A 288,358-nucleotide genomic window follows, 5' to 3' on the forward strand; every position below is an offset into this window, starting at 1 on the left:
CAACATACAGTTTAAAGTTCATCTACAAAGTTCATCTACAAAATAAATCCCCACATATGAGTTATTTAAAGATAGCTTTCATATTTAAATGTCATGTAACCCTGTGAGATGGGATCACATTTTTTCGGGAGCCTCCTTTTCATAGACTTGAATATGCATATAAGTATTGTGGATGATTTTGTGTGGTTCTTCGCTATAAATCCATAACATATTGATCTCAGCCATGTCATCCAAAATGGCAGTGTCCTCATCAACAAGCCAAGAGCTGCTGCCGAAAGAGCACAACCATGTCTGCAGAATGTCAAGGGATTCACAGCATCCAGATGTGATGCCAACTGTGAATTTTAATGGCACATTCGGCTGCAGCCTCCATCATGAACGTTCCCTCATCTAGCAGCTAAAAAAAATAAAAAAGACTCAGGGTCCATTCGATAACGCAAATTCATAACTCAGTTAGAAGATTCGCATTGGCTCTGTGGTGATGGATGTGCGGAGACGACTGCACGAAAAACATTACCGCAGGACATCTTTGCACAATTTGTCCCCCCGTAGTTTGGAGCGTACTCTGTGAAAAATCAGCTCTCTGCACACAACAGTAAGTTTTGAGATGGATAAAAGACTTCTATCATCACAAGCAAAGTAGCTCCAGGCCAGGTTGAAATCATAACCAAGACTGACTAATGTTTATGGATTTGATAGTGTGCGTGTGTGAAAGTGTCTTTTTGCATGTGTGTCTGAGTGTATACTGTATGTGTGCGTATAGTGGGGCGGTTGGGGGGGGCTATCTGTGACTATTTATGAAAAAAAAAAAAAAGAAGAGCAAGACTGCAGGAAGAGAGACTGAGAGAGAAGCAGCGAGTCTCTGTGGAGTTGTTTTGGTCATGGTGCTTGAGCACTCTGATTAATGCTCATAGAGAGACACCAGATGGAAATAGAGAGAAAAAGAGAGAGAAAGAGGGAGTGAAGGGGTAGAGGAGGAAATTTGGGGAGAGGGGTACCGTGGAAGATGATCAGAGGGAGGGAGAAGGAGAGAGAAAAGGGGCGGATAGAGGCAGGAGGTGGAGTGAAGAAGAAAAAAAGATTAAACTTAACACGAAGAGATGATGAGAAAAAGCAAGAGAGAGAAAGTGAATTTGAAACTACACACACAAAATGATTCTTCTGTGACTTTTGGTTATAGCAGAGCTTCTTTACTGTCATCCCTTTTCCCATGGAAGACCACTTTAAGTTGATTTTGAACTTTATGATTCATATATTTAAACTTTTTAAAGAAATAAAAAATATTAAGCATGCTGCTTTAGCCTTTAAACTCGAGAGGACATGCTGTGTGGAAAGAGTTTAATTGACAGCTGAGCCACCAGGTTAGCCAAAGACAGTTGGGTTACAATCACACACTGCCTTTTAAATGCACTGTAATAACCTGTTTCCTGTAAATTCATCATCAGATTACTCCCCCACAGATAGTTAAATGTCAGGAGGATAGTCTGCGTTAGATTCAGTTTTAGTTCTTCTAGTTTTTTAGATGGAATAATTTAGAATATGAACTGTTAATGCCACATGTAGAGAGCATTTTTATTCAGCTGCTCAGTGATCTTTCCCTTTTGACATCTTTGTGCCAAGAAATCTGCCTTTTCCAGGAGAAGAATGTGTGTGGAAATCGAGTTTTATCTAAATTCTTGAGTACAATGTGTAAGACATCTGGATCAGTTGACTGCAGCCTGGCTACATAAACAAACTTAAGTTAGCTTGTATAGTGTTTCTTACCAAACTGCACTGTCTTGTATTGTTTATTTTCCTCCAAATGTGCAGTGTTGATGTCAGTATTAGCTTAGTTAGCTTGTGTTATGTGTATAGGAAAAAAAGAGGACCCATTCAGAACAACATACACCACTCCAGAGCAGCAGTAAATGATCACACACTCCACGGGAGGTTTTATTTTATTTGCCAACTGTACTAAATAATTAGCGTTTAAAGCTAATCATACTATTATTTATGCGTATACTTACAACAGCGGGTAGTAGGCTATAGCCAGGGTATTGCAGGGTGTGCTTTTACGTGACTGTAACATGACATAATCATGGCATAACCACAGTTTCCGTTAAAGGCACAGCGGTTACTTTTATTGTTTTAATTTCCTGAAAAGTTAACTATCACATGTCAGTGGCTAAAAAAAGTCTTCAGTGTCTGGTTGTGCTAAACCATCTCCAGCCGTTCATTTTCGGTCTGCAACGTCGGTACGCTTTGTTTTAAAGCTTTTGAGGTCTTTTTACACTTGTGCTAATTACTATCCTCTCGCTCAAACTTCACTTTACTTCACTTGCAGTCTATAATATACATGGGTTTAAATTTTGTTCTGTGTGGTACAAAAAAAGTCAGAAAATCGTGCTCCAGGACACGATTCAGTGGATGATGATGAGCACGAAAAGTTGAGATCATTAAGTATGTAGCCCTATAATAAAAAATGAAGTTACAACCAATGATATTTTGAAAGACAGAGACAGAGCGTTTTGTTAGTGCATGAAAAATGCATTTTGTCTTTTGTACCAAATAATCTTGCCATTTGCAGGTAAGCTTTTTAGCTGTTTGATGTTCTGCTGTTAACTAGGCAGTATCCACCCTGCTGCTTGGTCAGCATGGTGCTTTTCTTCCAATGCATGTTTATTCGTTCGCTTCTACAACAACGTTCAGAAATGTGTGTTTCGCACAAAAGAAGGGTCTGCAGGATGCGCAATTCACTGAGTAATTTAACTTCATTTGGGCTTGAAAAATGGTGAAGTACGGAAAAGAAAGAGTGCTTCAAAATGTGCTCCAACAGTGCCGCTCTTGTAACATTTCCTCTTCTTTTTTTTAAAGACTCTGACGAGGCTGTAAAGTGCCTATACAAACTGTTTGAGCAGGATCCCACAAAGAGCATCTGCAAAAGTGCTCATTATCTCACCAAGATTGGGTACAAGCCTGAAGAATCTCTTTTTTTGTTGTTTAAGAGTGTAGTTGTAGATGTGAGGTTTGCAGAGGAGAAAATTTTTGAAGGAGAGAGAAAGAGAGGAGAAGGAGGAGGAGGTGGTGGGGGTGGGGTGGAGAATTTTGGGAGATCAGTGGCAGGGAAGAAGATGAGAAAAGAGGGTTTGGGCGCAGTGGGATTACTCCAAGATGTGGTGAGTGGGAGACAGGAATACAGAGAGAGAGGAGACAGAGAGACAGCACTTCTTTTTTTGATTTGTACTAAAAAATTAAGTAGCCCCCTTCCCCAAAAAAACCTTCAGATGTTTTCACACTGTAATTTTAGAGACATTTGTCCAATAAAGGAATCTAAACAATGTGAAACAAATTAATGTTTTTATAGGAGATGAGGTCTTAGCTACTTAAACTACTGAGTTGAAATTAAAACCTGATTCTTGCCACAGTGAAAGTAAGAAATTAACATTGTTGTCATTGATAAAAGAAGGTCTTATTTTATTTTAGAGGAAAAGACGGTGGTGGTGCGAACCCAAAACACTGTTAAGTGGGAAACGTTTGGAAAGTCGCTCATCCACCTACACGTCTCCTTGAGAGGTTTTTCACTACTTTCAAGGCATCAGTATGCTAAGTAGTTGTCGGATCATCAAACAGCTTGTGAACCCCCCCCCCTTCACTCATATGCCCCCTGTTTTTTTGGGATGGGAGGGGGGCCTCACTTCCAACAATTTTGTTACTTTTCAGAAAACAGAGGAGAAATCCACGATAACGCTGCCAGCGTACTCCCAGCAAGCTGCTTGTCAGAAAAGTGGAATGGCTTTGGAAAGATGGAAATTGGGGAGCCGCTGTCTGTCTGCCCATTTCTGAAACCTCCCCTAAACGGACTATTCAACATTCACATCCACGTCACGCCACGTGTGAGGTTGACCAGCTGTGCAGAGGCGAGAGAGAGGAGCCGGGGTGTGAATTCCTCTTCAATCTCTCTCCTTTTTAAATCTTTACACAGCTATTTATGTCACTTTTCTTATGTGGAGACTGTCTGGAAGTGTTCTACTCCTCTTTTTTTTGAAGAACTATTGATATTTCGCCCACATTTTTGCCTTAGATGTGGTCAGACGATACTTGCACTAAACTTGTACAGTGTGGAAGGTATTTTGAAACAACCTCAGCTCATCATAATTCATCAGACTACTACACTAGAGGTTCTTGTGGTTAAAGTAAATATTATGATTTGAAGTTTCTGAACAAAGAACAAATACTTTTCTGTTGTTTCTCTGTGTGAGACCACCATCAGTTTCGGAGCTGCTTGTTGTGTTTTTGGCTTTAACACCTTGGAAGTGACACTGAAATTCGACTGAAACCTGGTGACAGGAAGAAAGATTGACATAAAGCAAGGAGGCTTAGGAGGGGGATGTGGTGGAGACGAGAGTGGAGGGATGGACACAGGCAGCAGAAACAGAGGGAACGAGAAAGAGAGAGGCAAGTTGAAGGCGGTGACCTTCACTCCATCCAGACCCACGTACAACATTTAGCACATATGGCTCCGCTTAATGTGGCGAGACTTCAGTATGCGTGTGTGTGTGTGTGTTTGTCTCCATTTTGGATCCGCTCACAGGTGTGTGTGATCATTAGTATGAGCGTGTATGCTTCCCTATGTGTGTCTTTGATTTTTATTTACATGCTAGTGTTTACTTGTGCGTTGCCACATGGAGAAAGTCTGCGCGCGGCTGCTGCATGTGTGCGTATACGCGTGTGCGTGCGTGCCTGCAAACACAGCGTGTATCTTAATTGGACTCCATTCAAGTGTTTAATTACTCATTAGAGATGCTGCAAAGCAATCTATACACCAGCTTTCCCTGTTCGCTCCCTCTGCCCTCTGTGACTTCCAACCCACAGAGGCTCAAACGCTTTGACCCAAACTACATGGATTAGTTCACCTCGTCAATCTGGATCAACCCGTTCATATTAGATGAAGATCCTTAAGGCTGGAGGGTGATGCTGAAGCGAGACGGACAGCTAATAAGTCAGTCAGCCAGTCAGTTGGTTTGACATTCAGCCAGTTTGTTCATGTGTAAGATTAGTAGTCAGTCAATCAGTCAGATGGCAGGATGCCTTTTCATCCTTATCCAGGTAGTAGTCAATTAATAGGCCAGTCAGTCAGTCAGTAAGTCAGTCAGTCAGTAGGCCAACAAGCCTGGTAGTCTTCTCGCTGGCCGAACAGTCACCTTCATAATTGTGTTGTCACCGTGTCAATCTGTTAACGCGTCTGTCACCCTGTCAATCAGAGAGTGGAAAAACTCTATAAGCTCTTCTTTCTTTTATAAAGCACCACAGCAAGTACAGTACAAGTACAGATAAATCACAAGTCAATAAAATATAACCAGCATTGACATCGGAAACAAAATAAAATGGAAACAGCATAAAAATATTGGCAGAGTAAATAATAAAGGCCGTTTCTTTTTTTTTTTCCTTCATAAAGTTGGAGCTAGAACAGAAAAATATGATCCCTTATGCTGTAATGGAACTTTTATCGGTGTTTGGTTCTTGGCAGAATACGAGATTGAAAGATCATAAATATCTAACAAACCAAACCATGGTGTGTTTGGTTTTGTAACTCTGCCCCTGTGAGGATAAAGTTTTTGGCCAAACGTCAGCTGGATGTTTTTGTATAAATATAAGAATGAAAAGAAGAACATGAAAGCAACTGTTTTTTGTTAATTTTCCTTTTTCCATGTGTGTGTTTGTTGAGCCATGATAAACTATTGGTGGTCATGTTGATTGACAACCCATCCCAATCTATGAAAAAAGAAAAGTCATTAAAACTGCATTGTAAAATCTGAAGAATGCATGAGTATTGATGGCATGAAAAATAAATCATCTGGTTCTTCGCCCTTCTTTAAACATTGACTCTGTGGATACGTGACATTTCTGCAGGGTGCTGACACAAATCCTCTCTTGTCATTGCACCCCACCCACCCACCTACCCACCCACCCTCCGACTGTGTTGAGAGATTCTTATTGGTGTGTGCTTGCTTGGACACCAGCCATGACACCCTTCTCGCTCAGCTTTGGGCCAACCTTGTCGATACCAATTCAGCCCCGATGCTGTTTATGCTGTCGACAGTGCCAAAGCCGGTGCTGCATCACGGTGAATGCCCCCTCAGTAAATGAGGAGACTGATACAGGCATATCATGCACTCCTGTCTGTCAGCTTGTCAGATGCGCCGCGTGTGCCCAAGCTCTCATCTTGTCTGTCTGACTAACTCGTCCTTCTTGTCCATCCATCAGTGGCTTTGTTGCGCTATCTGTCTGGCTTCATGTCTATTCTCTCTCTACTTTATCTCTGTATATTTCAGCTTCAACGTCACAAAGGTGACAATTATCCTTCCAGGGGGTCTAGAGTTTTCTCTTTTTTTCAACAAGGTTTGTTATGTTAATTCAGTCTGTGGGTGTCAAGTTGTGTCTGTGTGTATGACGAGGAGCATGTTTGTGTCTGCCTGTGTGTTTACGTGTGTGTGTATTTGCCAAGGATTGGCACAGGCGGCTCTCAATCCACAGGGGGCCCATGTTGCCCGTCTTGGAGAAATACATAATAACCTTTCAGATGTGCTGAATGTCACCACGGTGATCTATGGGCGACATTATTCGGAGTGACAGATGTGAAACTTGTCAACACAACACAACTTGAGCTCGGGAATGGGAGTGTGTGCTTGTTGTGGAGTTTTTTTTCTCCGTGATTTATTTTTCCATCTCTGCTGTTTACGTACAAGTATGCCATGAATGTGTGTGTTGTGTTGGCTGATTGTTGTTGTTTCTGTCTGTGTTGAGGAAGGATCAAGAGGCAATTTACATAATTAAACATGTGCATCTGTGTTCATGAATCTCAGTATATTCTCTGTGTTGATATCGCTGTACGTTGTGGTGTATGTGTTGATGTACAGCTAGAATGTGTCTCAGTGTGTATGTGCAGCGTATTTATGTACCAGAGGAGGCATGGTCTGCAGAGAGACCACAGGAGTTTGAAGTAATTGAAGTAACTGGTTGAAATAAACCAAAAACCAAAGCTCACTTTCATTTACAAAATATTATTTTACTCTTCACTGGAAAAAAATCCATCACTTATAGATTGGTCATTGATTTTCAAAGCTCATCCTCAGCTCTCTACCAGTTTATGTGGAGTGTGATGAGTGTTGAGTGTGCGACGAATTGGTGATGAAGCAAAAGATTCTCTGAGAAGTAGCACATTGGCTTTTTTAAAAAAGTATTTTATCTAGGTGTTTATAGCAGTCCAAAAGATTTTCCAATTTCTCAAGAACAAGCCACAAGTTGGACCGGTTTCAAAACAGGTGAAGACTTTGCGTATCTTTTGTGTAGGCAGGTGCGTAGGAACAGGATGAGTGAATCCAAAGAGACAGTCAAAACAATCCAGCACACTGTCTTAATGCGAATCCCAGTGAACTACAGCCTACGGTGGCGTGCTGCTGCCCAACATGTCATTGAACTCCTTTCACGCTGGACTGGATTTCTGTATGGGATATATTCAAGCCAAGGTAGTAAAGTGAGGCTTTAGAGCCACAAACGGCCGACAGCCTGTTCCTCTTGGAAAACAGGATGCATCAGCAGCTATGAAGATCATTTCCAAACATGTAAAATATGAAAACCTGAAATAATCCAGTGTTTTACTGTCTCACTTTTGGTTTTTTGGAATTATAAAGTAGAGATAAATGCAAAAATAACACTGGCTGTTTTTCTTCTCGTCCTCCCGAGCATTTTCAGTTACCAGCTGATGCTGTTACATGCATGTAGGCTATGTAAAGTTACGTCTGACTCCGCGTGTGGCTGTGTATAGGGAGGTAATGTATTTACTCTGCTCCACATACCTAAGCATCAGCAGCTATGCCGCGGGAATCACAGGCAGAGATGACAGCATGAGAAAAGGAACACCACATGCTGGGAGAGAAGCATCTAAGCAGACTTAGCAAGAGGAGGATGTGTTTGTGTGTGTGTGTTTCTGTGTATGTCGGGGGTGGGGACTGGGGAGGGAGTCATTTTGAACATTCAGAAAGGATGAGCAGAAAACAGAGGGAGGCTGGATTGGGGGGAGTAAAAATACACTAATGGGGAGGGGGGAGGGAGTTAAGACGGAAAGTACAAGGAGGACAAAACAAAGGCAAGATGAGAGTTATGATGAGTGAAAAGAGGAGACAGTAACAGTGTCAAAAGATGCTGCCGTTCTCCTGGAGGGAAAAAAGGGAAGAAGTGCGAATAAACGAAGCTGAGGTGAGTGGAGATGAAGAGTGAAGGAGAGGAGGGAAGGGAAAGCAGCTAAAGACAGACTGAAGACAGGAGCAGATGAAGATGGAGAGATAGAAACGGAGAGTAATGTGGAGTTAATTGGAGAGACGTTGAGAGTGAGTGAAGCTGCAGTCGAGCAGCCTGAGACGGCAACATTAACGAAGTCTACGCAGACGCACAAGTCGCTAAGCAGCCTGCAGCTCCCCCCTGCCAAAAAGCCAAATGAGGTGAAATTGGGCACATTTCAGATGAAGAATATGAATTTCTACATTTAAAGGAGTCAGGGTTTTTTCATTTGGCCAACAGTGCCTGGAATTGGTTGCAGTTAGGCAAAGATAAAAGGTGCAATCTCTTTGTGAGCGGACGTGGTGGAGCGCAAACCGGCTGTTCATTACCGTCAATAAGAGAATGAAGATAAACTCTGTGCTGGCGGAAAGTATCGCTCACTGTGTCTGCTGGTGGAAGTTTGCAATGAAAGTTGCATTTTCCCCAACTTCCGTGTTTAACTGGAGAAGCGGAGATTAATCGAAGGTTTAAAATGAAAATCAATCCACATCTGAGTCATCATCAGTCTTTTCTTCTTAACTCATTTTCCAAAGAACGACCCTCTAAGAAGAGAACAAGAACTGATTCGATTGGTCAGTTTTAATGCTTGTCTTTCACCTCACACTCTCAGTTCAAGGTGCTGTGCAGAGTTTTTTGGAGACAGAAGTTGAATTCATTATTATTTCACAGTTTGAAGGTCGCTTTTTCCTTCCCCCCCAAAAAAACATTTGCAAAACCATTAAAAAATATATTCGAATTGCGATTTGTTTACACTCCCATTAGCCCGCTATCTCCTTCTTCACTGCCTCCTAAAAGCTCCAAAAAATTCAAATATGCAGTGTTTTTGATAAATGTGATAAAAATGACAGCTTCACCTTCAGTTAAGTATGACAGAAAATAACACCCATCATTACTAAACTAGCAAATTTGCAAATCTGACTGCGACATGAGCTGCATAGCGGATAGTGAGCATGGTTGTTGCACCTTTAATTTTTTTGTGGTGTTTGTGTGGTTGTTTGCTGATGAAGAACTTGTAGGTCAAAAAAGACCCAGCCCTTTTCATTTAAACCAACTTTTTAACTAAAGCGTTTTCTCTTGACTGACATCCCGTAACGAGAGCAGTTTTTTTTTTTTTTTTTCCCAGGCCACACAGCACGAACGCCACATTAACAAGAGTGACAGAGGGAGATCAAGTGGAGCTTGGGGGGAAAAAGAGAAAGTTAGGGATGGAGAGAGGAGGGTGACATGGTGAGAAAGGGAGAACGGAGGAGAGAGCGTGCAAAGCATCCTTTGATGTTTGTTCGCTGATCCGGCCCGCTGTTTAGGACACAGGCAGGTATGGTAAACATCCGAGGCTTCTCCAACCTGACGCTTTGATCACAGCCATGCTGAGAGATGATTGCTGATGATTCAGTGGTGTCAGAATATTAAGGAGTGGCCACAACACACACACACACACACATTACTGTACGCAAATGCCTGCATACAGTACATAAACACACACATCAGCTTTAATTCTCCTTCTTCTTTCTCTCCTAATCTTTCATTTGAACTTTTAAACTCCCCCATTTCTGTTCTCTTTTCATTCCGACGTGCACACACAATACCATAAAACCCTTTTACACAGACTCTTTACCGCTGATTGTGGTTCAAGCCTCGAAACGAGCCGTTTACATCGAGACGAGAGCCAGCAGCCAAAAGCCGAGTCCTCCAGCCGCATCTGGCTAACCTCACCAGACAATTCAATTGCCCTGAAAGAGTGAGGAGAATCTGTGAGACATCAGGGGATTAGGAACGAGGCAAACCATCATATCATATTGCACAGGTTTACACACAGACAGTATTAAAAAGAAATGGCTCCAAGCGGTGGAACAAAACACTGAAAAAGACAACGTACTGAACAACATGCACCTGAACAACACTGTTTTACGGGCATATTTTAAGATTCTGTTAAGTTTTCAAGATCTGTCTTCCTCCCTACTTCAGAACCAACCAACTTTTCCCTCCTCGTGGTAGTTTTGTGTGTGGAAATAATATCGACTGTCAATATCCCGGAGATGCAGAGAAGCTATTTTTGCCTGGAAATGAAAGATAATCAAGTTTTATCAGCCGTAAAATAGTATTTCTTGTCCCGGTGATAAGAGTTTACACAAAATGAAGTGAAATGATAAAATGGATTAGTGGACCTTTATAATTTTACACTATACTTTAATATGAGCTATCTTAAAGCCACTATGTGTAGAATTTTATGTTTTTGTGCCAGCATCTGCCAAAGTGTTGTTATGGGGACATTTAGAGCAACTTTCAATAGCTAGGCCTAACATAAAGCTAACAGGAACTTTAGATTTAAACTTTGTGACAGTTTATATTCTTTGTAAACTCCTCATACTCTTCTGGCTGCATTATTCATGTGCACATCAGCAACAAGCTAAATGCACTTCCATTAAAGGTTGAAAGCAGGATATGGCCTTTGTAGTTGTTCTGGAAACCATTGTGAGCAGAGCTACAGGTGCTGGAAAAATGAAGAGTACTGTCTGTACAATAACAATATTAAAATGATTGAATGAAATGAATCTGGTAAAGATACATAAATTCCAGAAAGTTTCAATACCAGTACCGGTAGCACAGTTTATTAGCTTAAAAGGCTATTAAAGGAATTTGCTAATACATTTGCAAACAGACCACTGGTGATTTGAATTCAGTTTGAGCAGTGAGTGCCTACAAATCCCTCTCTATACCAACAAAACAGAGGTGTTATGGTATGTATATTCTCCTTTCTGCAATCTGCAATAATCCCATAATGCAATTCACCGCTCACCATTGAGTGACCATTGTAAAGGGAGTAGTGAATGATGTCGTTATAACACTGTCAAATATGAAAAAAGCAGCATGTTATGACAGTGTAGGCCTACTAACACTGTAAGCAGTGCTGTTATCTTGAAAGGCTTAAAGTGCTTGTGTGCAAAAAAGAGTATTTTCCTCTTGTGATATCTCGTCATGCAGAGCGGCTTTCTCAGCTTTAAGACATGCTTCTCTGAAACTTCTGGTGCCTCCATAATACAATGAAAGTGAATGACAATTTTGTTGGGGTGATCCCATCATGAGAAAAAAAAAACTTCAACAGTTAAATGGCTTTCAAGAAACAGCTAGTGGATAATCCACAGACCTCCCTGTGGAGAGTTTTCATTAGAGCTACAGGAAATAGTCCCTTTGACAACAGTTGACACTGTTTGGCAATAAGGAAATTGTATTCATCTTTATTCATCTCACCTCAAATATGTTTTTTTTGAAAGGCTGAACTGACACTTAGAGAATAAGAGGATTCCAGACTCGACATCTTAACTCAAGAGCAAGGAGATAAATTATTCATACGCTGTCATATAGAGAATTGACATTATCACGAAAATGACACTTAAAGAGTAAAGCCCTCTGAAAACCAAGCCCTGATTTTATTGGTGTAATGTCTTTAAGAAAGCCTCCAATGAGGTTTTAGTGGATTTTCTTCTAAAAATATAGCGAAATGTTGTCTTAGGGCTGACAGTCTATAGATTATTAGGTATTGATGATTCAATAACACCAAATAATGTATCTTTAAAATGATTTTTATTGACATGAAAAGGTTTGATGCAGCACAAAAAAACTTGATATAGGCACTTTTCCATGACCTTGCAAAAATTGAAATTTCATAACATCATTATTATGATTTTTACCATTATTGAAGTTGAACATCATAGAGAATTTTTGATGTCTGAGGACTCTTATTATTTGGAGGTTGCCATCCTCATTTGGGTCTCCTTATGAGCGAAACTGAAGGAAGCAGCTTTTTTGATCTGTAAAACACAAACGAGCATCATTCCTGACGCTTGTATTTGATGTCTCTCCATCCTGCGACGGCCTCTTTCTTTCAGTTTTCATTGGCAAATGCCCCACATTCAGAAGTGGGAGCAGCACAGGCTCTCTTTATTTTATTTTTTTTGCTATCACTGTTAATCACTGTTATCTGATCTATCTCAAAATCCCCTTGCATCTCTATTAACAAGGCATCCAACACATCCTGAACTGAGCACAGACTTCCTCTCTTTGTCATCTGCCTATGTGCCTATATGCTGAAAGATGCCAAGGAGTCAGTTTAGGACCTCAGGGCCAGATTTGTTCATGTATCAACATCAGACTCAGTTGTTGTTATCCTATTAGCCTGTGGATAAAATGCCTGGTTCCTGCTGAGAGACTCACTGATGCATTTACATTACACAACATATAGTGACTGTAGAGTTAATAGTTGTTTTGCATTTTAATCTAAATACGTCTGTTGTCTCAGATACTTTTCTGATGTTAGAACACATATAGGAGTTGGTGGAGTTTTGTTTAGTTGAGGTAAAAAAAATAACATCAACTGTCACATGTTTAGTTTATCATCTATCAGCTTGCAGCTTTCTATAGCCTACAACTCATAATAAAGTGTCTTGTTTCATTTCCTACTGATACCAACACATCATGTTTCATCTGCCCCACAGTCTAACCTAAAGAGAGGAAACGCTCCAAGTACTCACTACATCGACAGGTCAAAATAACACTAAAATATCCCTTATACAACCTAGTTCACGTTTAATTAATGTCATTGTTATGACAGGTTTATGCCTGCTCCCTTTAATTAAAGTTCTTTAATACTCTGACAAGATTGAAATAGAAATATATGTCAACCCTAGTAGCATTATAAAAATCATTGTTTAAGCCTTAAACAATGATTTTTATAATGCTACTAAGCTGTTAGGAGTTGTTCAGAGAGATTTCTTTCTTAAATGTATTAATGGCAGCGGCGTTGCCACCAGGATGTGGGTGTTGGGTGTATGTCACGCATTCAAAGTGCACGTGTTGCACCAGAAACCATCTGTTAGATTTAGGCAACAAAAACACTTGGTTACATGTAAATAAGGACATTGTATCTGAAGTCCTTGTGAACTTTTTATGTATTCTGGTGCTGAACTTAAACACAACCTCTAAGTCACTACAAGTGGATGTTGTGTTGCAAATGCTGTATTTTTGTGGAAATCAACCTACTTGGAATTTGACACATATGTAAATTGACAATATATCATCATTATGTGAACATTATCCCCTCCTATAAAATGCATTAAAGCCTAAAGTTATATAAAAACATGGCTGCATATGCGCATTAAAAGAAAGGCACACCATTGTGTGCAATTTACCCTCACTCACCTCACACAGATAAGTTGTGCGAGGAAGTGACGCGCTGTAAGTGTGAGTGCATTCTCATGTCTTTTTGGTCAGTGCAGTGTGTGTGTTTAATTTCAAATGACACGCAGCCTTAGAGCAAGCCATGCAGGGACACACACACACAGATCCGCACATTAGTACACACACCAGCATGTACTGTTTAACAGCTCGGAGTGCCGTGGCCACACACCTGCACATGCAGACACACACACACACACACACACAGATGCCTCTCCTGGGCATATTAGGAATGCAGACAGTGTCACAGGAGCAGGGCAGGGCGCTGAGTAGCTTAATACAACCTAATGTATCCTGGCACATTAGCCCTTTCTTGCATTGAGCATCCTCACTCATTGAGAGCCATTTTACCAAGCCACTTTATCATTTAACCAAGCACACACACACGCACACATTTTCATCACCCACACACACACTTGATTGTATACCACAGTACTAATGCTCAGATGGTAGTCATCCATAAATGTTTCAGTGCACAAATCAATAGGCAAAGCGCATTTGTCTCAGATGGAAACCCACAGTCGTACAAATTGAAATGAAAGACAGAAAACTCCTCTTCCATCTGCTCTTCCTCCATCTGGCCTCCTCCTCCTCTTTTGCTCTTACTTTCCTCCTTTTTCGCCTTTTCAGACTTTTTTTTTTTTACCCTCATTTCATGGAGGCTCATTATCCCTCCTCATGCACCCCTCCTTTCTTTTTCGTTTGTCCTCACCCTGCACGTATTTCTATTTCCACGTTCTCTCTCTTTGTCTTACTCCCCCTGTTCTCGCCTTTGGGCCCTTTTTTTTATTCTCATTCTGTGCATTTCTCCCTCTGTTTCTCTCTCTGCCTTTCCCCTCCTTTAGTTGTTAATCAGAGTTGATTGGGAGCAGAGAGAGCCGAGAGGAGCTCCCCAGTGGATCAATGCCTCTAAATGATCTGTTCAAGGATCCCTTTAGAACCTGCAAAACTCGCTCTGATAGGGCACCGAAGCATGAAGGCGCTCATTTCACATCTAACTCACTTCCTGATTTGCCCTCTGGGAGAGAGATAGGGCTGCAGTTATTGGGATAATTTGTCCCAAAGCTAAATATCCCACTAACCAAAAGTGCTTAGACCAAAATGTCTTCATTCCAGGCAATCAATTACTGCCAAGGTGAGGGGGGAAAATGATGAATTTGTTTAAAAAGCTTGGTCTGTGTGTGTGTGTATGTGTGTGTGTGCCCCATCTGAGATGACAAGATTGCCCGACAACTGGCTTTGTTTATGCTCATTTGACTGAAGAAATTTTCCTGCGCCTCAAATTTACTGAGCTTCGAGAAACACGATTTGATAACGTGCGGCAGCTGAATTTTAAATGTATTTGACGTGGTACATTTCAAATTAAATTGATCGTAGCCATGGTGATGGATGATGTTAATGACGAACAAGAAGAAGCGGTCGCTACAGACACAGACATGTGCACATGGCCCACAAAGAGATTTGATATCAGACCAAACGATCACACATGAATTTTAAACAGCTTCTGAAATGTTAGATGGTTTACTAAAGACACGGAATGTTGAAACCTATTCAATATCGAATCACTGTGAGTCGTTAAAGATGCAAAAACAAAGAGATTATAAAGCTGTGCCCTTGGGACATGTTATTCATGTTAGTGCTGGTAAATAAAATATCTGAAATATCAACTATTTTAATAAATACTGATGCATTTTCTCACAGAGGGACCCAGATATGAAAGCAAAACTGTGCATGGAAAAGTTATGTTGTGTATTGTGAGACTTAAATGCCACATTCTGAGTATTGATTTATTATTAGATGTGAAATATGAATTTATCAGTTTCATTTTGAAGAACTTTGTGAATAGATAGTATGAATTTGAAATAAAAGCCTCATATTGGGAATGTTAACATGAGATTTTTTAGTATATTAGCCTATGGCAGTTTTAAAAGATTAAACCATGTGACGTTCTGTTGTCTTTTTTGGGGGTATTTTACCCAAAGCCATATGAGGCCAAGTCTTTTGTGTTGCAAAGCTCCATTTTTGTCCCTTAGTTATTAAAAACATCAGCAAGCCACGGCACCGCACTGGCTCCGTCTTTTGATATCGAGTTGATCTGAAGACCACCAGCCTTCTGCCATTAATACTTAAATAAAATGTGTACTAATCCACAGCTGGAAATAGTCCCAAACAAATGCACCCGTTTAGCTAATTGGCAGAAAAAAGTGCTATTTCAAAAAACGTATTTAACCTCTTTTAAAAATTAAGATATGTATTCATGACCCATTTTTGAACATTTATGAAACCAGTGGGGAAAAGGGAGACGGGTGTTACAGACAGGGTGGGGAAGCGGAAAGATTTCGCAGTAATACACAGTTGGTTTTGATCTTTTAATGGCATTTGTTGGCAATAACAAAAATATAGAATATCACCAGATTTATCCTTGAGGAGAGACCGTTTCCCTCCACTGACTACAAGATTGTAAACAGAAGTTCAATCCCCATATACGCAATATTGGCACCACAACATAAACCCAAATAGAGCATGCATTTTGTAGGTATGAAAAAAAAAATGCAGCCATATGTTTCTAATATATTATATCGCAGAAGAAGCGGGGGCTTTTGAAAAGAGACGAAGAGATGGCGTTCAGGCACCATCTTATGTACTGTATTTCCCATATGTTACCTGCATTTGTTTCACAAGATCCTTGACTCAGTGCCAGAGGGAAGATATAACAAGAAAACCTGCCACATTACATAGCCACTCCAACGTGTGTATATATCCCCGTATTTCTTCTTCACTAACCTCTGACCCACTTGTATTCATCACGCCAGCCTCAATGATCTGCATGTGTATGGAGCTAAGTGGACATTCACCACAGCTGCCTCTATACACTTGCTCGAGGGTGGTGGGATGATAATGCGTACTCTCTCCCATCACTCGGCCTACTTATCCTGAGTGTCATACGAGGAGGCTCATTCAGTCCATGGAACAAAAAAAAAAAAAAAAGACTACCCTCTAAACATACGAACAATTCCCATGAAGCAAAGCTCGTAGAGGTTTATTAAAATAAAATTGGTTAGTGCGCAAACTTCTGCCATAACCAGAGGGATTATTGTAGAATTTTATGGCCTTCTAACAACAACAACACACACACCCTCAAGGATGTTTTTTGCTTTGTATTGCGATGACTCAGGTGGTTTAAAGACCATCTATCAGAAAGCATTGGTTGAAGAGTCCTTGAGCAGTGTGTTAAATCTCTAGGGGCCTGCTGCTGTTTTGTAGATGACTGTGACCTCTGATCCTTGAGATGTGCAAACACACACATAAAAAAATAGTCCCAACAGTAATCATACAATTTCATGTAATCGCAGTCCACGGCCTGACTGCACTAAGTGGATGCTCACCACAGTTTGTGCAATCATACAGAAACTGAATACACTGTAGTAGGTAGTAAACATTCATAGCTTTGTAGGAATGTATGCATTTTAGCTCTGTAAACTATTCCCATAGCCCTCATACCACTGCTCGCTGATCCGATGTATATGCCTGAGGCCTGTTTTAACCGATTTCCCGTCTGTGTCTTGCAGGTTCTGGCATGGGGAGTACAGGGTGGCAGTGAACATAAACGACTATCTGGACATCTACTGTCCTTACTATGAGGGTCCTCCTTCCCACGGGCGCATGGAGCGCTACATCCTCTTCATGGTCAACCACGAGGGCTACACCTCCTGTCAGCACAGGATGCGTGGCTTCAAGCGCTGGGAGTGCAACCGTCCCAGTGGTCCTGACGGGCCCCTGCGCTTCTCAGAGAAGTTCCAGCTCTTCACTCCCTTCTCCCTGGGCTTCGAGTTCAGGCCTGGACACGAGTACTACTACATCTGTAGGTTGCCCAGCGAGGCGGTGTGTGTTTGTTTGTGTGTGTGCATGGTTAGAGACTGTGTGTGCAGGGGCGGGTCCAGAGTATTTTCTGGTGGGGGCACAAGGGGGGCCCAAAAGTAACAAAAATGAAGGCTGCCATTGACCGCTCTCTTGAATATTTATATTGTACAGTTACACACTGTTTACACGTCTTCATCTTGCTTTTACTGGCCACATGCCTATGACCTTTCCATTTTCCATTTGTAAATATTAAAATTATAACCAATCAATAATCAACTCTTAGCAGAATAAGCAACACAATAAATTCTCAAAGTGAACATCAATATCTTATACTCTTACCCAGTAGTTAGAGCTCAGCTCTGTACAAACATCTCAGTGTTTCATGTAAGAGCATCACTCAAATGGTCAAATTGAGAACAATAACAATCTTACACAATTTTCTTTATTTCCTACACAGAACACTGGGATGTTTGCTGTGCAGAGTTGAGCCTTAGTCAGAAGTTAGTGCTTATAGCTCTTTACAGTGAACATAGCAGTGGGAAAGAGCTTTACACAATGATTGACATTGCCACAAGTCAATGACCATTGTGGGGGGGCACACAGGGTGGCCAATCATATTGCAGGGGGAGCAGGTGCCCCCCCTGTGCCACCATGGAAGATCCGCCCCTGTGTGTACACAAGCAAAAGGGTGTTTGTTTACTCGTTTGTTGTGTTTGTGCATGTGTAGGTGTGTGTTTACGTGTTATCCGCGCTCCTACTCAATATGCATTTGTAAATGATGTGTAAATATGCAATCAACACAAGCTGATTGAGAGGGTTCTCAAACACAGCCCACCATGTCGCTCCCACAGCCACCAGTGTGTATAAACACACCTTCCATCTCTCCCCCCGCTCCCCACTTCCCCCCATCGCTCTAACTCCCTTTATTTTTTGATGTATCTCTCTGCTTCTGTTCAGATCATAAGTGGCGTGCTCAGCAAAGTGGTAAAAATGTCACTAGGCGTAGTTTGTAATCATTTTTATATTAGCTGTATTGATGTTTCTCCTCACTTCAACAAGTGATGTATTAGCACCACAGATGGGCTTTGCCCCCTGAGACTGTTTTTCTGAGCCGAGTTAAAAAGCTATCATTCCCCCAACAGGCACGGGACAAATAGTAGCTTCAAATTACTCTTAAACATTGTTTTCGGCTGCTCGGTGCACCAGATGGGTGGGATAAATTTACTGCATCCGGAGAGTTTAGCACAAAGATCAGTTGGTAATCACAGAAAAGCACGTTAAATTGACTTTCAAAAGCTCTGCTGCTATCAGTGTCCAAACTTTCTGGCGCCGCACAGAAAAGTGCCACTTTGAACGTGTTTGGAGGCTGGAGGAGTGTTGCAGGCGGTGAAGACGAGAGGTTAGCCATGTGTGAATTCACAGACCAGCTGGGGAAATAGTTGAAAGGAAAGTGAATATTCCCAAAATGCAACAGTCATAATTCACACCATCACAAGAGGTCACTTATGAGGAAAATGCATGAACAGGATGTTTTCAGTGCTTGAACAAATGATCCATTCTGTTGCTTTTTATTTTTCCTGCTGAGGACAGTGTTGGAAGTTGCTGTTAACACATTAGCCCTACACTTCACTCTCTTCTTGTTATATACTCAGTCAGTACATATATTGTTCAGACAAAGGACGGTGATTCTAACCAGACATGAGCAGCCTCTCTGTCACCTCACAGCCTGCTACAGGTCTCCTCATTTATCCCTGCACGGTCTGACCTCAACCTTGTTAGTAGGAGATGACGCATTCTCACCATGACCCGTAATCGGATGGTAGTTTTCTACCCCCAGGTGAAGGTGAAGGTCGCCACGCAGCGGCGGCAACAAATTTCTTTGACAAGTTTTTTTTTTTTTTTTTTTAATCCTTGGACAGTGATTCTGACCTCATAGCGATATCCAGATATTGACATGGAGTTTTAATCCAATTTGTAATATAATTAGTGAGATCAGATTTAATTTGTTTTTGGCAATAATATAACTTTGTGAATGAAACCACTGGAAATCAAAAAATCAAAATGTAACGCAGTTGATTGATTTTAATTATGGTGAGATGAAAGTAACACTGTTGAAAGAAAAAAAAAAGTATTTGCAAATATTCTTGGCCCTCGGTCTGTTGTTGTCTCCGCTGACGGCTGTCACAAAGACACAGCAGGCGAGAGTCAGCGAGCTAAAGAGGCGAAACTAACAGCCACCTGATGTCACTGTGCACTTTTCCCAGTCGGCGCACACACACACACATGAAACAGACACACACTCTTTTGTTTTCAGGCTCATGTAAGGATGGACGGGGGCCCCTCCACAGTTGTATAGTTGCTGACTATAGTATTGTGTCTCCGGGACCCCTGGGGGTGTTGTCGATGCCACAAGACGAGGGTGTGTGTGTGTGTGTGTGTGTGTGTGTGTGTGTGTGTGTGTGTGTGTGTGTGTGTGTGTGTGTGTTGTGGAGGAGGAGGAGTTGGTGGTGGTGATGTGGTGGGGGGCTGGTTGTGGGGTCAGTTGTCAAGCAATTGTGAGTCCGTGAAAGGCCATGTCCATCATCCTGACTGACAGGCGCACACACATTTTTGTCTCTCGCTGTTGCTCACATGCACAGAAGAACATACACACACACACACACACACACATGCACAGGTCAGTATTGATGTGGAACGACTGTATGTGACAGTTTTAACCACCCAGTTCTTCCGATGTGTATGTGTGTGTATCCTCTCCACTGATGCTCTGCACAGTAAAACGCATCAATCTTTGATGGTGATTTGTGGCCAGACCTGCACGCGCGCGCATGTATGTGTGTGTGCCTGTGTGTGTGTGTGTGTGTGCGCACTGCTGTGTGTATTTGTCATGCGGTTGACATGTTGACAGGTCTGCTCCACCTCTTACTTCTCCCAGCTGCCATCTGATGAGGTTGAGTGATTTTCAATGGGTTTTTCTGGAGACGCTGGATTGTGGATGTGCTGGGAAACAGTGGTGCTGGACGAGCTGATAAGACTTTTTTCTTTAAATGACAAAAGTAAAAATCATCAGAGGGCATGGCGCAAAGGAAAGGAGGGAGAAAAGAGAGGGGGGGATATATATCTTTCCACCTTTAGCCCCTTTCTCCCCGTAGCATTGCCATTTTTCAGTCAAACAGTGGGGAAGCTGAGACAAAGACATACAACAGGACAGAAAACTGGATTTCACGCCAGCAGCGCTTCATAGGAGACCACGATGCACTTTCTCTGCGCACTGTTAGGAGTTGTAGGTGGAAGATTTGAAGAAATTTGAGGCAAAGGAAGTGGCCTATAGAGAAGGCATAAAAGGGTAAAAGGAGGTGAAGGGCAGAGAGAAAGATGGAAGGAGGAGTGGTGGGTAAAGAAAAAAAAGGGAGGAGAGGGCAAGGGAGGGGTCAGATTTATTTCCTGTGCACTGTGGATCTTGATGATGGTCCTCTCTGGGGTCACAGTGGGCTCTGGCGATGCGGACTTCCTCAAGGGAGGAGGCCAATAGGTCTTCACACACACACACACACTTCTGCAATGCAACCATCAGTGTGTAAGCGCATTCCTTTGCACATATGTGTGTGTGTGTGTGTGTGTGTGTGTGTGTGTGTGTGTGTGTGTGTGTGTGTGTATATGCGTGCATGTCGGCCACCATCTCCTTTCAGGTCTCCAGCTCTATTTCACATCAGAGTGAGGTGGGACTAAAAACCCAGATTCAATTTCGTTTACTTTACTTTGAAGTTTGAATCACAGTAAGTTTTAACATTTTTTCCATTTTTTTTTTTTTAATCGGCATTGAGCTGCTGCAGCACGGTGGCTCTGTGGTTAGCACTGTCGGCTCACGGCGAAAGGGACCTGCGTCTGTAGGGAATTTGCATGGATTTCACTCCCCATTCCAAAGACATTCAAGTCAGGTCGCTTTAACACTCGGTTATTTCCCTAAGGTATGAATGTGAGTGTGTCTGAATCCCAGTGTGCTGGCTCATCCCTCACAGACTTGTTTACATTGCCTCGAGTGCTTCACAAGTGAGTTCACAAGCTTGGAAGCATGGGTTTAAGAGAACTTAAAAGGACATAATATTAGAAACTCTCCAAATGCCCCAAGCAATAAATGTCATTGAAAATGTAATAGGCTTTATTAATGACTACATTATAACAAATTATTGCATATAACTTTAAAAAAAAACACACATCCTTGCTTTATACCCTTGATGTACCATCTCTGACATATTATACCTAGTGTGATTACAGTTTTGTAGCTGTGCTGACGATTGCCCTGTAAAAAAAAGAAAAAAGAAAAGGAGATGTGTCTTCACATATCTGCATCACACAAAAGGAGGTCAGCATCGACGCCCCGCACAGACCTCCAACTTCCAAGTTTCTGGCAAGGAACAGTCCAAAACCGTCCTCTGGTGGAGTCTGCGGATTAATTAATTCCACTGCGTCTTTGGTCTTATCTGGTTGTGTACTTGCCCAGTGTGTCTCCCTGCCATCCCATGAATAGGTACAGGAGCTTAAAGTGATTGGGGTGGATTATGTTGAGGTTTGGTGTCTTCCTGACAATTGCTATTGACTGTCCAATACTGGATTATCGACTGGGAGGGCTCCAAATCCCCAGCAGCCTTGAAAGCCCCAGGTTCGCCGTGTGTCCGTTGGTTTTATGATATTTTAAATAATTGAGAATTTTGTTTGAGAGCAGGCACAACGAAATCACAATATCAACAGGAAGCATAACAGCCGATATACGTAGCTGGATCCTGTATTATTACTTCGAGGATTTTTTTCTTACTATCAACAAATCCAATGTGAAGGCCAAAACTAATCATTTGTTTATCTCGCAATACTCTCTGACTCTACTTCTCCGGCTGCAGCACTCAGCCCAGAGCTCATGAATTCCTACTGAAGACGTGAATCTTTAAAAAAAATAAAATGGCTGAGAAATATAAAATTCTATCTTGTAAAAAAAACATTATATTTTTTTCTAAATCTGCTGGGTGCTATGGTTTTTTAGCAAATATCACTCAAAGAGAAGTAAACTGTACATTTATCATGGACTATTTTCTGATGCGGATTAATCCATACAGTACTTGCTGCTTTAATACAAGGACAGCAGCAGGACGGTGCATGTGGGAGTGACTCAAAGTAAACGATGGTGCCAAAATTCATCATAATGACAGAACGTGTCATATCTTAGGGATAAAGAAATATGACATATCAGGCTTTGGCTCCTACACAATGCTTGTGAGTAGGATGGATTGTGTTAGTCCTGTCTCTTCAAGTGCCCTCTGTCAGATCTACTATTATATGCTGATTATTAATAAATAAATGTGTATTTAATTTGTTTACTTGAAGATGACAGGATACATAATGGAGACAGAGAGGAAGGGGGATTGAAGTTAAAAGGGACCCACAGCTTGTTTTTTTTCTACAAAGCAAACAAGTGGGTTAATCGACCCACGGTCACAGCAATCTCTCTGATTCCTATACAGACCAACAACCTGATAATAAGCCCCGTAGGCCTCAGTGACAGAACAGTATTAGAAAAAAAAACTTTTATTAAATGTCCTCAATTACATTTTTGTAATCAGCAGCACAAATCACTTTATCTCTCAACTAATCTCCTCTTTCAATCTCCCTGCTTTCTACAGCGTCTCCTCACCCAAACCATGTGGGGCGGGCATGTCTAAAGCTGAAGGTGTATGTCAGACCTCCAGGTAAGTCACGCTCTAACTACACACCCACACTGGCACACAGACACACACTCACACATATACACGAAGGGTCCAGATTGGCTATCAAAGTAAAATTAGGGGGGAATAAGAGGTCTGATAGAATGCCCCGGCAACACTCTCTGCTCTGATTCACAGAAGCAGCCAGCCAACACTTTAACACCTTTGCACACACACACATGCTCATACACACTTTCTGACACATTAACTCATACAAGCACACACGAGCGTGCACAGCCGCAAACACACACACATGCACTGTGAAAAGTGCACACACATGCACACAGGCACAAAGTGGCATACGCACTTCACATCAAATCACATCACATCACACCGGGTGTGAGGGAGACCTTCTGTCCTTGTAGAAAGAGAACAGAGGAGGCTGAAAGTGCTCTTTAAAAAAAATGTAACCGAGCCTCAACATCACTCTGCTGGCTAGATTTACTCATAAGAAACTAAGGGAGCAATCTAATAATAAACCCATCGCATACAGTAGGAGTCTAATCTAATAATAGACACTTCATAATTTTAATAAAATTCTCCTTATGCATGAGCCATGTGGTAAAAGATGAAGCATGACTTTTTTTGCTCCCCAAAGAGCGCGCAGCCTGGTAAGATACTCTTTTGAAAAAAAAGCTCCCTCATAGGCAGCACAGTGCTGACACAAGGAGCGCCACGCCGGCCTACGATGGCGCCATTTAAAAATAACTCAACAGATGATTGGCATGCATGTGGATCCGGTTGCAGTGGGGGGATTACACCACACTTGCGTTATCTTTTAAGAATCTACCTGTACGTTTCCTTTTCAAAAGAGCGGATTCTACGTCTACGTGAGTTTTTCCAACCCTAAGCCAGACTAAAGAATCAAATTCGGGTAGTAACACGTCTCCCTAGATAATGACGGAGCTTTGAAGATCTTCGTACAAGGATGAGAGTCAGCCTTCGCAGCTTTCCAGGATCAGATCATTCCATCTTCTGCTGAGGGGGAAGGAAATTCTCTCCTCCTCCCTAATTACTGAAACAACATACATTATTTTATTCTGTCATTGCCGCAGCTCTCTCTCTCTGTCTCTCTCTTCTTAAATATTCATCTTTTTTCTTTTTTTCTGCTGTTAAAGTAATCTGTCTGACATTGCAACTTCCATCTCATCTGTAAAATATTGTCACTAGAGTGATTTGCGAGCAGTTGCATGTGTGTGAAAGAGAGAGGATGTGTGACTTTGTGTGTGTGTGTGAGCATGTGAGCTGCTCCAGATTCCGAGTCTCTGTGATTAAACTGTAATTAGGTTGGTTAAACCCCCTGCAGAGCTCAGTTGCTGTCGTCTTCTCCTCCTCCTCCTCCCCCCCTTTTCCTCTCCTCATCCTTCTCTGCCATCTTCTCTCAGCCTCTCCTTGACTGTTGAAGGGTGAGATTTTTTGTGGTTTGTCGCTCACTTCCAACTTATCTTCCCCCTTTGTCTCTGAACCCAATTCCCTGTTCCTGTTTACACTGCAAAAACGCAAAATCTTTCCAAGAATATTTGTCTTATTTATTGTCAAAATGTCTAATTTCTAGTCAAAACTAATCTCTTTCCACTTTAAATAAGACTCATCACCTAAAAATTAACTTGTTTTGAGATAATTTTCACTTGTTTCAAACTAATTTTCACTTGAAATAAGTAGAAAAATCTGCCAGTGAAAGCAAGTTTTTTGTGCTTGTAATAAGAAAGAAAAACTTGCTCCACTATCAGATTTTTCTACTTATTTCAAGTGAAAATATGCTCGAAATAAGGAAAAAGTGTCTAAAAACAAGCTACTTTTTATGTGATGAGTCTTATTTTAAGTATAATGAGATTTGTTTTGACTAGAAATTACATTTTTGATAGCCTAGAAATCTAGATGCACCCTAGCGGCAGCAAAAATATTTGCTCCGTAGGTGGGTCTAGAAACGAGCCATAGGAACTTTTTGAGTCTCGAACACCGATTGTGTTCACCAATCACAGCGCTCTATCTGTTTAGAGAGTCGTTGGGCGGGCTTAACACGATGACGACATACATTTTAATTGGCTTGTCAGGCTAACGTCATGCTGCTCTTTGCTCTGATTGGTCGTAGCGCTACCCTATTGCATGTAGAGGCAGTTTGAAAGACAGCCTTCATCCCGCCCCCTGGATTGAGCCGAGGTCTACCGGTCGTTTCCAGACTATACATTTTAATGATATAGTCTGGCTTGTCAGGCTACATTTTTGACTGAAAATGAGACAAATACTATACTTGGTAAGATTTTGAGTTTTTGCAGTGTATTCACGTCATCTTGTCTTTGTATCTGTCTCCGTGTCCCTCTCAGTTCAGATGTTTTGTCGTTTTTCTTTTCTCTCTCTCATTTCTGTTTCAGATGGGTCGGGATACGATTCTCCGGAGCCCTTCCTGACTGATGGAGGTCCAAGCTGGAGGCCAGGGTCGGTGGCGCTGCCGTTAGCCCTTCTGACCCCTCTTCTGCTCCTGGGATTCTTCTCCTGGCTGTGACCCCTCTCCCCGGCCTCCTGGAGTTTCCACCCAGGGTTGCTGAGCTGGGCTGGCTGTCCCTCTAAAATCCACCACCCCTCAGGGAAGCCCTCTGTCTCCGTTCCCCTCCACCCTCTCCCACCTCCACCTCTATACGACGACCACCAACCACCCCCACTGCCAGCCTCTTCCATGGGCCCAGCCACGGACACCCTTCCCAGGCCTGGCTGAGAGGGCTGGGTCTTATTAAGGGAAGGGTCCTGGGAACCTGCCCCCTCATCTCTGATCCCCAGATTCTGGGTGGAACAGAACAGCACCTCTCAGCTGAAAAAAAAACACAAGGGAAATGTCTCTGCACTCATATCAGGGGGTCCTTTTGATTTGACTATTGACTCTTGGCCACTGATGGGGTAGATATAGCCATGGCTATGATTAAACTTGTCGTTCCAGTGCAGTTCCTATCATCCAATCACTGCAGGATGCATTAAGCGATAGGCTTGAATGCACAAAAATTGGATTTTGCCCCACATTGCTATCTCATCCTCAAACCAAGAATTGGAAGTGGCCGAGCTTGCGTTGTAATTGGAATTCTATACAATCTGGATGAATTCCAGCCACAACGAGAATAAGAGCGAATGCATGGAGATGAAGAGGAGGAAGGAAGCCTGGCGTGGTGTTCAGAAAAGAAAGAAAGAGAGAGGGGGGGGGGGGGGGGAAAATGCAGGCACAGATTTGAATAAATACATCCATATGGGAAATATAATAATATATGTGTTGATATTTCCAGACCCAGTTTAGATTCATGGCAACGTGATATAAAAATCCTACAGTTTGATTTTTTTTTTTTATTATTATTATTATTATATGAGGAGCTCAGATATCAAATAATGACAAGTATAACCATAGCCTGTTTGAGTAGGAGGGTAGGGTGTATGTATGTGTGTGGGGTGGGAGCGGGGTGTTCTCGGTGGGTTTGGTGAGGTGTATATTTTCAGGTGGGATGTGTTTTGTCTTATTCATGTTTCTAAACAAAGCATTTATCACAGCCTGGCCAGCACAGGCGTCTTCAGCACTGTCTAATGTCAATTGGGTCGGGTGACTTTTGGAACCATGACTTTCTCATGTATGAATGTACCACTGGTCACCCACCTCTTTGTCTTTCTGTATTATTATGACTGTGGTCACTTACAGTACCTTCTCTCGGACTGGCAGGACTTGGAGGGATGTGGGAAGTGGGAGGGGAGGGGAGGGAGGTATAGGGAGGGTGTGGGTGATGTAAAAGGATGAACGGAGGACAGGTGAGAAAAGGAGGCGACACTCAAGTTGCATGACCACTGTGAAACCTTCAGATCAATCTTGTTTGTAATGATGATATATTTTTTCATGGGGGAAAAATCAGAAACACCCTGCTACCGCTCTCTTGCTCTCCCTGAGACTTTTTCAGACATCAAAAAAAAAAAAAAAAAAAACTCAAATTCAACCTCTCTCCTCACGCGGGTTTCTCCTGTCTGGCTTTCGGTCATTGATGGATTAGTTCGGTGCCAGGAGATGAATGGACCCACAGGGTGAAACTGACTGGAAATCAGCCCTCGGAGCCCAGACCAGATCGCAATGGACATAAACACTGACTGAAGCTGGTCCTGGGCCCGAGGGTTAAACCAATAAGGGAAGCGCATAGACTGTGGCAAATGAGGCGAGGTGTGTGTGGTAGCATCACAAGAACACACATATGGGCATGCACAGACACACACACACACACACACACACACTCAAACATACACGCACACACACACACACATAGACATGCAGTCTTTGATAACAAGGCTGTTCCTCTGAGATGGTGGACACGACTATAAAGGGAACGGCACAAAGAGAGAGCGGGCAGAGGAGGGAGGGGGAGGGAGAGAAAGTGTGTGTGTATCATGGGACTGAGACTTCTTTAATGTTGGGAAGTGAACATAATGAGTAAGCACTGTGAACACACACACACACACACACACACATACAAACCCATGTACAGATACACACACGCAGACATATGTAGAAAAGCACATGCAGACCTAGACATTTACAGACATGGCATGCACATACACACACATCAACACACACAAAACAAACACAAACAAGGGGGAAGCACTTCCTTCCCTGTTTCATCTTATTTTTGTAGCATTTAAAATCACTGTTAATTACTCCTGTGTGGGATGCAGTGATGGGGTATAGCCTGTGGAAGATTAAAAAAAAACGTGTCTTCTCTTCTTCTATTCCACTGATGCTGTCCTTCTATCGTTCTTCTTCTTCTCTGGTTTGTGATCCAATGGTCGGTAGTGGTAGGATGCCTCCAAGGTCTGAGCGTCATGTATGAGTTTGTCTCCTTTTCTGTTTGTGGTGTTTTTTTGTGGAAGCTGACCTCAGTCATTAAAGTCAGTCAGTCAAAAGTAAACACAGAAGTCAGAGCGAGGAGAGAAACACACAAATAAAGATTGTCTTTTTGTCTACTCGAAAAAAAAACAAAACAAGCCAACTGAGTGGGATTTCTTTAGTGGAAATGTGAATTAATTCTCAAATAATGTTTCTTAATGTTTTCTCCCCCTCCCTCCCTAAAGGACAGATGATTGTATTAATGTACTAGACAGAACCTGGGTCTCTATTTTGCCCAGTCTATCTTCCTCTGACGTCAAAGTCTTGGGACGGTGAGCGCTGAGCTCTGCCAGTCAAAGCATGAAATTATTCAGATGAAATCACCCTCTCCAATCTTCATCTGTTTCTCCCTCAGCGATGTGACAGCTAATCTGAACTCCTGACAACATGGAGGCTGAATAGCTTGATAGCCCTTCCTGTCTTGTTTCCATCAGATTTCCAACAGGGTGGCCTTCGGATGATGGAAAAGTGCATTTACTCGAGTACTCTACTCATGTACAATTTCGAGGTACTTGCTCGCTTGGGTATATGATCATGATCTGTTCTACTCTGAAATAGTGTACTTTTATTCCTTTGCATTTATATTAGAGCTTTAATCACTAGGTATTTTTCAACTTTTACATAAAAAACACATATGATTGTCTTATAAAGTGGTTCCCAATCTGCTTCAATTGTGACCGCTTGTATTTATGCATATCCTAAATCTGCACATTAAAAAAAAAAAAAAACCTGAGTGGCAAATATCGTAGGTAAAGAAAACAAACAAAAAAAAAACCTTTTACTTATGACTGACATGTGTCGACAGAGAAAAAAAACAGCCCTGTAACAAACAAACAAATCCATATTTCCATCACATTTTCCATTTTGAGATTTGACTGGTGTTCTCTCAATTCCTTCATCTCATTGTGCCCTCTTCCTCTGGCGCCCGCCTGGAGAATCAGCAGTGCCAGCTGTTTATCTCGATGTGCTCTATGCCTAATATTTGCATAACAGTAGTGGGTGTAAAAGTAAATTCATTTACATTTTCTATTTGGGGATTTTTTGGGGGAAATTTGATGAAAATGTTTTCTTCATCTGGATGGAAACCTGTCATATTAATTGGGAGGATTTCCCCGCTCTAAACCTCTCATGTGGTTCGATTGAATAACAGTCTGAAGCCTAAACAGCAAGAAAATCTAATTTTCTTTAGTAGGACTCTGTATTTTTACATCACTGTATCAGCACTTTACCATAAAGACTCTCTGTTCAAAATCAAGTTTTTAACCTAGTAAACACTGCACAGCTGTTGCCAAGACCACTGTCTTGGCAACTGCTGCTTATTTTTCTATTATTACTTAGAATAAATAAATAAATAAAAAATACGTATTTTTACCTTGGGACTGCAGCAAAATAAACCCAAAACCTTGTCAGAACAGAGAGTTAGAGTTTGCATTAGCACAACCACTAACACTGTGTCAGCCAGTGTCAGTTACAAACTAACAAACACCTAAACAAATAAAAAAAATGCTAATGTGACAGTTGAGGTTCCTGTCACTATGCCTCCAATTGATCATGTGCCCTGGCTACTTGGCCAAGGGGATGTGGCTTGACTGGCAAGCGCGCATGACTCTTACCCGGGGGGTGTGGGTTCAATCCCTGCCCGGGCCCTCTTCACCTTGCCACATTCTGGCGCTGTGAGCAGGGTCCATGTAGCACTAGGGGTGGGTCCATGGATTCCTAATGTGCGGCAGCCTGCGCGGAAGCACGAGGCCGTGCTTGTGAAAAGAGGGGGAGAGATGTGACAGTTGAGGTTCCTGTCACTATACCTCCAATTGATCATGTGCCCTGGCTACTTGGCCGAGGGGATGTCCCTTTGAGTGACTGGCAAGCGCGCATGACTCTTACCCGGGAGGTGTGGGTTCAATCCCCGCCCGGGACCTCTTCACCTTGCCACACTACACCAGTCTTTCCAGTATGTTTGCTAGTCGTGAGTCTGACTGTGGAAAAATCCTTTGACTTCCTCCTCTGATGTTTCCTCTACTAACCATCCTGATGTGCACTATGTTGCACAAGCAATGATGGTGGATGGGGCACGAGGCTTAATCCAGATGAGGAATTAAGTGTAGATGTACTTCCACCCCCAGCCTTCCTTATCCTTACTTGTGCAGGAATATGTCGGAATGTGGAAAAAAATACGTTAATCACAGCAGAGCACTTAAAAACATAACTAGAGAGGAACTGAATGCTTCAACCATCACTGTCTACTCGTTAGACAGACTCTCTACAACAGCGAAGTCACAGGTTTGATCATGTGTCCTTGAGCGAGAGACGTAACCATTACATGCGACGCCTGAAGGCTAAATATGTCTAAAAATGTGAATATGAAATGTTTCCTCTCTCCTTTGAGCTCAGTGGGTTCCCACAAAAATCCAGACATGAAAAGAAAGACAATAGACACTTTCCCCTGTTGGGGCTTGTAAGGGCCGGTGCTATCTTAAAACATTTATCAGCCCTGTTTTAAAAGCGTCATTTGAAACCACAGACTCGTCTCTTTTGGCAGCATGATGCACAAAGAATATCAGAAATGTTGTTTTTAGGGAAAACTAAGATACATGAATAATAAATGAAGCCTGGCTTGCCATGTTTGGCCCTCCTGCGCAAAGCGGGCTAATGGCTATCGATGTCTCTAGTTTCCATCAAATTGCTTCATATGAGAGCTCAATTCAAACGGAGAAAGAGTAGATTCCAATGAAAAGGAGACGAGGGAATGAAATTATCTCTGAATATGGAGACGCAAGCTTGGTCAGCCACTTCTTAGCCCTGACGACGAGTATCGGGTACCAGTGGAATTAGACCAATGTAAAATTAAGCCTGATCAAGCAAGGCCTCATACAGTTTTCTCATGTCTCTGTCCTCGTGAGAAAAAAGGTGGACGTTATGATGAAACTGGAGCGGAGCCAGAAATGACCAGATGTGCTCCTTGGAATGATTAGAAACTAGTGATCTGGGCTATGTCACTGACACATACAGTACATACACAAACTGTTATACCCCTTCATGTATCCTCTCCGAGATCTAATTATTCACTTGATTATTTTATCTAATTTCATTGGCTGGTGTACATGCGGGACAATAACTGGCGAGAATAATTTTGGCCTATATGATATTGGTTTTGGCAGCAAACAAAAAAAGAAAGCTGGGAAATGCAGATGGCGAACCTTCTCCATTCTTTTTCCGCTTCTTTTTCTATGTCTCTTCATCTATTTTTTTTCTTTTCTGTTGATTTCTCGCTCTCACAGTCACATTATTAGGCTACAGGCTAATCTATTCTTCTCTCTCCCATGTACTTTTGTCTCCTCACACTCAGCTAACTGGCATGATTTAGGAATTATGGAATTAGGGCAGCGCTCCCATCTCTATTAATGAGAAATGGCATGATGAAAGAGCTTGATCGTGAACGTGCCATCTGTAGTCACTATTACACATTCACTTAATCTATCTCTCTACACTACTTTCTATTCTTTCTCTTCCCTGCTTCTTTCCTCTCCCTCTCTTTCTTTCTCTCTCTCTCTGACGCACACATCCTCCCTCAAACACACACACACATTATAGGCTACCTCTGTTGTAATTACAGAGGAAATACTAATTCTTAGCTCTTCAAGCACTGGTGGATGTGGCGTGAAATGGTGAAATGGCATGGCAAGAAAGTTAACTATGGACCACACACACCCATGCATAGACAAGCACAAAAGCACACACACACACACACTCAGAGGAGTCCAGATGGACCGTGTGTTATTGCTGAATAATGGATGCTATGTAGACTCTATAAAAGATACATGGGCAGAGAGAGAGCTGGGCACTGTTCAGGCACCTTGGGCAGTTTGGTGAGGGCAGCTCTGGAGCATCCCAAGTGTAAATTTGGGGGATGTTAAGAAATGTTCATCTTGTAGGTATTTTGCTGTAGGTGACCCAACTGGGAAAAATATTTAGCTGCACTTAGAGACAAAAAAACACACACACACTTCTTGCCTTTTGGACACTGTCAGTTGATATGTTGGGCTGGCACTCTGCCCAGTGCCTTTGCAGTCACCTTGAACAGGCTTTTGTGGTTTAAACTAGAAAACTTGGGGAATTACACAGCAGATTCGATGCTAGAGGCTCAGATTACAGAGCATCTCTCAGAAACACTATGAAAAATATCCAGCAGAGCAGTCTGTCTTCATGTAAGATACTGAGGAGAGGGGGAGGATGAGGCGAGGAGGGGGAGGTCCGGGTGAAGGGTAAATGCTGCACTCATGTGGGGAGAATGAGCAGCGCCTCCTTTCTCTCTCTCTGGAGTCATATGACAGGACGTGCGCACCGTCATATGATGCGTTCAAGTGCTCATCGAAAGCTCAAACCTCTGAGAAATACATCTTTGAAAGCGCAGCTAAAATAAAATCCACTCCGTAATTTAAACAACTGACAATGCTATATGTGACTATGGCAGTGATATTATGGGGAGGCTTTGGCTTTACGTTGCTTTTCCCCTAACTAATCTCAAACGAATTAGGGTTAGGGTTAATGTGACATGTGACATCATGTTAATGAGACTTTTGATAATGTTTGGAAATGCTCTATACTTGACCTTTATTATGGACCCCCATTCGCGCTTGCCCAAAGGCGTGGCTATTATTCCTGTGGCCCAGTAGCCTATACACAAACAACTCACACAACAATAGACACAATAGTTCACCTACAAAGTTCTCAGATAGCCTAGGCTACATCACAGAGGATAATATAAAAGAAAATACAGCTAAGCAGTATTTCATAATGAAAAAGAAAAGGGTGTGTCATTTCATTCTTATATTGAGCATTTACAAACTGATCACAGTTCATAAAATGTTACAAGATAGTAGGCTACTGTTTTAACAGGTTTCTGAACACGGGACTTGTAACAGAATAATTATTAATAACTATGTAACTAATAACTAAGAAGAATAAATGTTGTGTTTCTAACTTTCCAACTTAAAAATGAAACATCTAAACGCGTCCAGCACGTTTTAATCTTCGTGATCGCGATATTTCCGACAGCACGCAAACGCACCAACCGACACACTTCGCTGGGACGGTGAAGCCACTGAAGGAATCCAGAAGTTACCGGATGCCAAGTTCACATACCTTGAAAGAGGAGGAGTTGCGTGTTCATTTTCTGAAGACAAGGAGGGTTATCTGTAAGTACTGACTCCCTTTCCTCCATAAGTAGTTCTGTCACTCCGTTTGTTAGTTTAGTTAGTTAGTCGTTTGAGTGGCAGCGTCATTAGGTAGCTGGCTGACTGGAAAGCGGAACTAGCTAACTGCTAAGCTAGCAGCACATTAGCTTGGTTTAACGAGCTGTGCCCCCCCTCGGATCCTAAACTCTGTTTACGAAACTAGACCAACTTTTCTGACAATGTAAGAAAACTCTCACTTGCTTTGGCAGACTGTGGGGCTCTTCCGACTCTCATTTTTTTTGTTTAAACTCTTTAACTTAGTTTCAAAGTATTGTTTTGGGGGACTTTTCTGCCTCAACTTTGTGTGGGTGTGGATGACTGCTGTTTTAATGCTTACTGGGTTTTGTGTGTGTGTCTCATTCAGGCTAAAGGCACCTGTTTGTCAAGTGACCCATGTTAAATAGTTGCTCAGCAGCACTTAAGTTTATCCCACTGCTTATTATGAGATAACCAAGGTCAGTCAGGTGTGTGGATAAAGCATACCTAGTGCCTGCCTATTTCATTTTTTACATTGGAAATGATTAACAACGTGTCCGGTACTTTTTCCTGAGTCTTCAGTTTTGACTGGCAACTGTAGGGAAAAATGCTGACCCTCGTTGCTGTTGTCCTCTATAAATCGTGATAGCAATAATAAAAGTTTTTGGTTTAGTTTTTTTTTTCTTTGCCAGTACAACACGATGATGTCATGGGTGTTCTGTTTGTTTATACACAGGTCAACCACCCTGTCCAAAACATTTGACAACTAACAAACGTAGGCTAAATGTGTTGCCCTTACTGGGGAAAACACTGTAGGAAATATTGTAGTAAGTGGACTATTTGGTTTATATGGTTAAAGTGGTAAAAAAAAAAAAAACACTGCATGATGGGAAAGAAAAGACGTCAGTGTGTGTGTGTTGCCCTGAGATCTGGAGGAACAGGTTTGGGTAGAAGAACAAGAAATGTGTTTCCCTGTAGGAGTTATTGTTTGAGTCAGTGGCTGGCTGCTGGTGCTGTTGAGAAACTACGACATGAATGGGTATGTGTTTCAGGCTTGTTAAATTAATCCTGTGGCTGTGAGCAGATGTAGCTGGGTGTCAATGTGTTGTGTTCTCAACTCAAGTGCGAGGTGTGAAATATAGGCCACATTGGTCTGTTAGTTACAATAGGCTCCAATTGCACAGGGAACAACAACAACTAAAAAAAAGAAGTGGTGTTTACCAATATATGGCTTATGGTGTTTTCCTTCTCATCACTTAATCATGAGGCCAGTCCAGATCAATACCAAGCAATACCCAAGTCTGCTGTCCTGGCACATATAAAATTGATCTTTTAGCGTTGACATGTTCATCTCCTGTGTGGCTTGGCCTTTCAAAAGAGCACAGTATGCGTTAGTGAGTCTACCTTCAGTTCAGTGATACATTTGTAAACCACATCAGTGCGTTGCCAAGTTCAATAATCAGTCAAAAAAAAAGCAGTCGAGCTTGTGTCAACCAAATGCCCTCTCGTCAAAAAAAAATGCTGAGTCAACGACATTAAATCGTCTAATGTGTCTGCCAAGTGAGACTATTCATTTTCTCAGGATGTTTGGTTGCTGTAGGTTTTGCAAAGGAACTTAAAGTTCAGGGGTTATTTGCAAAACAGGAAAGTGGCGCTTGAACTTTAAAGGAAACAGAAGACAGGACAGGACGAGAAGGGGGAAAAGCGAATTGACCACCAGGGTTTTTCTGAGCGCTGCTGTTATCGATCTATCTGTTGGAATTTAAAAACTTTACACTTTGAATAAAGACACATCTTTGTGTTTATCGTCAGTCGGCTCAGCTCTGCCCTTGACAGCGCAGCCGTTCTGAATCACAGGAAAACAAACCTTTTCGTATGACTATCCTGACTGTCTGAGGTCGCTTATACCAAACATTTCAGTGCTTCATGTGGTCTCGATGGTAGAGGTCAGGTTGAATAGATTTTATTTATACCCACTAAACCATACTTCAAAGTAGCCTGGCTCATGTTGTGATGAGAATACTGATGTACACACCTCTCCAACTGGACTGCCAGGAGAAACTCAACAAAACTACATATATTACTCGATATGTGTCTCCTCACAAGGTGTTTTTTTTCCCCTGACAGTACAGATGAAGAGAATCCAGAGAATTTGGAAACCATTCAGTCCTGTACATTATTTACACCGCTTTCCTTGCCAAGTACTTTTACCATACCCTACCCATACAGTCCTGTTCTTATCTCCACCCAACACGGGTGCATTTAATTCTTGTTCTCTGTTTGTCTGAACTATGAAGGCAGTTCCTCCTTTGTAATGTTTACAATTGATTTGAAAGAATTGACTAAATGTCCACTTTCACAACAAGCGGTCAACCACGTCCACGACGATCACTACTTACTGCTTCTGGTTTGCACTTCCTTGTTTCATGGCCATACTCTGTAAAAAATTGCGCAAGATTATGAAATCTAAATGTTGATATCAATACATGAGTGTGCTTTGAGCTGTCGAAAGATGATGCAGCTCAGTACGTCTTGATGCGATCAGGGAAACCAAACCCCAGCTATCATATCAGTGAGAACAGAGCAGCTGTCAGTGGCTGCATTATTAATATTATCCAATGATTTTGGTTTCCTAATGTATATATATTTCCTGTCTTCTAATCAAGTCTTAGTGTTGCGCCAAACCTCAGTAACATTTTGCATATATCTGCCAGTTATGTACATTCAATCTCATGACTCTCGTTTCCCTATCGCAGCCTCCTTATCTCAGTTCCTTCATTGATGGCATATAATATGATCCCACCACCACTGAGCTTTACATCAACAAGGAACTGCTGCAGGCTCATTAACAGATAGTTTTGCTTCATTATTGACATCAGTTTTTGTTTCCTTTTTCAGCTATCCTGATGTATGTGTTCACTAACACTCACTAAGGGGAAGGAAAAGGACCTTATTTGTTTAAGTTTTGCATCATTTCCTTCCCTCTCCATATGTGACATGAACATATATTGTTGTTAACACGTAGTTGATGCTTGATCCTTAAATGCTCTCCTCCATATTTAAGCTTACAAGTGGTAGGCTATACAGCACTGTTTTGACATGAGATATTGGGGCTTTTTCTATTATTAAATCTTAACAAGCCCTGAGCCAGAGCTCCCATAACCTGAAATTTTTAAAAACTGTACGGCTTTGTAGCTTCTGCCTTGTTCACCCTGAGTTTTTCAAACCAAAACTTTTTGGATAGAAGTTATTAAAAAGGTAACACGGCTTTGGATGTGCATCACTAAAAAGGCAACATCAGGACGACATCCGCATTTTTATTAGCTGTGTACCTTGTTATCCTTTGCCAAATCAAAGCTAGCAATTTTATGATTTTCCTCGACCCTATTCAGAGGCTGTCACCATTGTTTGATGCTCTGGTTAAAAAAAAAAGTCTATTATAAAAATTAAAATTATGCTAAACAGACAATTTGATATCCAAATGTTATGCTGTCAAGGATATATTGTTATTGTAATATGCCTAGGCCAGTATGTAACCAGGAAGATACTGCTGTACAAAAGAAAATACTAAACATACTTCATGAATGAGGTAATTCAGGAACAGTGTTCAGTCTTTAGTATTATTTTGTGTTTATGTTGAAAACCAAATATGACTTATGTATTCAAAACTCAGTATTGGTATTATTATCCTTGAGAAATTGGCCATGCTCAATAATTATTTTAGTTAATTGTGATTGAATCCGAAAATTGTGATGCCCTCAACAGGAAATGACCGTACGTCTTCAGGAGACTTGGGTGCACTCAGGTGTTCAGTCGACTGTTTTGCATGTTCTTTGCAACAGTGGTGGCCAGGCCACACTGGCCAGTGCACTTGTTTTTTGCTGTTATGTTTTGAGGAGTTTATATAATAAGTCTGGTGATGCACACAGACAGAATAAACTGGTTTGAAAGGCAGGCTGTGGTGTAGATTGTGAAGATATATGATCCCATTACATGTATCTTACATACATATTCCTTTATTTTTTTCATTTGCTATTCCTTGACACATCTTTGCTTCTTTGAAACTAATAATAAATTGTGTATTAATACCTGGAGTATATGGAAACTGCTGTATTTCCTTCTCAAAGGTAAAACTGTATTTCAGTCCTTGACCCAGCAGTGTGATATTTTTCTTTAGGTCTTGTGCTGTCAGAATATTTTTGTAGCAAACTAAAGTACGACTAACCTTTGAACTCTGCCTCCTCTCTCAGGCCGCAAAATATCGAGCTGAGTGCCACTGGAGGAGCCTCCAAACAAGACAGCAGCAACATGGAAGACATGAGTGTGGAACAGATGACCATGAGGGCCAACCAAGTGACTGATGAGGTACAAACTCAAAGAAAACAACACAAAAAAATACAGAGCCTCTCTTTCACTGTTAACTATTGCAGATACTATTTAGTACTTTCCAAGAGACATCCTGCAAAGTTAATCAAAAATTATAGGTTGGTAAAATTAAGTGTTACAGTTTTTTGTATCGCTGCTGTGAAATCCTGTCACCACCAGAATTATTACCGAATTGTGGTGGGTAAAACTGACTGCTACCTTGTAGCTGACAACTACATGGGAATTACTATTTAACGCAAGCAGGAAGATTTTCGCTTTAAAAAGAATAGAATAATAGATATATGCTATTTTTCTACCTCAGATGTAAAGCCACAGTTTGAATGAAAATGAAACAAAACAGATACCTACAGAAATAGTTTAACATTGTAGAAAGTATGCTAGGACAGTTAACGGAGTGTAGGCACTAAAAACAGAGAAAACTGCTTGTCTGTCAATGTTGGAAAGTAAAAAAAGAATCTGCCAACCTTGTGCCTTCAGATCACACTAATTAACATGCTTATCTCATTTTGTTGAATCTGTCCAAAAATAGAAGCCAAGTCTCTCCACTGCTGGCTGCAGCTTCATATTAAACAACATGAGAAAACATGAGACTAGAATTGATCTTTTTATTTAACTCGTACCAAGAAAGCAGCTAAGCATATTTTCTAAAACACTAGCTATTTATTTAGTGTCCAAAGTACAAATACTCATATTAAAATCCATGACATCACAATTGATCAGTTATATGTGCACTTAATTGTGTAAGTGAGCCGTCAGTATCAGTTTAAATATTTTCAGCCAGGCCCATATCAATAGAAAATGAAATAAAATCCTCAATTTCCAACCGATTTGTCATCATCATGATCAAATAATCATTTTAACATGGCCATGTTGAAGAAAGCAAATTTTGGCTCAGATGACAAAGCATCAGTTGGACAAAACACACACATAATCCGCGGGTTGCTGCAATATTGCATGGAAAGAGCAGAGGGTGGCTAATTAGATTCATTGCATTCACAGCTGATTATTAAGCCAGGCATTGCTAGGAAGTGTGTGAGGCTTTACGCCTAATTTAGCCTGATAGCTCCCGTACCCCTTTGTGGTTTTGACAGTTTGAATGTTGTCAGCTATATCTAAGCGTTTATTATCAAGGAGATAATTGTTTAATCAACACTCCAGGGCATCATATGATCAGCCATCTGATTCAAATGGAGGCAAATGAACTTACTCTAACTGGGCTTGTAGCTGTGCACTTCACCATCCTGTAATTCTGATTGTATTAATTGCCTGTGGGGTTCGTCCCATTTTCTTTCTTTTTCTTCACTGTGTTTTTTCTACCTGTGATTTTCTCTCTCTTTCTTCCTTCTTCTTCTTCTGCTGCTGCCTGGTTGACAAAGGACATCATAGCATGGGAGAGTCCCTCTGCTAATACTACTTACCGCTCTGGCTTTGGGTAACCACATGTATAAAAATGGTTGGTGGCGTATCAGGACGACATCACACCGTTAGTCATGTCTATTGTCTGTTGGAAGTCTGCTATAGCTGTGGCTGTTGCAACCATGTCCTGTGGTTACAACCTGCTTCCATGATCTTCAGCGTTGTGTCAAAGTTATTTAAAGTCGTGTTTGTGTGATGCTTCCTAATCGTCCTGGTACCTCACAGCTTCTATTTGAGCCGTCCTGTACTTAGATTTAAGCCACCCCCAAACAAATGATAAAAATATCACGCCGCTTCCTGTATCTCAAAGATTTGTCACAAAACCCCAATCTGGAGAAATTGGCTAAGTCAACGATTTTGGGCTTAATTAGCCAAGTTCAAGGATTGTAGGCGACATAACGTAATGTTTATCCACCCAAGTGATGTTCTGGCTAAGCCAGCAGAAACCTGGCTGCGCTCAACACATTCCTCTTGCCAATTTTATGTTTGTCTGTTTCTCAACTCACTGATTAATGTATTCAGAGCAAACGTTAACACAGAGAGAGAAGAGAATCTGGTCCCCACTCTCTCTTGTTAACAGTTCATTAGTGGTGGTAACAATCGAGTCATGCCCTGAGTTTCTTCCGTGCCTCGCTCCTGTACAGCGCTTGCTATTAATAGAGACACAAAGGTGTAGCTCACCTGAACTGACTGCATTCCAGTTTGCCGTCAGCACTTTTGTCCTCGCATATATGCATGTGCATTTTTGTCGACGTCTTGCAGTAGATTGTTAACTTTAGTGCCTGCCTTACCCATCTGATCTGATCAGTGAGCTGCAGCTGTAATTCCAGGAAACATCTCCAGCTGAAACTGTTAATTTCTATTTTAATAATCACTTAATCATCAAAGCCTTTTTAAATTAAATGCCAGTGCCACGCATTTCCTGCTTTAGAAAACTTAATGTTCTTGGTTTGTTGTTTTTATTGCATTATATTTTTTCTGTTGTCAAAACAATGCAAGAAATGTAATGACATCACATCAGTTCTTAGAAAATTGCAATGGGCATTTCTCACTAATCTGTGGTCAGATTAATCAATAAATGATAATTAGTTGCAGTCCTAATAAGCTCAGAAAATCCATGTAACCTGAATTATTCATAGTAATAAAAATATAGAGTGTAGAGCTGATTTTATAGATTTGTTGCTGTTCACTTCCCTATCTTAATGAATATTAATGGTGTAGCTTCCCATGTGTTTTCTTATCACTTGCATCTTTCTATTTTCCTTATCCCTCTTATCTTGTTCTCTTCCTTACTGTCTCCTCTTTAATTCCCGTCTGTTGTTTGTTCTCTTCTGTTCTGTCCTCTCAGTCTCTTAAGGCCACATTCACACCAATCAGCTGTTTGGTTTGAATTAATTCGACTAAAAAATACCTAATATATCCTAACAGAAGCCAGATGGATATAAAACCCTGTCTGAATTTAACATCTGGACCATATTTACCAAAACAATATGGACTTGTTAGAATACAAGTGACCAAAGTACTGTCCCAGAAAAACAAATGTGTGTGTCCAGTTTCAATTTATTCGCAAGATCTTACCTTAAGGCGGACACAAACAAAAGATGCACCAGTCCTTCTGACCAAAGGGGAATCTGAGGCTTGATGCCACTCCAAATCAATTTTTGTCCCTCTTTGTTCAGTCTTTCTTCATCAGTCAGTTTAAAGTCATCTTCTTCATGTGTCTCATTATTCTCTAACACATCCTGTGTTTTCGCCCACAGTCATTGGAAAGCACACGGAGGATGCTGCAGATGGCAGAGGAGGTGAGGAGGTTTTTTTTTTTTTTTATTCTTGTCTGACACAAAGCACAACACAATGTACCCCGTTTTTAATGATCAGAAACTGTCTGTCTTTGTTATAAATGGTCACATCTCCAATTTTCAAATTAAAAGCAAGGCCAATATTTCAGTTCATCCTGAAATGTGTCCTTCGCGAACCCATAAAACCATCTGCTGTCATTTGATTGGTTTTAAGTTGGTGTGAATTGTGTGTTTTCAGAGCAAACAGACCGGCGTCAACACCATGGTGATGTTGGACCAGCAAGGAGGTAGATATACAACATCAACACACACTGATAGTTTTTATGCAGATGCTTCCATCTCTTCAGTTTTATCTTTACATTTTTTTTATTCCTGCTTCATGTTTGAGGCTTTCTTTGACACTGCTAATTGCTTCAAAGAATAATAAAGAGTGATGACACAACAATGCTGGGCAATCTAAATGATCCGATAAGGAAAACACACAATGATGTCCCTCCGGTAGAAGAACTATAAAGACCAAGATGTTTCAAAATGATATATCGCTTATTTTCTGACTTGGAGCTCCAGTAATTTGTGTTAACCTCCCTGTGTGAAAGCAGACACTGAATAATAGGGTAGTGTACTGGAGAGGTGCAAATGAGGCTGTTTTTACACTTTGCAACAAGCATCACAGTTACAATAAAACAGCAACACATCCATGATGGAAAATAGAAACCTGATGGTTCTGGAGTTAAATGTAAAGGAAAATATCTGTGAGTTTTTGCCCAGAATGACCATAGAAGTGTTGGTAAGAAAAATGTGATATTGATATTAATTTCTAAGTTAAGTTTTTGTTTCATTTTTTTAATCAGTGGGGTCAGGGGTCTATATTTGTACTTTTTAATTTGTTTGATATCTTCTATGCTGATATCCAACACACATGTGTCCCCTGCTTAAAAATGTGCATTTGTAATCATCTGTTTTTCTACCTAGATTATTATTTCTTGTTTTTTTTTTGGTGTTATCTGTACCCTATGTTTTGCTGCTGCTGTGACCCAGTTATTGACCCAATTTAAGAATCCTCACAGGGATCATTAAGAGTAATCTAATATCTTCTAAAATTTAAATAAAGGCTAAAAACAAAACAGTAAGACCAATCCATCCTAGTGTATGAAATTTACCCAGATACAAAAAAAAAGCAGAGCCTGATGTGGTGTGCTGTGCTGTGTCTGTCTGTGTGTTTCAGAGCAGCTGAAGCGTGTGGATCAGGGCATGGACCAGATCAACCAGGACATGCGACAAGCTGAGAAAAACCTCACCGATCTCTCCAAGTGTTGCGGCCTCTGCATCTGCCCCTGTGACAGGTACACTGTGCACTCAGAGCTGTTGTGATTTTGGATACACACCATCGTTTTATCGCCAGCTATGAGATCAAGCTTTTCTGGGCTCCATTGTCTGGCTCTGTTTGTTTCATATCCCGATTCTCACTCTCAGTGTACTTTACTTTGATCTGTTCGTTTTTTTTAATATTGCATTATATGTATCACTTTGGACAGTGATAGGTGAAGATAATTTGGAGGATTCCTATGGGTTTGTCAAAAGTTGGACAGCTGTGATACAAACCATCTTCTTTTTTTTCCTAGATGAAAAAGTTGAAGGCTTGTGTTTGTATAAAAAGTAAGGTGAGAAGTTAACTTTGACTCCCAAGGTGGATTTTTGGAAGAAACACACAAACCTACCCAAGCTTAGAATTGTTTTAGGGGCACTGCTAACAGCTGCCAGATGCTAAAGATTACAGCACAGAGAACACTAATAATACAATCTGTAGCTGAAATCAATCCACTTGTGGATTGTGAGTAGGTTTGGGAAGATTTCAGCAACTCATATGATCTGTTTTATTCCTGACTGCTGCTACATCGAAGCTCTTTTTGTTCACTGCAGCTCTGATTCCCACCACTGCTTGTTTAGTTTTTTCTGTACTGCTCTGCTGAAGGGCACTGTTGTATTTCAGGCTGTCAGCCACAACAAGAAAGATTGAAATGATTAAAGCTGGTGGCCATACACCCAACCTTTCCACATCAAGGATATCATTGAAAAACAATAAAGAAAAATACCTCTGCGAACCAGAAACCATTCCCATACCTCCACATGCTGGGGAAAAGCAAAACATGACACAGGGAGCTATATAATACAGATTTGCTTGTTAAATGTGCTCAATGTTACTCAAAAGAATTGCTGACACAATCCATGAATATCCCCCATGGTTTATGAATGGGTAGGGAACGTGAGCAGTGTTTCTAGCAAGTTCTTGGCGTGACAGGTGCAGCGCTCCGTGGTGAGCGCGCTCAAAACTCTCTCCATCAAACCGTGTCGATATGCAGTGTCAGTGTGTTTGCATACTAAGCTCATATCTGCTTCTAAACATGAAAAACAAATCTTTCCAAAATGCTTTCACATTGGAGCAGAGGATCCTTTGATGATTACAAAAAGATAAGGTAGGGGACCTTTTTTAAAAAAAAATACTTTGATTAATGGACATCTGTGACAACAGTGACAGTGGACAGACAAGCTGCTGTTTTGATGCTATTCTTAGTTCAATGTAGCAGATTTTACTCTGACACCCCTGGATACTTGTTTTTTTTCCATCAGGGTGACATCTATTGAGCATGACTCACGATACAAGCGCACCTGGGGTATCGGAGGAGGAGGAGAAGGCGAAGGTGATGGATCAAACATAGTGTCGAGGCAGCCGTCGGGTGTTCGCAACGGCCAGGCCCCCCAGGTGAACGCCCCGGCACCGTCAGGCCCCTACATCAAGAGGTGCAGTCCTGCTCGTTTCTACTTCCTACATTTCTTTTACTATAGTGTTATCAGCAGTGTGAGTTTTATTCAGATATTGTGCTCGTCAGCTGAACAAAAGACTTATTTTCCGACCTTGGCGCAGGATAACCAACGACGCACGCGAGGATGAGATGGAGGAGAATCTGGACGCAGTCGGCAGCATCATTGGCAACCTGAAAAACATGGCTGTCGACATGGGCAACGAGATAGACAAGCAAAACAAAACGATCGACCGCATCACTGAGAAGGTGAGAGTCTGAGATTCACAGTCGTTTGCTCCCAGCCAGAATTAGCAGAACATTTACTGAGATTAGGCAGTTAGGAGGATTACCCCAGTTGTGTTTTGTTTGTTTTTTCCAAACTTGATGATTAAGTCTCCATTTTGTTTACATAACGTTGCATTCACAAAAGGAGCCACATGCATGCAGCAACACAATAGTAAACATTCAACTGTGACGCACCGTCTCACTGACTGACAGTTGCCAGCAGAAACCTGGAAAGAAGACGACTGCAAACAACCATGGATGTGAACAATGCAAGATTTTAAAGTATTTTATGAGACAAAGTTTTTGCAAATGCTTAACAAGGAAAGAGATTCAAAGTGTTTGTTAGGCTTCATACACACATTGGGCGAGCATAAACAGAAGTTTTCAGGACACAAGATGCAAGAAAACTCCAAAGGCTGCCTTTTAAAGAATTAGGTGCTGGGCGATTGGGTTTCATTAGTAAACTTAATTAAGTGCATTGGAGGTAAAATTGCCCTGTGGAATTAACTTATCAGCAAGAGACGCTGTGTTGCGTTCAGGTCCGACAAAGGTATTAAGCCTGTTTTCCTCCTAACACAGCTGTTTTTTTTCTTCAGTGTTTGAATCCTGCCTTGTTTACATCCATGTTTACTAAGTAGCAGTCGTCGTCTTCCCCACCTTTTGTTAACGCACTAACAAGCGTCTTGGCACACCTCCACCTGTAGATCAGTGCAACACTTTCAAACCATTGGCAGCACTTTGTATCACGTCACTCATCACAACAGGTCAAAAACCCCACAGGGAACCGTTTTTTGATGTTTTTCAAAGGCATTTGAAGTGAAACGGTGAATAGCTGAATGAAAGGAAAGAGGGCGGATGTTTGCACAACTGCCCCCTTTTCTCACTTGTTTTTTTTCTCTTTTCAGGCGGACATGAACCACGTTCGCATTGATGAAGCCAACCAGAGAGCCAACAAGCTCATCAAGTAGACAAGGAACTATGCTTCTGCCAATTTCGTCTATAACCTCGAGCCTCTGTCGCTACACACACACACACATTGCATATGCACAAAACACACCACACACACACACACACACACCAACAAGAAACAACATGAAATCCACTCTGGGAGAACGGTTGTGCAGGTGTGCCTGTGTCTGCTGCACTAAGATGTAAATAGAATAATCAAACATGTATACATTGTAAAGAATTGGCCGCCACCACATAATCTTTTTAAATATGTATATTCATAGTCATGCTGGACTTGGAGAAGCAGTGTGGGCATCAGAAGCTGCACCAAAGAGCAAGTCCACTGATCACCCATCACTGCTGTTCGATACCAAATATATGCACCAGACCTGTTGTATCATATCACGACACTCACAGGAAGGGAAGTAGCACAGGTCAGCTGCTTTTCTCTTTTTTTCCCCCCGTTTTCCTTTCTTCTGAATTCAAGAACTATGAACTCTCTCTGTTTGTGTGTGTGTGTGTGTGTGTGTGTGCACCTCTCTGGTATAAATTGATGAAGCCAATGATCCATGGTCTTTAAACGATATATACAACACACCATTAATTTATGTTTCTCATTCTCCTGTCGGTTGTGTCCTGTCTTGCTGCATCGAGTTTAATTATAAAACATAAGTCTTCAAACAAACGTGTCTTTCCCAAATCCCAATATTGGTTCATTGTGTAATTATGTTTATTGTATCGTGTGATATTTGTGAGATGATATGCTTATTTAATTATTCTTTATCGAGCGGAAATGACTTGTGAATAAAGTTGTCGGGTTTTTAAAAAAAACAAACACTTTGTTCCCATGTCATTCATGCCATTTCAGATGTAAAAATCTGTTTAAAAAAACAAAAAAAAACAATGTTGTGCTTTGCAATGGGTCAACAAATCCTTTCATGCTGGAATTCAAAGCACCTGCCCCCGAATGAGAGCAATTTAATGCTACTTTTCAAATTTCTGACCGATGAGAAGTTAAGGTTCTTGTAACTGTTTGCAGGAGAATTGTAAAGGCGCTCACTTGGCCTTTTTTTAAATGTGAAAGATATTTGGGTCAGTAAGCACCATGAGGAGTGTTCATCGTCTCCTCTGAAGAATCTTAGTTACTTCATATCAACGCTGAATGGGAAAACGTTAACAGTGGTTGAATAATTTTCCATCAGACGATCAACTGCTGTAATTCATATTTAATGTGACTGGAGGTTTTTTCGCTCTGACCGCAGTGTTGATGTAAATACTGAAACATACTGAGCTGTTTATTAATTGCCTATAGTCAGTTCTGTTAATCTAATTCCATTTTTCTTTCTTCTCGGCCTCCTGGTTAATAGAGATTTATAGCACCCAAGAGGAGATTTAACAGCCTTATGCAGAGTTCCTGCACAGGCCTGCTAATGTGTGGAAAATTAATTTCCGCAAGTTTAATAATTGTCTGAAAAACGTATGAAAACAAATGTCGGTCTTGAAACACATGGCTGTGCGTTGTTCCAATTTAATCCACTATCATTTCTCATATTAGCTCATTAGGTCACTGTCATCATGGCATATGGAGCCATTTGTTGTACTGACCCTTCAATTTTAGAAAATGAAACGAGTCTAGGAAATACTAATAAAAGTGAGAATGTGCAGGAACCCTGTTGTGTCGTTGTGAACGGCCCGTGGTTGTGTTGTAACAGCCGCTGTATCACGAGCAGCTCCTCCTGCACCTGTTCTGTAAAGAGCTACAGTAAAAATGATTTTTTAAAAATCTGACGAGGGCATGCGTAATTTGTTTTTTCTTAAGCTGTAGCCAGGCTGAAGAACTACTGCTGGCAGATACAAAGATACAAAGAAATATATATATATACATGTAAATGACTGTTGTTTTAGGGGCACATGTTGAAGCAGATTAAGTCCTGGCGGGCTCTGTTAAGGCCTCACTGTGGGAAATTGGCTAATGATAAAGTAATAGAATATGCTGAAAATATCTCTGCTGTGCATCTTCTGGCTTATTTGTTTTGAAGAATCATCATTTGTATGCTCTGCTGCGGGCGTACACCTATTGAGTTTGTAAAGATTGAAATGAGCTGTTATTCAGGGCTTTGTATTGCCATAAGTGATCATCCTCAGCCTGTTACTTGTCAGCTGAGATCTAATTAGTCTAGCCTACGGCTGCCTCGCTGTCTTGAGGCTGTTTATTCAATGTTTTACCAACAGCCACTGGAATGTAAATACAACAGTTTTGTCTACTTTGAATATTTTCATATGCATTTGGTCTTATCTGAAATTAACTCGGTGAACGGATGACTGTTCGACAAAGTAAAACTGCCTTTTGTTTCACGCCTGCCTCTGTTAAATTTGTTTGTACTCAATAAAAAACAATTCTCAAATGCATGTTATTGCACCTTTTTTCATGTATTATTAAATAGAATGAAATTGGTTTTCATGACAAAAAAGATGCAGCTTGTAGCCATGGTTTTCACATATCTTCTTTCAAATGAAGAGGTCAATAAAATAAAACAAACAAATTGGATAGTTTCAGGAGTTTATTTTAAACTTTATTCTCTCAAAATGTATTTGATATTTCCTGTCAACATTTTTGGATATTTTACATAGCTAGAGAGTACAAAATGCAGATTAAAAACCACTGAACAGAAAAGGCAGGGAAGGAAGGAAGGAGGGGAGGGAATAAACTGAGTGGATGGAGGTGACAGAATATGAAGTGTCAGAGTCTGAGATACCACAGATAGAGTGACTGATTTAAAAACAAGACTGAATACAAGTGACACAAGTTCCCCAAACCATTTCAAGGTGCATTCATGAGAGAAAGATTTGACTACTGGTCGTTTGTTTTAGCACAGACGTAATGCAACGCTCAGCGAGAGGATCATAGATTTAATACGTCCTTTGTTCCTGTTTGTAAATGTAAATAACCCAGAGAGAGAGAGAGAGAGATCATTACGATGCTACCTCATTTCCTGTAGAAACTCTGGAGCTGAACAGTCTCATCAATCTTTCCATACCTGACTTCCATCACTTCGGTGAGGTCACTTGAGTTAGAGCGTATAGTTCAGGGACGGAGCCCGCTGTACAAGGCAAGACGGCAGTGAGAGAGTGAGTGTGAGCCACCATCCTGGCCACAAATTAAACACTTATAAATAAAAGTTCCTTATACTGTACATACTCTATTATTTCCTTTATGCATTTTGTAGAGTAAAATGTATTATTCTATATAATGGCTTTATTGTTCTATACTCTTTAATGTACCCAAATTCTCACACTTCCTTATTATTTCCTCCCTTACATTCAGAGTAAAGACACGTTCCCTCAGCTCCATGCTGCATGTATCCTCGCGTTAGATAAAGAGAATGCCTGGTCCTGTTGTGTGGTTTGGAAAAGCTTTTTGAGATTCACCTGACCCACAGCTTGTCTTAGACTTTGGTTGGTGTGGTAAAAAAAAGAAAGAAAGAAAAATGAATAGTGGTCCAGGTGCCCTGTCGTTGTTGTTTCTTTTTCTGTTGATACAAATGATAGCAGAGAAGTTTTCTGGTAAATAAAATCCAGCTTGTGAAACCAGAGGAGTGTTTTGTAAAGTAAGATTGCCAGGCAAACAAGGCTTATTGCAGCAAGTAAGGCCTGTTTCCACAAAGGAGGTTTAAATAAGCTTGTCTCATGTAAATAAGCCCCCACCCTTCATACACAGGAGCAGGACCCCTGACTGAAAGAGACGGGGCTAATGTTGCCAAGTTGTTTGTGGTCATTTTGTGTCACTTAATGGACGTTTTTGCATCTCTTTGTAGTAGTCGTGGGTCTCTCTGGTCATTCTGTGGGCGCTTTTTGTTTTTGCCTCTTGTTGTGGTCGCTGTGTCTCTGTGGTTGTTTTTGCTTTGTGATCAGTTTTGCATCTTTTTAGTCATTCTTGATTGACTCTCAAATAACAAATGTAAGCTGTCACTTCAAAGAGGCTCTGACTCCATAGGCGCAGGCCTCATCGGTCTGTCGAGTCATGCATCCACAGAGGTTTCGCCAGAGTTACCATGGAAACTTATCCCTGGTTGGGGCGGTTTTCAAGTTGCTAATCATCTTAATTTTTGAGCAAAATATAAATGACCAAGTTGTCAATTTACACAGTTTCAGTGCTGGCCAAACACATTTTTAAAAGTTTACTTTCCGTGCTTTGTTGCTGCAAAAATCAGGGTTTAATTTAATTTATTCTTATTCTGATCAGTGTTTGTTTTGTTTTGTTTTTTAAGCTGTCAGATGACTTGACTTTACAAAATAGATTCATCTTGATTCAGTTTGTCCTATTCATTTGAAACCAGGCTTTTCACAATAAGAGTTCCTTTCTCTGTGGCACCTTTATAAAACACCCCTCCTTGTTTATACGACAAGCCAAAGTCAAAGACAAGTCAGGCAGGTCAAGTTAATCTCGATTGAAGGTTCAAAAATATCACAATAGCACCATATCAAACTAACGTAAAACATACTCCATGCATCTGTAGATATATATACTGTATATGTATATATGTTAATGAATAGATATGAAATTTAGGGTTCAATACACAAGTGTTGAATATGTTTCAAGTTCACAGAAATAACTACAGCCACAGCTCAGTTGAGAAACGGACTGACTGTGGTGTCACATGACTGCTCATGTCGTCGGGTACCAATTTAAAAATCTCAACAGTCAAACCCTTCACAGTGCATAGAGCGTTTAGTTTGCATACCTGCAATTAAACTTGGTGTGTGTGTGTGTGTGTGTTTGTGCACGCGCGCCGTACGGTTTGCCCATCACCAAGTCTTTCGCTGCATTTACAAAGCATTTTTTAAAGCCTGTCAAAATTCACGCTTCATTCTAAGAGTAGCATTTTAGTGCTCCAAATTCAAACAGCACAGTATTACAGTTCACAACCATTTTATAAGGCAGATTGATAAAAGTACGCGTCGGTACTCTCGGGTCGTCCTACGTTCGTTACAGGCCTTCGTATCGTACATAGCTGTATCAAAGCATGCCTCACTAAAGCTAAAATTGCAGCAAAAGTAACACAACAAAAGTTTTACAAACATTCTTTGGTTGAGTGTGAAAGGAGCATTCCTGTGCTTTCATTTGATGCTTTGAATTTGGCATTTGGTAAAAAGAAACACAAAGAGAAATAGTGGACCTTTGCAACGATACACCGACTTAAATACAGGCAAAAGAGTGATGGCTTTAACCTAAACTACATTATTTATGTCAACTCTCGCAAAATAATATAAAAAATCTAGTGATAAAAAGCTCGCTCCGATTGATTGTACACAAATACTACTTTCTCTTTCCAGGTTGCCTTGGCAACCTCCCCCCTCCCGATGGCCCATCCATCTCCTTTCACTTCTTCTTGGCAAAGCGACTGAATTTCTTCTCCTTGTCTTTCTTGGCAGAGCTGGGCTCAGGGAGGGCAGCGGAGGAGGAGGGAGGGGGCAGGCTGTGGGTTTTGGCCCCTGAGGGCCCCGACGCCTCCTCCGCTGCCAGGGGCTGAACGGCCTTGTCCATGGCCTGGCTCCAACGCTGGAGCTCCTCCTGAAATTAAAAACACACACACACACACACACACACACACACACCAGCTTACAAAGGGAAGTTCACCTCCAGAGGGACAGTGTGTGTTTTTGTCTCTTGGTCGATTTGAGTGAAGCACAGCCTGGCTTTTAACAATGAAACTTTCTGAAAGGCTAATTCAAGGTAACATATGTACATAAAAACAACCTTGTGGCGAGTTATTTTAATTTATAAAACCTAATGATCCCCTGATGATCCCCAAAGGGTAAATCCTAGTGGAGGTCGAACTGAAATGTAAACATGTTTGTCCTGCATCATTGCACTGTGTGACCACTGCTTTATCAAAGAGGAGTCAGATTCATGGAAAGCTGTGCAGACTTAATCACTGTTATCAACTCACCTCATCTTTACACTGGAACAGATATTCACTGCCATCACCAAGACTGTGAGAAAAGGAGAAAGTGAAAGTGAAGTTAAAATCAATCGTTTGGAGTAAAACAAAGATTATCTTACAAGAATCTAAGTAATAGACGACTCTTTAAACACACTCTTTCAAATATGCAGAAAAATAAGTTTGTTTCACTTAGCAGCGGATCTTAATGAGCAAATTATAGTAAAGTGATTGAAATTAGGGCTGCAACTAATCTACTATTATTATCTCCCAATTGGTTTCTTCATTGGTTAAGATAAATTAGAATAACAAAAAAAATGCAAATCACAGTTTCCTAAGGAAGAATATCAATCAAACTTTTTGCATTAAAGTAAATGAACATATTTTGCATATTTAGTTTAGTATTGAGACAACAGAGACAAACTGAGGACTCTCACCGTAGTTTGGCGACGTGCTTCTTCTTCTTGTAGTTGCTAAGCACCTCCCAGCTGGCGTTACTGAGGGACAGAGGGTCCTCGCCGTGATACGTCGCTCCGTGTCCGAAGCTCTTGGCGTCCTTATAGGCCGAGAGCTGACCGGGCTTCAGCACGCAGTACAAGTTGTTCCATGACCTGAGGTGTGGTGGAGGACGGGGACAGAGGAGAACTTCAATATCGATCATTTCAGGTGGCTAATTTCTCACAACGATGCAAAGCGAATTAATTCAGTTAAATAGAAATAAGGAGAGCAGTTGACGCAGCTCACTGGTCCGCAACAAATGCAAAGTTTTAATCAATTTTTATCAACTTTGATCAAGAGTAACCAGGTCCTCTGTCAGACAGCAGTCATGTGGTCGGGGAGGGGGAAACTTTCTGGACTTGCTTGTGCATAAACAAAACTGACTTATAGAAACTTTTTATGTTAAAACCACAGAAACAAGACAAAAGTGCATCCAACTTAAATACTTAACTTTTAAACTGAGAAGTGGATGATCATTGATTAAGGCTGTTGTCTGCAGTAACTCAGTTCCTATGCAGTAAAATGAAGTTTTATACTGTATCTGTCCAGGAGAGGTTTGTTTCTCCTTGTTCGTTGACTTGACTTGTTTCTTTTTTATTTAATTATCTTATATAGGTTTTATATTATAGGCTCAGTCCTTTACTATTACTTATCTACTGTTCCAGAGCACCAATGGTTCCTGTTATATTCTGTACAGTATGAATGAATATATTTAAGACTCGAAACTACTCAAGTCATTTGGAGCCATTTCTTGTTGCATGGTGAGAGTGTTTCTGTGCAGGTTGATTTATATAAAATCTACATGTGTTTGTAATTCAAGTGTGCTAGTAGATTAAGTTTGTAAAAAAATAAATGGAAGCAAATGAATGTAATGAAGTGTGGAGAGCTGTACTCCACCTGTTTGAAGCCTTCTTTCCTGAGCCCTCCACGTCATGTTTGCGGCCCAGCGTGCCCTCCAGCAGGACGGCGTGGGCCCTAAGGGGCTCCACCGGCATGGTGGCTGCCCTCTCCGGTTCCTTCGGGGTCACCACTGAGATGGAGGGCTCCAGCTCCAGGGAGCCGCTCTCTCTCATCTCTGACTCGATGGGCACCGTGGAGTCCCCGGCAGCCCCCTCCAGCAGAGCCGAGCTGGGCTCAACTGCACCAGAACCGGACTGGAGGAGGAAAGACATGCAGGCAGAAAGAGAAAGCAAGAAAATGATGAGTGTGCCTTTGATTGAATTATTTCTCAACGTAGACACCAAACAGGCAGATGTGGTTTGTTTAAGAGTAAAAGAAAAAAAAAATCTGAAGTGAGTAAAACACCACAAAAAAGAAGCTGGTTTTCTTTTTTTCTCTCCATGACACCAGAGTGCTGCTTAAACAGAGGGCATGCCATGATAAAGCAGAGAGGACAAGAGCCGAGTGGGCGCAGTTACTAACCAGAGTTTGCTCCTCGATTGTGTAGAGCTGTGAAGACTCCTCTACAAAGCCAGTGTCTTCTCTCCTATAGTAGAGAGGGCAGCACAGGGTCTGTGTTAGAAACCTTTAACAGCAGTGAGTCAATCTGTGTGTGTGTGTGTGACTTGAAAGTTTAAAACACAAGACTGGCGATATTCTGCGCTTGAGCTGTTGGCAACGAATTCAAGAGGGAAAAAAATGTTGAGTATCACACATGATGATTGTTACCATTGTTCGGTTTGCATGTGTGTATATATGATGTACTATATATACGCATGTGTGTGTGTGTGTGTGTGTACCTGCTGTCCTTATCTGAGCGTTGTTGCTCATCTTTAATGAACTGCTCCATCTCCTGCTGCTGCTTCCTCAGCTCCAACAGCTCCAGCTGCAACACAGCAGTGAACTGGAATCAGCACCTAATCTGTTATCAGCTCTAATGTAATTACATAATTAGACACATTACCAGTATCATTTTCAGATATTAATATTAACAGTTGTTTTGTTTTTTAAAAATCCATTAATATTCATTGACCAGCTGGTGGGCAGCCAAACGTTTTTCAAACCACAAAACTTCATTTTAAATTCTGGCGAAGGGGAATGTGTAGAAACTGATCCACATGACTTGTACAAATTGAAATGAATACAGTGCTTCCCTTTAGCTGGGATGGTGCAGCAATTAAAAAAGGGTTTAAATATTTAACTTGATGTAAACAACAGTGAGCAAATGGCGCGGGATAAAAAGGTTTCTGATCTCATCCTGTGATCTTAACGAGGGCTCCAAACTGCCCCTAATTGGGAGCATTTTGCCCCTAAATTTTGAGACAGTGCAAGTGAATGTTTGATCTACTTGCGCTTGTGAAACCAGTAAATTTGCCATTTTTTTGTTAACACTGGTGAAACGTGAAATGGGCGACTCAATGAATCTGGAATCTGTCATTAAAGGTGTCAGACCAATGTGTTTGAGGATCATTAATGAAAAGGAAATGTGAATATTTACTTAGCAAGTTGATTTATGTGGTGAGTGCCGCTACATTTTCTGCTTGCACTCCTAAAATTTTAGATAAGGGGCCACTGTGCTCCAAGTAAAAGAAGTTAGTCTGAAGCCCTGAGGGCGGCTACAGATCTGTCTGTACCGTAGTAAGGCGCTCCAGTGCGGAGAAGCGCTCCTCCCAGGTGGCGGTCGACTTCTCGAAGGCCTCGTGCCTCTTCAGGAGTTTCTCCACCTCGTCCACGGTGTGGCCCAGGTCTCTGCTGGTCACGTAGGGCTCCTGAGCGATCAGCCAGGCCTCTGCCACCGAGGCGTCCCGTGCAAACTGACACACCTCCAGCACTTCATGTGAAATAGGCAAGGGTTGTTTGTTACATAGGTTTCATTTTGCAGTATTGCCGTTATAAAACTGAAATCTGTAGCTTTCCATTAGTTGTGCTACACTCTTACATGCAAACTCTCATTTGCAAAACACTGGGTACTCAATAGATTTGGATTTTTATGGTTCTCATTATATTTAGCTTGAGGAAATGTATTTTATTGCATTTAATAAAGTGAGTATGTAATAATGTATGTGTAGGATTTGTTTTTAGGTGTCAGCTGGGGCGGGTAAGGTAAGTGTAGCTTTACTTACAGAGTCTGAGCCAGTCCCATCTGTCGTCCCACTTGAACATCATCTCCTTCCTCTTCTCCATCAGCTGCACCAGCTTCTCTTTGATCTGACACGAGCAGTTATACAGTCGCAGTTACATATCAGCATTATTAAACAGCTCAGCCCCAAGTCTGGCTATTATCCTCTAAGAATTTGAATTGTGAAGTAATTAACCGAACGTAAAATTCAGGCCGGGGTCAATTGCTCATTTAAATTCTTTTGGCTTTTCCATTTCTAATTAGTGTTTGCTTTATAGTCTCCCTGATGAGTGTAAGATGAGTGGAATTTCTTCTTTCGTGGCAATCCAATTGGTTCCATTGTGCCAGACAAGAACAATCACTCCCAGAAAAGTAATTAAATCTAATGAAAGCAGCAATTTGAGGCCCAGCTGAGAATGAAAAGAAGCTGTCTTTGCTGCCGAAGCCTCACCTCAGCAGAGTCTCGGTGCTTGCGTGTCAGCAGGGCCTTTCCGAGATCTATGCAGTCAGTGAATTTGGCTCCCCTGGCCTCAATCTCGGAGCGGATCCCCTGGTGGTACTTCTGCAGGAGCTCCACGGATGAGACGTCCCTAATGCACAGGAGGGAGGGATGAGAGGTGATGAACAGGTAATCTATGAAGTTTATCTACCTCTGTTGGTTAGACCCAGAACTGCAACAATAATCAACAAGATCTTGTTTTTAATGGTCAATTTCAACTTCCTCTAGAATGAGACCAAAAAATAAATACATTTAAAAAATGACACAGTGCACCTTTAATAATCAGAATATTCATCATTAAGGTTATAATGACCCTTATATCACTTTAAATCATTGTTGAACTACAGGTAAACAAATCTGGGCACCAGCATCTGAAAAAAATATATTTTTAACACATACTGTAATTTACATTTTATTGATTTATTTTACATTATTCAAATATGAAAATAAAAGCTTAACTGAAAAAGTAAGACTATTACTCAGAGGTCAAGGTTTCAAGCTGGATTTTCAGTACGCAGTAAAAATCTATTTAAGTCAAATACTCATAGGGCACAGTCTCAGATTTGTTTTTCCATTAATCAGTTTTCCCCTCAGAGAGAATTAAAAAAAAAACAGTATCTCTGCAATTTAGAATTTACAACTTACAAATCAATACTGATAATTGAATAATGAAGAAAAACAGGTGTTATAAAAGGGATTCTCTTTCTCACCTGGGTTTCTCCTGAGTCTCTATCTGCTGGATGATGCTCTCCATCCAGGCCATCAGGTCTCGCACCATGGTGAAGAAGCGGAACTTCTCGGCCGTGTCCACCAGTTGAGCCCTGCGGCCGTCGCATGCGTCCAGCAGCCCCTTCCAGGCCTCCACCACCTCTCGCTCCGTGGCCTGGATGGCGTCCGCCCTGTCCCCTGCATACTGGGCATGAAGTCTCGCTGCTGTTTCCTGGAACTGTTGAACCTGGAATATATTCATGTAGATAAAATCACCAAAAAAGAAAAATATATAGCGATTACCCTTGAAGATCATAAATGAAACTAACTGGGTGAAATTAAAAATCAATTTTCGCTCATTTTCATTCTCTCATTAGAATATTTTTGGGCCACTGAGGCTTTGAGAATTATTTTCCAGTTATTGAACTGATCAAATGTTTAGATAGAAAACATTGTAAATGCAAAGTCTCCTAACATAGCTTATAGTCCATGCTCGCATTAAAGCAGCTCTTATCAAGTTTTCTCTCTCCTTTGACCACATGGGGGCAGCATGGTGAGTGCGTCACTCAAATATGTCAAGTCATTTATCCTCTTATCAGTTGTTCAGCAACTCCTGACAAAATATCTTAGTCTATAGCAGCTCAAGTGTTGCACCATGTTAGCCAGCAATCTCTAGCTTTGTTCATGTCTTTGGAGTTTTTTGTTTTTTTGTGGGTCATGATTCTTTTTGGTTTTGTCCCCAACATTGACCTTTCACATTAATTCAACCCATTGTTCATATGCAAAAAATTATTTACTGCAGCTTTAATTTTGATATTATATACATTTAATCCTTCATTGAAAGAGTTAAGGGGTTGACAAAACTATCAATCCCTGTACTGGACAGCACATCTATAGCTTCACAGTTGCCTGAATATTGTTGGACCACATGTGAGTCATCGCATTCTGCCTCTTGGCCGCTGTGTTGCTGCGCTCCCTCAGAGTGAAAAAGGCTGATCCGCTGCGTTGTACCTGTTTGCCTAGAGCGGTGATGTCTCTCTCAAAAGCGGCGTGTATCCTGTGGAAGGACTCGGCTTTGCTGAAGTCATCTCCCACGTCCTCGGGCAGCTCTTTCTGCTTCTCGTGGATCTGAACCACCAACTCCTTCCCGTCATCAAAGTACCTGAGACAAATACATCGATCGCTCACTATCTTTGGCTCTGTGTGCATTATCATCACCACAATTGTCTGCCTACTTAGAAATTGATGCAGTTGTTATATTCAAGTTGAATTATTTGTGACATTGTTATTGTATCCAGGTGTTTTCTGGTTTAAAGCCATTAGTCATGCCATGATAGCACAAATACTCCAGTTATCAATATCATTCTAACTTGTTTTACACAGGTTCTGTGGCGTTACAGGATTAGACACAAAAAAACTATATCGCATCAATCCAAATAAGTGCTTGTCTCCATGCTCGTGGTTTGGCGCATCAATACTGTTTTCCTTACTTGAGCAGTTCATAAGATGCCGTGAGGAGCTGGGCACGAGTGTCGATGAGCTCCAGCAGATCAGCCCAGCTGTCGTTGATGCCGTCTTTCCACTCGGCCATGGTGGCGGCCTCGGTGTGGCCGGCTTCGATCAGCTCGTCTATCGTCTGGTTGACGAAGTCCACGCGCTCCTGTCCCGCCATCCCCGTCTCCCGTGCGAAATCTCTAAACTTATCCCTCAGTAGCTGAAGAAGGAGGGGGGGGAGGGGGTAACAACAGATGCAGAATTTGTCTTTTTTTTTAAAAGTTGAAAGTTGAGATTTCCCTTTTGGCTTAAAGCTGCACATAGACAGTTATGAAGTTGGCAGACCAGATGGCAGCATGAAAAAAAAAAAGATTTTTGACTTAAATAGCTAAGAAATCAGGTGATATCTGTAAACTGCGCAAAACGTGTTTGCTCAAGTGTTCACCAAACCAGATGGTCTGTGATCCCCCTTTAAACCAAAAACAGCAAAACCACAGCGCAGCAAAGGCATCTTGGGGGCTTTTCTTTTTTATTTATGAGATACTTTCATCATTTGCTTCTCAGTTTTGATTTTTCGGTTCCCTTAAACGTAGAAATTCCAGTCAGCGAGTATATCCACCTGATCAAAAACAGCTCCGTCTCCAAAATGAGATGGAGCATGAAATGAGGCTTCATAAAAATGGATCGTGTGTCTGTGTGTGTGTGTGTTTAATACCGTGACGTGATCCAGGTCCTGGCCCATCTCCTGGGAGGAGGCCACCACGTCTTTCTCTGCGATCCATTGCTCCAGTTCTTCCACCTCTCGGCTCAGCAGGAAGTGGTGATAGGTGTGATCCAGCTTCCTCCTGCGATCCTCGGCCAGCTCCTTCAGCCCGACGTACTGCTTATCCACCTGGCCCTGTCGCCGGATGATCTCCTCGCTGCGGGTTTACAAGGTAAAAAGGGAGATGGATGGAGGATAATTAGATGCAGGGAAAAACGGAGAAAATGAGAAATAGGGGGCAAAGAGATTGGATTTAGGTTTACTCTAGATGAGCCCTTGAGATTAGGATATAGAAATTACCACACTTTTACAAGCTTGTCTCTCTTATCAACCTGAACCACAAGTGACTGGGACAACAAGAGGGAATTTAAATCTTTTGCAGCGGGTTCAGATGTAATTTCCCAGTGTGTACATCAAATTTAAAAAAAAAAAAAAGAAAAAAAGAAAAAAGGACACACCCGTCTGGATGGTCCTCGGCCAACATCTTCTGGGCACGGTCAGCCAGCGCCTGAATGGAGTCAGCGTGGTCGTCCACCGCCTGCTTGAGGATGGTGTGGCGCTTCAGCATCAGCATGGCACTCTGCTCATCCTAGAAAGACGGAGGAAGAGGAACAATCAGGAGGAGGAGGTGGAGGAAAAAACTGTGAGTAAATTATGCGAAAAAAAGAGAGACAGAAGGCTGCACATCAAAGCAGCGCAAAATGCTCCAAATGAGCTCTCAATAGAGGCTGCCAGTTATAAAAAGCGTGTCACCTTAATTGAAGAAAGCCCTAACCATGTAATCACGTTAATGCATGCAGTGTCACTTGTTATTTGCACAACATGATATGCCTTGTTTTGATTTAGATAATAAGATCTGTATTTTCAGACATCTGCAGTTAATACTCCCGCTCCCCCGTCTCTCACGCGCCGATACTGTTTCCCCCGTCTCACCTTGGCCTTTTCGTCTGCGATCATGTAGAGCTCCTGCTCTCCGATCCAAGCCTCGGCCTCGTCCGCGTCGTTGTAGTACTGCTGGGCCAGGTCGGAGCCGTTCAGCCTCTCCCAACGCTTGGCCATCTCGTCCTGCAGCCGGGCCCACGCCTCCTCCAGCTCCTTCAGCTGCTCCGTGATGCCGTCCGCCTCCGGCCGGCCCTCGGCGCCGGCAGCGGCCGCCATCCTCCTTCCGCGTTCCAGCACTTCGTCCACACGAGGCTGGTGGCCCTCGATTTCCCTCTGCAGTGTCTGATGGATGGAGAACAAACTGATTAGTTGATCAACAGAGAAATATCCTGCAGCTATTAAATAACTAAAAAATTTTGTTTTTTTAAGCAGAAATAATTAAAGAAATCGGTAACACTTTACTTGACGCCTATCTCTATAACGCATTGTAACCATACTTATAATGAGTTATAATGCAGTTATAGCACTGTATAACTATAGTTATAAACTCTCATAAATGATCATAATGCTTTATAACAATAATCATCATAACACACTATAAAGCATTTTATCATGACTTATAAGGTCAGGTATTATAATATGTTATTATTGTTAGTAACTTGCTGACAATGCCCACATCGATAATGCATTATAAATATAGTAATGTGTTATAGACGTGTATAACTATCATTATAAACACTCACATAAAGTGAGTTACTAACAATTATAACGTATTATAATACCTGACCTTATAAGTCATGATAAAATGCTTTACACTGTGTTATGATTATTGTTATAAAGCATTATGATCATTTATGAGTGTTTATAACTATAGTTATACAGTGCTATAACTGCATTATAAGTCATTATAAGTATGGTTATAATGCGTTATAGAGATAGGCGTCAAGTAAAGTGTTACCAAGAAATCCATGTTCCAATATAACAGTGTGTGTTTATATGACAAAACACTGCACTCCAGAAAATGGTGAAGGACATTTTCCATTATTTTCCGATATTCCAATGATTAAACCTATAACTGTGAATTTATAGTACAACTTTTAAGTACAACTTTTTCTACAGATAAATCCAAACCTGGTTCTTCTTCTGCAGCATTTGCACAGTCTGAAGATTGTGTCCATGTTCTTCTGACATTGCCTGGGGCATCCGCTCCTCGATCCAGAGCTGAGAGAGAAGACGAAGAAGAAGAAAAAAGAAGAAGAACATTATGGTAAAGAAATAAATACACTGGTTTCTTTTGAGAAGACAGAACTTCTGATCTCTGATGTACACTAGTATAAAGAATTTTTAGGACCTTCTCAAATATACTGAGGTTTTTTACCTTTTTACAAAATGTCTCCAACAACTCAAACAGTAAAATCCTTTTTTAAGCCGTCTCCTCCACCTGACTAAAACGGATTTAGGCAGTGAAACCCAATAAGGGATTAAAGCTTTTACCTAGATTCACCTGGAGAGTCAATTTCATGGGGAGAGCTGGTGGTCCTACTATCTTGCATACTGAGTGTACATACAGTAATTGAAAACTTCATTTCTAAATTAATAAGTTATCATTTTGGAGGCTTCAGGCTTCAGTATTTCTACAATTAAATTTCCAAAAGCTGTTATGTTGCTGTCATTCAAAGGCAAACAATAATCCAGCTCCTTTAAAATCGAACGCTCTTTATTCAAATTTCGTGCTATCAATCACTGGTGAGAGCCGTGAGCTTCCACACTTTAATTTTGCTCTGAAATTGGATCCGTGCTTACAAGCTCATCAGCCAGGTCCCTGTAGAACTGATGGACAGCCTTGGCGGCCTCCAGCTTGCCCTTGCGCTCGGCCAGCGGCGTGAGGAGCTGCTGGAAGTCGCTCTGCAGGGCCTGCTGCTCGGCCTCCAGCTCCGGCTGGTCCTCTCTGCCTCCGCCGTGTTTCCTCACGGCCTCCTGGAGCTCCTCCAGCTCCCTCGCCCTGTCACGCACCTGGTTCTCTGTCATCTGGCAGAGGGAGATAGGATTGGAGAGGAAAAAGATGAATAGCCTAACAGACAGCCTAATCCAAAGGTTACTCAGTTAGTTAGTCAGTTAGTTATTGTCTCGTCTTTCCCTGCAGCAGCTACAAAGCCAAACTTTTTGTGTTCTCCTTTTTCTTTCACACAAGATTTAGATTTAGGATTTGTGTGCTGTGTTCAGGTGTAAACAGTAAACATAAATACAGATGCTCACTCACTCAAAGTTAATCCTAGGAAATCACACACGGCAAAACTAAAACTATAATGTATTCGCTTCCATGGTGAGATTTAACCCAAACATGATTTAAGACCGTGGATCAGGGGGAATTGCAGTCAGGGAAAACATTCAAATCTCAGGTTTATCCAGTGTAATGCGACAAAGACACAGACCTGATGCTTCTTGAGCAGGATGTTGGCGTTCGTCAGGTCTTTAACTTCCTCGTCGCCGCTCTGCAGCTGCTGCTGCAGGCCGCCCAGCCACTTCTTCATGTCAGCCAGGCTCTGGTCGAAGAGCTCGGAGCGGTTGGCGTCGAACAGCAGCCGGGCCTTCTCCTGGGTGGTGGACTCCAGTTTGTCCCACAGCTCGTGGAGCTTGGCCAGACGCTCCTTCACTATGGGCTCAAACTCCGGCTTGGACTCCATGAGCTCCTGTCCCTCCTGTGTGCACAAAAACACACAGATGATGCTGAAAATGTTGTATTGAGGGGAAATATTTTCTCCATTTTACCTAATTTTATAGTTGAGTGTGGAATGAAGGAAAATACTTTCAAAAATCTTCTATAATTTGCCTCATAAAAGCACTCATTTGTTTTAATTTTGTGCTAAAATGTGACAAGCTTTTTCTTTATTGCACATTAGCCTTTAAGTACAACCACTAGTTACTATAAAAAACCAACATAACATAACATAATGTCCGCCGACATCATTACAAACTTCATCGTGACAGACCTGGTCTACTTTGTTGAGCCAGTCCTTGTTGGAGGCCAGCTCGGCCATGAAGGCCTGATGTTTGAGCCACTTGCTGTGGAGGTTCCTGGCCTCGTCGTATGATGTGTCCTGAGCCGTCAGCATCTTCTCATTGATCCACACGGTCAGCTGGTGCACAGAGAGGAAGAGTGAATATTAGTCATCAGCAAAGGACAGGACTAGCACTAATACTTTGGAAAGTCACTAAGTTTGTGCAGAGGGGACTTTACATCTTTATCTCTTAAAAAGCATTTTGCAATTAGCCAAATGGGACCCCTATCCTAAAAGTATGCATGTTTAGTCTAAGCTTTCTGCTTTCTTGGCCAGGCCATGCTTGTAAAAGAGATTTTTTTTATCTCAAGCAATCTGCCTGGTAAAATAAAGGTTAAATAAAATAAATAAATAAAAAAGGTATTGTCACGCACTGCTGTGGTATAATAAACAAAACAGCATTTAACAAATTGACTGCAATGATCAAGAGATAAAAAGAAAAAAGGGAATAATTACGCTAATAATTAATTGATGTTACGCAGCGATTGCATGAGCAGTAAACTGATGGTGAACTCACATCCTGAGTGTTTTGCAGGAAGTGCTGCAGGTCACGGTTATCTCGGAGCTTTTCGGACACCTCCTGGGCTCGCCTCTGGTTCTTGTTGTGCCTGAAGGTCAAACCACAGAAAACACATCAAAAAAATACAGCCGCAGACTGATCATGACTGTCGTCTCCTCCAACGCCTCCCTCGGTGACATAACTCAGAAAAACAAGGTGTAACTCCGTCCACAACACAGAAAACATACCTGACACACTAACCCAAACCAGTCATCTGTTTCTCTGCTACTACACCACCAATCGCTCTCACTTCAAGATCAATATCCATTATTGTGGGCGCCTGTCTACCAAGTGAATTATGGGAGTTAATGGGAAAAGCTGCTGTACTCTCTCTACTGCCTCATGTTGTCTCTAATGTTGTTCTGATAAGAAAGCTGTTTCAGCGGTGAGCCGGCTGAAGAAAAATTAAATACAATGAACAGATGTATTTTTCCACACAAGAGCAGAGGGTGTACAATATTTATCAAACTGCTCAGAGTGAAGTTTCTCCAAAAAGCAAATTAAAACTTTTTTGCTTTTAATTTGATTGATGGTCAATTTTTATTTTATGAATTCATTTATCAAACTGTATTCCACTTTTCACTGCATTTATCTCATTCACTAGTTTTTTTTATATAGATACTGTATATAATTGTTTTGTATTCTATATCTATTTTAACCATTTTATTATTCAATTACAGTGTTTTTATTTGTCATGTCTCAATTTTGTTGCCTGAAAGAGACTTTGAATGGCACTAACCTGCATGAAAGGTGCTACACAGACACAGATCGATTGACTGCTTAATTGTGACGAATCATATCTGAGCTGAAAATATTATGTTTGATTCAGTTGAGGGTTGACACGGCCTGTTATTTCTTTTCGTAATGTAATGTTATTTTCATATTATTGTTTGATAAATTCTAGTCCAGGGTCTTAGCCCAGAACAGGCAGAAAAGTGGTGAGACAAAAAAAGATGCATCTAAGTGAAAATTTGTTCACGATCAATACCACATATGGTTTAGATGATCAGTTGACACCTGAAATCACATTGAGCAAATACAGTGACGGCTGACCTGTCTTTGATCGAGTCCATTTTCTCCTGAACCTTCCCGGCGTACAGGTTGTTACTGTCCACCAGCCGCTGTCCGCACCGCACGGCGCCGTCGATCTTGTCCTCGTTGGCCTCCATGGTGCTCACAAAGTCCTCGTGCTTCTTCAGAGCCGCCTCTGCCCCGTCCAGCGTGTCCGGCTTGTCGATGTGGGCCAAGGTGTACTCCTGCAACAACATGTCGAAACAAAGATGAGGACGGAGAAAGAAAAAAAAAAGACAAACGGCCTCCAAACACAAAGCCAGCTGAGCTACGTTATATGACAAACATGCAGTGTGGGAAGTGACTACGCCGCATTCTTCAATTCCACATTCTTTGTTATCCCTAACCCCGTCATTAACAGGCTAACTCTGGTCATTTCGTAACGATTTGATCTACTTAGCACAGTACCTGGTTGTTGAGGATGCCGTCCACCGCCTTGCTGTCCCTCATGAACTGCTGGAAGCCCAGACCCTGGTCCAGGAAGTTCTTGCGACTGTCCCACATCTTCTGCAGTTCGACCCAGCCTCGGTCCATGCCCTTCAGCCTCTGCTCCAGCTGCTGGTACTGAGGGTCGTCCTCCTGGCCCTGCGTGACCTGAGCGCCGGTGTCCCTCACGCGGTGGTAGTCCTCTTCGTGGTTGTTTATGTCTTCGCGGACGGCGTCGTGAAGGCTGAGCTGCTCCTCGGCCTCCGGCAGCGTGGCGGGCACATCCTCCGAGGCCACGGCCTTCTGGGTCTTGAAAAGCCACGACTGGAAGTCATCCATGTCCTGGAGGAAGGTCTGCAACTTGCTGACCTCGCCCAGAGAGTCCTCCCGGTCTTTCAGTGTCTTTCTCAGCGTGTCCCAGGCTGCTTCCAGTTCTCCCCTGCGGGCCAAGATGTCGGCCGCGTTCTCCGGGTGATCCTGAGCCAGCTGGTCGGCCTCGCTCCTCAGGAAGGTGAGCTTGGTGTCGATGGCGGCCAGATCTCTCTCCATGCCGAACAGCTTCCTCTGGATGGTCATGACGGCTGCCAGGTCGTTGCCCAGGTCCTGCGTGGACTCGATCACTCGTGTCTTATCTTTGATCCAGGCCCCCGTCTCGTCACACTCCAGCCCGTAGTTGTGCAGACTAACAGCAGAATCCACTTTCCTCTTCTTGTCCTCCACCATGGCCTTGAAGGCATCCCACCTGAAGAGGAAAAATGTATTACATATTTATCATAGGGGATGTTTCTTTAGCTTTTGTAGGGAAAACATACCAAATGTAATGAAAAATGCAAATTTTCTTAACAGAACTGCTCAAAAAAAAAAAAATCTTTATTTACTTTCTACGCAATCATTATTGAAAACATAGTTTTTCACATATGCTGGATTGAACGGTTCCCCCGAGTCAAATTACACATCTCTTCATGTTCAGCTCACTCACTGTTCACTCACTTAAACACTCCGGCTCGCTAGGAATTAATCAGAATTAAATGGGAGCGTAGAAATTGAACACTGTCTCTATTCTACCTATGATTAGTTCTTCATTACAGAGCGCCTTTGAAATTATTAGAAAATTATTCAGAAGTTACAGACATCCAAAAGAAAGTAAAATAAAACTTTTTTTTTTTTTTTTTTCCATTTTTGCTCCAGGGGAAAGATAAAAACATAAAACATTAAATTTGTGTCTTTCAGGTATAAAGCTAAATGATTTACTAGACACATAGTTGAACAGTAAAAATTTAAGCCTTGTGGTGTAGAGATAATATTCAAATCACCTCTTATTCAGTCGTGTCTGACATTCCTTGACCTCCTTGGTGCGAGGGTGTCTGCTGTCCTCCAGCTGCTTCACAGCTTTGTTGACGTCATCAACCCTCGACTGAACGTTTGCCATGTCCTGAGCCAGGATGCTCAACCTGGAAGAAAGAAAATATTCTTAAACCTTGATACACATACAGTATATATGCGTGATGATATCGTTCCTTCTCTGTACCTGTTCTGTACGACTTCCAGATCCTCCAGCTTCTCCGGCACTTCCAAACCCACCAACCACGTCTCCTTCTGGCCCATCCAGAGCTCACAGGCGTCCGTCTCACTGAAGATGGTGTAAAGGGCCATGGTGTCGTCCAGCTTCTTCTGTCTCAGGTCGGCCAGAGACATCAGCTCCATGTACAGGTCCTTGATGTCTTTCAGACGCCTCTGGATATCGGGGGTGTTCTGTAACTCCTCCGGCAGCGCGTTGGCCTGTTTCGATAGCGCGTCGATAGTGGCCCCGTTCTTGATGGCTTCGTTCCTCAGGTCGTTGAGCTTCTTGAGCTGCCGCTGCGTGGTGTACTCGTCGTTACCGACGTCGTCGCTGCTCATCTGCCTCTTGGCGTCCAGCAGCCAGGCCTTGAGTTCGTCAGCGTCTCCCTGAAACTGGAAGAACCTCTGAGTGTCCTGCAGGTTCTGTTTCCGAAACGCCGCCAGTTCCTCCAGCTGCTGCCACTGCCTCCTGATGTCGTCCATGCATTCCTGGACCTTCGGGGAGCCGAAGTGCTTGGCCTGGATCATCTTTTCGCCCTCGGTGAGGACCTGGTCCAGGTTGGCGCGGCGGGCTCCGAGCTCGTCCTCGAAGGCGCTGTGTTTGCTCTGCAGCAGCAGCACGCTTGTCAGGTCCTTGCCGTAATCCAACGAGGAGAAAATGTTCTCCTTCTCCCTGATCCAGCTCTCCAGCTCCGTCACCTCCCACAGGAAGAGCCAGAAGCGGCGGGACTGCTCCAAGTGAGCCCTTCGCTGGGCCGCCAGGGCGCAGAGCTCCTGGTAGCACAGCTCCAGGTGCTGCACCCGGTCCCGGATCACCTGGGGATCACATGGCTTGTAGGCTGGAGGGAAAAGGGAGGGAAAGTGTTACAACCTGTACATCTACTCTTTTAATTTTCTCTATTTTCTGAAAGGGATAGTTCAACATTTTGTCAAACTCGCCTACAGTATTGCCATAATCCCTATAGTCTTAGGAGTAGGTTCATTACCTTTAATTATCGGTGCAAGCTGTTTTTAGATCGGCGGGGCAGAGACGTGAGCTGCTCAGCTAACGCAACGGAGGCACACGTCACTTTCGCCTTTCCCTCATCAAACTCATCAAATACACAATCCAACAACTCCAAAACGCTCTTGTGGAGAAGTTGTGACCTGCACATTCACCACGCTATGAAATAATAATGTAACATTACGCGACAGAGTTGTTTTAGAGGCAACTGCAAAGCCGGAACTACATTCCAGACACGGCTGCTGGGCGGAGTGATTTCAAAAACACATACAAGTAGTTCCAAGTATAGTGCTGTAATGTTACATACTTTTACATTATTATTTCATAGTGTGGTGAATGTGCAGGTCACAACTTGTCCAAGAGAGCATTTTGGAGTTGTTGGGGAAAGGCGAAAGTACCATACAGTGTATACCTTCGTTGTGTTAGCTGAGCAGCTCGCATCTCTGCTCCACCGTTCTAAAAATAGCTTGCACCGACAATTAAAGGTAATGAACCTACTCCTAAAACTATAGGGATTATGGCAATAGATGAATTTGCCTAAATATTGAACTATCCCTTTAAGTAAAAGCATTTGTTGCTCACTTTTGGTTCTGTCACTACTACTGTACTCCATTTACTGTCATCATCCCTATTAAAGCGGTGACATATATAATGAATAGTTTTGCGGAGAGGCACTTACTGTCTCCGTTGGCGAACTTGAGAGCGGCAGCACTGGCGCTGTTCACCCTGTCTGCCTGCAGAGCAATGTCGTTCTCTAACAAAGCGTGTTTCTGTAGCAAGTCTTCAACCTCCAGCAAGTGTTTCCCAAAGTCTGGAGACAGCAGCCGAGCCTGTGAGGAGGAATCAATCAATATGATCGGTTTAGTCTCCGGAAAACATAGGGGATTAGTTTATGAGTATTGCATATTGATTCCTGCTCTGTACCTTCATTTCATCCATCCAGTTGATGATGTACAGCATCTCCTGGAAGATCCTCTGCAGGGTCAGGTTCTTCTCCAGACGGCCTCTGCGAGCCTTCAGCAGCTCCTGCAGGTAGTCCCAGAGACGCAGGATGTTGTCTTTCCGAACGTCGATCCGTTTGGCGTCGTGGTAACGCTCCGACTCCAGCTCCTTCGAGATGTCCACCAAGGCCTGAACGCGTTCCTCGTACGCCGCGATGTCCGTCTCGATGGCGTCGTGCTTCTTCTTGGCGGCCTCCACAGCCGGCAGGTCGTAGCCAAAGTTGTCCTGAGGAGCAGAGGGGGCGGAGAGTCGTTCAAGTTCAGCTTTGTATACTTCACTGCCTCCATTTTCTGCCTCTTTATACACCATCATATACTCTACTCCACTGAGTTTTAAAAGGAAATACTCGACTTCCACTTCCACTTCTCTACACTTATTTGAGTTATACAGATTAAGATTGAGCTCACAAAACATTTAATCTTCTTATATAATACAATGGCCTATTATAGACTAAAATGCCCAGGATACAAAGTAAGTAAAATAAGCTCCGCCTGATACTGTAGGTCATAATAAGTTTTACATTATACTCTGCTTGTGTCCAATGTGATACAGCTTCTGCTAACTAACTTCTGCTCAGGAAGTTGCTGCTCTTTTCAAGGCAATCTGTTTCTGCTGTTTACTTCCTATCATCAATGACCAGGAACACAAACAACCAGTTAATTACAATACATACACTGTACAAATGTAAAGTAGTGCAGGTTTAACGGAGGTAGATAAGAATAAGGCATCCTCATCTATGATCTATGAACAAAAAAAACATCAGATAATAAAACCTGATAATCATGTGATGTGATCTCCACAGTTGCGTTGTGGGTTGTTTTACCTGGGCGACGAGTCTCTGGTTCTCCATGAGCCACGTCTCCCTCATGGCAGCCTTCCTGTCGAATCTCCTCGCCATCTGCTCCAGCTTCTCCTGTCTGATCAGCTCGTCTCTCAGGACGCGCTCCCGCTCATGCTCCGCCCTCTCCAGACGCTCCCAGGCCTGAACGCAGATGATGAGGCGGATCGTTATGCGGATGCGCAATTTCTTTTTTTCTTTTTTTTTTGTCATAGTCGGTCGTCACAGCAACAGCATCGTCCTATTTCAATCTATCTCTGTGTAATTAACCATCATTTTTGATAAACTCTATTCATCTGTGAATTATTCTTTTATTCTGATCAATCAGCAAATTCTCACGTCTAATTCTACGTTTTGCTTGATAACTGCTCTCTAATTATTACACATTAAACAGACATTACAGTAATCTAATTCATTACTGGACTAATAGTTTTAGCTCTACCAACATTAACTGGGAAATATTCTCTGACTTTTTATTTTCCTTTGCCTGCAGTTCTGTCAGACTTTAATTCTCTTCATGAGATGGGTTTTATTGTACAGTTTAGTAAAGTAGTCTATAGCACTACCTGTATAATTCATTTGTGGTTTTAATTGTTGCCTCAGGATTGCACTATGCTAAATAAATTAATTTTGTCCGTCTAACTGAGCGGTGCTGCTCGTCTGAGCTTCAAACCGCAGAAACAATCTCCCCAGTAATGGGGATGACAGCTGGAGAGGGTTTTTAATAAAACACTATGTTGTCGCCGCGTGTGCAGCTCCAGCAGCTCCGGCATCTCACCCGGTTGATATCAGCGACCAGGGCTCCCTCTTTAGGCGTGTACACCCTCTGGTTGTTGGCTCTCATACGACTCTGTATGGTGAACAGCAGCACCTCCAGGTTACCCTTCTCCTGGAACCTGAAACGAAAACACAGACAAACAAAGTCACACACCAAAAGGTGAACTTCAGCCACAGGGGGGACACAGCAGAGGCCAATTCATGTGCCAAAAAAAGGTGAATGAGCTGTGCTGACAAAGGAAATGAACAGAAATACAACAAGGAAAAAAAACGGAATTAAATGTGAGGTGTTGAATAATTCACTGGAAATAAAAGGTTGTCTGTTTGATCAGACCCAAACACCCAAATGTTTTTTGTCTTTCTCTGTTTCTGTTTTTTTCTGGACTTAGTTAAATATGAATAACCGTAAATGTGAGAAATGTTTCATTTTAAGGCAGTGTTTTTCAACCTTGGGGTCGGGACCCCACATGGGGTCGCCTGGAATTCAAATGGGGTCGCCTGAAATGTCTAGTAATTGATTAAAATAAATTACCAATAAAAATATAAAAATATAATGATTAAAAACACCACGCACAATCTTAAACAAGTGTATTCTATACTTTCACTTAATCAAATATAAATCAAGTTCAAATAAAATGCAGCATAATAAAAATATATGAGCTGGTGCATCTTGATTGACGGCCACAATCAAGTGATTGCAGGGTCACCAGAAATTTGTGGGGGTCACAAGCCAATAAAGGTTGGGAACCACTGTTTTAAGGTTTAAAAATCAAGGATGAATTGAACAGACTAAATCAGTATGAGCACTCTGCGGTGGAGAGCGGGTTTGGCTCGACTCACTTGGGCGGCTTCTCTACAGTGCGGTAGGTGTTGAAGGCCTGAAGCTGCTGCTGGACTCCAGTCAGAGAGTTGGCGAGTTTTCGGTTGTTCAGCACGATGATGGTCTGCTCGATCCACGTCAGCAGGTCTGACGCCAGCGTCTCGTACTTATCGATCATCTTCTCTGTCTCGATGGCGTGATCCAGAACCTTGGAGAAGGAAGGAGAAGGAGGTCAAGGCACGATCAGGATGATAAACAGGCTCAACCAAACACATCATCACATGGCATTGAGGAGCGTGCGTCATGTTTCCATCTCACCTTTCCAACTCTCTTGCCTTCGACAGCGAGCTGCTTCATCTTCGAGAAGTAGTGGTAAAATGCCACCACGTACGTGATGATGGACTTCTCATCTGGGTTCTCTGTGAACACATCTACAAAACAAAAGGGGAGACGAGTCCGTCACAGCCAAGCCAGAGACACCACTTTTCCACCAGGCGTACAGTAAAGCTCATAAACATTTATTTCCACGTCTGTCACTCGCCTTCTGGATCTAACAGTTTGGTCACGCCAAGCTTCTGTTCAGCCACGTTGAAGGCGTTCTGGAGGTTGTGGGTCGGGTTGGACCTCTTTAGACTGTTATAGTCCACCAGATCTGGCCTGGGAGAGAAATATGGAGACAGCAAAAAAAAAAGTGGAATAATGAGACAAGGAGTCAGTGAAAGAGATGAAGGAGAATGAGGAGGAGAGACACTGAGCAGAACCGGGCTTCATGTGTGTTTACATTTCAGAGCTGGTGAAAGTGGATTTGGTCATTCATCTATCTCCGCTTACCGGTGTTTGTGTATGAGAGCGTTGAAGGCCATGCCGTCTTTCCAGCTGGTGGTGAAGTTTGTGATGTTGACATTGGGATATCTGCAAAACAGCAGACAGAGGACGTCACTCACTGAGCACACAGGGACATTGCTGAGGAGCTCCTGCTTTAAATCAGTGTCCAGGATTTGTTCTGTGTCTCAACATGCAACCATGCGACATTCACTGCTGCAGCTTCAGCTCCAACGCATCCAGAGCTCTCTACTCCAGTACACTTCAGAGACAGACACTGGATTACTTAGATCTATTTTATAGTCTTTTGTTTCTCATAAACTGGACTTAGAGTCTGTAATAAAGTCTATCTATCTATCTATCTATCTATCTATCTATCTATCTATCTATCTATCTATCTATCTATCTATCTATCTATCTATCTATCTATCTATCTATCTATCACTTTGCAGATTGAGATTAATTATATAAAATATAAATATGCATATGCACATACAGTAACATACTGCACATACTATAAAGTATTTGCTACTTAGATAAAGGGTATGAGTACTTCGCTGGTTTGTAAAATGCATTAACCCATTAATTAAATTTACATTAAAGGGACAACGAGGAGTTTCTATTTGGTTATAAAAAAGTCTCACGTTAATGTGGATGAATCTACGCTACCCACACTTGTTAATGGGTCCATTTTCGATAAATATATCGTTTTGTCTCTATCGTTATTTTGTTATTTTAATTAGTGGCGGAAACGCTGGGCGAGCCGACCAGTGTTTCCTTACTTTCGGTTTCGCGGACGCTGCCCGGCGGGTCATGATAATAACGCCGCCAAATCGCCGTTTATGGTCGGAACTATGACGGTATGTGATCGTCTTCGAACGGACGTCTTGCGCTGGTCCAAGGTTTTCACTGTGCACGCGGAGGCTCATGGTAAATGTAGTATGAGAACACTTCGCTTTCCAAAACTCCTCGTTGTCCCTTTAAAAATTAAATAAATAAAAAAACCTAAGCTGTATAAGACTGGATTCACATTCACGTTCCATTTCCCCTCGGATACCTACAACAGCTTGGTTATGCTAAAGGTCACGCATCCCACTTACCCTGCCGTTTTCATCTGACACCACAGAAGAAGAGCGTCCTTGGCTGAGCGCGTCTCCTTCTGGTCCGCCTGGCCCGTTTCCACAATGATGTCCTGGATCTGATGAAGAACAACAACAACGTGCACAGCTGGATGGTAAATAATGAAGTTTAACTAATGACTGTGAGGTTCTCAAATCAAACGAGAAACAAGTCGCAGCTGAGAACAAAAAACCTAACTGATAGTTACATGTCACTAATAGGATACACCAGCGGGAGAACATGCAGGCAGGGTGGCACAAATCTCTGTTTGAAATGCATCATTTATCAGAGCTTGAAGTAAAATGAGGAGGTTTTCATTAGTACAAAACAAAACTAATCTCAAGTGATAAATCATCAATGTTATTAACCGCCTGGAACCTCACAGATCTAAACCTATAGTCCAATTGATAGGAAGTGGGGTGGTAATTATCGAAGTTCTTATTTTCCCACACGGTGGGCCAGTAATTAGAGCAGTGATGTGATCTGAGAGACAGGTCCTGAGAGAGAGCTAAATTTAGCCACTTCTCCTTGGTTTATGCAGACTGAAAAGATACAGACAGGGCTAAGTAAACTCCTTTCTTTCCTGTTTCGCCTTTTTTTTTTTTTCAAAGATCTGAATAATGCAGCAGGCCATATTGTTTGAACTAACGTGTCTAAAAATAACAGTGTTGCTGTCAAATTAAAAATAAATATCTGTCCCTTCCATGAAGATAAAAGAGTCAAACAGACATGTTCTGATGTTCTGTGTGCTGCTAACAGCAGATAATAATGGCTGGAGCGCGGAGGCGTCTCATTGGAGGAAAAAACCCACAAAAAAACCCCTCCCAAAAGCTGCAAGTCCAGTGTTTCTATGCTACATGCTTAGCACGATTAGCGACTTGTCTAATGAAACACGCCAGGTTGTTTCTTTCAGTCACATACAAATGCAATTAAAAGTGTAATTATAATGTAATTAAGGTGAGCCCATACTGTTACTTTATTAATACAACTGTCCATTTTATGTCACCTTCAGCACAGTTATGGTTACACCTTCAACAAAAACTGATAATCTAACCTTACCAAGGATGATTTATTGTGCTATTTTCTACTAAATGCACAAATCATTTTACATATGTCCTGATTTACTTATTTTGTTGTATTTATAGTCAGTTCTTGTTGTGAAAAATGCAATTTTTCCCTGCTTGGGGTTGATAAAATCCAATTTTATACTGTATGTATCTGACAGTGTTGAGGGACATAGATGAAGGATTGATCAATGCAAAAGTAGGTAAAAAAAAAAAAGATAAATATGAGCTCTCGGGGGTCCTAAATTTACCTGGAAACGCAGGATGATGGTCCAGATGAGGCCGAGGATGAGGCGATGGTTGCCGTCGACAATGTCGTGGGAACCCATGTTCTCCAGGTGGACCCTCTGTTCTTTGAGGAACTGCAGAGCCTTGTCCACATTCTCCAAACAGTGGATACGCATCCGGCCTTTAGTGGGTTTCGGCTACAGATGAGGTAGGAAGAAAAAATAAAACAGGCAGAAGAGAGAGAAAAGGGATTAGGGATAACATAAAGAAAAGGAAAAGGAAAGATGAGAAAGTGTGAGGTGTATCAGAGAATTCTTTTACCAGTCGTTCACCGGACAGCACCTCCAGCAGTTTAATGAGCATGCGTCCGTCCCGGAGGTCCAGGTAGAGGTCGGAGATGCGACAGCCGACCCGGGACAGGATGGAGTTGACCCATTTAGTGAAGGTCTTCTTCTGAACCGCCTCACGCTCATCTGAAGTTAAGAGAGAACATGAGCTCCATGAATAATGAAAAATCTTCACAGCTACAGAGCAGCACCACCGGAGCTGGTAGGGATTTACTGACTCGCACAGGGGCACTACAGACAGGTGGAGGCAGAAGAACCAGACTGGAATTACAATATATGAGCACTGGTCGGAGGAGACCGGCTCCACAGACACAGATCTTACTGGTTGAATTAATCCTCAAAGTGAGTCGAACCATGAAGCTAACATCTACACAGAGAAGACTGTTTGGCTCCTCTGATAATCACACATTCACATAAGCTCTGCCTTTCCTCAATTTAGACTGATTATGAAACAACTGGTCCCCAAGCAAAACGCCCATCCCACTCAAATGTAGGAGGAGGAGGACCTCCAGAGAGCCTTATGCATATCCTAAGCACTGTGCACCTGTTATATAAGGTGGAACAATACACGGAAATAAACTTTTGGATTGGCAGATAATAAAAAGATATTAAAGGAGCAGAACAGTTTGATGAGGACCGTATTAATTTAACTGCAGACGGCGAGTTTCCACCTGGAAATGTGAACAGTTGGCACACTGCGCCCCTAAGGCTGTTCCTGCCAGCCCTGCGTCCATGTCCACGCATAACTTAAAAATGTCATAATTCAATGAAATGGTCAACCTTGTCGCCCTGGCGCCCCGCAGGAACTGACTGCCTCAAATGAAAAAAAAAACGTGCATTAAAATGCAGCCACAGTAAAAGTTCTGGACCTGTCGAATCGTCCCTTTTGTGATTGTGTGCAGTACATCTCTTTTATTGGGACCTGTCAATCACTAAAATCACCCCGGCAACAGCATCTCACCTCGTTAAGATGCAGAAATGACTTCAAAAAACCCACAGTTCTGACCTTTTCAGTCACAGCAGCAGGAGTCAGTCACTCTCGCTTTCATTGTTTAACACATGATAAAGACAGAGAGAGGAGCGATGCTGGCTGCGTTATAACATCACATGTACTGTATATAAAAGAGAAACAAACACAACGCCTCTGCGTAGCCGAGCGTAGGTGTTCACGATTTATACCAAAGTTTTCTCCACTGTAATTTTTTTTTGCCTGAATGACAGGGGCAGAGAGACGCTGAGAGCAGCAGCAAGCATCAGGACTTGGGAGAGTGTGTTTTTTGGGAGGATGAGCGCTGCCTACATGGTGACACATCTTGCCGGGGCTCACGCTCGCACTTGAAACCGTTTCTCTGAGCCATGGCAGATGTGCCTCCTACACAGCAGCAGAAAGAAATACAGCCAGTTTTTATGGGACCATATGGTAGCATGACCCAATGTACGATACTGTATACTCTCCTTATTTTGACTGTGGACAACACACTTGATGTGAATGGAGGTGGGGGTGGATTTCAACTTAATATTTAAGCAGAGAACATACAACAGATTCTTATGTCTGCTGAATCCCACAGGATCTTATGTGACAAATACTTCATTTCTGCAATAGACGACAGAGACAATATTTCCATATGACAATTTACAGTTAAATTACTTGTCAGATGTTTCTGGTGTTTTGTGAATATGTAACATCTAGGCTGTTCTAAATGCTCTTGATCATAATTTTGATTTTTGACTCTTGACTCTTTTGACTGATTTTTTTAGTATTTGCAGTTGCAAAGTTTTGTTAATGATCAGTTTCCATGTGCATTAAAACTATAAACTAGTGGCTCTGTATCCAGCCTTGTAAATGAATGACGAATGATCATTGAGACAACTACATCTCAACTGGGAAACAAAAACACCACAACATAGTGATGATCAGACTACAGACTACAGATAAACATGTACAACAGATCTTTCCAAACATTTCTATAAACCCTCATTCCAACAATTTGAACACAGACTTTTGAAATCTCTCATCCTTAACATCACGTCTAATTTACAGCTGTTTCAAGGACACAATGATTGGTTGAAATAAATGGCACAGTATTAACAAAGATATAAAAGACAAATAAATAATGCAGATATAATAATATATTCATAATATAACAGATGCGCGGCAAATGAATTCAATTTTTCCACTCTGAAATGCTACAGAATAGACCTTATGAACATTAGCTACAGAAACAATATTATTATGCTTATAAATAAATTGAATTGAAAACAACATTTTATATAAACTGTCTCACACGTTTAATTCCTATAATCATAGCTAATAGTGTGTGTCAATTTTTATTATAGTGCATATAGGAGCTGAGAATATTAGTTGAAGCCATGACTGGCAGAAAATTGATTAGTTATAATCCTGATAATGGTTCAGTCACTTTGAATAACTTTACCAAATGTGAGTATTTCCTGGTTTTCTCCATTTTCTTTGACCTTTCTCGCTACCTGCTGACATTTCAGAGACCAAACGATTGATCTAATCATGAAAATAATCTGTTGAGAATGAATAAATCAATATTTGCAGCTCTAGAAGACAAAGTAGCTTTTGAATGAAGCTCTCTTCATCCAGGTGATGCACTGTCTACCAATGTGCAGCAATAAGGATGAAAGGAGGACTGTGCACGTCAGCTACAGTTACCTCAATTGCACCCACAACTTCCTTCACAAACACACACACAGAGACACACACAGCTTCTTCAAGTTTACCAGGTCAAACGCTGCTGATGAGACCTTCTCCTCTCAGAAGACACGTACCATGTTGCACCATGTGACTTCCCCTCGGTGGGCCTAGCTACAGTCTGCCCTGTTTATCCCTGAACCCAAATACGACTGCAAACTACAGAGTGCAAAGGACTGAATCCTTAATGACTTGTGTAATAAATGATTCAGACCCCGAGGCTGTGGAAAACAAGCAAGGAACAGCTGAAGAGGAGGAACAGAGGAAGAAGAAGAAGAGGGAGGAAGTATGCAGTGGTGGAGGGAAGAAGTTAAAGATACTGAATGAAAGGTTAAAAAGGAGACAATAAGACAGAGCAGGAGACAGAGACACTGGAGCAGAGGTAAACCAGGGAGGAGGATGAAGAGAAAAAGAGGGCAGGCAACAGAGGGCAAGACAGATCAAACAGAAAGTAATGGAGAGACTGAGATGCAGGCTTTCAGGTTTGGTCTACAGAGACTGAACTGGGAAAATAGAGCAGGATACATTACTTACAGTATCTCCCCTACTGCTATTTGTGACTCAGTAAGCACCCACAAAGCTCCAGCTCCATTTTCAGTATCATCAAAGAGCAGAACTCATAGGTTATTGTATGTAAAACACATGGTGCGGCAGAGTACAGTAAATAAATCATGGCTCATTCTGCTCCCCTCAGCAGAACAACGGCACGCACCGCTCCGCCACATCCACACGTACATATAACAACGCCGCCGCCATGAAAAAGTAATGACAATTAAAAAACGTGCAAATAACTCAAAGCTCCATTAGGAGTGTCAGCGGCAAGCGATCACATCACAATCTGTCGGTGGGGGCAGAAAACAGAGTAAAAAAAAACAAAACAAGGTGGTCGACTCGTGTGTGCAGTGAAACCTTTGACAAATCCTTTGTGAACTATTCGGGGTGCTGCTGCCTCCAGAGAAAAAAATTAGAGAACATCCCCCGAAATGTGCACAAACACACATGGTTATCTCTCGTATCATCTCACATCACGAGACCTTGTGAGGAGACGGTGCACATTGATGCTCCCGGGCCATTTAGGAAGGTGGGGGGCACGAAGAGAGACAGAGAGAGAGATGGAGGTAGAGAAGAGGGGGTGGGAGTTGTTGCCTGCATGCATCCCACACTGAGCCATCTCCAGAGGAGTAATCCAACAAGCTCATTATGACAACAGCTCTCTGTGCACTCAGTGCCGAACAAGCCTCACAGCAAGTTCAGCTTAACCCCCAAATTCCAGTGGAGATATTATAGAGTTGGACGTTAAGTCTTTTTTAATATTGATATTGTGATGGGATTTTAGCATCTTCATAATAAGACATGTTGAAATTTGTCTTTTTTCCAGACAGGTCAGCACTACATGAAAACACTTTTTAAATGCTTTTCTGCTGAAATCAGCTTTGATAACAGTAAGTAGTGCAGGAGAAAGGCTCTGGAAGTGAACTAAAACAGAATAAAATTAGTTATTGAAATGTAGAGATGAGCCTAGAAGACATGGGGCCTGTGTGTGGATGCAATCGAAAAAGATGATTATCAAGATATCTCAAAATATCTATGACACATCCCGTCCTTATTCTTTACATATCGCTTAACTGTCCATGTATTTAACTTGTGTCCCAAGTTCATGAATACAACTGTCTGACCGCAGCCTTACTGCATGTTTAATGTCTGGTTGTTCTTATTCGTGCTGTAGCGGAGGCTGTCACTGTCATAGCATCATCTTACATGAATTAAATATCATATATGAGCCATATGTTCCATATATATTTCACTTCTCATCACAGTCTCTCCTCACTGACTCGGACCACAGCGGCTCCTTGTCACTTCCCCCTGCTGCTTTTCCTTCCCCTTTTTCCAAACTTCCCAGCTCCTTCCAGCTTTCCTCTTCCTGCATGTCAGTACAAGCATTGCTAAACATTCCTCTGTTTTCACATGCTTTTACTTACTTACTCTTTGACTCCAGTGAAAGCCCCATGACTTATTCATGCTGATGGATTTTCCCTGTAAACAGCCTGATCCGTCCTTTTTCCCACAGTCAGCTCTTATACTGGATGCGGCCCAGTGGTCCCAGAGCGCCCAGCTAACATGCCTGAGTCATGGCACCGTCGGATGCTACCTGTCCGCCGGCGCCAAGACACCGAGTCTTTATTTACAGTGCTGCTCCAGGACCAAATGAAACACCTGCGCTGTTGGCTTTGTTTTATGATTGATTCCAGTTTAAGACCAGACGTCTGAGCCTTTGATAGATGGACTCGCATTCTGCAGCTGCTGAGCATCAGATTAATCCACATTTGAGTTTGAGAACAAAAACCGGCCTGTGTTTTATTGAACGATGATTAAGAGAGGATGCAGAAACAAACTCTTCGGTAAGAAATATTCACAATGATTTGAGGGTCAATTTCATGGCAAGGTTGTGTTTTCAAAGAGGGAACGGAAGAAGATTGAGGAAAGGTGAAAGATATGCAGGCATGGCTGAAGAAAGCCAAAAGGTTAAAGGTCAATGTGTCACCAAAAAAACAACTAGGTGAGATAGGATTTCTGCAGCAGGAATAGTAAACACCAATTATTGTTTCAACCTCTGAGAAAGACATAAAAGAAAGCTTATACTTGAGATCGATAAATGAAAAACAGACTGTTTCCCTTCTCACACTCTATTCTCATCTATTACTTCTGCTTTTTTAGTATTGCTTTTGTTATTGTTATTCTGTCCAACTTGATTCCTCTGCAGCTTTGACCAGACCTCCCTAATAGCGGTTAAATATAAAGTAAATACATTTTCATGAAATGCAATTGGTGGATCAATACACTTGGCTCCAAACACACACACCCTTTGATTTGGGAGAGCTTTAAAAAGAAAAAAAGAAAAAGAAAGTTTGCTGCTTCACGTATCAGTTGTCTCTCTGCAGCGCTCAGAATCAGTCGATACTTGAAATCTAGCAAGGGCAGGAAAAAAAAAAACATGTTTCCCTCTCTGTTCCTGCATCATCTCCTCCATTTTCTTCCTCTCCACTAATGCACTCCAGTCATCAGGGAGTTGGATAGCATAGTGCAAGTTAACAAAAATCCACAGTGACGGCAAACCTCTCTTTTAAAACCTTAATAACACGAGCAGGGAGAAGTCAAACTGGCAGAGAAATTCATTCTTTTTCTTTTTCTTTTTTACATCGACAACACGACCATTCAGGAAAAAGAAAAGAAAAGAAAAAACACACTTTGTTGTTTGTGAAGAGTTTGTGAAGGGTAAGGCCCATATGGAGAGGAGGTGACAAGCTAAAGGCACGAATATGTTTGCTATCTCAAAGAAATACCTTCCAGTACATAACACTACCTCGCCACAAATAGCTTTGGAGGGAAAAACATCACAACCTTTTTTGGGAGTTTGCCTATGAATTATTCAAGGCCAAGTCAGTGAACAATTAGGGCAGAGCCGCAGCTTCCTGGAAATAAATAAATTACTCCATACATTTAATAAAAAGGCCACTGCTCTGACTTTTCCTGTCTTTTCTTTTCTTTTCGGTTCGTTTTTTTGCTGTTGCTGTTTTTTTTTTCCACCTCTCACAACAGGATGACTAACCTCACACTTACTCACATCACAGCCCAACCTCCCTGCAATCCCATCCTGGCCTAAACACAAACACAAGTTGGGGAGGGGAGGGGCATGATTGGAAAAGTGTTGTCCTCCTCGTCTCTGAGGCAGGAGAGAGTGGACAAACTCCCTGAAACACACACACACACACACACACACACACATACAGTTTTGCCTGTAGGACCCCCTGTACCTTGCAGCTGTCTGAAGCGTCCATCCAGGATGGAGTTGAAACAGATGTTGGAGGTGCTGTAACTCAGCCAGCGCGCTCGCTTCATACTCTTGGCCGAGGAGGAAGAGGAGGAGGTGGATGTGTGGAAGGGGGCGGGCGGAGGGTGGTGAGGGTGAGGGTGAGAGGGGCGCTGACGTCTAGGGGTGCAAGAGGAGGACGAGGACGAGGATGAGGAGAAGGGGGAGAGCCCCGCGGCGGGCGCCACGGCCAGCGGGACGTGGAGGAGGACGGTGCCGTTCCTCTCCGGGTGATGCTGCTGCTGCTGCTGCTGCTGCTGCTGCTGCTTGCTGCTGCTCCCCCTCGCCGTCCTCCTGCTCTGGGCCCGGTGGACCGGCGGCGTGCTCCTGCTCCGGCTGCCGCTGCTGCTGCCGCTCACGCCAACCACCCGAACGGCGGCGGCCTCCTTCTCCGGCGGGGCATAGGGCCGGCTGGCAGCCTCCTTGGTCCCTCCACTGCTGCTCCGGATGGCCGGTGTCTCCCTGCTGCTGCTGCTGCTGCTGCTGCTGCTGGCGGCCTTCAGGCTGATCTTGACCTCTCGGAGCCGGGGTTGGCTTATAGGGGCAGCGCGCAGCAGGCACGGGCTGCTCATCTTGACCCCCCCCACGCCTCCCCCCCCCTCCAGACGACAACAACAAGCTGGCAGAGGACCTTCTTGGCTCTGTGCGCGTCTCTCCTCTTCTCTGTCTCTTCTCTTTGGCTCTCTGTCCTCCTTTCCAGATTCCTCTCGTGCTCACTCACTCCTCCTCCTCCTCCCCTCTCTCCATCCCTCTCTCTCTCCCTCCCTCCCCTCCTTCCCCTCCCTCCTCATTCCTCTTTCTTTCTCACTCTCTCTTCACTGCTGCCGTAATGATGCTGTGCCTCCACTCTCAGGCGGCACAAGGGCTCAGGCAGCCTTCGGTTCAGCTCAGAGTGGTTTCTCTAGCCTCATCCATGCATACAATATGTTTCAATACGTCCACGTGCTCCCACGACTCCCTCCCTCCCTCCCTCCCTCCCTCCCTCCCTCCGCCCACCACTCCCACACAGTCGTGTCATCACTGAATTTGAAGCACATGACCGGCACAGTTTTGATTTCCTTTGCCAACATAAAACTGCCCATCTCAAAGGTATGTGTCTTCTTTTTCTTTTCTTTTTTTTTAGACTTGTATAAGTATCAGTGTAAGTGAGTGGATACTCAATATACGTTCTGTGTGTGTGTGCGCTTGGAGGACATGCTGGCTGCATATTTCTGAGTTCACAAGCTGTAAATCAGCAGCGGGTGTCATTCAGAGATTCTCTCATCTCCTGCCTCTCTCCTCACTTTCCTCCCTCCCTCCTTCTCTCCCTCTCCCCCTTTCTCTCTCTCTCTCTCTGACAGGAAACACTGATTACATTACAGAAACATCAGTGCAGCAGCACTCTAACACAATATCACCAACACCCACGCAGAAGTCTACATCACTTAAAGAGACAGAAAGAGATGAGGCAAGAAAAGTGGTGAGAGCATCGTCCGATAAACTGAATGTAATTTAAACTCTTCGGCCACATAGATGAGCAGCTGGATACTGAACCGTGATACTCTGTAGCACTGATGTTCAGATTACGACTTCTCTTGATTGTGACTCATTGTTTCCAACACTGTTTATGACCTTTTTTTTTTCTTCTCTGAAACAGCCGATCAGTGTAATTGCATTCATTGGTTGTCTCTTTATTTAAGTCGGAGACACTTCTAACAATCGATGGTACAGTTAGATCTGATGGGAAGAGAGTTTGCTCTTTGAAGACGGAGAGAAAGCGTGCATGAAAATGAGATCTCAGGGAAGTCAACAACACTTAAAAGTTATTGTTGGAAGTAGGATGAGCTGCAGCTGTTGTAAAGGCCACTGTACAGTACAGTATATCTGCAAGACCAAGATAGGAGGTGGCTAATCAGCTGCTTACATGTTTGCCTTGTTATAAAATGATCATGTAAAAACATTTGACTTTCTGATGTCAAACCAAAAAAAGAACGTGTTAAATATAGAAAAAATATTTATACACTACAAAAACTCAATATCTTACCAAGAATGGTTGTCTATTTTTTAGTCAAAATGTAATTTCTAGTCAAAACAAATCTCATTATACTTAAAATAAGACTCATCACATTTAAAAAAGTAGCTTGTTTTTAGACACTTTTTACTTCTTTCAAGCATATTTTCACTTGAAATAATCTGATAGTGGATCAAGTTTTTCTTTCTTATTACAAGCCCAAAAAACTTGCTTTCACTGGCAGATTTTTCTACTTATTTCAAGTGAAAATTTTGATTGAAACAAATGAAAACTATCTAAAAACAAGTTAATTTGTAGGTGATGGCTCTTATTTTAAGTGGAAAGAGATTGGTTTTGACTAGAAATGAGACATTTCAACAAGAAATGAGACAAATATTCTTGGAAAGATTTTTAGTTTTTGCAGTGTATTTCCAAACATTGGAATTAGAAGATAATATTTTGTTGTTAGCATCAAACCTTGAGCATCGTATCTGCGACTCCCACCTCTACCCAGAAGTCCTCTCTCCACAGAGCACAGCTTGTGTTTTACCACCTTGTCGCTGACCTCTCTTGTGTCTGCAGCTTTACAGACATGAACATCGTGTGACCCTCAACTCCCCTTTATCTGTTGCGCTTCCTTCCCACCGTAGAAACGCCGCTATTTTAAAACCCCGAGCAGCCGGCCCACAGGTGGGCCACAGCTTACCAGCTCAGTCAGAAATGCCAGAGATCTGTGCTATGAGAGGCAGACGGACGGGGCAGCTGTCCAGATTGGTCAGACCGGGGACATTCTGGGAATGTGCAAGTGATCCCGGCTACTTGCGGAGGGTGCGGAGCAGTGTCAGGGCTCAGCTGCTGGGAGCGTGTTACACCACCAGAATCATGCACTCACACACAAACACCCACCCCCACACAGACACACATACACACACACGCGCAACAATGCCTGCAGAGCTCAGTCTGGGTGTTTTGAAGTAAAATCAGGCACTGCCCGGAGGGTGGTTTTGTAATTTTTTGACTATATTTGTGTGAAGGTCAGTGTTTCATTCAAGCCTGTTCACCCCTGCTGAAGCTAAACACACACCCATTATAGCTCATCCTCTCTGCCCTTCCCACGCTCTTAAAAAGACACTGTCATCTCAAAAATCTGCCACACAAATGCCCCCTTCCCCACAACCCCCCTCCCCCCGAGAGGACGGGACGCAGCCTGTTTACTATGCAGTCACTCACCTGCGAGGGCCTTGATGCGTGAGCGTTCAAACAGCCTGGCAGAGCTGTTGTCATTGTCTAATTCCTCATCACAGAGGTCAAAGCGGGTGTTGATGTGGCTGTACTGCTGCGTGATCTCCACATTGTCAAAGTCTGTGGTGGAAGTCATGGCGGTAGCCAGCGTGGCAAGCGGGCGGGGGGACGGCGGCCGGCGTCCTCAGGTGCTCTGGGTGAGGATGGAGATGAGAGGAGGAGAAGACGGAGACGGACCTGGGAGACTGCAGGTAGTCTGGAACACAGGGGGAAGGACATACAGTACAGTGGAGGTGTCATTATGATTGATTATGATGATTAACTCAGGGTGAGCGTGCACAAAACTGTGACTGAGACAACCTTAATTACAAAAGATATATGAGCGTGAAAAAGTGAAGAATGAAGAGGTTTTAAATCCCAGTTAGTTCAACTCAAAAATGAGTTATTTTGACATTTGAGTCTCAGTGTGCACAATGTTTTTCTGTGTTCACCTTCAATAATAATTTAAGGAGACTTTGTGAGATCACAGTGTTGCTCTCATGAATGCTTATAAACAAAAACTATTGTTTATTTATAGCATGTGTCTTAGAGATTTGAATATGCAGATGTGATAGCAGATACATGTTCAGGCTGATACACTGAGGAAATAAATCATAAAACAGTGAGATTTATATTTACTGCAGGTTGATCTGTGAGTCTTTATTCCAGATTATACTGCTGGGTACGCATACAGGATTAATTTTGATTGATTATTAATTAGCCGACATCAGCTATTTTGATATTTCGTTAATTGTTTCAGTCACTTTTAAACAGAAATGCCGGAAATTAGACAGTTTCAGCTGAGCACTTGCTGCTTTTCTTTATCCTGCAACACAGTAAATTGAGTGTCACTGGGTTTTAGACTGTTGACTTTATAAGACAAGACACTGGATGGAATTACCTCACTGCTTTCTGATGTTTTATAGACTAGAAACAATTGATTAATCAAAGAATAGAGGAATAATTATCTGATTCATCAATAATGACACTAGTAGTTAGTTGCAGTAAGGACAAAGCTGTGAAATGATGCTGACTGGAAAGTGCAGCTTTCTTTGGAAGTATAGGAACATTATCTGACTGTGGGTTTATTTTTTTATGTTATTTGGGTGTTAAGTTTCATTTTGTGAATCCCAGTGAGGAGGAGCTGCATCTATACCTGGCACCGGAATTTAATCTTGGCAATTTGGGCAAAGCTACGTGATCTCAGCAGCAGCACAGGTATATTTTTAAACAGAAATCTCACCTATCAGAGCCGTCACACACTGGCCCCACCAGCTCCATTTTGTGTATGTGTGTGTGTGTGTGTGTCGCTTTGCTCAACCGTCACCCTGCAGTGTGTCTGTGTATTCTTTGCATGGAATGGCGGGTTGAAGGGTAACCACTCTGATAGCTCTATCTGGGTGCAGCATAGCTCTCTTATCATGTCACACAGAGCACTGAGGGGGGGGGGGGCAACCCCTCTGCACTGCAGAATATGACGAAACCGCCTTCTTTTGAATGATGCCGCTCACGTAGTTTGAACTGTGAGGGGATGTGTGTGCGTGTGAGTGTGCGTGTGTGTCTGTGCGTTACTCCTGTAATCTATTACGCACAATTCTGAGATCTGAACAAGGGCCTGACCTGAGTATTTGACTCCACTACATCACAGAGGAAAGAATCAAAGTTTAGGTACTTTGCAGATTCAGATTTTAAACAACTATAATGAGCATTTAAAAGATGTTATAATGTGAATTATTATGAAGTAAATTCCCAAACCCATCCGTATCTGCACACACCTCCCAACATTCAAGACCATGCTCAAAACTCACCTTTTTAAATTAGCTTTGAATATATAATTTTTGTGTGTTTTATACAGTTTTATTGCTGAATTCCACTCTGACTTTGCTCTATTTTATGATTTTTAAAGTGTAAAGTGTCTTTGAGCATCTGTAAAAGCGCTTACAAATATGAATTATATGTCTAAATTATAAATTAGACAACAAAAGAGATTAAAAAACACTTAATAACAGAGCCACTGTACAGTAAGTTCACACTGTGTAGTGAGAACTTAATTTATTCATTTCCCCAACGCTGGATAATTTGTCTTAGTGACACTGTTAATTTACTTTGGTTCATTTACTTAAGTGAATCATCTGAAAACATCTCTGTGAGTTCATGACACTAAACTAATAAAAGACAATAGCCCAATATATTTTGTTGAGTCTAACGCGTGGGAGCAGTCTATTCATTCCTCTACATAAAAAGTTCATCTCTACGACAATGTTGACATTAAAATCTTTGTTTACATCAGAGAGAACCTGATATGCAACACTACAACGATCCCTTCCCTCAGTGCAAGTAGTAATATATCCGATAACAAACAGAGAGCTGCAATAAAAAATCTGCCCATGAAAACAGTATCAACAAACTGCGCTAAAATGTCATAAGTATATTTCAAAGCAGAGGGCGATGGACCACACTCACTGTTTACTGGAGTTATGACACCAATTAGTGAACTTGGCTGAAAGAGGAATAAAGAGATGAGCCAACTAGAACTTCAAAATCAAAACGAATCAAATCACCTGTTCAACAGTCAGACAACAAACAGAGGAGGATTTCATTTAATCAATTTGTCTGCAGGTAACTGGTAAAGCGCTGGTTGAGCTCATATGCAGTTGTTATAGTCGTGTAACAGAGTTTACAGAGAGATTAACTGAGATAACCACGCTTTACAGCCGTGGTGAATAGAAAAGCTTTAAACCATGAGATGAGTGGGACAGAACAGCAGAGGAGAGACCAGAGAGAGATTCTGCACCAGGCACTGACTCACCAAGACTGGACAGCTGAAGTCTGGGGAAAGGTACCGTATAGCGCTGCTCTGCTGAATCTGGACTTCTGCTGAGACACAGACAGATGGTCGGGTCAGAATTTGGCATCGGCAGCGTGAACGCACGGACCCAACCTGCCTTTGTTTCGACAGCCCAGAGCTGCTGGTGAGGGTAATGGTGTGGGGAATGTGGGGAAGGTGCTTGGGATGCTTAATAACAATCGATCATATTTTGAATCTAAGTATTGATGCTGATGGTATGCATCCCCTTTATAGCCACAATTTACCATCTGCTAATGGCTTCTTCCAGCAGGATAATGCACTGTCACAAAGCAAAAGTCTGAGTCACTGGATCTGGATCCAGTTAGAAAACCTTTGAGATGTGTTAGAATGGGGCGCTGACAGCATGAATGCTTCCAACATCTTGTGAATTAATGAGAAACTGAGGCTGTTTTGGGAGTTAATAGCCTGTACTTAGTAAAAATGTATGACATCAAGTCACAGGCAGCGTGGCTACACAGGATGTTTGTCCGGTGCCTTCAGAGAAGAGGCCCTCGGTGATGCACAATGATGGCATCCTACAGGTGTCCCTCCTCCTCCTGCTCAGTATCAGCCCTCTGCAGACGGCCGTTATCGGCGCGGGGACGCTCCACCCACCACTGGGGATCCCCTTATCACCTCACACACAACCTGGACTACTGAAACGTACTGCTATACCGCACGCTCATGCCGCACAAAAACCCTCTTTACACACTTTCTCCCCGTATCCACAAGCCGTCAGCCGTTCACAAAACCCATAAGTCTCTAATCGTGTCTGAGGACCGACGGCTCGACTCGGCTGCCAAACACCAACCGCAGCAAATTAAGTGTGTTGAGCTGAGACGTGCACTTAGTCTGTGTGATACTGTTAGTTGTCTCCATTTAGAGCGGTATAAAAACAAGATGGCCTCCTGCTTATAGACAGCGCTGTGACAGAAAGGTCACGAGTTCGCCTTGCCTGCCACGGCAACTGTGTGTCTGTCAATAGCCGAGTATCCTCTTGTGGTGGTGTCCTTGAGCGGGAGGCAGAACTCCTACATACCTGCCCCCTCCCACAGACAGAGGGTCACGGCTCTCCACTCTGAGTCCATACAATGTACAAGAAGCAAGTAAAAACTCTGAAGTGCAGTGAGGATTACAATATTACCTGTGTGTGACTGCAGCTGAGTCTTGGTTGAACTCATCATTCTCAACCCTTGATACAGATTCAGATCTTTCAAATCATGATTTCAAGTTTCCATAATAGCTGCAATTACAATAATAGCTACTCTTATTGGTTACTTATTTCTCTACTACTTGTTTAGTTGCCTTGGTATGAAATGCGCTATACAAATAAAGATGCCTTGCCTTGCCTTGCCTTACTAATGACTTAATCTGTCAACGGTCTAATAATGGAAGATGCTAACAGGTCTGTGAGGTCAACATGCAACACATGCTCACAATAACAATGTTATTTGCAATGCATGTCAGTAATAGACACAAAATACTACACATGTGAGGCTGAGGCTTTGTACAGGAACCAAAGTATTGAACTCATTTGACTTTTGACCTGACGGTGACTGACGATGACCACAGACGTTAGGAGTGATCATCTGGGAACTATGAAAGGTTATGCCAATCCTCCGACCCAGCAGGTGTTGAGAAGTTTTGACCTGAGAGAGGAAATGAGTCGGTAGGAGCCGTCCTCTGGGGACCAGGAATCGGTACAGGGTGCAGAGCTATTCCAATGGACGGATAAAGACTGGAGGGGATGGACAGAGTGGTGGACTGACTAACACTGCTAAAAAAGACAAGCTCCCAGAGCCAAAGTCCTTACAATGATATAAAAAAGCAGCGAATATGCTGCATTTTCCCTCATTTAATAACTTCAAACAATGGAAGAGTGATGAAAATTTTGCAGATTCATTTTCTGCCGATTGCTTGACATAGTGTTTCAACACAAAGTTAGAGGAGTTTGAGTTTCGCAAAACTAAATGATGTAAACGCATAACTCATAGTGTCACTATTGCAGTGCATAGGGGATAATTTGATATGAGGTTAATTCAGGTAACATTCGAAATCTTCTATTGGCTCTACTGATAAGACAAGATGATATAAGGCTTTGGAACCACTTGCATTTCTTTCCATCCCCTGCTGTAGATAAAGTCCTCAGCACATGGTTCAGTGAACGCAGCATTAATATTTTTTCTTTTTATAGCTGCACATTGTGACTTGACAAGTAAGACATTCTGGATAATTTCTCAAAAGTAGTAAAATGTCAAGACGGATGATAAAAATGTCAGCTGAGATTTCTCCTCATATCCAAGTATTTCTTGACCTTAGGGAGGAGAAATAAAACATTCCACACTTTCTTTCTGCTGGAAATTACAACAACGACGCCACACGGGAGCTTTGATTTGTGTGGATGCAGATCTGCACGATCGCCTCTGTTGCACTTTGGGAGAATGGTTAAAAGGTGTGAATGAGATTTTTAACACATTTGCTGAGTTGACGTTCTCTGAAGCCGACAGCACAATGCCTTGTTTATGACGTGTGAAAACAAACTTTGATTATGACCTTTCCTGCTTTTGATTTTAATTGACTGCACTCATTTCCCCCCCCCCCCTCTTTGTTGTGAGTGCAGAACTACATTATAAACAAATACGTACAACGTAAACATCAAATCAGCGCCTGAGGTGAATAATAACCCTGGCTACTGTGCACCCAGCTGGAAGCAAACTCCACGCTGATGCCTGCAGTGTACTCTGAGCAGCACAACACATTAGTTGGCTCACATTGAGCACGTTATTCTAAATAGCGTGGAGTCGGATGGAGGGGGATGAAACAAGAGAAGGGTGTGGTCAAGATGTGTGACCTACACAGTCTGTTTGAAACTGAAGCAGCAAGCGGACTGAGGAGAGGAAGGCCTGAGGTGCAGCAGACTGAATCTGAGATATAAACATAAGAGATCGATGTGGAGGAAGAGGAGGAGGAGGAGGAAGAGGGAGGTGGTTACTTCACTGACAGACTCAACTTTCTCCTCAAACTGGCAAAATCATCACCAAATTACCTCTTAGTCATGAATTTTAACAAGAAACACATGGGGGAACATTTAGTGTAAAAACAGTGTTTAGCATAATCCATACTGTGCATTGATTTTGTAAACAAGCTGTGTAAAAAAAAAAAAAATTCCTTTGTTTTGGCTGCAACAATATTGTGCCTGATCTGCGTGAGAGACCTGATAGTAAACTATTCCTGGAGTGTGTTTACACAAAAGTTCCTGCTGGGTCCAGACACAGCGACACACTCACACTTGTCCTTTTAAGGGGAATAAAGGAGGACGTCTGTGCCTGAACGGGGGACTTTTCATTTTTCAAAGCCAAGCGCACTGTTTTCGATCAAGGGAGCAACATGTAACGCAGGGAGAGGGAGATAAAGAGAGAAAACATACACCAGTGTGAAGTACTGTGGGTTAGATTAACACCAGAGGAGGAGTGTATAACCAAGTGTATTGACTCACTCTTTACTCAAGTGTCTCCACTTTATGTGGGTAAAAACATTTCCCTCTCAAATAGACACATATAGCCTACTTTATATATACTTTTATTCTATCTATATTACAGATTATGTATAAAAGTGGTTAAAACTCCTACTTGAGGAGAGAACATGCACTGTTCAACAAAATAATATACTGACAGGGGCCCATTTCCAAGGGTTTTGAAATACAGTTTAACAAAAGTAGTTATCTTTATATATTTATTTACAACTTTTGATGTAGAAGAGTGTTTTTATTTTGTGCCTTTTAGTTATAGATTGGGGGGAAAAATCCTCCAGGCCAAGTAACTTCTGGAGAGCGCACTTTTTTCCAAGCGCAGTGGCGTCATTGTGCGCAGGTTTTGCGTGGCGCCTCCCTGCTCAGAGATAACACACTGAAAGGTGTCGCTTAATTAAAACAGATAAAGGCTCGTTTTTTGAGAACAGGCCTCGGTCATTTGAATGCTCAGTGAAAGCTATACCGCTTTTAAAAAAATCTACGTCACAGTTGAACATGGCAGCAGCCTGGTTCTGCTGCTGGTCCAACAGGTGGTTTGGAGGAAACTTGTAACTCTCAACTACAAACAACGGTAAACAACAGTAGCGTTAATGGAATGAGCTGCGTCCACCAGTGACCGCTGACAGCAACTATTTGGCCAAAGATCAATAATTTCATTTAACAATGGCGCCATTAGCTCTGCCGTCAATTTACACTTACTTTGCCTTCTGGATGTTGTCCTATGTCCTGTCCTCAGAGTGTTTATGTTGAGTCTTCTCCCTGCCAGTGAACCAATTATAATCCCATTGAAGCAGCAGCAGCAGCAGCAGCGCGGACGAGAGAGAGGGTCTCCACGGCGCGAGGAGGGCACGGGGAAGGGAAAGGGGCTGAAGGCGCCGCGCGCTCCACGGTCATTCCCGAAAGCCTGCAGCGACTGACCCACCCCGCCGGGTTAAAAATAAAAAAAGTGGGCGCATCCAGTACATGATCTGTGCGCGCGCGGGGGGACGGACATTCCTGACACGAGCTGGTGACTCTAAATGGCAGAGGCACTTGTGATCTCCTGTACAACCCCCCCTCTCCCCTTGCGACACCCCACCCCACCCCAACACCGCTCCACCCCGGCCGGGCTCTAATCGCACACACAACCACCACCACCACCACCCACAGAGACCCTCTCAGAAATGTCACCTCTGTGTCTGTGTGTGTCACTTACGTGCCGGGGAGGACAGCAGAGGCCTGGACAGACACGGAGAGAGGACAGGCATGGAGAGGAAGGATGTCCATCACAGGTACTGCCATGCAGAAAGAAAACACCTGCAGACAAAACACTAACAAACACTTCACTTTAACTGCCCTATGGCTTTTATAGGCATAAACAAGTTGTAACACACTGTTATAGGGAGATTATGATACAAGGACATTCAAGTGTTTCCCCTGTGAAAGCATAAATATTATTTTAACTGTAGTACTCTTTTCTGTTGTTGTCATTCATAACTTGTTGGTTCTGAAGCTGCTCACAGGAGGAAGTCTATTGTTGACAAGTTATTTTGCAGCTCACATCACTGGTAGTGAAATTAAATTGTGTTGACCATCATTTGGTTTAGAAACAAATGAAATGACATCGCTGCCATTTCTTGAGTTTTACATTAACAAAAGTTCAATATCCATTATTTGAGTTAAAGCTGATGTAATTTGTAAGTGTTAAAAAAAAAGTTTTAAAATTGATCAAAATGGACATAATGGAGTTACAGTGTGAACCTACTGAATCAACATGTGGGTATAACTGGTATAACTGGCTTACAAAGTAAGTACTAAAACAAAAAAGATACAATTTCAATCAAGATATTATTCCACAAAATGTTTTTTACATTTAACAAAAAAAAAAAAGCCAATTAACTTCCTGAATGCTAATAAGCTAATTGTAATTCGAGAATTATGCCTAAAACCATAAACTGTCTTTCTTCGTAAGATTCAGCTCTTGTGTTGACATCTGCATCAGTTCCTTACAAAAACAAGTGGGAAAAAAAACTAGTAACAAAAACAAAAAACAAACAAAACGATTCATTTAGAAATATGTATTGTATTCATTTATATAAAAAAATGGCCAAAACAAGTAACATCTTATTAGCCACAAGAAGCAGTTTATAATAAAATACATTCACAACATTAACAACATAAATAACAACACTTTTTACACAATGAATGACACACATACAAAAGACATAAGTACAAAAGTTGTCTTTGCGTTCCTTCACTCTGACTCTTCAGTATCTGCGTCTCTTTCTCTTTGGTTCCCTCGGGAACGTCTTTAGTGTCAAACTGAGCGCTGCAGCTGCAGAGCCCCAAACACTCCTGAACCCTCAACTACTGTAAATAATATGGCTTCATATCTGGACACAGCTGACCCAGCTTTGACTGAGAGCAGTCCAGCCTTTGATCAGCAACTGCATAGTCTCAACACTGTACAAAACAAAAGCAAAATCACTTCTTTTTTTTAATATGTAACATTAATAAATGCATAAACAGTTTTGTGCAAGCAGCTGCAAACACAGCACCACGCTTTGCTCATGAAAGACAACTATAAAACACATTCAACAGCATTTCAAACGCAAGGCAGGAGGAACAAAAATAAATACAATAGACTTCAGGAAAAAGTGAGAACAGGAGCCCTTAAAACTCAGCTTATGCAGATTTGCAGTACCATGAAGTACTTGAGAAAAAAAAGGGAGGTGAGATGTCTGGGTCAGCTACAGAGCATAATCCCTGAAGCTGGTATCTTGCTCAAGGATACCTCAGCAGGGCAGATAGCTTCAAGCTACGACCTTTTGTCGAAAGTCAATCTGCCTATTTGCCTTTTGACTTATTCTTTCCAAAAGGTCTGTGACTTTCCAACATGTACTAGTCACCGTTTTGCTACAAAAAACTGTCTTCAGATTAGATTTTCTGCAGAGAGAGAGAGAGCTGCTATGTGATTCCAATATGCCGTGACCACACCGATAAATACAGATAAAAACAGCCTTCGACTGAATAAATAATTATTTGAATTGCTTCAATACACCACCTTATTATCCGATTCATAGATCAGGGACTGTACAAAAAATCTACATTAATTTAAGAGGTAGTGAGGTGAGCTGAACGTTATGTTTCGTTTTCTCAAAAAGTAAGGCACCCCCCACAGGGTTACTGATGTTTTCTTTGAAGTCTCCTCTGGACTTGAAAACACTGCAACAACCTCCCTGTAACGTGTCAAAATAATATACCAGTTTAAAAGTAGGACTGCTATTTGAATCTTATACCTGAATTTAAATCTTCATATCAACTTCGATGTGCACCACGAAATGCATATAAATAAATTAGGCACTGATAAGAGTCAAAACTGTGAATCTATGCATGATAAGAGAAAGCTCGAATAAAATATTAATCTGGAATGAGAAAAATCAAAGTCCCTCTACTGCTCTACGAAAAAGTAAGACAAGACTACTTTACCTCAAGTCAAAATGAAAATCACTACGCCTTGCAACTTCTCTGACCCACCTATCTTCTCTAATCATTTTTGTACAGTCCCTTCTATATGTTTGCTTTTCCCCTTTCTGCTGAAAAAACTGTTGAAAGACATTTCAAGTTCGGTTTCTGCAGAATTAATGTCATTGAGTGGTTAAAATATGCAGTGTCTGGGGAAATGAGTACAGTATTTATAAGGGATGAATAATATTGGAAAGATTTCCTTCATATGTTTGGAAGTGGTTTAACCCATTACTTCAGCTGTTACTTTTTTGCATTAAATATATATCTGTTGACGAGCTCTTAAACTTCATCTTGAATGTTCTCTCTGGCTACATTGTTGACCTTAAAGTTGACATATTTGGCTCTCCATGTCTCAGTGTCATAGGAATCATAAGACACTTTATTGCTAACAGGCTTTTAGGAAGTTAAATAGCTGGTACTTAACAGGCTATGACAGAATTATCATTTCGTCAAATGAAGAAATGATGATACTGTCTCAACCTACATGCAAATCTTAGATGTCTACTCAGTCTTTGGTAATATAGGATTATGATTGTAATGCTTTCATGTACATGTACAAGTATAAAAAATACAGTTTCAATATCTTATTATAAAAAAATACCTTCATACAAAAGATGAGCTGCATCGACTTTCTAACTGGGAATCAAAAATGTAACAGTGCTTGAAATAGAAAAAGTCAAGTAAATGAAATTCAGGTGCAAATTCAAAAGACAGACAAACTCCATGCTGGAGAGAGTTCAGTCTAAGTGCTCACTGCTAATGTGTCTTTCACGTGTCCGCTGGATTTAGGAAGCGAGGAAAACGTCAAGATCAGCGATGACGGCTGCCTGTCGTCTGGCAACCGTGTTCAGGAGGCGGGCAGGGAAAGATGGAGTTCCTAGGTCCACCTTAAGGAGAGGAGAGAGGCTGAGTAACAGAATAATACAGTGAAGACAAACATCATTTATATTCTGTATCACCTGCCAGCCCTAATTCATATGGATGAATCCAGATCCGAGGTGGAAGTAAATAAATCTCACTTACAAAGTGCGACATCGAAGTTGAGTTTTAAACCACTTGTGACAAAATATAGACATCAAATCACTAGCATAGATTACAGAGTAGAGAGTACACCAACATTTTGTCCAATTTTAACAGATGATTAGATGTTGCATCACCAGAACTTTTCTCACAGCTGTGCCGCTGTTTATTTGCTTATTTTTGGTTTATTGTATTGACTCCCCATTAGGTTCTGCCTCAGCAGCTGCTAATCTTCCCAGGGTTTAGTCGTTCCAACAATAAACATCAACTCATTACTTTCAAGCCCACTTCATTAAGATCAAGCAGCCTGCCAATGGCAAACCATAAAGTCGTCTTGCCGGACAGCTGCCCACACTGGGCCACTCCAATTTGACAATTTATTTTAAATTAAAATCTGGGCTGATTACAGCGCTGGAAACCGTAGGCGTTATAATTAAACTACAGGTGAAGCCGCCTGGTTTTAAATCCTTCACAGTAAAAATCTGCATTTTTATTGTGGTGGTTGGCCAGAAGTGGTCCTGTGTCAGAGGCATTTCACACATGATTTGTGACTGAGGAATTGTACACATTCACACCCACACGCTACCTTTATCCATCAGAGGGGTTTTTTCACTGATCAAAAATGTCTGTGGTTTTGCTGGCAGCTAAAATATGGTGAGCGCAACACGTCTATGAGGCAGACGGCCAATTAGTGTATAGAAACTACGTCTCACCTGCAGCAGGTAGGTGACCCTGGTGACTTCTTTTCCACTACGTCTAATTGGCTGAAGGATCCAACAACTGGGCATCATTTCCCCTCGGACAGCATCGACGCTTGGACGAGGCAGAGACTCCTCAAACACCGACTGCATTGCCAGCACGCAGAGGCCACCCTGAGGCGGAGAGAGAGAGAGAGAGAGAGAGAGAGAGAGAGAGAGGGGGGGGAAAACCCATCAATAAAGCAGGCAGCGCAGCCTTTTGATCAGCTGAGAGCCAACTGTACACTGACATCCAACTGATAACCAACAGCTGAGACGGTTTCTTCCACACCCACTGGCTCAGTTGCAGTATTATTTATGCTTTGTGTTGCTTCTGTTTTGCATTTTGTGAATGAAAAACATTGTGTCCTTCATTTCAAAAAGACAGCATTGTCCAGTCCAGGCTTGATGGCACTTTAATGACATCAAATCCAAGTTTCCTTCTTCCAAGTTAGGTGTGACTCTACTGGAGACGAAAGCGACTAACAGTAATCACCATCTGGGTGATTGTGCAGCAGTGCTTACCTGTCTGGACTCGGTGCTGATGCAGCAGAAGTCCCGCGGCTGGCTGAGGTGGCAGGTGGACGGATCTGTTAGGATGTAGACTAAACAGAAATACAGAGAGAAGACGTCAGCCTGGTCAACTTTACTGCTTAACAAGGTTGGAGAGCGACCTTCCACGGTCAGCACAAAAAAAAGAAGAAAAAAAGGCAACGTTTCCTGCATTTATAACATGATATGATGAACGACCCTAATAAACAAACTTTGTAACAGTCTGAGAGAGCTGTGTAGAAGCAACACAGGCCTGATGATGTTGCAAATGTAAAAAAAAAAGAAAAGAAAGAAAAAGCAACATACTGCAGGTGTGAAAATGGAGTTGGTCATGCAATAGAATAAACTTGTCAGTGATGAATGAGACTGTGCTGTACTGTACTATAGATAGTTAATGGCTGCACATGCATAATTTGAAGTGAATGCAGTTGCAGGGTCCATTAATACCTTACAAAAATATAAACAGTTTTGCAGCAAAGACAAAAATACAACTGCTTTTCATTTTTGTTTTTCTGCAAATACTCAAATATTTTGTGCAAGGTCACTTCTTCCATTACATCAGCTCCAATAACAAATAAGGAAGACTCATCAGCATCTCATGAATGACTTCACTGTGGTGAGTCGATTATTTCACTATATAATTTCATCAGAATTTAAATTTCAAATCCTTCACTTTATTGAAACTACTAATGTGAATGTAAATAAGTAAGTGTGGCCCAAGTTAAAGTACACAACTCATTAATACATGTTCACTTCTTCCTGCATGCAAAGCAAACTCTTTCATAATGTAACTCCACATGGTCTATTTCAACACGTTCTAGTTTGTACTTACAAAATATCTAACATATTTAATAAATATCTATCTAATAAATGTCTAATAACTTGAACCTGGCAAACACTCTTATCCATGTTACTTTCTGACGTGCACAGGGCCCATCTTTTGCTGTTTTAAGCTTTAATTTGGATTCTTTTATAGAATTAAACTATGGTGTAAGAGTTTCAAGTGAGTTTAAAAGTGTAATGTGGCATGAAAACAGAAATGAATGCATGTTAGAGAAGTACCTCAAACTTGTCATGTTTCACTACTACTATTAACTATGATGATTTATGAAAACCAAGTGAAGATATTAGGCTAAGCCAAGATGTTTAGCTCACCCAGCTGAGTGCTGTCATCTAGTGGTCGTGTCCAGACAGAACGAACTGACTGATTATACATGTGGCTCTTGGACAGCTGACAGACCACGCTCCACAGGCTGTCCAGGGGTCTGTCCAGCTCCCCAGACCCCAAGAACCCATGGACAGATGGGGTGGAGCAGGGTTTATAGTAAGCCTGGATACCTCTCTCTTCTCCTTGGTACCTAGATACACAAAACGAATACATTGGTAAACTGAATGAGTTGTGATTTTGAAGGACAGAAGTAAAACCTTTGGAGGAACATATTCTTTTATTAATAAGGATGACTGAAGAGGATGTGAATGGACAGATCTCATGCCTCTGGTTTTAAAAGAAAACAGATAGTGTGTTTGGGATTAAATTACTGATTTCACCTCCAGCCTGCCGAGGACTTGCCCATCACCAGGTTGGTCAAATCTCCTGCAGAAGCCAGTCGTACCTGTGGGGGAACAAATGCATTATTAAATCAGATAAAAATGTCTGCAAGCGAAGATTACAAACATGGAGAATTGTTAAGATAAAATCTGGATGATTGTTTGTGTTGGATCTACAAAGGGTTTTTGGGGGATAAATCTGAAGTATTACCTCAGCTAGCGCTCGCCCGAGGAGAGTAGATGTGATATCCTGATAGGTTGTGGATATGGAAGAGGAGGAGCCAAAGGAGGCGGTGCGTTGACGTACACAAGTGGGCGGAGATGGAGTTGAGGTGACCTGAGGCTCAAACACTGTGACAGACGGCTCAGGGCAGACATCTAATAAGACAAGGATGTTAGGAGACAGGTTAAACACAGAGAGTGTAGAGGGGAATTTAGTGAAAACCACTGACAGACATCGGCTAAATTACTTTGGGGACTATTTCAAAATCTGGAACAATACACTACATTTCTATACTACAATCCAGAAAACTTAAGCTTAGTCTGGCTTGTTGTTCTGCACAGATCTGTTTGGGTTTTATGAATTGCTGTCCAGTCCTCACCCTGGGCAGAAAGCCAAACTCTCTGTGACTTCACACTTTGAGGACCACATATAGGAGGACGTGTCCTGACCTTCAGCCCTTCATCCTGCAGCCCTGTGGTCTGAACAAAAACAGAAGCACTGATACAACTGGCCAGTGTTGTTCATCCAAACAAACACACAGGTGAGATAGTTACAGGAAATCATCCAAAACATTATTTTTGCATTCCTTAATTTTCTACACGTTCTTATATTTTAAGTAATTCAAATGTAATGTACCATGCAACAGTATTGTACCAACCTGTCCAGGCATTTCTGGTCTGTCACTGTGCTGTAGCTGGAGAGTGTTGCCACTGTTGTACCCTGACGTGGGTCCAGAGGAAAGACTCAGGCTAGATCCAGTGCACAAGGTGCTGTTACTGATCCTTGTCCGATGCCTCAGGTCATCCTGCTCAACACACAGATGGAAACAACAAATGAAATGACCTGCAATACTAATTATCAAATCTGTCTTAACATAAAACAGTTTGGCATTTTATCAGTTCAATAGTTTTGATAATTAAGTTGTCATTTAAGTCATTAATCAAAGAAAAGGACATTTGTTGGTTCAACTTGTCAAATGTGAGAATGAGTTGTTTTCTAAATTAAATATCTTAAAGTTGTCCAACTATTTCAAAACACAATACATTTGAAATGGTTAATGAAAAGATAAATTAGATTAATAAATAGTTGTAAGTTGCTATACTGCCACAGAGTGCTCTTTCTGACACTGTCTGAACTAAAACTTTAGTCTGAACTAAGGTGTTGGGACACTTGGATTAAATAATTATGATTCTGCAGTGCCACACAAACTGACCCTCACTTCCTGAGACAGCGCCTGCTGCTGAAGCCTCCTCTTCTCCTGCTCAGTCCTCTCTCGCAGTCGCTCTCGTGCCTTCGCAATCTCTGTCCTGGCTTCTTCCCGGGCTCGGCCGTAGTCACGCAACAGCTGCTCAATGTCAGACGGGTACTGGCCCTCTCCACGCGGAGGGTTTGGTGCTCTGTCACAGAGATGATTCAGCAAAAACTTAGTAAAATGTTTTCATATAAACAGTATTTTCTAAATTTAAAAACGTTTATATATAAAGGTTAAACAATCTGTGTCTCACCTGGTGCTTTCTATCACCTCTTGGCGGAGCTGTTGCAGGTAGTCTTTACTGCGACTGGTCACCTTGGAGGATGAAGCAGCCTGTTGAGGAGAGGGGCGAGGGTGTTTGCTGGGACTCAGGCTGCGAGCTCTGCGGTAAGTCTGCAGCCGCTCCTCCCTCTGCTGCCTCAAACCCTCAATACTCCTACGGTGTCTGAGACAGAAAATACAATAAAACCAGTGAGGTCAAAGAGGAGGCTTTTAGTCAGTTTTTACAATATCTTTGGTCTCTTGGGTCACAAAACAGTAACAAGCTGTACAAGGCTCAAAAACAGGAAAATCAAGACAGGTTCAGTGCAGTAGCATTTTTCTGAGTCGATATCTGTATAGTTCACAGGAATTTCAATTTCAACAGATTTTTTTTATGGCTGGTCTTGAATCTTGTTTACTGTTCCTGTTAATTGGTTCTTAATTAGCTTACTTTTATGTAGTTACCAGTCTTACTGTGGTATAAAATATGTCTTGTTTGAGCCTTGTTTAGTGTACACTGTCTTACTGCTGCCTATTAGAGCAGTGAGTGAATCAAAACAGTGAAATTGTGGGGTGGACAGTTTAAGAATAAGCTGAAAGCCGAGGAGAGCTTCAGGTGACACTTCTCTTCCTCATTGTTTTCACATCATAATTCGACACACAGTTATTGTGTAATAAAAATGTAGATTACAGCCTCTTTATGACAGTATTAAACATAATGCATTGAGGCGTGGGCTGTATTGTTGAAGAGAAAAAAGAAAACCCAGCCCTGATTAGTGTTAGACTTTATAACATTGTGTGTTCCTTACCGATCATAGAGCTGCTGTTTGGTGGGAGCAGAGGTCGGTGGCTCCGGCTCTTCTCTGGACCGTGGGGACAACATCTTTAACAGTGTATCCGTCTCTCCCAGCCCATAATGCAGCTTGGCCTCTGTCAGCTCCACAGTCAAAGGTGTTGGGTTCATGCTGAGGCTGACCGATGCCATCACCTGCTCTCTCTCCTGCCGCAGCCTCTCTATCTCTCTCGCCCTTCTGTCGCTCTGCGCCACGGACTCCACATTTGACCCGTAACTTTCCACCTCGCCCCATTCGCCGCAGTTTCTGCTCTTGTCGTTGGCGGAGCGTTTAGATCTTTGGTTGTTGATGATGCCCGACCAGTTGGTGAACTTATTGTGCATGGGCAGGTCTTCTGGGATGATCCGCCGGTCTCGACACGGGGACGCGCTGGTGTCGGGTTCGATGTTCACGAGGATATCCGTGTTGCACTCGCTGGGCGCCAGTGACACCATGTCATCCTCTTGAAGTTGTACAGTCCTGTCGCTGAGCGGTGATGGGTCGTAGCAATCGGTGTAATAATCCACAGAATCAACTGCAGGTCTTGTATAAATTGATGTGTCTCCACGTGTGGCTTTAGTTTGATGATTGTGCGTATTATTCTGTCTCAATATGGGAGAGACATGGTTGTGTAAAGTTAAACCTTTTGTGGATGTAGTAGGTCTCAGTTGCGGAGAGCTCACCTGCCATTTTGAACCGTTACGATGGTCGTCTTCGTCTTTGTGGATGACATTTCTCCTGTCGGTGTCTGCACATCTATCCACTGATGAACGAGAGCATTTATCGGATCCTTTAGGGCTCGAACAACTCATCTCGCTCACCCTCTCGAGGGAGATAGATTCTGACTGACAAGAGGAAACATCGCACTCCGGTGTGAATATCTGATCATCGTTTGAGACAGATGTGCGCACTGACTGCTTGCTGCAAGGCACAGACAGGTCGTCTCCCACAGAGCCCTGGTGTATTTTCCCACCCATATACTTCAAAGAACATAGTGATGGTGGTTTTCCTTTCTGTTTCATAGTTAACCTGGCTCCTACAGTCAGAATGGGAGATGATGCACGATCTTTGTATGTCGCTTGTTTCTTTGAATGAGGTGATGGGTCGTTTCTTACACACGAACTGTGATTTTCTTGGGGGACATTTCTTGGCGATCTCTGTGTGATTTCAGATATTGGAACATTTTTATGGCACGGTGCCTCCGAGGTGTTTTGTTTTGAGCCTCTAGAAGACGCAGATCTTACACGTTTTTGACATTCAGCTGCACTTTTTACAGGAGGTGTTCTCAGAGTGGTATTTTCTGATTGTGAGGCAGCACAGGCATCAGACAACTTCAGCTCAGCCGCCGTGTTAGTTTTAGTTTTAACCTCACAGTGCACATCCTTGTCCTTGGACACGCTGACAGCCTCAGAGCCGATCACTTTGACTATCACGTTGACCTCATGGGGTCTGGACTTTTCACTGGGTGAGTGATCAACACTGACTTCATTCTCTGCTGCTTCTGTCTGGATCCCAACATCCACGGCTGTTTGAGTGGAGCAGTCTCTCCGGGAGCAGTCGCTGGACTCGCTGTAAGAGATGCTGACATTTGACAGGTTGATGCTCCTCCTTGGACTGGCCCTGCGAGCTTCACTTGTTCTCATTCCCTGGACGTCTCCCAGCAGGTTCGAGGTGCTGCTGATTAACTTGGACAGGTGAGCCGACATGCTTTCCATGCTGGCCCACGTAGGAGATTCTTTAGTAAAATTTACAGTTCGAAGCCCGCGCCCAGTTTGGGTGCCATGTTCACACGTCTTCTTCCTTTGGGTGCCTGTTTTGCTGCTTTTGTGACCCTCTTGTTCAGACGAGTAGACATACATAATTTCATCCACATGACTGGAGCTTTTGCCAAAACCACCAGGAGCGCTGTTATTTGAAGAACTGCCGCTCACTGTCAGATTGGCTAAATGATTGTGAATATCAGCGGACGTCTGCTGACACGGTGTAAGCTGAGGCGTTTGGCCTGTTTGCTCCTTGTAATCCTCCATACTGCTAAGGGTGCTGGAGAGCCCTTTGTTGGTGGCGTAAGTGCTGAGATGGGAATTGAAAGGAGAGTTCTGCCCATTCAAACCATTGTCAACGCTGCAGCATCTTGTCATTCCTTTTTCACCGCTGTTTAAAAGCGGAGATTTGCAGGAGAGGTCGGCAGCGCTCCCAAATGACGGGGTCTTGTAACAGTGCTGGTTTGAGTCATTGTCTTGCCACTGGTGAACAAAAGGATTGATGTCACTTGAGGCAAAATGCATCGGGGAGTCCTGGGATTTCAGTGTTTGCTGTGGTTCATTTTTCATCGCATGCGGAAAGATATTTTCCACATTTGTCTTTTCTGGGATAGCCTGAGGGGGTGAGGAACGTCTTTTTTGGTTGTAATCTCTACTAAACCTAACCTCACTTTTGTGGGAAGTCCCAAAGGAAGACGACTTAATGTTAGTTTTGTTAACTGACAATGGCACAGAAGCATCTGCATTGTTATTTGTAGCCTGTCGAACCTCTTGTTTAGCATCACTGTGGGTGGAAAGCTTCACCCATTTAGATGAGAGTCGACTGTGATGCACTCTGGATGTTTTATCATCCTCCTCATCCTCGTCGGATGACTTAAAAGAGGAATCGGAGGAAGAGGAAGGATGAGTCTGGATCTTAGACCTTCTCAGCCTCTTTGACTTGGCCTTTTTAGCCCCAAGAGCAGAATTACCTTGTGTACCACCAGGTGTGTTTAAATCGCCCTCTCTAGACATGACAGATCCACAACAACTTGTATTTCTGACACCATGTCCCTGTGGTATTTGGTTTAGAGGCTGCGTGGAACCAGAAACAATTGTTTCATATTTCAATTGAGAAAATATCTCTGGGGCCTGTGTGTCAGCCTGGCAGGTTGATGTCTCTTTGTCATTTTTCATCACACAGTTTACTTTACCATCAACCTGAGTGTGTTTGTCATATTTGCTCTGTGAAATTGATGGATTGTGACACCTGTTGTAATTCATATTGACCACACAAGTCTGAGCCAAATTATTTGAATGGGTTTGTGTACGGCTAAACCGATCCTGTGCTGCAACGGACATTTTACTTCCTGTTGTGGTCCCTGTTTCACCATTTCCATCACAGCCAGGAGCAACTGCAATCTCCATCACAGAGGTATTCTCATCAAAGGATGTATTCTGGTCGCTGTTACGATTGAGTGGTTTGAATTGAAGACTTCCCCCATCAGATATGAATTTTGTGGCCCCAGATGTGTCAGGACTACACTGGAGATGCTGCTCAGTCATCTGTGGTGAGCGCTGTTTGTATGAACAATGGTCTTTATCTTTAAGACTGGATGTGGCTCCCAAACGGATGGGCTCTACACAGCTACATCCAACTTTTATACCGCCAGTGATAAAATGTGATTCATGGTGTATTTGGTGAAGCTGCGGGTTATCTGGATCCACAGCAGGGGCATCAGAAGAGGTCTGGTTGTCAACTCTATTTGAGCAGATATCATTTAAAGTTGAATCAAGACGGAAAGTTACTTTTTGTTTGCCTATATCATTCATTTTCTGAGATAAAGCATTTTTCTCCACAGTGCTTCCTGGAGAATCAATACATCGTCTCCTAGATGTGGGATCACTGGTTATGGACAAACTAACTGCTGTTTCCAGGTGCTCAGTCTCTCCATGGCTGTTATACGTCACATCTGATTGGATGTTGTTGGAAGTATTTTGGACAACACCTTCATCATTCACTGGCTTGTCTGAGGTCTCATCAGAAAAGTTCAGATCAGTCGTTTGAGTTGCTTCAGTTGATTTAAGCAGTTTGCTGTCATGGCTGGTCCTTAATTCAGCTGGTGTGTCTGATGCCAGGTGCACACTTTTGTCCACGGTGGCTTTGATTGTCCTTTCCACTGAGGCATGTCCACTGAGGTTTGTTCCTTCTTTCACCCGATTTTCCCTTTCATCTCTCTGCTCTTTTTCTGTCTGTGTATTTTTCTCACTATTGCAGCCAAAATGACATGCAGCCGATGCTAAGGCATTCAAGCTTTGACTCCTGCTTGTCCGGTCATCATCACTGTCAGTCAATGACAATCTCACATGCTCTTTCATCATTTCTGAGATTCTCTGGTCAATTGCACTACAAATGGCTTCAGACCTGCGTATGTGTTTTCTATTTCCTTGATGTTTTCTGGGGTTATCAATTTTGAACTCTCCTCCTTTTGTTTCCACAACGACTGCTTTTATTGTTACATTTTCCCTCTCAACCATATTTCTGTCTCCCACTGAGGAGCCACTCTGAGAGGTTTTGTCAACATTTTTAAGCTCACAGTTAGACTCCTCAAAGACTTGTCCAAGTTTCCAGCTCAGGGGATCAGAAACTGGCGATGCCACTGAAGCCACTTTGTCCTCTCTAATGCTGCCATCAGCACAAGCGGAATCGGATCCATGGCTGTCAGTTTCCACGACAGACTGCTCTGCTTTAGAGCCGCTTCTGTTGTTGTTGTCATCGGGCCAAATGTGACCCTCGCTGCCAACTGTTGTCGAACAGAAAGTTACCAACTCTCTGCTGTTGCTCCTTTTTGGAATTTTCAGACTGCCCATGAAAGCATCCTGTTGCTCTTTGTTCCTCTTCCTGGAATTTTTACCAGCTGATTTAACAAGCTCCTGCTGTAGTGCAACATACTGCTCAGCGCCTTTGGTTTCATCCCATGCAAGTGATACATCTTTGGTATTCTGACACTCGTGCTGATGTGCATCATTAAGCTTTTCTTTTCCATCTAGACTGCATAGTAATTCATCGTCAGCGGACAGTTTAAAGGCACTCAAAGCTTCAGACATCTTATTAAGCACTTGGCCTTGGTTAGCAGGAGTTGTTACTGATTGACAACCTGTGGTGCAGATTTCAGGGTCAGAGGACATAGCGACATCCCCAGTGACCATATCAGGTGCATCTGGAAACACCTGAAGCAGGTTTGCTGCTGCTGGTTCAGTGGGAGAAATGTTAGTGTGTGACAAAGTTGTCTGATCTGAGGTGGTTGAAGATGCTGGACTTTTGTTGTTGTTGCTGCTGTTGTCTAGAGAATCTATAATTGTATTTTCCACATGTTCTGATTGTTGCCCTTGTTGATCCCCGTCTTCCTGATCCCATGAGACCGGGGAATCTTGTGGTGTTGTTAGAACATCCCCTGATGTCAAGAGTCTGTGCTCCTGCACTGTCACATTGACACCCTCAGTGCTGGTGCATGTTGAGCTGCAGCCTCTATATCCACTCTGGGAGTCTGACAGGTTCATACTGGTCGGACTGGAACTGCTGCAGCTGCTGCTGCTGCTATCCACCTGTCTGAAAATCATTTTTCTTTGGAGAGACAGCGACTCTCTGTGAATCCTAGGACTGTCTGCCGCATCGGTGGATGACCAGGCGTCGGTGAGTGCCAGCAGGTTCTCTGGCTCCCTCACACTGCAGCTGCTCAGAGAGCGTGGACTGCTGGTTGAAGTGGTTTGCATGTTCCCAAAGTCTTCAGTCAATTCGTGCACAGTGTCTGTTCCTCTGGAATATGTTGCTAATTGACTTTGTGACAAAAGTTGTGACTTTGTTGCACCAGTTTCCCCTTTGTTTGCAGATTTTGGGGAACTTTGGTGGCTCCAGTCGGCCGCTGCAGGGATTACACGGGGCTTCTGTGAGCTTTCCAAGTCTAAACTGTTCTGTACATTTCTATTTCGCCCCACGGATAAATGAGAAGAATCCGTCACCAGTGAGTAACTTGGTACCACTGTTCGGTTGAATCTCACTGTTGTGGAGTACTTCCCATTGCTTTCCACAGCCAAGGAGTCTTTAGACATCTCACTGTCTTCGCTCTCCGTTTCACTCTGAGCAGCTTCCTCGTGCCTCAGCTGCTCTGCCAGCGCTGTGGCGTAAGCAGAGGACAGGGAATCAAGAGAGAAAAGACTCTCACAGTCTGATGTTCCTTCGTTCCACTCCTCTTGGTCTTCCTCCCATCCCATCAATCCCTCCTGCCTCTCAATCCATCTGCTTGTCTTTTTCATGAGAGCCTCGGTACTGTGCCACCGCCTTTGTCTAATGTCTTCAGAAAGATTCCTCTGATCAAGCTCCTCACACGAGACAGCCGTTTTAATGCCACATTTGCTTTGGCTCATATTGGGGTCTTTTAGGCTCCTGTCTCTTTTTTGTCTCCAGCGAAGTTTGCTTGCTATCTTCCCGAAAGGTTTGGGAGCTCGTCCTCCATTTGTACCTGATGGTGGTTTTCTGAACACTTTGGACAAGGCTGTTTTTAACCTGGGCCCCACAGAACTAGAGCAAGGTTTCCTGCTGGTTTTAAGTCCACTATTATCAACATGAAATGGGGTTCTCGCAGTCGTACAAGCCACAATTTCCGAACTGGGTCTGTCTGTTGTGGGTTGTTGTATATTTTCTTTGCTGACTGGCTGCACAGTAGTTCCCAGGGGTGACTTCAGAATAAGCGTCGAGCTGTGGTCTGATCTGTTTTTAAAAGAGAGATCTCGATTTGGCAGGAGAGGTTTTCTTTCAGGCCGCTCTCGACAAGGCGGAGCTTGTGGTTCCTCTCTGGAAGTTTGTCTGATGTTTTCAGAGGAGCTTATTCTACTTGGGAGGGATTGGCTTGGTCCTGAGAAGGTGGTCCCGGAGCAACTCTGAGTCCTTTCCCTGGGAAGACACTCGTCTGAAACCCACTTCCTGCTGCCAATAGAATCAGATGCTGTCGATGGATTTGAAGTCAGTTCTATGGATCTGTTCCTCTTCAGGAAATGTCTGCCGAGGGAAAAAAAAGACTTAATTTCAAATTTAAGGAAAGTATTAACACATAGGAAAACCACACAACAGCTAGAGAATAACATACACACACTCACACCAACAAAACAACATGAAAGGGCAATCTAAAAACTGATTGTACTCCATTAACTCACTTGAAGATGGGAGTGTTCTGTGGGTAAAGCCGGGAAAGAAGGTCAGCTGAGAATGAGTGTCTGCGAGAAGTGAATGGTCGTCCTCTAGTCTTGGAGGGGGACCCCAACTCAGGAGACTCTGGGCTTTCGGGTGCGGGAGGCAGGGCCTTTTCCAGCTGCTGCAATTGCCTCTTAGCTTCCAACAGATGCCTCTTGCGGGCAATTCTCTCCAGCTGATAGTGCAGCCTTTTCCGACGGATGCGACTTTCAGTGCGGCAAAGGCCGTGATGCTTTAGTAGCTCCTCCTGCACCGCCTTCTTCCTGGCTCTAACGACCTGACAGGGAGGATCCACCATCAAATCCTCCTGATCCCCACACACATGACCTGTCAGCCTCTCCGGGAAAGATGCAGGGATAACGTCTGTTTGAACTCCAGACTCTTGGGTGACTCTCTGTTGTACTGTTGTCAGGCGTTGCTTCTCTTGCAAAATCCACTGCTGGACTGTTAAATAATGATTCGAAAAGAGACTGTTAACGGTGTGGAAATATTCGTAACCATATCATTAAAAGACAAACTTTGATGTAGTTTTATTGCACTTTATAACTTCGGTGGGGTTTGAAAGTTGATGGGTACTGACACGAGCAGTTGAAATAAATTTATACATGGAAAGTACTTACTCTCAGCATGCTGCTGTCGCAGGTGGGCCTGCTCTCTCTCCAGCTCTCTCTCGGCACGTCTCTGTGCAGCCTGGATCTCCTGTCGTAAACTCTCCACGTATCGCTGCTGCTCCTCCACCCGCTGTCTCGCAGTCGGCTCCTCGCTGGGGGAGACACAGGTATCCAGCTGCCCCTGGAGCTGCACTTCTTCGACACTATAAAACAGACACAAAGAAGAAACAGAGTGAGAAGCTATTTTTAAATAAAAGACAAACTGCAGTAAAAGGTATACTCTTTCCTCAATTGAATGTTAGAATATAGTAGTGTCGCAGTAAGAGCAGAGTGGTAGCTTCGAAGTATAAGCTACTGTTGTTAGTTTTCAGTTCAGGATCTCTGCAGTAACTAAGCAACGCCCGGCTGAGCCTGTCCTGTAAACAGCTAACTGGGACTGTTCAAGAGGGAGGGGGCGAACTGAAACACATGCCATCTCAGCATGCTGAAGAAAACATGCATGAAGCATTGTCCTACTTCTACAGCATGTACAATGGTCCAACACTTTGTAACTCTTATCAAATATGCATGCTGTGACTTGGCAGAGAAATCTCTCTGTGCACCACACACACAGATTTATGTATATTCTCCTAAAAGACTGTTTCTTGGAGGCATTATTTACCTGTGGTCGGGAGTAGAAGGGCAAAGGTCAATGTAGGTGCAGGTCATGCCCCCTTCACTGGCCTGTGAATAGTAAAGAGAAGATCCACTGTGATATGCACAAAAAATAAAACCACCAACAAAATTCACAGAATGGATAAAGAAAGTTGGCTTTCTTGTACCAACATCCTATTTTTGTGCCCTGAAGCATCTCAATTATCTGTTCATCATCAGTATCGTCTTGATTTTTTTCCAACTTAAGCAGCAAATTGATACTTATTTTCTTACGAGCAGCACTTACCCGTCTGCGTTCTCGGAGGACCGCTGCCTCTGCCGGGTGGTTGAAGCGGAACTTATGCACTCCTCCCAAGGTGATCACCATCCCTGGAGACAGAGAGATATATGTCCTTCATCACAGGCTGTGCTCATCCTGTGGCATTGGGTTGATGTTAGCTCGTGTGTGTATGTGTGTCTGTATAAGAGCAGCAGGGTGGGTGTGAGTGCGTGTCTACATTTTTATTCTTAGGATGACTCTGTGCATTTTTAAGTGTGTGTGTGTGCATACGTATATCATCATACATTCTCCTAGACTTGATATGCAAGTCACATCCACAAATCACTCAACAGGCCTTAATGTTCAGTATCAAGAGCTGTTCACTCTGATTTTTTGTTTGTCACTTTACATAAATTCTCAGCATAACTTGTTGGTAGTATGTCCTGAATTCAGTTAAATCTGAAGCTAAAGTGACTTTTTTTTAAAAATCCAATTAAACCTAATTTTTGATTCCACTCATGGTTGGCATTTATTCAGCCTCAAGCAATTTAATGAATTTACACTCGTTAGTTACCTCTCTGCATAGAAGTTTGAATTGTGAGTCTACAATTCCCACACTGGATTCTGATTGTAAACCTATGCACCTCAGTGGTTCATAGAAAATTGCTGCACGCAGTTCTGAATGAATTCAGAGAATAAAAACCGATGTTCGCACACATCACGCATAATTTGTTTGCATATGTCACACACAGTGTTGGAATTTTGAAGAGCATAAGGGCTGGTCTTGGGTATTTGAAGAAGAAACATACTGGAGTTAGTACAAGTAGTGCTACAGCGATTTACAAAGAAGACATCAGAGTTTCATCATGGCCAAACAACTTGTCAGGGCTTTGACGCTCAGTGATCAATGAACGTGTCATTTTGAACACGACTCTGGACTTGTATTATTCAGACACAACAACATCAATTCAACCAAAGCTGAAATCTTCCAGATTAAAACTCTCTATCAACTCTGTCTGGCCTGAGCTTATCTTCTATTGGCATGAGAGTGACCATAACTTTCTCTGACACCACATCTATAAAAGCTTTGAAAACAACACACAACAATTACTACATTATTCTCTTTAGTATTTATCTCATCAAAAATATAAAATGTGTGTCCCACCTAGGGGGAAGAATGCAGTGTGAACAGACTGTTTTGTTGAGGACATGAACTGACCTTGAGCCAGTCTGCAGGGCTCAGTGACCTCTCTGTCGTTGAGCAGGCAGGAGCAGCCCGGCAGCGGCCTGAGTGTTACCACACCTCCGCGGTTTTCAATCTCACAGCTGGAACTGCCCTGCAGAACTAAAAAAGGGAAAGCAGAAACACAATCGCACATACTGATTTAGGCAGCTGCTGCACTCTTAAATATATTCAGTGCTCAATGCAGCATTTAATGAAAAGTTAACGGGCCATTTTAGGACATATTATGTTTTATCATCCACTCTCACTTAACAGTTACAATGTGCTGAACATCCTGTGATATCCCAGTCAATGAACTGGATACTCTTTTTTTTTGGTTTGCTGTTTTTTGCTGCACATAATGTCTCAAGCTGTCAGTTTGTTGTATGTTTACTCTGTGAGAAGGGTAGGCCATAAGAGGCTTTGAGGATTTCCAAAAGAAAAAAAAAATCTCATTAAACAGCTTGAAAAGGAATAGTTGTAGCTGAATTAGGAAACACTGACAGCAAATGAATAAGTAGTACCTATTTGTGGCTCTTCAAACTGGTCTTGAGGTCCAATGTGTGTGACTCCTTCCTGCAACAACAATCAAAACATGATGAATAAAAAGCCACAAAAACAATCACATCAAAACAAACCCCATCCATGTCATTAGCTGGGTGTGCTCCAAACAAAAGTGATAGTACATATAATGACAACAATTTCTCACAATGTCCTTTGAATAGCTATTGTCCTTTCACTTCTAATCTTCTACTTAGCTGACAGAAAAAAATGCAATTTGTTTACTTTGGGCTCTTATCTAATGAGATTAAAGGCTTTCTTATATGGTGTCAGGACCACATGTGCTCCCAGGTGGCCTCAGCTCTTCACATGCGGGAAACAGTGTAATTGTCAGGCCTAAGGGTATGCTTGTCATTGTCAGAATCAGGACAGCTTAAGATCCCCTGAGTCCTAGCCTCAGAACTAAGAGCTTCTTATCCAAGTGGGCTTTATGCGTTGTGGAAGACATTCACACAGAGAGATGGGAGATCGACAGGACAGTTGGAGGGTAGAATGGAAAAAAAAGAAGTAGACAGTAGAAACACACCTTTTCTCAAGAGTTTTTCTAGCAGAACAGAGGAAAAATAGTAGAAGGAGGAGGAGGGGGGAGAATCTAGTAGACAAAAAAAGAGATGGTTTCAGTCAAGACAGCTGACAAAAACAGGAACTTGAGATTTGGGGGGAAAGTAGAGCAAATGAAAAAAATATTAGTGTGTGGGAGGTTGCATCATGTTGCTCATGCAAATGTGTATTTTTAGTGTAATGGCGTGTGTGCAAATGAGTGATGTGAGTCTCTAGTGGGGATGAAAAGAAACTTAGAAATGAGATACAGATGTGAAGGTACACGATTTCAAAACAAAAACACCAGTAACACTTTCACCATCAAGTCCAGCACTTTACTTGTAATTCTTATGCCAAAACTAAAATATATTCATATACAGGCCCAACTGTTTATCATTTACACTGAAGCCAACACACATATCATAAAAATGCAACAAAAAAAGAGAAGACCTCACAAAAAAGAGACTATAAATAATGGTGTAAACACTAAGGATTCTGTACATGTATTTGCATTCCCGTCATCATCATACCCTGAGGTGATAGAAGACGATCCCAGTGCTGAGAACATCTCTATCCAGGGTAACTAGGTGTGGTTGGAGGGAGTTGATGAGGAAGCCGGCCCGGTCCCTGTCGATGTCCAAACTGTACTGCTCCAACAGCTCCTTCTTGTCCCTCCAGCTCTCCGACCAGTCCTTCGTCAGCTGCTCCACCTGAGGAGGGGACATGCATCATGAAGGAAGGTCATGTAGAGAAGATAACGGCAATGTTAAATATTCCAATTTCTTCTAAAGTAAAAGACTGACAAAAATACACCACACTACTCAACATTTTGCCAAAGGTTGAGCTCACCCAGATTCAATAAGGTTTCGCGACTGGACCTTTGCCACAACATTAATATCCTAATACAACTAATGTGCATCATGGAAATGAATGTGGGTTGCTCAATGCATAAAAAATAGATCATCATACCAGAAAAGCTTGGTAACAGTGTGTTTTTCAAGAAACAAGGTCCCAGTCCCATCACAACCCACAGACTGTAATCTGTATAGTTTTATTTTTATGTCAAGCAAAAAAAAAAAAAAAACTTAGTGAATCATAAGGAGAAACCCGCAAGAGTCGCAGAGCAGATATCTCAAAAACTGGGAAAGGAAAAATCCTGTCTGAACTGCTAAATACACCTAGAGGCATGTCAGATTATTTTTGGCATTTATGTAAACTGATCCTTCATAGTATGTCATAAATATCTTTAAAATCTTTACACGCTTTTTTGTATAAATCTACATGACACGTTTCTATCTCTATATCTTTTCTACAGTCTTGAAGCAGAGTTTGGCTTGAGCTGTGATTTTAACCCCATTTGGCCACATGACACATATAATGAGAAATCAAAAGGTTGATGCAACTGTGCCCTGAATTTCTTTTTTTTGTAAAACATCCATCAGAGTCATGAAAAAACATTCAATTTAATATAACACAGCACACTGGTTTGATGTGTCAATGACTACTGCATCTTGTCAGGCAGATGTAACCGTCTGTGTCGACCTCGTGTTACCTTTAGTTCGTTCTGAAGCACGATGTCAGAAAGATTTCCATCCCTCTCATCACTCAGGGATGGACTGGGATTGCGCTGCTGTCAGTCAAGGGGGTATAAAAATGATCAGTCAAGAAAAACAGTGGAGAGGGAAAATGTCACACATGATACAATGCACTTTAATCTTTTTCACTCCAGGGATTAAAACGTGACAAAGACACAAAGCACTATATTTTAAGCCTTTGGTATAAAAACTTGTAATGTGGGAATTTCTTTTATGCAAAGCCTTAGAATACTAGAGGACCTTTTTTTGGAGAGAGTTAGCTGTATGCTCTAATGATAAAAGGTCACCATACCATTTCAAAGCTGAGCAGCATGCTCTTCAACCTGTCAATCTCCTCTCTCAGCTCCCTGATCAGCCGCACGTTGGCATCCTGCACAGAAATCAAAGCACACACATTAACCTACTAGGAACATTTAGATCAAACATTACACTTTGGCATCAAACTCTGCACTGACCTCATTAACACGAGGCTTGTTTACAATATTTCTGGCATGGGCAGCATAGCGCAGTGTGCTGAGGGTCTCGTTGTAGCTGTTAGCGGAGGGTGAGACCGCTGCAACGCAAACACACAGACAAGAGACATGTGCAGCAATTAACACTCACATTAAATGCAACAATAACATCAGTTTAATAAGTGAGACTACAGCGGCACCATAATGTTGGTGTTGGAAGTACAAAAACATGACTGTGAGCCATTCTCACAGCTTATTCATTAATATCTCACCATCCAAGCAGCCGCTGTCTTTATTTAATGCCAGGATAAAGCAAAAAAAGAAGCCTAGGAATACGCCTTTGAAAATAATAATGGCACCTGTGACACTTACTTGCAATCATAATGGTCTTGGAGTTGCCGCCAAGGCTGTCTTTCAGGAGCCAAGTCAGGACAGAGTCTCTGTAGGGGATAAAGCAGTGGCGTCTGCCTCCTCCAGAAAATGAACTGCTGTGGCTTCCCACCGTGCTGCCATCGCCCTCTGAGGCCATGCTGTTGATGCTCTGGCAGCTGCTGGACATCTGGGAGTTCTGGGCTATGGAAGCAGAGACATGAACGATGCGGGATACAGCAGATAAATGAGAATACACGTCAGTACCATTTGTTCTTTAAATTGAAATAACAAAGGTTTTAAAAGGATCTTACCAAGAGCAGAAATGACAATGCCCAAAGTGACCAGTGACTTGTTGATGTTGGAGCCCTCTGTCAGTCTGTCCCTGCAGTAGTGGGGGTCAGCTCTCTCACTGTCCAAAACAAAAACAAACGTGTCAGTGAGGTTCAAGTGTAGATGTAAAGAAAATTTGGGATGGGGAGAAAATCTCAGGGCAGTGGGAAAGCTCCACTAGGGGGCAGATTTGTCATGACTTTGCGTTAAAAGATGTTGTCAAAAAAACAACAAACGAACAGGAAAACAACAGAAGAAAAATACAATCTCACCTCCCAGCCAAGTCCACCAGGTTAATCTTGCTGACAATCTCTGAAGGAAGGTTATTTTCTAAGATTGCCTGTTGGGAAAAAGACAAGAGAGATCATCCCTGAAGCTGCTAATAGTGATGAGTGATCACATCACAATAGCTGCTAACAATATAAACTGCTTGTCAGAACCCAAGGAGGAATTATTGGCAAAAAGAGAATCGTTATGAGACTGATTCATTAACAGATAAGTGCAACTGTCTGGGTCTTGGAGAGATGATGACCTGTGTGTACTGGATGGTGAAGATGGCGTGAGATCTGCTGCTGGCGTCATGGTTGTGGGTGGCTGCAGTGATGCGGTTGGCGATGCCCTCCTCCAAAAGGCCCATGGCCTGTTTGCAGTCTGTGACCACATGCTGTGATAGGTCTGATCAGACACAAGTAGACAGAAGAACAAAATGTTGAGAAATGCAGAAGCGCACTGCTTTGTTTCATATCAAGATTCACCATTTTAAGACTGTTGGGGAATGAAAAAAAAAAACATATGATTTAATTGGATCATCCAAAACACATGAAAAGGAATGAAGATCAAAGAGTAAGAATCTCATAGCCTTACATTTTACAGTTAAGATTATTTATGCCTGCCAAAGGATTAGCCTTACACTGAGAGATATGTAAAACTGACTGGGAGACTGACACTTAAGCAGAGAGGATCTACACAACCAGAGAGATAGAAATGTGAAAAAGACACAAACAGGAAATACGTCTCATCATTACATGCTCTTGTTTGATTCGTAATACTTTCCAACAGCATTTAGTAAGACAAAAACCTGTGACAATGCTCTGCCCCCAGGCATGAATCACATCATCTCAGTGGCTGTAAAACATGGACAGATTACGACGGAGCGCCTTAGAGCTATGAGATCTGGTTAATTATTCTTTGTAAAGCAAACATCTGAAATGTTTCAAAACTGTAAGATGACAGTAGATCGCTAATGTAGAACCAGTGTTGAGGGAAGTAAAAGATGTTGGTCCTGAATGTGCTGTGTGTGTATCGTGACTTGGTCTCCCTGGAACCACATGGAAATGACTTCACTTCCTTTGGTCATCTGGGATTTCTCCTGATACAGACAATGAGTGGATGTTGGCAATTGGAACACACAGGCAGGCGGATGAGAGCGAGTGGAGGAAAAATAAAGGAGTGGATGGGGTGATGGAAGGAAAGAGAGAAAAGAGAAAAAAGAGAGAAAAGAAAGAAAGAAAGAAAGAAAGAAAGAAAGAAAGAAAGAAAGAAAGAAAGAAAGAAAGAAAGAAAGAAAGAAAGAAAGCAAAAGAGGCTAAAAGAAGACATTGGATCAAATCCAGGGAGGCCAATTCTGGACCCGATCAAAAGCTTAACAAGGCAACAAAATTCCACCGCTGACCACATGACCACAGTCAGTGACTTATAAACTAAACACACAAGACAAGAGCATTGCTCAAAATACGGCGGACCATGTTACACATCCAAGTCCATAATTTGCCAAAATGATGTGTCTGAGTGCGTATGACAGTGTAGAGACAGAACATTTAACATTTGGTATCCACTCCCCTCCTGACTGACTACATACCAAGTGTTTCAGACGGACTCTCTTACTATATGATTGGTTGGACAAATTTGACAAATGGTCCTTAGATGCTTCTTAGTGTTGGTCTATTAGAGAACTTATCATAAGGCTCTACAATTTAAATATGCAAAACCCTGCTGAATTTGCGAGCTGTGAGGTTGCTGCAAGAAATTAATGAAAAGAAAATTTCTCCGATGCACAGACTTGTTATCTTATTCTAATCTCAGTGAAATTATTCTGGTAGGGTAATGGAAATTTGCAGCCTCGAGACCTTTAGTTAAGTATTTAATCAAAAAGACAGTCAGAAACAGACAAACCCATAAATGACAAGTGAGTTTTTGAGGCAATATTGTTCGCAATTACACCTGAAACCATGTTTGCAATTTCATCATTGGAAATATACTTAATCTAATGTTTTTAGAATAGGTCTTTATAAAAGCCCTTAGTGTTTACAAATTACTCTGAAACTTAACAACAATAATAATAATCATAACAACCTTGAGTGCACTACAGAGATTTAGCTGTTTGTTTTCATGGCTATGTGTAATGCCCATATGTATATGCCTGCACTTGCCTTGTTGCATAGGTATGATTTTATGTAAACATACAGTATATTTATCTTTAACATCTTCGTCTTCCTCATGGGTAAAGAAACAAACAACATAAAAGATATAAAATATGACTTGGTGTAGGTGAAAAGTTTAAGACTCAGTATTAGTGAGTGCCTTTCAAGTTTAAATTGAGTTTAGCCTTAGAAATCACTGTGCAGCTGCCCTATGCACTCACCTTGTACATATGGTCCTTTCTCAGGGTGCTCTCTAACTCTCAGGGAGGCTCTCTTCTTCTGCTCCCCTCCTTTCAGCAAGTCTCTCACACGCTCATTATAGATTTCAAGGAAGCTGCAAGCAGAGGGATAAGACGACATGTTACTATGAATCCTAGTCCTTGTGTATGTTAATGCCCATTTCCCTACACTGTCACACTCAGATGCTAAATGTATCCGATGGAAATGTGTTTGCAGCATCATTATTTCCTACATCTCACAAACTAACTAGTCTTTACTGTAAGTCTACTACAATATGGAAGTTATCTGTACATACAAACAAAATGTGACAATGGAGCCTGGCTGTATCTGAAGTAGGCAGTTGTTGTTGTTTTTTGTTACTGGTGCAACCAAACAATCCACAAAACTTGAGGAAGTTTACAAAAATGTTGGGGAACTCCTCCAACAATGGGTTTTAAACTGCCTGTATTTTGATAGCAAAATCGTCATCATCTAATTTGAATTCCAGCATAATGAGAAGGCTGGACTGCACTGATTAAAATGGAAAAGATACTAACAGAGTCCCACAGGAACAACCTACCTGATCTCCACTCTGCTTGAATTTTGCCCATCAGGAAAAGTGTCTTCAGACCTAAAGAGGCCCTGCGGGGAAAGGAGAAATGCAAATTACCTCATCAAATCCCAACAGAAGATACCTGAGCAGCTGGATTATAAAGGCGCTCACTTCATTTTAGTTGCCACTTGCAGAGATCATAATCAACTAACTCACCTGGCAGATGCGAGGGGTCAAGCCAATAGAGTCCTGACAGCACACACACACACACACACAGAAAAACACAGAATGAGGAGAGAGCAGAGCAGAGTAGTATGCACTTGACAGTTGACATTTAGTGCTGAGACACAACTCAAAACTTTTTCTTATTTGCAGTGCTGCAAGTTTTGAATTAAGGTTTTTTTTTGACATTTTGGCTGACTTGTTTGTGCTGGTGAGATCAGTCTGCAGAACTTAAATTTAATCCACATAAATAACACTTCATGCCATACAGAGTTGCTCGTGCAAACTCCACCCCTTCTCCTCACCGGTGTCCCCATCATGGTGTACGTCTTCCCTGATCCCGTTTGGCCGTAGGCAAACAGACACACATTGTATCCTTCAGAGGCTCCGGACAACACCAACACACCCAGGTCCTGGAACACCTGCGGAGATAAGCACACACACACACACACACACACCCTTAATCACAACTCAAATGCATGAATATCTTGAAGATTCCTCATTCATCTGAAAGGTTATTTTACTAGAAAAGTAAATGCACAAAGTGAGGTGGTGTTTACAGTGCGAGCCAATGTCCTTGATCTTAATCGCATTGTGTTTTTTACATTGAGTATTTTTACACCAAGGTTTCACCACTACAATGCTGTGGCACCAGGCCAGTGGCAGGGAACTAATGCTGCTTCCTGCTGAGGTGTTTGAGAAAGGAGCAAGGAGGTCAGCTAATGCTCTAGGTAAACAATTTTTGCAGAAAGTGTATGGGAGAGAAACAAATGTGAGGGTAAAAAGACTGTGAAAAGTGACTTAGTCAGGAAAATAAACCTTGCCTAAAAGGCCGGTGCTGATGTGGGGGATCCGGGAGTGTCCAACTCAAAACAATCAAGTGAGGCCCCGTATTTTCTCTCTCTCTCTCTGTCTGCATCAGAGAGCCAGGGTCTGGAGGTTATTAGAATGAGGCCATATCTCACAAGCATACTTTTCCTTATCTTAAGTTGTCAGGTCTTGTTTAGTTATTTTGTTGCATGTGTGCGCACTTTCAAACCCGTAAACAAAAGCAGTTACAGCCCACTTAAACAGAACTGACAAACAGCCAATCAGCATATTAAAGCCCTTGTGCTAAAGCTGCAAAGAGACAAGTCAGAGAACACAGTGTTTGGGCGTTTGTCTATGGCAATACGGAGGCGTAGACTTTGTAGATACGTTTATGATTAGTATCAAAGTCAAACACATTGTGTGATGATGATAACAACTGACTTTTCTCCACATGGCACATTGTACATGGTGAACATGGGTGTTTACCACTTCATATCATGTATAATAACAGTCAGCTTGTTTTATTCAAATTCCTACTTTTAATAAAGTTATTTATTCATATTCCTTAGATGTAACTAGCAGACTTTGCACACAGCTGCCAACCTTCTCTTTTCTTTCCTTGTTTCTCTGTTTTGTTATGTGTTTTGTGTTATGAGCATGTGGTGTGCGAGCCGCCAAATGGAATTGCCCTTTAAGGGATTAATAAAGTTCTCTTAAATCTTGAATCTTGTGCCTGCGTTTGTGCAGATGTTACTGGTTAAGCGTAAAGTAAATGGATAAATTAGAAAAAGATCAGTCTTGTCGATTGTTATCCTTTGTTCGTTACTGATAAGAGCAGAAAGAAACGTCAACAGAACCAGCTCCTGGGGACGGGTGGCCTCGTCAGCAACCCAACAGCTCAGTCCAAAGGCAACATGTGCCTTGAGGGTGGGGGGGGCAGCAACCTGATCTAGACCAGACGTGAGACCCAGCACATTCCCCCCCCAAGAACCATAACACACCCTGGGATCAGTGAGGGGGTCCCCCTCCCTCCCTTGGCCCCTGGGCTCAAGGCTGGACTACAGAGACTTGGTGGGTAAGCGCAAAGAGCAGAGAGAAGAAATGCTCTGGTAGGTACAACGATCTCCCAGGATCAAGCACAAGAATACCTTAAACATACCTCCCATGTGTGTGAGTGTGTGCGCAACTACGAGCAAGAAACCTGGAGTTGAGCCTGTGTATACTCCAGGCTTATAAAACGGTGGGAATAGGTTTAGGTTGGATGTGGTTGAAAGCTCTTGTGAAAGGCCCGGGCCTTGTGAAAGCAGTCTGAATGGATTCAATGGTCATCTGGTTGATCTTAAGGCTGCACAAACCTGTGTGTGTTAATATTCAACACAGCCTTGAGTTTTCTCTGAGAAAGAAGTAAATTGTTCAACACCGACATGGTGGAGTGAAGCTCACACAGAGAGACCAACGTCTTGTTTAAACCACCATGACCAAGTGAGTAAAACCAGAGAGTAAACCAACACCCAATGTTAGGACAGAGACTTTACATTTTTTTCTTTCTTCTATTTAGTATTTCTATCAGAATATATGGAGCAGCTGACAGAGGAATTTCCTTCGGGATAAATAAAGTATCTATCCATCTATTCATCTATCTATCTAATGACACAGCTTTTAATCACCACCTTCAGTCACTATTTCAGTTACTTTGCTATCAAAAGCCACAGAATATGCGGAAAAACACCAATTTATGTCAATTCTTGAGCCAATCAACAAAAAAATTAACAAAATAACATCATTTAGGGAGCAGAAATGTCACATAGTCTCTCCTTCCAGTTTCACAAATGTGAGGATTTGCTGCTGTTCAGTTTATCACCATCACAAACTAAAGATCCTCCCACTGTATTCTGATAGTTCACAGACTAAACTGTTTATCAAAAAATAACTACACGGGGTAAATCAATAAAGAAAACAACCGCGGGGCTGCTGCTGTAAACCCATCAGACACCATTTTTCATTTTAAAGTATTCCTCTGTAGCCTAGCCAACCATGCGCAGACAGCAGCCACGTGCAACTAGTAAAAAGCGCTGCTACAACGGCTGTCTTACTCACTGACCTTATAAATCATCCAACAGGTTCTGTGGTAGAAACATCTCACACATTGTTATTCCTATAGGAGTTGAAACACTTTTTAACAAACAAGTTTTTTGGGGTTTTTTTTTTTTGGTCAAGAATTTGCTAATTTGTTAAGTCAATGAATGGCAATCATTTAAGGTATACATAACAATGTTACTAAATGTGAGTCTAGAAAGAGAAACAAACAATATTGTAAAGAAAAAACAAAATGTACAATTTAGCTTTAATTTTGTTTTATGCCAAGAAATGACTGAGAGTAAACGAGAAAGAGAGCAACTTATGTAACTGTTGCTCAATAAACATCGTCACAACTCCAAATGTCAAAGTGTGTGTGCAATTCACTGGAGTCCAGACCACCAACTGTTGCCCCCTGCCTCTTGGCTGAATGGGGGCTTAAACATGAAGACAAAAAGCAGCGCCACCCCTGTCTTGTCCTCATCCCACTATCTTAAACCAGACACAGACACACTCCCCTCCCTCAAACAGAGAGAATCAACACGGCTCTTGTTAAAGTTGACCCTCTTAAAGTCCCTCTATGGGGGCAATGTCAGGGCTGAGGGTCCCTCCCGGCGCCGCACAAAGAGCAGGAACTTCACTTCAACTATCCGCTCGTTCTTTGAACCTGAATCTCTCTTTACCTTTGCACAGTATTCCTATTGTTTTCTCCGTTTCTGCCATTTTTGCCTGATTGTCTTGATTCTTAAAAAAGGAAGCAAAACGCTTTAAGTGATCTCTGAACAAAACCAGAAGGAGGAAGCATGAATTCAATCGAACCTCTTGTGCGATTCAAAACTGTTTGTTTCAGTTTGTCTAGACAGGCAATATTGTTTGTCATCTGTGTCACATCAAATTAAATCAGCAGATTATAATTTGTGTCATTGTACTCTGGCTGTTTAAATGGGCACAATGGCCCTCTGTGACAGCCTACTTTCACAGTGCAGCAGCCTGCAGCAATGGGAGGTATTTTTAGGTTAACAATGCAGGTGAGGTAACAGACAGGTTGGAAGTGGAAATGTACTCCAGAGATGAAGCAGGAGAGAAAAACAACCTGGAGATAAAGTGACCTGGCAAAGGCCAAAGCAAGTGTGCATACCGGCGGTCGGTCACCTCAAAATACATAAGGGACAGACTAAACACTTCTATTAACAGGAAAGCTGTTGTCATGGGGAGGCTGTTGCACGTGTGTGTGCGTGTGTTTATCTCTGACCAGTTCAGCGACTGAGAGGAAGCAGAACGCACAACAAGTACAAAAGCTTCAGAGTTTGCTTCCCTCTCTGAGAAAAAAGTGCACAAACAGTCTAACAATGAAAGAGGAAAGGCAGAATATAGTTTTCATTCTTGTGCAGGAAATGCAGGTCAGATTCATCGGGTTGAAACAGAGAGAAAGGAAGGAAGAGTAAAACAAGGGTTTGGGGTAACGTATAGTGGCAGAAGGCCCCAGATCATGAAGAAGAGGAAGGTCTGATGTGGCTCGGATGCATGACATAGTTAGTTATAGTTTTTTTGCACATGTGAGGATGATCATGATCATGATCGAAGATCACCAACATAATGACCCATATTTCAGTCCATCTCTCCATTATAAATAGCTAGCAGAAAAAAGCTGGTGGAAAACAGGCTTCAGAGGAAACAGGTGTCCCTTTACGTGCTTTTAAAATGCTTGTGTTACAAACCACACTCATGCAGACATGCACGTGTGGATGTTAAAATCTGTGGCTTGCATTACTCTGAAACTTTACTAAAACAACCACAATCAAAGCAAACCACTGTTTCCAAATGAATCGGACGACCAAGCACACGCGAAGATTCAAATTTTAAGCAAAGCGACGTCAAGAGCTGGTAACGGAAAGCAGATTAGACTTTACACAACTTTACATTGATATCACCAAGAGTATGGCAGCAATATTCAAACTAAACTGTTACAGAGAGAGATTATCATTTTGTGAAAACCCATTTTGGCAACAGATCTCAAAAGGAAAGTTGAAACGTGCATCTAATGTGGATCTATGTCGATCTCAGACGTAAATGAGGTCTGAAGCCAGCTGGGTTTCATGCCAGAGATCTGGACCATGATAAATACTGTGTTCCACATTTGTTTTGAAACATGGGAAACTTTTTTTTTCCTTTCGAAGAGGACATCAGGGTTGTGGCCTTGTAACAGAGGCAAGGCAGTGAAGTGGGAAAATAAATGTTGAAAAGTCATGGCAGCCATGAAAGAGAAAAGACTGCATGATGAGGACAGGCTGACAAGAGTGAAAACGTAATGCCCCTGTAATGGCTTAAGCCCCGTAATCACAGGCTGTGTAAAATGCCAGTTGCTTGCCTGGTTTTATGTGGCCTGGTGTACACTAAATCCTGGAGAAGTATTTATGTTTAGTGTGCGAATGCGTGTAAATGTGTGTAAGATGTTGTCATGGGTGATGGCGAGAGGCCAGCCCAGCAAAGTGAAGCCAGGTTTGACGCAACCAACAGGACTGAGATTAATTTTCCCTCCACAACCGCTCTCTGACTGGGAGGGAGTCTCCCTTAGAGCAGAGCAAAGAAGACACACGACTGCAAGTCGAAAAAGTGAGTGCAAAAGGAGATGCCACTTTCTCCCAGTCAAACAAAGAACATCAGTTCATATGAAATTATTTCCCCCACTGATTCTCCCCGTCCAGGACTGCACAGCTGCAGCAGAGGCGAGGGTCACACGATTCCCGCCCCTCGCTTTCCAACTGGGTTAGACAAACACAACAGCTGGGCCTTGAGCGAAACGAAATGCTTTTGTTTAGACACAGGAAGAAAAAAAAATGCCACTAGAGATCCCTTGTCCTGAACTTCCTGTGAGGAGTTGAAGCCGGAGACTCAGAAAGTGAGAAGAAGAAGAAGAAGAAGAAGAGGGAGAAATATGTCGAAGGAAGGGACCGCGGGGAAGGACACAGACAGAGCAGACAGAGACGCACGCAGCGAGAAGACAGAGAGGAAGCTGTTTGGCCGGAGTTCAACAACGCTCCAGTTTGTCACACTTGGACAGAATTTGTAGGTCAAATTAGCATGGGAGGAGGGAGAGACAAACAAGATAGGCTGCTCTACATTACCCAGGCCTCCCTACACATGGGAGTGGAGCACAGTGGGAAAACAGGAGAGTAAAATAAAAAAAGGCAAGGGGCACTCCTGTAGTTCATTCCACTTTCCAGCATCCACTCTTGCTTTAACCGACACTGGGGCAAAAGGCTACACTGAAAACAAATAAATAAAACCATATCTGGAGAAGGTTTTTTTTTTTTTTGGGGGGGGGGGGGTCTGCAGCTCCTCCCCCCTCCCAATCCTCGTTAAAGAGGCCAGAGCAAAACGCTGTAGAGCAAATCTGAACGTCGCACTCTTTATTGCAGCCTGGAAATTACTTCTCCAGCCTTCAGACTGATGGGAGCCTTCCACCAGATTCATAGGCTACAGTGGTGCAGTACAGATTCCTTCACTAAGCAATAAACTGGTGCAATGCTGCTGCAGTTTAACGTGAACTCATTACAATCCCTGCACTGTTTGATATAATTTGATGTAAGACCCCCATCAGTTCCAGACATCTATAAATATTACAACTCAGACTGGGAGATAAGGAGAAAGGATGCTGATGGATAATGCAATGTTGATAAACAGAGAATTTCTCATACTTAGGGCTCCATTTAGGATGTCTTATTTTGTGTTGCTTCTATGTAATTAACTTACAATTGCTAGATGATGAAAAACTGCTTTAAATTAGTTGTCTTGACAGAATCTAAAACAAAATATAAGAGCTTGTCGTGGATGTGCATCTAAATGGGTGATGAGGCTTGTTTTATGAAAACAAAGAGAAGCTATGAGGGAAACAACAAAAAATTGCTGCAAAAGCTCATCACTTGCTTCTTGGCCTGAGACATAATTTTCTACCAATTGCTTCTAAGAATCTGTGTGCAAGTTACTTTAGTAAATATCTGGGAGATTAAAATCGATAATGAAAATAATTGTAGGATGCAGCACAAGCAAACCGTTTATTGTGGCTATGGATTACACAATGATGCAAAGGAAATAAAAACAGACTTTGAATTCTTCTCTTAAATCATCCAACCAAGGACTGATCTGTTCATTTATGTAAAGAGAAAAAAAAGCCATTTCACTTCTGTTTTGCTTGACTTAAAGTGAAGATCCAACCGCTTTTAGTCTTTGTTGTAATAACTCTTGTCATCCCCGACCTTCGTTGATAGTAAGCTGTAAGTCTTTACATAAATCACAGGTGCTTTTCCTGTATCCATATGGTCTGGATCTCATATTTCTTTGCTGACAGCATGAGGTTTAAATGTCATCCTGTTTGTAGTTAATTTGAACCAGGCTGAACTGGACTTCTGGCTGTGGGTCCAGCCATGTGTTGAGGCAGAGCAGATGCTCACGTGCGTCGAAGATTCTTCATATACACAGAGAAACTATTCTTCCCTCAGTCTGCAGCACTACTGACACAGAGACCTAGAAACACTGCAAACATAATCAAATCACGCACTGCACTGACACAGGCACAGAGAGACAGAGGAAGAGGAGGAGGAGGAGAGGGGAAAAACCCCAGCAAGTCGACTCCATTTGGCCATAAAAACAGCATTGTGCTCTGAGCTGAATCCTCAGTAGTGACGTCTTTGTGCTGAAATTTAACTGCAAAAAAACTTACTTAGCGAGGCAGATGCAAGCTTGGCAGGCGTGGGCCGGGGACTGCAGAGGCACAGACTTCACATTCCCACATTCTCTAATCAGTTTCTCTTGCCATTTGCTATCGCCCTATCCAGGCTCTAATTCTCTGCTTCTCTTTCACTCGTCTCTCCCATGGTTCTTACTTTCAGAGGCAATAAACAAGCTCAGGGGTTTGTTTTATTAAATAATGGAAAAAGCTATTTATTAACTCAATATCTACGCCCCAAACAAGGGCAGTCACATTTAGACAAATGGTCCCAGTTCACTTATGCATTAACTCAACAGCTGGATCCCGTTATGGATTATGGTTCTCTCCCAAATCCTCACCTGGTAGAGCTGTTTGCCTCAACTCTACTCAACCCTCGTCAAGAAAGCTTTATCACCCAGACATGCAACTTAAAAACTGAGCCTCCTCCACTCCCTGTAAGACAAGCCTTCTTTTTTTTTTTTTTTCCTTGAGGGGATCCCTCAGCGACAAGAATGCAACCACGTCTGCAACTCAAGAGTCACATTTCTGATTTCCCTCTCTGTTGCACAGGAGAAATAAACCCCCACATATATGTGGTGTAAACTATCAGTGATGCATGGACAGCAGACAGCGGAGAGGGAGGTACAGGGGCTGGGGGTGCTGCTGCTGGGTGTGGCTGTTGGATAGTGCTGCACTGGGGAGGCAGGAGTTAAGATCCAGTTTCCCCTCGTCTCAGTCTCATGGGGACTGAAGACTAAGATGAATACAGTCCCTCTTCCTGTTATGCATAAAAGTGAAGCATAGGAAAATATATTTTTAAAGTAGAATCCATGAGAAAATCTGGTGCTGGCAAATGCTCCATTTACTCATTAAGCTGGAAAAACTGTGAAGTGGTAATAAGAGCAATTAACTTAATACACTACTACACAACAGAGTATTGTTGCAGCATTTTGGTTGTGGGTAATATTATTAACCTGGCTTCCTGCTCTGCAACAGAAACACAGCCAGTCACTGTTGCTTCAGATCCTCCATTGAAATAACTGCCCTGTGCTTTATTCAAATATTTTCAGCTGTGATGTGATCAGTGAGTGGCTGACGTTGTCATCTAGCAGACTCTTTGTTAAAGAGACCATTCTTTGGGTTCTCGTGCAGGAAAAGAGGTCAGATTTTAAATCCAGCAGCTCTGGTCCTTCAGTGGTGTCCTTCCACCCACCACGGGTCAACGGAGGAATGTCTGGTGGCAACCAGGCCACTGTGACTGGACACAAATCAGGCAGCCGGCGTCAGAACCAGAGCGGAGAAGAAAAAAAAGAGAGGAAGAAGTGTTGTGTTGTGTTGTCTGTTGCTGAGTTCTGTGTGTAGGCCGTCATCACAGCCCCATCTTTCTTAAAGACTTACAAAGACAGCTCTGACAAGAAGAGAGACAGGCAGGGAGGGAGTGGCAGAGGACAGAGCTCAGTGGACAAAGAATAGAAAAAGTGGACCAAGTGCAGCTATTGTAGTGAAGAATGGAAACTCTATGGAAATACAAATTAATAACAAAACAATTTATCTAAAAAAAGAACTCTCTTCAGAGGGATTTCCTGTAATGGAAGCAGGCATCAGTTCCTATCAATCTGGATTGGAGCCCTTCTCAGGCTCCCGAAACACCCACTCCAATCAAAGCCGCACAAAGATATCTAATCACCCAATCACAGCTGGGACATGAAAAGTGAACTGACGGTAGCCGTGCCGTGTCTGAGGGAAAGAGACTTCGGCATAACAGATAGAGCTGATATCATATCCCCTGAGTGGCCATCGGAGTAAAAACATCCAACACAACACACACACACCCCTGTTGTTGTGGTTTGTCTTCAAACACGGTGTTTCCTCTGGGCTTGTTTCTCGGTACAGAGATTGTGTGTGTCTAGTGTCAACTTGTGGCCAGTAGTACGCACATGGTCTCCATCTACATGTCAAAATAGATCCTGTAAAATTACCCAGAAGGGAAATATTCATCCAAAGACTGACTAATCTCACTTTGTGACTAATAATATTTCAGTATTGAATATTTAAAAACAAATGTGGTGATTGTTTCTGCAGAAGAGCTCTGGTTCTCCTTTCTGAATCCACTGAATTTCCTCTAAATCAACAACCAGATTGAAAACTGAATTTAAATTTAAAATGTTTAAATCATTATTTGGACTACTGCATCCTTCAAAGCATGTAAATGAGAAAACTGTGGGAACATCTCTAATAGCTGCAGCAATTAAGTGAGCATGTGCAAAAAGAAAAACATGAATTCCTGTATACTGTTTTATTTAGGGTGAGGTCAATAAGCAGACATTGTTGTTCATGTAAACAGCCAGTTAGGGAGCTGGGAGTCGTTACCTCCTCCTGCGAGGCGTAGTGAGGGTCTGCAGGGTCCACCGACCAGTAGCAGTAGTCAAAACAAAACTCCAGAAGCTTCTCCCTGGAATCTACAGCACCGTCCGATCGTCCATCCAGCTGCAGGGAGGAAAACAGAGGAGTGACGGTTCAGTTATTGACTTTTCTATTTGAGCTGAACTAAAGTCGCTTATCATCAAACAGTGGCAAGGTGAGTGGTCAGTGGCATCGTATCATAAATAAATATGACACACACTTCATGGGGACAATGTAAGTACACATTTAATAACATGAAAAGTGAAGTTTAGCCAGGTACGACTGCTTTTGTTTTGAAAGGACTGCCAGGGTGTGGAATTGCAAGCAAGCTGTTTCCATTCATTAACAGTGCGTTCACTCCTCCTCCAGTCCTTTATTCGCCTGGGTGCATTAATACTAAACACCTTTCTGCTTACTGTGAGTGAATCCTGAACTGAGGAAAAACAGCACAGCGGGATTTGAACTTGTCCAGGCACAGCAGCTACGCTGAGAAACACTGGGAAGCATTTCTTCTAAATCACTGCATTCAGCCTAGAGAAGCATCCAGGTTCATGGATGCTTAATGTACAGGATCGACTTTGATATTGAGGGTTGTTAATCTCTTCCATTGCTTTTTATGTCTCAACACAACAGGTACTTTTGTTGCACTGGATCTTAGGTAAATATCAGTGAAGAAAGTGACACATGTATGTAATAGTTCTCATCATGTGTAATGACATTTGCTTTCTACATACACTACATACCATCAAATTAGAGATGAAACAATTATTTGGTTAGCTTGACGTCTTTGTCAGTTGATCTGCAGCACTGGGCAGCACTAATCCCTGGGTATCAATTTGCACACAGCAATTTCCCCGCCTGAGAGAATGATTTTTTTAACCCCTCTGCACTAATGAAATGCAACAATGGCCCTGTAGTGTGAGGGATCAGCCAAGAGCAACACCAGCCACAGGCAAATCTGGCCAACAAAGCTCCCACCACTGACGAACCGAGTCCGGGAGTATTAACTTTACTGTTTGAAAAAGATAACCCTTCATCTCTTTTAAGTTTCACTAGTTTTAATTTAGCTCAGTAGGTCTTTATAGCTCAAATCACTTGATGTTTATAAGCTGCGTCACATTTATTGTCCTGTTAGATCCCAGGCTTTTTTTTCTGTCTCACATCCTGCAAAACTGTCCCACTTTCCATAAATAATTATTCCCATGAGCCTTGAAAGACTTGATCTTTTTCCATGGCAGAGGGAAGCCATATGTGGTTCGTCTCTGTCACATCATTTGTAACAGATTTCCTCCAACTCCCACCCCAACTTCTCTCCACAGGTCTGAACGTAAAAATATAAGTAAAAAGGGGAAATCCTGTCAGCGCCAAACTGATGAACAAAGTACCTCACATACCTGTGGCACGGATGGAGCCAAAAGTGAGGCATGAAATTTGTTTCAAGCTGAATTTCTTTCATCTTTTTTGTAGGTTTGCATCAATATGTAAACATCTCTGACATTTTTGATATGAAACTTCCAACAGGGCTCCTGCAAACTACACCCGTCAACTTCTATCATCTCACTATTAGCCAATGCAAATATTCACATTAATGAAAACAGTGCGTAAGATGTTCCACACTGGAAATGTAGAGACAGGCCCAGACTGTCTGCAGGCAGCGAAGCTCAACCAATCAGACAAGTCGACCGAGCCATCTGACACAGCAGGTTGGTAACTTGGTCAAAGTATCAGCTTACAAGACTTTACAGCTCATCATTATTATTTCCAAATGTGTAAAACCCTCTTGGTACTGATTATAACTTCTGAAAACAAACAAATACATTATATACCATACTTTTCAATCAACAGAAAGTATAAACTGTTCTTCATAGGATCTTCATACTGCACGTGTTTGACAGAAATTATCCCTTAACTCATGTGTGTGTGTCTCAGTGAGTATGTGTAAGCTCAAAAGATATAATAAACAAGTATGACATGATCAAGCAGGAAAAGGCTGACCCATTGCTGTAAACATCCTGTTGCTGTGATGATAGATACCCTCTACACGCTACTCCCACTTCACCCGGTGCAACGCGCCAAAACACTCCAAAGCAGCACCATCTTAGTGATTCGGGTGCTTGTACAGAGAAATACTCACCTTCACATTTTGGATCCTGACAAACTTATCCTCCACCCGAACAGCTTGCCGTCCTCCATCTGCACATTCCCTGTGGACGAGAAGAGAGCAACTATTAACCTTTGTCAAGTGAAGATAATGTTAACTTGTGCTTGAACTGAAAAGAGAAGATCTGAGGGACACTATCAGTATTTCTCACTAATGCAAACCTGATTTAAAGAGAAACTATGCAGGATTTTTAGCTTAACTATACGCTTCATTTTTACCATAATTAAACAGCTTTGGAGTAATTCTGATGGTTTAATAAATGACATGTAACTTGTTACAGGGAGAATGGAGGCTATCTGCCTTCAACGTAGCGTCTATTGGCTGAAAAACAACTTAGCAAGACCAGTGCCGCCGCCCCGGTGTCCCAGCTCTCGTTTCTGTGCACCGCGACACAAACGCACCCCGTATCACGTAATCTCTTGTTTATGACAGATTCAACTACACAAATACACGTCGTAATATCATGTATGACGTTATCTATCGCTCTATTGACTGATTTCTTGCTGGATTTGTTATGCACATGACCAGGAGGGGGGTTAGCAAAACAGCGGAAAAGCAACCAGATTTACATAGTTCCTCTTTAACAAAAGTTTTACTCTCGATTCAGAATCTGCTTTATCACCATACAGTCTGTTTCAAATTGGTTTAAGATGCCCTTTTTGCTGTTCTTGATATAATTGAGAGGGTGTCCAGATAAATTTATCCGAGCTCCACTTGACCAGAGGCCATCACATGACAGTCTCAACAATGAATCTTTGTGTGCTTGTGTATGTGTCCATGTGATGCATGAAATCTCTGCTCCAAGACTTGTGAGTACCACTGACCGGTTTCAGATTCAAATGAAAACAAACTTTATCCAGTCTCCAGAGGCTTCCTCCGATGAGACAGCCCAGGCTGTTACCATAAAGTTGAGAGAGTGTGCAAGTGTTGTGTGTGTGTGTGTGTGTATAACTGGGACCAGCATGTGTCCTCCCATGTGTGTGTATGGGAGTAAAACAAGGTCAACTCAGCTGTGTTGAGCTTCAACAGCTGGACCAAGCACATCTGATGCAACACATGCGAAGCTAAAGGCAATCACAACAAGGAGCTGCTAGGATTTCGATCCCCAGGAGCGATAATGACGGCAAACTCTGCCTGTAGCGCAAACGCTCCATCTCTGTGGTGGGTTGGGGGGCAGAGAAGGAGGCTGTTGTAATCGTCACCTCCCCCTGCGCTTCACCACGTGAGACTCATTTTGCCAACCCCAGCACTGGCGACCCAACCCAAAACCACCAACCTTCAATCTCAGGCTCTAAACAGCATGAAGAAAAGGAGGCATGGGGTTGGAAAAAAGTCAACCTTAAACAAAAAAAAGGGACTTTGATTCAAACCTAGGACGAACAATTTCACAACTGGGCTGACATGTTTTGCACACATGTGAGAGGCTGTCTGTACTCTTAGGGGGGCCCACTGAATCCTATAATTGGTCAACTAAAACAAAGAGCAACACTCTTCTATGGCCAGCGAAATGAGGAATTCATGTAACTAACCAGGCTGGTGTAAATGTTATCTCCGTCAGACAGAGTGCCCTTATTCAAATACTCCAGTAAGGAAATACATCTTTCACTTAAAAAAATAGGAAGAAAGAAAAGAGGACAGTATGAGTGTCAGAGCCAGAAACGAGGAAGGACACATTTGCATGACAGTGAACGTTGCATATAACAAATCCTTTTGTTATGCAAAGAACCAGGAAGACTGGTTGAAAGAATCATTGTCCAGCCCTTCATAGCTTGAATAATGCTTTGTTATGGTACTGTAGTGGCCTTAAGATCAAGCACCCCTGCAAACCAGTCAGCAGGACTTCAACATAATTCAGTGCAACACTTGAATTCAAATGCATTACGTCTCCACACCCTGATGACCTGTTAGTCAACATGCTGTAGCAATTTCCCTATTAATATAAAAAGGGTGCTCCAGTGAAGCAGAGCAACTTTACAACACTCTTGTGCTCCTTTGCTACTTCAACAATGGATTTTACAGCACCGTAAAGAAGAGGGAAAGTTTTTTTTCCGTAAATTGCTTTCACTTAATGAAGGGAATGGCTTAGGTTTAAAAAAAAAAATACAGTAGCCTATGTTTTGTATGCAGATTGTTGTGCAGATAAGTAAGTACAAACTAATGAAGGATAATGTTTCTATTTGATGGAGCCATATGCAGCCACAAAAACATGGAGTCCCAACTTTCAGTCATTGTCTGTATTACATATGGCTGGAAGAACTGGGACAAGTCAATACAGACATATGACACTGTCAAAAAGAATCGAATAATGTGATTCTTTTTTTTCAATTGGTGGGAATATTGATAGTTTTCTATACTGATGAACTGATTCATCATCTTGTCAGTGCAAAACATTTTTGATTGAGGTGGCATGTTTAAACTGCTAACTTCTGCTCAAAGAAAGCCCTTGATATTGAGTTTCATACCAAATAAGATTAATTAATTATCAATATGGTGATGGAGTAAGGTGAAGCTAATGACTTTCCCAATAGTACAGCTACTCAAGCAGAGAGTGGGTGTGGAAAGAAAGAAACTTTAAGCTCTTGTACTTGGTGATAATGTCTTTCATCCAGGCTGCAGACATACACATAGATAGGCAGCAAAGATGTTCTGAATAAATCACAATTAATTTCTAATTATGAACCCAATTAGCCTTATGGATGTTCACTAACTGCCTCACCTGACTGTCATTTTTGGTACATTACTCAGCACCACTCACACAAACACACACACACACACACACACATGTGCCTCTGTCAGACAACACTACTGACAGCCACAGATGTCATTATTCACCATGTGCGCGTGCACCACTTGTTCCACTGTAACAACTAACTTACACAAAGTTTTTCTTAGATAGTTAGCTGGTTAGCTTAGCCTTCATGTCTGTTAATAGTAAAGAAAAAGGACAACAGCGCTAATATGAGAAGCATAATGTTTTGTAAATGACTCGCAAATTCCCATGGCTAGCAACAGTGTCAACAATTAGTCCAGAAATGAAGTTAGCAATGGAGACAACGAATAAAGTAAAGAAGCTCAAATCACGCACTTGTTTTTTAGCCGTTAAATTAACGTTAGGTTACCTAGCAGCAGGGATAAGTTAGCTAACGTTCGAACTTACCTTGCGTTGGGAGGACGGACCCGAACGGCAACTTTAACGTTTGCCATGGTGATGCCTTTAAACCCAGAGTTTTAACTCACACAACTCAGCGTTTTAGCTGATGATGCTGGTGTAAGCATGTCGAGACCTCCCTGTTGGTCAGTCAGTCCGATAAAACTTCAGCGGGGAGTGAAACTGTCCATTTCTCTGCCGCTAACGTTACCACCGCCGCCGCTCCGGTCATCCTCTACCCGCGTCTCCGCTCCAAAACTCCTGACCGAAGACTGAAACTTCCTGCTGGACAGAGTGGGAGGGAGGAGGGAGGGATGCTGCTGGATACTCCTCCTACACAGGCCACATTCAAATCTGCTGTTTGCATCTCTGCTGTTATTTAAAGTGTTGGACTGAGGATTATACGGTACCTTTGTTTAATGATAACAATCTGATTCAAAATTATCAACCAAAACATTTGGTCTACAGGCATTGTAAGATTGTGAATGATGTACATTTTAAAATATTAACATGGATTGAGGCATGCCATGTATGCCAAAGAGGAAGTGAGAGTGTGGGGGTGTGCTTGTTCTTAGGGGCTTCCTCTTTTTATGAACTTGATTGTCTTTTAAATCTCAGGACTTTTTATGTTGGACATGTGACATGTGTGGCCATATGAATTTCCTCACTGAGGATAATAAAGTTGACCATGACCTTGTGTGTTCAATTGAATGACATTTAAATACAAAATTACGAGAGAAAATGTTCCAGGTTTGACTTTTCAAGTCATATTTTGACATTACAGACTGTGCCACTGTCAAAATGTTTATCTTCTTTGTCAAAATCTAAGATAAAAAGTTGAATTGTAACATAAAAAGTTAAGTTTTCATGTATTTTTTACACACTCAAAATGTGTGACTGTCAAAACTGACAAGTTAAAAATCCTCAGAATAAAAAGTAAAACAAAAATTGACTTTTTTATACTTCTGTATTTCAGCTTTCACTTCACTATGACTTATATTCTTTCTTTTATTTATTGGTGGAATTGGGCCTCTGTAGAAATTTCAGATTCAAGGCTGCACCAGTCCTCAATTTCACTCAGACAGGATTTTCTAGCCACTAGGAACATTCACTCACATTCTTGAAGAATAAATTTGTAATGTAATTGAGAATTTCCACTTTATGTGTCTGGACAGATTCAGTCCTCAAGTTTTAAGTGGAAAATATAATCTCTGCACTCCAGCTCATTTATCTGACAAATGTAGTAATTATCGTCCTCTGTAAAATGCTGCTCACACATCCATCACTATTAAGAATCTAATCAAGTATAATACTGACAAGTACTTTTGTGATACATGACACAGTTTAACCATCAGTACTTCCACTCAAAGGATGCGAGAACGTCTTCCACCACTGATGACAACACACAACAAACACATAAACCAGAATACATCTTTATTATTATATTTTCAGTTCTTGTGGCAACATAAAAATATTTCAATTTAAAAGCAGCAGAGAATTATTTGATGCTCATTCAACATGAACAAAAATAATCACAAATGCAGTTTTGCACTCATGAAATAAACATGCAATTCACTAGTAGTGGCGGTCGTAGGCAGTTTGTGAAAGTGCTATACTAAAATAAAGACAATTTATCTTTTCTGATGGGTCTAAAAACTAACAAGAAAGAAAATGTATTTTTCAATCCATGTTTAGAGACTGTCTGGTGCAATGCCCATTAAACCTGGCTGGGTTGGTTGAATGTGTCAGAATTAAAATTATTCAGCATTTGCAGATTTTATTGAGCCACTGCCTTTGTGTGACAAAAGGGAAACTCAGTTTACACTCTCAGCTGAAAAAGATCCCGGGCACCTTTTTCCTGTCTTTACTAATAATCTGCTTTGGTCTTGAGTGTTTGAAGTGCTTGATCTACAAGTATGTCCCTTCGGATGCAATTGTATGCCCAGGTTTGCTTACAGAAAAGTAACATGGATCTAAAGCTAAGAGATGATGTGGTCCCCAGCTACCACCACTGACTGGCAGGGCTTTCTGGTTCTAACCAGCACCCAAACAAAAGAGCAGAAGGGATCCATGAAAGGCAGGTAAAGAACAAAAAATCTGAAGCCTGCAGAGTCTGTGCAGAGGCTGACAGGTGGAACAGCTTTGATGCGCTGTGCACAAACAGCAACTGGAAAAATGGTCAACAACGTGAAGTCACCCAGAACTGTCTCCCCCCTTGAACAACACACTGACAGATGTGACTAAAAACACTGCGGTGATCACACACAGAAGATGCTGCGGGACGTTTGGCGGCGTTATCATTGTCACGTAGCGCCCTCCACTGTCTGATGCGAGACCTGCAGCATGTCCATGTGACTTGGTAACTCAGCCAGGGGCAAGGTGGGTTTAATACTCTGTGACTGCAGCTGAAATTTCTCTATCAGCCGCTGAAATGAGACAGAAATTAGAGAACAAGGTGAGCGAGGGAGAGTGGAAAGGGGGTCAAAGAAGTCAAAGCATTGAGTAAAAGAGAGACTTCCTAAGAAATGCACCACGATAAAAGCAGTGAACCACTCACCGCTGGCAAGGCAGAGCTTGTTAGCTTCTTCCAATGAGACATGACCTCTTCCTCGCCCAGGATTCCTCTGTCAACCAGCTTTCTAACCAGGAACAGGTAGCTGCTCCACTAAAAGACACAAAAGCATCCTTCACATCACATCAAATACCACAGTCAGTCATTGAAAATCACCTTTTAAAAGTATAAAATCTCATGTTTCAGGTGTTTTGCTCAATTTGACATCTGTATGTAATGTATGTCTATGAACCAAAGAAGTTGCATTAGCATCATTACTACTTTGATATCAGTTGAAATACCTCAGTGTCGCTGGCCTTCAGCACAGCAGTGACAGTGAGTGGGGTGAAGAGCAAGTGGAGGGGGGCAGAGGAGCAGCAGTCTCTCTCCCACAGCTCAGCAAGCTGCTCCAGCACCGATCTGACAGGAGGCTCTGACCCTGAACCAGGACCCACAGTAACCTCGCCACCTCCACTGCACCCTGACGGAGACAGCACCGGCAGCTCTGCAGACACTGGGCGGATAAACACAACAGGCACTCGGGTCTGTTACACGGCACACTACATCAGCTTGCTTCCATTTCACACGGCGCAGGGCAATTTAAATAACAAATAAGACTGATTATGAAGCGAATTATCCAATTTACATTTTAACACATCAGAAAGTGACTGTTTTCCTGTAATTAAGAGTTGGTCGTTAAAACCTTTGACTCTTACCCAGTTTGCAGGCCAGCAGGACAGTGGAGGTCAGCAGCATCTGCTCCGACACCACAGTTAAAAACTAAAGTGAAGAAGGAAAAGAACCAAGTGTGATTATTATTGGAAAAAACCAGTTAGATGTGCGCTGTTCTGTTGCTGCACTTGTGCGTCGTCTCGTGTACCTTTCTACAGGCCAGTGTGTCTCCCACTCTCTGTAGCAGCGTTTGGAGCTGAGAGCCAGTTGGCAGCTCCTCATCAGTCCTGGGGCCCACTGCGATGCTCAACAACTCCTACATTAAAAAAAACATTCAAGCAGAACTTGACACAGAAATCTATAACTTTCGCCTCAGTGGGGAGTAACGGTGAATTTCCTCTCCAACATTTGGAGGAGGATGATCAGTGGCAAAATGCTAAATTGTCAAATAAACTCAAAGAGAAAATAATATCTTTAAAGGGATAGTTCACCCAAAATTCAAATTAAATAAGTATGTTTTAAGCTTGTTTGTAGCAGAAGCTCCCAGCACTGCTCTTCCTGGTCCATCCAAATCTCGCGCGATTTACATTGACACCCAGTTCACCGCTCCGCAAATCGCGCAAGATTCCGGCAGAGCAACACTGGGAGCTTCCGCTACAAACAAGCTTAAAACATATAGCCTACTTATTTAATTTTTTTCGGAACAATTTCTCATGTTGGGGCTACAATACAAGAGGGACATTACAGACGAGCATTATGGAGGTATTTGGATGTTTTTTGGTGTGTCTTTTTGGACGAAGAAAAGTGAGCTCCGTTCGCAACCGTCATATGGACATGCAGTGCTGCGCGGAGCCCCGCTGTAACTCAGAGAAGGCACGGAGGACTCTGAAACTTCTCCCAGCCCTTAGTCGACATGAGGGTGGGTAGACAATGAGTGAAATTTGAATTTTGGGTGAACTATCCCTTTAAAAAAAAAAAAATCCTCTTCTGCAAATGTACCTTCAGCTCGATGAGGATGTCTGAGGGCAGCGAGGCGCTGTGGCTGCAATGCGCAGGGCAGGACATCACTCTCTCACTTCCTTGTTTTCTCTTGGGAGTGGTCGGCTGCTCCTGGGTGACTAACTCCACCACGTCTGGAGCCGCTGGACTACCCAGAGCCTTCATCACGCGATCGTATCTGCTCTTCCACTCTCGCCTGATGAGCGCTGGGTGATGAAGAGAACAGAAAGGACATTTTAGATGATGGGGGGGCGGGGGGCGCTTTGTGGGGTCTTTTAATCACAGCGCTGGTTTCTCTCTTTTTGCATCGACATTGGAAATGATATGCTGTGCCATGATCTCATCCCAGCAGCACTGAGAACTTTAGGTGTGATTGGTTCACGCTGTCCCCGACTAAAAATATGAATATTTATAGAAGTCATTCCATAAATTGAATTTCTTTGTGTGGAGTATACCTGCTGTGGTTGTATATTCACAGCTGTGCATGGACGGGACAGTCAAAGTCGTTAGTCGTTGTTATGTCACTATTTTTTAAATAGCAATCTGCGTCCATGTTTTGGTTCAGTCGATTTCACAGAGTTTGAGGGTCAAGTACTTGAATCTGAGCCGGGGTCCCTGATGTTACAGTACACATCATATATCCGTACCTAGTGAGTACAAAAACCGAAGTCACCATTAAATGGGCCTGCAAAAATCTTTTTTGTCAGTGCTGTTATAAAATTCAGTGTTCCTGTTATCAGTCGCGGCAGACCGGAGCAATCCCCCGACCTCGTGTTCCTGTTGGATAATGAGTCCAAAGCAGAGCAGGGGAGAAAGAGAGCAATGGTATCGGATTGCTTTTTGCTATCAGCAGATATCCTGAGTCAAGATCTGAATTGGAAGAAAAAGAAGTTTGACCAGTGGCTCCCTACAGGATACTTGCTGGACACACACAGTTTATCAGATTTTTACAGTATATCCGTCTTCAAATTATAAGATACCTTTTCTGCATGCATATCTCAAGCAACTGGAAGGAATAAGAAATTAAAGACTCAAGTATAAAGTCAGAAAATGTGTTGGAAAAAAGGTGGAATACATTCGGAGTGTGAAACAAAAGCTTTTAACAGGATAAACACATGCAAATAGGCAGGTGTGGTGCTTTGACTAGACACCTGTAATGTTGGCTGAGAGCCAGCTGCAGGCTTTTTCTGTTGCAAGACGTTTGGTGATGTTCTCAGACGTGGTCAGGACCTGCAGAGACATAGCGAGTCAAATACATGGAAACAATCCACCTGTTTGTAAAGTGTGTTTTTTTTCCTGTATTTCCAGACTTGGTGTTCTTGGTGTAACCTAATCCCTGTCACACTTGTTACACAGGCTTTGATAACAGTTTTTTTTTTACATTACATCATCTTAAATATTTGTTACATGATCTAAAAAGGACTCACAGCAGGCGAGGTCTCGTCAGGAAGCAGGATCCTTATGGCTTCAGGACTCTTCTCACAACAAAATCTGCAAATCACAAAAGACTGGGATTACCGGAGAGAAAAGAAGTGGGACACAATATTTTACATCAAATCAGTCAGTCAAGTAAATAAAATCCTGTTCCAACTTTCATGTGGCCAATTCAAGGTTTGCTCGCTGCTTGTTAAAAGAGGTTGCCGCACCTTGTGGCTCTTGCCAAAGCCTCTAATCCTGCATCACATAGCTGAGCACAGATGGAGTCATTCAGTTTTGAAGGATTTGAGTTTGGCAGCTCCAGTCCGTCTCTCAACATCTTCTCCCCTCTCTCCACCAGCTCGCTCACTAACGTCGCCCTGTTGAAAAATCACACAAACACACATGCACAGACTTAAAAAAACAAAAAACAAATGCATAACACCCGAGTCTTTGAAATACAGCTACACAGGGAGTTTAATTCACATAGGCCGCCACCTGAATGCTGGTAAATGTGCACTGTTGAACAGTTACTAGCCTCTTAGGTAGGCAACCAACCAGAGTTGCAGGCTGATTACCTGCTACTCTGACAGTCCTTTTCAATTCTATGAAGGTAATTTAGTGGAAGGTTGCTCAAGGTAAAATAAAAAAACAGAGAAAGATACAGTTGATTTAGAAATTCATGACTTGGAAATCACTAAATCCTCAGGCCCCCCCCCCCCCCCTCCATCCAGCTCTGTGATACTAACTTCATATGCTTGACGCCGTTGGATCCAATTCTTTCGGCTACAAACTCCACAGTGCGACGCAGCGACGGAGGCTGGTTGTGAAAGAAGGCTTGCTCCAGGTCCATCTGTCACATTAGAGCGATTGGCTTTAATACGCGCAAACAGGCAATTTATTGAGTTTCTGTTTACAGCCTCCCCTGTTTACTCACCTGTAGTTTCTGCTGCGACCTGTTGGCGGCCGGTGTGTCCCTGAGCTCAGCAGAGGTGGGAGTGATCTTGCGGATAATTCCTCCGCTTTTGGCTGTGCTTCCAGACACAAAGGCAGCAAGGAGCTTACGAAACTCACCTGCAGCAATGAAACCAAACAAACAAACAAACAAACATCAGTCCAAAACTTTAACAAGAGAACACCGATACAAATGTACATACATTTAAAATTCTGCTGGTAATTCTTGAAACAATAACACTCACCAAGAAATGGACAGCATGTATAGAGAAGCTGCTGATCCACCAGGAGAATGCAGTCCTGAAAATAACAAGTAAACCATCAGTGTAATTGACATGGCATTAAATACAAACAAAAATCTACTAGGATGGATTTTACTTACAAGTCCGGTAGCACTTGTGTTGCTTTCCTCGAGCTTCGCCACATCAGTGAACTCATTGGTGAAGAAAATGTCCTCAGGAATCACAGGGATCTACATGAGTTAAACACAACTAGTTTAATTACAGTTAAATTAAATCAAATGTTAAATGAAAAAAGGTTTCTAACACCATTCAACCATATTCTACTATTGACTTTGTGTCTCACCTGGAAAAGCCAACCCAACACAGACACCATCAGCAGTTTGTTCTGGTAACACATTTCTCCACATCTGCCCAACAGCATCCTCCTATACAAAAGTACACAAAAGTAAATTTTAAATAACTTTCCAAGAAGGGCAAGCATCAACAAAAACTAAAAGTTTCTCATCTGTTTGTTGCTAAATATTTATTTAAGACTTTTATTAGTTTTAGAAATGTTTTATGGTTTGTTTGTTTTTTACCTGTACAGCAGAAGCAGCGTCCCTAACGCAGTCCTGTAGCAGAGCAGCAGAGGACCCACAAAGTCCAACATGGAGAGGAACTCCACAAGCCAGGGGACAGTCAGGATGGTGCGCCTCCTTTTCATACTGCTGTTTAGCACAGCGCACACATCCAGCACTGGGACGCTCTGAAGGACCAAGAGAAGAAAAGATTTTTCTGTTGTAATTAAATGCCCTTGCAGAAAACGTCTGTGGGAAAAAAACAGCTTCATTTCTTTGATGAGATTTAATTTACCCTATGAGAGGAAAATAATCTTTATAGATTCGCTCGTGCCTGCTCTATTTGAAACAGGCTTCAATTAATTACTTCACTACATCATAAACATTAATTAGTTTCTCCTCACCTTGCTGCGCAGAGCTATCGCAGCCTCCTGAATCTCCCTGGATGGTCTCTCAGATGTTTGGTAGGGAAGAAAAGAAATAAATCCAAGGAACTTAGCCAGGAGACGAGCGAGGAGCAGCACTGAGGTGAAGCGCTGCTTCTCATCCTAATGGAGACAAATGAAGAGGGTTATGTAATAATTAACAGCACATCAGACAGTCTGTTATTCTCTAAATCTGGCATGTTTGTAATTTCACAGACCACCACACTGAAATCTTTTGCCTACCATGGGAAATTCGGCGACACTTGGCATCTTAGTAACATCTATTTGTCTGACTCTAGTCATATACCTGCTGCTCCATGTCCCCGTCTCCCTCCTCCTCTCCCTCACCGAGTGGGGCAGGCGGGCTCAGGATGGACACCTCGTCCAGCTGGAGGAGCTGCTGACACAGGCTGTCCTGCAGGTGCTGGTTCAGCTGGCAGCTGGGAGACAATTTGTAAAACAAGTTACATCACAGAAAACAAGTCAAAATGTTTAATATGGACTGAAAAAGGGCACATGCCAAATGAAAAATGACCCCCATAATGAGCTGTATATGTCTCCATGCAGTTTTTGACCACTGATTAAAAAATGATATGAATACATAATGATATGATCTTATAACCAGTTCTGTGTCTTTTTTTTAATTCTAATGCCCAACAATGTGTTGCTGATGGTATTTGCCTTGACATATTCTTACCAGCTGGCTGTCTGCAGGAAGTCTCTGAAGAACTCCTGGTGTCCAGGGAAGGAGGGGGGAGGACAGGGACCAACAACTCCATGAGGCTGAATGAGACGCTCTTCAAGACGTTTCAGCCGCCCCAAGCTGTCAGCTCCCAGCATGCCTAGCAGGTCAGTGTCAGGGGTATCGTTGGGGGAGTTATTCATACGGGGACCTTTACACATCTATAAAAAAAATTAAAAAGAAGTACATGCTGAAGGGAAGGAAATTCATATAAGAATACTGCTGGGCTTTTCTTAATCATATTCTTAAATATCAATATTATTAGGGTGTATTATATCATACAGTCTACCTGAACAAGCTGCTTTAGGAACAAACGAGCAAAATGGGAATGGTTTCCTGCAGAAGTCAGTTGACTCATCATTCCTCTAGAAAAAGAACATGGAACAATACATGAATATATGCAAAAGCAGATCAGAAAAGTTTAAAAGATAACTATATAATAAGTAGATACTAGATACAAGCTAATAACAACAAGTAAATCATTGGTCGTGCCTTATCCTACTCCCTACAGCGGCATCAAAATTCCACCCTGGTTCCGAGTGAAAGTCCTCCCATTCTCGCAGAATCTCGTAGAAAATATCTCTGAGAAAAGGGGCAAAAATATCAGATACATGAGTTCAAGTTATGATCAGCCTGTGCTCAGTCTGTTGTGAGAAGAAGCTGTGACATACCTCTGTTTTTTAAAGGTGTGGAAGGCCTTGTCACTGCCAAAGTTGGACCTGTTGTCCGTAGCGGGACGGAACGCGACTGAGTGGATGAAAGTGGAAACTGATGGAGAAAGCTGGAACAGAGAAGGGAAAAAAAAGATGTAAAAAATATCGACCCAATAAGTACAGTATGGATAATATGAATAAGATTTCTAATAACAAACAGTAAACTAATTTCAAGCTCAATACCTTTATTAAATAATAATAAAACAATACACCTATGATAAAATACACATAGAATCCAAAATAGAGTAGTGAGACCTATTTAAATTTATTCAGTAACACTACAGGAAATAAAAACACTTAACACTCGAGTAAAATAATAAAGTGCAAGATAATTACCCTGGCTGTGCTTCTGTCCTGGGCTTGAGTGAGACGATCCCTGAGATCTGGAGAGAAAGACGCTATCCTCTCGTTCTCTGCCAGCAGACGCAATGTGCACTTGTCCAAGTTAGCCACCAACCTTATATATGACAAAAGAGGACACTTAATTAATAGGCAAAAAAAAAAACGAGTGAGATTGTTGTTAGTTATTATAAGATAACTGATGAAAAGTGGTGAGGCAAGAAATGAATAAACTCACTGAAACTGATTCTCCAGAACCTTCACAGCAAAGTATACACAGTTGTGTACTTGTCTTAAATAACACCTCTCAAGTGTATCTGAGAATATAAAAAAGTGACTCATTTCAGTTCAAAAAGAAAAAAAAAGAAATAAAATATATTTGAGTTATAGGACTGCAGTGAAATAAAATGACACACCTGAGGTCACAGAACACAAACTGCCCTGTTCATCATCTTCATCATGAGGGTGAGGGGACCGAGACGTTAGCAACTGCATCACAAAGAAAAGCTCCAGGAAAATGTTTGGCACTAGGTTTTCTGTAAGACAAGAAAAAAGAAACAAACAAAATTTCACTGTCATATTAATGTTTCTTGAAAATAAAGAGTGTATTTATTCTAAGAACAGGTTTACTTCAAAAAGATCTCGTTATATTTTAGGTCTGACTTCTTAATAATTTATTTTTTGTTGTTTATTTTTCCTTGACGCTCTGCAAATGTCTTTATTTTAAGATTAATGTTTTATTATGTAAGCTTATTTCTTTAAGATACCCAAATAAAGTACAATTAATTCAACTTTTACTCTAGTTATTTCCAAATGGCACAATTATGACGCCTTGTGGCCATTTACCAGAAATACAGGTGCAATACAACTCTGCCAGCAGATCCAGTTCCAAAGAGAAGGTGACTTTGAATGGTTCGGGACTAGATGCCTGCAGCTCAGGTGTAACTTTAGACCCGGTTCTAAGCCCCAACTTGGTAGGGGTGCAAGGGTCCAGAGAGGAGGTCAGAGGAGAGCCGGCCTGCTGGGCACGCTTCGTCCTGAAAACAGTGAAACAGCAGAGATCAACTGAGGTGGAGAGCAGGTGATGCTGAAAGTGAGCCAAAAACTGCACAGATTGTTATTAATAATGATGAGAAAATAAAGAAACAACACAATATAAGACACCTGTAAAAAATATAAAAACATATCAATGTCATAATGAGTGTATAAAATATGTATTACAAAGTTAGGATACATTTCTATAACTCCATACCTGAAGAATACAGCTAATTACTACTGTTAACATGCTGAATAGAAAGCAGTACTTCTGCTTTTAGAACTGCAAAGGCCAAAGTACAAATTAACTTGTTCCTGTCACCTTTTCTTCTCTACTTTCTGCATGTTCACTTACTTCTCCCTCTTAAGTAATTCCCTCTCTTCCTGCAGGCTCAGAGGACTGCCCGCTGTCGTCGACCCCAGAAATGCCTCTACCCCTGATGGCGGGCTCGAGGGCTTCCTGAATGGGGTGGAGGTGAAGCAGGTCTTTGGTTTAGAGTGCGGTCGCTCTGCACTGACCGGTGTCGGGTTGATTCTTCTGGATGGTTTGGACGCCCTGAAGGAGAGTGTGAAGCCATTACACACACATATGAAAATAAACGGGTGCATCAGTGTGGACGTTTGCTCTTGTTAAAGGTTGTGAAGACTCACACTGGTGAAACCGGCGATGAACCAACAGGAGGGAAATCGTCCATGTTGCTCAAGTTGAGTTGCTCCACAGATGGAGGTGAAACATGCTCGTTTATCTTACTGTACCCTCCTCCTCCTCTACCTGATCTTCTACCCCCACTGTCCCATCGTCCATTCTCATCACTGTGATGTCCTCCACGCCTTCCCTGTCCGGCCATGCCACCACCACTCCTCTTGCGGGCCTTCTGCGACTGGAGATTGGGGCTGTTGTGGAGATCTGGAGGAGAAACCATGTAGTCTCCCAGACTGATCCTCTGGCCGGACCGGCGCTCGGAGCCTGAGGGCCTGGAGGCAGGGCTCCATGTGGTGGTGGGGAAGGAGGGGCTGCTGAAGGCGCTGACCCCGCTCAGACAGTGGGACTCTGACTGACCGGCTACACCTGATTCTGTACCAGGTGACACAGATGTGGCCGGAGAAAACAGCTGGATCCGACTGGCACTCCGTGAACCAGCAGCTCCACCACCACCACCAGCAGCAGACCTGCAGCCCCTCTTGTCCATGAAGCCTTGTGTCTGTGCGGCAGGCCTGGCGCGGCCGGGGGTCTTGGCTGGCGTGGCGGGGCCATGGGTTAGCGCCTGACTGCTCTGGTCCCTCAGGAAGTTTAACAGAAAAGGCACAAATTCCTGTTTGTGAACAGTCAGCCCAGTTTTACCGAGTGACAGCTTGTCAGGCTCCTGTTGAAAAGAGACATCATTGTAAGAAAATGAATTGTGACTCGTGAGGGGTTTATAAAGCTGTAATTACACAGATGACCAACCCTTTTTAATCCATGATGTACAAAAGACAATGTAAATTAGGTCATCTGATATTTAGCTTCGCTTCTTCTGGACATTTCTGCAGAAAATAGCCAGATGACCTTGCTAACAATGCGCTGGCTAACATCTGCTAAACCACACATCCCTCTTAAAAATAGAAAATAGTAGCAGATGCAAACACCAATGGTCATTTTGTAGTCTTTCTTAACGCTAAATCTTCTCCTGACTGGTGGGAAGCGTCTCGTCTGGAGCCCATACCATCCAGGCTACATTAGCCCGCTAGCTCAGCAGCTAAAAGTTTTGTTTACACTCTGTTGTGAGCTGTGTCATCTCATAAAACCCGCTGTACAAAGGCAGACGCGTGTCACATGTGTCGTTCATGTGGGCCCGGATCACTTCAGCCTTACCTCGAGGTTTTTTAACCAGTCTGTGACCGTATTAAGATCCACTTTCTTCGACAGAAGTGATTCCAAAAGAGCCGCCATTCTGGCCAGGAGCTGCGCGGCTGCAGGACTGAGGGGAAGGGGGCGTGGCCAACGTCTACGTGGGCACGTAATGCGAGTGACGTACGCCCACCACGTGTGCAGCCTGGTAAAGGGTGACAGCTCTGCTCTGCTGGCCTGCCTGATGCTGTGGCTGAGGCTTTGTTAGGTTTCAAACTTTATACTTCTAAGGTTTTTCTTTTTTAGTGGGGATAATTGTCCCATAGTTGTGTATGGATACTAGAGTGAATCTATTCTTTGTCATTACAGAGACAGAGAACAGTCACATCAAGTGTTAAGTATTTACTGTTCTAATATTGACAGTTTCCATGAATGTTAAATGTAAAATGTAAATAATAGACGCTCAATGAGAAAATAAAAATAAAAAACAGGTATGGCAAATATTAAAAATGAAGGAAAGCTTCTTAAATGTACTGTAAACATGATTAATTTGATAATATTATTTCAACATACAAATATCTGTTCCTTGGATAGTATGTGCATGCACCTTCTGACATTAAATTTACCTACAAATTTAATCTGTGATGTCTGACTGTTACAAATCTGTTTTGTTTATTTATATAAAAAAACAAGTAGACAGCCCAGTGCAGTAGTTAACACAATAGCATGGTGTTATTCCATTGTTTTCATCTGGTGTTCATCACTGCAGATTAAAAACAGGAGCCTTTCACAAGATTATGTCTGCATGCGGAATGAGTATTTTATTTATAACCAGTTTATAAAAATAAAATACAAAATAATTTTAAAACAAAAAAGAAAAAAAAAACACTGTACAAGGCATTGATATGATACAAATGATAGAATAAACATAAATAATTACAGTTATATACAATGCAAAATTCCCACTTGTTACATTCTTTCTTTTGAGACTGTACAGTTACATTTCAAAAGCAAGACATACATTACAACACAAAAAATATCAACCATTAAAAAAAAATAGAATAGAACAATAGAAGTCAAAACAATGGATGGGCAAATTAGCAAATGTCACAATAAATAATTTCTGTCAAGTATTTATAAGTTATCAACAAGTAATCTGATGTTATGACATGAGACCTGTACCAGTGCACACCAAAGCTTTCATTAGTTTCCGTCTCACCTTTCAAAATAAAACAAAACAGCTGGGGTTTGCTCTCATTGGCCTATAGGTACAGTATCTGTAACCACAAATACCGGCAAGTTACTACAAGTATGACACCTTCAACAGCAAGCCACTTCAAAAAGTGACAAAGAAAATCTCATCTGGAGGGTAACACTAGTACTACAACTACACACCACTTATGTGCAATAATTATAATTGGAAAAAAAAAAAAAAAAACATGAAGAAAAAATCTGATTATCTTTTAGAACCAGCAGCACTCTTTAGTGTTCCTCCCTTTCACTGAAGCTTGTTAGCATATAAGTTAAGGTTTTACAATAATGATTTTTATTTAAATTTGAATATTTTACAGGTATATATTAAAAGTCTGCACAACAGCGTTCTGTAGTTTGAAAGCTTGAATTATCTTGAAATAACTGTTAGGCTGAAACAGAGGAGTTGAAAGAGGGAGAATTCAGCGACTGATTGCTCACGACGTGTAAGAAATTTGCACGCCCCTGATTTTAAGAGCATGCAGGCATCGCACAAAAACGAACACACCTCGGATACTGCAGCCTAAAATGTTCTCGTTTCCACCAGTCGACCACCAGTAATTGGCGCAGGCAGGCGTTCTCACAGGAAAAAAAAGACAGGGAGCTCTCAGGCAAGAAGCACAAAAGTCCGACAGCACTGGTTTCAGCAGGTGATGCGCTGACCAGGCTGACAGGCATGGCAGCACGTGCCATTCATTCACAGACAGGAGAGATAAGTGACAGAAAGGCTTGGCTTGGCCCTAAATAGTGGAATGATCTCCAAAACAGACAAGGCTCAGTCATCCCTCGCTTTGCACAGAGGGGCAGAGAAGAGACATTAAGGCGGCTGACTGACTGAACACTGTCTGCCTTCAGGATGAGTCATCATAGCTGCTCTGTGAGGCTGAGCGTAGGATACCTGCGAGGTCTGCACGAGCACATTTCATATTATCAACAGTGCCCATTCAACCTCTATACACTCCCGCGGTTATCGCATCTCAAGCCGAACCACATTTGCAAAAAAATTCATCAAAATATTTGGCTTTTTATTTGGATTTTTTTTTTTTTTTTTTTTAGATTTTTCTCACATGTGCAGTCATCATCACCGTAGAGGCTATGGTTGCCATTCATCTTTTAACGCCTGCTTTTAATACAAATGCACACAGCAAAGTCTATTCACCTTTGTTTATGATTATTATTTGGTGCATCATGTCCTAGGCTGGTTGCACTGATAAAAAAAATTATAATAATAATAATAATACAGTCTATTGTTATCCAGCAACACAATCATGTCAAGTCAGTGCAGGAAGCGCAAAGAACTGGTGTCGTAGATCAGATGGGAGCGTGGGAAATGAATAGAGAGAAGGGACAGAGAAAATATACAGATTCACAGAAATTAAATTGGTTCACCCAACAGGTAATGAAGTCCCTGCTAGGCTCAAATCTTCACAAGATAATTGCCCTGTAATGGGTGGTAAGTGGTATGTAGCTTTTTTTTTTTTTTTTTACTCAGTAGTTTGATTCTGATTCTTTTTTTTTCTGTCTTTTCTCTGTTGAGCATGCAAAGAGTAGCACTGGAAGGAAGCTGGAGTTAATTTATTTTACAGTATCTTACAAGCAGAGGAGTGGGAGCAGGTTGCGTAGGAGCGTTTTCAGTGAGGAATCCTAACTAAATTAAACACAAACAATACGCCGATTCCTTTGCCTTGTGCACAAACATACTGCAGGTCATTATATAAAAGACATTCTCCAGCACGGGAGGAACAAAAAAAAAAAAACACATTCTTCATCTCATTTTGGTGTGAGAAATATATTTACATATGGCCTCCATGTTCAGTAACATTTGACAAAATGTTGTTTGAGGTCTGAAATTCACATTTGTTCAAAGTTTTTTTTATATAGTATATCTCAAACACTGACCTGGTTCACACAGGACGGCTAGAACGGGTTTCACTTGAAATATTTCAAATTACAAATAATAGCTACTCGGTCCTCAAGTAAACTGTTGCTCAAATTGTGTTTGATTTTTTTTTTTTACAAACAATTGTGTTGCTACCTTTTCTACATGAACGATACTGGTGAAAAGGGTCGTCTTATAACGGCTGGCACAAGTCTCTTTTTGGCTCCTTCATTTGTTTTTTTCTAATTACAGACACACCAGAGTGAATCTTCAAGCTGCCCAAAGTGCCAAGGCACAAATATTTGCGTCTGAACATTACTCATCATCAGTAACGTACCTTGTGTTCTTTAAGCTCCCTACTGCTACTACAAACTACTTATATACTGGAAACACAACTGTCCCGTTAACACCTTCTGATCTAAAAAGGACTTCCACTATTCTAACCTGTAATTCCCTCCAAATTCCCTCTTGGCAACACAGTAGGCACAAAAAGGTGCGTGTCCTGACACACTCCACATGACTGATTGTATAACGGATCGCTATGGAGCGATCCAGTCGATTAAACATTTAAAACTAATCTGAGTGACACTAAAACCACACATCCACGATCGCACAGAGGAGGGTAGGAGTCGTAAGCGTCGCTAAGCATCAAAATAAATATCTCAATAAATACAACTGTACACAAAGTCTGGCTTTATGCATTCACACGTAGCATAAAGTAAATATTAGTATACCCTGCCTGCAAATCTCCAAAAGCACAGGAGATAACTGAGTCAACCCCAGGCCGATATTTAATTAAGCTGTGATCAGCCACACTGATGTTTCATCAGTATGGTCCAAGTGCATTAATACTGGGGATAAATAAGTTACTATATATCATGGTGCAGGATGGTTTAAAGTTGAATAAGCAGAAAACTGATTTCTTTATGTGCCCACTGGCTCAACTAACTATTGATTTATGTATTATAGAGCTTCCTGCGTTGGGAAGCAACTGCTTCATTTTGCAGCTACACTATTTTTGCTTTACAGCATTTTAATAAATATGAAATGAGGACAGTGACATGTCAGTGTAGTTTATGTGTTAAACTGTCATAAAGGGGCACTCCAACTAGTCCGTCTACTCACACAGAGGAAACAGTAGAAGAAGCATTTTTGGAGCTTATTAGACTAAAAGTCAGGACGAACTGGTGTCTGCTCTACAGATTCTTTCACAACTCTCAGTCCTACAGCCTCATTGGAAATTCAGTATTAAATCATTGGAGTGCCCCTTTGAAGCCGGGTGGGCGCATAAATGAGCAATGAACCCTGTGTGCAAATAGAAGAGCAGTGGGAAGCGGCGAGACAATTGTAAGCTTCTGACTGACAGGGATTTCTAATTATAGAGGAAGACTCAGGTTTGTATCCTGACTGGTGTCTACCCTACGCTGACTGGAGTCTTCCCATCCTCTGCTGTGGCAGCACCAGCCGCTGGGCAACTATCTGCTCAGCTTGCTGGAGCACTTGCCCTCACGGCTGCAGCCCTTCCCCCTGGACAGGTGGAAGGGGGTTGTGCGCGCCTGGCGGCTGCAGCAGGTCTCCTGGTGGTGGGGGTAGAAGCGGCGGGGAGGCGGCGAGCCCGAAAAGCTCGGAGGAGAGCGGCTACGGCCGAGGCAACCGCCTCCCCCGTTGCCACGGTGCTCGTGGCGGGAGGGCGAGGAGCTGACGGAGCGCTGCAGGGAGGAGGAGCTGCGTGGCGATGCGCTAGAGCTGCGGTGGTGGTGCGGAGAGCTGGTCAGGCTGCAGATGCCCATCCTAGAGCCCCCGTGCTGGGCCGAGGACCGGTGGTGGAGCGGGGAGCCGCGGGAGCCATGCATCAGCTGAGCGAGGCATGTCAGGAGGTCTGAGTCACTGGTGCTGCCGGCTCGGATGCGGTAACGCCTAAGCCTAAGTGAGTACAGAAAGCAAAGCAGGGGATGAAAAACAGCCAAGTCATATATTTCAAAAGCAAACCAGGAATTTAGTGTGATGAATTTCCTGTCAAGAGTTGAATAAGCAGATCAGTCTCTTCCTCTCGTGTCTGTATTTTGGTCGCCTCCTTAGTGCTAAGCCAAGCTAATCAGTTCCAGGCTCTTACTTCATATTTGGCACAGACATGAGAGAGGCATCAAACAATTTATCACAAGAATAAACAGGAAAACTTTAGAATTAAGTAAAAGAATCTGGTTTTTGTCATGTTTTTTCATAGCCTTCATGCTCTTTTGTTCATGCTGTTCAGAATAAATGTTTAGAGCAGTGGTTCTCAAAGTGGGGTCCGGGGACCCCCAGTGGTCCTTGAGAGGGTTCAAGGAGGTCCCAAACTTTTTCTCGAAATTTTACCACTTTTTTCCAGAAATCTCTCGATATTTTTCCAAAAATTCTCACCATTGGCTCCAATTTGAACGTACATTGACTAAAAAAGTAATGTTATTCAGTCTCAGAGCAAATATTTGTGTATTTTTGGCGTTTGTTTCAAAATTTTGTCCAATGGAGGGGTCTGTGCCGTTGTCTAATTTGTGTCAGTTTAGGGGTCCTTGATATAAAAGAAGTTTGAGAACCACTGCTTTAAAGAACAATAACGGCTGGACTTATTACCTGCCCTCCACTGTGGGGCGACAAGGTGGCTTTCCAGGGGGCGGGCGGGGCAGGAACTGGGAGGCCAGCTGCTCAGCAGAGGAGGCTGATTGAACAGGTCGAGGGATCCTACTCTTGCGGGACAGAGGGCTGGAAGAGGAGGAGAGGGACTGAGCGTCGTCGCCCTGGCGGTCGGACCGGGAGCCCATCAGAGAGTCCTCGTCCTGGGAGCGATCGGAGGCGGAGGACAGAGGGTCCCTCGCCAGAGAAGCAACCACGGGGCCGCGCCTGTCGGAGAGGGACGGAGAGGCAGTTGGAGAGGGGACGGGGCCCTGGTGACTGGCTTTCTTCTGCAGGAGTTTCTCCTTGGCTGAACCGGGAGTCGGGAGCTCCAGCAGGCTGGAGGGCTCCAGGACGGGGATGCGACTTTGCCGGCGGCTGGGGTCCTTGCGAGGGACGACTGGCGAGTAGGAGACCGGGCCCTTAGTCTGAACCGGGGCCTGGTTGACCTCTACGCTCTCGTCCTCTCTTTGCTGAGGCTGTGCGTCACAGGGGCTGCGGACAAAATCATTCTCAGGGTCTCTCAGCTTGGGGAAAGCGCCGTTACTTAAATCCGTTACTTGGCCGGTAGCGTGAGGGGAGAGGTGTCCGTTGGCGAAAACAGGACTGCGAGGCGAGCGAGGAGAGTGAGGGGAGCGAGGAGAGCGAGGGGAGTGTGGAGAGGAGGGCAAGCGCGGAGGAGGCGAACGTGGAGAGCGCGGGGAAGACACGCGGCTTGGCACAGGGCTTTGAGCTTTGGTGTAGCTGTCTCCATTGACCAACGTCTCAGCCAGGGGGTCTGTGGGGGTCCCCGGGTGGGTGGGCACATGGTCCTGGGGGGAGGTGATGTCGTGCTCCTGCACCTGCTGAGTCTCAGCATCAGCTTCACCACGCCTCTCCAGCAGGAGGCACTGTGGAGCACTGTCCGATCCTGACTGGGAGGACAGCCCAGAGGGACGCTGAGCTGTCAACTGAAGAGGAGGGGGAGGTGAAGACATGGGGGAGGAGAAAGACACACAGCAGGTGTTATTTAAAAAATACACTCTGTTAAAAATGGGAAAAAATATTCGAATTGTCAAAGGGCCTGTTGCTGATAGACTACAACATGTCGAGTTGTGCTGTAGTTCTGTAGCAAGAGCCAGATGCAGATGTGTGAAAAGAGAAGAATTTTATATTATGGCGTAATAAATGGTGATTAGTTTGGCAACAGCATGCAATACCATAGCTACCATTATCAGACCGAAACACACAAGTGCTATGGCAGTGTCAGTCAAGCTGTGAGTACTAAACCGGCAAGTAGGACAGGAAACGTTCACGCAACTTCGCAGGGGGCTTCAGCGAAGAGAGGGTGAGGAACAAATACAGGGAGAGAAAGAGAAAGAGAAAGATAGAGAGGACAAAGACGATCTGAAACAAAAGAGACCATGCAACCTGTAGTCATGACTCGACATTCCAAACACACATGCCACAATCAGACAAACACACACCCCTATTCAGATCACAAGAACACATGTCCAGACACAAGGACACATCTGACCCATGCTCTGTCTGGCCTGCACAATGCCCCTCATGGTCTCTGGAGAGAGCTGCCTGACACACAACACAATAAGCAAGCCAACTGAACAAAGAAGCCCAAAAAACAAGCAACTTAAACAGAAAAAAAAAAGAAAAAGAAAATGAAAGAACAAAAAAATGTTGACAGCTGTTGTCGTGTTGCTACAGGAGGAATCTGAACGGATGGTCTAGTTTTCTATCGTGATGGGCTCATCATCACCTGCTGAAGCTGCGCACGTGTGATGCGTATGACAGAGGGAAACTTGGCGTTGGCGGCGCCCGCCGGGATGGGAGGCAGTTTCCTACGACTGGGCGAGCGGGTGCCGGGGACGGCGGGGTTTGGCGGTAGCGGAAGTGAGGCATGGCAGGAGGAGGAGGAGGAGGAGGGGCGCTCCCGCTGCTGCTGGTCGGCGGACTGGCTGCGCCTCAGGCCCGGCGGGTGGCGCTGGTGCAGCGGGTCCGACAAGGTGGTCAGGAGGGTGTGAGGGCTGGGAGAGCGCAGAGGGATGGGGCTGGATGTCCGCGCCGCTACTTCCTCAGGCAGGGACGGAGGAGAGGTGGGGAACTAAGAGAAGGGGAGGGGAGAGAAGTGGGGAGGGGGGTGGAGAGAGGAGGGGGTTGTGAGTTTGGTGAGGGAGTGAGAAGATGGAGGAGGAGGTATACGGTGGGGGTGCTGTGAGGCCGGTCGCACTGGTTTTCGGAGCACGACGGCGGGACTGGGGGGTTTTGCAGGGCTATGGCACCGAGAGGATCATTAAGAGAATTCAGGGGATTATTATTATTAGGCTAATGAAGGAAGGAGGAAGTGAGGAAGGAAGTTCTTGGGAAGGAAGTGCACATTTTCAACTTGGAGGTAGAAGTTCTGGTTGCAGGAGAGAGGCAGCGGACAGTTATTCCTCTTGGAGTGAAGAAAGCAGCTCTACAATTGAAGTTAAAGCGGTTTAGGTTCAACTAGAGCGGGATTATGGACCTGAGTGGGCTGGTGGTGGGTTATGAATAGCAAAGGAGCAAAAAAGCAATTTCAACAAAGCAAAACCAAAGCATATTTTGAAAAAAAGAAACCACTCATTTGTAAAGTAAATAAAAACCAACAGTCATCTGCAAATAAGACAAAATTATGCATGAAACCTTAAGAAAATCAAAGTAAACTCCAAAGCCGGAAGCTCTCCCTTTCCTCCATGCTGTGATGTGATCAGAGCTCTGCAAGTTGTGTCACATACCTTCCACTAACAGATATACACCAGTGATGAGAGCGAGCAAACATAAAGCAGTAACATTTAGCTTCAGTATACAGCAAGATGCAGCTGGTGGATCTCTGCTTGTTGTATGACATTAGCATTTACGTTCTAGAGCTAGAACTCTGACTCTGTGCAGCTTTTTAACTTTGTAAAACGCTGACTACAGTCAGTATCATGTATGCCATGTTGTGAGATGACCTTCACAATGAAAGAGCTTACCTGCGTGAGGACTCCCTCTGCCAGAGCTTCAGCCGGGCTGGTTGGAGTGACGGGCGGCAGAACCCCTGCAGGGCCCACGCTAAGCTCCAACTTGTCCACTTTTGCGCTTCCCTTGGAGGAAGACATGCTTTCTTGTTTGGCTTTGCCATTGCTCGGGCTTCGGCTGCCCTTCTCCCATCCAGGAGACTGTTCCCCTGGCTGGAGCACCTCCGGTTCCTCGTCCTCCTCTGACGGGCTGGTGGTGACCTTAGCTCCCGGGGAGCCGCTGGGCCGCTCCACCATTACCCACTCCCTTGAGTCAATGTCATGTCTCCCAGAGCTCAAATTGAGGGCCACAAAGCCCCCGCTGCTCGCTGCCCCCTCTCCCTGCTCTAGAGATCCAGGGGATGCCGGCTTAGGAGAACCGCCATTGGACCGGAACTCCTCGTCGTAGTGCCAGACTCTGTCGGGACGATCTCCGGTCGGTACAGTTTGACCCTGAGTTACTGGGATGATTGCAGCTCCCTCCTTGTCGTGGTGCAGGGTACCAGGCTGCTGCTTCGCTGAGCTGAACAAACACAGGACAAATGCAAACAATAATGTCTCTGCTAAATCCTATAAGTAGGGAAAAAATGTTGGTAAAAAGAATATTGATAAACCTACCAGGCCTCCAGGAAGCGCTCTGGACTGGGCTTCGACTCTAGACCAAGTCTCCTCTCCAGCTCAAAGCTGTGGATGTTGCGGAGCTTCCTCAGCAGAGGGCCATCGCGGTCCGAAGCCATCACCTCCGAGGGAAGTTTGACCGGCGAGCCCAGGCTCGGCCCAGCGTAGGGGCTCTGGTGTCCTTGGTTGCCCTGGTTGTTGCTCTGTTCCTCCTCCGCCGCCTGTGGGAACAACTCAGTTTGTAACTTATTTACCAAAGAAATAAAGGATTTTCACTTTTATTTTGAGGTTAGTTGATGTGGTAAAAGTCTCATATTAAATCAATATTAAAGCAACTACAAAGAACCTTTGACGGGATATGCAAAAGTCTCTCATTTGCTGATGTCTCTGTATGTATGACCATGATGTATTTCTTAATAGTGTAACTTGAAATGACCACATTTCAATAAATAAACTTTTACAATGAACCGATCGGTCTACATTAAGTTTTATTTTATTTTACTAAGCTGCATAACAGGGTTAAAGGTCAGGGACGCATTGCATTGTGAGATACAGTACACAATGTATACTGGTCCCATGCATACTGGAGATTTTTTCCGAATCAGTGCGACATCCAGGAATTTTTTGCATACTGCAGATTTTCTTTTGTTTGCATTGTGCATACTACATACTATATTTTGGCCAAATCAGTGCGTACTAGCATTATAGTATACGGTTTGGAATACAGCCAATACCTTTGAGAGACAGTGGTCGGGTCAGTCCACCAGACGAAACGATTTACGGCACTCATACCGCAGACAGCACGCACGAGCCAGATAAGTGTCTTTATGACAATACGCATTAGAACTCATGGGAAATGCAGTCTTCATTCTGGTAAAACACTACCGCGTTTGTCCACAGGGGTCGCCAAAATCAACACGCTTTAAAGTGTACGTGTTCAGGTGTTGTGTACCTTCCAGACAGCTGTTCTGATGCGGTTGCGGTTGCGGTCCAGCTCCTCCCAGACATCAGCCTCCTGGTTGCGATGCGGGTGGAGGGGAGAGACAGGCATGCGGTCGGGCGCTGGGTTGTTCTCCACGTCGCTGAGCTGCTCATCCTGCAGAACCTCGTCTGTGTTTTCCCTCATCAGGTCGCCGGGTATGAGGGAGGCGTTTGCCATGCTGAGGCGACAAGAAGTACACACATTATTATACCATGAAGCCCGGAGGCAGGTGTGTAATTTCCAGCAAAGTGGAGAAAATAAATAGGCTTTTTTCCTTAAGTGCTCTGGTGTTTAATAGAAAAAAATCCCTCCTGAATTAGTTCCACTCATCTTGATTGTTTCAAGGACACTTACCCCATATGTGCCGGAGTGAGGCGGGTGTGATGTTGTGGTGTTGTGGCACTGGCACTGATTGTCAAGGTGCCATCTGTACCAGTTCGCTCCCAGTCGTAGGGGTCATTCTCCACTACGTTGTAGGTTTTCATACTGTTGTCAAACACTGACATCAGCAGCTGTAACAAAACATACATGCAGTTTTTTTTTTTATTCAGGACAATCCCACAGAGCTCCACACAAGATGGGTTTTAAACACTTGTGGTACTTCAAGTCATTGAAGTCTGCTCAGCTTAGCACTTTTGGTTTTCAACAAGGTTAATATAGCCCTATGTATTGAAACTGAACAATTTTATGCAAGATCTGCACCATCAAATCCGAATTAGTCACCTGGTAATCAGGCTTGGTGAAGTAGTCCAGGGTGGAGATGTGATCCAAAAACACGCCAAACTCTGCTGGCAGATGTTTGAGCATCAGACGATGGTCGTAAGTCTCCTTCAACTTCCCCACATGTTCCTGGTAGGGAACAAACACACACACACAGGTCACTTCTGATTACTCATTGCTGGACGGTGCTGTTTAGTTTCAAGGAAGTACAACAACTATTGGTCGCCCTTACTTTGTCCTTGATCTTCCTCCATGGCAACTGTCCGACCAGAAACTCTACCAGCATGTAGAAGAGGGACCAAAGGTCGTCATGCCGACCCATCTCCTGCAGAGTTACAACAAGGCTGAGTTAAGCTTAATCAAACTCAAAATATTTGATCATTGACAAATCATCAGGGGGAAAAAAGAGAAAGTTGTTGGATAAAGCATATGAGCAGGCAGTGGTAGGACAGCAGATTTTACACGAGTCACAGATCACAGATTATGCAAGAGCTCCAGCACAGGGTGTACAGAGACTGACCTTATTCTTATGTGCATTGACAGATGCATAGCGGACTGTTCCCCTGAATCCTGCTACTGGACGGGGCTGACAACACACAGACAGATACAGTCATCCAGTGCTAACACAGGCATAATCTAACATGAGTAAGGTTAAGTCCAAACCATATGACTGCAGAGCATCAGGACAAATAAAAACAAAACTATCGACTAGAATCATTAGATTGTATTAAACATACAATAATTGATTTTTTTTTTGCCAGTGAAGGGGCAGCGCAACAATCTGTAAACACAACTTTGTCAAATTTGTTCCATCAAACAAGAAATGATTTACCATTAATTTAAGAGTCAGCTTTTTGGACAGTCAAATATTCACACCCTTTTATTTTTTATTTTGGTCTCAGCTGCAAGATGCTCCATTATGTTCACCAGTGGTTTTCTGTCATTGATGGGCTCTGTTTGGCTGCTTGACCATAAAAAAACAACTAAACTAATGTTGCAGACCAGAGACTGAGAAAAAAATTGTAAGCTGAAAAATTATCAGTTTTTTTTTTCTTTTTACAAAATATTGATAAGAGACGGTTTAAACTCAGTATATAGCCGGTAACAGAGGAGGGTACTTACAGGTCGGACTTCCTGGCAGGAGTTGGTGAACTGGCGAGCTAAACCGAAGTCCAGCATGTAGCAGGTACGGCAGGTGCTGGGGAAACGACCCATGGCGAAATTGGACTGAAGCAGAGAGGCAAGGAGGTAAGGAGGCAAAAAAAAAAGAAACTGATTAGATGTGAGATGTATGAGCAAAAATATTGTACATTCATGCAAATTCAGGGGGGATAAATAATTCCTGTGGTGAAATATCATTCAGTTCAAAAGGCTCAGACAACATGACAAAATGTACATTCTGGTACATTTTGGGCATTTAGCCAACACTCACACTGAGTCAGTCAAAAAAAAAAAAATCAAAATACTGAATCAGCAAGACTTGCAGGGAATAATAAAAAAAAATATGCAGGGGTCACAAACACTTCCTAGACAATATAAGTAAATAAATTCCCCTGTGCCTGGAATTCTGAATGTGCTAAGTAATGAAATGCAGCCAGAGTCCTGTGACTCACCGGTTTGATGTCACGATGCAGGAAGCCGACTGAGTGGATGCTTTCTATGGCTTCCAGGATCTGGCGACCCAGACGCAGGGTGGTGCTGATGCTGAACGTACCTCGGGTCATACTCCTCCTCAAGTCGGCCAGGTTACGGCCCTGAGAGACCACGTACAAGATCCATTAAATCAAAGCCCTGAGCAGTATTTCAGCTAAAATGATTTAGGAAAATAAATAAATAAATACAAATGTATCTAGGCTATGTTTTATTTTTGCTGTAGCACCAAACACACAAAGATATATTTACACCAGAAGAGAAAAACACAGAATACACCTGACTGTCAAATGTGCTTAGTGGACACACAGCAAGTCAACAGTGACAAAAAAATAAATACAGCTGCACCGATCATCTATAATTAAAGCCGTGGTGTGGTTGGGAGTCAGTGCAGCTCATATAAATGTACCATTCCTGTGGGTATAGTTGCATAAATTACAACTCGAACACATTTTCTCAACAGATCCGATGCAGAGAATGTATTTGTGAATTTATGAGGGTGAGTTGGGAATCCCAGCCCGATGTGCTACATGCAATAACTGAAGCTAATTTGATGCCTCTGTGGTTCACAGCAGGTGACATTGTATATGAGCTTGCAGCGGTGCTGCTTCAATCTCCACTGAGTGTAGGCCTATAGCCACTATAAATAGTTTACTTCTTTTTTTTTTTTTTTGCTTGATGCTCTGCTCCACAATCTGAACCAGCTTAAATATGTAGTGCTCATTTACCCATACATCTAGGTCACTGAAATGTATGGATGCTAAATTATTAATATGCAGCAGCAGTCATTTACAGCAACATCGCTTGGTTTCTTGCAACCAACCTTCACACAAGAGAAACATAAGAGACAGTCATGCTGTCCCTCTGTCCCAAATCCAAAGACAAGTCAAGTTCAGAGCGATGACTCAAGACGGTTTGACGCAGGACGGCATTAAAGTGACAATTACAGCCGAACTGGGAATGTTATGACACAGTTTAGCAGCAGTAGCGCAGCAAACTGACCAATCACAAAGCAGTATCCGGCTAAAGTTTGCTTACATTAGCTAAAATTAGCAAGCAGTCATTCATGACCAGGTTGGGCAAAACCCCTGAATGCATCATATTATTCACGTATTAGTGATAAACTATGTTTGTTTTAAATGATGTATTGCTACATTATGTCATTTTACATAAATAGGTTATTTCCTATATTGTCTCACTGCCTGTAGGCTAATGTCCTATGAGAATGTCCTATGAGATTTAGCTTGTTGTTCGTCGCTGTACAGATAAACCTACTTTGTCTTGTTAAATGTTCCACTCTTTAATCATTCAGTTTATGAAATGTCTTTCTTCTGGGAGATTTATGTGCACATAACACCGTTTCTTTTTCAATTCAGAGGAATTTTTGTTTTTCATTATTGTTACCAACCAGTCTAAAGCCCAAAGATATTTAACTTACAATCACATTACAAAAAAAGAGAGAGAATTTCTTCATTTGAGTGGCTGGCATCAGCAAATGTTTGACATTTTTACTTGATAAATGATTTCAATGAATAATTTGACAGATTTTTGGTCAATCGTTTATTCCACTGACTCTTTCAAATTCTTGCACTGAACTTGGAAAATCAGCTGAACATCATAGTGCTTATCAGCCATTAAGTCCTCTGCATTTTCACCAACCTGAAGCTCCATCACCACATAGTTGAAGCGGTCGTTACGGCCACACCCCACAAAGCGGCACACGTGGTCTTTACCTAGGAAGAAAGAGAGGAGAAGACACTTTCAGGACACTTTCATAGGAGAAGATTAGGTTGTTTAGGTGTCAGTGCTGCAACATTTGACTGATGCTGTTTGTTGAGCGACTCATGATGATGCGTGCTCATACGTCGCCGGCGCCGCCCTCCCCTCTCGGCCCTCCAATCACCAGCTTCCCTGCGCAGCTACCCTGCTGATTTATAGGCAATAGAGTGCGACACACTGTCTACACATGTGCATGAATGCCTTGTGTGTTTGGTCTCAGTCAGCGGACATTGCTGCACAGGCAGCTTGACTGCAGCCACACCCCAAAGCCCTTTAGACAGTTACACTAACAAAACCTCTATGTTAAAAACACAGGTTTTTTGGGATGTTTGTGTTTAACAGCTTCTTTTATATTAAATTTAAACAATTCAACTAAAGGATCCAAATGAAAAGCTTAAAGCGATAGTTCAACATTTTGGCAAATTGGCCCATTGCCATAATCGCTATAGTCATAGCAGTAGGTTCATTACCTTTAATTGTAGGTGTAAGCTATTTTCAGTACGGCGGAGCGCAGCAGCTGGCTGCTCAGAGCTACGCTATGGAGGCTAAGGGAATTTCTTGGTTTCCCTCATTAAACTCATCAAATTCAACATCCCAAAACTCCACAGCGCTTTTGTAGACAAGTTGTGAGCTGCACAACCACCACGCTATGAGATAATGACGGAACGATACGAAACGGAGCCGTTTTCGAGGTAAAAACAGGGTAAATACGGAGACTGCTTGCTGAAAAACTGTCCCTGAACGCAACGCGCATCAGCGGTTTTGTATGAATTTACCTCGAAAACGGCTCCGTTTCGTATCGTTCCGTCATTATCTCATAGCGTGGTGGTTGTGCAGGTCACAACTTGTCTACAAAAGCGCTGTGGAGTTTTGGGATGTTGAATTTGATGAGTTTAATGAGGGAAACCAAGAAATTCCGTTAGCCTCCATAGCGTAGCTCTGAGCAGCCAGCTGCTGCGCTCCGCCGTACTGAAAATAGCTTACACCTACAATTAAAGGTAATGAACCTACTGCTATGACTATAGCGATTATGGCAATGGGCCAATTTGCCAAAATGTTGAACTATCCCTTTAATATTACATTAGCTTGATACAACCCATTAGTCTTTTAATGAGGCTGCGGGCCGATGTTTACTCTTTACTGCTGGGCGGGTCAGCAGTGTTTGGGGGGCTGGAGTTCAGTCCATCTCAAATTACACGCTGGTTCTTTTAGGAGACAGCAGAACCATGATGCCCCAGGCCACAAGCCATTAGATAGCAAACATGATCCCGGCCCATTGATTTTCCTCTCAGAGGGGAAGACACAAAAAAGGCACATTGGTTAAAAGGCAGGAAGGGAGAGGGGAGGGAAAAAAAGAGAGTAAAGGGAGTAAAACTACACAACCCCCCCCTGAAGGAGCTCTCTTTTGCTGATCCTGTTTCTCTGCTGTGAGAAATTGGGAGTGTCCACGAACACAAACATACACTTCCTCTGATATGAGCACCCCATCTTCTCAGTTACTGTCATCTGAAACTTCGGCAATAAAAAACTACCAAGACGTAAACCACCACTACAACACCAGTAGTGGAGTACAGGATGATTTATCTGCTGCTCCGGCTGAATGACGGTGTATTCTGTGCTGCAGACAGTGAAGCAAACTGCGGTGAACCAATGGGCCAAACAGTGCTTTCAGATGAGTCAGATGATCTGTATGTGGTCTCAGAGGGAGAGATATTCTACTCTGTGATGGATGGATGCATGCTGGCTATCCCTGCATTTCCTACAATCACAACATTTCCCCAGTTTTTTTTTTCTTTTTTTATTAATCTCAGAAAAAGTATTGACAGAAATTTCCCTGCCAAGTTTGCTAATGATACGCCGAGTATCCTTATCTGTGGCAACTCAATCAGCGTACAAGCGAGGATCAATCAATTCCAGAAAGGTAATCAAATCTACTGGATCCATTTCGACTCACCCTGGAGCTTCTTCAGCACAGCGACCTCCATCTTGAGCACCTGTTTGGGCTGCTGGGCCGACTCCACCTTCAGCGCCACACTGACCCGCGTCAGCAGGTCCAGCGCCTCGTATATCTCGCCAAACCCTCCACCCCCGATCTTTTTCGCCTAGAAAAAAACAAACAATAAAACACTGCTTCAGACCGTAACATTCAAAACATATTATGTCCTCAGGGATGGTGAGATGTATATAAAAAAAGACAAGATTGACAAGAACGTCTTGTTTGCACCCTTCTTGAGGGGGTCAGGGGTCAAGGTCAGTGACAAATCAGCTTTCATGGAGGTGGTGGGGAAGAAAGCTTGCTGCAACAAATGCATGTCTTTCAATAATGGATAAAGAGATGATAAAAATTCCTTATCTTTTATCCTTTAATAGTATTTTGGTGGGGTTTGATAGCAGCAGCAATAAACCACAAAATCTCTCAAACTCTTTTCATCAATGCACTGCCAACATAGCGATATTGGAGATATGATCAAGAAAACACGAATTAAAGACATGTGATATCATTATGATATTGATTTCAGCAATGCATCTATGAATGTGTGTGCATACACTGTAAACACTGGAGTGCACTCAGGCACAGCCAGTCTTATCTCACACCATCAAGTGTCAGAATCAGGGGAAGTAAACCCAGTCTGATGCTCAGGGCCCCAAAGACCCTCATAACAGCACATCATTTTGCAATGATAAATATGACTCAACTGAAAAAGCACAGTAACTTTACAGTACAGTACAGTGCACTGCTCCAGCATCAGAGTCGTTACTACAGTACAGTGTGAAGCATCTGCAGATTGTAGTGTCTACCAGTAGTCTGTATGTGAGGCGTTCAGGGGGAAATACGATCCTACAATCAGAGCACTCTGTCAGTCCAGCTATAGAAATTGTTTTGTCCAAATTCATTGCAAGCATCTAATAATCTAATAACTCTTACCCACTGGTTAATTTACATTTATTTAGATATACCATCACAAAATCACAAAAAACATCATCAGAGAGGGGTTAGCAAGGGGTTGGATATGTGAAGTTTGAAAGTGTTGCAGTTTCCAAATGGGATTGAATTGTTTTAAAGCCTACTACTTATAAGACATAATGAGAGCGATGTATAAGACTAATGGGGGGAAGCTTCATAAAGACAGGGCACTCTATTTATACTAATAGACCTAGAACACTGTCCTGACAAATATAACCCCCCTTGAAACCCCCCATGAAGACACTTCCTACATATTGTGATACATAATAATAAGACTAGGGATTAATGAAATGTATTTTTGGGAACCCATGTACTAAGTAATTTGTTTTTACCAAGCTTTTATCGTTATGTCACTCTTTCAAATTTCCCTCAACACTTCTACCTACTCACTCTCATTGCTCAGTACTACGAGAGCTTTAATTTCCCCTAAGCTCCCACGTGTCCTTCACTGTCCTCCATGCACACACACACACACACACACACACATACATACACATACACGCACACATACAGTGAGTCTTGTGTCGCACTAGGAGCTAAAGTCGTAGGATTAGCTGCAGCATTCTTATGTAACTCTGCTCCTTAGAAGACAGAAAGTGGTGCCAGGCTGCCAGTTAGGAATAACAGCCTCACATGGCACCCAGGCTGGAGCAGCAGTGAGAGACATGGGCCCTCTGGGAACACAGTGCAGTGTGCTACTGCTGCCTATAGCACACTGCACTGCCACAAATAGACATACGGTCTATTTTTGGCTCTCCCATACTGCAGCAGCACTACCTGGACAAAGAGACGTGACCCCAAACTGTCCAAGCCACAGGTGAGATCCTTTGGAATAAAAAAGACGAGGACTCGTAAGCAGGGGGAGAGCTTTGTTTGATGAACAAAGAGTTGTTGTTTGTGGGACAGAGGGTGAGCCCGGGACAGGCAGTGATGGGGCTCGACAAACACACCCTCCATTGTCGTGGAATGACGCCTCACTTACCACTTTCCATCGTTCCTTGACCAGGGAGAGCACGCTTAGGATGTCAGCTTGCTCCGCTCCCCCGCTCATCCCGTCTGCAGACCAGGGACGCTGTCCTCACTGCTTCCCCCCCTCGACCGGCTGCCTCAGACTGGGCTGGGCATTTGGGCCTTGATGGAGAACCCTACAGAAGCCTGAGAGAGACAAAACTGTTAGAAACCGGTGGAGGAATGAAAACGATAACTTAGGTTCAAGGAGGTTTGATAGTGTCTGTTTTTCAGGCCTGATCGAATCACATGTGAGAGGTTCAAAGTCTCCCCAGTTGAGAGACAAAGTTAAACCCCTGGCTTAATGTCTGGAGCTCTCTGATACTTGACCAGCGCAGCAGCTGCCACACCTGCTGCCAGCAGCTGTCTTTTTTAAACAAATTCATACAACCAAGTCGCAGGCAAAAAAAAAAAAATCCTGAATCTTAAATTACAAAAGGCTTCGTCTTGGTATCATTTTGCTTGGTCGTTTATCTTCTGTATGTGACAACCAAGGAGCAGACCCCGCAAATGAAGCAGTATAGGTCTCTCAGACATAATGTGACTGTTTAATCTGCCTAATTTTGCATTAGGATGACTCAGTATTCAGCTGCTGCTGTGTGATATGGTGAAATAAAGCTACATTTTACATTTCTGTTTAAATGTCCGGTACATTAAACTGTGTAAACTGTCACTCTTCCTTCAAGACTAAGGAAATATTAATCATAATCCATGGATCCATATCCTCACAATACAATGCTTTAAGTGAGGTGTCCTACAGTCCTGTACCATGTAACGATAAATTGGTGCACCCTCTTAAAAGGTTTCTATGTTGGCTTACTAATGGCTTTATAGTTAATAAATGATAATTAATAAATAATTCACTAAAGCTTTATAGACCAGGTTTAAGCTGTCACGTTTTGAAAAGCCTCTGGCTTATGTTTTTATCCTTTCAATTTAGTAATAATAGATTATTTGTACTTAACAGTTTAAATCACTTGTGGTTTACACAACCCCCAAGTCAGCTGTAATTAATTATTCTTTTTATCATAAATAATCTGGTTTATATATATATTGCCCTTTCTGTTTAGTTTTCTACCACAGACTAAGACTGAAATAACTTGCAAGTGGCCAATTTAAGAAGCTGGAACCAGATTTGTTCTGCTCAAAACCAGATTTAAACAATTAATCAATTATCAAACTTGTTGATAATAACTTTCTGTTGATCCATTATTTGATTAATTGAGAAATCATTTCATGTTTACATGTTGATATTTAATTAATGAGGGGATTTTGGTATCTCACTGGAGCACAAACACCTCCCCTAAGAATTTTCAATAAATGGAACTAATAATAATGATTGAATGATTTATGAACCGTTCATAATGTGATTTGTTACAGCATGAGATGACAAGAGACAATTGTCATGAAGCACAAGCTTCCTTTAGATAAAAAAGCAGGCTGCCAAGGATCAACTGGAGATTCCTCTGTAAAAAGCTGTATCTACACAACTCCTGTATGTATTATACAACATCCATGTCAGAGATAAGCATTCCTCAGGAGAGCACACGCTGGTTACTCCCTTTAGTCTGGCTTCAAACACTCAGAGCGAACCCGACTTTGCTTCATCATTCTGCACACGGCGTGCTGGCATCTTACGTTATGCAACGAGCCTTCAAAACACTATTTGGTTACAGGGCATGATCCTGACTTCAAGGAGGCAATCAATCCCATCATGTACCAGGATGAGGTTGGGAGATGGAAGAGGGCAAATCGTGGTTAGACTAGATAACAGCGAAATGACCAGCATGAAATATGACCCGGGGGTTAAGACTCAGGAGTAAGGTGGCCTTGGTGCAGCTGCACTGCTGCTCCAACACACACACACACACATGACGGACACACACACTGGATGAAATGTTTCAGCATAATAAATCTCCTTTTAACACTGTCATTATTGATAAACATTATATAGAGTAGCTATTTATTATCTTAACCTCTTCTAGCATTTACTAATCTTGTGCTAAAATGCTGTAGAGACACTGATTTACATGTTAATATAGATTATTTTTTAAGATAGGATATGTAACAAGATAACACACACAAAATCCTACAATTGTACCATTTGGTTGATTAATTAAGTTGATTGACGGATGACTGATAATGGGCTCAGTCATTTCTGAAGTAACAAGACCAAACAGTTGCTGGTTGCAGCTTCACAGATGTTTGTTTTATGCTTTTTCTTTGTCATATTTGAGAGTAAAACTCCATGGAAATGTAACAAGTATTTTTCAGTGTCTTCTGATCTTTTAGGGACAAAATGATCTTTCAAGAAAAGAAAATAATTAGATTAAATTAGATGATGACACATGACACAATATTAAGCCCTGATTTACATTTTCATTAATAGATAATTCTATTTGCCAATTCACTTTTACTGCACAAGCTATTTCATGGGTATGTCCTTTGAGTTTTACCCACTGGTAGCCTACTTCCATTTACCTGTATGTCCCTATTCCCTTACAAACACATTGCGGCCTTAATGAAAAGAGACTATATCGCATGTAGCACCAGTTTACTGAGATAAAAAGCAAGACGTCTGTACAACATGTATGTATTAATGTTACTATTCTGCAGTTTAATCAGCATCATTCATTTACTATTTGTAACAAATACAGATATGTCTAGGCTATATGCTTTAAAAAGAGAACTGGGTTGAGAGTGTGCACCCATGCTATGCTTCTGTTATGCTACTGTAGCAGTGTTTTGAGCTAAATGCTAACTCTAAGCTTTGCTGCAGTTTTGCATGTTGTGATGCTTTAATTTGCTAATAACCATTAAACACAGAGTGCAGTTGAGGCAGAAGGGAGTATCATTAGTTTTGCAGGTATTTGGCTGATGAACCAAAAGTACAGTGATGATGCTTATTAACAGATGAGTAGATCAGTACTCTGGACCAGAGCAAACCAACCATCGCTAGAGTGGCTGAAAATCCTGGTTACAGTTATGCATCTGTATCTTTGTTTTCTGCTTAGTTCAACACAGAAACACAAACTGTAAGGAAACAGGAGGAACAGACGTCTAAGTGAATCAAGCTCTCTTTGTGCCAGCACCTCTCTATAAATCCATACGGACCAAAGCTCAATCTATAAACGTCTCCTTCTGGCAGCAAATTGTATCAGTGTCGGGCACTAAAACCTGCGTGATATATCATATTTTTCCTCATGCATCGCATCTGAATGTCTGCGAGGCAAGTCAGAGCTGCCACAGACAGCACACACCATGAAAACCACGGAGGAGACACGCTGTACAGAATGCTTTTAACCTCGAGGGATGAGAGGCTCGCTGCAAACAGTGTGATCAAATAACCTCAGCTGTGAGTCCTGGGTCAGAACTTCAAGGTCACACGTTGTTCTCTGGGGGGAAAAAAACAACAACAACTTTTTTTTGTAACATCTGTGGCCATCATGAATGAGATCTCCTTTTCTGGGTACGTAATTTGCTCAAAATCCATCAGCTGCAACTTCTGCAACGGGTTAGGAGTGTGAGCATGAGGAAAAACAATCTCCTGGAGTATATGGAAGGAGGTGTACGTTATGTTTATGTTAGAGAGTCTGGGAGTGTCAGAGCCATCGATTATAGCTCCCAAAAACAGCTCGAGTGGGTTTGAGTATCAGTCACAACTGCTATACGACAAGCTGAAGCCACTTCTACACTCATACACAATAACGCATGTAGGCACACACACCTATGCACAAGCAAGGCTGCCTCACACTGTGACTAATCTCACACCTCACAGAGAGCCACGGCTGTGCTCTTCTTCCTCCTCCTCCTCCTCCTCCTCCTCTTCCTCCATACAAATCACCATCAATGAGGGAAAAGAAGTAGAAGAAAAAAAACAGCCACATGGAGCAAAGAAAGAAAAAAAAAAATTAAATTAAACAAATCTCTGACAGCCAGCTCCTGTCTCACCATGAATCACACACGCTTCCTGACCCCGGCATCTCCATGGCGACAGTGGTGCAGTGCCATTTTCCTTTGCTGACTGCAGCTTGTCGTCGCCTCTGCCCTTTCGGTCTATGAGAAGATGCAAGTTTACAGCTATACTGCACAGGAGGCATCATGAAATGTCAGCATGTGTGATCCCACCACACAGAGGACGCCTCTATAGCTCCTCATCCTGAAACTAAATTCTCAACATGCCATTTTATACATGCATGAACCTAATCTAATCCCAGTGAGGCCTGGTTCAATAGCAAGACGGAGGGGGAGAGTTGTCAGGCTGCTGCTGCTGGCTGAAATCAGTGTCTGGCCTGTCCATTGGAGAGGAGCCAGCATGGGGAGGTCCTCCACAGTCTGGTTCCTTTCAGATGACAGCATGGATGCAACTAATCCTGGCTGAGGAAATGGTGAAGGATGAGACCTGGAAGTGTGTGTTTATGTGGCAGAATAGCTCCACTGAGGCCATTCAGCTTCACTATAGTAGGCTACTGTCAATGAGCAGCTTTCTCAAATCCTTGTTAATGCTAAAGCAGAGTCTGACAAATGGAAGCAGACAAACACAAATACCTCTGCTTTGCTTTAAGTCGCTTTCAATGGGATGTGACAGGCAGCAAGCTGCAGCAAAAATTAAACGAATCCTTCCCCCTCTTTATCCTCCTCCCTGCGGTGAACTGAACTGGCTTTGCTGTGGAGAACTGTTGCATAGCGAGCTGGTTGCCACAGCAGATTTACTCAGGCGCGTCCACGCATATTGACCGTCCACAGGCCACGCAAGCTCGTTTAGCCTGGCGTGGACTGGAGGTAGGTGGTGGTGGTGGTGGTTATACGGTGAGCTCCGGGTATAGGCAACATGCAGGATAACAGAGACTGATCAATGCATGCAGCTGCAGCTGCAGCAGCAGCAGGCGACCAAAATAAAAAAATAAAAAACAGAGAGGGTGCTTTGGGTGCCAAACCGGATGGGCACGGCCTCCCGGTTCTGGATCCTTACCTCGGGTCTTTGCTGCCAGCGCTTGATCCAAAAGAGGGGCCGGGTGTGGTTAGAAAAAATCGTCTACGTTTGGAGGCGGCGGGGACGACACGGAGCGGAATCCCATAGCGAGAGAAGAGAACCGTCCATAGGAAGAGGCGGAGGGAGAGACGGCGGTGACTGGAAATAAATAAACAAGCGGAGCTGAGGCTGAGGCTGAGGGGGGAGGAATGAGTCTGAGAGCGGTCGTCCCTTTTCTCCTTCTGCCTGTCACCTCAGCATCTCTCTGTCGCTCGCTGCGGATCCGTGACGTGACGACTCTCTGTGGCGATCAGCGGCACCAGCCTTCCTGCGCGCGCGTCCCCGATCCGATCGCCCCTCGCAACAGCTCGGGCGCGCGCACTCAGGGTCTTTAAAGCTCGCTCACGGCTTATCGGTAGTGGGCGCGCGTGGCGGGGGCACACGGTGGTGGTGGTGTTGTTGCCAGGTTTGACTGACAAGCGGTAGACCAATCCGGAGAGCCCGTCCACTGTGCGTAAAAGGCATGGTGGCCCAACTTCACGTATAGTAGAGTTGATTGATGAGTCAATTTTTCACGTTTATTGTTTGTATTGTGTAAAATTACTGCGCCGAATTCACCTTTAGCTGTCCCTGATTATATGATCACATTAAAATTACTAACTACTGTTACTAAAGTAGGCTATATTTATACGGAAGAAAATGTTAAAACGTGATGATGGGTAGGCTCTACAAATGGGGTGCATTTTCCCCATAATTTCTATGTGGGTTTATTGAAGTTTATTTGTAAATATAGCCTATTAAACATATATCACAATGAATATTTGTGCAAAGATTTGTCTTGGGGGTCACAGTTTGTTTTTAGTTGTCTTAGATCACTTGCATGAATTTGTGGGAAATCGTCCGATCTGGCAACATGCACTGTAGGCCTACATCGCAAACAATCAACAAATCACCATGTGTTTAATGAGCTGTAGTATTTAGTCAATTATCATAAATCATCGACGATGAATAAGGAAAAACCATTACATTATGCTAGATAATGTCACTTAATTGCGAAGTCCTATCCTATCTGACTGCAAAAGAAAGACACTTTTCGCAAAGACCACTGTGAGGCGCCATTAACCCAAGGATGGCTCAAGTAGGGAACAGAAGTGCATACCGATCACAAAAAATAGTCATGAAATCCAGGATGTCTCAATGATGGTTGTTGCAATAGTGTAGCCTTTACAAATTGGATGCTGGTGGAAAAGTCTTGAAAACAGGATTAATCTTATTGCATTCCCATAAACAGACAGTGGTGAAGTAGAAAAAGCAGTAGGCATACTCCATTATAATAAGACTCATTCAAAAAAATTAAGGCCCTACATTCATATTTCAACTTAAGTAGGCTAAAAGTGAGAGAAAACAAGAAATAAACAAGAAATATCAAAAGAAAGAGTTCTCTCATGCTCTCAGATATACTGCATTGGTGTAGTTTGAGAGACTATAAAAAAATCAGAATAGAATATCTTACAGATAAGATAGCAACATGATTCTTTTTATGTATTTATTTGTGATGATAGTGAATTTAGGGAATATCATATTGGGATCAGCATCTGTGATGGCCTGATTTCCAATTAGGCTATCAGATCATGTTCCCACCTGTAATGATGATGGGAATATCAGGCTGAAATTCACACATCTTAGGCTACTTGTTATCAGTGCAGTGTAATTTGTAAAGATTTTTGACTGTCATACTGAGTTGAGGCGTACGGTAGTCCTCTAATGGCCACATTTCCAGCAATCAGAATCTGTTCCCCCTATGATAATGCTTTTTCAGGCTGAAATTCAAATTGCTTAGCCTATTTGTTATGAGTAAACATATCAAACCCAGCAAACTGAAAGCAAATAAGCCCTGCAAGAAAACCAAGAAAATGACAGTGTTAAATTAAGGATATTTGAGGCTCTCATTATTAAAGGATAAGATAAGATAAGATAAGATAATCCTTTATTCGTCCCACAATGGGGAAATTTACAGGGTTGCAGCAACAGACAGCACAGAAATGTATAGCACAGATAATAAATAGCAATCTTAGTTAAATAAATAAATAAATAAATAAATAAAGCAGTATTTTAATGCTCGTTGTGTGTTGTGCCATCAGTCATCACCTTTGTGAAGGCTAATGGACAAAACTGTTGAACTGTTGTTGTTGTTGTTGTTGTTGTTGTTTATTACAAAATAACAAAAAATATTAAGTCTTTTCAGACCTTGAATAATAAATAATGCAAAGAAAACATGTTCACATTCATTCTTAAATAACACAACATGGATATTATAACTTAGGAAGAGTTTATAAATCAGTGTTGGTGGGATAATGTCGATGTTTAATCCCAGCAGTGGTTTTTATAATCTTATATCCTATAAAACCAGATGTGGTTTAAGTGGATCACTGTGTCATTAAGTAGAAGGAGTTGTTTTGCGTTGGTCAACTGGAATTGAATGAGTGTCGTACATGTAGAGATACTTTTTAAGAGACAATTGTGAAAGTGGTCTCTTCATTTATTCCACGGCTGTATATCTCCAACAAACTTTCTGGTTATTCTCGAAACGTCTCGCGATGAATGACAGGTGCAGCAGCTTACATTGCGGTGCTGGGAAAACGAAAGCGGAGTGAGAGCTCTTCCTTCGCACACGCGCACTCACTGTCTTTTCATCCGGCGGTGACGTTTCCTCTTCCAACAGGTCAGTCCGTCCGTGTGCTGCTGTAGCTGTAGCTGTGCTTTGCTGCTGCTGCTGTCGGGAAGCTGGTATAGGGACGGGAGCTAGCTGCGGAGCTAACCTGCTATGCTGCTGCCTCCTCCTCCTCCTCCTCCTCCTTCTCGTCCTCCTCCTCCGCCTCCGAAGAAGGCAGCTGTACGGACCCAGCCGTGAATGAGCCCCCCCGCTCCTCCTCCATGCATGCATCTCCCGTGGCCGCGATGGCAGCGACAGAAACGGTCTGAGTTTCAGCTCTTAGCCATGTAGTTGAATGGTCCACCACCCTATGTGTGTAGTCAATGTTAGTGTGATTCGTGCCCTTAGCTATTTCCACCAGTAGCTAGCCTTTTTTTTCTTTTTTTTTCTCCTTCCTCTGTCCGGGACAGACGGCAGCAGCAGCAGCAGCAGCAGCAGCTAGCCCCCCCTTTTCTCGCCACTTACAGGAGGATGCTGAAGCTGTTCGGTGCACTGGTTATCCTCGGACTGGCCCTGGCGTGCATCACCTCCTGGGTGCTGGACAGTTATGACACGGCTTGGCACCCGAAGCGGAGTGTGCAGCACTCGGCTGCCGGGGATGAAGATGTGTCTAAGGGGAGTCCACCACCACCATTTCCCGGCGGCGAGTTGAACAATATATTCTGGTTTATACAGGTGGGCTGTTATTTATTATGACCTCCAATCCAATCTAGCTTTGTTTGCTCTATCAAGCTATTATAGCTATTGTCTCCTTTTTTATTATTATTATGTCATATACCATAAAGGCTTTGTTGTTGTTGTCATAGACAGCTAGTGCTGGTTGAACTCTCTCAATGATTGACTGAAAGGGGTCACTGACCACAGAAGTGTGTCATTGTCAGGTAAAAAGGTGGTTCAGCAACACAGTAAGTTATGGTCATACTTTGCCCTCTTTTGTGTTCTGCAGCGCCCTCACTGCTGTGTTTAAAAAAAGAAAGGAGAAAAAAAAAGGTTACACACAGCTGTGTGCAGGTGTAAGTAAGAGCAATGTTAATCTTTTCTTCATCTTTATTCCCCCCACAAATTTTCAAGGTGTCAGACATTCACATAAGCCGCTTTCGTGACCCGAGACGCATCCCTGATTTTGAAAAGTTCTGCACAGACACCATTGAAGTGATCAAGCCTGTTCTGGTGCTTGCAACAGGTACAAGCAACTGCCCTGCACCTTTTCCCTAATTTAAGTTTCCTTGAAAGTCTTTTGTGTTGTTGTTGTTAACAGACTCTTTGGGTGTGGCCTCTTCATGTGTGTGCAGTCCCAGAAAGAAAATGATTCATGCTCTTTGTTCCACATGTCTCATATTTTTTTCTTTTTACCTCTCTCTGCTCCACAGGGGATTTGACAGATGCCAAAACGGAGAGCAAGGTGGGCTCCCTCCAGCATGAGGTGGAGTGGCAGGCCTACCACAACATACTGAAGAGGTCACGCGTGATGGAGCGCACTCGGTGGATAGACATCCGTGGGAATCATGGTGATTGACCGCAGCACTTCGTTATCTTGTCCGCCTCTCATAACTCACCACTATTGGGATGATTTTTCTGGAGAATTCATTAACTATGCTGCATCTTTGCAGCACACAGGAAGTCATCCCACCCCACCCCTCCTCTCCTCTGCCTTCTCCTCTGTTATTGGATCGGGAGGGAGCTATTAGATGTGAAACAAGATATCCTTACTTTGTAACTGTCAAAAAAAGAAAGATAGTTATTGGATCTTCAGCTTCCCTGCCGATTGTTCTGCTGCTATTGATTGTTGCTAGTGATGTGTGTCCCATCTTCATCAGTCCATGGGTTCTATAATAACAACACATTTGGTTCGATATCTCTGTGTATCATGATGAAATCTGATGCCTGTCGATTAAAAATGCATCATTCTCATTAGACGTTCTGTTCAATCTCACCATTTACTATTTCTTCTGACAGATGCCTTCAACATAATGTCACTGGACAGCGTCAACAATTATTACCGGTAAGAATGAGAAGTCAGTTCCACAGTAAAAAGTCTGATTTAGATTCAGTCCTACTTTTTTTTTTTTTTTTTTACGTCTGCATGCCCTATAGCAAGCTGAATGTGAAGTCAATCAGAGTATGTTAGGACTTCGATGCCTCTGAAACATGAGAAGTTGCAGACCTATTTATTGACTATATTCCAAGCTGTCTAAGCTTCCCGGGCCTGAAATAGAAGCAGAATCTACATGAACAGACCGGCACCCTTATCTTTTGAGTCAAATTATGTTTTATGTGGAGTTGCTGCCACTGTCACCGCTGATTGATCTTTTATCTTCCTAATATTCTTAATGATGCGGTCATCCTCTGCGAGACAAAGTCTGTCTCCCACGCGAGCCTAATTTATTTATTCAATATGCATTAAATTATCTCAGGACAGCGCTAGGGTTGGCGCTGCTGGCTCCATCCCAGTCTGCTGTACAGTATATGGTTGCTCACCATGGCTTTTCTCTACCATTTTTCTCTAGGAAATACTCAGCTAATCAGAAAGTCGGCTCTTTCCACTATGTTCACCAAACTCCCTTTGGCAATTACTCCTTTGTCTGCGTCGATGCCACTCTGACTCCAGGACCCAAGAGACCATATAATTTCTTTGGTATTCTCAACCAGGTATGTCTGTCTAACAACTCCTCTTGACACAACATAAACATACACTGAATATGTGACATAAAAGATACAGCAAAAACTGGTTCTTTATATTAATAAACATTGTAATTACCGGTATGTAACTCCAACCTAAACAACCCAAAATGACTTGCTGCTATTGTGCTTTTTATTTTTTGTAAATGTTTTTATTGCCTTACTGTGTTTTTATTGAGCGTATGTAAAGTGATGAGCTCTGTCAAAGACAAATTTCTGCTACCCTTTGGCGCAGACTATCTATCTATCTATCTATCTATCTATCTATCTATCTATCTATCTATCTATCTATCTATCTATCTATCTATCTATCTATCTATCTATCTATGCAGAAATGTGACGACTGAATAAGACAGTAGTTAAAATGAAAGATCTTAGAAATAGACTATTACAGTGCTACAGTATACTCATATTTGGCATGTTTAATAAATAGTTATTTAGGAACTTCCTTAGAGGATAACCATGGCTCACAATCAGCATTTTGTCTCTAAAGGTGAAAACAAAGCTTATGCACACAGTAGATCTTAACTCTCAGGGGAATTTCTGTGCTTAATCAATGGTTGTTCTTCCGGTGTGACAGACGCAAATGGACTCGTTGAACACGTTCAGGGACGAGAGTCTGAAAAGCAACCAGTCCATCTGGTTTGGCCACTACACCACGTCCACCGTCGTATCCCCTTCTCCTGGGGTTCGAGACATGATGAGGTAACTAATGCCTGGATGACAAACCAGTTTTAAAAAGCGCAGTATTCACCGGCCTGCTCTTCATTTCAACTCGAGCAGCTTTATTGTGCAATTGTAGAGAGGAATATTCATAATACTGGCAGTTATAAGCAAATTATGATTATGTCATCTTGTGGTCAGATCTGCAGTTGCTTATCTCTGTGGCCACCTGCACACGCTGGGCGGCCTGATGCCCGTCCTCCACAGCCGACACCCGCAGGGCACCCTGGAGCTGGAGCTGGGGGACTGGATGGACAACCGCAGGTATGCAAAACATCATAATCAGTAAATATTTATGAACACGTTTGTTTTCTGTTCCCCACACTCTTTTCTCTTGGTATTGCTTTGTCTGTTTTCCCTTTCTCCTCCATATACACAACTGCATATACACAACCGTTCGGTGCGTTCTTCTCATTCACGCCTCCAGGTACAGGGTTCTGGCCTTTGACCACGACCTGCTGAGTTTCTCTGACCTGAAGTTTGAGCAGTGGCCGGCAGTGCTCATCACCAACCCCAAAGACGCACAGTACCTCCATCCGGGAGTGGAGCCGCTGGGCCGAATACGGAGGTCTACACACATCAGGTGTCTGCTCTGTCTGTGTGTGTGTGTGTGTGTGTGTGTGTTTACTGTTGACTAGAGCCGTAAACCTTTCATTGATTCTGCTCTACATGGTTGTATAATGTTTGGTTTCTCTGATTTGATGTACAGGTGCTTTTACATCACATTCTCCCCTGACACTATGCTCATCCTGTGATGTTACTCATGCTTGGTATCATTATTTGTTTGGTTGCTAGTTGCAGTACAATACAATACAATACATATAGAGGTAGATTTGGATCATGAGTGCATTTTTAATTACTTCTGAAAGTTATAAAACAAGGCAATTATAAATGTCTTTGGCATTTCTCATGAATTAATGATGAGATCTCAATGAACATAATAAAATAAAATGACATAAAATTGATGTGCTTCTGTTAGGATGACAATCTAAAGGGAAATGTAAGATTTTATAATCAGTTGAATTAATAAATGATGCAGAAGTTGTCAACCCTGTAAAATTTTGTTTTGTCACTGTCAACGCATAGAAAAACACTAATAAAGTATTCATTTTGTTGGTTCTCAACAGGATCTTGGCTTTCTCAGAGTCTCCAATCACAGCAGTGCACGTGAGCGTCGACGGGGAGCCTCTGGGGAAAGGCCACTCTGCTGGAGGTCCTCTGTACGTCCTGCTCTGGGATCCATCTCGCTACCTCACTGGACTGCACACTATCAGAGTAAAAGTGGAGGTTGGTACAGGATTCATGTATCTTTCACTGAGAGTGGGAAGTGTTTTAGAATTATAAATATTTCATAGGTCTTGATTGAGTTTGTTTGCCTGAGCTGAATTAGGATTCAGTAACGGCTGTGTTAGATCCGCTGTCTGTGGCTTTGAAAAACAACTTTATATTGATGTCTTAGTGCAGAGTAATGTGTCTGACCTATATTTGTAGAATAAATATATATTCATAAATAAAATAGCATTAAAAATGTGTGTGTTTGTCATCTTTGTGTGTGTGTGTCAGGACTCGGCGGGCCGGTCGACCGTCCGGGAGCAGCACTTCACTCTGGAGAACGACCTGACTCCCAGCTTTGGTTTTGTGCAGTCCTTCATCCTCCTCACAGACCACTACATCCTGGGCCGAGTGGCCTTCATTTTCATGATGCTGCTGAACATCGGTGTGCTGCTGGCCTTCAGGTTCCTGCGTGTTCCCTCCGGCAGAGGTGAGCTGTCACTGAACACCCTTCAGATGAATACATCATCCTAATGTCATTTAAATTACAGCTGCTCTGATACTACAGCCTGCAGAGCTGTCGGTGGACACAAGCACGGTTCACAATAAACCTGTTCAGATGAAATAATATAAATATATATATTAGTGCTGTCAAAGTTACCGCGTTCATTTTGGCGATTCATTTAAACATTTAGTGCGTTTAAAAAAATTCACACAATTAAATCCGTTTTGTTTACTTCGGGTGGCGGCTGACCCATAACTTTTGGTGACATGTGCAGGCAAACCCGGCAAAGCGATGTACCCATTGTAGCGCTGTTATTCTTTACTTTATTAGGTTTTTAATATTTTTTGATGCGAGTAAGTAACCGTTCAGATGCCCAATATGCGGTTAGTTTATCCGCATGACGTTCTCGGAGCAGTGAAGCTCTTTAAATATACTTTCTTTGTGTTTATTCTACACTAATTTGATGATTATACATAAATAAATATTCATTATAAGCTTAAGTCGTAAGTGGACAAATGCAGTTTATATGTTGATAAATTAATTACGATTAATCATGAGTAATTACAGAAAATTGTGTGATTAATTAGTTAATTTTATTAGCCCTAATAAATCTGTGTGTTTTATTTCAATAAGAGTCATTTTTGGTTTCTCTGTCTCATCTACAGGATTGGCATCTCAAGCGTGTATGTCACTCCATCTCGTCAGTAAAATGGACACGTTCTACTACTCTCTGCTCCTGTTCAACCTGTGTACAGCCTTTGGTGGGTCATCTACTTCCTAAACATGCTTTCATTTACAAAGTAGTATTTGCCGTAACAAATCTGTAAATTTAAGACTAATCACTACATATTTTAATTCTGCAAATTAAAAATAATATAAAGAATTGTTTGTCCACATGAAAAAGCTGGTTTGTTTCATTGTTCATTGTTGCATTGTGATAATATCCTGCACTGTTTCTCTGTTTCTGCCCACAGGCCCGTGGTTCATAGGAGAATTGATAGACGGCCATAGCGGTGCCTGTTTCGCCTTTGGGGTTGTCATTGATGGTCACTTCCTGGAGGGCAGTCTCACATATGTTGTTGGAGTCGTTCAAGTAAGAAAAATTACTTTAATCAACACTTCTAGCTCAGAAGCAGACACAGTTGGCAATTGAGAACGATTTTGATATTGCAGTTTTTGTTTTCTCTCAGTTATGAGTATGTGTCATCGTGTGTGATAGTAAATTCAGTACTTTAAAGACGGCAGCTTGGCCTTTAGAGGAGTGAAAATTGGCTATTTGGATTTGGTAATGACAGGAATGATGCAGCGCTAATGTGCTCTACCTCTCTGTGATAGCTGTACAATATACTTTTGTGAGTCAGAGATATTCACGTACAACCCTTAACTGAAGGTGTTCTTGAGTTCACTTTTTTTTTTAAATATCAATTGCAGAATTTGGTATAAATTTTTTTAAAGTGACATTTTTAACTTTACCTTTCCTCAACTTCTCCCTGTGTTTTTTAGTTTTGGAAACAATTGGTTTCACTGAATCTATTTGTGCTGTTTTACTTGTTAATCTGTAACCTAAACTAGTGGTTCATGTCCTGGGTGTCAGGGTCCTGAATAAATATCAGGGATCACAAGATAATTAAGGAGAAGACAGAATTACAAATATGCTTAATAATATTTAACTCTGTTAAAACTTGTCTGGTGAGATCATGTTGCTCCAGCTCCTGATGGGAGGTCATAAGTTGATTTTTTTGTTATTGTAAGCGATCACAAGCCAAACAGGCTATGACCAATCACGTTAATGAATTTATACTTAACCCTTTTAACTTTAATTTCATATTCTGTTGCCACTGTGCTGCATTAATATGTTTTGGTGAACCCACCCACAGCCATTATGAAGGCCTCATCTCATTTTAAGCACTGACAACAACTGCACTAATCACATTTTAACTGAACTAATTTCCAGCTGCTGTTCTTCAACATGCCCCTCACTTCTTACCTCTGCTGGAGCCTCCACCACCGTTGCCGCGGCAACACCTTCCGATCCCACTTCCTGCGGCCGGGCTGCCGCTGGCGGACTCTGGCGGTCCACCTCTTCATGCTGCTGCTGCTCACCTGGCAGGCCCACTCCTGCTACTTCCTCCTGGAGACCTACGGCCCCACGGCCTTTTTCCTGTCTCCGGTCCGCACGTGGGCGCTGGGGCTCAGTCTCCTACTGGTGTACCGCGCCTGGACAGGCCCCGCCCCTTTCATCCGTGACAACAGCAAGAGCGTCGCTTCCTCTTGACAGTAATTGCACTGTACCACCACGCCCCCCCCCTCTCCCCACCTCGAGCCTGACTCACAGATATATTTTGCTGTCTCTATCCACCCTGAAAGCCTCAATTCTCCCCCCACACAGCGGATCCTTCTTTTGTTTCTCTCCTTCCACAGCCACTTCACAAGTACATCACTCACTATCCTGTTTCTAGATAGTATTGTTTACTTAAATATGCATGTTATTGTTAAAAAAAAAAAAAGCACCGGTGAGCACATTTCTGGCCATATTCATAGCAATGTGTACAGTGTTAAAAAAACAAAAAACACCAAGGAGGAAATAGCCTGTTGGAGCTATGAGAGGACTAGTCCAGTGTATGCTGCAGCTGACAGTATACCGTACAAGAGTATTCTGCTGTGGTTTAAGCTGACTCATTTACTTGAGCTTTAGCACTTTTCTGGAAGTGTTGCCTTGGCCGAATGCTACTTCACCACTGCCAAAGGATGAATAAGAAAATGTTTTCATCTTTTATTCTTCCCTCTGAAAACCATTTTCATTCACTAATGAAGGCTGGATGTGCCAAACCGATCCTCGACAAATGATGCGGATGATCAAGGTGTACGCCTCGTTTTATACACACCGCACGCTTTCTCCCGCCCCTAACTCCCCCCGAACTCCCCATGGCTGACAACAAGAGTGGTAGTTACTTTGGCGGAGATGACACGCTGTAGTTGAATGATATTTCTAAGTTCCACACACAATCACAGGAAATCAAAAGGAAGGTAATCATAAACCAATCAAGTGCTGTAATCGAGCTGTGTACAAATAGTTGATGATTGAAAGTGTTTTTTAAAAATCAAATTAATTCCATTGCACACAACTGCCACTAAAAAAAAAAAAAAGTTTAAATATTTTACATTGGAAGAATCATATCAAGAAAAACTTCAATGCCACTTTTCACCAAAACGCAGAGAAGCCGGCCTGACTCTTCATGCTCCTTCAAACGTGACTACAGAAAGCAGCTGTTTGTTTCTCAGGAATGTGAGCACTTAAACAATAGGCTGGTCCCAGTAGTATTTCAGGACAATGTTTTTATACTCCATAGTAGCTCAGTGAACTCCAAAAAAAAAAAAAAAACATGTTTAAAAAAAACCCAGTTGTGTGGTGGCTAATAAAAAATACAACAACAAAAAAAACAAAAAAACAAAATGAATGTGTTATAGATGTGATGAAATGAGATGAACCAGTACTATGCTGTTTTTTTATTTATTCATTCTGATTGTATTGTGTGATTTCTTTATTTTCCCCTCATGTTATAAAAATGCACTGGAAAGGGGGCATTCTTCACACCCCTCCCCTCATGGTGAGGGTGGTACTAGGAAGACATAAGGGCATTTCCCTGCATTGGAAGTTTAACTGACAGCCTCCCACCTGTGTGAAACCATGTTTGTCTATGTTCTGAATGTTAATCCCTTTTTTGTGAACCTGCGAGAGTGGTAAACTGTGTCTGTTGCACTCTAAATTTAGTCCTCTCTAGCCAGTAGTAGCAGGTGCCTGGATTTCCACCAGAACAAACTGATCTAAAAAAGAAAATATATATATATATAATATAAATATATGTATAGGGTGAAGACCACATTTATCAAGTCTTTTAATAGAAGCAATGTTCCAAAAGCATTGGATCTGCACATTTTTATTTCTATTTTTCAAACCATGCCTGGGGTGAGTGCAGACTAATTGCTCAGTGCTGTTATTGAGACGTGCAGTTCAATATTAGAAGACCTGCCAGGTACAGGGAAAATGAAGTTATGTGCGCTCAAAATGGTTTAACAATCTTTTTTTCCCCCTCCTCCTCTGTATAGACAAGTCTTTTTTTTCATTTGTACAGGAGCACTATCAAGTGTTTAATTCCAGCATGAAGACGGGTATTTTCAATTCATGGACTTATGTTATTGGAGAGTTTTCCTCAGCACCTCGCTCAAGCTCTGTCGTTTGTCCACAAGGAGGCAGTATTGAATGGATTTAGAGGATAATAGATGATGACTGTGCTGGATTTCACCTCCACTTCCAAGTTATGCATGGGACTAGGACTTTTTTTTTTTTTTCCCCGGAAATCACCAAAAACACCATAATTTATTCACACTTGCAAGGTTATGGTTTATTAATCTGGTTGTGATTGTTCTGTACTGTACATCACATTGAATGTTTGACGAGAAAAAACAAAACAAAACATTGACCATTATGTTTCAGAGAAGGAATCTACTGTAAGTGATGTACTGGTGTTCACTTGACTTATTCTGCATCCCCTCCTACGTTCACACACTTAAGTATATGAATGATGTTGATTTTACACCTGCCACATATTTTTCTTGTGACAACTGAACTTAGAGCCAACCACAATTTTATTTTGTTAATGGTTTATAGTGCTGTGGAATAAAAAAAGAAAAGAAAAAAGGTCATTACAGTAAATCAAATACTTTTTGTTTGTCTTCGGGTCATTGTTACATAATTGTGCACAGGAATGATCGAGAAAAGGAAACAATTTGTGTAACCGGACTATTTCCATTTAGGTGGGTGTGACATGGTTACAAGACTTGACACAGTAATGTCACAGCAGTTTTACATTAAAGTATATGGGTGATGGAAAAGATGAAAAGGCGTGTACAGTTTCTAGCTTGATAGCAAACTGAGAAGGCTGGTGCTCTGAACGCTACACGGTTTTCTCAATTGCTTCACTGATGTTAATTTTATCTTGATAAAATTTTCAACTTATTTGAACATTAACTGGTAAAAGCATTAGGGAAAAGTCCTTTTTTTAATCCATCACAATTATTGAACTGACTATTACATATTTGATAAACATTTACTAGTTAGTTGTGCTAGTGCTAGTATAATATGGATAACAGTCTTTCTGCACTGGGAGAATTGAAAACCATGACATAATAGGGTTACTCTTACTAAATTAAAAAAAAGTCAGAATTATGATTTTCAAGCACTGATTACTTTAATTTTATTTCTCTCAAGAACACAGTTTTCAAATTATAATAAATCAGTCAGATACTCAATGTAATATCCTACGAGATAAGTTGGTGTTAATGGCTGTGTTAAAAAGGCAACTGTGGGTTAATTTCCTCAGATGTCTGGTGAGACCAGTCACTACGGAAAATTACGAGGCTTCTTCACTGTGATATCTTTATAATTTGCTTGCCAATGTTTCCCCCTTTCATCATAGAGCAAAATGCATCTGCAAGAAAATGAAACAAAATGAATAAAACTCCTGATTGTCAAGTGAAAAGATACAATCATACAGTCATACAATTGAGAAAACAGTACAATTGAAATGCACATACCTCCCATATTTTCAATCCCATTCACCACAGTTTCCAGCACCTGCATACAAAAGAAAAATATGCAACAAAGTGATGCAAAGTTTAAAAAAAAGAAAAGAAAAGGAAGAGGCGTACATTTTTCAAAGACGCCCATGCAGGCAACCTCCTTACCTTGACTTGGCCTGATTTAACACACTGGCTCAGCTCAAAGAGGGCAGCGTCTGCCTTGCTCATGTAGTTAAGCACCATGAATCGCTCTCGGGTGATGTTCTTTGTTTGCAGGGTTTCCTGAGTCTCCTGACTTAGAGGCGGAGGATACGGCACGTCCTTGTTATACTGAGAAATCTGCCCACACAAAATCACATGGCCCCCGCTGTTCATCTGGAGAGAAGAAGCTGAAGTCAGTGCATGCATCAGATTGAGATTGTACAACACAGAGTATGAAGACTAGGACTAAACTATTAAGAATCCACTGACACCACTTTTAATTATGCGAATATTGGAAACACAATTAGGGAAAGAAAAGCAAACTGAACACCTCAGAGTTGACATAATTTCTAGGCACATCAAAGAAAAACAACAAAAAAGATGCAATCCAAGCAGTACCTGTGCTATCACGGTCTCACTGGTGACACCTCCCACGTTGTCAAAGTAAACATCAACACCGTCAGGGCAGCACTCCCTGAGCCGTGTGGGAACATCCTCTTGGCGATAGTTGATGGCAGCAGAGAAACCCAGATCTTTCACTAAGGCTTTGCATTTCTCATCAGATCCACAGATCCCAACAACCCCCGTACAACCATCCAGCCTGCCGATCTGTTGAAGAAAAGCAGGGTGCAATAAAAAATCTAGGACCTTGCTCACTTTTTTAATGCAATGTGGACCATGTATTAAATCTGCTTGGTTCTGCTATGGTTTCTACCCCCAAAACCCATTAGGACAGAAATAATTTCTAATACGTTTTTGTATAATATAATATTATGCACCTGTATATCGTATTAGACAGTCAAGTGTAAATGGACCCAAATTTTCTGTGTTTCCTGTATTCACCTGTCCAGCTATGGAGCCACAGGCCCCAGCTGCACCGCTGACCACCATGGTCTGATTGGCCCCTTTGGTCACGTGACCCTTCTCTCTTACACCCAGCAGTGCAGTGAGGCCTGTCATGCCAACTGCACCCAAAAAGTAGGACAAGTGCCCATCAACCAACTGTGGATCAACCTGCAATAGAAGAGACGGTAGCATTAACAACTGATATAACACAGCTTACCTGTCACATGCAAGGATACCATCTGACACTGCATTACTTTTTGTTTTTGCAGGGATAGACCAAGGTGAAATCAAATGCTTACATAACACAAATCACAACATCACTCTCCTCTCTGCAAGAGGATATGCCACTGCTGAAACACGTTGATATGCCACACCTTCTGTAAGACACTCCCTTTCATAACAGCATGTGTCTGCCAAGGCCAGTTGAATGAAGTGACCACGTCTCCCTCAGAGTAAGAGCTGCAGCGGCTGGACTCAACCATGCCAACACCTCCACCATCCACACACTCAGACAGCTGCCATGGCATCAGGTACTCGGCACCGGTGTCATCGTTCATTCTGCATCGCTGTGAGACAAAAGACAGGGAGATAAGAATCAACGGGGGTGTTGGAGGTCTGCTTGTGGTTTCATGACTAGTTGACTGTAATGTCTCATTGCAGTGATCAAAAGAAGATAACATCACTGCAATGGAAAAAAAAAAAAAACTTTTATTGCATGCACATAACTATGTGGAATATTTACATAGATAAGTAGGTAAGCAAAGGTCTTCTATTTTTTTCCCATTCTGATTATATATCAATACCATGTAAGGGTCGACTGAAAGGTAAAGCGTCCGAGCAAGGACCTCCCCATCTTTCAGGTCAGGTGCAAAAGTTGTCTCCTCCAGACGGAAATTTTCAGGAACTGGCGCCCCATTTTTACCTTGACGTAACAACACAGGTAGTTTGGTAAACGTTAGTCAAGTCACACTGCGGTTGCAACACATGAGATAAGACAACCGTCTGGTCTGATATCAAAAACGAATAATAAGCTATGAAGTTGCCAACCTGGTCGTGAGTTGAGAACGACTCTCTGCACAAGCATTTTCCTAAAGTACCCTTGAATTCAAAGAGATGCCTGTTTTGATAACACGCTAAACTAATCAACTACCAGCGAAACTGTGGTCCAAATGCGCTGTGTTTACATTAGCTTGTAAGCTAATTGCAATTGCATTGAGATGATTCCCTGTTAGCAACTTCCAGCTTCGCTTGAAATCCGATTCGGCAGTTGGACTGAACCATTTTTAGCAGTGAATCATTTACCATTGCGTACTTTGCTGTTAAATGATAATTAAGAAAGTTCTGAGCTACTGAGAGTCTAATGTATTGCCCACTGTCTCTAAATGTGAATGTTAGGTGGTTAAACGAAAGTAAGACATTATTTTCTCCAACTTTCCAATGTAGAGAGGGGTTTACTATCTTGGCAGACACGTTGTTCTTTTCCCGAGGTGCAGTTGACTTGACCCGTTAAAGGCAGCTACAGTGAATCAGAAACGGTACGCGCCTCCGGGCAACAGATTTTTATTATTTCAACACTGCGATTCAACGCAGTTAGAGGTGAATTTATCTACATTGATCATTATAGTCAGCGTTTTTAGTGCAATCGGCCCGTACTTTGTCGTCAAAAGATTATCAACGCGTGCGTGGTGCAGTATCGATTGGTGGTGCTAGCTTGAAAAGTGTTTCAAAGTGGAAACTGGGAAGTTACGTCTCTGTTGAAAAGATATAAAATAAAAAGTTGACAGGGTTTCATCAGTGAGTGAGTGCCGCCGTCACGCTAGCTTACTGTCAACTTTGGCTGCAGCAGCAGAGGGGCATCGTCAACAACAACAACAGGACAGGGGAATGAAGAGGGACAGCGTTTAACGCAAGTATTGCAAGGCTAATCGTTTGTGCATGCAAACTCATGCTAGGTGTTTTCTTGGAGGGAGGGGTGTGGGGGGTGTATATATGTGGTGGTTTAGTGCACTGTAATTAGCAACAGTGGTGTGTTAGAAGTAGCTGTGGTGAATGCAGCTAGCTTCACCTGACCTGACCTCAACCAAACCCCCACCCCACCTATACGCACGAAATGTCAAAACCCCCTAAAGTCCCAGGGGGGAGAGACGCCCAGTATAATGCAACACATAGGTGTCAGAGGTGGAAAGTCATGTCATGTTTTCAAGTAGCTATACTTCTGCTCCACTGCACTACAGAGAGGAATATAGTAAATGTAGCCTACTATCTGACATAAGTGAAGCCACCCGGCAATATACAGCATATAAAATGTAAATGAATGAAATTAGCTCTGTAACATTGAAATACTGCTAGCATGATAATGTATTGCTAATAATAATAATCGAATAGTGTAATATGTAAGTCAGAGCCCATAATGTGCACTTTTACATTTGCAACCTAATTGCATTTAAAACGCATTTTTACCTAAGTGCAGTTTTGAACTATGGATTTATTAGTATTTTTGAATTGTGTTATTGCTATTTTTAGAAAATTAAAAGATCTGAATTCGCCCTCCAACACTATATAGTACATTTATGTAGACTTATGATACAACACAGTAACAACAGTTCTGGTCAAATGTCACTTTAATGCAAAAATCTGTAGTGAGATCCTGTCTCGTGCACTTATTTATGAGTTGGATATTGACATGAAATTGACATCTAGGGGTGCAAGTGCAGCTATTGATTATTTTCATTATCACTTATTCTGTCAATGCAGTTCTCTGTGAAGGGTTAAAGTGATAAAGCCTCTGCAAATATTGAAAAATGCCTGTCACAACTAGCCAGCGCCCCACGCGGTGCATTCAGGTTGTTTGTTTAGTCTGACAAACAGTCAGTAAAATTCAGTGTGGGGAGGTTTTAAAAGCAGCAAATCCTCACAGTTGAGAAGCCATCAAATGTTTGGCATTTTTTTTGCTTAAAAAGCTACATAATATTAGAAGCCTGTAAAGTGACAAAAGGATAAATGGATCAATTGTCATAGCACGCCTGCTGTCTTCTTCAAAAACCCAGCAAAAACAAAAATCTGTTTTGAATTCACACAGCTAGCACACACACTCACACCACAATTCCCAGCGCCGCGACGCTGTCATCAGAGGCAGCCGTATCAGCCTGACTCGACTTCTTGTCGACTGCATCTGTGAATGTTTTCAGGCTTTGCACGTTATTTTAAGGGCCGGAGAGATGAGGGAGAGACTACAGGCCTGTACAGTCTGTCTGGCACATGCTTGGTCATGTCCAGTGACAAGATACTGTGTCATCACTTACCAATAGTCAGTCAGTCAGGCAGTTTGACTTCCTATTATGATAGGCCCCAGCAGAGATTTTGACTTGTCATAGGAGGAAAAGCACAGGTGTTACTAATAATACAGAGCTGGTGCCATTCAAGAGCCATAGTGACCCACCACATGTGCTAGCATGCACAATAGCAGCACCCTGATTTATTATTCTCATCTATTGACATAATTTTGTACTTAAAGTGATAATATGTCTCATCGCTAAATTAAATGATCAATACTGTTTGGATTTCAGCTGGTGGAATTATCACATACTGATCATATTACAGTGCTTTATACAGGTGGTTGGTTGCCTCATGTTGATAAGGGTCTTTTTTATTTTTTTATCTTGTCTCATGTGTCATCTGTCAGACGTGACATCAGTGAGTAGGCCACAGGTCACCTTGCAACTTCCAGGCCTCGATTGACAATATTTAGTTTATTAATAATCATTTAAACTAATTTTCAAGCAAACATGACAAACAGTCTGCATCTTCTCACTGTGTCTATACATTTATATAGAGTATCTTTAAGAGATACGGAGGATATCGGTGGAACAAATGCACTATGGGAAGTTATAACAGGTATTTTTGCACTATTTTCTAACATTCAGTGGTCAATGGAGAAAATAGCAGGTTAGTGTGTAAAGAAAAACATAATTGCTGCAGGGATAGTCTTGTATGAAGCAATACTAATACAAACTGAAGGGAAACTTCAGCATGTGTGGCTGATGATCTGTTTAATGAATGTGTTGTTGTATTTTCCTGTGTCAGACACCTATTTGGACACATTGCATTCATTCTAAAAATACCACCAGTAGCCTTAATATAAACACACACACAAAAAAAGTATGTATTTTCAATTTTTTTTTCCCTCCCACACCCTGCAGCCTCCATAAATAAGTCCCCTTCTTTTCGATGTTTGACACACACCAGTGCTGCAATTCAACACCAAATTTCCAAAGAAACAAGAGGAGGAGGAGGGAGGGAGGGAGGGAAGGAAAAAAAGAGTGTTTCTTTGAAAGGAAAGTGAATGTAAACCGTGAGTGTGTGTAACCGGGTGCGCCCTTCCCCTCCAGCCCCGCGGTCCTCCCATGTGTGTTGGAATTTCCCGCATGGACTGAGAGGGATCTTGCTCCGTAAATTACAGCGCCTTCCATGTCAGAGGAAGACCTTATATGGGCAGGGAAGTGGGTGTGGCCAGCGAGCTTGTGGCGGTGGAGGGAGGGGGATCACAAGACAAGCAGAGACACGGAGAGAGAGAGAGAGAGAGAGAGAGAGAGAGAGAGAGAGAGAGAGAGAGAGAGAGAGAGAGAGAGAGAGAGAGAGAGAGAGAGAGAGAGAGTCGCTGTACAGCAAAAAAAAAAAAAAAAAGGGCCGCATTGCCAGCGTGAGTTTTTTTTTTTTTTTTTTGCGTGCAATCCTAGTGCAATAATGTGCAACAGACAGCGACGGGTTTGTGCACATTGAAAAGCTCTCTTGTTTCCAATGCTGGGGAGGATTTGTGTGTTGTGTTTACGCACCGACGTCGACCCCCTTTTCCTCTTGACTTTGTAAGGAGGAGGTGTGTGTGTTGGTTGGTTGGTTGGTGGTGCTGGTGTTTGGAGGAAGAGGAGGAGGAGGAGGGGGGGGCTAAAGGGGAAAAAGAAAGTACCAGTGAGTGAGGTCAGCGGCGTAGCATGAGTCAACCTCGGGGATGTATGCAGTCATCATTATCATCATCATCGCAGGTCGGTATGGTGCGGGGGGCCTGCTGCGCGCGTGCGATCCTGCGCGAGGAGCCGCCGTTAGTAGCAGCTGAGCTGAGCTGAGCTCTCCATGACAAACACAGTAAGTATCGGGACAGACAGAGGAGAGGACTCGTGGTGGAGTGGAGTGAAGAGGAGGTGTGTGTAGGAGAGGAGGGGGGACTACTGGACTGGACTGGACTGGAGCCGCCGTGTCCATGACTGTTGTTGTTGTTGTTGTGCTCGACAGTGCGCGTTATTGTGGCCGCAGCTTCTTTCTTTCTTTTCTTTTTTTACTGACAAAGTTTAGTTGACGCTTGGCGCTCGGCTGCAGGATGTTTGTCTGCTGCAACGAGAAAGAAGAACACAGACACATGTGACGTATTAACCTTGTTGACAACTTGAATCGATCCGTGTGTGAGACTGTGAGTGTAGCCTATGTATGTATCATGTGTATGTGTATGTGTGTGTGTCGACCAGTAGCTAGACTCTTGTGTCTTTGCCCGTACAGTGTTGCACGGTCTCTGCTCCGGTGTGTTGCAGCAGTGTGGGACGCGGGCATTAGTGGCTGGATAATCCGTTTTCTGCAACAAAGGCTTTCTCGTAAATAGCGCTGAGCTGGCTGGACACAGAAAGTGATGAGGAAGGGAGGGAGAGAGGAGGAGGTGGAGGAGGAGGAGGAGGAGGGGGGGGAGTCCTGCCGTGGAAGGACTCAGCATGTTTTTTCCTTCTATCTATCTTTTATTTGTCGTCTGTGGCACGGGGTGCAGGCAGGCCGCGTAGCTATATGTCGGGGGCTGATGTTGCCGAGCCGAGCCATGCCATGCCATGCCGCGCCAGGCTGGGCTGGGCGTGCTTTAAATAAGGAAACGGCGATGGATTAAGGCCCGCTAATGATGCTTGACATTTATTTAAGCCAATTTAACGTGTTAGTGTGTTTATTGGGCTAAACCCCGGGCTTGTGTAAGGTTGCACTTGTGATGCGTCATGATAATCCCCTAACCTCAGATGAAGTGTGCGTGTGTGTGTCTGTGAGATGCACACACACACACACACAGTTGTTGTTGGTCACTCACTCTGCAAGAGGATATACAATGTGGTTATGTTTGCTTATATGCACCTGCATTTGCACGTTTTGTGTTTTCATATGATCTGATATGACAACGAGGCTGAAGGCATGTGCAACATCACATGGCACTGCTGATGCACACACACACACAGTTAGCAACATAGCATGGCCATTCAGCTTCCTCAGTCAGCGGCGCCCCTGAGCCAGTGCAGGATCTGAACAGCTGCAGCTGTCTATTTTTAAGGAGCTTGTGTTTTACTAGGCCACCAGAGTAAAGGGTGACAACTGTCAGTCACTAGGTTTGTCGGAGACAGCCCCTGCCAAGCCTGTGTTGTACAGATTCTCCTATTCATTTATGTAATCATCCTCCCAGACGGATAGTTTGTGTAACGTGAGTCCTGCAGCAGGCCAGAGCTTCGCTTATTGGGATTATAGCAGCAATAATAATGATACAAAAACAACAACAACACTGCAGTGGTCTTCTGTTTTAGGTTGCTGGGTGTTGCACAAGAGAGGCAGGGTTTTAATTTTATACAGATGGAGTAAGGATTGAAATGTTTCAGATAGCAACACTGTGATCTGGAAAATTTGGCAGACTTGTCAAAATCTGCTGCAAAAACCTGCCCATAACATAATAAAATATTTTTTTAAATCTTATGATAAAAGGTTACCATGGTAATTGTCAAGATCTCCCCCATGAGATCTCGGCCATAGCGGCTTCTTTTCCCCCCCTCGCATAGATCTTTTCATCATGACTCATGCTCGCTCACTTTCAGTTGCCCTTCCTTTTTGAGTGTGCAGCAGTGGTTCAAAGGGCACCAGTTCCCTTTTTTTCTCCTCTGATGAGTCACATAGTTGTAGAAAAAAAAAAAGTAATTTCTCTCATGCTTAACCGGCCGTCTGTTGGGGGGCTGTTTGGCGGGAAAAAAAGAGAGTTTCCTTTCTGTAGCAGGTCAGTTGAGCTGTGAGGGTTTTTTTTTTCTTTTTGACGAAGCTGCTTCAGTCACAAGTGAGCCTCGGTGATAGTCGTCATCATCTCCCCATTGTGTGTTTGTGCTTGGGTGCTGATGTCGTAGCCCGTCATTAAACACAGTGCAGTCACATCCTGTAATGACATTTCCAGGAGCTACTGATTCAGCCATCTGTAGTAACTACTTTCGCAAAGAATGCTATATGCAGAATAGATTCTCTTAGCATACGTGTTGAGCTGCATGCAGGTCCTTATCCCTGTGTCATGTGAGCTTAGCGAATAATGACACAGTTTAAACCCTCCCCTCCCCTCCTCTATTCTCACACCCGATACCTTTCAGTGGAGGTCTATTGTTGAAAAAGCAAACAACAGGTTTTAACATGGCTGAGGCAGGGATGATAATGAGAGCCCCCTGCGGGGACCCCTTTTAGTCTGATGGCTCAATGCTTGACCTCTCTGTCGTTTTTCCTCTGTGCAGGGTGTTGCCCAATGAATGAGAAAAACACACAGACTACTTTGGATCCATTCACCCCTGGCCGGCGACCTCTGGATGGGTCACGAAGAACTTCAGAGGGGAAGAGAGGATTATCTTGGTTGACCTGGCTCCTCCTCACGCTGATGTCAATGTAGTTTCACAGTTTTATGTAACTGTGGGTACCTTTTTTTGATTTTTTTTGGATTGATAAATTCACCCACTCAGTAGTTAGTTTGGTTGGAAATATTCACCCGGCTCGGCTTCTTCATGCCCGTCATGAGTGTACCAGCCCAGCAGAAACCCAACGCCAAAAGAACAGGCAAACGCATCACATTTTTTAACGAACAAAGCGTAGCAATGAAGGAGGCTTCTCAGCACCCTGAAGGGTCCTATTACGTCACCGGCGGCACCGCTTCAGATCCCGGACAGAGCGAGGCTGCGAGCACAGTGACCTCCAATCCCGAGGGCCCTCACATGTACCTCAATTCCGTTATCTTCAGCCCAGATAAGGGCGACCAGAGTAGGGGTCATTATCAGCAGACTGTTCCTATGAAGTGGGCCCATCAGGAGCCCAGTCAGCAGCAGCCGTCGCAGTCGCTGCAGCAGAGAGCCGCCTCCTGGACCACCATGCCCAACTGGGGACAGAACTTTACCAATTACATCGGAGGAGTTAATGTAACAGACTCAAGGACCCAGAATGCATTTGTCAAGTCCATGCATGAGGCTTCGGGCTTACAGCCCCAAAACAGAGGTGCAGACAAGCAGCCTCTAGGGGCCAATCCTGCAGTGGAGGCCTACAGGGATGCAGCGAAGGCTCGGGGCATGGATTGGGAGCAGCAGCAGCAGCAGCAGTCTCAGTCCTTTCAGGAAACCTTAAAGCCGGGGGCCCTGAACACTCAGCAGCACAGCACATCCCACCCGGGAGGAAGCTCGGTTCTGCAGCCCTTCCAGTTGGCCTTCGGTCAGCCCAAGCAGCCCAACCTGCCGGCCTACTACCAGACCTTTCAAGGCAACAGGACGACCTTACCCAACCCACCCAACTACTCCACACAGGCGAAACCCCTGCACCAGTTACAGCAGCTGCAGAAGCAAGAGCAGATCCAGCGCCAGCAACAACATCACATAATCCAGCAGCAAATTCAACAACAGCAGCAGCAGCAGCAGCACCACCAACAACAAATGCAGCAGCAACAAATCATTCAACATCAACAGCACGTACAGCAGCAGCTACAGCAGCAGCAGCAGCAACAAATACAGCACGAGCAGCAGCAACAAAAGATACAGCAGCAGCAACAACAGCAGCAGCAGATACAACAGCAGCAGCAGCAGCAACAGCTCCATATTCAGCAGCAAATGCAACATCAGCAGTTGCAACAACAAAACCCTCATGTGCTTGACTATTACCCCGGTGCACAAAATGCACACCCTCACCCGCACCCACAGCCGGTGGTGGTACACTCCCAGGAGTCCTCTGCTCCAGCTCCCCCGACCATCCAGGAGCCGGTCATCCAGGACATCACCCCAGAGCCGCAGCAGTCCACAGACCCCCTGCAGCCGCCCACGCTCCAGCCCGAGCCGCTGTCCGAGCCGCAGCCCCAGACGCAGTCGCAGCTCCAGTCGCAGACGCAGCTCCGCAGGTCGCGGCGGCTCTCCAAAGAAGGAGGGGCGCCGTCGGACAACAACCCCTTTCTCTCCGTCTCCTCGGAACAGGCGGCCCCGGGGCTGCAGGGCCCCCAGAACGGGGCCCGGGACATTCAGGCGGCCCCGACGGGCGTCATTCAGAGCACGCGCAGGAAACGCAGGGTGTCCCAGGAGGTCAACCTGGAGACCCTTGCACAGAAGGCCTCGGAAATGGAGTCTCTACCATCGCACGTTGTCAAGGTAAATATCTTTTTTCATTTAGAAACAATCAAAAATGCTCAACCATTTCATCTCTCATTATCTCCCTTTTTATTTGACTTTCCCTCGTCTTCTCTGTTTTGGGTCTTTTTGTTTCCCTTGCTCATCTGTTTCTCAGCTGTTTCCTCTCAAGGAAAAAGAACCACAGAAATAACCTTAAATAGAAAAGGGACAGAATGTTCTCAGTCCTGATCATTACATAGCAATTTATATCTCAACTCATCGCTGCGAGCACCGAGCCTTAATTGTGAGTATCTCGGTGAGAACTGGAAATCTATTTTTCTAGTGTTATCCCAGGTTATAATTGTAGTGGGACTTGAGCTCCCAGAACAAGAACAAGAGCGGGAACTGGAACAAACAGCCTCCTGCCAAAAGCAAACTCTGCCAAAACTTGTGTTGTTTGCGATTAACGTGTTGCTGGAGGAGATGCTGGGTGTAATCAACGCCCAACGAACTCAGCTGCTCGGCTCTGCCTTGTGGAGGAAAAATCTGGTGCTCAAGTTCTTTTTTTTTTACATTGTGAACATTGTTAGATTTACGTTGGAAACAGCTTCTTATGCGAGTTCTCGGCGGTTACAAAACGGTTTAAAAGGAACCATTTACCCGAGCTGTGCCATGTGAAGGCATGAACTTATCTCTGTTTATCTACTGAATGTCTCGATTGTGCAACAAGTCCTGTTTCCAAACAGCAGCCCCAGCAGAGTCAGTGTGTCTGCAGCGGAGCACGGCTGTGCCCTGGATTTGCCTCATGGGTAGCTGATCATACAGACAGTGTGTTTGGTTACATGCCTGCACACACCTCCCCCCATCCCATCAAAGGAGAGAAACTCCAGCCTGGCCTTGTCTGCCCCCCCTCCACCCCCCATCCCCAACCCCACCCCCTCTCTGTCTCTGCACAGGGAGGGGGGGTGCAGGGCTGCCCTGCGTGCAGCGCTCAGCAGAATATCTCTCCACCGCTCCGGCGGAGGGACTGGAGTTTTCCACCAGCGATAATGAGCGGAGGGGTTGAGCGCAGCCCACACCGCTGCATGCCTCCCTGCCCATGACGATGCAGCGTGCAGCGGCAGAATGCATCCGTTCTTCAACTGGCCTCTGATGTGGTGGTTCAGATTGGCTTTGAAGCCGTTCCAGAGCCGATCGTTGCTCTGAAGCACACAGGCTGCTCGTGCCCACTCATTACAGTTTCTCAAAAGGAAAAAAAAAATGTGAAGAATGCTTTACGGAGCGGTGCCTTTGACATGTACGTAAAGCTTTGTCACTTAAGTGCTGCACCTAGCAAGCTAAGATGCGGAAAATACTTTCTCTCCTCATCCTGTATTATTTTGAAAAGCCTATTTACAGCAGTCCATTTTCACACACAGAGCCTTGTTTAATGTCGTATCGACCTGTTTGTTAAGACTCGGTTTTGAGTATTGACTGAGTTCTTGTTGCATGTTTTGTTTCTTTGAGAAGAGTGTAACAAGGTCGTGAGGTTTTCAATTTATTGAATTGATTTTAATTTGGCAGCCACTCAACTGAACACTATGGTACTGTGGTGTGCTGCTGAGCTGCAGGTGCTTGAAGGTGCTCTGCATCAGCTGCACCAGTTCAACTTTATTAATTTGCTGCCTTTGAAAGTGTGTTGCCTCAATTTAGCACTCGATCACAACAGGATGAAGCTGATGTCACAGTTTTTTTTGTCACCTCCACATTAGGATGCACTTTTTTATTGATTTAGTTTACTTTATTATTGATTGATCTTCTGCTTTGTCTATTGCAAACATAAAATAATACACTGAAAAATGTCTATGAAATGTCAAGTTAACAGTAATGATTAAATCCTAAAAACAACAGCAGATATTCACTTTTTTTTGCCACTGATTCATTGATATTTGTCTTTGATTGATTGATTTCCCTAATGTTTCAGCTGTTCAGTGTCAACCAGTTCATTTCACAGTGCGCCGGCATCGCATTTGCATAATATGATATTGACACATGAATCCACCATCTTTATTAGGAGCCTCACAGGCCGTGGAGCCCTGCTGAATCGGAGGCCAAGCGTCCTCGTGACGACAGCCTCCTCCCGCTCGTCATCCCCGTGTCTGTCCCGGTCCGGAGGCAGGAGCCCTCCTCCCCGGACAGAGATGAAGCCAACCTGGCCTCCGGCTGGCCCCCCAGGCCTTCGAACCCACAGGACCTCGGCCGCGCCGACCACAAACCCTCGGTCATCGTCACGCGGAGACGCTCACGCAGGAACTCCCTGTCAGAGAGCTCAGAGCAGGTCAGCACACTGTTGGGTCTGTTTGTGTTTGTTTGTTAGTTTGTTTGTTCTTGCAGCGACAGCAGACTCTGGTTAACCTTTTTTAATTGGTCCATTTTCTTTATATTAATTGACCAAATCATCAGGAGACAGTCCGATGTCCCACCCTGTTCCTCAGTTTTCTGTCTCTATGTCCAAACTGCAGCTAAATCCTTGCATTTATGCCACATCGCCCCACCAGCACACTCTCCCTTCCCCCCACTATGCTCAGTGTCTCCCCTGCCCCCATTTTAGTTGTCCACACTTTTCTCCCTTTCCCTCTTTCATTTGGGGAGGGGGGGATGTGAACTGGTTGCCCTGTCCCAGATCAGGCAGATTATCAGGGTTTAGCACTCCCATACTGTACATTATGTACTATACAGTTGAGGGTTGGGGCGCCTTGTTCTCTAGGATTTCTCTGGATAAACGCATAGAAAGTCCACAGTGTCAGCATGTAAAACTATGGTCGGGTTTTATGTGTGTGTGTTGTTACGTAAAAGATGAGGTTTGAAAGTGCACACAGAGACTTTAATGTGATAAATTCATCTATTAAAATATTTTTTCCTCACCAGAACGGCGGCACAGAGGGCGAGAAAGACGACGATGGCAAAAAGTCCAAGCGTCGCCCCCGGCCGGAGCCTCTCTTCATCCCGCCGCCTAAACCGGGCTTATTCATCGCTCCACCCGTGTACTCCACCATCACCCCTTACCAGAGCCACCTCCGCTCCCCCGTGCGCCTGGCCGACAACCCTCTGACCATGCCCCCCTACACGCCTCCGCCGATCCTCAGCCCCGTCCGCGAGGGCTCCGGCCTCTACTTCTCCACTTTCCTGTCCTCTGCTGCAGCGGCTGCAGCCAGCGGCCAGGGCCTGCCGCCTCCAGCTACGCCCAAGTCGGCCACACGCAGCCTGTTGCGCTCCAGTAAGTAGAAAGTGAAAAGATGAGTTGATGAAACATCACTGAATTATCCACAGGAGGTCCAAACTGTGTATATTTAAGCGTTTAGTAATAATAAACATCAGGCAGTAATGTATGATTCATCTGTGGATTCCTGTGAATAGTTCCTGTGTGAATATTTGGATTTAGAAAATATGCGTTACAAATACACATACAATGTAAAACCCCTGTGAATCTTTTTTGATTGTGTCACTGATTGGACTCTGTGTTGCTGCTCCTCCAGACAGCTGCGACATCACACCTCCGGTTCTGTCTGCTATGAGCGAGGCCACTCCTGTCAGCATCGAGCCGTGAGTATTTTCCCCCACTCCACATCCCAAAGTCATCATCTTCCATTATGGAAAGAGAGGGTTGGGAGGGTTGAGGGGGTTGGGGGATGGATTGTGTGTGTCATTTTCAGATAAATTACATGGTTACTCACCAAGCATGCTGGAGTAGTAGCTCTGCAATCAATTATTCAAACCATAACATCGGGCTGAATCATGAAATGTCTTGAAAGAGAGCACGGACTTCTTGAAATTTAAAACCCATCCTCCCGGGCGGCCCTCCCCTCCACCGCCGTGACCACTGGAATCTTTTGCCCTGTCATCCACAGCTCGCGTTAGTGGCAGCGTTCGCCTTCTGATCTAACGATTCAGCCCAAAAGTCTCCCCCAGTGAAACGCATCCTGTCATAACAACTCCATATTATCTGTCAAATGAAAGCTCAGGACATTAAACACAGCAGAGGCCTCAGTTCTTCAGGAAACAGATCAGAGTGGGAACATACTGGGATTTTAACAGAATCCCATACAAGGCTTTTGTTGGATAGTTTAAATCCTCAGGAGGTCAGCCCCTGTTGGTTTTTAGATTCACTGCTTGGTCAGAGTTACAACACAAGAGGAACTGGTTTATTTATTTACAGCGCAGACACCTTTAAACTGCTCTAACGCTGTTAGCATGGTATTCCCCTTCCACAACTCAAAATATATGAAAAGAGGTTCTCTGTGGTAAAAAAAAAACTATTCACTCACTCACTCAGAGAGTATTTTTAAGAATGTCTTTTTTAAATAACCAGTACAGGCAGAAGTAAGATATATAATATACATCATTTCCTATGGCTGCTTCACAATAAAAGCCTTTCTTTGTTTTATATGTTTGGGCAGCAGCTGCAACAGGAAGTGTCTATTTAAATTGACAGCGATTTAAAACCCTGAGAAGACAGTAAACAGCAACTCTGATACCAGTGAGATAAAATTACACCGTATTACGTACTAGCATTGTGTTTATCCAATCCAGTGCTGAAGTGGCACAGTGCTTTATACTATATAGCTGCTATATACAATAACAAAAACTGCTATACAATGATGTTAATACATTGAATGACAATTACAGAAAAATATAATCCATGAATATGATTTTAAAAAATGAAAGAAATGTACTGTATTTTTCCCCCAGATATAATACAGGGAACAAATTAAATCAAATTAGATCTACAGCAGATCACCAGGAGCCAAGCTGCTACTCAGATGTAAACACAGCCATTGAGGAGGAGCTTAGAGAAAACTGAGAGCCGCATGCTTTCACCCTTAAACCAGAAGACAGCAGTTCCTCTAGTAGTTTGTTAGTTGTTGCATTGACACCGAGGTGCAGTTTATGGGGGCGCAGTGTGCAAGCTGTTGCCTGACTAGTGCCAGCTGCTCGGCAGTTAGTTTTGCAGCCGAGCTAGTGAGGCTTCTCATAAATCATGGCTTCAGCTGGGTCTGGTGTGCTGCTCCCGAACACACAAGGAGGTATCACAGTATCACAGTTCAACCCTTAGCAGCCCACCTTCCCTGGGGGAGGCAGCCAGAATTCACACACACACACACATACACGTCGCACACACTCTCACTCATCTGGAAATACTGCAGGCCTACTGGAAATGCAGGGGAGGGAGGAGACATGCTTGAACGGGATTGTCTGTGTGAACATGATTTTCACAACTGCATCCCTGTGATATCGGGTTTCAGCCCCTTGAGAAATATAATCTTTAACTTTCAGCACCGGCCGGATTATGAGCATTTCTTCTGCTTTGGCCTCGACCTTTGTCCCACAGAGGAGAGAGGATCCATTTACTTTCAATTCAGCCAATTTAGGAAGTGCATTCTCGTCTAAAATACAGATTTTTAAAAAAGGCATTTGCATTTTACTCATTAAGCTGAGAGCAGAGGAGAGCTGTGGAGCAAGCTTGAATTCAAAACAGTGCAAGAATTACAGCACTCAGAGCCTGAGTGCCTCAACAATCTCCCTGCAGCTATTTAAAGATCACTACAGGAAGAAAAGCGAGGAACCCAAAGTATGAACTGAGAAACAAAACAGTTTTACTCTCTAAAGAATTTTCATATTGATATGTGATGTCTATTTAATATTTACAAGTGAAAAAAATGGCCCAGAACTTCCGATGATTGATGAAATTAGATCAAATTCAAATCTGAATGGTCTCCAGCCTTGTTCCTAACATTGATGTCCTGTTCCCAGACGGATAAACATCGGGTCGCGGTACCAGGCGGAGGTGCCAGAGCTGAGGCAGCGGTCAGCTGTCGAGCTGGATCACCACGGCGCGGATCTTGTTTGGGCTCCGCTGAAAGAGCTGGAGGAAAAACCAGACTTCCAGGAGAAAGGTAAGAGAAGTACCTGACATGTTATTTCACAGCTGTTACATCACCTCAAACCAAGAGCAGAGATTTTTTGTCACAGGCAGGTTGTTTGGTGCTGGAACAGGATGTTTTGTGCAGGATTTGTGAGCTGAGAGCGGCCAACTATTATTTCCTGTGGAGCCGACTTTCTCTTCTTCAGAGTCTTGAGTGATTCTTCTGATAAAGAAGTCGTTTGTTCGTATAGAAATCACCAATATTCTTTTTGTTTTTCAGCCTTCTCAGTTTCTGGTCATCCTGAGACTCATGTTTATCATTTCCCTGTTTGCACAATGCAGAAGTAACTATCCATGTTTATCACTGTAGAGATAATGATTTCAACATTTCATGATCAAGATGTCGCAATGTGGGACTATTTCTGTGCCAGCAGTTTGAACTCTATACTAGAGACAATGTAATATGGTTAAAATATACTTCATTGTGAGGGAGAAGTTTGTATTCAGCTTATTCTACCCATAAAAAACTCACAACTGTACATTTTATACAATTTAATATAATTTTATTCGAGTATGGTTATTGCATTTCTATGCTGCCCATTGTTTCCCTTATAAACATACTAAACACTGTTTGTAAAACTCACTATTTATAACCAACAATCTCTCTCTCTCTCTCTTTCAGTGGAAGACCTCATGCACATGGCGTGCTCCAGCGTTTTGTGTGGAGGAGGCACCAACCAGGAGTTAGCCCACCATTGTCTCTACGAATGCAAAGGGGACATAATGGTGAGTGTGACAGAACAATCCGTATTGATCAGTCAGGCAGGGATTTACACTATTAAAAATAAAAGTGAACACGAGGCTGTGTTCAACACATTTAGTCATCTTACCTTCTGACCCACATAGGAGCAAGATTTATCTCATAAAAATATCTATGTCTACATTCCTTTTCAAAATATCTAATGTCACACAGAACATTTCAAAAGATTTCATATGTAAAACAATAAAAAAAATCACTCCCACTTCTCTAGAATAATTGATAGAAAGAAATACTTAAGTTTATAGTTGTGTTTAGTCAGTGTTAGGTTTGTTCTCCTTCTTTTGAAGCAGTAAACCATTTTGAAATAAGATACGTAACTATTATTTCAGAGGTAATAACATTGAATGAAAGAAAAATGTGTGGCCTTATGAACAGCCCACTCATGATTCTATTAGACATTTACCCCGAAGCCTTGATAGAATATGTTTCTATGTTTTGTAAATGGACAAAAGCCCATTACTGTAATGTAATCAGGTTGTTTTTGGCCTTCTGCACAAACCTGAAGCATCACGTACGCTGTTCGATTTCTGTCCAACTAGTGCTCCAGTGAACCTTTAACCTTTTTCTAACAGGGTTTAATGCACTTAAAAATATGAAAGCCGCAGTTCAAACTTATGAGACGTGGGCGCCGATAAATCTGATAATGGCCAGCTGCATGTAAATGCAAAGTGTAAAGTAATCAGACTGATGCAGTGCACACACACACACACACACACACACACACACGTGTCCTCCGACTTCCTGCCCCAGCCTGCTACCTCTCAATAACCTGGTTTCTTGTCCGCACGTAGATGTAGTGAACGTAATGGTGATGCCTTCATCTGAGCTCTCTGTGATTTTTGAACGGAAGTGACTGATCTGTAGAATTTCACTTTTGCTCCGAACTGAAACTCTGTGGTGTCCTGAGATGACTGACGACGGTTTGGTGATTTCGCCAGAGGCAGAGTGAGACCGCTGCGTGTGGAGCAGAGGAGCAGCACATGCTGTCAAAGAGCCGCGACGCTCAGTAATCAGACAACAGGATGAGTCAGGAACTATTTTGATAATAATAGTTGTTTTTTTAACTAAAAGGAGGATTTACAGATTTGCTGCTTTTCTTTTTTTTCTACTGAAAGGATAATAGATTGAATATCTCGCAGTTGTGGACTTAATCATAATTTGAAAATGTCACCTCTGGGTTTAGGAAGCGGTGATAGGTGTTTCTGTTTGTTCTGTTCAGTTTATAGACAGGAAGATTTATCTGTTTATCCTTTACAGCCCCAGTTGAGTGGTTTAGTGGAGCCATGTGTCAGAAACTTTAATATAGAAAGCAACAGGAGGAGGGGAAGGATTTCTACTTGCCAGTATTTATGAAGTATATTGTCGCGCATTTCTTACTTGAAAGCAACATTGCTACATAAAACATGAAAGTCATAATTGTGCTTGAGGAAGGTTGGAAAAATCCATAACTGTTCAAACTTGCAATCGTGCGACCAAACTGGTCAGATGGGTGCCCTACCTGCACTGTAGCAGTGATACATGCTGCGTCTCATAACCATTGCACCAGACCACTAATGACATCAGAGATCGTTATCAGGGATCGTTCAGTTTGCAGAGCATAAAGCCGAGGATGTAATCCTGCAAGAGCAACCAGACCTCATCTGTGAGTGACCACAGAGTCAAACAGCTCAAATAATGACTTGGGATGATAAATCTGACTGTGCTGCTGATTAGATTTCACAAAAAAAAAAAAGAAGAAGAGGTGTGCACAGAGCTGGTTGTGGTAATGAGGCCAAATAGCTGTCACTGTTAAATGCTGCGAGGCAGCATCTCAAGTGGCGCTTTTCCTGGTCACATCACCCCCATTGAAATACCAACAATACAACATCAGATAGAGTCAGGCAGGGTGCTGTTTCAGAGGATTCAACAGAAATCAGTAGTGGGAGGGTTGGAACAATGGTTACAGATGAATGCTGGGATATTAAAAGCAAAAAAAAAAGAAGAAAGCTGAGTATCTCAGAATAGCCGTGCTGCAGGAGACCAGCTTTTATCTGAACTGGTTTAGATGAAAGCTAAAAGATAATTTGACTTGCAAATTATGCTCATAATCATGACTTCAAACTACAATTACTTTCAAACTTTATTATGATGTAATTCAGTTGAAAATGCACCAAGGAAATTACTTATATATGACTTATGTTGTCACTTCTAAAAGCCCAACAACCCCATCAAAAAAACAGTTTAGCTTATTTTAAAGCTGCACATTGGAAAGTTGGACATGTTCAAAAAAATTAGAAACAGTATCTGTTGCACCGAATGTTATAAAATATTTTTGAAAAACAAATATCATATCATAAATCCCACTTCTTCATGCATAGACTATCTATGTCCTGTGTAAAAAAAAAAAAAAAAGAGCAGATACTCCAGATAAACATTCAGTTTCACTCAGCACAGAACCAACTTTTTTTATTTCACAGAGAAAACAAATGTTTGTGTTTTCACATCTCACAGTCTTGAGAGTGTCTCAAACAACAGTGTGATCCTGAACCACCACTTCCATTGTTGAAGATGCACAATCTTGACTCAACGCCTGTTTCGGAGCTGTCAGTGCTGTGTGGTACTATACTGTTGGAGATTTCAGGCCCTAGCGACCAGCTCTGGTCCAGCGTTGTCAAGGAAACTATGAGGAGGGGGTGTGTGTATATATGTGTGTGTGTGTGTGTGTGAGTGCTGTCAAAGCGCCCACTCTCTGCAGCGGTCTCGTCTTTCAGCATTCATGCACAGTGAGACGGTTTCTTTTTTTTGACAATGCCAGAGTGTGTATCAACATAATATTCTACACTCAGGCACTTGATCCTTGCAGGAAAATGAGAGCGATGGTTATCTCGCTCCCTGGTTACCTGTGAGATTCACCGTGTGTTTTTTACAGGTCTGTAAAGCACAGCTGGAGCAACCTAGCAGAGTAAGAGTGGGCCAGTCGGCCTGCTTGGCAGGAGTGACCTTCTGTGTGGAGGCTCAACAACACACACCAGTCCCTGTTGTGCGGTTAATGCAGCTAATGTGTCAAGTGGCTTCACTTTTAAGTAACGTCACCATTATTGTTGTTTTTCAGGCTGCTCTGTCGCTCCTGATGCTGAAGAATCCGATTTTCCCCAAGTCTTATCATCTGTCAAGTTACCACTACTCAGGTAAACATTATAAGAATATCTTTTATTAGTATTTCAAAAAAAGAATTCAATAGTTTTTAAAAGTTTTTGCATTGTAAATGGATGTGTTTTACCCAGAGCTGAAACGATTAGTTTCAGTCATTAAAGTTCAAGGTTAAAGCTACAACTTTTTCATCAAAACAATTAACTTTTCAAAAATAATACATCGACAGAATGTCTAGAGTTGTTTTATGAATTTTGACGGGTCCAAAATATATAAATATTTACATCTGGCTACATTGGCAATGTGGGCATGTGCCAAAAACATTAGTACGTTGATGTCAGGCGAAGCAGAGCTTTGGGGGCCAGATCGTGATAGGCTCTGTGGAAAAAATGGCCGGTACTGTAACGTTTCCGGTGCAGGTGTGATGCTGAGGGTTTGTGGGGTTTGTCTGCAGGTGAGTTAGTGTGAAATGATTCAGATGTGTTTGCAGTCCAGCTGTCAACACCAGAGCTGCTGCTCGTTAAATACGGTTAACGTTAGCTTAACTTTAGCTACTAGCCGCTTCCTATAGACGTACCTGGCAACCAGTACCAACCAGAAAGTTGGAGCGAAAGCAGCGAGTGAGTACGACACTTACTGGCCGGGAGGAATTAAACTTGTAGCTAACACCTTTGAAATCTAAAGTCTGACTTTTAGAGAGTTGAGGGTGAACTTTTAGTATTATTATTGATCAGGACAATAATGGTTACTTCTTGTACCGACACGTCCTGTGACAAATGATCTGTAACAGAAAGTTGACTTAACTGATTATCAGTCACTGCCTTAATCCTCCGGCCTCCTGTTTTACCTCATCTGTTAACCCCACCCGTCTGGTGCACAAAGAAGTTCACAATAAATGCTTGGGAAATGGTTGAAAATCCAAATCTTAGCCAAGATGAATTCTTGGTTTATGTTTGTGTTTATATTCATGTCACTAGTTAATCATCTCCCCCTCCTCATATCCGTCCGTTTACCAATAAACAACACTGGCCTCTCTAAGCCTCGGCCTATAAGCAACAGCAGCTGCAGTAGCGAGAGTGTGGTGTTGGTGTCGGTGGTGCCGGTGGGGGTAGTGAGGGACTATGGAGGATTGTCAGGGTCAACATGATGAGGGAAGCAGGGGAGGGGGTGAGTGAAATAGGGAGGAGGGGGGTTTTACAGCATGCTAATCCCAAGCAGAAGACAAGGAGAGCCATTGTTTATCAAGTGATTTGAGTGAATGTGTGTGTGGTTTTTAAGAGAGGGGGGTGGTGGTGGTGTTGGTGGGGGGAAGTGAACTTGTCTGGGTCTCCCCCCACACACCCAGAATAAAGCAAGATACTTACTAAGTGATTAAGTGTTTATAAACCGGCTGCATCCCCTCTCCTCCATGTTGAAACGTCTTCCTCTCCCTCCCTCAGGATCAGACAGCTGGACGGCGGCCGAGAGACGCCAGTTCAACAAAGGCATCACCGCGTACAAGAAGGACTTCTTCATGGTGCAGAAACAGGTACGCGTGCACTTTCGCAGGGGACGCAGAGACACCAAAAACAAAACTTTCAATCACAGTCATGCTGCCACCTAAGCGGCCGCAGCAGTCGACAGAAGTTCCCAGTTCATACAGTTTGAATATGATAATATCCTCTGGTGGGAAAAGGGAAATGCAGTCACCCTGGAACAATGTGTCCTCCGTGTTTAATCATTTCCACTGCCGCAATCAATTTCTGCTTTTCCACAACAATGTAAAAGTATTTCATTTTCATATCCGATTGTCTGCCTGCGTGACAGTGAATGCACCACTGGTGAATTCCTGACCTTTGGGAAACACAAGACAAACACAAGATAAATCAACCGTCGCTTTGATAACTGATCAGTTAAAAGAGTCAAACATTTTGTGATTTCAGCCTCTCGAATGTAAGACGCATTGTTTCATGTGTTAGTAAAGTATTCTGCAGGTTAATTAATAATTGATAAAGGTGGTATTTCCTGCTCCACTGACCAACTGCCAACTACTTAACAGCTCCTGATGCCATGGAAAAATGGCTCAGTAACAGTGGTTTGCATTAAATTAAAAATTAACCCTAACAGAGCGAGTGTGTGCGTGTTTTTTTTTTACAGGTGACCACCAAGACGGTGGCGCAGTGTGTGGAGTTCTACTACACGTACAAGAAACACGTCAAGATCGGCCGCAACGGGACGCTGATCTACGGAGAGGCGGAGCCTTTGGAGAGCAAGGCGGCTGAGGAGGAGACGGACCAGAAGGTCAGTGAGCGCTGCAGCATTGTCACCTGTTTTTATTGATACTATTAAAAGATGAAGCAAAGCCAAAGCTTCCACTTTATCTCCGTCATGGACACAACTACAATTATGCAAAATATGGATTTAAAGGGACTTTTACTGAGAGCTAGAACAAGTCGATCTGGTTAGAAGTCATCAGAATGAATGGGTGTGTTTTACCACGGTGAGATATGATTAGACATGAAACAACAGCTTTACATAGATGTGAAACTGTTGAGTGTTAATTCAGAAATAACCGCTCAGAGTCTCTTTATTGATCGACTGAGTCTTCAAAGGAGCGGCGCGTGAAAGGCTCCACCACTCCACTCATTTATTCACATTAAACGCAGATTTTTTTTTTTCTCAACCATGGAAACATTGTAGGTGCAGTTTGCTGGTTGTTATGGAAACTGTGCTACATATAGACATAAGTAGTCCGCAACTTCCTCATCATGTTAATCAAGCAACTCACTTTGCTTTTGTAGCATTTATAGCACAACTTTAGAAAATTATAGAAAATACATGAATATCAATGAGGTCCTCACGCTTTCTGTTCCCGGACCTGCAGGGCTCTCACAGGCTGGAGCCGCAGCGGGAGGAGGACAGCAGGAAGTGGGAAGGATCAGCTGACAGGAAACAGGATGTCGGCCCCACCAGGGTGACACACGCGCTGCAGTCCACCGAGAATGTGAGTGTGAAATTAAACTTTTTCACAAGGGGTGGGGGGGCTCCGCGTGGGAAAGGAACCAACAGCTGAACAAACAATTTGATAACACAAAGTAGATAAAACGATGGAACAGGTTTGTTTACAGATGATGATAAGATGAAAAATGTTCTTTGTTGAATTAAAATTCTGTTATTGGGGAGATAGATTATTGAACTTCGATTAAAGCTTGACGTGAAGCTGCAGGTTTCCAGTCTCTGTTCAGTCACCAAACCCTGGAGCATGTGGAGGCTTTCAGTCATCCAGACATCTAGGCATCTTTCATTATGTCGTCCGTGTTATCTCTGTTGCCTTTTCAGTATTTAATAGTGAAGCAGCATTGAATGACAGGAGTCTTGGTGCTGCATGTAAAGACTTTGCGTGGATGTTTCTTCCGTTCATCCATAAATTAGCATTTGAATTCTAACTCATCATGAGAGACTGTTGGTCACATGATCATTATAAGATGGTTTTTCTTCTGCCCTTTCTGCACAGATTGTTTGTTTTATAGATTATACATGATTGACATGAGAAGAACTCGGCCACTTGGCTTTCTGTCACAGTGTTTCCTGGTTTAATGAGCTGGTTTTATTCTCTCTGTGCATAAAGGATCAGTGCTGAGATAATATATTGCTGTAATCTCAGTGGGTGGAACGAGATGTGCAGCTTCAGCCTTTATATCAAACTTAACAGTATTCATGTCAAGCGTATGTGGTGTTCAGAGTGTTACAGAGATGTTGTGAGGAAAGAGACCAAGCGTCCCTATTTGACATGTTATACTGCCACCAGATAAGCACAACGGGGGGTATTTCTGAAAGGGGGGGGTAAACCGCTCACCGCTAGAATGATTTTTATCAGGATGGTTATTATTTCTCCCACTGTGTGTGTGTGTGTGTCGTTTTGAGCTGCTCAGTGTGACGTTCACTGACGGCAGTATTTCTCGGCTCCGCTCCAGATTATTTGCTCCGTCTGTTTCTGCAGTACAGATGTCGCAAGATGCGTTTGACTAATTTTCCTTGCATGGAGGCGAAATATGTTTTACAAGCTATTAGAAACTCCCAGTAAACACTGAAAAGACTCAAAAGCCATAAACTGACTCAACGAAACTGGTGACTGGTGAGCGACAAAACTAAAGATCTCTCCTGAACTCATAAGAAATGATAGGAACAATAAAAACAGAAATACTTGAGGAGCAAACCACCAGTAGATCTCAGTGAGAAACCTCAGTTTGACTCTTCAGACTCAACCCATTTGTCCTTTTGAACTCTGCTGGACTCATCCTGGCGGCTCGGTGTTGGATTTGCTTCCCCCTGCTGGATGTTTAGTGTGCAGAACCTGACTGATATCAGCCCCCTCTGGATTGTGTAACTCCCATTATGCCTGACGGTAAACAATGACTCGACAAGAAGCGCTTATCCTTCTTATTTGCACTGCGTTGCATCATTTAGTGAGTCAAAACTTCCAGGTTGTGCATGTCGGTGCTTTCTGCAACTATGTATGTTTACTGGCACATGCCATGGTAACACTATCCTACATAAAAGGTGATCGTAAAGTAGGTGCAGGCTCATTATTTCCTCTCCTAACTGCCCTCGGTGACTGTGTTAAACTGGAGCTTTCATGTTAAACCTCACCTCCTCTTTTATTGTGTGTTTGCAGCCTGGGACCGTCCTGATCATGAAAGGCCAGGAGGACTTGGGGAGGGACCAGCCGCCGCCGCTGTCCCGAGTCATCCACGCCCCGCATCCACCTCCTCCCAGCTCCAAATCACGCTACGAAAGCAACGCACGCCGGACGAACCCTTCGACGGGCAATAAGGGCTCGGCCGCCCCCGCCGCTGCCACCGCCGGTCAGGAGGGAGAGTTCCCCTGCAAGAAGTGTGGCAGGTCAGTGGTCAGAAAATGTCACGTCAGTCACTGCTGGGACGCTGCCACGGCTTTGTTTACTTATGCAGAGCTCGACAGCAGCCGTCACTCGAGTTACATAAACAAGCCCCAGACCCAACTATCCAGATATAACGTGCAGGGTTTCTGCAGGAAGCACTCCTAATGCCACTGCCCACTTGGAGTATGGATTAGTAAATAGAGGCGAGTGTCTCGTGGTGTCCGTTTGAAAGAATCAAACCGTCCTGTCACGCTTTGATTAAGTAACAGCTCGTCCTCTGGCAGCACTGGGCCTGTTATTGCCAGCCGTGTCCTAGCAACTGAAACACAGAGTAGACACGGCACATCGCACCACTTCTACCCAGTGACATGACAAGATCTACACTCTCGCTCTTTAAATACTCACACCGCTCATTACAGAGTATCCACCACCACAGAGGCTGGAGCGTTGTGACACATTAAGTCCAACCTGGTTTATCAATCATTGTCAGGAAGTGCAATCATTCAGATATACATTGGCTTCAGATTTTATAATAACATCTGGACAAAGATCAATACAGACGCAAATAAGGAAAAAAAGAATAATTTAAAAAAGGGGGAGAGAGTGGAGAGAGAGAAAAGACCCCATTTTCAGCCTGCCTAAGGTCAAGTATGAAAGAGTTTGTGTTTGTGCTCGCAGCTACAGATCCAGTGCTGTGTTTTTATTTTAGAACTAAACTGATCAATTAGGACAGAAATGTGAGCTTCAAACTTTATTATAATCTCAAGCGAAACATTTTCTGGTGCCGGTTTATTTTCAGCTTCCTCTCTTGACTGTAAACGGAAAATCATGAGAGCAAAATAGCCAATTTTAATATATCATTAATGGAAATTAATTGACCATAAAAAAGAATGTTTTCAGCGTGTGAATCATTGATAAAAAATTTAAAAAACTGTTAGGTTGTTGTTTTCTTAGTTTGTCCCAGAATCTGAAATTAAATAGTCAGTTGTCCAGCCATCATCCCCATGCATCATACTGGACCTTGACCTCAATGTCAAGACACAGGAAACACATTGGAGCCCTCTAAAAGGAAGTGCTGAACAGTATACAAAATAATATGTGTGTTTAATATAAACAGTGATGTTACAAAAAACTCAGCAGTTGTAATGTGTTGTGTCCAAACCAGCCCACGGAGGTCTGTTCCACTCACAGACACTGATCCAGTCATTTCCTCTGCATCGTCTTATGTACGAGAGCAGTGCACATTGATCATCATTAGTGACTGTTGGTCACATTGACATTATGGTACACTGCTATTCCTGCTATGCATTATAGAAACCATGATCATTATCACTATACATTTTACCAGCACTCCCTGTATAGTGGACTATATATAGTGGGGCCGTATGAACTTATGCAGTTGTTTTTTCCTTTGCTCTGCACTGCATCATCTCATTTAAATAAATTAGAGGCATGCACTTTTATTCCAGGCAGTGATAATGTCAGCCTGTGTGTGGCCTTAAGTCCTGCTGACTGCTCTGCTGCACATGTTGACATTTTGTTGGTATATTGGAAAATTCATCAGGGGGCCGGTCTACGTTCACTAGGGATAACTATTATGATTTTACTATTAATTTCCTTTGCTATACGTCTTATGTATTTTGCTACTGTCTCGTTATTAAAGGTGTACAGAAAAGAAAATTGAATTTGAGCCCACTCTGGGTCATAAAATTAGTGTAATAACTCATCTATCAGACGATGTAGGCCAAACTTTGTGCAAAATTCTATTTTTGAGTAAATCCGTGATGAAAGTGTGTATTTTAGTGTAGTTTTTTTTTTCGTATTGGATAATGCAGGCGCACGGATTATACGTCAGCCTGTACACGATTCACTAGCCACTGATATTGGATCCGTCATCCGTCATTCAAACGTCTGAGACACGCACACACACACGGAGCTCGGGCTCGCCCCAAACTTTGAATATCCCGCCCGCTCGATAACGACCAATCAAATTCATTTTCCTTACTCGGGTAAACTCGTGTTGCAGCTCGTGACAACTCGGCGCGACAAACGGGACAAACGGCCATTTCTGTACACCTTTAATAGCCAGGGTTCCTACGCAAGTATGGAAAAGTATGGAATTAGATTTTATACATTTCCAGGTCTAGAAAAGTATGGAAAATGGAAACTATTGTATGGAAATATATTTATCTTAATACTTATCTGGGTTTGGTCTTATCTGAAGTTATTTTAGTTAATTATTTTGTATGCGCTATTGTACCTAGCTACAATCTCCTGGAAATTATTTGGTGACAGAATGGCATATAAATTCAGAATAATGAAAACAAACGATTAATTGCATAATTCATTGACATGATACACATCTCATTACTCAAATGTCACACATTATTTGAATTCTTTTTACCGAGAAGTCTGGAAAATTAGGATCTGCAAAAAGTATGCAATTTTGAAATTTCAGATGTGTAGGAACCCTGGATAACTCTTTGTTCTCCTCTTTGTGCAGGATTTTCTACAAGGTGAAGAGCCGCAGCGCCCACATGAAGAGCCACGCCGAGCAGGAGAAGAAGGCCGCAGCGCTGCGTCAGAAAGAGGCCGAGGAGCGTGCGGCGGCGAAAGCGGCAGCCGAGGCCGCCGCCATCCTGGCCGCCCGGCAGCAGAACGGGACGCGGCAGGCGAGCGGGGACAGCACCAACGAGGACTCGTCGGACAGGGAGGACGAGGACGATGAGGACTGGCAGTGAGAGAGGAAGGCCGGACACTGATTGTGGAGCGGCTTGTTCTCTGGAGGAGGAGGAGGAGGAGGAGGAGGAAGAGGAACTTTTTTAAAAAAAAGAAAAGACATGAAGAATCCCTCCTGTGAACTCTCTGTACATTTTGTGGAACAAGAAGACTTCCGTTGCTTGGCACATTCAGGGACAGATTTCCTCCTGTGTATGCGTTTGACTGGGAATGTGTGGACTTTGTGTGTGTGTGTGTGTGTTTGTATGTGTGTGTCACCAACGCCCCTTTACTCTGCTTAAAAAGCTTTTCAGGAGTTACCTCTCTTGGTCACAGGGCTCGCGGTCAAATCAAAGCCATGCCGCTCCTCTCGGCGCTGTCCTGCCCTCCACGCCAGGCCGCGGCTTCCCTCAGCACTTTGAGTCTCGCCCCGCTCCGCTCGTCAGGCGTGGAACTTGCTGGACCCCATTTTTCTTCCCCTCTCATACTCGATGAGCCACAGCACGCGCTGGCTTAAGCTGCGTCCCAACTTTCCGGCATCGGATAAAGTTTTTTTTTGTTTTGTTTTTTGTTTTTTTGACAATACGAACGCTGAAATCTGACAGCTGGGGGGTCGGGTGGTGGTGGTGGTGAATGGTGGTGAAGTGAGGCGAGATAATGGAGGATGGTGAAGACGGACAGACGAGTGGACGGCCTGTGTGAACCGTCTGAAGCCTCGGGGGGGGTTTTCGTCGCTCTTTTGCATTCAAGGCTGCCAAAAGCTTTTCTCAGACGCATGATGTCCGCCACAGTGGGTCCCCCTCCCTCTGTCCGTGAGCGTTGTTCATTTTGGGCTTTAGTTCTGTGAATCTCCCCCCCTTCAGCCCTCGTCACTTTTTATAGTTGAGTTTGTTCCTCACTGTTGATGCCTTGGATGTTTAATGCTTTTTATCTTGAAATGACAATCAATTTTACACTGTTGTTGTTTTTTTTATATGATATATATATATATATATACAGGTAAACGTTACTTTTTTTCTGCCTGTGTAGCTATATATGGTTATTGTTGTTGTTTTTGTGAATATTCTTGTTGATGATTATTAATATTATTATTATTATTATTATTATTATTATATCCTGGTTTTGGCTGCAATTTAATTGAGCGCTTTTTTTCTGTACTTGTCCATTGCTTTTTTTTTTTCTTTTTTTTTCTTTTTTTTCTTCTTTTTTTTTTTTTTTATTTAAACAAAAAAACAAAAAACAAAACTAATGCTACTTGCTGCCTGTTTATAACTGTGATTTTTTTTTTTGGGAAGCCAGACATGAAGAAAAAGGCAGAAATGTATGTGCAATAGAACAAGTTGATCCCCTGTTACCAGAGCGTCCAAGCCTCCCCACCCCCACCCCTCATCCTCTCTGTGTCATGCTTGCGCCCGGCTGCTCTGGATGCCTCGCTGTCAACTCTGTAACTGATAGGAGGCACCGACTCTGCAGGTCTCTATAGATACACATAACAAAGTGGGGAAAAGACGACAAACAGCACAAACTAATTCTAGGCACACGCTTGGAAATAAATATCCCTGACGGAGCCGGAGTCGACTTTTGCATTAAAGAAATGCAAAAAAAAAAACATTGGTCAAACCAAATTCAACTCAGTTTTTTACAGGTTTTGAACTTGTGTTTACTCCTCTTTGACGCTTTGTTTACTAGTTTGGATTCACCTCAAACTGTAAATTATTTATCGTGAAGCAACAGAGATGAAGAAGACAGGAAGAAGCGTTCTTTACCACAAACCACACAACTTAAGTTTCACTTTTTTGTTTTTATAGGTCATTTTTAAGGGAGGTTTTGAACTGACATGTATGTGCTCCTGTCCTGTCCATTTCAGTCAGAAATGTACACTTTTCCCACAGACTGTTATTAATTCTTCCAAATATACTGTTATAAACAGGCACTAAGACAAACTTAACTGTAAACCACACATCAACCAGATGGCTCACTTAAGTTGACTTTGTACACTTTTTGTCAGTAACATTTCACTGTCATCAAAAAGAAACAGACCTTTAAACGCAGAGGCATTCATTTCTGCAGACCAAACGTCAGACAGATGCTGCTGTTTTTCATTTTTTATCAGATCAGTTCGACTCTAAACTGAAACCTTTCATACCAGGAGGATTCATAATATAGATTCTCTATTTTGCCTGCACACAGTGGCCGCCACTTCCTTTAATTAAGGTCGTGGTGACACAAACACACTCCGTTGAAACCTCGACTTTGTGGGTCAGCTGTTACCAAGGGACTGATTCAGCCCATGTATGAGTGAGATGACTTAAAGAGAAAACGTGCAATTAGTAACATTTAATCGTACACTTCACTCTTGTCAGAGTACGGTGGTGTTGTTTTGGAAATAATTTATTATCCAGCATCAAAACATGGCGGCTGTTATCAAAATGCCAATGTCATCTCTGTATCATCGTCAGTCTGACCCTACTATGTGTATCTATGGTTGCCTTTTGCTCTGTTTACCCTGTTGCTGATAGCAGGCACTGGATTGGACTATGGAAACGGCATGTTTTGATCTATCTCTCTCTCTCTACATATCTCTTATGTTAAGCCCTTTTCGGCTTGGAGCCAGCTTCTGTTGCCGTAGCAACAAATGGGTTAAAGGGTTATTTTTCCTTTAAAGGACAAACCACAGTGGGGAGTTGGGGGAGAAACGGCTCCAGTTACCAGTTACTCCACAAGTTAAATCTGGGTCTATGCACAGACTGTGTGTGTGAGTGTGTGTGTGTTTTGATGAGTGGACATACTGTTTAAAGTGTGAGTGAGTGTATGTGTGCTTGTATGTGTGTGTGTGTGTGTATGAGTGCTTTGAGGTCTAATGTTAAACTGTATGCCAGTCAATGGAAAAAAAAACAAGATTTGCAGACTGTTCACATGTTTGGTATGTTAATTTATATTTCCTTTTTATTTGGGCTTGTCTTGAGGTTCTCTTTGGGGGAAGTTGTCATGAAAAAGGTTTTCAAGCTGTTGACATCGAGGCCACGACTCTCAAACAGCTGTAAACGTTCCTCATTTCATCCAGTTGGTTAAAGCAATTTTGGGGATTAAAAAAAAAGGTTTATTTAGCTAAAGATTAGAAAATATATATGAATGAAATTCTATGTTTGCATACTTTTTATGCTATTTTCATATGGGGTTCACACTAATGATGAAAACAGAAAGGAATCTCAAGTGCTTTTTACTACAGTGTAACTTATTTGTTCCGATTTGATTTTTACCACCTGTGTTTTTAGTAATGATTCATGAAGCACTGTATATTAAAGTTTTAAAATATTCAGCAAACTTTTGAATGTGTTGCGTTTCTTCCTCTCTGAGATCTCACTTGTATTGTTGAATTCATTTCATGCAGGTTTTGTTTGACTTGCACAGGGGGGCAGCATCGGTGCAGCCGTTCATGCAGTGGAGTACCAACAAAGAGCAGAGGGGGGCGTCGTTGTAACGCTGAAGTCTCTGATGGCTCTGACAGCTTCATTTGAGATGTGGTTCATTTGATGGAGAACCAAACTAAATCTGGTTCTCATATAGCAGTCTGATGGGTTGGAGGTCAAGTCGGCTTTATTTATTTTATTTATTTTATTTTATTTTATTTACAGTCTGGAGAACATGGTCTCCTTCTTCTTCCTGTACTTTTATCCATGATGTAATTTTAAGTTCACATGGGGTCACAGACAGCTGTAGTTTGACTCATCGTATTCATTTTAGAGGAACTCAAAAGAAATAAATGACATTTTACCAAAAAGTGGATCCCTGAAATGATCATATTACAATTTAAATTGTGTTAAACATCCTTATGAACCAAGAAAAAGAACACTATATAAATGAAATGTATCATTATTCTCATTATTGATAAAAACTCACTTCACATCAGATGAAGGAGATCAGACCTGCTGTTGTTCTCCTCCCTGCTGTTGTTTTTTCATTGCCAAACAAAAAGTCTGCAGTTGTACAGGATGGGAAATGTAAAGGTTCGGGCCTGTATAGGAGCCACGTCTTTGTGTATAGGACTGTGACTGTGTAGGATCTGACACTGAGGATGAAACGACGAGGGGAACTGCCAACTCCCACTAGCTCGCACCGGGGCGAGCAGCAGGGCAGTCCGGGAAAGGCAAACAAGAACAGCATGCGGCTCAGATGTGTCCTCGTCTACTCTTTTTGCCTGTTCCAACCCGTGGGAGGAGGAGGAAGACAAATAGGAGGGATGGGAGACAAAGATGGGAGAGAAAAGGCATCTCTGACTTTTTATCTGTCCATCTTACAGCTGGAGAAAATTAGAGATCAGAGTGAAGGATTAGAAGATTTCAGTGGGAAACACTCGATCACAAAATTGCATTAAAGCTCCTTCACATCCAACTCAGTGTCGTTTTTACTGCTGAAAAACTGCATTCGTCTTTTACATTTGAAAAAACAGTCCTGAGAAATTCCTCAAAATTAATGATAACTTATATATACACGCTGGTATTGCAGAGCATCCATCAAGTAGTCACATGCAGACCACAGGTTATTTATCACGTCCCTCATGCAACCAGACTGTCTCCAGTTCCCCCCTCAAGGCTCCCACAACATCCACAGAGAGCCTGCTGAATGCGGCCAGGTGCTCTCCCTCTGTGTGTGTGTGTGGGAGTTACAAAGAGGAAATTAATAGTGGATTTTTTTGTTTGTTTGTTTTTTTGCCCTTATTCTCAAACACTCATCAGTTCCATCATTATGCTTCAAGCCCAGTATGATACTGTTTGTTCCTGGCCATCAGAGCTGCATGAGCCCAGCAGAAACCTGAATGAAGCCAGTAATCCTGCCAGAAAGCCTGGACTGATCTTCCATCGCATGTGTGGGATAACAGCTAAAATCTGTCGGACGTTTCCAGAGAAGGCTGCAACTAAGGACTCTTTAATCTATAAAATGTTATAAAAAAAAAATAGTGAACAATGCCTCTGGCAATTTACCCAAGATTCCTATTATTTGCAGTGATGATAGGTCGTTTAGTACTAAAGTGATTCCCAGACTACATCCACATTTCATTCTTAAAAGAGGTTTCAGTTCTGTCGGGATCTGACAATTCTGATTACTTCAGATTATTGTCCCCCCTGGATTCAGTATGACAAAAAGATCAGAAATCATTCATATTACTGCTTCCACTTATGTGAAATAAACCCTGTGAATTTCTGCCTGATGCTCCCAAATAAACAACCAGGGCCGGCCCGAGCCTCCATGGGGCCCTAAGCAAAATTTTACTTTGGGGCCCCTATTACTGCCAATAACACTGATTAATGATCATTTACACACCTGCTACAAACTTCTTCTTTTTTTTTACCCAATCTTTGGTTTTTAATCTGAAATGGAACCAAAGGTGCAGCCTGGGGTTGGTTTACACTTAATATTCAAAGTGATATATTACTAAATGGGATACTGAACTAGTACCTGGTACCAGAGCCGAGTCGAGTCGAGTCGAGTCGAGTCGAGCTGGTATCATGTAGTGGAAACGTGGCTTTATATTGGCCTACATCTAAAAGTAACAAAATAAACCAATAGACAATCCTGTAAACACGTCATTTGCTTTTTTATTTTTTTGGTTTTAAATAAACTGCAACAGCAACAATTAAGGGTTTTTGGAATTGCACTTAATTTTAAAACAGGTAATTGCTCTTTGGGGCCCCTTAGTGGTCATAGGGCCCTAAGCAGGTGCTTAGTTTGCTTAACATCATAACATTGGGGTGAACGGTATTTGATGGATGGATGTTTGGCTGTCAGATACAGTTCCCCGTGGGTTCAGTGTGGAGGGAAGATCACAAATCAGTCCCATAGTCCCCCAGTTTTTTGTTTGTTTTATTTTGGGCTTGAAAACACCAGAGTGGTGTGGACACAAACTGCAAATGTTGCAAAAGACATGCAATTTAAAAATAAAATGTACAGTATTTAGCCTCAGCCACTTGACTTTTTCAACCTGCAGGAGATATTTCATGAACAATATTGATTTTAGACACCTTCGGAATTATTGTTGCTGTAACCACTGTTTTAAAATCACTATTTACAACAGAAGAACGAGAAATGAAATTGTTGCTGACTAAAATCTCTAATGCTCCACCAATTATTTCAATACTGGGTACAAAGTAATACTGGAGAAATAGTGGAGTTGTACACATAGACAGAGATGCAGAGGAGGAAGGAAGGTGCAAAGTGTGTGAATCAGACTAAACTAATGTTGGTGTGCACTGTTAAATTGCTCTCTTACAGGGAGGCCTTTGTTATTGAAGCTGCTAGAAGCCTAATTAGAAATGAGGCATGTTTGCCAGATTCTTAGCCTTTGGCTCCAACAGAGGAAAAACATGACTGATGCACCAAAATGTTTTTTTTCCTTTTTCTTTTTTCTTTTTGGATATCCAGGCAGAGGCTCAGAGGCCTGGCTACCTCATTATCTACCCCAGCACAGAGGCTTCCTCCTGGGCTTGGAGTTTCTGATGAATCCGCTCTCTGTGTGTGTTCACAGGGAGCTGGCTGCCATACAAATGTTCATGGCAGCAGCTCCTCTTTTCTGCACACACTGGTTCCATATTAGCAATTACAACGCCAGAGGGCCTATTTATACACATCTGCTGAGATGGGGCGCTGCAGTGGAAACAGATACATCCAGCAGCTCTAATCAGCTACAGAGCAAGCCTGGTGAATGAGATGAGGGGGAGGTCGAAGGAGGTGGGGGGTGATGTAAAGGAGGAAGAAGGACCAGGGGGGGTTTATAGAGCGCTGGAGAAACAAAAAAATAAGCAAACAAAAAAAAAGTAGCAGGAAATGATGGAGGAAAGGAATCAAGGAGTGGAAAAGGGAGGGATGTGAACCGATGGGAGTATCATCATCAAGATAGCCACACAGCTTCAAGTGATGGAAATGAAGACCAGATTCTGCTCAGTCACCACCACAGTTCTCATCCCTCTGACGCCTGAGTGATCGTCCGCCACAAATGAAACTCTGCTGGATTGAAACGTTCAGGCAGATTTCAACAGGACACCAGGGGAAGTTTCATGGGCCCTGAGTTTCTATTTCTCAAGGCAAGAGGCATGTTATACAGGTTTTTCAGATGCTGCACTTTGTTCATGCTGAGCAACTTACAGTGATGATGATGGACTGTGTTACTAGGGAACAAGTTTAACTAGGGTGACCTGATCCCTGATCCGATAAGGAAAGCCTTCTGTCTTTCTTTACTTTTAGGCTATCGTATAGATATGAGACTGTCCTCTATAAAAAATAAAACATATTTTTTTTAAAAACAAGCCCAGGCATAGGCCATGCGTGCAGCAGGTTATTATGACCGATAGTTACATTGTGTTGTCAGGTGACATCTAGTTGGGAAAGGAAGTGGAAAACTTAAACAAAAGTCTTAACAATGAACATAATTTTACATTGGAAAACTGCAAATTATCATCTTGTGATACCTCAAATTCATACTGCAATCTCTCTGAAGTTTAATGGTTTTCTTTCCTGTTTTAGTTTCAGCCATCTTCACAGAGTTTTGTTGAAGCATGGAAGCAATTATGTGTTTTGACTTTACGCTTCAACAACCTTGTACTATGACATGCTTCGTCTGAACTACTTTTCAAAGCAAAAAAGCTTGTCTGACATTCATATTAAGAATTAGTAATAATGGTTTTAAAACCATTTTTAAATATAAGTGGGTGATAAGTGAATGGTTTATTTCCTGTCCACGCTCCAAAGTCACACCACCAGGTACTAGAAGAGAAGGGTGGAAACTCTGAGTGGACCATGTGTGCATAGACTAAAGATTATTTTCTCAACCACACTTCATAATTTTCAAGTGGTCTACAATGAAAAGTCCAATCTCGTGGAGAAGACAGATGTTTGGTAATAGCAGAGGCATGTGTGTGTCCATATTAAAACACGATTTTTATGACTTTCACGGCTTCTCGCATCTGATACAGTTTTACAGTCTTCATGGTTACACTGAAGGCTTTGAAATACTCCGCCTATTTCTCCAGTTGTGTTGTGTTTTTTCTCATATTGTCTGTTTTACTGAGGAGAACATGAGAAATATCCTGTAATAAAAAAAAACCCAATGATGGCCAGATGTGCTGTGGTAATCTTAAGTCTTACGGTAAGTACAGATCCTCTTTCACAAGACTTCATGAATCTGCCGCCTCACAACTGTAACATCTCATGTACAGGAAGCAGTGAAACTACATTTATTTGATCGCTCTGCCTAAGTACAAATTACAGTCTTTGGGAAAAAGCTACAGTAGAGCAGTTTAATGCTTCTTTGCAGAGGTTTTGAGAGTGCCGTGGGAATCAAACCCATGACCTTAACATCAGGAGTCACATGTTGCACAGACAGAGCTAATCAGACAGATCATTTCTCTCTCTCTGAACATTGACATGAAGGAGCTGTCAACCTGTCTGTGTGCATTTGTGCCAATACCTACACTACCAATACAATGACTTCTGTTGTGAATCACAGGACATGGTATTGGTACTGCACAGCACTTTGATGGAAAGTGCTCTATAAATAAAATTATTACTATTATTATTATTATTGAAGAAGAGCATAGGCTTTGTCGGGTTTTTGAGTTAAAAACAATAGAAGACAGAGTGAGACATGGAGGTAAACAGGCCTGCAACTGGTCCCTGCCTCCCTCAGAGAGCCGGAGACAGGCAGCCTTATATCTTAGCAATGGGCTCTGCAGTATAGCTCACATTAATCTTGAAATATATAATTTACCAAACACAAGGAAACAAAAGTCTACGAGGACAGGTGATGGTTCCAGTGATGAAGCAAGTGATTCCATCGAGGAGTGAAGTTTGGAGGCTTGGCGTGGGCAGACAGGAGACAATTGGGTTGGATGTGGCAGGCTGAAAAAAACAGGAGGCAAGGGTAAGTGCTGAATCTTAAAAAACCCTAAAATGAACAAAGAACTACTTCAAAGTATGGATGTGAGTGAAACATTACCATGGAGGGTGAACAAACGAACTGGCGGAGAATGGGTGGATGAGCTGGTCTTGAATGATGGGCTGCAGGTGTGCAAAAACTGAAAGTAGGTCAGTCAAGCCCAACCTAAGAAGATACACAGGGAGCAAACACACAAGACACACAGAAACAAGCAGGGGAGTGGAAACAGTAGGAGGCACAAGGTAAACAGGAAAGCGGCAACATCCGAACATAAATACTTACCCCAGTGACCTGTGATTGCTTTTCTGTTAATCTAGCAAGAACTTTATGGTTTCACTATCAGCTTTAGAAGTACTTTGTGTTAAGTGGTAATTATCTACTATTATGGTGTTATTAGTATATCAGATCACTGTGAACATAGCAGCTGTGCCAAAGCAGAGCCTCACGATGAACCACTCTCATTTCAAAGCCTATATGAGCTCCATTTACGAGGAGCTTATATAGGCAACAACTGTACCTCCTGATTCAGGGAGTGCAGCCTCTCTCTTGTGTATTGTGCCTGGATTGTGTTACAGCTATTGCACAAATGTGGGAGTTTGAGGTCAGTTCAGGACAGCAGGGCGATGTGTATTATTGTTTCCAGCCCATTCATCACAGTAGGAACTGGGAGATGATGCTGTGTGCATGGCTTTCCTATTGTAAGTGTCTTTTGTCAAACCACCACTAGGAGACACCAGAGTCAGAAAGTTGCAAACCTTACACAGACAATGAGGCTCAAGTAGTTGTTCAATTTTTTGAATGTTTAAATCTGTTTATTCTTTGGAATTAGTTATATTTCTCTGTCTTTTTTTGTGATCTTTTGTTAATATTACAATTATGCTATCACCTAATCTGGACTATTTACAACATAACAGGCACACCCTATACTGTCTATTCCAGAGAATAAATTTATAACATGACTTGAAGAGCCATGCCCACCCATGTCTGCGTGAATGCTTTGGTTATGAAAGCCATGAGAGATGCTTCTACACTTATTTTCCAGTCCTTAATAGGTTTATGGGTCTAATTTTACAGCTTCATGACTGAGGGGCTCTGATTCATGCTGACGCAGCAGGTCTTCACTGGGAAATAACCCCGGCTTCCCCCTCCTCCTGCTTTGACAGAAAGAAAAAAAAGAAAAAGAAAACAGGCAACACTTCACTTTAAGTGCAGCGTATGTCAGCACAAGTGCTTAATAAATGTACATGATGGTCTCATTAGGAAACGATCCTGCACTTTAATGCATTAGGCTTCAGCATTGTGAATTAAGTGTCCTGTATGTGGAGCCAGGAATACATTTGCTCACTGCTTCTTCTTTAATTAATAATATCTGGTGCATTTATGGAGTGATTACCAGCCTATTAACGATGGTCACATTTTAAGTACCAGGACTCCCCGTGAACACTTTACTGATGCTGCAGGTTTCATGCAAACATCTGGACGTGTCGCCATGACTACAAAGATGCAGTATTTCCTGTGTGAAAAAAAAGCAGAGTGAGCGAGAGAGAGATTTGAATACCAAAATGAGAGCTATAATTATCAGAGGAGGAATCTCAACACACTCCACTAGACCATGTCCAAACACTGGCTATTCAGACACAGCAGAAACTATTCCCCTCAAAACCCACTTCATTCTTCTCTCTTGCAGATGCATGCGTCAATTTCTTTCTTTATTGTAGTATTTCATGTCCACAAAAGGAGTTCTTGTGTCAAAAACACATGATAGGAAAGACTGAAAATGTGTATAGCTTGTAATGCCGACCAATATCTACACAAAATGCACAAAATATGTGATTAAGCTGTTTTTGTTTTGCATCTTGCAGCCAGTTTGGGGGAAGAAGCTGAAAAATGCTTCGCTGCCAAACATCCCCTGCATGTTTTCATCAGCTGCCTCAGTGTCTGTGGCCTTGGTCGACATTTTCCTGTGACACTGAGCGACTTTTGTTGCAGAGAAAAAGGGTGACAGCCAGACGGACGGGCACACTGGCTGTCTGTTGGGGCTTGTTTGTGTCTGTTGTCATAGCAACTGTCAGCCTGCGATGGCAGAGGCACGGTGGAAGCAGCGGCTGCTACGTGATTCATGGACTCCGAGGGCGGCCGAGCAGAGCAAAGGTTTGGCAGCCGAGCCGAGAAAGAACCAGAGAGGAAGCATCTGGTGGATCTGCACAGACTCAGGCTGGCCTCAGCTGCTCCAGCTGTTACCCACAATGCACCAGCAGGAGCCAGGTTTAAATCCTCTAAATCTGTGCATCATAAGAATATATTGACTCAAATTAAACTTGACTTAGGCTGAGAGTGAAAGTGAATTCTCGAGTTTGGGAGCAGTGTTACCATCAGGTTCATTTACAATCTGTTCAGGAGCTTTCAATAGTCGCACAAAATCTTCCTCAGCATAGACCAACCAACCATAGATGATAAAACTGTATGTTTCTGAGCAGTTTCCAAGGTGAAATTATGATGTCAGACACTGTCAAAGGTCAAGTCAGGGCTCACATATGGAGTAAAACAACTTACAATGGAGAATATTGTGCTCTTCATCTAATTGCACTGATGTATTATTTCTTTATTTCTCTTTCACGACTGTAAAATATTATCATTATAACTCACTACATCCCTGGAATTGGTTTATTTCAGGAGATCCATGAATAAAACAAATGAAAAGCAGAGTGCATTTCTCCTTTGTGAAGAAAACAGCTACTAAATTGATCATAAGGTGAGATTGTTATGTCATCAAATGTTTCCAAAGATCAGTGTGAACATTCGGTCCCAGTTAGAACAATGTCATGTCTATTGAGGTCTTCAAACCTCCTCATACAAATACAGTTCTCTTTATGTGATGAGAGGCTGCAGTAAGGGCAATATAATAATAAAATATTGATCATAACTTTATAAGCTATTCAATAATCAAGCATAAAACATGGTGTTACTTGGCAACACAGGTCCTGAAGGATTAAAGAGTCTAATTTTAGTAAATAAAATGCTGAACATTCCCATGTGTTATGGGTTTAACTGGATCAGGGAGCAGAGATTCAATTATACAGAGAACACTGGCAAATGAAAAGAGGAGCTTTCATCGATGGATGTTTGTCACAGAGACTGAAAAGGATAAATAAAAAAAGGCACAAATTTTAAAAAGTGTTTAATCAGAATGATCATGGGGGACCAGAGGACAACCACTTCATGACTACATCAAGAAATACACAATCATCTTCAGAAAACAGAGACAAAAAAACAAAAACAAAACAAGAAATAAAAACACATGCAGTCAAAATGTTTCCTCTCAATCAGAGTGCAGTGTGTGTGTGTGTTTGCTGGTTGTTGACGGGACATGGTGACCTCTGCTTCAATCTTGTTTCCAAGCAACATCTTTACTGCGACGCCTGAACCTGAGAACGAGTCAAAACACACATCAGACAGGTGCAAAGTACAAGGATGGTCTCTGTTTGGCTTAAAGGTGTACAGAAATGGCCGTTTGTCCCGTTTGTCGCGCCGAGTTGTCACGAGCTGCAACACGAGTTTACCCGAGTAAGGAAAATGAATTTGATTGGTCGTTATCGAGCGGGCGGGATATTCAAAGCTTGGGGCGAGCCCGAGCTCCGTGTGTGTGCGTGTCTCAGACGTTTGAATGACGGATTACGGATCCAATATCAGTGGCTAGTGAATCGTGTACAGGCTGACGTATAATCCGTGCGCCTGCATTATCCAATACGAAAAAAAAAACTACACTAAAATACACACTTTCATCACGGATTTACTCAAAAATAGAATTTTGCACAAAGTTTGGCCTACATCGTCTGATAGATGAGTTATTACACTAATTTTATGACCCAGAGTGGGCTCAAATTCAATTTTCTTTTCTGTACACCTTTAACAAATATTATGTAAATGTGTGGCGGGGACGAATGAATGCACGTAAATGCAAATGATGATGAAGATGAAGAAATGGATGATACCTTTCTATTTATATGAGTGGCTCTCAGCTCCACCACGACCAAAACCTGAGAGGAAAATAAAAGAGGAATTAACATTTACACCAGAAATTAAAAAAATTCAATAGGAAATGAAAGTAGCTCGGAAAGAATCTGACACCAAATTCTTGCTGTTTCCTCTGGAGTGTTACATAACACGTGCTTCATATCAGGTGACATATCAGCTTCAGCATTATCACATACAAAACCCTGTCCACATGATGGGCGTTAACTGGACAAGACAAAGTCTTATGACCAATAAAGGTGACTGAGCCTTCACAGCTGCCAGGGCAACAACTGTTACTTGGTTGTTTTTTTTTTTTTTTTTTTTTTACAGTGTTTTAAAGTGCAGATGTTGTGATTGCAGCGTCAGGGGGGTCAGAGAGAGTTCATTCACTGTGTAAAAAAACAAAACAGATAATGAGCAGAGAATGTGCTTACCTTTAGGTCCAAACAATGCAGCATAGCAGGGGTTGTTACAGTATGGCTTGCCATCATGCTGTAATAAACAGAGTCAAATTTACACTCGGTTAAATATTAAAGTGACACATGCAGAGTGAATGTTACATAAAATGAGACTCACGAGATCAAAAAACATTTTCAAACTTAACTTTTAAGCCTTTGTAATGTGATATGATCAGCAGCTCATAAACAGATTGCATTGTCAGTAACAACTGTAAATATCTATGTGAATTTCAGTCAGTTTGCTTTTAGTTAATTAATCTTATTGAAAAATGAACATGAATATTGTAGATTCAGCTGCAGGTTCAATACTTCCCTCAGGTTTGATAAAACCCTGCAAATGGGATTCACAGTTACAGGATGTACAGTATAGTATCAATGTTGTGTAATCCAGATTTCTCACCTCTGCATGTGAGCCTGGTGAGAGCGTCTTGCCGCACTTCTCACACTTGAGACAGGGCCTGTGCCAGTCCTTACCCAGCGACGTCACCCTCTCAGCTGCAACACACACCAAACAGCAGGATATTAATAATCACATCCTCGATCCTTCCATCACAAAGAGAGCTAGTGTTGTCTGGGGAGGAGAGGCACAGGGTCCACTCCTCCACTCAGGGTCTGCTGGTCACTTAATGAGTCACAGTGCTTGGAATTTATCAGTTTTAAAACCAACAAGATGAGATGTGCTCTCTGCAGATAAGTTTGGAAACATTTTCTGGGCGTGGTGCTTGATAGGAAAAAGAGGACTGAGTGTCCCTGGGGAATTCGTCCTCCTTTCCGCTTCATAAACTACGATAAAGATTGTCTTTATCTGCAGGGTTGATCTGTGCAAACGTCCCTCAGGAGGACTGTAAACAAAGGGAAGAACCCGAGGCTTTATCGAAGGGGATGGACAAGGTCTCAGGCGACTTTTGAGACCACGTGGTTGCACCAGAGACAGAGAATCTCGATGCAAAGACGGATAGGAAGCTGCTTTGCTCGGGGAGGGTGACCACTGAGACCAAACCACAGGAAATGTCGAAAATGTAGAAGTGTTATCGTGATCTGAGGCCATCCCCTCAAAACATATGTTGTAACTAATCACCACAAAGCATGAGCAATGTCTGCAGACTCTCTGGAAACGTGACAAAAAGTCAGAAGGGGGCGGCCAACGTAAATAAAAAAAACACATGGTTCAGGTGAGGACATGAGCCTAAAACCTTCCCACAATATTAGGATATGACATATTTCCTCTCTAAAAATAGCCCCGATGTGGCATGAGATTATGCAACAGGCAGTGGAAAACGGAGAAAGCGCTCCAGGGTGGGGTCAGCCGTCAGCTGAAAACATTTCAGCAAAATGTGGCAGGACTTGGAACGCAACTCTGACCCCAAGTAATTACTGTACTTAACTTCAAATACCAAAGCAGTGGACTGAGCAAACAGTGGATTCTTGCTTGTCAGAGGAGCAATTGAGGACAGTCTCTCACAGTTAAAAAAAAAAAAAAAAGCCAGAGAGATCAGTCCCATTGATGCCCGTGGGTGCTGCTTTTCTCTCAATTGTATTGCGGAGCTGATAAAGCTCACTTTTGTGCATGGGTTATTTATTTTACCTGATGATATGAGTTAGCAATGAGGTGTGACAGACAGAAGAATAATCCAATCTGCCCTCTCCATCAGCTCACACCAACTGGGAGCATTATGGAAGCAGTCCAGTACAAACAATCACATAAATCTGAATGGAAAAACACACTGTGAGGGGAGGCTGCTCAGCTATTCACCTCATTCCGATATAACGCTTTGTCGAGGATTTAGAGATGTGAATAGCCTTAAATACACTCAAACTCCTCCAATCAACTAAAGTTTAAGGTTCAATGAGATGTCAAAGGAATAGTTCATCGTTTTGACTCTTTTCTTATTACAGAGGGAAAAAAGTGATGCCACCCTCATGACTGTAGGCTGAAGACACACCCAGCAGTCAGACAGCTAACTTAGCGGAGACAGTAGGTGGACTTTATTACCTTTGGACGGAGCCCATGTCCTGTTTCCTGTCTTTATCCTGCTAATTGTGGCTTTAAACGGAACAGACAGATATATACTGTATATGAGGGAGCTGACAATCTTCTCATCTGACTCTGCCTGCCAGAGTTCATTTAAGGTCGATGAACTGGTTTTTTTTAATGTACACATTGACATGTTAGTGCGCAGTCTCTGTATCTTCACTACCTGTCAGTGTTTTTTTCAGTCAGTATATGCAAAGTTTCCAGTGAGAACAAAGTCTCTCCCTCTCTCTTTGTTTTTTTCTTTTCTTTTGGATTTCAACCAGACCCCCCTCCATCATTTAGCGAAGCAGCAGTAGCCTGATTGTTTCCATCTGAGAGCTCAGTAACCTTACGACTGATGAGTAGCGGAAGAGACGGAGAGAGGAGGGGGAGGGCGATGGGAGAGGTGTGATGGAGACGATCTGAGACTGAGACATTAAAAAAGTGTCTTGGTGGGAGACGGTTGCAGACAGTTCAGGACAATGACAAGACTGTGCATCCAGAAGAAGAACACAAAGCCTCGTCTGAGGCTACTACTCCCTCAGATATAATATTTCCCTCCTCTGCTACAGGGTGGGGGGGACAAAATTGGTTGGCTTGTTCTGTCCCAAACAAATTGCTTTGCTTGTTTTAGCCAGAAGAGGAGAAAGGAAAGGACGGCTCCCCAGTCTCTAGATCAATTCATCTGTCTGACAGTCCAAAGACTCTGTATTGGCCTGTGCATCTCTCTGGAGATTTACTCTGTCGCACTACTGAGCCGGAGACAATGTGGTAAATGGATTAAGACGCAAATAAAAATGGAGCTGTTCCTCTCCTCCCCTGGATGAAGTAGTAGGTCGCTGCTTTGATTGTGTCCTCACGAGATGGACCTACTGGATAGCAAAGATGTCAGCAGAAAAAGAAACCTGCCTCCCCTGCTCCATCCAGTCGTTACTCATGTCGCTCATGAATCATCAAGAAAGACAATTTAGTTCCTGCAGGGAGCGCAGGCTTTAAACTCCTGAGTAACGTGATAACAAGGCAGCCTGCAGAGTGCACTGACCCTCAGAGACCACAAGGCATTCATCTGCAAACTGCACACACACACGCAGACAGAGAGTTAGACAGATACCTACACTGGTAAAGAAAATAAGCAAGTAAATAAATAATAAGTGATAAAACTTCAATGATTAAAAGTAGCTTGAACATTTACTCAAGTACACTCAAGTGCCCCTTTCTCGCTGATTTCTACTTCTATCTTGATATTCATTTCACATCTCTATTTGATCATTTTTCAGATTAATAATTTACATGCACAACTTGAATTTATGCAGTATGATCTATTATGAAGATACTAATGGCCAAACAAAAATAGAGCTGTTAAAAGTAGGCTGCTGCACATAAAACTAAACGCTTACATGCCAATGTATCTCTGGTAATCAGTAGTGCATGGAGGAAGCACTCAGATCACTTAAAGCAGCAGTACCATAATGTAAAAATACTCGATTACAAGTTAAAATAGTGGAGAGTAACTAAGTACTTTTACTTATGGTCTCAAGTAAACTAGACTGCAATTCTGAGGTAACTCAAAAACTTCACTTGTATGCATTATATGGATGAATCTATCCAAATGAGGTATATCAAATTACCTCCATCCTCAGAAACTACAGTATTCAAGTATTGCTTATAGATTTATAAGCCAAATATGTAATAATATGAAACTGACAAAAGCCACTTTGCACAGTCAGTACATTTTGCTGATGAAACTGATAATGAACTTGTGTATATATAAATGTGCACATGAGCATCATTTTAATTTATAATGGAGTAGATTTTTCACATTTTCTTTTAATAGCATGTATTCAAAAGTACATGCTTGCACACTTGTGCTTGACACCTCTTTCACTGTTGGTTACACATACAGCTTCCTGTTTCTTCATTCAGTGCAGAGAAGCGACACGTTTTTTTAACCAGGAAATGTGCCCATGCATAAAAGACGATATTTAAGTAAAACGACCATAATTTGGAGGAGACTCAAAGTAAACACAGTCAGTCTTACCGAAGTAAACTTCCTTCTGGCACTTTGGGCACTTTGGCATTTTGCTGTAGCTGGAGTTGATCTGCCTCAGAGAAAAGTTGAATAGGTATCCTGCGGTTGTACCTGTCAGCTCCGACTGGCCACGCCTCGCTGTGAAGTGCAGATGTGCGCTCCGTCCTTTTATTTATAGCGCCGAGGAAATAGTTCGACTGAAACTTTTTTGTTTTTTTCTAACGGGGGGGAGAGGCTTGTGATGAGTCTGTGCGTGTGCGTGCACAAAACATCACAAGGAATTAAGCTACTGCAAAGCAACTCCCCCATTCAATGGAACAACCCCTCTACAATAACGTTTCATGTGATGAGTACGATGATGTAGATTTATATGATGATACGATGAGTTATTGACACATGCAATTGTGCGTTTTTTATCTTAATCATACAAGTGTTCATTTTATCAATCTGGAATCACTCCAAGGGATCACAAAATAGTTGTCAGGCGCCACAGGTGATTAATAATTAAGCAAAGTTAGGGTTTTTTTTTTGGTTTATTTTCTTGTTTGTTCTCAGACATTTCTCTCATTTCTACAGTTTTCTTGTGAAATACTGAACAGGCTTCCTTATGCAGGCTCACCAAAAAACAAACAATATAAGCAAGAAGTAAAACTAGCTCATGGCACGCATATAAGCATATCATGCTGGTCTCAAGTTAACTTTGCTGAACTTTAAAGGGTCACAAGTAAAAAATAAAAAAAAATAAATAAAATTTAAAGTCTGCGTAAAAAGATAAACTAGCCATATTCACCATTTCCAAGGATCTTCAGGTGATTTAAATGTATACTTATAGGCTAGTGCATAATAAAATAAGAAATACATTCTATTTTTTTGGCATTTACAAGACATATTTCATCACTGTGACTAAAGTTCAGATTCTGCGTGCCAACACCTGGACCTGATAAGGGTCTTTGGGATTTCATGCTATAGTGCGTTAACTAATCCTGCATGCCTCAGTGGGCCAAACAATTAATTATTAATGTACTGTATAAAGGCATTTCTTTTGTTCTCCTGCACAGGCCCGGTTTCCTTTTGCCAAGATCATTTAACACCTCCTCAGAGATCAACAGAAAGAGAGAGAGACAGAGCTGCAGCAGAACTGTGTGAACAGTCATGATAAGATTTAGCATAGCACCTCCATACATAATCTTGGGGTCACAAAAAGTCATCGCTTGGAGCACTGAACTTTTTGAAATGTAAATGATAAAGGGGTGTATGTCACAATATCCCTATGATATCCTTAAGATGGACCAGTGGTAAAATTTTAAACTGAAATATGTCTAAAAAATCTAAATACACTAATAATATGTTCATATTATTAGTGTATTTTGATAAGATTCATTTTGAACGATGGTAACAGGGCTCCCATCTAAATCAAACAATGCTGATTACTGAAAATAATATCTGCAATAAAATAAACCATAGATTAAACAACGTAAACACACTGTGTTACCATTCCCTGTTAAAACTGCACCTTCCCACCAATGTCAAGTTGGAAAACAGCCAAGGTTTACTCCTGTATTATTTACTCTGCAGTGTGACGTATGATGTCAATAAAAGGGACCTCCCTGTCATAATCACCCTGATAATGACTCCACTGGTCTATTCTATTGCATAATGGCAAGATAACCCACCCCGATGAATAGTACAGGTCAGGTGACTATAGACAAACACACACACACACACACACACACACACACACACACACACACACACACACACACACACACACACACACACACACACACACACACACACACACACACACCTTTGTGTATCCAGCTGCACAAGCTGCCTGTTTACAGTCGTATAGTAGAGAGTAACACACCAGTGATTCCCAACCAGCTTTACTACAGCATGTAGCCTTCCTCTGCAGTTAGTGTCACAGAAATATAGATGTAGCTCAACTAATTTGAAAACTAATCAATAACTTTATGATTAATTAATTAATTGAAAGAAATAAGTTAGCATGGGGCGGTGCGTGGCGCAGTGGGTAGAGCGGCTGCCCCATGTAGAGACTACAGTCCTCGCCGCAGGCGTCCCCGGTTCGAATCCCGCGTTGGGCAGACCTTTCCTGCGTGTCATTCCCCCTCTCTCTGCCTCCCCATTTCCTGTCTATCTCTACTGTCATCACTTTCAAATAAAGGCAAAAAAAGCCGAAAAATATACTTAAAAAAAAAAAAAAAAAAGAAATAAGTTAGCAATTCAAATCAAAAGAGAAAAGTAATGGATAAGTTTAGATGCATGATTGAAACGCATAGCTAGCTCAGGATATGTTGTGAAAAAACTGAAGAGTAGTTGTTTAAATTATAGCTGTTTAATGAATTACCAACCCAAACACACATTAAAAGTAACAAATGAACAATTTAGAAAGCTAAATAATTGATAAACTTCTAGAGGAGAAGGATTGAAAAAGCTAAGTGAGACATAAATTAGATTACTATAGGGGGCTTGTCTATCTCATGAACAAGGGGTCGGCAAATACGTTTTACCTCAGACCAAATTTCACTTGGTAGGAACATAATCAAAGGGTAAATTTAAGACAATGAATTATGAATGTTTTACTTCTCTAACTGTCGTCATGATGGACATCAATTTGTGGGCAGGGAGACTAAGCTCTGTGTGTTTCTGCCATTCACTCTCCATTCATCCATCCATTGGCTATATTGCTTATCCCTTGCAAGGTCATCCCAGTTAACATGGGGCGTGGACAGGACACACCCTAGACAGGTCGCCAGTCTATATCACAGAGCTGATAAACAACCTCACACACCTACGTTTACAATATCTACATTCATGTTAAGTGTTTTGAATGATCTTTAATTAATTCCAGTGAACACATCTGGAATGTGGCAGGTGGTGTTGGATCCAATCCAGCAGGCAAATTGCTGCACAGCTGAGATTATAGGTTATTGGCTTGTGATTTAAGCATGATGACTCTGTTTTGACTTTGAGTTCAGAGTCCTGGGTGTATTCCTTACAACACAAGCAGATCACACCCGAGTCCAGGACAATTTGTGACCTGATCTGCTGGGTTGAAAAGATTTTGTGCGTGTGTGTGCGTGTGTGTGTGTGTGTGTGTGTGTGTGTGTGTGTGTGTGTGTGTATGTGTACATGCGTGTGTTTATATGGGGGTTGTTATGTTGTTATGCTTACTTTAATGTGGTGTCCTCACATGCAGACACACCTTCAGTGCAAAGTGTGTTTTTGTCTGATTTCTGCCATAGTTGAGTGATTTCTAAAAGATAACAAACCCCCGGGGGATTCTTTTCATGAAGGCGTCATGGCAACCAAACAGAAAACTTGTGAGGGTGACGCAACCCAGACCTTTGGTAACCTTTTACTCGGTTGGGACATCCTCCAGGTGCTCACTGCCCAAGTCAATTTGTTAGAGGTAAATTTCCATTGTTCTTGTGTTTATGAACCTTTGACTGACTGACTGACTGATTAAAGTTAAACCACAATAAACACACATAACTTCGCCTCCGAAGACCTGGCATCAGGCAGGAAACTCTCCTGGGATCAGCAAAAGCGTAAGAAGAAATGTTACCAGCAGCAGTAGCCAACACGTTCAAATAAGGACAGATTACGACAAAACTGCAATTACTTGTTTTAAAGCCTTCAGCCTTATTATCCACACTTGAAGCGTGAGTGATCCGATCCTCAACGGTGGAAATACTTGGCTGGCACCGTGGGGGGAAAGACCCAAACAGCAAAAAAATTTGGCATAATGATATGTCATCAACGTCAGTTCTGGTTTTCAGTGACAAATTTACCTGCAGGGTTTGGAGATTGGTATTAATCTCAAAAAGGGGTTGAAAGGTTTGCCTTGTAATTTGCTTCGTGGGCTGGTTTCCATTAAATCAGAGATGCCAGGCAGGCAGAAGCTGATTAATCAGAGAGATGATCTCCCCCAGCCACCCAGGTAGCTGAAGATCATACCTCAGCGGCTTTGGGGTGAACTGGGCTCTCATCCAACCTCTGAGGTTGATGCTCCTCTTAAGTGTCTCTTTCACTGCCTTGTAATTACATATCTCAATGATGAGCCCTCCTCCTTTAAAATTAGACAAGGCTAATGCGCAGCTTTCATGTTCGACATCACTAATCAAGTGCAGAATAGACGTAAGATTTCGAGGGGTGAGGGGCATCCAGGGATACGCCTCCCTCCAGATGAACTTTGTGTTGCATTTCAGCTTGAGAAACATTGGATTGCAACACTGGAAAACCACCTACAGTGCTTAACATTCAAATCTTGTAAAACAGTCAGTTTGAAAAACCTCAATAATGATTTAACTGAAAAACGTGGATTTGATTTGGCCTCCAGTATGTGAGCTAAATGATAATGTCATGTTTTCCACCACAGGACTCATTTATGGTCCTTTCACATCATTCAAACACATGGAGACTGTGTGGTGACCTCTGGCCCAGGACTTCATATGATCCAAACAGTCCTGACCAAAAGCAATGCTCAGTGTGACCCCCCCCCCCCCTTGGCTGAAACTCACCAAACACAGAGGAGCTACTGTAAAAGCTGCTACTGTCAAATAAAGACTCTGGGAGCTCCTAAACTTTGTAGCATTAAGTCATGGCCAGTTACATTCATACTTGCTGTCTGTAAAAGAAATTCATCATCCAGGAGTCAAGAAAAAAGTCTTATTTCAACATGAATTAATAAGGAAAATGAGATTGGCTTGACGGTTGACGGAAGAAAGTTCAAAATGCATTGTAGAGCTCTGAAATGAAGTCAAGTTTCCTGTCATGGATGTGAAAATAACCTCTTGCTCTTGCTTATTTTAATTGTGCTAAATATTTTCAGGGTTTTGTTGAGTTTATAGGAGCAGCAGGGTAATTATACACAGTGACGGATCCGGGGTCACACAGAGCAAAAACACAAGCAAACATAATCATCAGTTTTATAGGGAAATCAGGGAGTGAATCAAAACAAGGCGGAGCAGGGCTTTTTTTTTTCGACCATCACTCTGCCAGATCTGAGAGCCAGAGGAGGGAGATGAGGCTGGGAAGAACATGAGGCCAGGAAGCACCACAGCCTGTTGGAGGAGGACACTGTGTCCATTCAGCGAAGCACATGCTGTCAGAGCGACTGAGTCATCGAGGGAAGTGCTTCACGTTCACACACTTATAAGCTTAGTTACAAAATTCTGCCGTACACAAACACTCAGCAGCCAGTTTATTGTAACTACACCTGTTCCACTGCTCGTTAACACAAACATCTATCAGGTGGTAACAACTTACTAGACAACTGCTGATCTACTGGGATTTTCATGCACAACCAGAAAATATCCAATGTGCTGCAGTTGCCTGTGAGAAAATGCCTTGGTGATGATGATGCCAGAGATCAGAGGAGATTGGTCAGACTGGTTTGAATCTGCACCATAGATGTGGAGCCAACAAATCTGCACCATCTGCATGATGCCAAAGTAAATATGAACCAAAACCTTTGAGAAGTATTTCCTGCACCTTGTTGAATCCCTGCCACAAAGAAATTAAGGCAGTTCTGAAGGCAAAAATGGGTCCAACCTGTTACTAGCAAGGTGACTGGTGAGTGTAGATGTATTTGGTTTAATATTTCAACATACTGCATCCAGTATGTCTATATGCGTATTATTCAGACAAATGACACATACTGTATATATTCAGATAAATGACACATAGAAGATTGGAAATTCAAATGCTAAGATGACTAGGGATGTCACGATTACGGTACTTGTTTTCACAATTAATCGCGGTATTAAACGCCACAATTCATTTATTGTACAGATTCCTAAGTCACTTTCAAACAATTATGTCAGTGCCATATAAGCAGATGTGCACAGATGTGCAAGTAAAAGTAAATGCACAAATACTAGTCCGTTTACCTAACGTAGCTTTGAATTGGTGGAAATTTAAATGTTAGCGTGTCATTTGTAATAAATAAATAAATGATTAAAATGAACTTAAAGCAGAAGTAAGTGATATATTTGTGTTAATATAAGTCTTAAATAGTTATATCTTCCGACAGCAATCACTTACATAGAGTGTTTGGACTGAAACACGGGTCTGTCAGTCACTCTGCTCTGCTCTGAGTCGAGGAGAAAACATTTATCGTATCCTACAGTTTTTATCCAATGAGGAGAGAGAACGGCATGCAGGGCTGTGTGTGCAGCTAGAGTGCCTCTCTAGGCACTCTATGTGCAGCCAAGGGACGCCGTGAATGTGGCGACGTAGGGACGAGGACTGTTATGGTGCGTTCAAGGAAACTCGTATTTTTCCGACCGTGAAGTCATACCAGTTCGATCTGGTACGAGTTCACCGGTCGGAAGTTACGAGTGGCCGTTATAGTGACTTTCACCGGTAAAACAGGTCGGAAAAACACGAGTGGGTTGCCTGGAACGCTACAAAGTCGTAAGTTGTGACTTGAAGCTGTAATTTACGATTTCAAAAGCCTGCCTGGAACGCAGCATTAGCGAAAACGACCGAACCACTTACTTCTGCTTTAAACATTTGGTATAGATGACAATTAATGACTTTAATATTTCAAACACTTCCCCTGGGAGATCAATAATTGCTCCTATATTAACATATACTTAAAATATTTTGTGTAATGTAATTATATTTTGACTATATTTGATTTTACACATTCATAGTGTTGTGCATAATAATCGTGGTAATCGTAATACCGTGATTATTTCTCTGACAATAATCGTACCAAGAAAATCTATAATCGTGACATCACTAACTGCAACAGGTGGTTATACAGCCAAACTGACATGTGCTCACGCCTCATAATAAACCCCTTTATACCAAACGATGGCTCATGAGATTGCAAAATGGCAGAAGGCACTGTGTTTGAAGTGACAAACGTGTTTCCTTGCAACAACAGAACAGTGGAATCTTTTAGGTGGAAGATTTGAGATGCACAGGTTCACACGCTGTTTATTTTTCTTTTCTCTCTCGCAGACACCCAGGTTTTTCCAGGGCCACCGTCTGCACTCTTTATCTCTGCTCGCCCTTTGATGCTTCCCACGATGTCACAATCCAACGCAAGAGATCTGAGTCAAATGGCAGGAAGCACTGGAGCATCTGCACTTCGTTGCGGTTGGCGGGGGTGATTAATCGTCTGCGGATTGATCATTCATCCTGACATCAGAGGCAGATGTCATGATTAGCCCTGGCACTGTAAGTGGCTTTGTCAGTCTTTCACAACTGCAACGATGCGTTTTGGTAATCAGAAAGAGTTTGAAGATGATGAGAGTGGATAAGGATCCAAAGGACTTAATGCAATGTTGAGAATGCGAAAATTGCAATGACAGGTTTCCTACAGCATACGACACGCACGTAACAAATTGCAAATGTAATATTGATTAAGCCCATACAACATCAGTGTTAGCGTTTGAAGATTTTCCCCAGTCATGCTGAACATCACTATCACTCAATTCACTGACATTTAGTAAAGTCACTTTCCTTGCATTACATCATCTTGTAGGTGTTGTCGCTCTTTGATCATGTTGTTCGTCCTCTGCTGAGTTATACTACTTAGCTTGTTTGAACATGTTTACCACTGCTGCAGCCAATGGGATGTGTGAACATACCTGTGCTGCTTTTTGCATGACGCTACCTGGGTAAGATGAGTGAACGCCAAACGTGTTGTGTTGTGTTGTGTGGATGAACCCTGATGTCATGATGACTGGCAGGAAGATTTTCTGAGTTGTTTAGGTGTTGAAATACTTCAAAAGCTGTGGGAGCAGTAGTATGTTGTGGTGTTTGAACTATTACTATACTGTACGTCTTCACAGTTTCTTTTTTTTCCTTTTTTTATTGTGCAAGAAAAAACACGACAGACAATACAGTGAACATGCATTGATGACTTACATTGACATATGTATGTCAATATGTCTATGTCTTCACAGTTTCTGGCAGCTAGAGTGCTGCAAGTCCACCTCTTAGGTTTCTGTCTCTCTCTGTGGTGGTTTAAAAATATTAACTGTGGGTTTATTGTTAGGCTGCAACTTTACCAATGAGCTGCATTTCTCTGAACATCTTGTAGCCAACAGGTCTGGTTTCTTTTCTTAGGGTGAAAACTAAACATGTACGCTGTAGCTGCATTGCACCATTTACCTCTGTTATTCAGCTCTAAAGAGTGGGAAGAACATGTCCAATATTTGACTCTTCAGTCATGATTTTTGTACCCAGCAACGTGTCCCAGTGTACTTTTCTGTTTGTGAATCAGTCTGTCTCCTTTTCTTCCCATGGTTGCAAAGAGTCACCTAAATATTCCAGTAAGAAATCAGAGATGGCAGACAAGTCCAAGCCATGTTTGGATTGGATGGCTTTCAGTCGTGGGCCCCTCAATCAAAACAGTAACACTCATGTACATGCACACACACACATACACACGCACACACTCACACGTTGCATGTGCAATCACTGCTGCCTGGGGTTAGTCCAGGACAGGGATTTGAATCTGCATGGGAAATGTCAGGGGAAGAAATTGGGCATCATTGAGTGTGTGTGCGTGTGTTTTTGTGTCTGTGTGTGTGAGAGAAAGGATTGCATTAAAACCAGTCATATTGTATGAATTCAAAACATTCGTCTAAAACCTACTGGACTAACAGTGAACCATTGTCATTAAGGCTCATTTAATGCTGGGACCTGGCAGCAGCTCAAGTATTTGGTAGGAAGAAAAAAGGTCAAACAAATAAACACTGTGGTAAACTGTAATTTCCTTGGCAACTGGTAATTGTTTGTTGGGAGGGTTGTGTGCGCTGCTATGGCAACAGCGAGTTCCTCAATAACAGGAAATGAAGAGGCAGCATGTTTCTGAGGCCATGGTGTGATCATTTCCTTTTAAAGATATGAAAGAAAATTCACCCTTGAGTCACTTGTAACTCAATTGTGACTTGTAATAAAAAGAAAAAAAACATCACATATTTCAGTATGAGGCATAGCTTCTTCAAAGGAGAAGTTATTGATTATTAGATAATAGCCTACTATTTTAAAAGAATGTTAATACAGCACATTGTAATAAACCATTAATCATTCAGTAGCTATGGTTTAAGCTATGGTTTAAGTGCCATGTAATGGTGAGGAGTGGAGTCTGAGATTAGGACTTCTTTAATTGGATGGTGTGAGGCTGTGATTGGGTGAAGAATTGAATGAGTGTGTGGAGGGTTAGGATAGATAGCGGAAAACGGTGCATGTGACTCAGAAGGTATGTACGAGGAGATGTCAACTGCCCGTACAGTGTATCTGTGCTGTTGCAAATTGGAAAGCTTGACAGGCATAGCAACAGAAGGATGGGGCTTAACTGAAAACACGACACCCAGACTAAACCCAGACTGAAATTCAAGTGTAAATGCAAAACAGTTTGACAGGAAATACTGTCAGTCCTAAATCTGTGAATTAAAATTTGGATGCGTGCTCGAATAAAACAAGTAGCCCGCTGCTTCGATACATCAGATAATGTATTTGACCCAGGAGTGCTTGTATATCATCAACATCTGGTTTTGACAGTTGCAGTAGTTAGCTTCACAGTTCTCCCCCCCTGGAGTCCCATTCAGTGCTTTAAGATTTGTTGCACATACTTGCCTATTCATTGCACTGTAACCTGCTTCACATAATTTGTTTTCGGACCGAGAGAGAAACGTTATAATTCACTCTTAACTATGCAAGTCTGACTCTGGTTCCTGGTTCGCAACGGCAGCAGCTTCATCTTCAGGTATCTCTCACACAATCTGATATTCTGCTTGTTAATACACACATGCATCCTGGCGATGAGGCTCCGTGTCAACAAGCTTGTGTCAACTTGAAACCATGGTGACAGATCCTCGTGTCACATCACGTGGTTGTCACTCATTCTCTGATGTTACAACAGCAACAGCAACAACAATATCAACAACAACAACAACAACAACAAGTCCAAAACCTGCGTCTTTCCTCTTATCTCAGAGCGGCACTTTTACAATATCGCCTCATATTTACTGTCAAAAGCAGCTTTGCTGGAACTCATTAACTGAATGGCAACTTGCAGAAAGGCATGCTGGATCAAATTAAGGAGCGTTTTGTTTTTCTAAAAAAGCATGACTACAATTTTCCACAATCAGACAATTACTTTATATAAAACAGCGCTGGGACTGAAGGTGGGATTTTATTTTGGAATTAAAGCACAACTGAGATCAGTTGAGGCTGATTAAGACCCACATGTTTTCATGACTTTCAGTGGTATTCTTGTTTTTGAAACGCTGATTCTAAGTGTTTCCTGCTGAACTCTGCAAACCTTCCTTACTTGCCTTTCTCTTCTTACGCTCTGTTTTTGTATTCTCTTACAAAACTATGATTTTCTGCTTGGATGAATCATTGATTAATGAGTAAGTAAATAGCAGAAATATGTCCAGCGCTGTTGATTAAATATTTACACTTTGTCTGGTTGAATAGTTTTCACCGTTATTATTTCAATAAGCAATCAAAAGACACAATCCTCTCTTTGTTCACTGGCCTCCACAGCTTCTGCTGCCTACTCTAAATCAAGTTTCTCCTCTCTGCAGCCCTAAAGGCGTCTTCCATCCTCCATTCACTGATGTCAGAACAACCTTCTTCCAAAAACCTCCGTCCTCATCTCAGATCAAGCCGGTTTTCACTCAGAGGTGTCAAATATCTCTTGACCATGGGCCTATAATTTAGCACCTGTTGACGTTCCCTTTCAGTTGTTCATGACTTCCCTGCTGGTGCCTCCAAAAACTCTGAATGTGTTAAGATTTCTGCTCATTAGAGCCTCATGTTTGGCCCATGCCGTGCTCTTTCAGCACCACTGGGCCTATTAGAAGTACGCAAAGGGTGCACAGAGAGATTTTTGTTGTATTTTTTGGAACATAAATGGCAACACATTAATGCAGACATGGGATTTGCAGTTGATTGATCAGGACTCATTTGTCAGTATGTAGGATCTCAGTGGGTCTCGTCTCACCTCGTTGTAGACTTGGCAAACAGTCAAAACAATCAATAGTCTGAAAGCCTGTCCCACTGAGCGGCTACAAGCCTGCTTTCCTTTCTATTCCTTTCGCCTTTTTAAAGTTTTTATTAGATGGCCACATGGTTCACTACATCACCAGGCTTGACTTGGACTAAAGATGGCTCATAAATCTGCCTCGTACGACACAATTTCTATGTCCAGGATCTGCTACTGTGCCAAATTGGCCTTCAAGGCTGAAATTCAGAACCAAACTCTGTGGCCAATAGTCAGATTTTATTCTGAATGCTTCTGCGTCATAGTGACAAAAGCCTCTTAATAAAATTTGTAAGTAGGAAGCTGTATAGGTCTTCTGTCAGCTGTGAAAGGTCTTTGTTACACTGGCCGTTTGCCTTTAAAGTGACAGTGCTAAGGGAAAACATTTGCTAAATTGTGTCTGCTGTAATGCACTGAAGGCCAAAGCCTCTTATTAAATTGACGCAGATGTGTAGAAACTTTACTCTGTCCATATTGATGCTTTCCTTTTATTTACTTGCTTTTGTGTGACAATATTTATTACTGACATTTAACAAGCTTTTTTTTGTTGTTTTTAAAAAAAAAATAGTTTTGCTGTGTGGCCCTTTCGCCTGATCTTGTTTATTTACTGCCAGATTTCTTTATACTGGACTGATCATATGTCTTCAGATCTAGTCACTGCCAGCTGTTTTCATAAACATACGTGATATTTGCAACCAACAGTAGTGATCAATGATGTGGTGTCATCAGCGGGAAACACTCCAATAAATAAACAGCTTCACCTGGCTCTACCAGGATCTTGAACAAACCCTTTATGCAGCTCATTCAGACTAAACTGCTATATGAAGCTGTGGTCAATCTCCCATTGGCCTTTGGGTTGCACTGCTTTTAATGCAAGCCGGTGGGCCAGTGGGTTTTAAAATCCCACTGACATTTTAACCTCCACAATCCAGCCTTGGAACAGTGCTCGTACCATGTTTAGATAAGAATGGCACTATTAATACATGGTCCAATGTTGTTTGTGGGTTCTTTCTTTTACTGACAAATAAATCAAATCAAATGAAAAAGTGACCTTCTCTAGCAGGAAGAGAGTCTTTGAGTTTCGAACAAAGTAAAACAATACAAAAAAAAGGATGAAAAAAAGAAAAGTAAATGTAGTTTAAGGTTTCAGTTTTGTAGCAACAGCTGCAGTGGATGCTGATTTCCAAGAAGAAGTCTATTTCTTCTTCTTTTTTTCTGTCAGAGAGAGCAGAAAAAGAAATTATAAATGATAGATGGCATGGAGTTACAGAAGCTGGTTGAACAGAGGTTGGTCTGGACCTGACAACATGAATTTGAATCTCTGTAAACCATGAAAACCAGCTGGTTGTTATCCATGTTTGTTTTGGTACGAGAACAACCAACAATTGTCATTATCACTGGAGTTTTGTGTGGTTGTCCACTGTCACAGCTCTGGTTTATAACGACAAGTCACAGCTGACTGCCAGATATTGAAATCTGGTGGTGGCAGACAGGGACTTTATATGGTTTGTCTAGTCTTTTATCACAAGCCTAAGTCAATAAAATGTTCCCCTGAATCTTTAACTAGCTGAGTTTCTCTGAACAAGGTGAGAAAATAATGGTTTACTTCACTGTGAGAGCAGCTCTGGAACTTGCTTTTGCAGAAACCCACCAATCCAAGCGGGTTTCCTCATCCACCACTCCCAACAGGCCATTTTCATCACACAGCGGTTTTCTTTTTTTGATTCTTTTAAAAGCTTCATGCCTGGTTTCAATCTCAACTGAAACTGCACTTAAATCTTGAACACTGCAAGCAATCATCAGCCGAACTGCTTTGAATGGCTATTTTTATCCTGTAAATGCCACATAAACCCCACTACAGATCAATCACCAGACTAATGATTCACAAAGTGCCCGAAATTACATGCTTGCGCTCTTCTCCTCCTCCTCCTCCTCGTTACTCACGTTAAAGAGAAGGAGCGGGAACGGCGACCGGTGACGGGCCGTAGACTTTCAGCCGGGGCTGACTTTGCGGTCAATCAATAACCGAGGTAGTTTGGATGATGGAAAAGTTACGATGTTCCACTTTATTAACTTCTGAGTGTTGTGGAAATGCAGTTTACATAACGTTCAGGATTGACGTACTAATATCCAGGGAGATAAAGTCGTTGTCATGATTCTGTTTGTTTTGACTCTCATCATCAGGAGAAAATTGAAGCAGCGTGAACCTAATGAGCCAGCTGTGTGTGCAAATACACACATTATTAAAGCTGCTAATGACACTGAAAACAAGCAACTTTCGCCCTGAAGGAATGCTTAGTAGATCCTCTGAGTTTGCATGTTTGACGTGTCTAACAGGCCGATTTATCCGCCCTGTCGCAGTTTCCCATGTTTCATTTTTAGAATATGAGTGGGACAAATTGAATTGAATGCCAGTATTTGGAAAATAACCACTGTACAGTATGCTCCCTGCAACTGGAGAGTTCATTGAGCGAATGGGACAAAAAAAAGGAAAAAATAGATCTCATGATATTTATGCTTCAGTGCTGCTGGAAAACCAATTAACCGTTCCTTCGGACATGATCGGTGGATGCCAGTGAACGTCGAGTTGCAGTCACAGAGTCATTAATCAGCCGCGTGGTGCGCATGTCTGTTTGTCTGTCTTTCCATGAAGTTGGTTCAGCAACAGAGAAAATTATTAGACTGACTGCAGACAGCTGGCCAGTACTGGTGGTATGTCGACTGCACAGATGTAAAGTAAAGTTCGCAGTATATCAAAAGACGACCTTCAGATTTGTTTTAATTGTTCCCTGTGCACCTACTGTGGTGGGTTTTTATGTAACTGTAATCCCAATGAAATGCACTGTTTCAAAGGATTTATGGAAATTGAACCTGTGTAACTTTTGTTTGCTGACAGATTTAGTTCCACAAAGTTGTCAGGCGGCCCCCGTTGCTGTCTTCTGTAATATAAATTGTGTGATTTTAATGCAGTATTTTAAAAAGGATCATAGTTTTATGTCCATAGCTCTACATCAAACACCGTCTCTGTTTACTTTGGTATCGAGGCCTGGACGTGCAGCTTTTTTTAATGTGGCGAGGCTCACCTCCAGGAAAACCAGGAAACCATTCCCTCATGTGACTCGACTTCAATTCAGCTCTGTCTCGATAAAACAAGTGCTGTAGATTTCGTAATTGCCGTGTGTGATGTGGTGAGCTGCTGGCCGCTCGGCGAAGCTCTGCTGTGAGCTATCTCTCAACGAGGGATCTGGACGCTGCATTGAGCGGTACACCAGATACAGAGATGTGTTTTTGAAGTGTGTGTAGATGTAAATGGATTCTGACAAAGCTTAACGTGTAAGTGGATCCACCGTGGTGTGTTTTTGACCTTCAATTGTCCAGGGAAATTTGTCACTGTGTCTGTGTGTGATATCTTTTTTTAATCATGACATAATCATGCCTACTCACATCTGGGAGCTCATTTTGGTTATCTTGATATCCTGCACTAGAGGGACTTGGAGGGACACAATGACTTGCTTAGGGGCACATTGTTGATTATTATTGAGGAAGAGGAGTGTCCTTTCCCTACTCAGCATTTCCACAGAGGAGTGGACTTACTGGACACTGTCTGACTTGTTAATTGCACGTTTTGATTCTTTAACAAAACACAGCAAAACAATTTATAAAGCACATAAATAGTGAAACGTGATAACATCACATTTGCCATCCCCAGCTCCCATTTGTTGCAGTTTCTCCAACCTTAAAGGGATAGTTCAACATTTTGGCAAATTGGCCCATTGCCATAATCGCTATAGTCATAGCAGTAGGTTCATTACCTTTAATTGTAGGTGTAAGCTATTTTCAGTACGGCGGAGCGCAGCAGCTGGCTGCTCAGAGCTACGCTATGGAGGCTAACGGAATTTCTTGGTTTCCCTCATTAAACTCATCAAATTCAACATCCCAAAACTCCACAGCGCTTTTGTAGACAAGTTGTGACCTGCACAACCACCACGCTATGAGATAATGACGGAACGATACGAAACGGAGCCGTTTTCGAGGTAAATTCATACAAAACCGCTGATGCGCGTTGCGTTCAGGGACAGTTTTTCAGCAAGCAGTCTCCATATTTACCCTGTATTTACCTCGAAAACGGCTCCGTTTCGTATCGTTCCGTCATTATCTCATAGCGTGGTGGTTGTGCAGGTCACAACTTGTCTACAAAAGCGCTGTGGAGTTTTGGGATGTTGAATTTGATGAGTTTAATGAGGGAAACCAAGAAATTCCGTTAGCCTCCATAGCGTAGCTCTGAGCAGCCAGCTGCTGCGCTCCGCCGTACTGAAAATAGCTTACACCTACAATTAAAGGTAATGAACCTACTGCTATGACTATAGCGATTATGGCAATGGGCCAATTTGCCAAAATGTTGAACTATCCCTTTAAGCCTTTCAATAGGAAGCAGGAAGATTGGGAAAAAAAAAAACTGCACCTCTTATAATGAATGTTGAAATGGTGATCTTTATTTACATCCTGGTACTAAAATCGTTTTGGTTTCTGCAGTTAAGAGATTTGTTTTTATGTAATCTCTTGTTTTAAGTATTTTAAAGACCTTTAAGGGTGTGGACTCTTTGACCAACTGTTGGGTAAACATATATAACATACACCAAGGCCTTAGCTCCACGTGTCCTCCTATTTGCCCATTTTTAATCAGGCGCTGCCAAGATGATGATGGTGCAACAGCTCACTCTCAGCTGCAAGATTGCTCTTTCGAAATCAGTACACCTTAGTATAAACAGTCTAAGGTGATGTTAAAAAAATATGTCTTTTGTTTGCCCTTGATGGCTAAAGCTAAAAGACTGAGGCTAAAACTGAACTGAATACTTGGCACAGCATTGGCATCCTTATCAGTTGCTAAACTACTGTGACAAGTCTTGTATTGCAGTATACAGCTTGTCTGTGCTAATGATATATGTGATAAGCCATTCCTTCCTCCCTTTGCTGTTGTAATTTTGGGCTTGTTAAAGGCTAGAAATAGACACCACCACCCTCTAAACTCAAAATATACCAAGTTCTATTTTGCTATTTAACTACAGACCCAAAGCTTAGCAGCTTTACCCCACACAGTAAACAACATAGAAAACATGCAAATATATGATCCGACAGTTTAAGGGGAACTATTCATCCTAAACACTGTGGAGTGTTTTTTAGTTTTTTTTAGGGCAAACCACTCTCTTTCCAGTTGGATGGGATCATAAAAGTCTTGTGGTTTTCCTCGATAAATTACTTCTTGGACCAAATCAAATAAAGGTTCTTGTGGCAGGGGGATTTTTTGAGCCACATACCTGGCAACATTACCAAGGTTGTCCAACCTCAGACCAGTGAAAAATCAGACTCTAATAACATGTTATTTATACAAGACATATGATTCTTCAGACATGTTTGGATCTGGAACTGGATGCATTTGTGTCTGATTTTTTTCTTTTCTTTTTTAAACTAATTTCCGCCTGAAGATATGGTTTAACATTGACGAGGCTCTCCAAGTCATGCAAAGAGAAGAGATGTTAGAAATAATCTGGAATGCTGCTCGTCTGAGAAACACAGGTCTCCATAGCTACCGCCTCCCCATAACACAAACAGGCCTCCATTCCCTCGCCAGCCAAATAAAAGGCAAATGCAGAGAAAATGTTTTCCCAAGTGATAGGCTCTGGAGGGTCCCTGTGGTGGGCTTTCACTATGTGGGAACACTCTGTGACCGCTGAAGAGGTCTGTGAAATAATATCAGAGCAACAGCTGGGGTCTTTGCAGGCTAAGTGTGCAGAACTGACATCCTGTCGCTGATCGCCTTCTTCGAGATTTGCTCTGGTTTATATTGAACCCAGTGTTTTATATGCAGTTGGCCTGGCACAGTGTTCAAAGATCTGAGATCTGAATATAAAATGATATAAAAGCAGACATATTCAAGTTTAAGTCATCTGGTTTCCCATTGAGAGCCATTATCACAAGCCTCTGTATGTCAATGCAACCTCACATTCAGCATTTCTTTCTCCTGGAGCTTACTGTACCTTATTCTCAAACAAATTGACATCCAGTAGCACAGCTGTTACAGTTAGAAATTTAAACCATTCAAACTATGCCATTTGTGGGATACGATCAGTGTTATTGATCATCCATGCAGGATCATAAAAAGTGTGTATAGCTTAGGCCTGTTAAAGTCTTTTTCCCTCTAAACAAATTATTAGCATTATCCAATCCAAAGCCATGACAGTCAGCTGTCACTGAGTGTCTAATACACATCAAACTAAGTTGTGTTCATTAAACAACCTTAAATACACGGTAACTGTCTTAAAACAGTTTTTTCTTTTTGCAGTTTCAGTGTCAAACTCTAAAGCTTTTATAAATATTTAGAGCTCTGATAAAGTCATTGGAGCTGAAGGCTAATTCTACAAATTTCATTGAACAAAAAATAATAATAAAGTCTGAGTGGGCCCTGTGAAAGGTTTTTTTTTTGCAGTACTGTGAATGATCACTAGGACCAATAGGCAACAAGGTTGAGTGCTGAGACTGGAAACTTACAATAGAGGGGTTTCCTAACAATAACAAGAAAAAGTAACGCCTATAACAAACTATGTCTATTGGATCAGTAAAACTACACAGCCAACTTTGTCACCTGGAGCCAAAAGTTCACACTTGCACTCACAGCAATCACAGCAAAAACATTTCACTTCAGCTCTCTGAACAATACCACTCCGGTGTTGGGAGACGTGTATCTAGCTCGAGGATTTCTCTACCCCGGCAGCGTTTTCTCTTGTCCTCTGTCATCATTGTCTCTCTACCTATCGTCTCCTCTCATTGAAATTCCACTCATTGCTCGTCCTCCTCCACAGGCGACTACAAACGCTTCAGCTCGGTGCCCCTCCTCGCTTGTTTTCCATCTCAGCCTGGCAGCGTGTACACTGGGCCCATTGTAAACAGAAACTTTACTGGATACTAGACAATGAGGGAAGCTGCTGTGACCTCAGCGGGTGCGGCCTTGCACGCAGACAAACGCCTTCACTGATTGACATGTAGGAGTCCTACCGTGTGAATGAAGGACATATAAATGGAAAATATGAAATTTACAGAGAGTTCAGGAACTGCCATTAGTTAATGCAACAGCAAACTGTTTGCTTTCTGGTTCCTCTATACAGCTGATAACCATTTAAGCATATTAAGCATTTCTGTGTGCACAGTGGTTCCAGGCCCAGTATTAGATCATTGTTTTTATATCTGAGCTCAATTAAAGAATTGGATGTTACTCATAGCTGCTGTTGCATTCACAGACATCCAATCACGCATTTTTCAGTATTACTTAATGGGCTTCTTTCTCACTGGATGGACAATTTATTTTTCATCCATTTGCACAGGTTAAAAGTCGTCTTCTTTCATTGTGTGGGGCAGAGATCGAACCATTTATTGCAATCACCTAATAATCATCATCATTTTGGTGCACACGTTCATTCACATTTCCAAATGCGTTGGCGCAAACATTAACAACATTAGAGGTAATCCACATTATGAATGTAAGTCCAGCATTCATTCTTCTCTTGGCTCAGTTTTGGTCTCCACCAGTCCCCGCTGCTAATTGCTGCTTCACAACGCTGTACTGGTCATTGTTGTTGGCGCTGAGCGGGTATGGTTTTTTAGAGCTTGTAGTTGTCTTGGTGAAAACAGAGACACACTGAAGTAAGAGGCTTTTCTTCTCAGCCTCTTTTCTTTTCTTTCAATGAACATTTCATAAAAGGATGACGCACAAACGGATCTGAGTTGCAGCAGCCCACCTACAACCCTTGGACTGAATCCCACCTGAACTGCCTGTCCTGTCTCTCCTCTGGATCAGCACTGTCTCAGCTTTCCAACTGGCTGTACAGAATTAGAAAAAAAAAATGCTTAAAGTTCAATGGACTGCCAACTTTCCTTTCAAAAACATAGCAACAGAGGCCACTAAAATTTCCATATTAATTCTGAGTTGTTGTTTTTTTTTTTATCCTCGCGACCATTGATCTGTGGCCCTGACGCTGAATAATTCAGTTATAACTCCTGTAGGTATGCAAGTGGATTTTTTAAGTATGCACAGGGGAGACCTGCATAGTACAAAGCAGAAAAACAGGAAAGAGTGACAAGAGGGAAAAGAGACGTAGACGTGATAATGAGGAACCTACTGTTCCATGTGATCAGTTTAACAGCTGCTTCCTGACCGTCTGAAGGGTGTGGCTGAGCATTATGTAACCGAACTGACATCAGCAAACACACAAAATCAGATTTTCAAAAGAAGTGAGAATGGGCTATTCACGTAGTGGCTTTAGTACTTCTCTTGGCTTCAGATATTTGGAGAAAGGGCAGCAGACAGGAAGGTCAAATAGGGGAGTGTTTCTTCTGGCAATGATGACATGTAACTTCAGCCAGAGCTTCAAAGGCATCATTCCGATATCAGGACACATTTTTCTAATGTTTTTACAATCCCACATTTTATTTTTATCTGTCCTTTTTCCCCCCGTCCAGTTTTAAATGTCTAGATCAATTGCAGACGAAAGCCCTGCAGGTTTGCCCCCCCTAAAAAGTCCGTCTTTGAAATCTTGTTGACTCATCTATGATATGTTTTGGCTACATTAACCAGAGCTGAGCCAAAACCTCTAATTACCCCTTCAATGTTGAGCTGCAGATACCATAGATATGAGATAACCTGGAATACCAGCTGGTTCCTTTGAGTTACCAATACCTCTGCAAAAGCTAGAGCTCCTTTTACCAGAAGCATGATTAAAAAAAAAAAAAATCCCTTCATTGTGGGCTGGGTAGGCCCTGAGGGACCTGTGGGAGAGAGGCATACAGAGGACTCAAAGCGTAGGAGAGGAGAGGGAGGGGTGAAGAGTCTTGGCTTCAGGCCTGGACAGTGGCAGCTTGCCACGGTTTTCATGTCTCTCCGCCGCTGCTCTTGACAATGTGAAACAGCAGACGGCCCACCTGTGCTGAGCGATTGTTCATGTGGGGTAGCAAGAGAAAAGAGTTTGGACCGTCAGGTTAGAAAGGAGGTTCTGGAGTTCAGCTTCTCCACCTCTTGGGTTTTTTTTTTTTTTCCTTTTTCGAAATGGCTGCAACATTATATCCCATTGCAAGTCTATCTGGCTGCGCTGTGTTGAGGCGGGCCCATGCCGTTGCAGCCGCAGGGAGGATGTTATGAGCAGAAGGAGGGAGAGGCTGACTGGCTGTGATTAAACTCTCACATCTGCTTCTTCTTGGGTAACATCACACACTTTCTATACAAATATAAGTGCCACATAAAACAAGTCAAAAAGATCAGTTTTAGTAGCGAGGTGACATCCACGAGTGTGGAAAACCATCAGGCTCAGTGGAAGGATGTGGACACAGATGGCATAGTCAACTGTGATGAGGAGGACAATGCCTGTAAAGCCCCTGATGCCTTTTTCCTAATGTGCAGGATCTGATGTAACTGTACTGTTAAACCAGATTGAGTCCAGGCACACGTGTGACTTGCATTATTAAGCAGGCACCCCCCCCACACACACACACACACACACACACACAATCAGATATTGTTGGCTGGATCGAAGGCTATTGGAAAAATCATGAGTCCCAGACAGCTCTGTTACAGCTGTTTTACAATATCAAGATCATGCTGACACCTGAGGAATTAGATGCTATAAAGATGTCATCATGCACCGCACCCAACGCCTTAAGCAATAGCTGCACACTTCATAGATTCCTGATAGAGAAAACATTAGAATCAGCGCTTTATCACACAACCAATAGATTTCCTTTCAAGGCTGAAACAGTATAGTGGTGAAATCCACCATCCTCAGATCTGTCTGTGCAGGATGGTACACTTCATCTGTCAGAGAACAATGTGCAGCAGCAATGACTAAATCAAAGTATAATCAGTAGATGTTGCTCGGCCAAATCTGATTGAACACACTCATGAGTTGTTATTTTTGTGTAATGCCGACATTTCACAGTTATATTGATTATGAATTTCAGATTTGTAAATAGTGTTCATGCCAACATCCAAATTGAATTATAACTCATAACAGACAAACAGATCTCCAGCCAGTCATTTACATGGAGACATTACCAACCTTAAATTGTGTTTTTGAAAACCCTTTGAGTACTGTGTGATTAAAGTTTATCTTGCTTTCAAGACAAATTCATACAAACCACTGTTTAATCCAGCCGCTGATACCAGACACGCTGCCCTGGACACTTCCTGTTTATAGCAACCTGCAGCAGCCCATGAATATTTTGAATATATTTAGAGTCGAGATATAGATTTATGAAAAACAAACTCAGAAACATCCCTTATAGGGTAGGAGAGAGTGGGGTAAAGTGAGACACTTTTTACATTTGCTCCCCTCTAAGCGAGCTAAAATGATTTATCAGTAAAATTTACACATTTCCCATTAATTCAGGATGTTTCCTAGCAATGGAAATTATCAAAATGTGTTCAGGATGAAGGACAGTGAAAATATGATAGTTTAAAAAAAAAAAGTGGTCTCGTGTCTCACTTTACCCCAGCTCAGGGGTAAACTGAGACAAACCAGAGAAATCAATGGGGTAAACTGATCCACTTACTTTTTCCACTCTGAAACTACCATAACAACACATGTTGTAACAGTTAGAATCCTGACAGCTAGCTTGACAACCTCACATTCCAGAACTAATATCGGACTAGTAACAGAATCATGGGGATTGGTCAATTAAGCACTTTTTTTTCTCAACACAAAGTGACTCAAGAACAAAATCAAATACAACACAAAATGTTTTAATTAACATTCAAATGACAGATAGAACCAGTTAGATTAGAACACAGTCTGGGTTTCAGATTGTAGGTCCCGACAATTGTGACCATTTCGATCAAAAGTCCTCTTTTATGTGGGGGGAGCCGACAAAGTGGAATGTGACTAAAATTGAATGGAACCAATAAATAAGCGAGCTGAATGAAGAGCACATCATAACAAAGCAGTGTGGCTACAGATCATGTTTGATCACGCGAGATTTCTGGCTTGGGGGATGAGATTCTAGTGTAAATCTTTGTGTGTGGTGTGCTCACAGTGTCTCACTCATGGATTTATTATAATACATCCATGGTCTCACTTTACCCCGCAGCATTTGTCTCACTTTACCCCAACACCCCCATTTTAGAAAAAACGACCTCTCTTAGAAATTCAGGCTAATTTTCAGCCAGCATCATCACATGGTTTTATGTGTTGGTAGTTCATCATCATGTATCACATAAGTTTTTCTACCTGAATCAATTTGCTTTGGCACAACAGTTGATTAAGTTGACAGCAAGAAAATTTACTTTTACATGCAAAAATCATATTTTTGTGAAAAAAATATGCTTTCCACAGCATCATGAGGTCCTCTCCTTCATGGCCATGGGGAAATGGAAGGGGCTTGAAAACGTAATGGTCAGATGATCAAAAATGTGTTCCGTTTTCTAGATACAGGGGGTGTCTCACATTACCTCGCTTTCCCCTAAGGGTTAGTAGACATAATAAAAGGCACCAATTTAAAATGAATGAAAGTTTGAAATCATTACAAATTTTATTATTCAAAATAGCAAAGGTGCATGGATTTAAATCCTATATCGTATTTCATATTGTCACAAAAAAGCCAAACTGTTGGTCGTGGGCTGCTGCTGCATGTTTGCAGGGTCAGACTGCCAGGGAGAGTGACAAAGACGTCCCCAGAGACGTGTCCTGCTTCCATTAAAATAATCCCTACACCCACACTCTTCCAATACTGCTCTTTTGGTCACTTCACCGAAGCCTTCGGACATCTGTTAGATGGGTTGAATCCATGGAACGTTCACAGTGTCAGTATGTAAGGTCTATTTAGGGAATAACTGTAGATGGTGGAAATATTGTTTTATGATGTGAGACAAAGTCTCGCGCCCCTCAATGAAGAAGGAATGGTCCAGAGGAAAAGACAGACCCGGGGAGGAATTGATATCCCCTCAATGGAAACACAGTTATGAAAAGACATTAGGCTACATATTCCCATACCTGACACCACTGATGCAGAATCACTTTATTTACTGAGCGTTACAGGACTGAATCCCCACGAGACCTTCTGCAAGTGTCAGCTTTTCTGAGATGCTCAATTTCTGTATAGTGGACAACACAGTCAAAAATGTGCTTATAGTGACAAAATGCTAGCATTCAGCAGTCAATTACCACAGCCACATTTAAGCATGCCAACATTTGCTAATTTGCACAAAGTATACCTGAGGTAGATGAGAATGTAGTTAGTTAAGGCCTAAATGACAACTCAAGCACAACCAGTACATAGGATACTGCAGAAATCAGGGAATTACCAAAGTTATCCTGTGGGAAATATACAGCAGACATCTGTACAAATATTGATTGGATCCCAGCCAGTAGCCTATATCGAAATATTTCCGTCTAGACCAAAGCAGATACATCATGTAGAGTGGGGTCTTAACTCTCTAACTTCTTCCAAATCCCACTCATCTCATGCCTGTTGTTATATAGATTATACTGCAGCAAACTGCTATATCTAAAAAGCTGTTCACTTTTTTCATGTACTTTCTTTTTGTTATTGTTTTGTTTTTATCCATCATCTGACCTACATGTGTACTGATAATGCTAACCAGATTGATAAAAAGAAAGCCTTGTGTTGGCATTTTATTCAGCCACTGGCATGCTAACGTTGTGGTATGCTAACAAAGCTGGGTAAATACAGTTTTGTTGAGTGATTGATTATTGAGTCCATAGGAGGTTAACCTGCAACAACTAAGATAATTGACTAATCATTTTTAATAATCTATTTAAAGTAAAAACATCATTATTTTTTGGTTCCAGATCCACAGATGTGTGTATATTTTACTGGTTTCTGTTTTGCCTGGAAACCAAATTGTCTTTGGATTGTTGACTGGTGGTCAAACAAAAATCATTTATATGAAGATGTTTCCTTGGATTCTGGGAAATAATAACCAGATGAATCAACAATGAAAATGATTAGTTCCTGCAGTAGATTAAAATGGTCAAAGGGTAAAAATGACTTGATATTTCCACATTCAGTATAGACTATAGGAACTAGGAACTAACTGGACCTGAACTGAAACTGTGAACTCTTCAATCCTGAAGCCAACACAACTTACAGGTGGTGACAAAGTGTATTCTCTGTTAAGTCCTGTGTGTCTAATTTTATCTGAAACAGATGGTTTCAATTGGCAGTCTCCATTAAGGACACAGTCATTCTGAGGTGTGTGTGTGTGTATGTGTGTGTGTGGCTGTGTCGTTACTGATCTGAGAACAATAAAGAGTTCACATGTAGGCGGCCTTGTGGCTCCATATATGATGACATCTGTTTGGTATCCAGGCAAAACACATACAGTACAGTTTCCCGGGTGCGGCCCAGTTCAACGGTACAATGATGTTTCCACAGTGTTATTGAATGAGACCGAATGCAGGAAATGTGGGAGGGCTAGTTCATATTTTGATTTTTGAGAATGATGACATCGTGTGCAACCGTGCAGCGTTGCATGAGTGTGTGTGTGTGTGCATGCAGCAGCAGCAATGCTACCATACCTGTAGTGCAGTGAAACTTTAAAAGAAAAAAAAGAGAGGTAAGAGTGAAACCATGCAGCAGGGTGAAGCTTTTCTTCTTCCTGCTGTCAGTCATCATACTTGGATGGAAGTGTGAAGCTGAGATGAGTGTTGCTGCCTCAGTATCAGTGTAGCTGGCACCTTCCAGTCATTTCAGACCGCTTCCCTTTAGGAAAAAACCAGGAACTACTGGTTTTACTCCCTCTGCAGAGCATGATGTGCTTGCAAGGGGTGGACAAAATATCAGGGACACCTAACAACAACAAAAACTGAACTAGAAAACTTCCTTGCAGACATTTTGAGAGTGCCACGGGGGTGTGACCTCTGTCAACGACATGGGAATCAAACCCATGACCTCAACACACCATAAACCAGACTTTGTTACTAGGCGGTTATGGCAGTTGAGATTGACCTGAGATGAATGAGTTTCTTAAGCCAGTGAGTCACTCAGTGAAAGTTTTCTGAACATGCTTACTCTTCTTTCGTAACGTTTAACGGTCTCTGCTTTATATATTCTCTCGTGGGCTGTTGTAGCTTGATGGTGCAATTTGTACAAGAAGGGCGATGCCATCACTTCCCTTGTTTTTGCCAATGAACTGTTCACAAGAGAGTAACTGCTTTTTTTAAGCAAACGTCATCATTTTGACATAGCTTAGTGTGTGTGCATGTGTGTAGGTCAGACAGATTACTGTTGCTCTGTTCATGCCAATTATGAAATCTCACTTTCCGTCAAGTAAAATCAAAGCAATTCGACAAATAATTTGACAACAAAAACCACTGCAAACTCACATCACATGTAATGTTTCTTTATTGCAATTCATAATCTGTCAAGCAATAGTCGTAGTGTAACAGAAGAAAAGTTTCTGAAATATTTATTCAAGGGATTAAAAAGACGAATACAGCAGGGCTGAAGTGCAGCGTTTCAGTTCTACAGACAGTGAGCCCTGCAGTGTCTACAACGCCCTACGATGCCCGACAGGTAATGAACAAACACAGTAACAGTCATGTACAATAATACTAGAATGCACATTCTTACAGAATGACTTGTCTGCAGTGTCTCGTCTTCTACAAGCTAAGCTACTGTTCCTGCTAATGGCGAGAGAAAAAAAAATACTTCAAATAGTGTGTCATCTCTTGGAAAATAACAGCAGGGTTATTCATTAGAAAATAACAATAAAAATCTTGATCATAGAGAATTTTACAGCTTAAATCACCTCATTTGACCTCCTACATAATCAGTCCCGTAAAGGGGTAGTAGTACTCTGGCTAATGAAATTTAAGGACTTGACGTAAAAGCAATAAATACACGTTCCTCCCTCTGGCAAATCACAGCCCAACCTTTCCAAAACTTCACCCACATTCTGCAACGCTTTAAAAAATAGTACTGTACTGTATAAAACAATTGGGACAAATACGTTATTTATTAGCGCATCATTTTATAATCCAGATTCTGCCATAAAACTGGTTAATAATACATGCTCAAAAAGTACAAAGTGTCAATACAGCCTCATGGATGCTGAAAGTCATGTAACAGTCGCCTCACAGGTGCAGGTTCCCACCTTTTTATCCACTATGTTTGGACTTTTTTTTCTTCTTTTTTTTTGTTAATTCTTAAAACAAAATCTCACTTTTTTAACATAAGGAATGTCATCAGGCAGCCAAACTGTAAATATGGCAATTGTAAAATACAGATTGTTATTTATTTATTTATTATTGGCAACATGGTCCTCCTGAGCACCAGCTGTGCGTGCAGCAGCCTCTCAGTTGAGATTCCTCAGCTGTCAGCACAGTGTACGTTTCCAAACCTGAGATTCACTCTCCATCTGATTTGTTCTGTTTTTTTAAATTTTATTTTAAACATACATCCTGTCAAAACATCCTCTCACTGTTCTCTTGGTGCAAAATTGAATTGTACGACCTTAATGCTTCACTGTAGTGACGTCTAAAGTGTTGACATACAAAAAAAAAAAGTTCAAATTCTCTAACAAATATTTAATCATGTGGGAATGCTGGGTGTGGTTGTGCTGAGGGACGTCCTGGAGCAAATACAAGGTATCTATCACATGTTTGTAATCAATAATTTCATCTGATCTGGGTGCTGCTGGGAGCAGGGTCAGCACAGACGGAGGGTTGGGGGGAGGGGAAAGGATCCGGAGGAGAAGGCGGTCTGGTCGTCTCAGGTATGAACACACAGGTGGGGAAAAAGAGCATAAACAAAAGGCTACGAATAATAATAATACTGTGGTTGACGGTCAGTGTTGTGTAGAGAAGAGGGATGAGGCTGAGGGGGACAAAGGTTCAAGGCTGGGTCACTGCACTGGGCTCCTTGTCATAGATGTAGCTGCCCACACCACCAGTGTTCACGCCTGGAAAAACCACAGGGACAGCAGAGGGTGGTTAGGGAAAGAGAAGAGGGCAAGAGAAGGTGCAACATGAGCAGCAGGAGAGGCTGGAGAGCGTAACCCCCTCCCCACCACCACCACTAAGGCCCAAGAAGCTGCAGGCAAATGTTATGATGAACTGACCGTTGAGTAACACTTAATTCTGTGCAACGAGTGCAGCTTTGGATCAAGAGCGCAAACATTACGACATTCTGTTTCAAGTGTAGCTGATAAGTGGTGGGTGGACAGCACCCCCTAGCGGTTACCTTTGGGCCCGAAGAGGACGGCATAGCAGGGCTTGTGGCAGTAGGGCTGGCCGTCATGCTGGAATAAAAAAGAAAAAGATGATTGCAAACATTAAAACAATGAGAGTATTGTTTTTCCTGTCCTAAAAGAGTCAAACTGCAAGAGTCATAAAAGTTTTTTTATTCAATGAAGTGGTGGTGACAGGCTGGAAATCACATAATAAAGTGTCTAGACATTTAACTTGAACACAGCTGTGTATCATGGATTAATTAGGTGTGGATTTCCCAATACATGCCACACTATTGTTCAGTTATATCTGTTGTTTGTTTTTTTGTCCTTATTTGTTTCCATTCTTTTTTTAATGAGTTTTTTTAAATTTGTTTGTCAGTCGATCTAGACATTTTAATCACGATTAATCACACCACTAACATACTTTAAAGAGATATTCTTCAAGGGTTTTAATAAAGGACAAATATGCTGCTTTATATTGTTATGTAAATGTAACTTAATTATACACCAACCAGAGAAGGAAGGTGGGTGAATCACATGTTAAAAAAAAAAGTAATCCTTTCTTTATCTCAGTCCTTCTGACCTTTCACCTCTTCCTCCTCCTAACAGCGTCTCTTTCTCACCTCTGCGTGGCTGCCAGCAGATAGAGTCTTGCTGCACCTCTCACAGCGCAGACAGGGTCGATGCCAGTCCTTGCCCAGTGATGTCACCTTCTCAGCTATTGTGACACAAACACATAAACACACCTGTCAGACACCATGGCAACCACTTCACGATCGATCCACACCCACTGCTGTCGCCTCTTTCCTTAACTCTGGGAAGGGTGGGAACTACGGTACTTACCAAAATACACCTTCTTGTTGCAGCGGGGACACAGATTGGCCTCTCCGGAAAAAGTGGTGATGCCGCCAGCTGCCAAAAGCATTACACACACACACACACACACACACATTACAACAGTGGAAAAGATGGATATAGCAAAGGAAAATGGTTCCACAAATAACTACTGATTCTTCCAGTTAGGTGTGAAATCCAGTGTACTAATAATGTGGAGGAAAAACATTTAATTTGAGCCAGGTACTAAACAGCTTTTATAAGCTTCAAGAGGGAATTATTGAGTAAAAAGGCAAATAGATATTCTGGTTGCCAACTTAAAACACTTCTCTCACTCCTCCTTACAGGAGCCAGTCATGGCAACTGAGGGATGTTTGATTGCATGCAGTGCTGCACTGGGAACTGCAGATGGTGCCAAAAGGACTGGATTAGTTTGGTTTTATTCTGGCATTAAAAAAACTACACATGTACATAAAAGCACAGAGGCTCAAGCCAACATAAAAAAAAGCTGAAGGAAGAAACACACAAGGAATAGAGTAAAACAATAAACAGTGCATGAAGAAATCTAGCTTTATACATAAACATAAGAAAAATGACAACACAGATGTTCCCCTGCTGCACACCGAAAAAATTATAATGAGTTTACTTGGTGGAAAACAGTAACTGGAAACTGCACAGTAGAGATTGATCACTAAGAAAAACGTCATTTTGTTCCTGCTGACAGAGTGCGTTTCCTAGGAAATCCTTATCTAACACGTCTGAGAAAACCCCCCTCACGTCCCAGGAGGCTTTGTGTATCGATGCTCTTATCACTGAGTCAACAGCAGCTTTTCTTTCTGACCAACAACAGCTTGTTGAAAAAAACACCAAAATCCTGCTGGAGATAAAACCAAACCCATATGTGCGTTTTACACATGATTCTCATTTACCTTTCGATGGCGCCTTAGGTGCGTACGTACGCTTCTCCTCAGCTTTGGCAGCTGAATCCACACTGGTGGTGTTGCTGTTGGCTGGAGTGTCATACACATAAGAGCCTGCTCCTCCAATGTTCACACCTGTGAGACAAAACAAAGGGGAAGAAATATTCAGATTGTGAAATCTGGACTTTACCTGACTGCTGAAGAAGAAAAATCCAAATTTATGAAAGAAAAAAGGTTGAATATATTGATAAACACAAATATTTTTTAATAGATAAAAATCAATGCCTTAACAAATACCCAGTACATAAATGAATAAGCAAATGTATGTAATCGATCACAAAATAAAGCAAACTAACATCAGTAGCATGTGTTTCAGTCAATTAACACATTACATAAATGAAGAAATACATGAATAAACACATACAGATTTGAATCGAAACCCAGCTTTTATTTATAATTTTTATTCCGAAATAATAAAGGAATAAAATAATTCTGAATTCATCACAATTTATTGTTTTGTGAATTTATTTCAGCATTCATTTATGTTTTTGTTTTTTTTTCCCAATTACAGTTCTCCACATAATTCATTGTTCACCATTCACTAATTCACTAGAACCTTTACTCATTCATGACTCATAATCAATTCATAACGCATAATTGATCCTTAACATGACCCACTGTTATGTTGTGATGTGTCAATGTCAAATGTGAAGCTGTATTTGTGGAATAGGACGAGATGTACTTCACCTTTTGGCCCGAAGAGGGCAGCATAGCACGGTTTGTGGCAGTAGGGCCTTCCATCGTGCTGTGAAAGAGAGACACAGAGAGAGAGACAACATGAGATACGGATGAAACAAACAGTGGAGACGTGTAAGGATGAAAATCAAACCTGATGACGCAGATGAAAGAAAAAAAACTGCACCCTGACGTTATGAGACACACTTATTCTGACATCATATATTTTGGTTTTTGAAGAAGAGGTGGAGAAAAATGTGTCCAAAAACGGAAACTGAATAGATTTTTTTTTCCATCTCATGGCCGCCTGATGATGATGATGATGATGATGATGTCACTGTCACAGGTTGCTTCAACACATAACAACGACGGCGGCTGTTTCTAAGAGACAGGTCTGTGTTGATGAATTCATCGCCACACTTCAGTGCAACTGACATGACTTGAAAGGAGATGGAGGGTGGGGGGTGGGGGGGGGCTCGGAAACATAGATGGCCTGTTACTGATGCATGCTGGGAATGTGGCGATGATTGCAGCCGGAGCATGTGACCAGCTTGGGTAGAGGGGATCAGGGCCGAGGGCCAGGGTGGCCACTGGTCCAGAGCCCGATGCCCAAAAATGAGAGGAACCAAGCAACTGCAGTGGGCTGGATGCCAGACCCTGGGAGGGTGAGGGGGGTAAAAGAGAGAAGGAAAAAAAAGAAAAAAAGAAAAAGAAACAAGGGACACTTCTTCTTCGGCCACATGAGCTCCTCTTCCTCAGAAGATGGTGCAGCAGTGAAAAGGATTGTTCCCTCACCTTTAATAATGCATTAACCATGATAGGATCAGCTACTGTTAAAGCAGCCACGCAGCCCGCCCCGCTCACACGTCCTGTTTGACATTTATGAGATCCGTGAGGGTTCGTGCAGCAGACAGCGAGCACTGATGACTTTCTCAGGACAGTACACACACACACACACACAGACAGACACACACACAGGGATTCATTGTCATATGAACCGAGTGGTCTGTTGAGAGCCTGCTGCACCAGCACTGGCTGTGAAACATGAAGAGGCCGAGGGACCCTAAAAATGGATTATCCATCGCTGCTGCTCAGCCCACTCTCTTCCCAGCAGTTAACTTCCCACATCCTGACACTGAAATATGTATTCTCATCTCAATATATTCGTCTTTTCTCTCCTAACCTGCTCTCCTCCTCATCCTCCTTTGAAGCTCTGTTGCTCCTTCGCTTCAGCCTCTGCTCGCTGCTTCGCTAGAATTCAAGACCAGGATGAAGGAGGGGGATTAACTTTGAACCCTTTTGTTTTTGTTCTGCTTTTCGCTTCCTTTATTTACAGACTCATGGCAAAGTCACTACATCTTTCAGCTCTTAGTTATTTTAGGAATAAGTCAGACTTTTCAGGGATGTCACAACTTAAGCATGGCTGTGATAATGCAAATGTATTTCTGGCTTGTTACTCTTAACACAAAAATAATATAAACTGTTTGGAGACTCCCACAGAAAAGTGCAGATAACTTGATAATGGAAGAGGGGAAGTAAAAAACCAGAGCTGCATTTTTTGCAAAACAAGCCAGTTACTCTTCCTTTCTGTCATTAAACGGAGAACTATGGTGTGAAAAAGCAGATACTGTGTGAATCTCACCATGACGTCTACGTGTCATTACTGAATCAGAAACCTGCTGATACTTTATAAATGGTGAGAACTACATGATCACAGTAGGAGTCGTTTTCAAACAGGATTTTGTTTATGTTTGAGAAAATCTAACAAACACATTGTCTTAATAAGGAATTCCTCTGGTTTCATACATCGTAGTGTGTTTACATGTGGAAAAGTCTATAAAGTCTGTTGTGACTTGAGTCTTCAGAAATGACCTCTGACCTGTAGCCCGTCTCTGTTTGAAACTCGCAGCTCAAGGCTACAATAAATGTTTCTACCATAACACACCCAAATATCTGAATCATCAGTGTTTTGTATTGTGTATTGTGGGTAAAGAAAGCAGGCGCCTGGTTTTGACATGGAAATAATGGAAGCGACAAAATCTCTGGTTCTGTTCTCTGTGTTTTGTAACTGTTGTTGTGAGTCATTGTGGCGCTTTATTGAAACTGTTTGGGTTTTGTTTTAAGTTTCCTTTGAACACTGAGCGATTAAAAACATTGATATGGACACATTTACTGCACCATTAAAAGTCATTCTACATTAGTCAGTAGGTCTTGTTTCCACTGTTGACTATGGACATATCTACAGTACCGGTACATAAAGCAGATGACAGTCTAGATATGATCATTATAGAAGCACGATTTTAAATTAAAATAAGTGCATTTTTATCTGGCTTTCAGCAAATTTTTGGGTTAAGCTTCACAGTTTATGCTTGACCCTAAAAACAGCAGCTGATAAGGGCTCAATGTCTGTTTATTCCTTCTTCTGGAGCTTTCAGTCTTATCGCATCTGCTTCATGAGCAGATGAATTTAACCCACTTTTCCTGGCTTGGCTCTGCTGTGTCTCTTTAATTCTGCTTTTCACTTCCTTGATTTATACTGTAGATGACGTACACACAAAGTCCACTTGTCTTAGCCGCAAGTTATTTTAGGAATACGTACGGTTCGTCTTGTCCACAGACACCATCAAGTCTGGTTCTTTAAATGTTCTGTTTCGGACACAGAGAAGAAGGTGTTTGCTTTAATAGAGCCGTGATCATTTAGGGTCAACAGTGGAGACTTGTCACCTTGTCTTTTCCAGCCTGGCTCTGTGCCACCGGCCACAGGAAGCTGCTGCTCTCCCTTAGCTCGCAGACGACAGACCCCCCCCCCCCCACAACCCCACCTCCTCCCTCCTTCCCTGCTGCAGCCTCTGAGGTTCATAACCTTCTGCATACCAGCCCTGAAATGACATCAAACACCCTCCCAGACAATCCCACAGCTGCTTTCACTTTTTTTTTTTTTACATGTAATATCCCTCAGCCTCACTCTGTTTCCATGACGATGATTGAGCATCGAGTTTTGCCTACTAAAGTCAGGCTCGTGGCACGGTGCTGCAGCCCAGGGCAGGATTTGGATGTTGTGCATAGAGAGAGAGAGGATGGGGGGAGGAGGATGGAGAGTGTGGGCCTGAGAGAGATTGTGTCACTACATTACTGTAATCATGCAGAGATTAAACAGCAGGACCAGCATCCTTTGGGGTCTGCAGGGACATCGCTTTTGTGTACAAAAAGGCTGAGATCACATCCTCCTTGTGCACAGACAGAGAGAGAGAGAGAGAGACAGAGAAAAAAAAGAGGCGGGAGAGTCTGAAAAGTGCAGTGAGAGGGAGAGTGGGTGAGAAACGAACCGTTGGCCGGGTCGTGGAAGTCAAAATAAAAGCAACATGATAAGAAAATCCCCCGAGTGACAGCACCAGATAGTGAGCAGCAGCAGCAGCAGCGGCAGTGTTTGTTCGAGGGTCACAGTCGGGGAGAATCAGCGTTGAGACGCGATACTGCAGTTTGATTACGTAACAGAAAAAGGAAAAGGGATCTGTAGGCAACTCAGCTTGTAACGGTTAAGGGAGTTCAAATTCCCACCAGGACAAACCATATTGACAGATGCTACCAGGCAGGAAAAAGGACATTCACTCAGCAATTTCCTGTAGAAAACGCACAAGTTCTGTGAATGAAATAACCAACTGAACACTGCTCTCCCACTGTAATACAGTGTCAGACTCTGTAAACCTTTTTTAAATCCTGCAGTTAAAAACTATCACGGTGATCATACTTTTCCATACTGGAAAAGAAGCACAGTAACGTTTCGTTTCTGAAAAGCCACAGTATCTGATGAATTGTTGACATGGTTCATTGAGGATTCACTGTTAATAAAGGCTGACTGTCAATAAGTCAATACATAACCATGCAGCACTGGCTTCCCCCTTGTTAGATTTCACAATAAGAGTCATTGACCTGTGGCACACAGTTTGTTGACATTTGACCCTGTGGGATCAACACTACTGTACTTTAATTTAAACCTGTGTTTAAGTCCAAGTTAAAGTGGTTTTAAGCAAGAGACAGCTTGTGATTTCATTGATTGATGGCTTATGATGCACAGTGCTGAGGCGATTAGTTAAATTAATGATTTTTAGTCAGTGGTTGCCAGATCTTTTGGCATACAGTAATACTTAAAAAACAGAGCTTTGTCTTGTAACTTTTAATCACAGATTGAATCGGCTGCATCTACATGTCACTGCAGGTGCAGATATTATAAGTGTGAGAAAAAAAAAATCCCAAAATAATAATTGTGTCTAGCAGGAATGTGATTTTCTGCTTTGTTAAGGTTTTTACAAAGATAGGGATGTTTTCCTCCTACGCAGTCTAGCTTTTTTCTCCTAAAGCACTGCCACACAGCTTAAAACAAAATGGATCATGATCAGAGATGATGTCTTTATTATACAACTATTCCATTAATCACCGTTTTCTATTTGCTTGACTGAGACATTTACTTACTGGTGATGAAAAAATTATTTCTTATAGAACTATGAAAGATAGAAAATGAGTATCAAATGTGTATAACTTCAGTGTTGACAGGACAGCGGTGTGCACTGTTGCCTGGTGGTGTCGTACTGACCTCAGCGTGGCCTCCAGCATTAAGAAGCTTGTTGCAGCGGTCGCACTTGAGACACAACTTGTGCCAGTCTTTCCCCAGTGATGACACCTTTTCAGCTGCACATGAAAGACAAAAGACAAGAGAAGAGACAGGGGGTTGAGTGTAAACATTCACATAAAGCTGCATTTATATACATTATTCTAAACAACAGCCTATGTGTGTGTTATAATGTATCAATCGCTCATGGCAGAGCGGTATGACGTCCCCTCATTGCTTCACTCTCCACAATAATGATCAGCTTGTGTGCCAAACCTCCATGGAAATCCTGTCATCGTGTCAAATGAGTGACTGTTTTCTGGACGGGCGGGAACAAGGGGGGTGGGAGGTGGGGGGGGGGGGGTACTGGGGAAAGCCTGTGTACCGCACAGGATGTTGTCATGATGTCACTGCGACATAGGCAGACAGTGGCGTGAGTCCCAGTCCAGCTGGAGCAGCGGGGGGGGGGGGGGGGTCGCACACATCTACTCCAAATCCTTTGTGTTACCCTTCCAAACGTACACACACACCCCATCCCCCAGTTTACAGTAGGCCCCTCCCTCTGCACACGGCTCCCTCAACCCCATTTCCGTCGCCTTCTTCTTCTTCCAGACTGCCGACCGCCCCTCCAGACAAGCAAAGGACCCTAATTATACCCTTTCCAATAATAAATCTCTGCAGCTTCCACACAATGGGCCCTAAGGAGTCGTGCTGGCAGCAGAGGAAACACCTTCTCTTATCAGGGTAGGGCACAAATAGCCGGATGCTGGGGTCGGTTTCCTACATACCTTCGGTCAAGAAACACACACACAAACATATGCGCACATGTACGATATAGTATATGCAGACATACAGACAATTGCTTCCTCCGGGTCTTCCTCTCTTTCGCAGCTTTACTGTCTGAACTATAACCTGTTAGAGCGATGTCAAATTCCTTTGTCGGCTTCGTGTCAGGAAGCAAAACTGAATCAGACATCAGAGATTTGACAATGTGCAGTCCAAAAACACCAGAAAATTAAGAAAAACAAAACTGGAAGACAAACTATAACTAAATATGGATGTAACAAAAATTATAGCGTGAATTTGATAGCGTCTTGAATTAAAAAATAATTAGAAAAGAGGCCAACTGTTAAGTAACTAACAAATTCAAACAAACACGGACCAGTCGACACTGAAGATTTGATCTTAAAACATTTGACCAAATGCACTTTACTCTTTTGATAATAAAGTTAAATTAGATTTTTTTTCGTATTTAATTGCTTCTCTGCACTGCTGTAGGAAACCTGATGACTCCCTGTGGGGAGCTCTGTTTACTCTCCAATCAGTTTCACTGTCAGTTCTCCATGTCAATTACAGCACTGAGACAAATGGCCAACAACAAGACCCTGGAGAGTAGCTGAGGATGGAGGGTGGGGGGGTGAGAGGGGGGGCTGCCAATCAACATGAGAGCAGAGGAATGCTGATTTGGCCGGAAGACACTGCCGTAGATGTAAAAACCACTCTAAAAGGATACTGTTATTTAAAGGAGAGAGTCTGTAATGAATCACTCTGCGATTCAATCAATGCTCTTCAATCAAGGATGGAAAGCAAATCCTCCACATGACACTAGAGTTAAAAGGAAAAGCTGCATTCACCGCTGCAGGGTGGGTCCCATCATGGTGGTGGACGAAAACCTGCACGGATCATGTGGTTGTGTCCAAAGACAGTTTTCTACTGGCGGAGTGATCTGTCATGAAGAGCTGGTCAAACTATCCAACCGGGGAATTTACCAGCGCTCGTATCAGCCACAACCATCACATGGGACATCCCAGTGGATTGTTAATTATTGCTGGTGACATCAATAATCATCAAGAAACCAAGGTGACCTACACTCAATACTACACCTGAATGCATCTTGCGCAGACACAGACTGCTGCTGTTCATGCTGCGACTCTTCCCAACCTACATCCCAGATCCCAGACCCATTTCAGTGGTTCAACTTTAGCTGCACCTGTCAAACAATGTTTGACAATGCAAAGATTTAACATGTTGTGTGAGTGCATGCAGCCTTCGGTGTGTAAAATTAGCTTTTAAATCTCTCTTTAACCCTTTAACAGTTTCTGTATCCTGGGGGATACAGACATTTGGCAGGCTGTGGGGGGGAGGGGCATTAAGTATCTGAACTTAATATCATGAGAAAGTCTTAAGGGGGGATGGGTCAAGTACCCAGGTCATGTGACTTTATGGCAGCATTCAAAACTAAATTGATACTTTTATGTCAAACTCCAAAATGGCCACCTACGTGTACAGAGACACTAGACATAAGTTAAGTGTTTTGGTTTTTCTTGTTAATTACATTATGGGGGGATTTGTTTTTGAAATTATTGCTCTTTAAGGACAATTTTATGTATTCTTGTTGAAAAATAATGAATATCATTAATACAACTTTGATAAACAGGCATTGAATGTCTGTATCCTGGGGGATACGTTGTCCAGACAGGGGTATATAAACTGGCATAATCACTCTCAGATATACTTATGTTTGGAAGCCTAAACTCTACAGATAATCAATAATATAAAGGTGTTAAAGATTGAAAATGGAATATTACTAGAGTACCACCATCTATTGATCAAGACAGGCAACAAATAATTAGAAAAGGGAGCGAACGACAGTAAAAGAGGGAGGATGTTCAGGTAATAATTAGAGTAGTATAGTGAATTCTTATGTAAAAGATCCAGTGATAGATACAGCATCTGTCTGCAACAAAACATGATGTGTTGTGGAGCGGTGTTTAGCTCAGTGTGGAGGCTATAGTCCTAATTGCATGTGATCCCGGTTTGAATCCCGCGCCAAGTGGTCTTATCCTCCACACACACACTCTCACACACACAGAGCCACAGAGAGTGGCTAATTAATTGCTTATAATATGTTTTAAAAGTTCATAAATGAAATATTTGATAAATTGGTAAATGGCAAATTCATACCCTAAACGGGCAATGTATCTTGGGAGATACAAACTCTAAAATGAAAAATAAAGGTCATATTTTGAAAAAAATCATAAAATTGTGTTATTCTACCCTAGAAACATTAGAAAATAACATTTTTTTATTTTTCCAAAATTTTTATATATGCTTGCCCATTTAAGGGTTAATTAGAGAATCATCACAAACCTTTCAACAGCTTGACACAATGTGTAAAGACAGACAGAGCAGGAAGCAGCAGGAGCTTAACCTGTCTGCACTGAGTGAGTGTGTGTGTGTGTTTTATTTCCTCCTAAATCTGAGGATAACCATAAACCTCGCGACACCTCGACACTGTTTAAAAAGAGGCTGAATAAACAGACCACAGAGGAGCCCGTGCCAGTGTGGCCTCAGTGTTGTGTATTCCTACGAGTGTGTCTGTGTGTATCTGTCGTTGACTGACTCATGAATTGCAGACACACCTCTGTTCAGATCTGAGGAGTCAGTGTATGAATGGACGCAGACGTCAGAGCCTCACCAGAACGTCCTCATTCCTCTGTATATGACTGTGTGGTAACAAAGCCCACTGTTTAACAGCTCCCTGTTTTAAAGGGCAGTTGTTATTGTAAGAGGGGTGAGCCTGTCTGTCTGTATTATGTGCTGTGGGAGTTACAGAGTGGGGGAGGTGGAGGGGATCTGCATCTGGCCCAGATGTTTATACCCCCAGCTTTCAAGCCAGCCTCTGTGCTTATTATCTTTCATATAGCCACCGACTGCTGAAATTAATCCAGAAAATACTGTATGCATACGCGGTTTGACGTGTTACACGGAAACAGAGAGAGAAATATAAATTATATATACAATTTTTAAAAAATTACATAATAATGACAGGCAGCCAGTTCTCGGTATCCCAGAATAGCACACGTGGGCACAAATGAAGCGACTGAAATGCCACCGCGTCCTCCTTTACCTCGCTACAGCAACAACGTGAGGTAAAGACTTGTGTGAGCAAACAAGCTGCTGCTCCCAGGGAAGTCTCACCGGAAATTCACATTTACATTGTCAACACCGACGAGGAAGTGCCAAATCCTTTCAGCCAAGCTGTTTTCTCCCATAACAAGTTGGTGTTGATATATACACACACACAGCAAATCCAGAGAGTGTTAAGACACCTCATGCTAAAAAATAAAAAAAAACTCTCAATAAATCTCAATGGAGATACCGTTTTAAAAATTTAAGGTAAAACTGAAATATTGCATTGATGTAAGTATTCAGACGCTTTACGAAGACGCTTAACATTTTTGTTGATTATCTTTGAGATGTCTCTGCACCCTGATTGGAGGTGAGTAACTGTGGTCAACTGAGCGATTTGGAAATACACACACCTGCATACAATCATGCCCACCTTATTAGCTGCACCTGTTCACCTGCTCATTAATGCAAATAAAAGGCCAATCACATGGCAGCAACTCAGTCCATTTATCTGCTGAACTTTAAACCAAGCATCAGAATGAGGAAAAAAGAAAAAAGTGATTTAAGAGACTCTGAACGTGGCATGGTCGCTGGTGCCAGATGGGCTGGTCTGAGTGTTTCAGAAACTGCTGACCTACCGGGATTTTCATGCACAACCATCTCTGGTGTTTGCAGAGAACGCAGAGAACGGCCTCGAAAAAGAGAAAACATCCAGTGAGCTGCAGTTCTCTGCGAGAAAATGCCTTGTTGATGCCAGAGGCCAAAGTGAGCAATCACACAGGAGGAGGAGGGACTTGGTCAGATCGGTGACCAAGAACCTGGTGGTCACTTGATTTGGGCTTCACGTGTGAGTGGCCAATGGTTTGCTTCCATTTCCATACAGAGTCGGATAAAACCACTTAAAGGGATATTCCAGCGTAAATTTAACCCATAGTCTAACGCACCGTGACACAGAGTTAGACCCCCCCTCGAGAGATGAAGTCTGCTGACCGCTAGCTTCTCTAGTTTAGCAAAGACTGCACGATAACAAATAGCGCAGTGTATTTTTCCACGTGCAAACCGCGTTCAAAAAGCTACTCATAGCCACAAATAATGCTCAGAACAGCACCAAACTTCATCAACAGTACAAGCAGGGTACCATCATATAATACAAGGCATCAAACATCTGTTAGCTTTGCCTGGTTTGCGCTATTTGTTATCGTGTGGTCTTTGCTAAAGTTGCTACAACTAAAGAAGCTAGCGGTCAGCAGACTTCATCTCTCGAGGGGGGGTCTAACTCGGTGTCACAGTGCTTTAGACCATGGGTTAAATTTACGCATAATTTATGCATAGGAATATCCCTTTAACTCTCACTAAAGATATTTTTCCTCCACACTTAAAGCTTAATTGTTTCTCATTCAGAGATGAATATATAATGTCATCACTAAAACCACAATTGGTGGTTGCTGCTCCACAGATGTTCCAAATATAAATCGTACACTACAAAGTTTAGTTTACCTCATTTAGAATATTCAACCATCACATTTGTTTGCTGCAGGTGTTCAGAAGTCACATTGTGCCTGTGGACAATGTTGCTCAGTCATTATTTATGCGCAGCACTGAGGGACAGGGACAGACAGACAGATGATGCTACTGCAGCAGCAGCACTAAGCCAGAGGCGAGAGAACAAGAAAAACGGAAACATAATGCAAGTCAGAGGTCATCACCATAACCATATGATACCTGCACCACTGTAAGCTGCTTAGCTTCATTTGGAAATTCCTGGTCTAAGCTCTTCAGTGCTGCGGTCGACTCCACTGGCTGCACTGTCAGTGAGGTTTACATCAGCGAGACAGCCGGCTGCTGACTCTCCTTCTCCTCTGATCAAGCCTCTGTGTTTACAATTGCTTGGTCTCACTGATGTTACTGGCCGTTAATCAAAGTAAAGGAGGCGATGCCGAGCGCCCTCGACAGCGCTTTGTGATTGTGAAGAGTCTCCGTGTTGCATTGTCAGTCAACTTGAGCCACATAAATTTATGTATGAGTTTGTAATAAGATGTAATCTGAGCGAGCGGCAACAGAGGAGTAATATTGTGTGGAAATGAATGACAGGGGCGATGCACGCCTGACGTGCGTCAACACACCCTCAGCTGTGGCCCTCCGCCCTGCTCGACATAAGTTAAGTTGATTTGCAGCCAGGAAATTACCAAACAGGCTCAAGTGCAGAATAAAATTGGCTTCACACCCAATGAAAATGACATTACGTTATCAGCGCCACTGTTAGCTTTACATGGGCAGCGGATTAAGAGGCAACATCTCTTATAAACACAGCACTCTGTGTAATGCAAAAACCCATGGCACAAGGATGTGATTTAGGAGCTTTATATGTCACTAACTGGAAAAAAACATTGAAACTGCGATGTTTCAGATTTCGTACGGTAAGACATGTTTACACTTTACACAGCTGCAACCCATTTCAAGGCTACAAACACAATGTAACAGACCATAATGGATGAAGCCACTTCAGCTTTGGCTAAATTTAGCCTTTTTTTATACAGCCTTTTCAATAACATGTTACCCATGAGTCCATTAGCTTTCAGGAAGAAAAAGCCATGGCCCCTGATGAGACATTAATTGAGGCTACCTTTTTTCCCAGGGAAATTGAAGTCATACGGCCTCTAATGCAAAGGGTAACAACAAATTCAACATCAAATAGATCAAGTATTGTTAGAAACTAATTACTCATGTGATATTGCAGCGGGCTAGAGAGTCCAATCCAGCGATAGAGGCACATCAGAGAACATCAGGCCGGCTGTGATTCGATTTATTTTGTTTGCTCTGTTACATGATGCGCTTAAACTTCAAATTGCGTTACGAGCGAAACCAATTACGACTCAAGACGGAGCCGCTCGGCCTGTAAAGGGATCAGAGCTGCAACAAATGCCCTACAAACACGCCGTAATAGGACAGAACATTAAGCAAGAGAATTTAACAAGGGAGTCTTCAGAGGGAAAACATTATGGGCCCGTTTCTCCAGATGACTTGAATGCAGTTTGTCTAATTGTCGACAGTGACAGGGCAGCGGCATCCAAACTCCAGAGCAGCCGGTGGACCGAGACTCACCCCGGGTCAGGGAGGAAATTTGTTCTAAGTCATAACAGTGCTGGTGCAAGTTAGAGAGCAGCTGAACTGAACTCCCACAATGCAAAGAGGGCTTGGAAATCTCATATTGGTGCTCTCTTATCACTCAATAATTCAATCAGGGGGCAACAAGGAGGAGGAGGACGGGGTGAGATCTAATGTGTTTGATAAAGGAGATGTCAACAGTGTTGCTGTGCAGGTCTACGTACAACCAGATGACATCAGCAGCCAGTGTAGAGGCTCCCGCTTCTGGATGTTTAACGGCTTTAAAAGAAGCGAACATGAGCATGAGGTTGAATTCAATCATCAAAAAGAGTCGTAGAGCAAATCACTGGCTCAGGAACATTTTTGCACAAGTCATGTTCATGATGTAACCAATGTTATTGTAAATATTTCTACATCTCGCTTGGCTGGAATCAGCTCTGTTGCACCCTCTGGTACTGTGGACCCATCTGTTCAGCTATTCGTACAATAAAAACACACACTCATGCATACACGCTGCCATCTCACCATCTTCTTTCCCATCCCCTTCATCCATCAGTGACAGCTGAGTCCACGCGGGTGTTTTGCTGTTTGGGTTTTTGTCACAGCAGTGTGTGATAACTGCACGTCCCAATAAACACACCGCCAACTGCCCGCCTGACTCACTGATGGATTGACTGACTGGAAGGATCCCAGAGGCAAAGCGAGAGTGGAACACGAGGAGGTGCACTGAGTGAAAAAAAAAGCTTGGTTCACCTCTCAGGAGAAATATAAGAAAGGAAAAAACAAGCAGCCTGTGTTTCCTTCTCTGCATCCTCTCACTATTCTACTCTCCGGAGCACAAACAGCCTCGAGGATTTGTGACCTTTTGCTTAACTTAAAGACAATGGCCATTCAGTCGCTGCACAGAGAGGAATTCGACTTCACCAAGGGAAGTGAGTTTAAGTGAATTTTCAGCTGAGGTGTAAACTGTGCATTAGCCCAACTCATTCATCCTCATCCTACATCCTATACAACAGTTTATTGAGCGTTACTGTGAGGTCAGTTCACATGATCATGACATGTAACAGTTATATAATCACACATACAGTGATCATGCCAGTTATTCTGCTGTAAAGGACAAAACAGTAAACATATGTGGACTGTAAGTATTTTCCAAATTATGATGAGTCCTTTCATCTATTAAGAGCCAATTATAACCTCTTATCTGAATTGAAATGCCTTGTTTTGTATTTACAGTGAGAGAAAGCCAATTAGAAAAGCAAAAGACAGATTTTCTTTCACCTTATTTTAGTCAACTGACTCATTATTTCAAACTAGGTGTATGAAGTGCAAGCTTTAACACTATTGCACATCATATATAACCAATCCATACTTGATAGGTTGTTAAAGCTTTTTAAAGAATCTAGTGCAATATGTGAAAAGTTGGGGGTTTCAAAGGACCATCCTCTGCTAGTGCTGTGTAAACTAATAGTGGGTTGACCCTGGCAGTGGTGTGTTGTTGAACATTAGAATTGATTTGTTCTGGGTCAATGTGTGCATGCAGCTCCCTGTGGTGCTCACGCTGGCTGCGCTGGGTGGAGGCCGATGCGAGAGAGCCTCTAGGAAACATGCGTTTTGGATCCGTCTCTCCCTGTGGCTGATGCAACCCCGTGGCAAAACTTAGCTCTGGAGGTCGTCTGTCGCCTCGGCCAAGGCGAGGTTTCCTCCCCAGGCTTTCTCCCCCCACCCCCTCCTCCTCCTCCTTCCCCCACCCCCCCCCTCCCTCTGTGAATAAAAGAGGCCGACCTTGTGAATCCTGCTGGCTGACGTAAATGGGCTGCAGCTAACTCGCATCCTGTCTGGGCCGGTCAGAGGAGCCGCAGGCAAAGTGCTTCTCCACAGTCCCTGTCTGGGTGACTTGCTCGCCCTCCCCTGAACCCCTGAGCCTGCTTACACCACATCTCCTCTCTAACCGGTGAGGACACTGTGTCCCAGCTACGGGGACTTCAAAAAGATCCGGAGTTCATGACTTGCTTACAGAGTAGTGGACCATGTCTTCACATGAGGAAGCAGGTCGGTATCAGGAGAATTACACCTTCAGATCTGGCCCATTAGTGGATAATCAGCCCTTGAAGAAGGTCAGACATCATATGACAGAGGCATAAAATGTAGCCGTGCTTAAATTCCTTAGAGTGAAATCATCTGAGTCCTATAAAAGGGGCCTAATAAAATTGACTGTCTATGTGAAAGCACGGTGCAGTGGGGTATTCCTTTTGAAACTGTTCAAAGTAAGTAACATTTAAGTTATGTATAAGTCAGTTTGAGTTATGACTCCTCAGTTTGAAGTCTTATTCATTTAGCTACACTTGTTTTTGGTATGCGTATGTGCTTTAACCACGCAATACATCTAAATGACAAGTGTAGTAGCCATTCAGGCCTGTGAACTTGCCCCAAGGGGTGAAAACAAAAGAGGAGTGATTTGTGTATCTGTTTACAGCACAACCAAACAAACCAAGCCTTGTCACATTGTTTTAATAAAGAGGAAGCCAACTAAAGAAGACACTGTCTAGCTTGGTCAGACTGGACCACTAATGGTCGGCTAATGAACTCTAATGTCGTCTTCCACATCACATGATGAAACCCTTGTGCAAGTAGGGTGAGGCCTGTCAAAAAAGGAAATACTGGTGATTTATCTATTCTGAATTTGAATTGTCTTCCAGTCTTTCTTCATTTCCCTCTGGTCTCTGTTCGTGGAGACACAAAGCCACAGGATAAAGGCTCAATTTAAAATATTTTCAATTGGCCACAGTTTGCTCCCCAATTGAATTTCTGTCTTCTTCTGGATTTGTATTATATAACGACTCAACCTCAAACATCTGAAGCACGGCAGAAAATACAGAGCATAAAGATTAATGTTGAGAATTTTTGACAATTATGTGCTGCTGTGGGGTCCAGAGTTAGCATGATAGCCAGCTCGCCCCGGCCCCGTCTGCTCACTTTCCCATGGCGACTCACAGTAGTGTCCTCTGTGTAGTACTGTAAACACAACGATGGCTGAAGCTTTTGTCGGACGACAATTGCCACCACATGACTGTGCTGGCCAGTCCGTCTGCTTGACAATCCAATTTTACAAGAATAAAGATGGTTAAAGTGAGACAAATAGACTTTATCTTATTAGATTAAAACAGATTTTGAGACATGATTTGAAATGTAAAACGGTAATGAATCGCAATGTATCACAATGTGTTACTGCAATACTCAGGAGAGGAGATCACAAAATGTTTAAAACTACAATAATATCATGATTATACTTAACTGCAGGGCCTCCCACCTCTATCAAATATTTGATTTTTAGTATGAGTTATAAATTTAAAGCATAAATCATTTGGATTAAGTGGACAGAGCCGCCTTTGTTCCTCCGTGCAGTTATCTAACAGCTCATATTGTTGGAAGGTGGATGGTTTCACCTGTGTTGGGAGGGGAGGCGAAGGGAGGGGAGGAGCAGTCTGACTTCCAGCGCCAAGCTTAATGCCCTCTCCATTAGGGGATCATATTTGTGCCTCCAAAAAGGCAGAGAAAAAGTACCCTCATTGACTGGTACACAGTATCTGGCAGGTTATGCAATGGCACTGAACAGGAGGCAACGACTCAAGAAATGATGTTACATAACTGACAAGGCACATTCACACAGCCTACTGGGCAGCCAAGTGGAAAACAGGGTACTCTAGTGTTGACAGAAAAGAGGGGAGAAGAAAAAGGGGTATTGTGTGAGGATGTTTGGGGTGAAAGTGGGATAAGAAAAAAAAAGAAGGTGTGTGGGAATCAGTGCACTGCTCCGTATCGTCCGGCTGAGTGGACGAAGGTATTCTGCCTGGCTCGGACGACAAACGTGCACAGAGACAGAAAGAAAGAGCCTTGTGTGAATAGAGATGTCGTTTCTCATTATAATGCATGAGGCGCTTTGAGAGTCTCCGTTTAAATAAAGGCAAGCCATCTCACCCCCCATTTACCCACCCACCCCAGTCTATGCAGTTTAAAAAAATAAAAAAACAAAAACAAAAATCAGTAGAAGAGGAATTTAGGGCCTGAGGCAACACCGAGCGACTGAAGAAGAGGAAAGAGGGTGAGAGTGAGAGGAATCTGTGAATGAAAGAGGAACTCAACTCACAGCAGAGCACCATTAGCTCCCATTAAGTTCTTGTTCATTCACTTAGCTGCACAAAGATGCATTGCTCCAACTTGTCATGAGCAGGAGTTGGACCCGCTCAGCTGAATTTGGGGTCTGGAGAATTTGGGAGATTTAGTGAGCCATGCTGTGTTGTGTTCTGCATGGACTCTCTCACACGCTAACAATGTATTTCCACTGGGCCCGGTCACATGTCTGCCAGTGGTCCCTGGTGTACTCTGAGCACAGGAACTGACAGATGCCGCAAGGCCGCAACGTGGATGCTTGGAATTTGAATTCAACCCCTATAATTAAAGATGTTCGAAAACACCAGGGGCATGTGAAGGTTTCCCCCTCTCTTTTTTGGATTTGGATTTTTCTGAATACAAGCATTACAACAACTTTTGACACTTTGAAGTCAGAGGGAACAGTCAACATTTGCCTTGAAATTGAGCCGTCACCGCTACAAAACAGCTGCCTGTTAAAGTAACAGACGGAAAATGATGAAAGCAAAAAAAAAAAAAAAATTCCATCCCAGACTGTGGCTCACCGCTGCCACTTCATGACGTGTTTTCATACGGAAGCAAAGAGGAGGATAGTAAAAGTGTTCAAGGAATATTGGCCTCCAAAATCCAATATTGGGCAACACCAGCTGGAGGACCAGGTGGGTAACTGCAGGGTGGGCCAAACTCCGCTCTATACAGCACAGCGGCAACCACCACCGCAAGGAGGAAAGGTGGGAGCAAATTGGGACAGAAATGCAGTGAATTGATGCCTGTTTTCTCACTTTTGCACTTGAAATTTCACCTCAGGAACTGGATTTCTTTCTTCTCTTAGAGTTGAGCGTCTTGAGAGGAGGATGTGTAGGTGGAGCCGCTCTGAGATTCATCATCGACGTCGTGCCCAGTCTCAACTCCTCTGCCTCCCTGACCTCTCCCATGTCTTGTCAAACGTTTCCTTGCCTCCCTGGTAATGACTTCAATATTGCGATTAACACCTCCCTTCACTTTCTACGTCCTCCCTGGTCTTGTTTGACGTGTGCAGCCGATTCATCATCATCATCATCATCCTTTTCCTCCTCCTCATCTGTATAGTAGCACTTTCCACCCAGCAGGACACACCCCGACCAAAAATAACTCCAGGAGGCTGGATCTCAGTATGTTACATAAAAAAAACACAACATACATCACCAAGAAAGCTGTGACTCACTGGCTGCAGCGAATTAAAGCGACGGCGCAAATGGATACTCAGACATGCATGAAGTCTATATTAGAGACAAATAAATCTCATTTGTGCAGATATTATTCCGTGCCAGTGACTCTCGGGACCCATAGGATGAGCAGCTGCCACCGCCACCCTCTGTTACATAAGAGGACTTCCATCCACTCACATAATTGATTTTGACCCCCGTGACAGCTCCGATTGTGTGCTGCAAAGTGTAGAAAAGATCAGCGCCGAGGAATGATTGTGCTGTTGTTGTTGTTGTTGTTTTTTTTTTCTGTGCCCAGCACGTGGGCCAAACACAACCGCTGGATTACTCCAGCTTCAACAGGACAGCAGCATGTTTCCCTAAAAATAAACCAAAATAAGAGCAGACATAATTTGCAGCCTTCTGATGCAAAAGACGCAACGTAAATTTGTGTTTATTTTCACAATGTAAGCTCCTTTAATCTGCTGCTTTGCTCTGCGTCCCTGTGCATTTCCTTCTCTGCGAAACATCTGTCACAGGAGACACAAGATGCCGTCTTCCTCACTGCGACCGAGTGCGAGTCAAAGCTCTTTGCCCCAAGTGGGTGTTTTGTTTTCCCACCTTTGTATACGAGAGTGCAAAAGAAGCGCGTTCACAGGTTTTCATCCCACTGACACAGCATGATGTTGCTGTGCTCCCTCAGCGAGTGGGCAATCTCAGCATATGGCATTTTCTGCACTCTTGGCAATGGCCTCCATCAGCAAACCCTCCTCAGCCAACTGCCAGGCTTGGATGTTTACCAAAGACAACAAATTAAAAAATGATCACAGATCAGTGACAGAATAAGATAAATCATAAAGTTTTGTTGAATACGAGTGCAGAGAGGGCATGTTTATTCTCACATTAGATTTATACAGTTTTAAAGAGTCTAGATTTATGAAAACACTGAATCATATGAGTTTTGTTTACACTGATTCTTGTCCCTGTGAATGATTTACATGAGTCTTTACTTAAAATAGTCACCTTATCTTGGAATTGCTTTTAACTTAATTGATGTGAGAAGCTCATTTTGGAAAATGTAGGATGGGTTTACATTTTTTCCCACCACTGGGAAAATTCCTCAAGCAGCACTGAACTACTGTATATGGATCTAATATTAGGCTACAACACAAAAACTACTATTAATATCCTAATGTACTCTACTCCTGATTTCTTTCAAAAAGTTTGTATTTTATCATCATCTCAATCCTACCTTGTAGTTGTGTGTGAAAAGTATGTTTTCAATGAATGGGCATAAACTGCTTTCTGCACCATTCATTCATTTTTTGTTTTGTTTTAACTAATTAAAGAAACAGTAGCCTACCACAACAAAGACATGTAAAACAACAACATGCTCCCTCTGTCAGGAGGGCACGAGCCTGTACGTTGGCAAACGAGCGGGATCACCATCACGAGCCAAAAAAAAAAAAAGTAAATTCAACAACCGGGAGCAAACGAGGCGCGCATCACTTACCGAAATACACCGTCTTCTCGCACTTGGGACACTTTGAAGACATGTTGGGATGTTGTGAAAGTGAGCTCGAGTGAAAGTGGTCTGTTCGGTTTGTCCGGAGCGTCTCTGTCTCTGTCTCTGTCCGTCCTCTGGCTCCTCTCTCCCGCAGCAAGTGTCCTGCTTCCCCCTCTCTGAAGCTGGGAGCATCTATTCAGTCATGGGCTGCTCATTAACATAACCACGCCCCCTCCCCTTACGCCTGCCGTGTCTACTTCAGGCGCTGTGGGAACTGTGGCAACTGTTGTGGAAACGACGAACTGCTAAATAAATAGATAGCCTACAATAAAATTATTATATTAATAATAAATAAATAAATAAATTATTATAATAATAGCCTAATGATAAAGGTTACAGATTCAGTTTTGATTTGTAAATATTTGGATCTTGATTAACCGTATTTTCACTTCATTTTGCCGCTATAGGAGGCTACATTTCATTGTGACCACCAGCTATTGTTCAAACTATCAGTAGCCTACTAGGCCTACATTATGTAGCCTTGCTGGCTGTGAATATTTACCTAGCTTCCTGTGTTTTCTGATGATGAACTAACGACATCTTCCAGATTAATATTATTTTTCATTTAAGGATTGAGGGTAGTTTAAAGTTTGCTCCATTAAAACAAATGTGTTCTATTTTCATTTGGTCTATAATATCCAAACACAACAATGTTCAACAAACTTCTTGCAAATCAATGTTATTCGCACAATTGTGTCTGTCGCTTTTCTTATGTAGGCTACATAGCTATACACATTGATCTTTTGTCTACTTTAGCCTAAGTGTGTGTGTGTGTGTGTGTGTGTGTGTGTGTGTGTGTGTGTGTGTGTGTGTGTGTGTGTGTGTGTGTGTGTGTGTGTGTGTGTGTGTGTTTCAAGCATACCCAGGCCTTCAGCACATTCACAGTTGTACTCCAAGTTGTAAGTTTTACAAGCAGCACTTGAAGGCAGCATCCCTTCTTCTATGGCCAGACTGTGGATTTCAGAGTGAGCTCAGAGCAGGCGGGAAAGCTTGTGGGCAAGTGTGAGAGCTGCAGTCCACAGAAAGCACATGCACTCCCATTTCCCTTTTCCCCTTTTCCACGAGAGGTGTAGGCAGTGTTTGGTTGAATCACAATGCACCCTTTCAGAGTGAGTGACTCGTAGGAATTTGTTAGGCAAGGGAAGACGCTGAAACGTGGCTCGGGCGGATCGGCTTTCCCCTGAAGAAGGGTTTGCTGGCTTTGTGACAAATAAGGCCTACTGAGGAAAACAGGCAGAGCAAAGCAAAGAGCAGCTCCTGAATTTCTCACAATCCAAGATGACATGTAGCTGTTGCGTTCACTCACTATGACTAATTAAAAGACCCATTGACTGGGCATTATCAGTTCTTCTTCTAGAGGTCTCTGTCTCTTTCCATTCAAGCCTCTTGAGAGTGACTGAGTTCATCTCTTTCACACATTAGTGCTGTCTGGTCTGTCTGCCCGGTGACACAGTGCAGGTCCCGGGCCAGGAACAGACACTCTGATATTTCCCACATCTGTGTCCCGGCTGATTAGCACCCGTCAGCATGCCTGTAACCGGTTCCTCCTTATCTCTGAGTTCACTGTTTTAAAAAGAACGGTCAGCAGGAGAGGCTATGTAGAAAACGGTACACTGGGCATGATTCTGGGGCATTCCTGATCAGTTACAGTCATGGACAAATTAACTACCCAAAGGCCCTTGGGACAAGTATTTTAACAGTTATGCCTCTATTGACAAGAGTATTAATAACGGTTTCATTGTTTTACGTCATTTTTGTCACAATTTCACTGATATTAGATTCTTAAAGCAGAAGTAAGCGATCCAGTCATTGTGGCTAACTTCCTGTCAGCGGATGGAGTTAGCAGTCCCCTCGTCTCTACATCACCACATTCACGCGCATCCCTTGGCTGCACACACAGAGAGGACCGCCCCTTTATGCTGTTCTCTCTCCTCATTGGATAAAGGTTGTAGGATACAAGGAAAGTTTTCTCCTCGGTTACAGCAGAGCAGAGTGACTGACAGACCCGTGTTTCAGACCAAACACTCTATATAAGTGATTGCTGTTGGAAGATATAACTATTTAAGACTTATATTAACACAAACATTAGACTTACTTCTGCTTTAAATATGAATATTTGCTCATTTCATAGGTTTAAACTCAATATATTTGTTTTTTAATTGGTGTTCAGACAACAAAAGAAATATTTATATATTTACTGGGATTTATGATGCACCCACCAATCATATGATGGTATGAAGGCCCCCCACCCAAACACCCCACCTCCATCTGGGCAGTTGGCAGCTTTGCCCGTTTGGCAATCCAGCCTTGGTTAAAGCAGCTATACCCAAAGAAATGCTTCACACAATGTCGCACCTGCCGTACAGTTTAGAGTCTTCACGCCGCAGCACTCATGTTGTCTTTCACAGAGGACAGGAGTTCATTACCGTTCACCTCCAGTCGTTTGCTGTGGTTGCAGGTTTGTTGCCAGTTCAGCTGAGGTGCACAATCAGCCTCAGCCCTGCTGAGAGGAGAGGAGGTCAAATATACTACAGAGCAAAATGGCGACAAAGAGGAGGTAGGAGACTGAAACTGAAGAGTCAGAGCTCTCTGAAGTCGGCTCGGCTCACTGAGCACATGTTATAAAGATGAAAAGAATAGTAAAGTATTGCCTCTTTCTGTTGTATAAAACATTTACTAGTGGATTAAAGATAATAAGCAAAAAACGTAACAGCTGTCATTTTGATGTGGAAAATACTATATGGAGCAAACTGAATGATAAGTATAGGAAGAGATGCCCCTGACAGGCTTGCTCTCTGAGGCATTATGATTTCTGAGGAGTGGGAAATCCCGGGAAGCCTGAAGTGGACATATCCAGGCCACTAGGTTTACTTTTAACTTGTTTCTGATCTGCTGCTCGGTTCAGACCTTCAGTGTTTCTGTGGAGCAGATCAAGCATCCAGCCCCCCGGGGAAAGACAGGAATAGACAGAAAAGGGTTGAGGGAGCAAGGAGAGGTGGTCCTCAGGGCCTCGAAGCATGTTAGCGGTTTTTCTTTTGTAAACGAAGGACAAAGCAAACAAGGGTGGAAAAATATACAAGACAGTGCAATACATCACCAATATTACACTTGACGACAATGTATTCGTCTCCATTCACCATGTGAAGACAGTTTTATAAAGTCGTCTTTGGCTTTGGAAGACCAAAAATTGGATCTTGGAAGTCAGCATGATATACCACCATGACTGTAAAACATTTTGATTTTAGATTTATAACAACTAGAGGACTGGAGTTTTAAATGTGTTGGCACATATCAGACAGTAAAGGATATATTTAGAGACAATACTGAGATAAGGCATGATGGGAACTAGAGGATCCATCTCAGCCATTGTTGCATAAAATTTGACCCCTCTGACTATAAAGCCCAGCTGATATAAATAGATCATCCTTCATGTTCAGTTGAATAGGTGATTACAGTACTTAAAAATAACATAAAAGCAGAATTACAGATTTCAAAATACACCCACACGAGTACATGTGATGTGACAGTTATGGCATCTCAATGGATCATCTTGTTCATGCAGTTTAAACCTGTGAAAAGTTGGTTTCGAATCAAGGTAAAAGTTTTGGAAATATACTGATTTTGTTGTTGTTGTTGTTTCACATTTCACATTTTACATTTCATTTCACATTCCAGCACTTGGATAATCTGTTTCATCAAAAAACATGTTGGTGAGACGGTGTGCTGGCATCAGATATTGATTTAAACTTTGCTAAGCTGAAAAAAGAAATGTGCCTTATTCACATCAGAGGAAAAAAATTGTAAAAACACTGCGAATAAATAATTCAAGTAAAATCAACAAACATGTTCCTCACTGGGCAGAGAACAGTGTCTGCTTACATCTGGAATGTCTGACTAAGAAAATATTTTTTAAGAGCCTTTAATTTTTCTTTTGCATCAGTCACATAGCTCCAGCAGGACTCAAACTAATAACAGTGTTAGTGCTCAACCCGTTGCCCTGCAGGCCTGAGCTGTGACCCAGCCAGCAGCAGAGGGATGTTTATAGACTCTAACTGCACACCTGTCCTAAACACTGTTCGCCCCAGTGCACATTACATAAGCCCCCGCAGTCCCAAGGCCAAACAGGTGCCGGAGTCGCCTCTGGCCCCAGACAGTATCAATCCAGTGTCCCTGCCTTCAGTTCCTTCCTTTCTCCTTCCTGTTTGTCGCGCCCCCCCGTACACAAACTCACGCATTCATCAGGCTTCACAGATGTAAATGCAGCATAATGCACACGAGCCACGTGACGCTTTTTGGTTTGCTCTGACTGAGGAGCCCACATAACAGTGAGCCGGAGCCCAGCCCCATGGACCACAGCACGCTGCCTCTTTCAGCAAATGGCAAAAGAGTGCAAGAGAGAGGCAACCAGATGATTTAGGTCAGATTGAGGGGTTCAGAGGCCTCTATTTAAGGCGCACAAGCACATCATTTAAAAGTGTTCAGACAGCTGTGGAATTTCTGAAAATGTAAGAACACAGTTTGCATTGACGACACGTGATCGGTTGGCACAGTATGTGCGTGCCTTTGAGTAAGAGAGAAAAAGAGAGAAAAAAAAAGGCAGAATTAATTATTGAAATGTTCCCATAGCGCGCACACACACACACTAGAGTGGCGATTATTTTAGAAACAGCAGCCTATGTTTAGCTCTGCCAGGAGACTGGAGTACGATTAAACATTCTCAGCAGATGATAAGCTATATGATGGGTGGCAGACAGACTCTAGGAGACTGAGTGGCCGGTGAGATTTTAATGCACAGATACTGTATCTTGTGGATAAGACTGAGAGACAGCGTTATCTGCTTCCTCTCTTGGTGCCTTATAATGTGATGGACCCTGCCCTCTCAAAGAATCCTACTATGGCCTGTGTAGCTAATGGTGACGCAACTTCATAAACAGTGTAAAGAACCTATATGAGTCTGTAGACGGAGATATATGATCAAGGCTGGATAACCTAAGTAGACAATTGCTCAGAGATCACAGATACACATAAAATAATAATGTTGTACACTTGAAAATAAACATCAGTTTTTACACAAGCAGTTAGTGTGAATTATTGCTTTGATTTTTTTTATAATGATACTGTGAATGGTCCAGAGCAATAAGGCTTGCCTCCATTTTTTTCTGTTCAAGTAATTAGTGCACTTAAAACCTTACCAAGGTATAATATTATGTGAGACGAATCTCCCTGCACAGCCAGTTCCACAGCCAGAGGCGAACCTGACGACGCTACAACCGAAACGCGTTGTTCACATAATAAATTGTATCAGCATAGAGTCATATCAGTGTGCAGTGGTCGTTCTTCTCTATGTATAATATTATGTATCGTATGAAAGTGTAAGAATCCAGCCACCGAGTATATGTATATTTGTATATATATTATACCGATTGTGATTTGTCATTTTGTAAGTACCACTATATGCTGATATTCCATTTATCACTGTGTTAGTTTGTTGTCATTTGGATGAGTATAACTTAATTTAGTATGAATCAAGTGTGCACAATTTAAAAAGCAAACTATGAAGTCTTAAAAAAACAGATTCTGACACTGGGCCTGACATGATGTCTGTTTTTTAAACTTTAAACTGTTCTCTTAGTTGCACTCAGTGTTCGTGTTGTCGCTCTCAGGGCCGGCCCTAGGATTTTGGTGGCCCTAAACAAGATTTTTGTTTGTGGCTGAGGCGACTCTAAGTGCAAACACCAAATCACTGGTTAAAACTGAATATAGACGTGTTTATGCCCTCTGAGGTTTGAGGCCATTTTCTCGACTTTTACATATTTTCTTAAATTTATCTTTTTAAGATACTTGCAGATGTAACAATACTCAAGTGTTTTATGTCTAAATATCAGAACCTCCGCTGTAAGCACACTGAGGCCAATTTGTCCTAGAACACTGTATAAAGAAATAACTTAGGCCAAATGCTGGAAATTTGAGGTCTGCTTTTTGAAAAATGTCAAATCCCTTGTGAAAACACTCCTTCAGTCATGAGAATGAACTGTTTTGGTGCTTGAAATAGGATATGAATACAGTAATATAATAGATAAGTGTAGAAAACAAGTCTAAAATGAAATTTTGTAAGATTGCTTTTTGAGCACAAATGTTGTCATTCTGCCGTTCTATTTTCACCAAATGTCTCAAATGTGAGATAAAAGAAGCTGAATATTGACTTCACATTACATATAAAGCTCATAGCGTGCACATGCAGACCTCAGGATGTTTAAATGACTTGAATGAACCCCGGTACCTTCCTGATCATGTGGCCCCCCACCTAACGGCTGTGGCCCTAAACAACCGCATAGAGGTTTTATGCCAGCGGCCGGCCCTGGTCGCTTTTCCAGGAGGGTAACCCAGCTTTCACAGTGTGCAATAACTTTTCAAAGTAATTCAAGGCATATAGTTTCTACACAATTTATTTTATGCACGCCAGCTGGAGTCTGTTCATTACAAATAAAGGTTAAGAAGCTGTTTCAATATGATTTATCCTGAGGTTGACCACCAGCCATCTAATGAATTGGGGGGCTCTTGTTTGTTAAAGTTGCCCCCTGCACACCACAGTGATCCCTTCAACCCTGACCCATCACATATACACAGTACACAACACTGGGCCGTTTGACCCTAACTCTGACTTTCACAGACATAACAAGCCTCTGTTAGCGGCTCCATTACAGTATTTCTAAGCGCAGATGGGTGAGTGCCCCAGCTGTCTTTAGCCGTGGACAGTCAATTTTGAAGTATTTCACCCCCACTGGGACTGTGAAGGGTTCAAATTCCACCGAATGCCATTTTTAGCAATGTGGGTGTATTGTTGTACTTGGCAAATAACTTTACTGGTCACTGGTTCCACTGCATGCACTTTCACTGCTCCCTTGTCTAAGCTGAACAGCCTATTCTTAGTTGATGCGTACTGCATTTATTCAATAAATCTGTCATTCCATTTCATTTTCTGCCCTCTGTTTGTTTACAGCATGAGGAGATGGTTTTTCGGGGGGCACATGAGCCGTGCTCTGTTTTTCCTCATGGGTGTTTTAGAGGCGCGGCACCCAAGTTCAATCCCAGCGTTGGCCCCTGTGGATTGAGGGTGTGGTAGAGGCAGCTGGCATGAGTTTTGGGAGGTTTTGATCTTGCTATCTACATGTCCTGTGATCTTCCCTCTCACACAGATCCCTGTCATTTCTCCCTGATGATGCACAGAGTTAAGCTGAAAATACAAAGGACCGTCATGTCTCCATGTTCACAAAAGCTCTTAATTATGATAATATATATTAACTCCTCGAAGATGACTGAACCACAAGATATTTTAAATTGATAGGGGTGGATTTCGGCCTCATCCCTGACCTGTGTAAAGTCACACTGTTTTGTGTCTGACTAATGAAGACGTGTCTTTCTCTGCAGCAGCATGTTAGTGAAGTGTAACTGATGAATGATCAATACTTTCTAAAGACTCTCTCTTACTCAGCGCACATATCAGTGGTTGGCTGTGCTGTGTGAGCTTCACTCATCAAGCATTAATCAGCGGTGGAGTCACACTGACAACTGGTCAGCTATCAGTCACTGTAAGATTTTTAGCACAAATATAAGTGGGATTTAATTTATTTATTGTCCTCCAGAGAATTAGACAAATGGTTTGGCTTTTGGTTTTCAAAGGTCAAAGGTCACAGTGACCTCATAAAACATGGATTTGCCCTTGTCAGGGCGATATTTTAAGATTTGTTTATGTTTGGCACAGACATGAACTGATGAGAACTTAGTGGTCACAGGGCAGAGGTCACAGATTCACATACTAATCATGATACAATTTGACTCAAATGTCAATAAGGTTCATTGGAAGTGATGACATTTTGAATCGGTCAATGGTCAATTTCATTGTGACATGATAATGTTCTGCAAAAACACATGGGATATTGTGTCAATACTTCTGTAACTTGACTAATTTTAGTGTCTATCAAAGTTGCATATGAAGCATAATTTGTCAAAATAACAACAAATACTCATACAAAATAATTGTTTTGGCAGCATCTTCCAGCATACTGGTAGTTGTATATTCTTGGTAATGACAACAGCTGTATTTCATGGTATTTTTCCCCCCAACATTTGCTGCTCTAAGCTGTTATGAACCGTTTGAGGTCAGAAGTATTTGAAATGATACTTCGCTGGAAAACCCCCTGGAGGAACTTCACGTCTTGTATCTGTCAGGCGCTCCAGCCCGAGTCCGTTCACAAACAATATCGGCCTCTGTGACAGGGTCCAGCCTGCTCGGCCCCTCTCAAGCCCAAACTTCATAATAAAAAGCTCAGCACTGGAAAATTTTTCTTTACCTCAGCATTAAACAAAGCCTGTCTGTTTGGTCCATGCAACAGGGACATTTTAGATGAAACTGCCCCTACACAGCTTTGGTCCAAGTCAAACTGACTATAAAACATTTTGTTCCACTTGATGTAAAGAAACCTGCTGCGAACCCTGAGTCGAGCTCTTGTGGTGTATAATTAGACCCCACTCAACATGGGTGGTGCTGCAGTGGAAAACAAAGCAGGCTCTACCAGGTCCCATCCTGTTTCAGGTGTTTGTAAGGGCCTTAAAGAGACAAGCCTTCATTATATCCCTCACTCTGTTCTCTGCAGGATAAAAGAGGTGAGCAATGTCTCCTTTCTCTTTAATATCACTTAATGTGGAGGGGAAGGCGCCGTTGAAATGAAAGGTAGGAATATTTCATGTATGGAATAGATTTTTATGTCACTCAAGTGTTGGAGCACAGCAGGATGTGTCAATCTCCCAGGCATATGCACTCACCTCATAAAGACCTATACCGGTAATATATTATAGTGGTATTGATCCCTGTGAAGAGGTTTTCCATGTATGACATAAATCTTGCTGCTGTGACCTCTAATGCCATCATGGTATCCAGAGCTACCAGGGTGCAGAATCGACAACTACTGTCAGGCTAGTCAGACAAAAAGAAAAAGGAAGTTCATATTAAAATGTTTTATAGGGGGTTTTAGATGTCACCATATAATTTTAAAGACCCAAAGTTTCACCTACCATATCATAGAATTGATTCATATAGCAATAAACAAAAGAAAGACTGAAAACTGACCTTTATTATCATTATAGGTCAACCCACCGACTAGGTTAAGAGTTTAAATTTACTCAGTAAAGATATGTCTCATCTCATCTGAATATCTTAGGAAACAATTCAAATGTTCAAAAGATTTCTTGTGGTGACATTTTTTTTGTACATACAGTATGTCCTGGACACAGCCACCTTTATATTAAAACTGACTGACCATAGATATGAGCATTAGCACTGATGATATATAATAATAATCTACTCATTATGTAATCAAATGACTCAGAAGACACAACACAAAATAGTAAACAGCCCCTCTGGTTATTAGCCTACAAGCAAATTACCACGCAATTATCCATACTGGGCACATCTATCCAGCAATGCTCAAATTGACAAAGTCATTTGACAAGAAGTGCAAACAGCAGCTCAGTTCAGTTGCAGTATAACTGCCTGAAGGTGCATCATATTATAGACTCTAATCAGTGCTCCTGCTGGGGAAAGAGTCTCAGAGTTTAGCACCCCGCTGTGAATGCCACAAGTTGCTGAATCTTTGTTCTTGACATCAGCTGGCGCAGCTCTGGCTTGATGTGTTGATGGATAAAAATGAAAGGCATTTTTGCTAGACTGCAATTCAGTACGTGACTTCTAAGAACCATTTGCCATTCCAGTGATTCCTTTTTTTTTTTTATGTCTGGAGGTTGTGGGTTTTCCCCCGCATGACACCACCATACTCTTACCAACTGCTGGTGTCTGAAGATGGAGACACATTTGGAGGATCACCAGCTGCTTCACAAAAAAAAAGAAAATGTGTAGCTCCTATACAGCGACTCCTGGCATTTTGGCACATGATCCTGTGGTGGAGGGTGGACACTTTAGCCACAGGATTCCCCTCCAAGGTGGGGCCTGGGCAGGACCAAGGGTGTGTTTCCCAGTGCCACATATCCTTCTGTCTGCATCCATTTGTGGCCCAGTGTTTCTTCTAGATGGCATAGTCGTTCCTTTTTCATTATGTGAAGGTCACAGTATCAATAACGCTCAAGTGCAATGTGGTTAATCCCCTTTGGATTAGGGCCAAGATTTCTTGTGTAGAGCTGGATGTTTCCATCCGAGCCATGTCTGCAGTAAGAGATGACAGACAGAAGTAACACCCACAATAAACCAGCTTTCCAGCATCCCACCAGAGAGACAATAATGAGGACATAATGACAAAGTTTGATTTATGTTTTGCTTGAGGTCTACACTTAGCCCTGATGCTAGTCAGTGAAGTGTCATTTCCGCTGTTAGGGATGGCTGCATCGCTGGGCCTTTCATTTGTCTCCCTCTGCATGATTTTAGGGAGCAACTGAGGACAAAGGAAACAAGGCTATGTAGGTGATGACCCCCTCTGGCAAGCTGAGGTAACTGCATCTTAGAGAATCATGTTTTCAATTGGCATTAGGCTATCCTGATGTTTTGTCAGAGATTTTGGAGCTTAATTGTGCGTTTCACATAAGCTAAAGATTATGGATAAGAGTATATCCAACTGTGACCGGTCCGGTCTCATAGCATCTGTCCCTTTTGTAACAACTGCTCATTTTGTCAAAAGAAGTGCAATAGCTCCCCCTGTTGTTAGATGCATATAATTACAAACCGCATGTCCTCAGCAAGATTCCCTGGGAGGGAGTGTAGCCTATCTCTTCAGTTACTGATATTTTTAGCTGTGAAATCTGCCTGACAGATCCCCTACAGCAGAAATTCCCAATTAAAAGAGTCAGTGCTGCCTGGAGTCAAAGCTTTCAGAGCAGTGACAAAATGGCAAGTCACAACTGAAGTCTGCAACAGTGAGCTGTCAAGTTCAGGATTTGTCAGACGATGAACAACTATACTGGTGTGACACTATTGTTACACTTTCTCACATTCAACTGCAGAAGTTGTGATGCCTTTTCGAGCAGTTGTATGCATTTGCAAAATCTCCAGTAGACTCAGGCTTGGTGCTTAACTGTATGTGTATGAGTGCTATTTTCCATGCTATAGGTACCTACAGCATGAGTCAAAGTGAGAGGTGTACGGCCTGGTGTTACCAAATAGAGATTGAACCTGGCTGGCCATTTTCATTGTTCCTACATCAGCCTTTGACCACAGTCAGGTTCTCTTTTTTTTAATAAAGAAAATTATTAAAACCTGTGTGTTTTTCCACTGCTGATACAGAAATACACCCATGCACAGTTTGACTGCTAGGTGCAGGAGGAGATAGCGCTGTAACTGTTGTGTCTTTATTGCTATACCTCCCATAGTGTCTCTGGATCCAAGCTCAACCCCCAGTGAGAGAACAAATGAGGAACCACAATCAAAGATATGGAATGGTTTGTGCCAGGAAACAGGGCTAATTGATTTCCTCTGTGTGTCTTTGTCTCTCCTGTGCATTTATCTGCAACACGGAGCAGCAGAGGAAAGAAAGAGGAGGAGGGAGGAGGAGAAAGTATAGGAGACAGAAAGAGAGAGGCCGTCGACACAGAGTTGATCCTCCAGGACCGCAATCACTCCATAACTGTGGGGAGTTCCTGCAGACGCTCTGTGTCTTCGGCCGATCCTTCTCCGCAGACTGGGATTCACCAGGGAGAACACCTGCACTGTGCTGTGTGGAGCTCTGCCTGCATGCTCGCCTGCCTGTCTCCCTGACTGCAGCAACATCTGGCAGAGGAGCAAGTGGATTCAAAAAGAACATCTGCACAGCACCAAGCAGCCAAGTAAACAAACAGTTCTAATGAAAGTAGTTCCCAAATACAAGGCTACATTGTTGACCACCTATTTTCTTTTAATTAAGACCACATTACGTATTGGCACCATTTTCCTCCCAGCTTATCAGGGAATAGGCTATCACAAAGACAGATCACTTGTATCAACTAATGTATGATATATTTACATTTTTTATATGTTTGTACATTTTAGGAAACAGAGGAGGTTATTAGCGTTTGAAATAAAGTACTCTACAGTGAGCAATGTTCCCAGCAAAAAGCAGCACTTTTCAGAAATCTTGCACGTAACAGCGTGCTGTATATTGGGCAATAAATACACAGTTCAAAAGAATATGCATTGGGTAATAATGCTCTTTTGTTTCTTTAACCCAAAATTATTACCCATGTCAAAACACTTTTTAGTTCTGTTCCCGCTGTGCACATTATCATTGAAAAACACTCTAAAATCCTCTATATTTCAGTCTAAATGACATAAATGATTGTGCACAGTCTTACATAAACACACACACACACACACACACACACACACACACACACACACACACACACACTATCTGTCTCTTGTTCGTTCCCATAAAAGAGCCTAGGAGACACAATACTGTATCCCTCCAATGCAGCATAGTCCCAACCCTGAGACTGCACACTTGAGCAGGAGTGCATACTGTAAGTACACACGATTGGCTTATAATGGTCATGTGACTGCAGACTGTAGTCCCCTGTGTTAGGCCACAGTAATTGAGGCTTCCATATGGTATAGATCAGATATAGCCTCCACCACAGCATTCCTTCAGCATGGAGGCTCTACAGTACTCCTGTTTCCACAGTGAAAGCTGAGCTAATCAAACAACTGTCAATGGCATAGACTACTCCTGCCCTCTCGTCTTGTGCAGAAGATACCTTTTGCAAAAAAATCTTTTAACACACATCCAGAGCTCAACTTTTGTGTATGTTCTTTTATTTTTAGATGCCATCATGTTGTCGTTTGATATCGTCCATGGAGAAGGAGAGCTGTATGTGTATATACAGTAGAAAAAATAAATGCTGCTAGTCTTTGTTGCAGAGCAGAATCACCCATTTGTTTACTCTAATTTCTTTTTCCAATTTACTCATATACATGCAGTTTCCTATAATGAGCTAAGTAGGTTGCTGTAATGTTGTAATAAGCTTTATGGTCCCAAACGTTAGTCTTCTGGGAATCCTGTAATATCATAGCATCAGTCACAGAGCATGTCTGCTCACAAGATAATGTTGGTGCATATGGTATTGCATACTGAAACCAATTGGATCAATTAATTAATTAATTAATCTGTGTTTTTATGTGTTCATCCCTGATCAAAGTAGTAGCCTAGATATGCTAGCATAACAACTCCATATCACATAAACATCCAAAGAATTAACATGACATTATCTTTAACACTTATCTGGTCACTGTCACCAGTCTTGCACACATTAATTAAATCTAACTGAGCCTATCCCTCTTTGCAACAAGCCCCCATGGGGCCGTGCCCAGAGATCTAATCCACAGACCTCAATTGACACGACTGAGCTAAGGGATTTAGGAT

The 288,358-nt window shown here is 42.4% G+C and overlaps 11 protein-coding genes and 1 long non-coding RNA gene across 22 annotated transcripts in view; 5 read left to right on the top strand and 7 right to left on the bottom strand.

Moving 5' to 3' along the window:
* efna2a (ephrin-A2a) overlaps window positions 1-28,136 on the top strand; it is a 97,949-nt gene extending 69,813 nt beyond the window's left edge. Inside the window, exons 2-4 of one of the 2 annotated variants that reach the window (XM_085767515.1) lie at window positions 17,118-17,410; window positions 23,082-23,147; window positions 25,535-28,136. In XM_085767515.1, the coding sequence (XP_085623641.1) occupies window positions 17,118-17,410; window positions 23,082-23,147; window positions 25,535-25,665 (490 nt within the window). In that variant the 3' untranslated portion in view covers window positions 25,666-28,136. Of the gene's footprint in view, window positions 1-17,117; window positions 17,411-23,081; window positions 24,639-25,534 lie in introns of those variants that run through there. The other variant, XM_085767514.1, reaches the window with a different exon arrangement.
* A 4,999-nt stretch (window positions 28,137-33,135) lies between these two features.
* snap23.1 (synaptosome associated protein 23.1) lies at window positions 33,136-46,383 on the top strand. The gene is made up of 8 exons (XM_085767171.1): window positions 33,136-33,257; window positions 37,523-37,637; window positions 40,835-40,876; window positions 41,112-41,160; window positions 42,099-42,216; window positions 43,502-43,672; window positions 43,797-43,941; window positions 44,865-46,383. Exons 2-8 carry the CDS (start codon window positions 37,581-37,583, stop codon window positions 44,925-44,927), a joined length of 645 nt encoding a protein of 214 aa, XP_085623297.1. The 5' UTR covers window positions 33,136-33,257; window positions 37,523-37,580; the 3' UTR covers window positions 44,928-46,383.
* A 1,067-nt stretch (window positions 46,384-47,450) lies between these two features.
* sptb (spectrin, beta, erythrocytic) lies at window positions 47,451-90,698 on the bottom strand. 4 transcript variants are annotated; one of them, XM_085767169.1, is made up of 38 exons: window positions 90,381-90,698; window positions 86,114-86,178; window positions 83,254-83,521; window positions 73,421-73,572; window positions 73,123-73,296; window positions 71,789-71,886; window positions 70,698-70,778; window positions 70,408-70,523; window positions 70,185-70,297; window positions 69,887-70,074; window positions 69,048-69,165; window positions 68,255-68,413; window positions 67,354-67,656; window positions 67,109-67,259; window positions 65,395-66,265; window positions 65,180-65,317; window positions 63,849-64,608; window positions 63,423-63,625; window positions 62,328-62,418; window positions 61,742-61,888; window positions 61,184-61,450; window positions 60,555-60,779; window positions 59,883-59,972; window positions 58,803-59,093; window positions 58,328-58,458; window positions 57,822-58,026; window positions 57,103-57,326; window positions 56,624-56,774; window positions 55,615-55,859; window positions 54,857-54,995; window positions 54,410-54,494; window positions 53,921-54,117; window positions 53,087-53,172; window positions 52,770-52,833; window positions 52,245-52,501; window positions 51,287-51,460; window positions 50,859-50,901; window positions 47,451-50,479 (listed from the first exon to the last, which is right to left on the bottom strand). In XM_085767169.1, exons 3-38 carry the CDS (start codon window positions 83,399-83,401, stop codon window positions 50,288-50,290), a joined length of 7,077 nt encoding a protein of 2,358 aa, XP_085623295.1. In that variant the 5' UTR covers window positions 83,402-83,521; window positions 86,114-86,178; window positions 90,381-90,698; the 3' UTR covers window positions 47,451-50,287. The 4 variants fall into 4 exon arrangements, with proteins under 4 accessions (XP_085623295.1, XP_085623294.1, XP_085623296.1 ...); XM_085767168.1 differs by having other exon boundaries at window positions 86,114-86,181; XM_085767170.1 differs by lacking the exon at window positions 86,114-86,178 and having other exon boundaries at window positions 90,381-90,596.
* A 1,240-nt stretch (window positions 90,699-91,938) lies between these two features.
* On the bottom strand, window positions 91,939-132,284 carry stard9 (StAR-related lipid transfer (START) domain containing 9). 2 transcript variants are annotated; one of them, XM_085768554.1, is made up of 32 exons: window positions 131,927-132,284; window positions 128,743-128,812; window positions 126,576-126,692; window positions 116,917-117,033; window positions 116,606-116,638; window positions 116,417-116,478; window positions 115,839-115,951; window positions 113,730-113,872; window positions 113,470-113,537; window positions 113,179-113,276; window positions 112,868-113,068; window positions 112,499-112,596; window positions 112,336-112,413; window positions 112,001-112,078; window positions 110,979-111,158; window positions 109,872-109,923; window positions 109,345-109,470; window positions 108,153-108,235; window positions 107,874-107,935; window positions 107,222-107,415; window positions 106,565-107,045; window positions 99,591-106,409; window positions 98,774-98,965; window positions 98,482-98,665; window positions 97,927-98,073; window positions 97,648-97,747; window positions 97,257-97,423; window positions 97,046-97,110; window positions 96,653-96,855; window positions 95,471-95,550; window positions 94,922-95,080; window positions 91,939-94,075 (listed from the first exon to the last, which is right to left on the bottom strand). In XM_085768554.1, the coding sequence occupies exons 1-32, from the start codon at window positions 131,971-131,973 to the stop codon at window positions 93,974-93,976; spliced, it is 10,719 nt and encodes a 3,572-aa protein (XP_085624680.1). In that variant the 5' UTR covers window positions 131,974-132,284; the 3' UTR covers window positions 91,939-93,973. The 2 variants fall into 2 exon arrangements, with proteins under 2 accessions (XP_085624680.1, XP_085624681.1); XM_085768555.1 differs by having other exon boundaries at window positions 112,001-112,075; window positions 131,927-132,179.
* A 1,050-nt stretch (window positions 132,285-133,334) lies between these two features.
* Window positions 133,335-144,566, bottom strand: cdan1 (codanin 1). Its single transcript, XM_085766944.1, has 28 exons — window positions 144,415-144,566; window positions 143,214-143,926; window positions 142,918-143,118; window positions 142,374-142,564; window positions 141,944-142,063; window positions 141,766-141,844; window positions 141,525-141,645; window positions 141,147-141,256; window positions 140,968-141,057; window positions 140,765-140,840; window positions 140,431-140,636; window positions 140,041-140,173; window positions 139,713-139,856; window positions 139,330-139,496; window positions 139,095-139,176; window positions 138,892-138,981; window positions 138,755-138,809; window positions 138,493-138,629; window positions 138,305-138,408; window positions 137,786-137,935; window positions 137,567-137,630; window positions 137,291-137,369; window positions 136,140-136,345; window positions 135,349-135,456; window positions 135,185-135,248; window positions 134,771-134,982; window positions 134,475-134,582; window positions 133,335-134,343 (listed from the first exon to the last, which is right to left on the bottom strand). Exons 1-28 carry the CDS (start codon window positions 144,490-144,492, stop codon window positions 134,221-134,223), a joined length of 4,011 nt encoding a protein of 1,336 aa, XP_085623070.1. The 5' UTR covers window positions 144,493-144,566; the 3' UTR covers window positions 133,335-134,220.
* Window positions 144,567-147,524: 2,958 nt separating this feature from the next.
* Window positions 147,525-163,041, bottom strand: ttbk2a (tau tubulin kinase 2a). 2 transcript variants are annotated; one of them, XM_085768524.1, is made up of 15 exons: window positions 162,880-163,041; window positions 160,887-161,034; window positions 158,813-158,886; window positions 157,117-157,257; window positions 156,626-156,730; window positions 156,024-156,089; window positions 155,736-155,828; window positions 155,507-155,632; window positions 155,138-155,295; window positions 154,754-154,961; window positions 153,802-154,022; window positions 153,160-153,706; window positions 151,923-152,267; window positions 150,131-151,119; window positions 147,525-149,443 (listed from the first exon to the last, which is right to left on the bottom strand). In XM_085768524.1, the coding sequence occupies exons 1-15, from the start codon at window positions 162,946-162,948 to the stop codon at window positions 148,996-148,998; spliced, it is 3,738 nt and encodes a 1,245-aa protein (XP_085624650.1). In that variant the 5' UTR covers window positions 162,949-163,041; the 3' UTR covers window positions 147,525-148,995. The 2 variants fall into 2 exon arrangements, with proteins under 2 accessions (XP_085624650.1, XP_085624651.1); XM_085768525.1 differs by lacking the exon at window positions 151,923-152,267.
* A 7,616-nt stretch (window positions 163,042-170,657) lies between these two features.
* Window positions 170,658-179,223, top strand: tmem62 (transmembrane protein 62). 2 transcript variants are annotated; one of them, XM_085767991.1, is made up of 14 exons: window positions 170,658-170,853; window positions 171,058-171,265; window positions 171,662-171,773; window positions 171,961-172,098; window positions 172,547-172,592; window positions 173,098-173,239; window positions 173,850-173,974; window positions 174,134-174,256; window positions 174,420-174,575; window positions 175,120-175,279; window positions 175,556-175,754; window positions 176,435-176,530; window positions 176,744-176,862; window positions 177,724-179,223. In XM_085767991.1, the coding sequence occupies exons 1-14, from the start codon at window positions 170,789-170,791 to the stop codon at window positions 178,042-178,044; spliced, it is 2,010 nt and encodes a 669-aa protein (XP_085624117.1). In that variant the 5' UTR covers window positions 170,658-170,788; the 3' UTR covers window positions 178,045-179,223. The 2 variants fall into 2 exon arrangements, with proteins under 2 accessions (XP_085624117.1, XP_085624118.1); XM_085767992.1 differs by having other exon boundaries at window positions 170,851-171,265.
* Window positions 179,224-180,401: 1,178 nt separating this feature from the next.
* Window positions 180,402-183,608, bottom strand: ptgr2 (prostaglandin reductase 2). The gene is made up of 8 exons (XM_085767993.1): window positions 183,444-183,608; window positions 183,200-183,318; window positions 182,771-182,962; window positions 182,394-182,564; window positions 181,950-182,159; window positions 181,515-181,724; window positions 181,365-181,404; window positions 180,402-181,258 (listed from the first exon to the last, which is right to left on the bottom strand). Exons 1-8 carry the CDS (start codon window positions 183,478-183,480, stop codon window positions 181,194-181,196), a joined length of 1,044 nt encoding a protein of 347 aa, XP_085624119.1. The 5' UTR covers window positions 183,481-183,608; the 3' UTR covers window positions 180,402-181,193.
* A 265-nt stretch (window positions 183,609-183,873) lies between these two features.
* On the top strand, window positions 183,874-210,450 carry mideasb (mitotic deacetylase associated SANT domain protein b). Of its 4 annotated transcripts, none has more exons than XM_085767987.1 (13): window positions 183,874-183,931; window positions 189,950-191,827; window positions 193,842-194,105; window positions 194,696-195,044; window positions 195,304-195,370; window positions 197,579-197,721; window positions 198,373-198,476; window positions 201,602-201,677; window positions 203,079-203,167; window positions 203,776-203,919; window positions 204,503-204,622; window positions 206,294-206,520; window positions 209,022-210,450. In XM_085767987.1, the coding sequence occupies exons 2-13, from the start codon at window positions 190,214-190,216 to the stop codon at window positions 209,257-209,259; spliced, it is 3,435 nt and encodes a 1,144-aa protein (XP_085624113.1). In that variant the 5' UTR covers window positions 183,874-183,931; window positions 189,950-190,213; the 3' UTR covers window positions 209,260-210,450. The 4 variants fall into 4 exon arrangements, with proteins under 4 accessions (XP_085624113.1, XP_085624114.1, XP_085624116.1 ...); XM_085767988.1 differs by having other exon boundaries at window positions 183,906-184,302; XM_085767990.1 differs by having other exon boundaries at window positions 183,922-183,992.
* A 1,373-nt stretch (window positions 210,451-211,823) lies between these two features.
* Window positions 211,824-212,134, top strand: LOC146963429 (uncharacterized). The gene is made up of 2 exons (XR_015034761.1): window positions 211,824-212,061; window positions 212,092-212,134. It is a non-coding gene; the product is annotated as an uncharacterized LOC146963429 (long non-coding RNA).
* A 9,192-nt stretch (window positions 212,135-221,326) lies between these two features.
* On the bottom strand, window positions 221,327-226,827 carry crip1 (cysteine-rich protein 1). The gene is made up of 5 exons (XM_085767186.1): window positions 226,690-226,827; window positions 223,038-223,132; window positions 222,614-222,671; window positions 222,158-222,202; window positions 221,327-221,590 (listed from the first exon to the last, which is right to left on the bottom strand). The coding sequence occupies exons 1-4, from the start codon at window positions 226,727-226,729 to the stop codon at window positions 222,162-222,164; spliced, it is 234 nt and encodes a 77-aa protein (XP_085623312.1). The 5' UTR covers window positions 226,730-226,827; the 3' UTR covers window positions 221,327-221,590; window positions 222,158-222,161.
* Window positions 226,828-252,168: 25,341 nt separating this feature from the next.
* crip2 (cysteine-rich protein 2) lies at window positions 252,169-275,065 on the bottom strand. Its single transcript, XM_085766599.1, has 8 exons — window positions 274,908-275,065; window positions 261,030-261,124; window positions 256,451-256,508; window positions 255,713-255,838; window positions 254,793-254,861; window positions 254,573-254,667; window positions 253,961-254,018; window positions 252,169-253,679 (listed from the first exon to the last, which is right to left on the bottom strand). Exons 1-8 carry the CDS (start codon window positions 274,948-274,950, stop codon window positions 253,612-253,614), a joined length of 612 nt encoding a protein of 203 aa, XP_085622725.1. The 5' UTR covers window positions 274,951-275,065; the 3' UTR covers window positions 252,169-253,611.
* Window positions 275,066-288,358: the final 13,293 nt, after the last annotated feature.

The sequence above is a fragment of the Trachurus japonicus genome, chromosome 22, assembly GCF_045865225.1.
Source record: "Trachurus japonicus isolate A0001 chromosome 22, Traja_1.0".
Lineage (NCBI taxonomy): Eukaryota > Metazoa > Chordata > Actinopteri > Carangiformes > Carangidae > Trachurus > Trachurus japonicus.

Bases quoted from the DNA above. Each gene is read 5' to 3' on its own strand.
- snap23.1 (XM_085767171.1), top strand. From the start codon at position 37,581: ATGGAAGACATGAGTGTGGAACAGATGACCATGAGGGCCAACCAAGTG. The intron at 37,638-40,834 runs GTACAAACTCAA...TTTCGCCCACAG, and splicing joins CCAACCAAGTGACTGATGAG to TCATTGGAAAGCACACGGAG. The intron at 43,673-43,796 runs GTGCAGTCCTGC...ACCTTGGCGCAG, and splicing joins TCAGGCCCCTACATCAAGAG to GATAACCAACGACGCACGCG.
- sptb (XM_085767167.1), bottom strand. From the start codon at position 80,605: ATGAGCAGCCCGTGCCTGCTGCGCGCTGCCCCTATAAGCCAACCCCGG. The intron at 70,524-70,697 runs GTAAGCGGAGAT...TTTCTCTCCCAG, and splicing joins GCTCTCATACACAAACACCG to GCCAGATCTGGTGGACTATA. The intron at 53,173-53,920 runs GTACAGACAGAT...GCTGTGTTGCAG, and splicing joins CACTGGAGCGCCTTACTACG to CTGGAGCTGTTGGAGCTGAG.
- stard9 (XM_085768554.1), bottom strand. From the start codon at position 131,973: ATGGCAAACGTTAAAGTTGCCGTTCGGGTCCGTCCTCCCAACGCAAG. The intron at 109,471-109,871 runs GTACTACTTATT...TCCCTTTTTTAG, and splicing joins GTTTGAAGAGCCACAAATAG to TTCTGCAGGGCAGTTCCAGC. The intron at 98,666-98,773 runs GTGAGACACAGA...TCTCTGTGACAG, and splicing joins GAGGTGATAGAAAGCACCAG to AGCACCAAACCCTCCGCGTG.
- cdan1 (XM_085766944.1), bottom strand. From the start codon at position 144,492: ATGGCGGCTCTTTTGGAATCACTTCTGTCGAAGAAAGTGGATCTTAAT. The intron at 140,841-140,967 runs GCACGACCAATG...TTCTTTTTCTAG, and splicing joins GCTGTAGGGAGTAGGATAAG to AGGAATGATGAGTCAACTGA. The intron at 140,174-140,430 runs GTAAGAATATGT...ATTGTCTCCCAG, and splicing joins TTCCTGCAGACAGCCAGCTG to CTGCCAGCTGAACCAGCACC.
- ttbk2a (XM_085768524.1), bottom strand. From the start codon at position 162,948: ATGAGCGGGGGAGCGGAGCAAGCTGACATCCTAAGCGTGCTCTCCCTG. The intron at 156,731-157,116 runs GTGAGTCACAGG...TCTCTGCTTCAG, and splicing joins TGCATCGTGACATCAAACCG to TCCAATTTCGCCATGGGTCG. The intron at 154,023-154,753 runs GTACACAACACC...TTGTTCCCACAG, and splicing joins TCAGAACAGCTGTCTGGAAG to GCGGCGGAGGAGGAACAGAG.
- tmem62 (XM_085767991.1), top strand. From the start codon at position 170,789: ATGAGCCCCCCCGCTCCTCCTCCATGCATGCATCTCCCGTGGCCGCGA. The intron at 170,854-171,057 runs GTCTGAGTTTCA...CGCCACTTACAG, and splicing joins CGATGGCAGCGACAGAAACG to GAGGATGCTGAAGCTGTTCG. The intron at 173,240-173,849 runs GTATGTCTGTCT...CCGGTGTGACAG, and splicing joins TCTTTGGTATTCTCAACCAG to ACGCAAATGGACTCGTTGAA.
- ptgr2 (XM_085767993.1), bottom strand. From the start codon at position 183,480: ATGCTTGTGCAGAGAGTCGTTCTCAACTCACGACCAG. The intron at 183,319-183,443 runs GTTGGCAACTTC...TGTTACGTCAAG, and splicing joins CGTTCTCAACTCACGACCAG to GTAAAAATGGGGCGCCAGTT. The intron at 181,405-181,514 runs GTAAGGAGGTTG...TTTTGTATGCAG, and splicing joins TTAAATCAGGCCAAGTCAAG to GTGCTGGAAACTGTGGTGAA.
- mideasb (XM_085767987.1), top strand. From the start codon at position 190,214: ATGCCCGTCATGAGTGTACCAGCCCAGCAGAAACCCAACGCCAAAAGA. The intron at 195,371-197,578 runs GTGAGTATTTTC...TCCTGTTCCCAG, and splicing joins ACTCCTGTCAGCATCGAGCC to ACGGATAAACATCGGGTCGC. The intron at 198,477-201,601 runs GTGAGTGTGACA...GTTGTTTTTCAG, and splicing joins AATGCAAAGGGGACATAATG to GCTGCTCTGTCGCTCCTGAT.
- crip1 (XM_085767186.1), bottom strand. From the start codon at position 226,729: ATGCCAAAGTGCCCAAAGTGCCAGAAGGAAGTTTACTTCG. The intron at 222,672-223,037 runs GTGAGAAATCTG...TGTTTATTACAG, and splicing joins CACCAGGCTCACATGCAGAG to CATGATGGCAAGCCATACTG. The intron at 222,203-222,613 runs GTAAGCACATTC...TTTTCCTCTCAG, and splicing joins TGCATTGTTTGGACCTAAAG to GTTTTGGTCGTGGTGGAGCT.
- crip2 (XM_085766599.1), bottom strand. From the start codon at position 274,950: ATGTCTTCAAAGTGTCCCAAGTGCGAGAAGACGGTGTATTTCG. The intron at 254,862-255,712 runs GTAAATGAGAAT...TGCTTTTGGCAG, and splicing joins ACCTAAGGCGCCATCGAAAG to CTGGCGGCATCACCACTTTT. The intron at 253,680-253,960 runs GTAACCGCTAGG...TGGTTTTTCCAG, and splicing joins CGTCCTCTTCGGGCCCAAAG to GCGTGAACACTGGTGGTGTG.